The 288,358-nt window shown below is 46.0% G+C and overlaps 2 protein-coding genes across 3 annotated transcripts; one reads left to right on the forward strand and one right to left on the reverse strand.

Moving 5' to 3' along the window:
• The first annotated feature begins 39,259 nt into the window (after positions 1 to 39,259).
• On the forward strand, positions 39,260 to 183,983 carry CALU (calumenin). Of its 2 annotated transcripts, none has more exons than XM_069629528.1 (7): positions 39,260 to 39,441; positions 68,302 to 68,535; positions 70,139 to 70,332; positions 99,350 to 99,516; positions 104,268 to 104,328; positions 119,695 to 119,894; positions 179,826 to 183,983. In XM_069629528.1, exons 2-7 carry the CDS (start codon positions 68,315 to 68,317, stop codon positions 179,928 to 179,930), a joined length of 948 nt encoding a protein of 315 aa, XP_069485629.1. In that variant the 5' UTR covers positions 39,260 to 39,441; positions 68,302 to 68,314; the 3' UTR covers positions 179,931 to 183,983. The 2 variants fall into 2 exon arrangements, with proteins under 2 accessions (XP_069485629.1, XP_069485630.1); XM_069629529.1 differs by lacking the exon at positions 70,139 to 70,332 and adding an exon at positions 69,888 to 70,081 and having other exon boundaries at positions 39,303 to 39,441.
• A 58,807-nt stretch (positions 183,984 to 242,790) lies between these two features.
• OPN1SW (opsin 1, short wave sensitive) lies at positions 242,791 to 268,022 on the reverse strand. The gene is made up of 5 exons (XM_069629530.1): positions 267,641 to 268,022; positions 253,174 to 253,342; positions 250,361 to 250,526; positions 248,463 to 248,702; positions 242,791 to 247,708 (listed from the first exon to the last, which is right to left on the reverse strand). The coding sequence occupies exons 1-5, from the start codon at positions 267,984 to 267,986 to the stop codon at positions 247,586 to 247,588; spliced, it is 1,044 nt and encodes a 347-aa protein (XP_069485631.1). The 5' UTR covers positions 267,987 to 268,022; the 3' UTR covers positions 242,791 to 247,585.
• Between the last annotated feature and the right edge of the window lie 20,336 nt (positions 268,023 to 288,358).

Here is a 288,358-nt window from a genome sequence, read left to right on the forward strand (position 1 = left end):
TCTTCTTCCTTCTCTTTTGCTTTCTTATCTTGCTCCTCCCTTTTCTCTCTTTCTCGAACTCCATCAATACCTTTATCATCCAGTTTGAGTAATATGTGTCCTCCCATCCATTTGTTCTGTACTGTTGTCATACCTTTAGCTATATCCTTTATTCCTTTTTTGTTACCCTCCTTCCTCTATTTCTATCTGTGTATCCGTTTTATCATCACACTGTTTACTTTCATTACAGGTCTGTATATATTTGCATTCTCTGCTTTTACCCTCTGTCTCTTCACTAGTATAGGCTGTGGGTTTGTATTGTGGATTAACATACGCTGCTGCTGCTTGCACTTCCTTAAGAGGGTAAAATCCCTTCTCTTTCTCTTCTATGTCTTGTTTCTCGGGAGGGGAAAGAGGAGCTGAAGGCGTTACATCTTCCCCTTTATGCTGACTAAGCATCCACTCCCTATAGACTGAGGGCCTCATTACACGGAAGGCGGAGGACAAAGGTGCTATTAGCACCTTGGTCCATGCCGGTAAAATACCGGCACCGCCTTGGTGGAAAGGGGAATTAGCGCCCCATTCCAAGGTTGGCGGGGCGGTAATTCCCCCTTCCACCACTGCTCTTCCCAATTCCCATTTTTGCCCCATAGGGCATAATGGGAATGGGGAAGGTGCTAATTACGGCACCGCAATTTTGCGGTGCCGTAATTAGCACCAAGGTCCCTTAGCGGGTTGGTTTTTAACGCCTGCAAAAAGCAGGCGTTAAAGCACCAACCCGCTAAGGGACCTCGTAGTAAGGCGGTAATGGTTAACGGTCACCGTTACCATTAACGGTGACCGTTAACCATTACCGCCTTCCGTGTAATGAGGCCCAGGGTCTTCTTTCTCATTCTGGTAAATTTACCAAAGTTCTAGTACTGCCAATCTTTTCTCTAGCTTCTTTCTCTTATGCGTGGCATGTAAATATGTCGTCAGGTTATGTAATACCGTATTTGACAACGAGCCTCCTGGAGGCCAGGGCATAAATGTCTTATTGGTCCTGTCCTTAATCCATCCGGAACTGTACTGCATATTGCTGGCTGTATATCTTGGTAGTGTTCTGCATAGGGGTGTGAGAGGTGTTTCTTCCATTACGACAAGCCAATTCAGACTGTCAATACTTACTCCATTTTTTCTCTTACTTCCAAGTTTATTAAATATATTGTTTCAATATATTTGAGTAGGCACCATCAATCACCACTCGTATTCTAGGAGATCATAATATTTTCCCTACCTTCGTTTATTCTTTTTTTAAAGAAAGAAACTATTTGACACTATTTTTTGAGCTCTTTCGTTTACACTTTCCGTTAATTATTTTTGTATCGTTCTTTGTTGTTTAGTATCTTCAAACTGTCTTTTTTACTTCTATTTTGGTTTTGTTTATCTAACTTTATTGGTCGACGTCGATCCTTTGTCACAAAGGCTTAAGGAAAAAAATAGTTTTTATTTATTTATGCTATTCTTTCTTTGTTTTTTGTTGTTTGTTTTAAACATGTTATCTTTCATGCAATCATGTTATTTATTTATTTTTATTTATTTGGATTTATAAAGCCCTCAGCAGCCCCTGGGCATTGTGGCGCTGTTACAGAATACTTACTTACATGCAATACAGAATATTTACTTACTTACTTAAATGTTATACCCTTCACATATGTGCGCTACCAATATTTGTGTTCCGCTTTACGTATGTCTTTCTCCAATGCTTTCATGAATGTATTCTCCTCTCTTTTTATTACCCCCTCTGGGAGTTCGATATACGCTTTTTTAATAGGCTCTGCCTTTAGGAATTCTTATACTCCTATCATGGAGTTATAGCGTGTGCCCTTTCCATCCTTCCCAGGCCCATGAATTTGAGGTATTCTTATCTTTCTTCCTTTTATAATCCCCAAAATCCAGTTACGCTTTATATCTCTTTCATTTACAACACATCATATTTACAATCCCTCCCCCCTTATGTTTTTATCAGTTGTGATGGTCTACTTACATCTGGCACTCAGCTTGAGTCCCCCGGTATTGACTCTCCCACAATTGACCAATTTGCTTTTTGTCTGCGGGACACCTGCGGGGACCGGAAAGGAATTTCGTCAAAGGGGGACCTGTCGACCATATGTTGATCATGTGATTCTCTTGCGCACTGCTCACCGCAGAAAACTCTGCGCTTTTCTGTCTTGTGGCGGATGCCGTCGAGCGTCAGGGAATCTAGGTCTGGGTTCTAATCCCGAACCATCCACACTGCTACCAAATGTGCTCTGGCGTCTTGAAGCGTCTGTGTGCTAGATGGAATTACCAATAAAATATTTCAGACCAAATAACCGGACAGACTCAGAGGAGATGGTAAAATACTGCTTTAATATCAAAGAAGTAAAGCACGGCGAATAAACACTCATCAAATCAATTTATGCAGGATTGCAATATCTTTTCCATTATACTTAGTTTATAAAATACTAGATGCGTCATCTATGACATCATGCCACGTGACATATTACAAAAACCTATTGAGGGGTGGGATTGGTTTAGGGGAACATGTCTACATATAGAATACATGAGTGTTAGTCTATCATTGGCGGCCCCTTGTCTGTAGGACAAGGCCTGAGCTACGTCTAAATACGTATAATACTGATTACAACAGAAAATATGGCAGCAGAATAATGCTTGCAATATTGTATGTAAAAGTGCATGGCAGGCTTTTCTGATTGGTTTGCATCCCAACTCCAACCTTGGACATTCGGCTCGCTAGCAGCACGTACATAGAAACGAAACCCAGGTGCTTGGAGATATATCAGCTCTCCCCTTGTTTTCCCAATTAGTCTACCGTCTCTCATCGGTAGGCCTCATGCCAGTGTCTTCTGTTTGAAGACTGACCTTGCCAGTCTGCACTGTCTGGGGACATTCAAGGGAGTGTAGGCACACCATTAATTTAGCTTCAGACTTAATGAATAGCCCTTGTTTGTAAGCTCTCCATCACGTGTCAATAGACCATGAATGTGTCCATGTCGGCAGTGCATTTAACACCATTTGATTCAATTATGCTGGGTGCATTTGCTCCTCTTGGCCTTTAGAGATTTGCTTACTCTATCGCATATAAACTTCATGCCCTTCTTATTGTCCAATACTTGGCATCTGTAAATGTTCTTGTTCCTCCTAATCTTTGAGAAATATGTCCTTTGCACATGGTCTGCTTGTTGGACTCCCTTTGTACTTTGCCTTCATCTCTCGAAATAGCATCCTTGGTTCCAAGCCAATGTACTCCTCTATTTTGCAAGGGAAACCAACTTCTTCATCATCTTTTCAATTTAAGATCCTGGGCTCATATTTTGAAGTAGCTGGGTTGATTGATATAAGCCGTTGTCCATCTTCTAATGGTCATCCTAAACGGTAAATATATACCTCTCATAAGCAAGGTTCTATATGTTCTTTCTACCTTGCGTTTCAGCGTATTTAGTTATTGACCAGTGAGTCACTTCATTCTTCTCTGTGTTTGTGATTACTGTATCGTGGGGTACATGTGTCTCGTAGTGCTTCAGTTGTATCGTCATTCTTAAGTTTTTTCATATAATTTCAGCATAGGTTCTTACATCTTCTTTATGACATTCCTTTGCTGTTGTCAAACTTTCTTTTAATGCACATCCATTGTGTTCATGACTGGATTTCGACGGACGGCTCGGCAAAGTACATCCATATTGTCTCTTATACACTCGACGTGGTACAGGAATATTGCAAGAATTCAGGCATGGGTTCCCCATCATGACTCTTCATCTGTCATCCCAATATGATGGTGCCAAGGAGGCGGTCACTAGGGGGAAGACATGTACCTCCTCCTCTACACAAGTATTTTCTTGAGTAACCTCTGTTTTTACAGCAATTTCTTTAAGAAATGCTTAAGAAGCTTGAAATGCGCATCCCGCGATGACTTGGTAGTGCAACGCTTTGTTATTGGAATATCTATAAAACTCGCAGTGCTTGATCTTGATAAAATTGTCAAGGGTCTCGACCTTCTCCTGGCGTGTTGTGTGTCTCTCCTCTCATAGTCCACATTTGTATGGGTGCAAAGTAATTTGATAGTGTTTTGTGCAGGTCCCGGAAAGATGCTGTCTCCGTTTCAATCATCTCGCCCACAATCTCCCTTATGGCTCCCACATGGAATTTGAAGTCCCTTAACCATCACACCCATCTCAGTCCTAAATTGCTGGTGTGGCACAGATCAAATTCAGGTGGCAGTTGCATGACTTGTGTCTCACCTGCCGCTGGCTGGAAGGAATCTGAGGACCTTGCTGAGACGGTTGCTGAGACGGTTGCTGATACTTTACCGTCACACATGGTGATGCAACTGTCTTGGTTCCTTGGGTCTGTGAGCACTCTTTCTTGCACCTTTATCTCTGTGCTGTGGCCAAAAGAAAAGAGAAACCCCTTTTTGCTGTGATAAGATGAGCCTCAATGGCCCTGCTGTCAGGTATGTATGTGAGAAGTAAGATAGGTGGTATGTGTGGGTTAGGTAAAAGTATTGGTTAATTGTGCAAAGGGGATTCATAATTGGTTGTTGTACTTAACCTCCCTTTTACAGAGCGAGAGTTCCCCAAGTCATCATGGAGGAAGTGAAGATGCTCACTGATTGGTGGAGTGAAGGGCCTCCGGGCAGCACTAACTTTCTAAACTGCCTTTCATTGTTCATTCCCTAGCAGGAAGGTCCTGCTTTTGTTAAGCTCTGTTAGGTAATATAGCATTTTTTTTTAGCGTTTATATTGCCGGCATACAGTAGGTAGCATTTTATTGCCAGCAGATAAAAGCATTTTGCCAGTATGTAATATAGCATTTCTTTTTGCCAGTATAATATATAGCATTATTGTAGTATGCAAAGTACAGGATTTATAACACAGCCAGGCCCAATTTGAAACTGCAGATATTCAGAGTACACATAGAAGAACGTAGTGTGCTGCCAGGTTCAAATAATGAAGTGCACCATGTATGTTGGATGCTTCAGGTATAGAGACTACATTAGAATAAATAACCAACTAACATTATTAACATTACTAAAATACTAATTCTAACTTCTCTAACATTAAAATGCAGTCTTCTATGCAAAATGAGGTGAAATCCATGTTTTGGTGGCACTTCTGAGATTCCTTTTTAAATGCACACTGGTGTTTTCTTCAGCTTGTGGAGAACAGAAAATATGCAAGCTGCAGGAAATAAAGTGAAACAGTAACTCTGGGCCTAAAGCTTTCATTGTTCAGAAAATGTAGGCCGGCACAGAACACATTATTTGTAACCTGATTGGGAGAAAATGTAGGCAGACAAACCACGTCAATAAAGGGATGGGTGAAAGTTTTATTAGAAAAATAGAAATGAAGAGGGCAGTTAGGTCATGCTAGGCTGAGGAGACAGACGGAGGTACCAAGGGGTAGAGCGCTGACTTTGGGACCTAATCAGTTGGCGCTCCCCCACACAAGCTTACGGAAGAATTTCGCTCTGACGCTGGGTCTGCATTTGCGAACACAAGGTTGTGCGGGAACTTCAAAGAAAGACCGACCTTGGTAAAATAAGTGCTAAGTGAGGACCAGATAAAATGTCGTATGTATGACTAAGTTTTCTTCCAGTGTAGGGAAGTTAGGAAATCATTGCATGTTTATTTTTCTCTATATTTAAAATGTGGGAACATTGATTCATGTTTTCAAAAAAACCTGCTTGTTCTGTTTGTTGTTTTTTTTATTTTGCAGATGTTGTAATTAACACATGGTAAGATCTGGTCACTTGTAAATGATATGCAATACAAAAAAGCATATATAAAAACAATTGTAATTTTTGTGTCATTCATGCTTCTGTGAATTATTTACATAAGTGAAGTACAAAGGGGAGGTTCATATCAGTGCAGTAGTGCATTTACCAATTTACCACTGTAACTAAAATAGCAAACAAGAGAAGGTTAGTAATAAACAGCTACAAAGTAGAGGGCTGTGTGCGGTGTGGTGAATGTTTGCTTCCCTGCATACTGATGGGAAGGGGGTGTCTAATTAGACACATAGATTACTAGATGTACATAAGCCAGTATTGCCAGCCACAAACTATAGGTGGCACATTGAATAAACTCATTGGGTTTATTGAAGTGCATAAGTCTGGCGCTCTCTACAGACAACTAGAAGGTATTCTAATGGAAAGGAAAGGTTTGTTTTATGATGAGGTTATAGTATAAAAAAGAAACCAAGCTCACCACTATACCACAGGGATAAAATACTGCAAAATAAGATACCACTAAAATTACCACCAATACAAGCTAACAAGGTATGGTCACTAAAATAGTGTGATGCCAGACCCATTCTAAATGTAAGACTAATATACCACCAAATTACTGCCAATATTTTTACGGTAAGAAAATACCGCCAAAACCCGAACTTACCCCAATTAAACAAAATCTCCTACGGATAATGGTGCGTTGGCCAGGAAAGTGACTGTAGAGTATCTACTGGGCGTGGCAAGTGTGTCTAACACTACCATCCGTGCATTAAAGTGAACCCACCTTATGAGAACACTGTGACACTGGAAGTGAATCTCAGAATGTCTCAAATGGAGGCCACATTCCCAGAGTTAGTGCAATATCTGGAAGCAAAGTTATAGGCACATGGGACATGGTCCTCAAATAACGCCAGAGAGTGGCATGACCGTATCTATGGGGAAGTGCAGAAAGAACCATTGGACAACATTTTTGCAGAAGGTAGCATAAATCAGGTCTGTCTTCTGAGATTATTAAATGCTGCTGATAAACATGCAGAGAAAGATTGTCTGATACGGCTATGTGCTAAGACATGGTTCATTTTAAATAGGTCTCTGCGAATGCAAGAAAATGATGCCAAGCTGATTAGCAGATTAAAGGTTGAACTAGATGGAGCTAGTGAACAGGAGGAAAAGTTAAGAGCAGAACTGGAGGTATGTCAAAAGGACATGCAGTCAAAGTGTAAAGATCTCGACACCCAATTATCCCAAAGGAAGAAACAGTTTGAGGATAGTGAGTAAGAATTAAAACACTTGAAAGGATTGGTAGATCATATTAGACAAGATAAAGACGAGGTTATTTTGGAAATGCAAATTTTACAAAAAGAACATTTCGAGAAAGAAAGTGATCTTCAAAATGCTGAATAAGAGATAGTTAAAATGTTTCAAGAAAGAGACAAACGAGATAAAGAGTTTAATGAATGCCAAATGCAAATGAGCGACATGCAAAATGTGATTAATAAGATGGGTGATGAAAACAATTACTTGCGTAAGGAGGCAGACCGGCTCCTTAAAAAGTGCAAGGATTTGGAACAGCAAGTATGCACTTCCAGGTTCTAGGACAAACGACAGGGCACCACATTCAATGGAATTGAGGTGAATTCTATTTGTACACAGAGAGATAGTGCCCCAGTGGCTGTGCCGGTGTCTGAACTTGGTTGTAGCGCCCTGGGGGGATTTGACACACCCAATGTGGGCCACCACCAATCCCATACGCATGAAACAAGGGTTGAATCACAAAGTGGTGCAATCCCAAGCAAAACAACAAGTAGCCCTATCAAAATAATGAAATCAATCAAGGCCCTGATCAAACCATTCAAAAAAGGAGGGGAGTTCTGTATAGAGGACCACTTAGAAGCAGTGCAGGATATATTTAAAGCCCTCCAGATACCTAAGGAACAATAAAGACAATACTTTCACTTAACTCTGGACGCTACCACAGCCAGTATCATTAGAGGATTGAATGAACAGCAGAACATGACATGGGCGGGCAGAGTTTGAAAAAGAGATTAGACGTAATGTTTCTCCATTCCAGTCATTACAGGAGGCAAAGAAAGTTGCATACACGATTACGGCTGGGCCAAATACGTCCCCTCGCCAATTTTTGCAAGACTTAAAAAGAACTTTTTCTCGCTTTGATGTATCTTTTGATCCCAATTCCAATGAGTTTAAAACTACCTATTTCTATGGTTTGCAGAAAGACATTATATCACAGTTAGTCCGCGAATTTGATCGTGACAAGTCCCTTTCGTGGATTGTGCACCAAAGTACAAAGCTATATGAAGTGCTATACTGTCAGGGCAGAGAGAGTGATAAAATGAAAGATACTAGACCAAAATCTAAAGAATCCTTGGCAACAGTAATGGAGATCTGGTCAGCTAAAATGTCACTTGAGTCCGCTTAAAGTCCAGGCAAAAATAATGTGACACCCGAACAGAGGAGTAATCAACAGAGGTTGCTGCTCTCTGCACCGATGCTTCAGTCACATGATCCTAGTAATAGGGAGAGCTACAGTAGCCTTAGGTACTTAGGAGACAGGCCCCTGGCAGGATATCGACCTGATATGTCAGATATGAACAACAATCAGAGACAAAGCCAGGATCAAAGAAATAATGGTCCCTACCAGACATTGGGGACACAGAGTAGATTTGACCCCAACACCATGATATATGGTAATCAGGACAGACCCCGGTATGTGGATCGATTTACTGAAAATGGTTATCAGCATAGGGGACAATACTCACAAAATGAGAGACAGGACATGAGGCAGAGTATGAATTATGCCCCATGTCAATACAATCAATCACCGCCACCAGGGGACTACAACCTAAGGATAGGTACACCCGTCTCCCCGCCCCACATGAATCAAGAGTTCAGAAACAACCCCAACAGGAATCACTCTCCTGAGAGATATCAGAATAGATTCAACCAGGGGGAAAACAACCAATATCGGCATAGGCCGGAGAGAGAAGATTCTAGAGTGATGGAAAGATTCCAGTGTCTCGAGGCCCAAGTGAAAATGTTGGCTGAACAAATAGGAAAGCTATGTACGGCCCAAAAACAGTCATCAAAAGAGGGGGCAGAAGGCCATAGTAGTGACTGGGTGGCTTCCGATAATAAGTGACTAAATCTTCATGATACCTGCAATGATAAAAAGACAGATTGCCCTGGTCTGGTTTTGCATAATGACTCTCATTTGTTTAATGATTTAAAAACGAAAATACCTGCAAATGAACATGTGGCAGAAATTGCAAATACATCTCAAAAAGCGGTTTGGTTTAACCTGGAGTTAAATCAAACACTGGAAATTTGCACAAATGGAAAAGGAAAACGAGAGAAACATGAAATTCAAAAAGAACAAAGAGACAGATTTAAGAAAGACAACTCTTGCACGGGTAAAATAATTGATCAGGGAGTAAGTGTGGATGTTAGAACGCTCTCCCTAGACAATCAAGACGCTAATAAAATACAGGCAGGAAGAATAGGTACTCAAAAGGAGGGTACAGATCAGTCACCTGAAGAGTTATTTGAGCCACAGATTTTTGAGGAAGTTAAAAACACTGATATCATGCCAAATACCCATAAATTCCCAGAATTAGAAAATGACAAATTATCAGGTGATGTGTATATGCATATTCATTTGGAGAATTGCAGTGTGAACTCTGATGATCCCCGGATAGAAGGGCGAACAGTGGTCACACTCCAAAGGACCTCTGAATATGGGGAGTTAAATTAGGTTTCTCAAATGGAAATGGACAGAAAGGAGGGAAAAATGTCCTTTCATTTACCAATGTGCTTAGCCAAAAGTGAGAAAGGTCGGAGAAAAGTGAATCCTGATATCAGTAAAAATTCACACTTTTTGTGTGTGTTAGAGGAAGTTGAAGACAGATATTATGCTCCCATTACTGTGGAAGGGAAATGCAATACATTTGCAATGATTGACACAGGCGCACAGGCCACAATTATGTCCAATGAATTGGTAAAAAATATCAATGAAGGGAGATCTCCACAGAATCAGATCACAGTGAGGCAGAGTAAAGGCCCAGTACATAACTTTAAAGGTGAGGAGGTGCCTATCGTGGGTGTCACCAAGATTGACATAGATAGGAAAACACAGAATGAAACAGGAAGTATTGATCACATCTATTTGTGAAATTCCATTTTTGATGGGGACAGATTGCCTGAAAAGATTGTCTCCTCATAGATGGGGTAAATGGGGTACTGTGGGCTTTAACCAAAAAACCATTAAGACTTAAGAAAATAAAGTCACAAAACTGCAGTATAAATGAATGCCATACTGTTGCCAAATCAAATGATGCATTAGAGGTGTACCTACAGAATAGCTGTGTGCCTAGTGTCACTGTCATTTTGATGTGTAAGGACAAAATTCAAAATGAAAAAGAAAAACAATCTGTAGAGATTTATTTGGATCCTAGGAAGGAATGGCAAACTGAAATAGATGAACACACATTGTGCTTCTATTTAAAAGAGAAGAAATGCAAACAGAACACTATTCCTAAAGCAGACACAGAAAAACACATCACCAGCCTTGCTGACATACACATGGAAGATGAGCAGCCATGGATTCACATTGATATAAATGGACATTCTAAAATGATAAAAGCCACTTTGGCGCTTGAACAGGAAAGGAGTTTTATTAATGAGAAACTACTGCAGAGAATAATGGAAAGGGAGGTGATCCCAACATTTAGAATTAAAAACCAATATGTCTCTGGTTTGGACAATCCAGATTTTGAAAATCGAATTGCAGGAAGGTGCATGCTCAAGATTAACATTGGACAAAAAACCATCTACCACAATGTGTGGGTAGTGAGTGGAACACAAAATGATTTTTATATGGGCAATGATATCATGCACAAAATGTGCATGGTGTTAGATTTCCTTAACCAGAAAATAGGGTCCCGTCTAGGTGGGCCTGCACTTGTCTTGAAGACAAGAGAAAGGCGTATCATTGTGCACAATTGGTCCCATATGCAATTGAATTACAGGTGAAGAAGGATATTACTATTCCTGCATTCACCAAGCAGGTTGCTACAACACTAAAGTGCAAGAATGGACAGCAAATGAAGGATCTGATGCATTTGTGTGCTTGAATGAATCCATGAAACAGCAAGGACTGGATCATGAATATACCCCATTGGTAGATGTTGGGGAGGGATCTGTTAAGATCATGGTGGATACTAAAGGATATCAGGATATTCATTTAGAAGAGAATTCTTTATTAGGAATGGCCATACAAAAATCACATTATACTGCAGATTTCAATAACATAGTGATTGAAAATATCCCTGAGAGATATGTAGATGCACAGGGTGTGTTGCCAGAATATCTGGATTCTCAACCCAAAGGCATCTTTAAAATTAAATCTGTATACCCTTATGATTGCAATGAGACAGTGTGCTGTCACCAAGAGAATTGTACAGTATTTGACTTAAATGAAAATTAAACAGAAAATCAGCACATTGAAATGGAAGCTGATATGCCAAAATATTTAAAAGTGGCAGCTTTGCAAAAAGATACAGCCACACAGTTAGAAGAGATTACAGAAGTTCCTCCACTGGAGGATTTCCCAGAATTTTCAAAAATGGTAGAGGAGCAGATTCTGCTAGCAGATGCATGTCATAGCGAAGAGGATAAAAATGAGTTGAGGAAAATATTTATGGAATTTAAAGAAGTATTTGCCAAAGATGCATATGATTGCGGTCTAACTAATTTACATGTTGCCACATTCCCAGAGGGGTGTGGTAGAAATCCAGTATTTGTGCGCCAACATCGATTGCCACTGGCATGCTTACAGTCATTGGCAGAGATAATTAAGAACTTGGAATCTAGGGGAATTATCAGACCCATTCATAGTACCTCCAACACTCCTATTTTGGGTGTGTTAAAGCCAAATGGTCAATGGCGTCTGTGTGCAGACCTGAGGGAATTAAATAAAAGAGTGCCAGTGTCTAGATGGCTGCTGCCATTCATTGATCAAGGCCTTGCTTAAGTGCATGGGTTAAAGGTGTTTACCACATTAGATCTTACATCTGGATATTGGTGCGTGCCACTGGCAGAGGACATTCAGAATTTATTTGCATTTTCATTTGATAAAACACAATACGCTTGGGCTGGAACACCATTCGGGTATGTCAATAGTGGGAGCGAATTTGGCATATTTTTGAGAAAGGCTATGCCAGATGCAGCGGAAAGAGGAACTATAGTTTATGTAGATGATGTCCTGATAAAAAATGAAAACTTGAAAGGTCATTTTGATGAAATTAGACATGTACTTGACCAATTGCAAAAAGCGGGTGCCAAAGTATCTTTACAGAAGCCCCAATGGTGCAAGAAAAAGGTGAACTTCCTAGGCCATGAGGTAACTGAACATGGGCTAAATCCACAAAAGAAAAGGGTGGAGGCCATACAGAAATTGAAAGATCCTAGACATGTGAAAGGTTTAAAATGTTTATGGAATGACGGGATATAACAGGAAATTTATTGAAAATTATGCTGAAATTACTAAACAATTGACTAGACTATTGAAGCTGAATATGCCCTGGAAATGGGAAAAAGAGCAAGCTGAGGCAGTTGCTAAATTGAAGGAATGTCTCATAAAGGCACCATGCTTAGCGTATCCCATAAACAAACAGAGATTTCTTTATAGAAATAGGTTTCACTGAGCATTGTATGTCAGCATTGTTATCTCAAAAACATGATTTGAACCATAAAACTGTTGCTTATGCAAGTAAGGCATTTTCCCAGGTTGAGATTAAATTCAGTGAATGTGAAAAGGCTCTTCTGACCACTGTGTGGGCGTTGCAGCATTTTCGCCCCATTGTTCAAGGGGAAAAGGTAATCATTGAGACAAATCATCAACCATTGCAGTTTTTACAGAGTAAAAGGATTAGGTCAGGCAATCTAGCACAGTCCAGAATTACTTCATGGACATTGGCTTTGCAAAGCTTTCCTGTAGAAGTGAGGTATGGCCAGAATAAAATGAGCCCAGTTGCTCAATGATTAGCAGATTTACATGACTGTGCAGCTGAATGTGTATCAGACGAAGCAGAGGTGAAATCTAGTTTGCAGGAGTTTGAACAGTCACCACACAAAGCTTTTGATGAAAAGACATGCAAGAATTTACCAACTGTATCTGTTGATGGGTGTGCTTTTCACATTAAAAATGACAGCAGTAAACAGTTGGTATCAGGGATATGAAATGTCTAGTTGAAATGTGAGGACATTCCTAGTATAGGGATTAGAATTGGGGCTTGGAGTAGCCAGGTAGCAGAGTTGGCCGCCATTTATAAAGCAATTACTAATGCAGTTGATAATCAATTCACTGAAATTGTCCTGGTGACTGATTCTGATTATGCACGAAATAGCTTTGTAGAATATTTACCTGGCTGGAGAGACATGATCACATATAATAAAAAGCCCCTCAAGCATGGGAAAATGATACAAGCTATAGACAATGTAGTGCCAGAGAATGATTTAACAGTATACTGGAGGAAAACTCATGGACATTTGAAAACTCCAGGGGAGGATAAAGAGGGAAATGATAAAGCAGATCACTTAGCCAAGATTGGAGCTGTTATGGGAGAGTTGTTACCCATTGAACACTTAATTGGTGAAATACAAATAGATGCAGTTACATGCTCCAAGGCTCCAAAAGAGGTAGAACAACCAGTAGTGCAATGGAGTTATGATACACCAGATCAAGATCTGATTAAGGCGCAAAAAGATGATCCAATATTAGGGATCTATTATAATCATTTGATGGATCCCGAACAAAATCCTTTGACTGAAAATGATTGTACAGGAAAAGAAGAGTTGAGGGTGTTATTAAAGAATAAAAAACGGATTAGACTTCAGGATGGGCTTATGATCAGGGAATCCATAACAGGACAGATACAGTGGGTGGTACCCCTTTCATTCCGAGGGCTAATGTTACACCATGCACATGATGCAATAACTGCAGGACACAGAGGTTCACAAAAGACTTTAGAAATACTGAAAGATTATGCTTACTGGCCACATATGTCCCAAGATGTGGAATTATACACCAGGGAGTGCCTGGTATGTGCACAATTTAAACCTGCTTCACCAATGCATAGAGCTCCACTGATGAAAAGATGTTTAACTCTTCCATGGTCAGATTTACAAATTGACTATGTAGGGTCTGTAAAGAGGTCGAGTAGGGGAAACCGTTATCTTTTAACTGTGGTTTGTTTGATGTTGAAATGGGTAGAGTGTATTCCTGCACCAGATTGTAGTGCACAAACGGCAGCTACATTACTGGTAAATCATATATTTTCAGAATTTGGATTACCACAAAGAATAGAGTCAGACAGAGGAAGTCATTTCACAAGCACCTTAATGAGTAAGGTGCGGCAGATATTGGGGGTGAAAAGGAAACTGCATATTGCGTACCGGCCTGCTTCTTCTGGGAATATTGAACGTTGCAACAGGTCTGTTGTGGAGGTATTAAAGAAGTTTGTAGCGGAGGAAGGTTCCAGTTGCGACTTACGATTGCCACTGGTATTGATGGCAATCAGATCGACTCCTGCCAAAGCGACAGGTATCAGTCCTCATGAGGTGTTAACAGGAAGGAAGATGGTACTGCCACAACATTTATTATACAGGACACATGAGCAGAAACTTGTGAGTGCATCTATAGTTCACAAATATGTGAAAGAACTGAGAAAGCATTTACAACATGCATTTGCATTTGTGCAGCAAAATTTGGAAAGAGCTGCTGACAGTGCAAAGTCATATTATGATAAAAAGACGTCTGTGAAAGAGTATAATATAGGTGATCAGGTATATAAGTTTCATTTTGGAAAAGGTAAACATAAAAATTCTAAATTTCTAGCAGCCTGGCAAGGGCCATTTCAGATTGTGGATAAGGTGTCCCCAGTAGTTTACAAAATATTAAAGAACAAGGGTGGAATGGTGACTGAACAATTTGTTCATGTTAACCAAATTAAGCCCTGTTACCCCAAACATGAAATCAGGAGGCTTGAGCAAGTACAGACAGCTTAAGTGCCCTGAATACATGGAGAGAAAGACACAGTGGTTGTCTTCATAGTGTCCCACGCCATAAAAATAAAAATAGATGTAATGTTTACTGTGGAGATAAATACAGATGACAATACCACATTTGAGAAAGGTGTGGTAATAAAAATTGATAGAAGCTGCTCGATCAGGTTAACTTACTATGGCACAAATGAGATGTTCTACATGAAAATTGTTTTGATGTATGATGATGTCATATGTATGTTATTGTTTCTCTCTAACATGTCCTTAGTTAGAGATATCGGAAGAGTCAATCGGAATGTTTTAGACTATATTTTATTTTTGTGTGGTAGAAAGGGTAAAATTGGTATTGTGCTATGTACTTAATCTGTCCCTTTTCTATTTAATTTAGAAAGCTAACTAACTTTGGCTGGGGTCGGAGGTCGCAGGACCGGAGGACACGGGAGATGATGGAGTCCTGGAGTCCACGGGATGAAGCTCAAGTAAAGCCTCCAGACCGAAGTATGGAGGTGAAGACAGAGCGACAAGGATGCCTAAAGAGATGATTTCTATGCAAAAACACCCAAGAGCGCCAGGATGAAAGAGTTTCACCGAATGAACCAGATGATGAAAAATTGATGATCAGAACATCTCAGAGGTGCGGTCATAAAGATGGTAAATGTCATTAAAGGAACAGTAGTGAATTGAACTTAATTCTGCAGCGTTGCGGGTGGAGCATAATATCATCCTATTTGACTGGAAGTGAGGGCGATGGAGTCTCACAACTTTATTATTTTATTTAATTGTTTTAATTAGTTATGTTAGTTCTTTGTTTTATTTATTTGTTTTATTTTATTATTTTGTTGTTATAAATGTTGATTTCACAACTATATAAAGACAGTTGAATATACATGGACGATTCGGTTGGAAAGAAAGACGTGTGGATATTTTGTTATACATGCACATGCACATGTGTATGAGGACTCATGGACCCATTTGGGATATGTTACTTTTATTATGATTAAGCAGTGGTTAGTTATGAAATGTTTAAATGTTCATTTTATTAAGTTGCTATTATTTCAATTGCAATTCATATGATGGAAAAAGAGAGATGTACATTTAAAAGGTTTCCTCCAATTATGGGTTTGTTGGCCAGAATTGTCGGAAAAAGGAGGGTATACTCACCAAACTCATCGCTAACAAATACAAAAAAGAAAGCATTCTCAGAAAAAAATCTTTTCAACGAAAGAATAGAAAAATCCAGCTCCAATACCAGAGAACTATTTGCTATACTAAGGGAACTAGAATCCCCCACACCCCCCACCAGATAACATAACCAAAGACAAACAATGGTGTACCGACGTCCAAAACTCTCTAACCAACAAAATCAAAATCAAAACTCTCCAAACTAAAATCGCACTAAAAAAAGACTCCCTAACCCCCAATGTATCATCTCCCAGCAATCATGCCAAAACAACCAACCCATCAGGCCCAAATTTATTCAGATTTACCAAAATATTCATCCTAGAAACAGAAAAGATTATAGCCTCACTAAAACCTTCCAACTGCAAAGGGGACAACTGCCCACCCCAAATAAAAACCTTTTCCTCCAACACCATACCCAGCAATCTCAAAGAATCCTGGGTTCTGCCTCTCCTCAAGAAGCAAACTCTAGACCCTGCCATTCACACTAACTACTGGCCCATCACCACGGTACCGTTCCTGTTAAAAATAATAGACAGGGTAGCATACCTACGAATCCAGCAATTTCTAGAAACCCACAAACTATTAGGCGTCCGTCAATCTGGCTTCAGACCACAGCACGGTACTGAGACAGCCCTGGTTGATCTTAAAACCCAGGTCAACGAGATCAACGACAAAGGAAACACTGCCATGCTACTCCTCCTCGACCTGTCGGCGGCTTTCGACCTGGTGGATCACACAGTCCTGTGCGAACACCTGGCCTCAGCTGCCCACTTCTCGAAAGAGGCCATAGCCTGGATCCAATCATTCTTGGACAATAGAACTATGAGAGTCTTCTCCTCACTAGCCTCAGCAGACCCCATCAAAATAACCTGCGGTGTACCTCAAGGCTCCTGCGTCTCCCCTACCCTCTACAACATCTTTACCAAACCCTTATTTGACAAGTTGGATGGACTGGGTGTCACATATACTAACTATGCAGATGACACCCAGATCCTCATACCCCTTTCGGCAACTTTGACTCAGATACGGCCTTGGTAAACAAAATGTACCTCATCATTCAGGCATGGATGGCCACACGCGGCTTATGCCTGAATGATGAGAAAACCGAAATTCTGCTCCTTGGCTCCAACACCAATCTAAAAAAACTCAGCCCCAACTACCAGGCCTTCAACATCGATGGTAACACCATCACAGTTGCCAAGACAGTGAAAACCCTAGGCTTTCATTTAGACTCAGCCTTGTTACTAAAGAAACAAGTGAACTCACTAGCATCCTCCACCGCCTACACATGCAAATTAATCAGGGCAAGCAGAGCATTCCTTTCTCAAGCCAGCTGCATCATCATCGCCAATGCCCTAATACTATCCAGACTTGATTATTGTAACGCCATGTACCTAGGAGCCAACAAATATATAACCGACAAACTTCAAACACTGCAAAACAATGCACTCAGAACAGCCCTCAACTTACCTTTCAAGGAACACATCTCCAACAAAAGAAGAGAATACAAATGGCTCAAAATTTGTGACCGCATCTCTCTCAAAACAGCATCACTAACCTACAAATGCCTAAATAATGCAGCCCCCCCTATCTCGCAGCCAGAATAATAAAAAAAACCTCCATCCGCCCTACCAGAACGATTAACTCTTACTGCCTGCAGGTACCCAATTTCAGACAAAAGAAAACGGGCGGCAGTAGCTTCCCAGTGATGGCAACCCAACACTGGAACGCCCTCCCACTCAACATCAGAACAGACCAATCATACTACAGCTTCAGGCGAAACACTCTCACCTGGTTACGCTCTAATGATCCCGATGACTAATCTGTGCCCTCACACCCACAAACTATAACCTACCCGAATGTATATATGCACATCCCCTAGCTGACCTACTGGAATGTAATTAACTGTATGTATATATGTAAATAAGTCATTTCACCAGAATATATGTGATGTAATGCTATGCTTTATACTCATATGCGCCTTATCACGTAACTAAGTTCTTATGTAACCTTATCCTCCTGATCTCTGTTGCGCCCTGTTACCCTTGGGTTTTGCGTGCCATACTAAATAAATAAACAAACAAACAAACAAATAAACAAGGTAATATAGCATTTTTCTTTTGCATTCTTATTGCCAGCATACAGTGAGTAGCATTTTATTGCCAGCAGATAATAGCATTTTGCCAGTATGTAATATAGCATTTTTTTTGCCAGTATAATATATAGCATTATTGGTTGTATGTAAGGTACAGGATTTATAACACAGACAGGCCCAATTTGAACCTGCAGATATTCAGTGTACACATAGAAAAACTTAGTGTGTTGCCAGGTTCAAATAATGAAGTGCACCATGTATGTTCTATGCTTCAGGTATGGAGACTTTATTAGTATACATAACCAACTAACATTATTAACATTACTAAAATACTAATTCTAACTTCTGTAACATTAAAATGCAGTCTTCTATGCAAAATGAGGTGAAATCCATGTTTTGGTGGCAAGGCTGAGATTCCTTTTTAAATGCACACTGGCGTTTTCTTCAGCTTGTGGAGAACAGAAAATATGCAAGCTGCAGGAAATAAAGTGAAACAGTAACTTTGGGCCTGAAGCTTTCATTGTTCAGAAAATGTAGGCCGGCGCAGAAAACATTCTTTGTAACCTGATTGGGAGAAAATGAAGGCAGACAAACCACGTCAATAAAGGGATGGGTGAAAGTTTTATTGGAAAAATAGAAATGAAGAGGTCATGCTAGGCTGAGGAGACAGACGGAGGTACCAAGGGGTAGAGCGCTGACTTTGGGACCTAATCAGTTGGCGCTACCCCACACAAGCTTATGGAAGAATTTCGCGCTGACACTGGGACTGCATTTGCGAACACAACGACATTGTGCGAGAACTTCAAAGAAAGACCGACCTTGGTAAGATAAGTGCTAAGTGAGGACCAGATAAAATGCTGTATGTGTGACTAAGATTTATTGCAGTGTAGGGAAGTTAGGAAATCATTGCATGTTTATTTTTCTCTATATTTAAAATGTGGGAACATTGATTGATGTTTTCAAAAAAACCTGCTTGATCTGTTTGTTTTTTTTTATATTGCAGATGCTGTAATTAACACATGGTAAGATCTGGTGACTTGTAAATGATATGCAATACAAAAAATCACATATAAAAACAATCAGGATTTTTGTGTCATTCATGCTTCTGTGAATTATTTACATAAGTGAAGTACAAAGGGGAGGTTCATATCAGTGCAGTAGTGCATTTACCAATTTACCACTGTAACTAAAATAGCAAACAAGAGAAGGTTAGTAATAAACAGCTCGAAAGTAGAGGGTTGTTTGCGGTGTGATGAATGTTTCCTTCCCTGCATGCTGATGGGAAGGGGGCGTCTAATTAGACACATAGATTACTGGATGTACATAAGCCAGTAATGCCAGCCACAAACTATAGGTGGGACATTGAATAAATTCATTGGGTTTATTGAAGTGCATAAGTCTGGCACTCTCTACAGACAACTAGAAGGTATTCTAATGGAAAGGAAAGGTTTGTTTTATGATGGGGTTATAGTATAAAAAGAAACCAAGCTCACCACTATACCACAGAGATAAAATACCGCAAAATAAGACACCACTAAAATGACCACCAATACAAGCTAACAAGTTATGGTCACTAAAATAGTGTGATACCAGACCAACTCTAAATGTAAGACTAATTTACCACCAAATTACTGCCAATATTTTTTACGGTAAGAAAATACCGCCAAATCCCGAATTTACCCCAATAAAACTAAATCTCCTACAGTTCCTGGTTTTAGGCCCAATTTGAAGTTTTTATGAGAAGATTTGGCAGAGAGATCCTTCAAATCTGCTTTCCAGTTGATCAAGGACTACGTGGGACAGGCAATGCTTTTAATCTGGTGGGAGCGCAGCGTTTGTTTCAAGTGGAAAGAGGATTACCTTTCCATCAATTTTCTTATCTTCATTAGGTATCTAGTGGGTTAGGTATTTAGGTTGCTGCAGAGAGTTTACTTCTTAAAGACATTGTCAAGTGTTAGTTTGCTGGAAATCAACTCTACTTACTAAGAAAGACATTCTGTAAAATACATGTTGAATGAATACTGAGCCTGACATTTGAGCTGCATGCAAGGAATCCTTGCAAATAGAAGTCATGCTGGCTTACAACAGTGTGGATATGTGTGGTTAAAAACTGTGAATGAAAAAAAGACATTCTTACCTGCATGTTTTGTAAAAGAAAGAAAGTCTGTGCAAGAGCAACAGGGTTAATTGATACTTTAAGAACTCTGCTGCAATACTTTCAAAGGGAAGTGAAAGACGCTATGTACAGGGTTGATGGGTTTTGCTGGCTGTGCTTTCATTTACATGCAATACAGGAACATGATGGAGTTGGAATGTCATGTAGTCTCCTTTTGAGAGGATAAGGTGTTTTTCTGCAATTTGGAACTTAACCTCCCTTCAAAAGAATCCAAGTCTAATTTCAGGATACCATAAGAACTCATCTGAATAACCAAATTTACTTACAAGCGCAAATAACATCCTCCAAGTTGTTAATGGAGGGTTAACAGGTACTGATCCTATGAAGTAGTTTTGGATAATAGACTTTGAAGTTTATGCTGTTTTCTGATTAACCTTTTTCCTTCCCTTCTGCAGATTGGCAGCCATTCAGAAGTTGGATCTGTTGTTTTTTATTTTCTCCACTTCCCCTTTCCCTTGGGAGTGTTAGTTCTTCAGCTGGTAATTTACACAGTTGTTGATCAAACAGTCTTTAGGGATCTGTGGGGTCCAGCTGCTCCCACGGACAAAAAAAGTCAGGACACTTGCGTCTGTGAGCACTCTTTCTTGCACTTTTATCTCTGTACCGTGGCCAAAAGAAAAGAGAAAACCCTTTTTGCTGTGATCAGATGAGCCTCAATGGCCCTGCTGTGATGAGCCCCTACAGCACTGATGGCCTGTGTTCTTCTTGACTGTGTTTGTTTAGCAAAAAACAGGGACTGTTGCTTGTGGTCTGAGTTCCTGCTCACACACCACGATTTGCCAGTGTTCCGTGAGTCGACCTTGTTTCCATGCGTTCCTTTGCATAGATTTCCCGTGTGGTGCTGAGTGTTCTGGCCACGTGGTGTCCCCCTTTAGAGCGTCACCGGAGGATGGAGGGGAAGGGAGATGTGCTGACACGCTAGAGTTCTCGACTGCAGCCCTCCCGCCATGCTGCCTGCCTCACTGTGTTTCCTGATGAGGGGCGGGCAAGCCGACACAGAGGATCGCTGTGCTCCAATGCCGGCAACTACGATGTGGACGGGCCCCCTGGCATCCTTTACCTCTGTGGTGCTCACAACCACGCACCAATTATTTGCATAACACCAGCTATATGCGAATGAACACTTTATTACACAACTTAAATCTGAACTCCCCCAGCCCGGAACGCGCTTCCTAGCCCCATGTCACTTCCTTTCTCCTTCGCCTGAACATGGCCCCGCCCTCACCCAACAACAATGATGGGCTGTGCTACCAACTGCACAACATCACAATAACTAGTCTCATATGGTGAATAATTGCTGGAAAAGTTCAATAAATAAATGAACATCAGTTAAGTGCTGGAGTCATACTTTCGCCACAACACATTGCTGCATTCTTTTTTCAGATTGGTCATACTAAATGTTCATTTGGCATGAGTTTGTGGGGGTGTTGTGAGGGCACAGTTTATACAACTTATTGGTGCTGCGGCTGTGTGACGAACGAGCACAATGGGCCAGAGAAATCTTAAAGTTTTATTTTCAAATGTAGGAAGGTCAGGGCAGCAGTAATTTTGTCATAACTACACAGTGTGCAAAAAGACGACTGTGAGACAGAGCCGGCCCGAGGCATGTGCATTGTGTGCATTGGTACAGGGCCCTGCTCTCATGTGGGGGCCCGCAGGCACCAGTGCCTGCCTCGACTATAGCAGGTCACGTTATTTTAAAGAGGGGCTGTGCTGCTTCCTTGGAAGATCTGTGCTTTTTTCCCGAGCGAGGAAACGGTGTCACCTCCCAAGCCAGTGTGATGCTCTTGAGAGAAATACACCCTCTGAGCTGCCCATCAGACGCTGCCTGCCCAATAATTACTGCTAATAACTTTCTTTGCTCTAGCCTAGCTTTTAAAGCAGCAGCGATTTACACGTCATGGCTGATTTAAGAAACTATTGTTTTGGGCAGCGTGTTTCCGTGTTAAGAAATGCAAAAGGTAATTTTTATTCTAAAAGTACACAAAAAGCACCATTTACCTGCCTAAATTTACACCCTCCTCCAGGCCACTTAATAACATCTCAAAGAGCAGTTTTAAACTAACTACATTGTTTTCAGATGTTCATATTTAACACACCAAAAATAGTTTATTTTTGGTAATACGTAATATTTTCATCACATCATATATAAAGCCTGTATTTGTCAAGCATTGAAACACAAACAGGTAAGTAACAGTTTCTCACACTAGCCTATGGTTTGACAGTACATTTTCAAAACTCAAAGGCCATGTTTTGCCTTCTGCTGAATTGCATTCTGGTATTTGTAGTATCCCATTCAAGAAGAAGAGCATAATGCCAGAACTGAACAATGTTTGCCTAACATGTGCCTACAAGGATTTATATATTTGTGTGAATACCTTACTATTGTTTGTATACTTTGTAAGTCATATTTATAAAAACAGAGTACTGTTCAAAGCCAAACATGGGGGGTAAGGGCAAACGATGAGCAAGCAAGCAAGTCATTTATATATGCCGAGATGTTGCAATCCTGGAGATGTTATTTTCCCTCAGTGTGGCCATGTGTTGTTTTTTAGGGCATAAGTAGAGGATACGTGTGGGTGGGTGTCATGTTTTACCTATCCTGTGTTTGCAGCTATTGCCTATTTATGTGTGAGTCTGTATCTGGAATGTTTGTATTAGAGTGTTCCACCTAGAATGTTATCGTTTGAGTGCCACGGTTCATATTGTTTCAGTTGGAAACTGAGCTTGGCACAGGGGGACCGGTGGATGTTTCTGTACCATGAACTTGTCCTAAATTGTAACCTAATTGTACTTAGCTACATGATACGAACCTACTAAAAGCACATAACATAACCAAGGCTCCGGAGTGTTTATTAAACCCTCTAACTCCCATCACAACACTGGCGACGAGGATTTTCTTGAAGGAGTTGGGAAGGCAAGTACAGAAAAGGAGCAAGGATCGGAAAAGAAACGAAAGGTACACCAAGGACCTGGACCAGGTGACAAGGTTTACAAGAAAGTTACCCATCACCAAGAAGCAAGGACCTAGAAGCATCCACCGCGCCCCTCCTCCCCCCGGCCCCAAGGTAAGCGCGCCCCCTGTCTGCACTAACAAGTGGCAGGCCTAGAATAGTGCTTTTAAGTGCAGCGCTGCGCAGCTGTGCTATATTTGGAAATAGCCATGGAACGGCAGTAATGTACAGTAACAGCGAGTAAAGGAGCCGGGGGAGCATATGAGTAAAAGTGGCCAGCATTACATTAATAGCAGCAGAAATGGCGGTCGGAGCGACATAAGACATTGAGACATTTATGTCAAAGTCTTACCGTCCTGGCATTTCGTTTACGGGGTGCTGCGTGAGCAGGCAGCTTGGGAAGTCCAGTATGACAGGCAGCCCTGCTTCAGGTGACGGTTGGCCCGGAGAGCTCTGTTCCTGACTCTCCTCTCCATCAAATGGTGATGTCACTATGCTGCTGGAGGTATCAGCGATTTTGATTGCATAGAATGTTCATCCAACGTTCCGGGAGCCTGCGACAAACAGCACCACGTCTCAACAACGTATTTGAGGATTAGAAGAAAGCACCTTTCAATGTGCTTGCAACGTGCCTCATTTCCGGGTATTACTGAAGAATTCTACGGCAAATAAAGAGGGACCTGGCAGGAATCTTCGTGCGGTCGCGCCGCCACTGGGCAGTTTAGCTTGTGTGTGGGTTCGGACCGGAAGTGAGGTGCTCACTCCTCATGTGAGTGGATAGAGATTGCAACAGGTTTCAGGAGTGAGCTGCGAGCAGCTATCGGGTGTCGCATCGGGCTGCAGAGAGAAGAGCTATCGGAGCTCTGGAGGCGGACCCAGGCAGGGTGGAGCGGTGACTGGGAGGAGGGTGCTGGGCTCGAGGAGGTGGAGCGGACTCTCGAGGCGGATGCAAAGAATGAGTGTGCTTGGAGGAGGCGGTAAGAATGGGTAAGGGGAAAGGGAAGGTTGGAAAGAAGGGAGGGGTGGAGGGAGAGAACGCCGACTGTGAAGTCTACACCTGTGGAGGGGGGGAAGAGGAAAGGGAAGAGCGCCATCGTAGCAGGTCTCCACGGAGAGATGATGGAGGGGGGCTGGACCGGGGCCACTCTGGAACGGTGACTCAGGAAAAACACGTTTTGAAAGGGCTGGAAGCCTCAGAGAGCAGAGTGTCTGGGGAGGAGAAGATGCAGGGTGACAGTGTGTGGAAGGTGGTGTTGAAGCCTGATAATCGCGAGAAGACGTTTCTGGGGGTAAATCCATTGGAAATTGCTAGATGGGCGAAGGCGGCTGTGGGGGATGTTACTCGGGTACTAGTGGTGGCTGGGGGCCGGTTGTTGGTGGAGGGGACGGATGCTGGTAGCAAGGCTAAGATTCTGGAGGTGCGTTGTCTGGGTAGACATGCGGTGCGAGTGTTTGATCAAAGTGGTGTGTCGTGTAAGGGTGTGCTGTATGGAGTGCCAGTGTCTGTGACTATGTCTGAGGTGGAAGAGAAATTGGCGGATGTAGGGGTGGTGGAAGCGTGGAGGTTGGGGAGGAGAGTTGCACATGGGGGTGTGGTGTCTACGACTGTGGCAGTGAGGTTTGCGAGGACAGAGTGTCCCGAAGTGGTGGAGTTGGGATATCAGCGGTTTCGTGTGAAAGTTTATGTAGCGATGCCTTTGAGATGTTATAAGTGTCAGCAGTTTGGATATGTGGCGAGAGTATGCAGGAATGAGAGACACTGTGGGAGGTGTGGTGGAGATCACGATATTAAGGAATGCAAGGTGGAGACCCCGGAGAAGTGTGTGAATTGTGGGGGGGACATTCTACTGCGTTTAGGGGGTGTGAGAGTCACAGGGTGGCGAGAGAGGTGGTGCAGGTAAGGGCGGCGGAAGGTTTATCTTATGCAGAGGCTGTAGCAAAGGTGAAACCGGTACGGGTAGTGAGTGAGGTGAGTGGGAAAGAGCTGGTGGTGGATGAGGCTGTGGGAAGGAAGAAAGTGGTGGGTGAGGTGAAAGGCGTAGAAATGGTGGTTGTCCCGAAAACTGAGTTTATGTTCTTTATAGTGAGTGTGCAGGAGCTGGTTATGGGGAATTTGTCTGTCAGTGTGTCGGATCTTACGAAAGGAGTAGTGGAAGCGGGGAGGAGGTTTTTGAGTGTTGTGGATGTGGTGGAACAGGATGTATTTAGGATGGTTTCTAAAGTGCGGAAGCAGAGTGGGGTGTCAGCATGAGGATTTTGCAGTGGAATGCGAGGAGTTTGTTGAGGAATGGGCAAAGCGGTGTTGTGTGGGGAATTGAATGTTGATGTGGTTTGTATTCAGGAGACGTGGTTAAGGGGTGATCTGAGGTTTGTGATTCCGGGTTTTGAGTTGTTTCATAAGGATAGGTTAGAGGGGAGATGGGGGGTGTGGCTTTAGCAGTTCGAAGGGGTTGGTTGCAAGGGAGATTGTGGTGGATGGAGCAGTGGAGGCGATTGGGGCGGGGATTCGGGTAGGGGGTTCGGAAGTATTGGTGTTGAATTATTATAATCTGTGTGAGGTGGTGGAGGTGGGTGTGCTGTCTGGAGTGTTAAGGGGACATGTGGGACCTTGTGTTTTGTGTGGCGATTTTAACAGTGCCAACACGTTGTGGGTTAGTGATCGGACAGATGCGAATGGGGAACTGTTAGAGGAGATGGCTGATGAATTGTGTCTGGTATTGCTGAACGATGGTTCGGGTACGCGGTTGGATGTGAGGACTGGGAAGTTGTCGTGTTTGGATTTGACCTGGGTGTCTGCTGCGATTGCAGGTGAATGTGATTGGGAGGTGCGTGAGGATGGGGACATGGGGAGCGATCATTCTGGTATTTTGGTGACTGTGAGGGGTGAGGTAGGGATCAGGCCACGGATGTCAGGGAGTCAGTTGAATTTTAGGAAGGCTGATTGGGAGGTGTATAAGGGAGTGTGTCAGGAATTGATTGTTCCTCAGGGAAGGGATGGGGGGTGGATGAATGGAATGAGCATCTGGTGCAGGGAATGAGAGCAGCGTCTGTGGCAGCAATTCCAGAGATTGAGAAGGGGAAGGGAGGGAAGGTCGAGGTTCCTTGGTGGTCGGTGGAATGTTCGAGAGCGGTTGCGGCGCGTAAGAAGGCTAGGGCCAGGGCAGTGAGATCAGGGTGTTGGTGGATCTGGTGACATATAAGAAGGCTAAGGCGGTGGTGCAGAGGGTGATTAGGGAAAGAAAGCGTGGATATTGGAGGGGCTATTGTGGGACCCTGGGGAATGATTCTGGTGTGGGTGAGGTTTGTAAATAGTTCAAGCGGATGTCCGGATTGATGAGGCCGCAGGGTGGTGTGTCTGTGTTGTTGAAAGGGGAAGAGGTGGTCAGTGAGGAAGGGGAGAAGGCGAATTTGTTGGGGGAGTATTTTGCGGAGGTGCACAGTTCAGGGAATTTTCCAGAAGCGGTGAGGCTAGGTATGGGTGTGGTTGAGGAGGAGATGCGGGAGTTGTTGGCGGATGTTCGGCCTTGGGAGGAGCAGTACGAGGTTCCGTTTTCTATGGTGGAATTGGATGGGGCGATTCGGAAGGGGAAGTCGTCTAGCCCAGGGGTGGATGGGGTCATGTATGTATTTTTGGAGAAGTTGCCGGTGGAATGTAAGTTGGAGGTATTGGCTTTGTTCAATGAGATCTGGAAGAGGGGAGTTTTGCCGAAGTTGTGGAAGAGAGCGATTGTGGTGGCGATTTTGAAGTGTGGCAAGGTTCCTACGGAGTGTAAGTCGTATAGACAGATTGCGCTGACTGTTGTGATGTATAAGGTAATGGAACGGATGGTGGTTGAGCGATTGGGGTTTTATTTGGAGTCGAATGGGCGTTTGAGTGATTTTCAGAGTGGGTTTAGGAGGAATCGGTCGGTGGCTGATCCGTTAGTAAGGTTGGTGACTGGGGTGGAGGAGGCGTTGTGTGATGGGGAGTTGGTGGGGGCGTTCTTTTTTGATTTGGAGAAAGCGTATGATATGGTATGGAAGAGCGGGTTGTTGTTAAGATTGTTGGAGATGGGTGTGAAGGGGAGGATGTTTCGGTGGATTAGGGCGTTTTTGGCTGATAGGACCTTTCAGGTGAGAGTGAGGGGGGTGCTGTCTGAGGTTTGGAAGATGGAGAATGGGACGCCACAGGGGAGTGTGATTAGTGCAATGCTGTTTAATGTGATGGTGGATGGGTTGATTCGGGCTTTAGCGGGAATCGGGTGTCAGGTGGATTTCTTCGCAGATGATGGTGTGGTATGGGTAAGAGGGCGGAGTTTGTTGTTGGTGCAGAGTCGGCTGCAAGCTGCGATAGTGCGAATGGAGGAGTGGTGTGGGAAATGGGGCTTTTCGGTGTCTGTGGATAAAAGTGTGAGTATGGTCTTCTCGAGGAGAAGGTTGCAGCAGGAGTTGGACTTAGTTTTGAAAGGTGTGAGGGTAAAGAGCGTAGAAGAGTTTCGGTACTTGGGGGTGATTTTGGATAGGAAGTTGAACTGGAATGTGCAGGTGGATGGTGTGGTGGATAAGTGTAAACGTAGGTTGAATTTGTTGCGGGCGGTGTCTGGGAAAGAGTGGGGTGCGCAGCAGAAGTGTTTACGAATGTTGTATAAAGGGTTGATTTTGAGTTTGATGGATTTTGGATGTCAGGTGGCAGTGGGTTTCACAGCGAGTCAGAAGTTGCGGTTGGATAGGGTGCAGACGAGGGCATTGAGGGTGTGTTCGGGTGTGATGAGGTCCTCTCCAGTGAATGCTGTGCAGGTGCTTGTGGGGGAGATGCCGTTGGGGATGAGGAGGGATGCGTTAAATATGAGGTGGTGGGTGAAGTGTAGTGCGAAGAGTGTGGCTCATCCGGTGCGTGAATGTTTGAAGTATAATTGGAGGTTTGACTACTATAGGGACCGGTGGAGGAGGAAGGGGGGCACTTTGGGGTTTCATATGTGGGAGAAGGGGGTGAAGTGGGGTGTAGGCGAGTTGTTGGCTGTGACGGGTACGGATTTGGTGAGATGGCCTATGTGGATGATGGGGTCTCCGAAGGTGTGTTTAGAGTTGGCGAGTGTGGTGTCGAAGAAGTGGGGTTTGCGGGTTGAGATCAAGGTTTTGGGTCAGGCTTATGTGGCAGGGAAGGAAGGATGTAAGGTGTTCACGGATGGTTCGAAAGATCCTGTGTCTGGGAGAGTGGGTATGGCGTATTATTTGGAAAGGACTGGGGAGTATAATGTGAGGCGTCTGACGAATGATGTGTGATGTGTCTATTTGTACGGCTGAGTTGGTGGCGATTGCATTGGCGATTGATAGGGTGTGCGAGTTGGGGTATGAGAAGGTGGTGGTGTTCTCGGATTCATTAAGTGGGTTGCAGGCGATTGTGGCAGGGGATGGTGATAGGAAGGATGTGATTTTGGACATCAGGAGGAAGATTGATTGGTGTGTGCGTGGGGGAATGGATTTGGAGTTGGCGTGGGTCCCCAGTCACAGTGGCGTTTTGGGTAATGAGTTGGTGGATCTGGCGGCGAGTGAAAGTATGAGGAGGGGAACGGTTGATGTGAGGTTGCCTTTGAGTGTGGATGAGGTGAAGGCTGTGGTGGTGAGACGGGTAATGGATGAGTGGCAGGAGAGGTGGGTGAGTGGGGTGAAGGGCAGGTGGATGTTTGGTGTCCGTGGGAAAGTGTTGGTGAAGGTGGACACGGGAAGTCTGGAATGGAGGAGGGGGGAGGAGGTGATGCTGAATCGGTTGAGGATAGGGCATGTGGGGCTGAATGACTGTCTGCATCGAGTGGGGAAGCGTGAGTCGAGGGACTGTGCAGTGTGTGGGGTGCCTGAGACTGTGGGACATTTTTTGCTTAGGTGTGAGAGACATGTTGTGGAGAGAGAATTGATGAGGGTTCGGTTGTCTGCGCTGGGTGTGGCTGAGATGAGTGGGAAGGCTTTGCTGGGAGGTAACGGGGTGAGAGGCAGGAGGAGGAGCAGTGTGTTGTTGGATTTTGTGAGACAGACGGGGCGGTGGGAGGAATTGTGAGTTTATGTGGGCTATGTGTTGATTGGTGGGTTGGTGCACATCATCCTATTGGATGGGGAAGCGCCTGCGTGGGTCCGCCCACGCAATCGGTAATTTAGAAGAAGAAGAAGAAGGAGGGACCTGGCAGGATACTGCAACAGCTCTTAAAGTCATACGGCAAGCGTTCGACTGCAGTGGCTTGGAAATCTATCAGGATCAGAGTTTTGTTCCTATTATTGAGACAAAAGGGAAATTTCATGATATGGATCTACGGAGCAGGCAGTGAACGTGGACATGTTTCTGCTGTTGCCATGAGAAGGCATGAGGTACTGGTTAACGTTTTCTTTTGCAGGTTTGGGAAAGGCGATACATACTACAGGAAATATATATATGTTTTCAGCAATGTATATTGTATAAGTGAACACATATCGTACAATTTGAAATGTAAGTGAATTAACGTTTTGGTTTGAGATTTCCAAACAGTAACCAGTGGGCATGCAGTTTGTAGTATGGTGATTCCCATTTTTGATAGTGCCAGTAGTGCTGGCGTGGTTTGAGACATTTGCATGTCTTTATTGTTGTTGAAACCACATGTTGGGTGGTACGGTGCCAATGTGTTTTTGGCAAGTGTTATTTGGAAATTGCATGGACCAATGTGGTTATTGGCAAGTTTATATTGGAAAGTGTATGGACTTAATATTACGGTGCCAATGGGTTTAGCAAGTTTTAGAAAAAGGTATGGAACATATGCAACCAAAAGAAATGACAAGTAATGATATGTACAGGGTTTTTTTTAGTTTGCACTAACCCAAACTTTTATCCACAGTTACATCTCAACAAAAACTATCCAGGCATAAATATTGTGGACTTTTGTGTGTCGCACCTAAATATTGGATTTTGCTGAATTCCTCTGGTTGTTTTTGTATGTGGACATTGTGATTGGGACCTACTGCATTTCTTGGATATGTTCATTCTCGCAATGTTTATTGAGAACATCCAAATTGCATTAATGTTGATAATGACAGTTTTTTCTCACAGGTAACATCACAAAGGACTTTGTAGCTGAATATATTGGACTCAATTGATGTTGCATACTCTTGTTTACCAAATATTATATGCGCAAATTGCCTAAGTGTGTAATGTGATTCTGTGAGAGAGTGGGTGTGTGCAAATGGAAGGACAGATGAGATTCCCGACACTATATGTGTCTAATATGGTGGGGGATTTAGATTCCCAACACTGTGGCGTGTCACATTTTTGGGGGATGGAGAATCCCGACACTGGTGGTGTCAAATTGTTGGGGGATGGAGAATCCCGACACTGGTAGTGTCAAATATTTGGGGGATGGAGAATTCTGACACTGGTAGTGTCAAATATTGTGGGGGATGTAGAATCCCGACACTGTGGTGTCAAATTTGTGGGGGATGGAGAATCCTGACACTGCTGGTGTCAGAGGAGGAAGATGGTTGTGAGTTCAGTTGGTTTGTTTTCGAGTCATGCCAATGTTAATGTGCTCAGTGGGGAGCATTTGTTTTTCAAGGTTTGTGGCTAGGTTACAGACCTGGTATTATGTAGGCACACTACTTGTGTCAATGTTAGTGTTATATGACAATGACATTGGGCTTGGTGCCCAGCATGTGGGTGTTTACTGGACGCTCATTGTGTCTCAATATGGATATGCTTTAGGCAGATAGAGGGGCATAACCCTGTGGTTGTCAGGAAACCTTGTTGTTGAATGTTGAAACAGGGTTAATATGTTGTTGTAGGTCGTAAAGATTGTTTATGAGATGGTGGCTGGTCCCATGCTGTTGAGTTCCATAAGTGGCCATTATGGTCCTGGTGATTGAATTGAAGTGAATTGGCTATTTGACAGCCATATTATGGACTTGGAAGGGAATAGCATTTTGCTTTTAATAGTTTGCAGGATGGGTTTCTGGAAAGATAGTTCTTTGAGATATAAATTGTTCATATTAATGACTTTTCCTTCTGTTTCCTTCCTTCATTGTAATGTTATGTAAAGGGGGGATGTGTTATGTTTTACCTATTCAGTGTTTGCAGCTATTGCCTATTTATGTGTGAGTCTGTATCTGGAATGTTTGTATTAGAGTGTTCCACCTAGAATGTTATCGTGTGAGTGCCAAGGTTCTTATTGTTTCAGTTGGAAACTGAGCTTGGCACAGGGGGACCGGTGGATGTTTCTGTACCATGAACTTGTCCTGAATTGTAACCTAATTGTACTTACCTACATGATACGTACCTACTAAAATCACATAACATAACCAAGGCTCCGCAGTGTTTATTCAACCTTCTAATTCCCATCGCAACAGTGGGCACACTTATTTCAGAGAGTGGCCGCTACCCCGCTTGGGTATTTTTGAGTCTGGCAAACTTGCTCCAGTGTTCAGCTAAAGGATTTCACACAGGTTGTCCAAGTGCCGACGGTTACCCATAAAATAACATAAAAGTGTCATCAAAACACATGTCTCTTACTGGAATTTTTTCATGGGAATATTTCACTATGGATTGTTAAGATTAAAAGATGGGAGCCTTTTATACTTGGCCAGCGTAGTCATTGTAAAATCTCCCCTCTCGAGTCATTTTCTGGTGTTGATTCATGTTTTTAAAATGCCAATGCTCTTTTGTCTGGTTCTAAGGGGAAAGGTCATTTGAATCAAACTTGTGTATTTCACTTTAAGATATGTACACTGTGCAAATACTCACAGGTGCCAGCTTTTGATTTTTGCTATGGGGCCAGAAATGCCACACCTATTGATGCGAGGGAGCCGTATCCATCCCATAGTCAAAACACCACATTTTACAGCACATTTTGCAGCAGCAATGGGAGAAAAAAAGCCATATGATTTACAGGAAGATATAAACATAACATCTCAGCAACAGTCACCTACCCTGTTCAGTTGCCTTGCAACCTTCTGTCATGGGATTCCCTGCTTCCCCTTTCAAATCTTGCACCCACCAAACAGTTGTGGCCTGCGTACCCCCTCCAACGAAGGCTCATAGGGTACACTGATGAGGCTCCCTTCTCATTTTGTCTGCTACTACACAATGAACCCGCACTCCTGATATTGCCACATGAGTAAATGTTAACAGCATACTTGCCAACCCTTCAGATTTAGGCAGTAGGCTACTGCTTTTTAAGCAGTACTACTGCCTACAGATTTGGGTGACAGATCCTACTGGTTTGCACAGTGGTAGGTAATTTATTTGACTGTAAGGAAGGCTGCAGGACAAAGCATGCAACACATTAATTAGTCTTTCTGTGCAGTGGGCTAGTAGGTGATTACTTTGGGCTCAGACCAATCCACTGACCTGACAGCTACGTGACTCTGTCCTGCACTCTTGCCGGTACAACCCTTTGGTGAACTACCAGTGAAGGCAAGTGGCAGAGCCTAACACCATCATGCAGCATCTGCCTATCAGACTGAGGGGGGTATCACTCTCCATGTCATTCAGTGTTCAGCTTGCACTGCAGGAATACATATATATTGCCCAGACTGCTGCTACAGAGAGTGGCAAACGTTGCCTACTAGCTCTGTGCGATTACCTTCTGTGAACTGAATTTGGTGTTACCTTACCATTCAGAATTATACATTTTTAACATTTGAACATCTTTCCATGTTGTGCCGTTTGATAGGTTGTGTATTTTAAAATGCTTCAATGGTGCAACAATGTATGTTTCGTATTTTCCTCTGATGTTATTGTTATGCGAATTATTATTTTTGAAACTTGAAAAATCCTACATCTTTTTGGTCACAGACAAATCATATACTGGATGTCACATTGTATTTGTCTCCCGCCTTCCTACTGGCATCGTGTTTTAAGGTAATTGGGCATGATATTGTGTATATTAAAGACTCATTCGGTGAAATAATTGTCTGTAATATCACGTGTCACTTTTATGCATATAAGCCTCCTCCTCCCTCCCCCATCATTTTATAGCACCAGGTCCTTGCAAATACTAGGGCCAGCTCTGCTGTGAGAAAGCATTATGAAGTAATGTGGGTCATCTACCTTACACCACGCAGGAGCCAGAAGGTAAGTTTACATGTAGATTTATTCTTAGGTACTTGATAGTTAGAGAAAGCGCTGGGTCATCCACACTCATCCAGAGCAGCAACCAACTGACATTTCCAGAATTCCAAAATCCAAACCCCTCCAACCTTTCACTAGCCTAGAAGGTTCCAAATGACCTCACAGCCCAGGTGAGTAGATAAGAATAACCCACATTCCACTTTGATGGCACAAGCCACCAGGAAGCACTGAGGCACATAATCAAGCTGCAAGCTATGATTATAACACATTACCTTATGTTATGTATGTACACACTGACCCACGTCAGTGTGGAATGTTAGAGTTGAACGCTCTCACACGGAGTGTTCAACTCATTCTGTTCCTGGCAGCCCAACCTCCGGGGGCCTTTCCATTAAAGCTCCTTCAAAACTCCTTTGGGTCCGCTCTTATTTTTTCACATTGGCGACGAGGAGTAACCTTTAAGGCCCCCGGGGTGAGCCCCGTTTCCAGCCCCTACCTGCTGTACTTCACCCCGAGCCAGACGCTTCCAGAGGCCTACCGCCAAGCCTCACTGTGCCGTGCCTCCTGCCCGTCGGCTGCGGAGACGCGAGTGAGGCCTCGCCATCTCGCCCCATACCTTTCAGCGCTCCGCCTGTGAAGGGCGCCGCTCCTCCCTGCCGGGAGTTTAGAGCGGCGCACAATCCACACCTGCCCTGCTCTAACGGTGCTCCAGACAGCAGGAGCTGTCCATCTACCAGGTCAGAGGAGGGGGAAGGACACCTCACCAAAATTCTTTGAAGTAGCACACATCATTTATAGCGAAACGTACGTTTTTTTTTATTGGGATCCGAAAGATCCTTCCTTCTCAGCTCATAAAAACGTACACCGCCGCCCTGATTGGAACTTTGCATCCATTTCAAAATCTGCCACCTGTTGCCCGGCAACGCGCACACGGCAAAGAGCAACTTTGACTCCGTCAATAGCCATTGTGATGTAATCTGACTTTCCAGGACTAATCACCTTGTATCTCAGTCCATTGTGAGATCACAATTGAACATTCCATCAAGGCCTTCCCAGGACTAGCCACCTTGCGTTTTCAGCCCATTGTGAGGCCACAATCCGTACTGAAGGCCATTCATGTACTGATGCTTAAAGACTCTGCAATCACAGTACAAGTCCATCAAAGGCCAACAACATAGGGGATTCCCCTAACACACACACCCTCTGAGTCAGGTTCAAGACAACCCCTTCAGACTTTCCAGTCCGTGCTGAAGTAATAAAGACTGAACCCCAGCACCTTTCTCGACCAACTCAGCTCACAGGGCGATCCGTTCTTAATCTCAAAAGCCCGCCATGCAAGGCATTCCCCCACCGACTAATTTTCTGCCGTGTCCGGGCAACCCCAGATATCCCTGGGAGCAGTGGATAGAAGGCTTTCAGGTTTACCTGTGAGCCATTGGTGGCAATAAATTTAGCGACGACCTCAAGGAGGCGACTCTACTAAACTGTGCAGGGGCAGAGGCCCTCAGGATATTCAGGGCACTTCCTGAGCCGGATGATGGAGGAGGAGATAACAATAACAACCGCAAATATGAGAACGCACTAGCTAAACTCTCCAAGCATTTCGGCAACAAGACGAATGTCGTTCTGGAGAGGTACAGATTTTTTTCAAGAAAACAGTTGAAGGGCAAATCCATTGACGCCTTCCTCGCATCTCTCAGGACACTCATGACGACGTGCAACTTCAAAGGTGTGGGAAATGAATACCTTAGGGACCAGTTGGTACTGAACGTGGATGATCCATGGATCCAACAGAGACTATGGCAATCCAAAAATCCATCCTTGGAAGAAGCCACTGAGATAGCCAGAAGTATCGAACTGGGTGACTGTTGCCTGAAGGAGAGATTCGACCAGGCTGGAGTTTCTGAAGTGAAATCCCTTGAGGCTAACACGAGTGAACCTCCTATAGCCCTTGTGAGGGGAACATCGTCACGTGCCCCGAGGCCCTATCCAGCTAGAGGGAGGAGCTTGGCCTCGGCACGATCCAATCAACCTTCACAACGTTGCCAAAAATGTGGTTGGCAGAAACACAGCGATGTTGACAGAGAGTGCCCTGCAGCGGCCGTTGAGTGCTATAAATGGAATCAGATTGGTCACTTTGCCAAGGTGTGCAAGAACCCAAGGGCCAGGCCGGGTGGTTTTAGGAGGCCATCTGTCAGGCCAATGAGGGACACAGTGCGAGCTGTTGAAACCACTCAAGGACATGATGAGATGCTTACTATCAATCGGAGGAGTCCACCCATACAAATACTTACTGTCACCTCTCTACAATGCTCTAAGGCTCCTTGGGTCGACATGCAGATCAATGGGGTGTCACTCCCGGTAATGGTAGGTACAGGATCCCCCTACACGATGGTTGGTGTAGAAACGTTTCTGTCTGAGCTATCAGGCAAACTGAGCGATGTAAAGCACACCACAGTACGAGCTAAAGGTTACAGGAAGAGTCCCATAGACATCATTGGCTATGCGTGGGTGCGACTCAAATTTCGCGACAGGACGACCTACTGCAAACTCTTCATAGCAGATAAAGGTTCATCCATAGTAGGCTGGGAGGAGCAACCTGCTCTCCGTCTAAAGATTCATCCCGGCGAAGAGAACCCCATAATGTCTGTTCTGAGTAATGACAAGGAGATCAAGGACATCAAGGATATCCTGGCACAACAATTTCCCAAAGTGTTCTCTGGTAAAACTGGACTCCTAGAGGGGTTTCAGCATAATATCATTCTCAAACAGGGGGCCGTTCCTATAGCTCACAAAGTTCGTGGAGTCCCCATTGGAACCACGGAGGCACTAAAGAAGGAACTCATGCGCTTGTGTGAGCAGGACATTATACAACCTATCGAGAGTTCGGAATGGCTTGCTCCTATTGTACTCGTGAAAAAAACGGACAACTCCATAAGAACGTGCGTCGATCCAAGAGATCTGAACAAAAACATTTGAATCGACATTCACCCTCTCCCGAACATATCGGAGCTGTTAACGACCATGAAGCCGGCAAAATACTTCAGTACCCTAGATCTTTCGTCCGCGTATCACCAAATCAGTCTGGAAGAAAGCTCCAGAAGCCTCACCTCATTCGTAACTCCCCTCGGAGCATTCAGGTTTAAGAGGATGCCTTTCGGCCTCGCGTCAGCCGCCGCTGTTTTCCAGAGGCTGATGTCACACCTGTTTGGAGGTTTGGAAGGAGTACACTGTTTCCAAGACGATATCCTCATCTCGGCATGTCAGAGCAAGAACACGATGCGATACTTGCCAGCGTATTACGAATGATACAAAAAAGTGGCCTTACCTTAAAATTAGAGAAATGTAACATCAAATGCAACAAAGTATCCTACTTAGGTCACTCCATAGACTCCAACGGCATCAGTCCCAAGGAACAGCCAATAGATACCATCCTAGGCATTGCTGAACCAGAAAACACCAGTTGAGGAGTTTTCTCGGAATGACCGAGTACTATTCCAAATTTGTAGGAAATTACGCCAACAAGACCAAGAACATGAGGAATATCATGAAGAAAGCTAACAAATTCAACTGGTCCGAAGAGTGCAAAACAGAATTTGAAGAAATAAAACGTAACATCAACCAAGCACCCGCTTTAAGCATGTTTGACTGCAAAGTAAAGACAATTATATCAGTGGATCCCAGTAAGATCGGACTGGGCAGAGTTTTGGAGCAAATCCATGATAAGGGCAAAGTAACGATCGCCTTCACATCCAGGGTGCTAAAGGGAGCAGAATCGAATTATTCCACGATAGAGAGGGAGGCGCTGGGGGTAAAATGGATCCTGCAACATTTTCGAAACTTAATCTGGGGTTTACCCATTACACTCAGGACAGACCACAAACCGCTTTTACACATTCTACAGTCAAAGACACCTCATCTCATATCCCCAAGAATAAGACGTTGAATCCTTGATATTATGCAATACAACATCAATGTATGCTATACTCCCGGAGCACAAAATCAGGTGGCCGATTGTTTCTCCAGGCTATCGACTAATCGGGACACCGAATCTGAAGAGCCAGACCGTGACATTATAGCAACCATAAATCCAGCCATCCCCATTGATGAGTGGAAAAGTATAACAAATGATGATCCTGAACAAAAGGAGATCAGAAAACCAATAACTGATGACTGGATGACGCCATCTCAAAGTCTCACAGACTTCATGCCCATCAGACAAGAAATATGCATGGACAAGGAACACATCTACAGGGGTGACAGAATAATCCCACCAATACGGCTCAAGAAAAAGTTGCTTGATCTGGCACACGAAGGACACCTCGGGAGAAGTCTAACCAAGAACCGTTTAAGGTGCAACTACTGGTGGCTGAACATGTGGAGAGAAGCAGAAGAGTTGGTCAAAAATTGCTCCGCCTGTGCCACGAGTGACAAGTCCAAAACCACAAGGAAAACACTGCTACAGCCAATTGAAAGTCCAAAGAATGTATGGTCCAAATTGGCCATAGACATCATGGGACCATTTGAGAATTTGGAAGCGGTCAAGATCTACATCATAGCCCTAGTAGACTACACGTCTAAATGGACGGAGTGGGGCATATCAGAGACAAGTATAACCACAAGGAAAATCACGGAATTTCTGATGGACATATTCAACAGGGAAGGTGATCCCAAAGAGTTAATCGACAACGGGTCACAATTTCTGTCACTCGAATTCCAGGAGTTCCTCAAAGACAGAGCCATCCAGCACATCACCACCTCATTATATCATCCAATCTCTAATGGCCTCGTAGAGAGAATGAACAGGCTGGTAAAAAGTGTAATTCAGCTAGCCATCGCCAACACACTTCCGTGGAGGGAGACACTCAAGGAGGACTTATGTGCGTACAGAACAACTCCACACTCCACCACAGGTGTTGAACCATTCACAATGATGAGAGGCAGAATCGCCTACAATCGGCTCAGACCAGCCTGGATCTTTATGGACAATGGGGAGGTGAGATTGGACATGGATCATATTCAGAAACTTGTGAGAGAGAAACAAAGCAAATACAAAACATACAATGACTCTAGTAACAGAGTGAAAGAGATGGCAATCCAAGTGGGAGACTGGGTATGCATTAAAGAACTCAAGAAGACCCTCATAGGGGAATCCCGCTTCAGATCCCCACAAAGAGTAGCAAGATGCTATCGCAAATCTGTGTTGTTGGACGATGGGAAGAAATGGTCTGGCGATGACCTAGTGAAGATAGAAAGAGACCACAGAAAACCCAGCACAAGTAAGGACATACTTCCAAAAGACATTGTCCAGTCAGAAGACACACTTCCAAAAGACATTGTCCAGTCAGAAGACACACATCAGCAAAGCAGTGATGATAACAGTGATGTAATATCTGGTCCTACAGTCGGTCTTTCCAAGAGAAACCGGAGAATCATCTGAAACTACAGTGATGACTACCTTTATTATTGATGCACGAAGAACTGCAGCCTTCTGTCAAGAGGAACTCTTCATTTGATCAATATTGTTACAGTGTTTTCCCTGTTCTTCTTTCCCTTTTCCCACCCCTTCCTTCCTTTCCTCTTCTGTTTCCTCGTAAGGGAGATGTTATGTATGTACACACTGAGCCACGTCAGTGTGGAATGTTAATTGAACGCTCTCACACGGAGTGTTCAACTCATTCTGTTCCTGGCAGCCCAACCTCCGGGGGCCTTTCCATTAAAGCTCCTTCAAAACTCCTTTGGGTCCGCTCTTATTTTTTCACACCTTACCATAAAGAAAGTGAATGTATCCGAGATTAACCCAATCCACAAATTCATGAAAGCAAACCGACCAGCGCATGCGTGACATATGCGGACAGTTTAGAACGGCAGACAGAAACGCCTGGCTCGGGGACATCCCTTTTGGAAACGTGGGCGCGTTCTCCAACGTGAAAGGGTATTTTTTTTAACTACTTCCCCCTGCCACGTCTTGTCTTTTTGCCACACCCGGCCTGTCCGAGGGAGGAGCTGTTGTCTCGGGAGGGGAATTGCTTTAGCTAGAGGCAGGGCTCCCGTACGGCGCATGCGCACCACGTATTCTGCCTCAGCGAACTGCTCGCCCGCAGGCACGGTGCTGGACTGGGGACTAAGCCTCGGCTCCCTCCCGGTGAGTAGCGGTTTATACTCGTCTGACCCATCCGCTCTCTCAGGCCGGTGGCTCCAACGCTTTGTGAGGCGGCTTGCGCCCCGTCAGTCAGATTGACTCTATTTCCAGACATGTCCATCCAGGACTTTCTCGCTGCAGTAACGGCCATGGGTGGGAGATGCACTGCTCCTAGACTAGACCCATAGTTTATCCCGTAGTGTTGGGTCCAGTCAACAGGACGCCACTGAGACACGCGTAGTGCGTGTGCCCGAGTCCTACTCTCAACATCTTGAATGTCAATGAGTGTAAGAGCAAACGTCTTTGTGGAGTGAATCCCAATTAATTCTGTGGTTGACAGCTTGTTGGGTGGGTGATATGTCGGGGCCACAACTGCTGAATCGGGGAAGGGTGAATGCCCTCCAGCTTTGCTTTCGCTCGTTGCGCTGCTTGGGTGTCTGGCAAGTGAGGTGGACTGGCCTACAAGGAACGCTAAATGTTTCTCGCTGGGCCTCTAGTCCTCTACATCATGGAATTGGCTTCTTTAATGTGGTTACCCTGGCTGGCTGGCTGTGCCCGTACCCTTGCTCACATTCATCACACCCTTTTCCTTCCACCTTGACTGAACTCCCCCCCCCCCCCCCCCCACGCATTTGAAGGAAATACATCATTATAAAGCTTCCAGCATGTGGTTCACCACCAACTGACCTTTCATTGTGTTAAAGTGCGTTTATAACTGTATAGGGAGAAATGTTCTGTAAAATGAACCATTTAGACTTCTCTTGCCAAACTTCGTTGAGCTGAAAATCCTCCAAACCCTACTTGGTGTTTGGCTTCCTCGCCACCTTCTCAAATGAGACCATGTTGAAAACCGTCCCCGTTTCACTCCTGGTTCTGGGCGAGTAACTTGCACTCATTTGGAAGGTATCACACTCCCAGGCCTTTTTCATTAAATATAAATGAGCGATCCAGTTGCCAATTAACGTGTGGGGGGACACGTTGATTTTCCCTTCGTCCTGCTGCTGTGCTATGTGTCACATCTTTTATACTGCGCCAATAGCAGCTGATATATTCTTGGAGACTATTATGGTACATGGATATTTGTAAGGCTGTAAATGGCTTCAATTGGGATGCACAGCGTGCCGTTCGGTTTTGGTCTCCTGCCTTTAGTCTGGAATACTAGGGGTTGCATACGTAATCAGTGGTGGAAATGGAAAAAATGTGGTGGGGGAGACGTTGGGCAGGGGGCAGAGGGGGCGTGGTCTATTGGGGCAGGGTTGGTAGTGGCCATCTGATAAGACAAAAACTTAAAAAAAAAAAAAAAAAGCGCCCACCACTGCAACATTGCCTTTTACCACCGACCAGGGCTTTAAGTGAGCCGGGGCCTGCTGGGGCTCAGCCCCGACAGTCTCCAGAATTTCGTTTTGAGGCGGGGCCCACTATCTCCCCTGCCAGCCCCGGCCTGAAGCTCTCGCTCCTGTGCGAAAGCTTCAGGCTCCAGAAAAAAAATCCTTTCAGCCATAATGGTGGCGCCGCACCTGCGAGGCATCCCTTTAAGCAGGAGATACCCGTGTGCCGGTGCCACCATTATGGAGAAAACGTGAGGCCGCTGGAAGCTGATGCCATTTTCCTGAAGACTGAAACTCTTGGGAGTTTCAGTCTTCAGGAAACTGGCCTCAGCTTCCACAGGCCTCACCAGTTCAGCCTTAATGGTGACGCTGCCCCTACCCAGCTTGCAAAGGGCAGCGCCACCATTAAGGCTGAATAGGCGAGGCCCTGTCCCCTGCCAGGCAAACCTATAGAAAATAAATGCAGAGATCAACACTCTCTCCCCTATGGGGAGAAGGTGTTGATCACTAGAAAAGGATGCCTGGCAGGGGTGCCAGTGGCCCATTGAGCCGGGGCTCCTCGGGGGAGCGTGGCCTAACGGGCCAGCAGGACCCCTGCAGTTAGGCCACGTCCACTTGATGAGCCCTGGCTCATTTTGTAGTGCCAAAAAAAGAAAAAGAAAAAAAAAAACCTGCGACGGCAGCATTGCTCGCTACATGTACAACTGATTCCTTTCAGTTGTACATGTCGCGAGCATTGTGCATTACACATCAGTGCTAAAGCCGGAGGTAAACGGCAATGCTGCCGTCACGGTAGTTTCTTTTTTTTTTTTTTTTTTTTTTTTTTTTTTACAGCGTGGTCCATGGGCTTGGGCAGCTGACTCTGGCCGGATCCCGAGATCCGGCTACACATCTGGTGCCGGATCTCAGATCCGCCAAGAGCCGGCCCAATGGCCAGCACTGGGAGTAATAATACATGGACCGCTGTGTCGTGGGCCCACGTAGAGAATGGAGGAATCGTTCTGCATGTGTGAAGAAACGACATTTGTTTTATTTTTCGTCCTTGTGTTTGGTGTCGGGGCGGTTTTTAGCAAGTAAACCACTGTCGTTTTCTGATGCTTTGGCCATATTTGTGCAGCAAAGCTGCCTCTGTACTGTGCACCTGGCCACCCTCTGTCCTCCGAGCCCAGGTACTTGCTCGCACTGCCTCCGGGCCACTCCCTGCACTGGGGTCTGTATCTGTACCCATACAATTCCCCACCCCCTTTATTTTCTTCTGCACTTTTCCGACTTACCCTGTCGGCTAAACCCAGCACTTGGCAATTGCTGGCTGCACTACCGCTGTCTATTGCCTCTATCATTTATATATTTTACTTATCTGTTTCTCCTCTGCTCCGCACTTTCCACTTCTCCCCCTTCCATGCACTTCCGCTTTTCCCTTCCCATACACTTGCGCATTCTCAATGTCACTTGGCCTAGGAAGATCGTTGTTTTTATTCTCCCCTGTTCGCCGCCCTTGCCTTGTCGCGCTCTGAAACACGTGTATGAGCGCAATATAAATAAAATATTCTGAATGTCGGATTTTCAGGATACCCCTTATTAATGAGGGATATCCTGAAAACACTACAGGACAACAGGCCTGGAGTTGGGACAACCCTGACCGAAGATGGCTGTTTATTTTGAGATGTGATTCTGTTGGGTTTGGTCTCAAACCGTTATGTTCAATCTTGCCCCACACTGGTTATGCGTTCATTAAACAACCCGACACAATTTTTTGGAATAGCAGCGCAGCTGGAATCTGTGTTGATGCTTCGCACAGCCATGTGCTTTATGAAATGAGACTGGTTGCCTTCATGGACAATTTTTGGGGGTTCTACTTGTGACCTCTGTGCTTAGACCTGGGCTCAACATTTTCACACATCCTGGTCATTGGCAAGGGATAATTGACTCTTGTTGAGTAAGAAATCCTGGGCTGTGCGTGTAAAATTGAAGTGGCAAGTTTTTCTTTTGTCATGGTTCCACCCTTGCCCTCGTAGGTCAATGGGGGTTGGGAGGTGGAATTCCTGGGCATTGGGTTCCGTAAATCCAACGTAAAATCCTAAGCGTTAAGGAGGGCTTCAGGTACATAATGCCTGATTCTCCCTATGCTACCCGATGTTAGCATACAAGGGGTTCGCCCTTTGCACCCTGAGCCCAGAAAGCATTTTTTAAACTTTGACCACAGCATCTCTTCAACACTCTGCAACTATAGCACCACGGCTGCATCGAATGACACGGCAGGACTCGGAAGGAGCTTGTAACTGCATGTGCTGGACCTTCACAGGGGGGATCAGCTTGAGATCTACATTGTGGAGTGAGGTGTGGCGTTGGAGAGACCTTCAAGGCCACTGCAGAATTGCAAAGGGACGGCAGAGTCTCAGCAGGATTGGGATAAAATGCTGTGTAAACGTGCCTAGAATTTGTTTGCCAAAGCCACTCGAAATAAGGATTCCCAATCTGAACGTTCGAGAAAGTGTGCTAAAATTAGTTAAATGCCTGTCATCCAAATAGCCAGGGATGGCATGCATTTTAATCTGTGTGATACTTGGCCATGTAAAGGTTTCTTTTGGTTAGGAAAATGCCACAGGAAATATAGTTGTAACACTTTCAATTTGGCAGGCCCTACAACTGAGGTGCGTGTAGATGAAGCAATTTTATTTTCCTTGGATGTCACATTATGTTCTATTTGGAAACAAAGGTTATGGCAGAGAAAATCACAATTCCACAGCGCTTGTAAAGTAATTAGAAGGATTAAACCTCAAGGCTGCGGGTATCTGGGCAGTGTGGGTGTACTGCCAATACACATCCACTGGAGAAATTGAAGAAAAACAAGATGGTTCCCAAGCGCAGTGAGACTGGGGACCATCTCGTTTTTCTTATGTTCTATTTGGGAAGCCACGATGAGAGTTGGCCCCTAGCTTTCTGGAGTGGCTGTGACCGATTGCTCACTAAAGCACCAGCCTTCACCTTGGCCAATGTTCTCATCTTGCAACATGCGTCCTTAAACTTCAGAGCAACTTTCTCGAAGGTGGAACATAGCTGACAGATACACATTAACCAGGCTGTAGGATACATTTTGTCAACCTTGCATGATGTCCTGTTACAATTAAGATATAATGTGCAGCTACTATTGGACAATCCAGGAATCAAGCCTGCCTAAACTGAATTGGGGAGAAGTTTGTCCTGAATTCCCAATATTTTAAACTAGGCGGAGGAGGGGATATACATTTTCAAGTTGCCAGCTAGTAGCCTGCCATAAACGCACCTCAATTCTGCACATACACACAGTGCAACAAATCTATCTTGGCACTAGTCAAATATTACTAGTTTAACTTGACAGTTTTGCGCCTTGTTTTAACGACATGGATTCATGCGGGTGATGGGATTTTGAAGACCAGTGAAGCTTGTTGTGATCTTTCATTTGCATGATAGTGTTTTCTTCTTAATTATAAACCAAAGGGTAGGCGAATCTTGCGCATGTGGTGGTTCTGGCTAGAGTTGTTTAGTTTGATTGACAGATAACCACATGATTTATCTTTCTTTGACATAGAATGGAGTACATACGTTTGCAGAATGGATCACCGTCTACATTAAGGCCATAACATTTTATTATTTTTTTTAGTTTTACCTGCAGACATCAAAACTACCCTGTTTCCTTCTTATCCCAGGCTGATCTGGTTTCCGTATACTTGCTGACAAGTTGACCACAGAAAAACGAAGTGTGTACCAAGCAATTCAAAATGCAACCGTTGACTAAGTGGGAGGGAGGGGCGTCGGCTCTTCACGTGCACACTAAGGTTTATGCGTCTCTGCAGCATCTAGAAACTAGGCCGAACTCTTTAAAATCTGCAAGGAGCTGGCCAATCCTGTTGCAGTCTCTACCTCTCCTGTCCCCTCCCAGGACCTCTGCACAGCCCTGGCTTCTCACTTCATCTGTAAAACCCAGGACATCCTGTCCACCCTCTCGTCCTTCTCCCTACACTTTCTCCTCTACCTCCGGCCCCCCTGTGGCCCAATCCTCCCCCTTTCTCTGCCTTTCCTCTGTGTACCCCTGACAAGGTTTCTAGACAAGTCTGATCTATGGAAGTCTTGTCAAAACAGGTACTTCCAAAACCATCAAGGACCACATTGACACTCACTCAAGCCTTGGCTGACTTCTGCAATCACTCTTTGCCGCTGGACCTCCCACCCCCGAAGCCCTCTTCTCAAGAAACCCTCAGCCGAACCCCCCTCCCCCTCCTGTCCGGCTAACCATCTCCCGATCTCCATTACTCCTTTCCTGGGAAATCTCTTGGAAAAGCTGTCCATCTCCCAGCTTAATCTTCACACTGAATCTGTGGGCTGTCTCCATGAGCGTTAGTCTGGCTTCACAGCTGCCAGAAACACCGATTCTGAACATCTGTGAAGACCTGCTCTCCAACTGCCATCATCCTGTTGCATCTTGCTCCCCAGCAAGATGTGCCTGGATCAGAGATGACATGGAGTAGGAACCAGGCTGACCCAGGTAAGTACAAACAGAAAGATGCTTTATTGTCTTAGTTACATAGAGGCAGTTCATGAAGGTAGGAGTGTCTTAAGCATCTGCCCTGGTTCCCTGCCATCACTCCAAGTCACAACCATCACTTTTCAGAACCCCCAGGCCTCCAGCACTCCAGGTTCCACCTAACATTCCATGAGGCCCAGCATCCACACAGTCACTCTGAATCATCCAAGTTACAACACATCTCCCTCCTTAAAAACAAACAACAAATAGATGACACCACCCTCATGTCAAGACTGAAAATCATAACCAACCAAACTCCTTCTACCCTGGCCTGCCACGCCAGGGTCTCAGTGCTGCCACCACTGAGCACGTACCTTGCCACACAAGTACAATGAAAACTAACCTACACTCTAAACCCTCAATATGCTAATCTTCTTCCGCCAGGACTGCCACCCCTGGCCACAGGTCTGCCACACCTGAGCACATTCCACAACACCAGCTAATAACCAACCTGGACAAAAAGGTTTGCATTTGAGCTAATTTGCATACCCATATTGCCTTGATGTTGTGGCTCAGAACTGGAGGTGAACATCCAGCGATGGCTACTAAGTGGTGTTGTGGAATGTGCTCAAACTTTCAAACTTCCGGTGAAAGGGTTTTTTCAAACCTTTTTAAACCCAACATAACTTTCTTGGGGGGTGTGTGTATATTAGTGCGACATGAACTTAACGCGAACATAAAACGCATAGCAGATTACATTATTTGAGAACTCCTCACCCCATTGTTTTATAAACTGGTCGACTATCTAGGGATAGGTACTCAATATAGTGCTGCTGGGGGTGCAGAAAAAAGGACCCGGGCATTAAACCACAGCAAAGTAAACATTGGAACACGCCATAATTGACGTACAGGATCCCGAACAAGTCAGAATTTCTGGCCCCTTAGAGCATTATATCTGGAAAATAAAAACGCACACATCAGTCAAAGAATGTGTAGGGTGGGAGATGGAATACATTTTAAAAATTCTAATTCTTAGCCTAAAACTCACTGGCGCAAAACTGGATACAGGACAAGTGTCCAGTAGCCCTAAAGTCACTTTAGGGGAGTTTCAAGGTGAGCAGAATGTTCCATAGAAATGTGGGACAAAGTCATTGGGCCGTCTGTATGCGGGCAAAGGAGGTAAGTCCCAGCACTACCACACAAGTATAGATTTGGCAACAGACTAATGTGAAGGAACTTTTGGGTCGATATCACTTTATGCCTCCGCGACCTGGTTAATTGCAAAAATTTGTGCTGTCGCATTGGTGTGTCATAGAACGGAGACTTTGAGTTCCTCCACTCTGTTAAACTAAAAAAACAAGCTGCTGTGACTGCACCATATTACTGCGCCAGAAGAAAATGAGGCTGAATCCAGGTAGGGATATGTGATAGGTAGGTTTAATTAAATTGCCCTATAGATTACATGTGTTTCGGCAAGGTGCCTTTCTCAAATCAGGGCATATCCAGCATTGTTTCTTGTAACCATTACTGAAGATGTAATAACGGATCAATCCCAACTGAAAATGTCGTTCCCGCGTCGTGACAATCTATAGGGCAATTTAATTAAACCTTCCTATCACGTAACCCTATCTGGATTCAGCCTTATTTTCTTCTGCTGCAGTAATATGGTGGTCACAGCAGCTTTTTTTAGATTAGGCAACACACCACCCCAGGAAGGACCAGAAGAGGCCTGAATGAGATCCAGAGGTATTGAGAACTAGAAGATGCAGTAGAGTGGAAAAAACCCCAGTGGGAAATGTGGTTTGGTTTCGAGTAATCTCCCTGAAGGAGTTTTTCTAATCACAACCTCTGAACCTGGTAAGTACTCAAGTGTTTACTTCCAGAATGTTGGTTCTTTGAAGGCTAACCATCCAATGGGTATAACGTTTCTTTTCTAGGTATGTTTTTCAAGATCCAGCTCCCAGGTACCTGAACTTTGGACTGACAAAGACCACAACTGTGGGAAATAAGTATATGCAGCTCGCACAAGGAGCCTCTGGAGCCAAAAGCAAAAGTGAGGAAACCTCTGGGATGGTGGTGGATCCCAGCAAACACAATTCGGGCGGTGTGAAGGATAAAAGGAAGCAGGAACCTAGAAGACTCTCCCAGCACAGGGACAGTGGTTGGTGCAACTCGGGAAGGCCCAATGAGCAGATGAGGTGGGGGTATTGCTCTCCCAATACCCTTCAGGCCAGGATAGCAACTAGAACCAGGGTGGGAGACCCAGCGGTATAATGGCCTAGGGACTGAGCACAGAAGGTCTGGCCCAGCACACATGGGAGGATCCGGGATGGATGTCCACAGCCGAATATTCAAATCTGACATTTTCAGCATGCTGCACGTCAGCCAGTATGGTCTTAAAATGGCACAAATTGTAGGAAACGATCCAGCAGGTAAGTAAACTGTTTAGTAACCAGAAGGCCAAGTACAGGGTTTTTACTTAAATGCCTCCCCTCAATGGGGCCGGCCAGGCCAGGCCCAGCCGGTCATGAGCGGGGCTAGACACAAAGGTTTGAGTGTCCCTCAAACTGCCACTAAACCCAGACAATCCCCCACAGTATGTGACTTGGGTAGCCAAGGGACAGACTTGTCTGAATAGTAAAAACCAATATGGAAGCTGTCATATGGGCTCACAAAGAGCAGCAGACCTGTGTAAAGCCTACCCTGTGGTTGCCCCGAACAAAGCAAGCCCATAGAACGACTGCAACCAGGACTGAGGAAAGAAATTGGTACACCAATAGCTACCAAACGGATATCGTTGGGCTATCAGTACAGTTAAAATGGCCTGTTGAAGCCAAAACTACTACCCTGTGGTGTTTGAGAAGCATGCGGGATGCCTTATGTTCAGTGCATGACTATCGACTTGTCTAGAGCTAAAAAGGTTGCAATTGGGGGTTACTTCAGTAGTCCCTCTGATCAAAAATAAAATAACTTGCATATTGAGTGGTCCTGAAAAGTGTGCCTAGAATTCTTAGAAATAGAATGTGTACACCAGGGGTGCACATTGCTAGTTGTAACCTACTAGCCAGCCTTCAAGCCACTCACTACCTCAATTCTACCCATAAAGACAGCACACCATGCCCTCCTCGCCAAGAGTCTATTGTTAGCCAATAGTTAGGCGAGAGTACCTATTTTATCGCACACAATTTCTCACTTGCCAATGGCTAGCAGGAAGTGCACATTTTGAGGCCTGAAGAGTCGCAACTACAGCTGTTAATAATCTTCCAGTTTGACTGCTCTTCTGAAGAGCGCTTTCTGTTTGAATCTGTGGAGGCCCGCCCATTCATGGTCAATCTGAGGATGGACATTTCTTTCTTTGAAAGCAGAAAGTCTTAATGATTTGACTGTGTAACTATCCCTGTTTTTAATTTGTATTTTTTTTTTTTAGAAAAGAGTTGTCAGTAAAATGTGTTGCCGACTTTCTACTTCCAATAGCTTCCCGAACTCTTGCACAACACGTTGTGCAAATATTCCTTTAGTTTTCGAGCTGCAGTACCACAAAGGATATGGGTGGTTAAGATACGCAGGAAATCCCAGTGCTAGGGGTAATGACCAGTTTTGTTGGCAGCTATGTGGAATAGCTGAAGAGACCAGCATGCTCTATTGCAGAGATTACATTTTTTATGTTAAATTCGGAGCCGTTCATAGTGTCCAGATTCATGAAACTGCAAATAATAAGCAGTGTAAACTTTGAAAATTGATTTTTGTGTCACTACTAATCTAAGGAATACTTTTATTACTGTTTAGCTTCTCAAATTACCCCCTTGAAAATGTTTTTGGCTTGAAGCCTGAAATCTTTAATGAGGATTGTCTTGCCTTGATTGTGGGATGATTGGTTTTACCTGAAACTGCAGAGCATCCCTGCTTATGAGGCGTTAGTTGAGTGACCGCAGTGAATGTTCACCATTGTAGTTCTTTAGTTTTGTTATGTAGGTATTTTGGATCTCTTTCTGGATGTGTTTGAGAACGACTCCCCTCAGTTTTGCAAATAAACACAGGACGCAATTTCTTACTGGCCGAGAGTCAATTATCACTAGCTAGTGGAGAGTGCATATTTTCAGGAGCGTGTCATTTTTAGTTTGGCGTATGGTTGTTGCACTGCTTCCCGATTTGCCAGTTTGGTTGCCTCAATCTGTACTAATTTGACCCAAGAGACTTGATAAGGAAAGTTTAGAAAGGGAGTGGAATCTGGTTTCGTGGTATTCTCTTGAAGGTACGAAAGGTGTGGAGGTGTTGTGGTGCATATGTGCTGCCCTCTTTTCGAGTTTAGTCTCCTATGCTATGGGTTTTTTGTTTTCTTGTCTATTAACTGTGCCACATGTCCCAGTGTAGTGTTTGCTTTAAAAAAAAAGTTTTCGTATACATCATGAAGCTTTATTTTATCGATACAAACACTTTAGACGATGTAAAAACTAAAATGAGAGCACCTAGCCCAGATTGCCTTATGTGCTTAGTGATTCAAGTATACAGTCGTTTTGTTTTATTGTTGGGTCATTTGAAACGTTAATGCAAGTGTACCAGATTGTCCATCTTTGAAAAATAGTTAATCCAAAAAATAATTGGTATGGTTAATCTAGATTTTGAATGTGCTTGCCTCATTAAGACAAGTCTAATAGTATTCTTGTTTAAGCCTTGGATCCATAGAGCATGGAATTCCTAGGGCATTCCACAAGTTCAACTTAACTTTTAGAGAGAAGCAAGGGTGTTATAGGATGGCTTCGGGCAACTAATTCTCTGGAATTCAACTATGTCCCCAGGTGCAAGGATTTTAAGCGCCTGTGAGGGGGTGGGAGGTTTAATGCCACTCCTCAAAACCAGGGGAGAGGTGTGACTTCCCTCAGCACCACATAGTTTGGGAAAGCCATCATGGTTGGACATGCCATGCAAGACCCTGGGTGTCGGAAACTGCCCTGTGAGGAGGGCAGGAGAAGGTTGTTGAGGTTATCGCATGCTGCCTGAGAGAGAAGGTGTCAGCCTAGTCAGTTCGTGCAACTGAGGTGAGAGAGACGTGGAATGCGTGAGAAAGACTTGGAATGCGAGGGCAGGGGGATCGATCGAGGGAGAGGTTGTGGCGGTCATTGGCAAGTAAGTTTCACAATAGGTTCTTTGCTGGCATATATAGCAATTAACCACGTCATCTGTTCACATCTGTGCCAACTATTCTCCTTTGGGTGGAGATTTCCATCATGCATTGTAGCAGTGTCTGCTTCCCACACCTGGGCTCCGATTCATGGCATTATTTGCATGTAAATTGGGGATTTGCGTGCCAATTAGTCAAACTGGTATTTGTGGGCAGAATGGCACGCAAATAATATCCTGAATCGCGTCCCAAGCCATTTTTGAGACTGGCCCTTCCTTGGTCCCTTGGATATCCACTTCAACAGTCTGCATGGATCCCAGTAGAAACTTGGTCCCCTTTGAGTTATCCTTTTAATTTGAGCTTTACTGGAAAATAGACCTCCTAGCATGGCTAGCGGCATTACCAGTACTGCACAAGTAAAACACTGCACAAGTAAACGCTGCCGTTTTTTTGTTTGTTTTTTTAAAATTTTTACAATATAAGTACCTCAGTCTCTTTCTGATTAAGAAATGAGGATAGAAAATAAAATGCTGGAAATGTCGGTCTTGCGCCCCTTGTGTCATGAAAAAATATAACTGTGGGGAATGGACCTCATGGCTGAAGTATTTACAAATCGCAGGGTTTTGGAGATGGGCCAGGCACTTAGCCCTCCCCACATATACATGTAAATACATCTGAGGTTTGTGCATCTGCTTGGATTAACCTGCTTTGCATAGGCCACCATCTAATTATTGGAGTATTACATCTTGTTCGTTTTTTTTAAATTTCTTTTTTAAATGGGGAGGGGTGTTGATGGTGAAGGGGTATTCCTGGCAGAGTAACCCTATTCTACATGTACAGGGTAGCCTTGATCCCTCATGCATTGACATTATCAATTGTATTTTTTGTTTCCACCATTGGGTTGGTCTGCACTTTCAAAGATGCTCAATTTGCTTACTTTGGGCTCACACATCCTTCTCTGGTGGTCAGTGGGCTTATTGCTGCCACTGCAATGAGTTCTCCTCAGATGCTCAGTTCCATTTTGTTGGGGTCCCAGACCCATCTCTGCTGGTCGGTGAGCTTATGCTGGCCAGTAGTTTTTTCGTTACTATTGGGATGAGGGAGATCTTCCATGTTGCACGCTATACAGCTCTGTTCCCAATAGCCTTATAAATGCTGTGGGGGTGAGGAACATTACGTTGTGCTCCATTCTACACCACCCCCATGTCCCTACTAGGTCTCCCATGCCTCCCTTTACTTTCTTGTGGCATGGAGCATGTCACCGGTCCTTCCTGGGTTGGGGTTCCTTGTCGGCTACTTCCTCTGATCTTCTCAACTGCTTTGATGGTCCTGGTGCACCTCAACAGTCCTCTGCTTCTCGTGGTCTTGGCTTTGCGCTTGGACCCAACTGTCCACTTTGTTGCGATCACTGCTTGTTTTGTTTGGCCTCACAGTTCGCTCCGTCTGCTCCCATGACACCCACGATGGACTCTCGCAGACACGATGGACTCTCGCAGACTGCCGCTGGCTTCCTTTGCACACCCTTTCTTGTAGACCTCACTCATCGAAGCTCCTGGCTTCCCTGCCATGGGATAAATGCAGTCCATCTTCTCTATCTTTGTGTGTTCTTCCTTGTCTCTATGTTCTGACTATATCCAATGTACTATAAAAATACATGGGTTTACTCATGATGAAATGGCTCGGAGTGGAGGGGCGGGGACTAGGGAGTGTTGGGGAGTGACATTGCTCAACAGGTTCTACCCAGTGCTCCAGATAAGATTTTGAGGTGGGAGTATTTTACTCCCTGTTTTTAAACTTTGAGAGTAAAAATTACTTTGCTCCTTTTTGCAAGAGAGTAAAATGTATGTTACATCCAGCCGACGCATGCACAAACTGCATGGAAATCATTACTGTACGGCAACTTTCTGCATTGTGACAGAATACACCTTTCATTATTTCTCTAAGGTCTGACCATTTGATCTCTCCTGTATATATTTAAATCACAAAAACCTAGCCAATTATATAGTAAAGCAAACCTTGTGTGTTTTGAGGTTCGATAGCAGAATTGTCCTTTGAAGTTTAATGAGTCCTCATTTTCTGGAGCTATTACTACCTAATGGTATGCCAATGTTATGATACAACGGTGCAGAGAGGCAATGCTAAATTCTACATCTAATCTAATGGTCAAATGGTTATTTATATAGTGCATTTGGCCAAGCGCTGTACATAGAACATATTTATCACAATTATCACCAAACCAAAGTCTGTACTCCTTTATCGACCTCAAAGGAATGAAAGGCTGAGTTGGACTTGCCGGGGTTCGAGCCGGCAACCTACAGATCACGCACAGATTGCAGCAATGAGTGCTCAACCAGCTGGGCCATCTTATTGGCTAACATCCTTCAGAGGTCTGTTAACTGAGTATCGACTGAGGTATAATCACAGTATCCAGATGTTGGACGAACCATTTATGAAGCACTACATGAAGTTAAATGCCTATCTGATTATCACAGGGACAGGTTTTTCTGAGTTTCTATTTCAATTACAAATGTAACTTTCATTTGTTTTTTGAACAGCGCTTGCACTTCCTGGAGAGTCAGGTTTTGGATGTTTTAATTGTAGTCTTGAAGATTTGAGAGGCTAGAACACCTGTGATTGGTGTACTGACAATCACTCACCCTTGCGCAGACTCTACTGCCACTGACCATTTCTAGTAATGTACACATTGACTGTAAGGTTGAACATGTAATCTAGACTGTGCATAGTCATCATGTTACACACTTAATTTTTACACTGATAATTTAATTTATCTGCCTCCGTGTAATTCTGCACACAGCACCAGAACTCTGAAAAATACAATTGTGCAATACTGGTTTGCTTTCACTGGAAAAAGCATAATTTAATTCTCAATTGCAACTTAGTTTTCAATCTTATTAATTATCCATTCCTAAAATTCTAGGAAATTATGCAGTGCTTCTAAAGCTGAATGGAAAGAAACCATTCCATCAGTGTGCAGTTTGTTTTTTTGAATGGCTTCAGAGAAATGCATTCTGTTTCAGAGGTGGCTTGCAATTACATCCATGTAGACAACAATACAAAGAATCCTCCTAGTTTCTATCAAGTAACCTGACCTTTGCACTGCCCTCTGCTCTAAACCTGTGTGTTTATGTACCCAGGAAAATAAAGTGGTCCTATTTGCAAGATTTTAATGCGTAAAAAGGTCTGTAGGCCTGGTTGTACCATAGGTGATTATCCTTATCCTCAGAGGGGGAGGTGCCTCCCCACCCCCCAGGAGATCCTCCCACATTAAAATACCCCTACGGGGACTAGTGGCCACACCTCCCTATCCTCATGGGAAAGGGCTCTCCCCCTTGGGGAGAAGTGACGCCACCATGTGAAATGTCACAATATACACTTCGGTTAAGCGAGTTAATGCAATATGATTTATCGCAACAAAACCATTGAAATTCAGTGGGTGTGGGGAAGCGGTGAGCATCTTAACCCAGCATAACCCCATGTCCCTTTGAATCCCTCTGAGAGACATGTATGTACTCATTGGCTTTGCAAGGTGGGTGCAGTTAAGAATCTAATCACTTCCCACACAGGCTGAATGTCCAAGTTTTTGTTGTGGTGATCATGCTTTTTATTTTCCTACATTTGAAAGGTTTTGTTATAATATAGTTTATATTGCGCAAATGATATTAAGAGGAAAGGCCACCAGCTATGTCAACTCGCCCCTGCCTACTGGCTGAGGCCCATACCTCCCTTCCATTACAGTTAACCAGATCCCACTAGCCATAGCCTGAATCCAGGACCAGCGGCCTGAGTCCACTGCCCTTTTGCCTTTCCCAGTGGCGAACTAGCCATATTCTTGGTTCATTGCCAGTGGCCACAGACTTTGACCGTGCCCACTGTCCATTTCGCCCCAAATATTTAAAGACTCCTAGGCACATAGCCAGTGGCCGCAGTGTCCACTTACCACAGCACATAGAGCACCCGTTATTCAAGACACACATCCCTCCGTTTAGTAGTTGCAATCCCACCTCTGTGCAAGTTAAAACGACTCAGTCCTAATCGGGTTTATTTTATAGGCCATGGTTTTATTTTTAAACCCCCCCCCCCCCTTTTCAACCCTATTTTTATCCCAACGCTTTATCCCACTAACAATAACTACTTGGTCGCCGTCCTCTTTGCCCCTGGCATTCCCCATAATCATTGCTGTGGTAATAAAGAGTATGTCGCACAGCAACGACAATAGAGATGAAAATAATAAGCCTGTGCACAAGGGTAGAGGAAAAAGCAAGCCTACCTTCAAACTGGAACAACTTGGACAACAGAGAATATATTGTTCTAAGTAGAACTGTTCTAACCTTACTGCACTGTTCCAACTCTGCGATTACTATGAACAGAAGACCTAAAGCTAGTAGAACCAGGCCACGAGGGGAGAAAAGTGGTGGAAAACATGATCAGGGACTCAGCGGAAAATCTTTTAAGGTTGGGATACGACCTTGTTGAAGTAACAGCCAAGTCAAACACACCCGTTTTTTCTGACAAACACAAAGGACTTATACAGTCATTTAGTTTTCCTAAACGAAAAGTTATTCAAAAAAACATCCAAGAAGAACGTGGGCTAAAGACAGACTCTGGGAATTCTTATTCCAGAAAGAGCAATTTGAACTTGGTGACAACTATAAAGGAAAAAGACCTGAAAGTAAAACCTGCCAGCTTCTGACATTCCTCGTTCTTGTTCTGAGAAATCTGACGCCTTACCTTTCAAGGATCCTCTTGAGACTGGAAGATTTCTACATGGTCCGTTGACAAAACTAAAGCGGACAATTGTCCAAGACCCTCTTCCAGCAGCTTCAAAAAACACAGGAAAGGGAAAAGTGTCCCTCTGCAACAACTTTTGGTGTGTAATCCGAAGGCACTATAATCTCTGCTACAACAATAGCAATCTGCAAGCCCGAAGTGCGACAAACCACATCTAGACATCTTGCCCCACCAGATGGCAACTTGGGTAGGCTCTTGCAACCCTCGTGGTTTTCAACATCTAACCGTTCCTGGAGGCGTGGACTTGGGGTCTTTTGATATACTTTGCCTAAAGGAAACGTCATTAGTGGAAAAACAAAGTCTGGATGGCTTCGCTCTGGAGATTTCACCAGCCAAAAAAGGGGTAAAAGGACGCCCTTCTGGTTTACTCTTGGCGATCCGTTATGGAAGTGGCATTCACTTAGAAAAAATGTTGACAGCAAATGACCTGGGAACACTACAATGAGGACACAGGACAAAAATCCTATATTTATGTTGTAATCATGAATACGTACTGGAACCCATTGGCAATCTCTAACCGTTTCCTTACGATTATGGAAAATGCATTTGACGATTTATACGTCAAACTGAAGTTTCGCATCTACTCATTTGTGGTGACTTTAACTCAATATGCCGAAAACAAGAAGTCGAAGCTCTTGTCACCTCACACTGCTCTAGCAGCAGAGGGAGGTTCCATCTGGCTAAATTTAATGATCTCAAGAAACCTATTTGACCGAGATACCTTGTTCAGACCAAATTCCAACTTGGGAAAGAGGAGACTCCTCTGCAACAATTGCTTACATCTCTGCATCATGCTCAATGCTTCCAGTGATGACCTCATTCAAAGTCATAAAAACAAACTCGAGCGATTATAACTTATTGTCGACTTGTATAAATAAATTGAAACCATCTACCCACTTGGAGGCTAACCGCCTCAAGTTGAGTGCCGGAAACATTGAAGATCTAACAATAACTTACAATGCCACTGAGGGGACAAGAATCCCCTACTGGAAATTCTCACAAATTGACTACCAGCCTCTGCTCGTGGCATACAGGTTAAACAGGAAGAAATCGGGGTTGCCATCAAAACCAAAAAACCACACACTTGATAAAATACTGGTGGGAAAAAAACCTTGCAAAAAATCAAAAGAATGGCAATCGGACAAAAGACTCCTCTAACCAGAGCTGCGCTGCTCGAAGAAACAAAGAAGTAAAAGTCCTGGTTGAAAGGCTATCCTTCCTCTATCAGCAAGACTCGGAGGAAATGCTGAGACAAGTGTGCGGTCACAACCCGCGCAAATTTTGTCCCTGATCAGGCCCACAGAACAATCAACCAACGACTCACTTTCAGACAGCATAGGAGTTGCAACTTGGGTGAAACACTTTAAAACCTTACTCTATTTTCCACCCATAGTGACCTCCCCAACACAGCCTGAAACCAAAACTAATTGGGCAGACTTACACAACAAAGACCATTACAGATGCCATCCGTAAATTGAAAAATTCAAGAGCACCTGGCACAGACGGGATCACCAATACCGACTTAAAAGATCACTTAGAGGAATGGGCAACTTTCATCAGATCAGTCTTTAAAAGATGCACAGAATCCAAGGTTATTACATCATCCTGGACTACATCGATAGTAGTTCCGATTTTTTTTAAAAAGGGAAGCAAAGACAACACCAGCAATTTTTGGCCCATTGCAGTACTAGATGTAATTGGGAAGGTCTTTAGCTCCCTTTTTACTAAGCCGCTTTCAATCATGGGCAAACCAAGACTCTTGTGCAGACCCACAGGTTTTAATAAAAATATCCGAACCAGTGCTAACATAATCTTACTGACTATCCTCAAGAGCAAGACACTGGAAGGCGGACCTCTGGTTTTCCTTGACTTAACTCAAGCTTTCGACCAGGTCAACAGAGCGAAACTGTGTGGAAATGTCCTGGTGAAATCTTGGGCCCAATAAGGGCCCTGCCCACAAACGCCAGCATGCGGGTGTGCCTAAGTCACCACGGCAATTTGTCTGAGATGCCTACATCAAGAGAGGTAAAGCAAGGCTGCCCCCTAGCGCCTGCCCTCTTCCTTGCATATCTGGGAGACTTTAAAAACACAGAGGGAGGGGTAAGATCATTTCCCCCAACAATCGGCCAAGAAAAAACATCTTGTGTACTGTATGCCGACAACATGATTTTGCTTGATTACACCGCAATTGGTCTAGAGACAGCTTGACAACCTACTAAAATACACCAATTCCAACAATCTGGAGATTAACAAAGGGCAGACCAAAATCATGACGCTAGAAAATCCAGCAGGAAAACAGAAAAACTAACATGGTACTTGGAAGGATCCAAAATAGGTGACAGAATTCAAAAATCTGTCATGTTGGACAGCTCAAAATCAGAAACCTCTATGCAGAGTGTCCTACACGAGAAAATGAAAATAACGCAAGCTAAAGCGGTCGACAAATGGTTTGGTCGATTTTTCTCTACTCCCAGTCATACCTTTCTATAGAGTGAAGGTTGTTTTGACCGTATATTACGGAGCTGAAGCCATGCCTCAGACGACGTTGGAAAGTTACTTTTGGAGATCTGTTGTAAACCTCCCCAAATCGACTCCAATGGTCTTGATTAGACTTTAACTTGGTCAATCGTCGCTGTAGGCAATCATTGAGCGCAACAGCATGATCCTCTATAGAAAAAAAATCCTACTGCAAAACCGTCCTCGGATATTCAGCTTGATGTACGTGGAATCGGCAGGTGGCCATTGCAAAATGCTCAACGTGTGGGCAAAAGACCAAAAAAAAAACCTAAAAAAAAGTTGGACATCCAAAGCTCTGAAGAGGAATTCATTTCAAAACACTTTAAAGGTGAAAAGAAAAATGGAGATACTAAATTGGATCCACACCTTAGACTCAGCACTGGAATAGAAACTGGCGTCTCATTTGCTGCTGCAGTCGAGGAAACACATTAAAACACAGGATTGCATGAAAAGATACCCGAGTAGAAGACTAAGGAACACTTTCATAAGAGGGCGTCTTTTGGTGACAAACGAAATCTTGGGGATTAGAGGTCTTTCAATCTCGAATAAATGTAGATTATGTGAGACCAACGAAACAATACGGCATCTCTTGCTGCTATGTCCAGGAACGTAAAACAATCAGAGCACTGTCTTCTCACCTCATCGTATGTTTTGAGGACTTCTCCTGGTGGGCCCGTCTGATCAGTGTGGAAAAGACTTCATGGGTCACAGCGACTGCAAAAATCATAGAACAGATTTTACTAAGTAAGAGAAGCTGAAAAGGGATGACGGGTAAACTAGCCTTTTTTTTGGATTCGTAAACCAGATTACCCTGGTAACAGGAAAATTGACTTCTCTCCTACTTTTAACGTGTACCTTGTAAAAATCGCAAATGTGATTCGAACCAGTAATGAATACTTCTGCTTCAAGAAAGAGTTTACGGAACACCTTCCTAAGCTAGATACCTCAGTTACCACTTTTTCACCTCTTGCTTGCACCAATACCTTCCATTTCCCCCTCCCCTTGACACCTCTCTTCCCCCAGGTCACGTCTTCTGCTCCAACTAGGTCCCTTTCCATTTGCTTCTGGCACCCTCAACAGCTCTAGCAAGGCTATTTTAGCTGCCTCCCACACCCTGGTGCACTTCACCTCCTGTTTTGTTCCCTGAAGAAGTGTTCAATCTCTCCTTGGAGAAGACAGTCTTTAAACAAATAATCAATTGCACCCCCATATTTTCTCTACGCCCTAGGTACAACCGCACCATTTTATGACCCGACCAACCCCACTCTGCATAGCGCACGCGTGCGCTTCAATGGACCGGTGAGGGCGTATTTGTTTTCCGGGATATGCAAATCAAATGTACTTTTTCTGTGCGCTCTGTGTTCTTAGCTCCTTTTCGTTGCATGGAGCACCACTGCCAATTGGGGCTCCTCCTATTTGTGTCGGACAGTGAGGGCGATGGAATGCTTGGACTGCTTCTGCATTGGTAGTGCCATAGTCCTCACCCTTGAACTCAGAAATGAGAATGCAAGAATGAGTGCAAAAGGAAATCCTCATCTGTATCTCGCACCCTTTGCGCACAGCCGTGACGTGATCTGCTTGCATTCCCTCCTTTTGGACTGCGTCGGTCCCGACATTTCTTGAAAGATCTGACTTTTGGTCCCCTTTACTCAACCTCGCCTACTTCCCGAGCTCTCATTAATGCCTCTCTGATTTCTGGTCCCAACTCCTCCTTCCTGTGTGCTCTGGCGGTGCCAATCTCCTTACCTTCATCGTCCTAAAAGTGGCTGTTTATAACATCCTTACCTTCCTCTTCACTCCCTCTGTAATTCTCCCTTCACTTCCTTTAGATCGAAGAAACTCTGGTTACTGCAGAATTCCCTGTCCTCAATCATCCATCTTAGTTCCAAACCCACCCTTCTTTGCAGGTCCGTCAGCCATGTGTACATCTTAGTTTCCAAGATATCTGGCATTAACTGGTCGCTTTCCAGGACCTCCATTTTATTTTTTCTTCCCCCCTCTTTCTTGTCCACTCTTCTTCTTAACTCTGCTACAGCCTGTCCTACGCTTTCATTTTATGCAGTATGTCCCATATATCACCCTTTGTTGCTCCCTTTCTGCCTCCTTGCGCGTAGATTCCCGATCCATGGTCAAAGGAGGGGTGCCTTGCCTCCTAAAACGTTGCAGGGTCTCCACACTTGAAAAAGGGCTAATGGGGCGCGCTGCACTCCGCGATCACATTAAGACTGGAGGGGGTGTCTGTACTTCTGCTCTCTATATGGCAGAGGAGAGGCACAGAGGACCCCAGCCAAGATTCTCTATTGTAGTAGCAAAGGACGAGCAATCCAGGCCTTGCTTCTCAGGAGGTGATGCAGGCTGGTTCTTAAGGACAGTGTAGTCCTCAAGCCCCCACAAAGGAATGTCAGCACACTGTATCAGTTAAAAGTCTTTATATAATTAAGTTCAAGGTTATGTACACCATCACAATATCTCACTTTGTGCTCAGTAAATCTACAATGGCAAATATATACAGTTCTAAAGTGGTACCACAGTTATTAGATTTCATTAAAGTGCATCAACTGTACTCTGGTTAAATGTCACACAAATTACTTAATAAAGGTAACCAACAATAGACATAGGAGGAAAGCAGTTGGTTAGAACAATTGGCAGAATACTGGCCCCGTTACCTAGACACAATTCTGTATAGACCCCCCCCCCCCCCCCCGCTTTCAAGCCCCCCTCCACCTGGGCAACCTGTAAAGTAAAGGGATCTCGCAAGCCCAGCCCATATATTGTTCTATAAGTCTTATTTCCTTCTATAATGTTTCTACCACCCCAATGTACCTGGAATAGCAGAGTTCGATGACAGGTCGGCAACGGGTCCTTCTGGAGCGGCTCCCTTTCAAGCAGGAGCCATGGATTGTCGAGATCCCCCGAAGAAAGTGAACTCGGCGTCGAGGCGGCAGCTTTGGTCCCAGCTGTGCTTGTTGATGAAGCGAATGTGACCTGCAAGGAAGAGGCATGCGGGGCACCTCGATGATGATAGTTCAGGACTGCAAAGAGTTTATGAAGAACTGTGGCCCAGCAAGGTGGTTGAGTCGTCCGGAGTCTCTACGGTCGTTGGGTGGCGGGAAATCCACCGGCAGATGCTCCTCGGCGCGTTGACAGCCTGGCCTTATTCAGCGAGATAAGGGGCGCGGCTGTGCGGACGAGCGCGTCCGTGAATCAAGTCTTAGGCAAAGGAGCGTGCAGCTCTGGTCATCTGTGGCACGGCGTCAAGCGGTCCCCTCTTTTGGGCAACACAGCTTTGAAGGGCCTCCAGCGGTTACAGCAGACTTGTGAACCCTGGTTGGCGGTGGACGGCATGTCGGGTGCTGATCTTCGTTCTCCTCAGCGGTCCCAGTCTCCGGTCGGCAGCCTTTCGAGGGTCTGACTTCCAGGGCGCTTCGGTGAAGGTTAGTGGTGCTTGATGGTCCCTCGGAGCACGGGAAGAGGGTGCCTAACCAGGTCCTCTTGGATCAGTCTTGACGGCTTTCGGATTTCGGCAAAGGGAGACAGCAATCAACCTTCTTAAGGCTCGGCTTCGAGTTTAAGCATCGGTTTCAGCTTCTGAACAATTTCCAGTGGTGAAAAGTCCCCAGATATACTATTGTCTCTCATCCACACTGCTGGGTCACTCAGCAGCCAATCATACAAAAGGGCATTCATGCAGTGCATTCAGGCCATATACCTCCCTCTCAGACACTCGCAACAAGGAATGTGTATTGGGACAAGTACCCAGCCATTTAACACTACATTCATAGCAGTTTCGGGCAGGGCTGTCTCTGGTCTTTGTGTCAAACACCAGAACCCAGACATCCACAACAAGGAGTACATATTGGTCACACACTCCGTTCAAAGTCCCACCCACAGGGTGTACCCACAACATACAGTCACTGGGAAGGCTCCAGCCAGTCTGGCCTGGACTTCACAACACCACCATATATGGAACTTCACCCCACAGCCAGTCGAGGGGGGTCGGGGGGGGGGGGGGACAGATTCAGGGCTTCCCAGGACTTTGGGAAAACTAGGTAACGGGCAATAGAAGGCAAGAGGCCACAGGGGCCATCTTGTTTCCCATCAGGAATCAACTGATTCCAATGGCAAGGTCTGGGTATCCCAAAATGGAGGATACTCGGAGCACCTGTCAAATTCAGCTTGGAGCTGCCACCAGCCCATACCCTGCTCTGTGGGCCACGTACAGGTGCCCAAAAACATACACTAGGGGCACAGGGTTGCACCCCCACCCATGGGTGCCATAAGGGTATCCCATGTGTCTGTACACCAAACAACAAACAGGAAGAGCTGCACTGCCAGGTGTCCCACATGGACTCCTGGGCAGAAAACAATACAGAACACAAATGAAAAAGGACTACAGGACAAGGACAGAGAGGCCCTGTCCCTCCAATGCATTTCCAGCATCACACACACCTTGCAACTAGGACCGCACTTGCCTCTCCTCCAGAGCCAACAAGATATCTGCTTTTGCCTGAATATTCCCCCCCTCTCCCCCCAGGGAGGAGGTTATGCACTACTCACTCGACTTTCCAGGCCCAGCTCGCCAGTTTTCACTCTTCTTGCCCACTCTGAGCAGCACCGCAAGGGATACCTTCTCTTCTCACCAGCCACTGGGGCCTTGCATGTAAACGCCCCCACCGCCTCCACTCCTTATTGCTGCCCCACCGCAGGAAGGCTGCTTCGCTGCTCACCCATCACTTCTCACTCCCAACCTCCAGGCCTGCTTGCCTCTGGGGCTAGGGGAGGCAGGCCCCAGTCTCCTCCGGCTTCCTCCCTTTGCGGGTGTCCTCTGCAGAGGGAAAGCTCACACCAACTGCTTGCACTTGCTCCAGCCCCCTTGGCACTGGGCCATGCAGTGTGCTGCTGGAGCCTGTGCTTCCTCTGTGCCGCAACTGTCCGTACATGCTAGGGGAAGGTTGCCGGCATCCACCCCATGTCTCTCGTCACGGAAGGACCCTTTTTAGTTTTGGCTATTAGGTGGAGCTAAAAGTGCTACCTATAAAGCCAGCTATTGTCATTAAAATGAGAGCTTGAAATGGGGTCTGTGGATGCAGATTTGTAATGCTTTTCAATGCATGTTGACATATGAGGATGGATATTATGTTATGTAGTTTGGCTATATCCCACCCATCGCCAAGTGAGGGTTTTCCACCCATCTCCTCTGACAACCTCTTTTTGCACTCGTTGGCAGATTTTCTACTGTGTAGTGAATTGTCGGCCATTTTTCCTTCCAAAATGGTGGCCACCATGTTTTAATAACGTTTTTTGACTTGATGCTTTAAAATATATTTATTGCATCTTTCAAGTTGTTACACATTTTACTGTATTTTGTATTTAAAATAAGCAAGGTACTGTATCGTTAGGTTTAAAATTGTTCTGAAAATGCCCCTTTAATGATTTGTGGGGGTTGCTCTAGTGCTTATGTAAGCAGTATCTGATTGTTAGTGATGCCACAATTATGTGATTGACTTTCGAGTATGTGCTTTTTTTTCCCACATGGCAGCCATTTTCTTTGACCAAATCCGAGCAGGGCTCTAGGGCTGTAGTGAGTAAGTCAACCTGATATCCTTTTTAAACTAATTCTTAGCCGGCGGCAGCATAGGTAAGCCCGATGCAGCTATCGACTAGTTTTACTACCTGGTGTTGCAAAGCTATTAAACAAACTGGAAGGGAACGATCATTGAACAATAATATTCATAAAGCATTTGTTCCAGCAGCAATGAAAAGCCCAAAACAGGAAGAAGCTGTAATTGCATGTCTGTCGGTAATGAAATCAAATGGTAGCAGGAAGAAATGTTTGTATGCATATGTTTGTGTGTGTATGTCCTTGTGCCCGTGCCTGCGTACATACGTGTGTGTGTGCGTGTTGCTGTTAAAGTTACTAATGCTGTGCATAAAATGAAGCATGTGTTGGTGCTTTTCAGATGCCCTGGCATATTTTAGGTGAGGTTGCTGGGCATCACTGAAATCGTAGTAAGTATGACAAACCAAAGGGAAGGACAAAGATTTGTGTCCGTAACTTTTACTTTGCGTAATTAGAATTTGAACACAACTCGAGGAATTGGAAACGGACTCCCTCCACACAAATGAAAAACACAAGTTGCGTACATGGGATTATTTACAGATTATGCCACGATTCTGGCACTAGCAAGCTGTGTTCAGTTATGTCTGATGAAAAGAGTAAAACTAACTGAAGACGATTGAGAAACCGTAAACCAGAAGATCGAATGCGCCGTCCAGAAGGCAAATGTACGTGACGGGGAAGCACAAATGACCATGCGTATACACAGTACTTGTGTACAAATTCTATATTTGGAGTAGGCAGTATAACTAAACCAGCATTCACAATGCCAACTGTTTTGGCTTTGTGTAGACGTGGGAAAGGTATTTTATAGGCATTGCCATAATTATAGTTGGAAAGTGGTGCATGTAACTGGGCATATGATGGCAGTGCCTGGCTCTCTTTTAGTGGTTTCTCACACCACCACATTTCATTTGGTTTTTCTTCCGTAGCCCATGGCTCCAGTCCGAGTCCACCCACACGTGCTTCCTAGGCCAAGTCCAGGGAAAACTAGCATTGGCAATGCCAACAGTTTTGGCTTTTGCGTGGGCATGGAAAAGGCATTTGCCAGGCACTTCCCTAGTGGTATTAACTAGCCATTGATGGTAGCGGGTGCCAAACTGTGCGAGTACCTGGGCATCTAATAGCAGTGCCTGGCAAAGGCCAAATACCTATACACATGCCAAAACTGTTGGCTTTGCCAATGCTTGTTTGCTTCTGTTCTGGGACTACAACTCCTCCTAGACTTCGGGGGGAAGTAGTGAGTCTCCTGAGCTCAGAATTACACAGCCATCTTATTCCACACCCCCTAGGGGGTCTCCACTTCACCTTTTTGAGATTCCCCCTTTGCTTGGAGTGCCCTGGGACAAACATTATTTGGGAAAATTTCATCCAGATCCATTCAGCCAGTCAACAGTTATTAACATTCAAATTTTGGTAAATGTCTGTCAGCAGGTCATATAGATCTACTCCAACACATCCAAGCAGTTACAAATGTTATGTCTGGAAAGCATTCACTCAGAGGACCGTAGATGTGAGGGTTCATGTGTACCTGTACACCTGGAATAGGGATGGTATGACGGCAGCTTCCCTGACATCTTTAAAATTAAATGTGAAAAATAAGATCAGTATCCACTACATAGCCTATGCAAACCATGCGATTCTAAGCAGATACAAGCCACATACTATTACTAGTTAAGTTATACTTGTCGTATGTGCCCTCAGGCTGCTGAAGTGGTTAAATTAGTAATCTATAGATTACTAGTTCAAATCTCAAACTCGTCCTTGCATCGATCTCTCCAATGTTCTCCTTTTACATGAGAATTAGTAACGGCTCTCACAGCACTGTTGCCACAATATTGTGGCAAATATTATGGCTATTAAAGACAGCCCACATAATAGTTCAGTGGCAATTCATGGTGTTTAAGAATGTGGCTGTTGTACCCCTTTATGATCCAACGTGTGCCGTGCGAGTGCTGCTGTTGTCTTTTTGATGTTTATTACATGAGTACTCCTGTATCTTGCAAATTCACTGCTGCTGTGAACCACAGGCACCTTGAGGACTTTGACCTCTAGAAGGGTACAGGTGAAACCACACAGATTATTTGGAGGGCCTGCTGTCAAAATGTGGGTGCATTTCTTGCATTTACCAGTCTGAAACTTGGTGCTTGGTCGGCTGTTTGTATGGACTCATTGTACCTTGAACTTAAGAACCAGCAGAGACCTGCCCCTTTTTGCAAAGCTTTAACGGTGTTGGATGTGAACACGAACAATATGCACTGGGGGGGTCGGGGGGGGGGGAGAAACTATGGCTTTCATGATCCCTTACCACTAACTATTGTGGGTAGGGACAGCAAACGGTTGCAGACCCATGTATTACTCATTTATGGGCACACTTGCAACGTGAATCTGTATTCATACCCGAAGTTGGACCTGAACTGGAATGTTCTTTACCAACAAGTCTGTCTGCTCAGTTTCCTTTTCCACATGTGCTCAATGGTGAAGTTGAACCCAGAATCTAAACGGTCTTTATGTACATGCATCATCAATTTAAGCACAACTACAGTGTTCACTACACGAAGTGGAAAAGATGTGTAGTCTACCACTAGGGCCACTATTTTCCTTTTTAGTTTTATCTATAAACCACCACCAGTATCTTTTTTAAAATGTTTTAAAAAAACTTTATTTAAGAAATAGGCAGATATGTTACATTGCACCGCAGACTTGCATTATTACAAACGGAAGTAACACAATAGTTTGTTGTACATCAGCGACACTGAGTCCATTTACATTGGGCACAAACATAAATGCGTTCAGCTGCTCAAGTCCCGTAGTATCGTATCCCCTCAGCCTGACGTTGTTCGTGAGACATTCCCAGAATGCCCCCTAAATGTCCTTAGGTCTCCACATGGGCACAACCATTGCATGTATCCCTCCTCTTTTGTTGGCATACGCTAATTCCTTAAGCCATTCTGTACATGTGGGAGCTACTTTGGATTTTCATTATACTTTTTTGGGCAATAATGAAGCTAGTGTTAATCGGCGCACCAGCACAGAAACCTTTCCAATATCACCCAGGACGTACTTGACCCCTGTGCTTACTCCTCCTATCTGCACCAGATCATACAGGATATCCGCCAGCTCTCGCCAAAAGTGTGTTCTCAGCGGGCAGTCCAGAACATGTGGAAAGTGTCCGCCCCAGCTCTCCCACGCTTCAGACGTGCCTCGCTGACATTCGGTGTGAATCTAGAAATGCGTGCTGGTCTGTAATGTACCTGGTTCAACACATTTAAATTGTATCCATCTAAATCTGACATTAAGCGAGACGTCCCTTGTCAGTAGGCCTGATCCATACCATTAATCAAGTATCTCAGTAGCCAGATCCCGCTCTCATTTCTTCTGTGTTATTTACCAAAGGCTAACTAACCTGGCAGTCTATACAGCCTAGAGACCAGCCTCCTGGCATCACCACTGCTGCAATAAACTTGTGTCCGGTTCCTGGGGAGCGATGGCCACCTATGACGAGTTGCAGCCGTCATCCAGAAATATTGTAGTGTTTTAATGGGGCTGTTGCCCAGCTTCGCCACAAACTCCTCAAGGGACACATTTCCCACCTGGAAATAAATCCTGCAAAACCATCTGCCTCTCTGCATCCCAGGACCTCTGAACATCTGAGTCATACACAGGGACGGGAGGGGGGGGGCGGCAATACGACAGGGGCACCGCTATGCTATAGGGAGCCACTATCCCCAATCTCCTATATAGTCGCGTCCGCACATTTACAGTCGTATGGAGCTGGTCGAATGTGCAAGAGCCTGCATGCCGATTGCTTAAAATGATCGCCCTCAAGTTCGTTGCTGCAACACTAGCACTCCAGCACCTGGTTGTACCGGCCCAGGAGTCTGTAAATACCAGTGACCTGCATATTGCACTTGTGCAACAATATAATACAATTCAGAGTCTGGCACTGCATGTAGGGCTCTGCCAGACCCTCCCAACTCAAGCTGGCAACCCCAGTCCCCCAGAAGAATTCGATGGCCAAGGACCAGAGTAAAAAATGTATCGCCCGGCCATATCTGGACAGTACTAAAATATAGTTTGGGGACCAACATCACCACCATCTTCCTTCAGTAAAGACCATCCCCCATAAAGAGATCTAGGTAGTTGGCCATCAACCGCAACTTGACGGCCAGGGAATTCAGATATGCCTCGTGCGTGTCAAAGTAAAGTGAGCGATGAGACTGAGATGCCAATATGCCCAAGTATTTAAACTCAATTGGGACCCGCTGGAACCCCAACAAGTCTCCTGCCTGTGGCATATTATCCGTGAGCGGGAATAACTCTGATTTTGCCGCATTAATTTTATTACTGAGTAATGCGCACATTTATGAACCTGTTCCATCATCAGACCCAGATTCCGCTCTGCGCGCCGAATACACAGTATTGGCGTTGTATAGCGAAATGACTTTAGGTGGGCACGCTATCTCTATTCCTCTGTCATGCCTCTCATGGGAGGAAGGATGGCTTAGGGGCAGTGTGTTCTTGGGAGCAAGACAATGCAGCACAACACTGGTTCAAATCCTTAAACAGCGCTTGGAACCCAATCTCTGGTATTAAGCATGTTAAAAAATAACCATTGTAATAATGCCTTCTCTAATCACCCTCGCAAGAGGCATTGTTGGGGCAAACAGCAAGGGGGACAAAGGGCAGCCCTGTTATGTCCCATGTCCCAGCCAAAACACTTGCGTTAACATTCCACAGGTTGCTGTATCTAATTAAATGAGGTTGTCTACCTGGTCGTTCACACTCTAAGTGATGGTGTACTGTTGGAGTTTGGGATGGTCTGCTACCTCTGCAGGGTTACAAACGGGTGATCTGGGCAGACTCAGTCTTGCATGTATTTTTGCTTAAGTGTCTGGTCATGATAAAAACTAACCGCAGTGGCCATTTTACAGTATGATCTTTATATTTATTTTTACCCCCTTCCCTAAAGATAAACCTTTGCCATGGATGTCCGCCACGTCATTCTGTGCCTCTCATTCTGCACGCTTTGTGCTCTGAGTAAACCAACTGACAAGAAGGAGCGAGTTCACCATGACCCCCAACTCAGTGATAAAGTGCACGATGATGGCCAGAACTTTGACTACGATCACGATGCCTTTCTTGGGGCTGAGGACGCAAAGACTTTCGACCAGTTAACGCCAGAGGAGAGCAAGGAAAGACTTGGGTAAGAAAACCTGTATAACTCTTTAATTGGTAACCTATTTAAAAGGCTTGAGTTTCAAGCCGCACCTAATGTAAATCAATCCGTCTAACCCATGCAATGTATATGTGAACCCGTACAAATATAACTAGAGTCTAGTTGGCAGAGCCAAATAGATCTGCGGACTGGGGTTGGTGGCTCAGATTGGGATTCATAAATCGTTGTTTTTTTTTTATTTTTTTATGTAAATTATACATTCTGACATCTGTTCATATGGAGGTTAAACTTAACATGGCGAGAAAGTGCTTTGAGAATAGAGCGCTGGTGGAGAAAATGGGACGGGTCCTTTATTACTGTAATTGAGTTGTGGGTGAAGGGGCACATCGCCTACACAGCATGCGATTGTTACATTGCAATATGGTTCTTGCTTAGCAGTTGCTTTTGCATGTTAAGTAGCTTTAAACGGACAGCTTAGGCCGCTGAGTGCTTTACGTTACTTCACATGTGCAGCAGAGTTGAGGGTAGAATTGTTGTAAAATCAATTTTTTTTTCCTCCAACAAAACATGTTTTTCGTTGTAATGTTTTTAGTGTGCTGTGCAGGTGAATTGATGACTGTGCTTGCTAGTTTAGGCATCTGAAGCAAGAGTGCTGGTAAATGCCCCCCCCCCCGCACCCTCCCTCTAGCCACCCAGGAACATTTTGTTCACGAGACTGCCGCTCCCCAAACATCTTTCCCTGGTCTACCATAGAGGGTGTAAACATTGTTACTTTATCCCCTCTTCGCCCCTCCCACCACCTGCAGGAGCCCTGTCCGCTGCTCTTTCCTAGGCCAGTTCATACAATTGGTACATGCCACAGTCTTAACCACTGGACCTGGTGACTTTTGTATGTACCACCTGCTTTCATCCATTTTAGGCCATTCTACAGTGAGCAGAACGTTGGCTCTTCTTATCACACTCCTACTCACTTTCCCTCCACCACCCTGAACTACTCCGCTCGTAAACATCTGTGATCACAAAAGCACACGTGCTATGTTGGAGGTACTGGAATGCTGTGTTTTCCTGACCTGATTAAACGCTTCCTTTCCTTTATTTAATAAATCCTGGATTGGACAGGGGGACTGGGACAGAAGCTTGTAACCCAAACCGTTTTGGCACCACGAGACCAAATTATTTAGAGGTTTGTTGCTGCATTGGTAAGAGCACCCTCTGGTTTGCCAGTCCTGTTTCCTGGTTGCTCCTTTGCTGTTTGTGCTTTCTCCATTTTGGCAGCATTTACCAGCTTTCGTGCCTATGATCAGAATATCCCAGCTTGCAATTAGATGTAGCGCATTGTCACTTTAATCTCTTGCTGGATTTTTATGCATTTTCCACAGAAAGATTGTAAATAAAATAGATGAAGACAAGGACGGGTTTGTCAGTGTGGAGGAGCTGCGAGACTGGATAAAATATGCACAAAAGCGCTGGATTTACGAGGACGTGGAGCGCCAGTGGAAGGGGCATGACCTCAATGAGGACGGCCTCGTCTCCTGGGAGGAGTATAAAAATGCCACATACGGCTACATCCTCGGTAGGTGCTTCTCTTGCATGGCCGGCTTCTTGAAACCTGCTTATTTTGTCTTTGTAGAATGATTGTAGATAAGATAGACGCGGATAAGGATGGGTTGGTGACTGAGGCGGAGCTGACCGCCTGGATTAAGAAGACTCAGCGAAAGTACGTGTATGACAATGTGGAGCGCCAGTGGCAGGAGTTTGACATGGACCAGGACGGGTTCATCTCCTGGGATGAGTACCGCAACGTGACGTATGGCACTTACCTTGGTAAGGGGGGGAAAGTGTTGTCTATCAGTTTTAAAGATCTAGTAGAATCCAAGATATATCCGTGTTGACAACAAACCAGAACCTGAAGCTCTGTTGGGGACATAAGTATTTCTTATCTGGGGTGATTTGAAAACTTGAACGTTTTTGTTTTCATTATGATTTGTCCTGTAAGAATTGTTGTCCCTACGATGTCTGCACTCTTCAAAGGTTTTGTTTAATTGTTGATACACTGAAACCTATTTCAAATGGATTATGTCCTTCCATGGATTCCTCGTCTTTGATATACCAATATCCTGCTTGCAGCGTTGGAAACCTTTTAACAGCAGAGGGCGCCGTGCATCATCTAGGTCGCAATGTTGACGCTGGTGTGAATTGCACGTACTGTGCTTTTAAAACTACATTTTCTTTTTCTTCTACATTTTGAGTATCTCTACTCGTAAAACTGGGTTTGAGGTGTGCAGACTGTGATTCAAAGATGTCGATCACAGCATATGCCTCTGGTGCCTTAGAGTGGATCACAAGGTCGAGGATTGCAGGTCTTGCCAATCTCAATACCCATGCGGCAACTGCACTTCATGCAGGTTCACGGCTAAATTGAAATCCTTTCGTATTGGTCAACGTGAATGGCAACTCCGAGACCACACAAATTGCAAAAGCGAGTGTGTGGTTTACTGTATTCAGTGCCCATGTGGCCTTAAGTACGTGGGCCAGACCATGAGAGCAGTCAACCTATGCATTTCCGAGCATCGTTCAAGGATAAGGTGCAAGAATACAACTGCTCCTTTGGTGACTCATTACATTGCAGCCAAACACACACCCAACGATCTTGTATGGTGGGTACTGGAGAAAGTGAAGGGAAGCCCTAACCCCTTGAAAAGCCTTCTACATCGAGAGTCCAGGTGGATACATCGACTGGACACATCATCACGGGCTGAATGAGTCATTTCAACCAAGTATATTCTGATCACATCTGCCCGCCACATATGCAGATCCGCCACCCTACTGAGGGGCAGACATAATCTTTTTACCCCGCAGCTCCAGCCACCCCTTACCTAACATGAATTAGGTTCATCTTGCACATCACTGACCCTTATATTTTTAAAAACAAGGGGATGGATGAGCCTACATACACACGGGTTTATCCACACACCCTAGATGCTGCAGGTCACCAGTGATGCAGACAAGACAGGGTGGTTCTTGATACGTCCACCTCCCCGTCTCTTGCGACTTCAGATTAGGCTATGTGTCTATCTACCCCACATTTTGTAGCCACACAGCCCACTTTAGTTAGTTACTTGGATACAGACACTTTCCTGTGTTCTTTTCCCACCCCCGGTGCAGTCTCCTATGTCACTCACCGGCAGGATCACAACACATATTGTGGTACCACCATTTCGCGCTATACACAGGCGCGCTTCACTGCCAGCATCACACGCAGCAGCCAATCAGGAGTCACGCCATGCCTCGAGCCCCCGTTTCACCAGCGGGAGCATCACATTCAGCGACACGCCCCCCTTCTTTCGCGACACCGCGAGGCACTATCCAATCTCTGTGGAGAGCGCAGCAGCCAATCGGGAGGCACGCCCTGTGGGGAGCCTCCGACTGCTAACGCGGCTCCATATCCTTCTTTCTGCTTCTCATGGTCGCCATAACGACCCGGCGGCGTCCGCACGCACGGAACTAGTGTGCAGCTTTCGGCACAGCCTCTGCTAGAAGACGCGAGCAAGCCCAGCAGAAGGACACAGACATAGGTGTTTTCTCCCATCCGGTAAAACGCGGAAAACTTGTCCTCCTGCATGCCCCCGCGCACATCTCTAACAGGGAACATATGAGAGACACATACATGTTCTCTCTTACTTCTGCCGCCATAGACATTGCAGTAATACGCTTTTCCTCCACCCCCAGATTTTTACAGAGCTTACAGAAGTAAGCAGAACAGTGGCATGGCCACACCAAGCCAAGAATCTGTATTAAACAATCGCTGAAACCGGCAACTTGGGCACAGCGGACACGTAGACAGTTACCAAGACACCAGGACCAGGTATGTCAACCATGTCCGTCCCCCTACTAATACCCAGTCCACATCCAGGGTGTGGCCAATAGTTTGACCCCCATTTTTTTGCTTTCTCCCCTCCCGCCTCCTTCCTTACCTATACAGACCCTGAGGAGCACTCCTGGATGTCCCGTACTGCCCACCATAGGAGCCACCTGCCATAAGTCCTATGCGAGAGCCCGCCCGCCCCTGGACACCCCCCCCCCCCCCCCAGGGAACTCTGGATAGTGATACCGACCACACCAGGAACATAGCCGGTACAAAGAGCTCTTTCAAATTTATATATATATATATATATATATATATATATGCTGCACTTACAGCTGCTCAAACCTGAGGTAACACCACATTTCTCTGCTCCCCCCACACAGGGTCTACCACTTGGACGCCCTGAAGAAGGTGCCTTGTACTGGACAAGTACACTCAAGCACCGAAACGTGCACCCCTTTAACCTCACGCAGATAAAGACTAAGGATAGTCTGTGAAACGCCCTTTTTTTAGCCTCGAGCACGCTAAACAAATGCTTAAAGAGCACGTTGGCCTGAACATAGAGCGATCCTTCAAGTCCAAACTGTACAGACCCAAGAAAGTCAATCAAGAGCACTGAAGTTGTGTGAATGACTATGAACACTTTGCTCTAATGTACTAATTCTGGAGGCAACTGAGCCTCACAATTCATGTGACAATTTACACATATTCAGTAATTGTATTGCTTGATATGTCACACAATATATTTTTACTGCACACCAGATGTTTAGCACTGAGGATTTAAAGTGCAACATGGTTATACGTTCTCACTTTTGCTTTACCTTTATATACATGTGTCTCTATAAAATGTTTAATGCACACCTGTTTTATATAATTTGGTTCTTTTTACCACATACATTTCTTTTTTTTCATTAGAATTGTTCGCATATGGTCTTTCTTCCTGCCTGCAAATAGAAAGCCCCCCTGTTTTGGAATAACGACCTCTAGGGTCATTACAGGTTAAGATAATGACCACAACTGCATGCAGAGTCATGTGATGAGTCCCTCAGTAGTCCCCTTGTCTGACAACTAATGGTTAATTTATACGTGACAAGGTAGGAACAAGTTTATGCCCCCCAATAGAAGAGGGCATCTAAGAATCAGATACATGGGAGAGGGGACAATTTCTTCTTGTTGACACTTGCCAATCTGACTAGCAAGGCCTTGAAGGAGGGGAAGACTAAACTCCCCCGTAGGTCAGTCAGCATCTACATCCCCTTTGTCCACTCCCTCCAAGAGATCGTATGTTGAAAAAAAGCTTGAGGGACTGTTCTCCTCGAAGACTGAAGAAGCCCTCTCGGTCCAGGAGCAGTTTGCCGCACTTTTCGTCTTCACAGCGTAAATCGAAGAGGCACTGCCATTTGCCATCTTTGTCAGACTCCTCACTTGACAGTAAGAAGGTACGCATTCCAAGTAAATATGCCTCTAAAGCAGATTGGGAGGGCTTCAGTCTGCAAATGATGGAAGTTTCAAAAAGGTGGCCTTTCCCAGGTCTTCAGTGAACCAAAGAAAGCTTCCAACCCTGTCGTGCCTTGTAAGCCCGACAAGGTGTTGTCTAAGACCACTTCTCACGCGCTGAAGAGCCCAAGTAGTGTCAGAAAAGCACCCTCGAGTGGCATTGATGGTGTTGTCAATACCGGAAAAGTTGAAGCCATAGCCCCATTCTACCACTCAGTCGAAGGATTTGACATCCAAGCTTCCTTCTTTCTATGACCCATCGACTGCTTTTAAGCCTTTGTCAGGAAAAATGTCTATTGGATCAATTTATGAAGAAGGATGATGACCATCCTTACTTTGGGATTGGGTATGGCTCACCTAATATACCAGAGGTTCTCATCTTAGGACTCATGGGTACAGGATTTGGTTGAATGTTTGAAAAAGGCTAGTGGTTTCGACACCTCACCAGAGGTAGAGATTGACACTTGCTGGCCATGCTAGTAGCTCTTACAGGCCTGTCATAAGTAAAGTGACAATTACGTGGGCCGGGGTCGTGCTGCCGAGGACATTGAGCAGGATGATGCAGACATTTTTGACAAAGGACCTCCCAAGGAGCCCATTGCCATTCCATTCACCTTGTGGATCAAAATCCTAGAGAACTGGCATAAACCAGATATTACACCAGCTGCCTCTATACCAAAGTCTACTGACCCAGTGTTCTTGTGTAAACATTCTACTCCAGAGAGTTTAGTAGTTCAAGCGGCTATGTCCACTTCGTAGGCAGCTGCCTACCATCCCTCCTGACAAAGATGACAAGAAATGTGATGTTCCGGGCCAGGTGTTTTCAGCTGGCAGCACAACTTTGAAGGCCCTTAATGCTAGTTGTGCATTGGCAAAGTACACTCACACCTTATGGGATGTTGTAGCCAAGCAGCTGAGATGTTGTAGCCAAGCAGCTGAGAACATCCCCGAATGGGGAAAAGAGGGCTTCTTAAATCGTATTCAGGATGGCAAAGAAGCAGCGTGCAAATCCTTGCAATCTGGATTAGATGCATCTGATTGTGTGGACAGTTCTATGGCAGCTAGCACTGTCAAAATAATGTTTGCGCGGCTGCAGAAGTTTGGGTTTGCCCCAGATATTAATCCAGGCTATTAAACATGCCTTTTGATGGAGCACACCTTTTTGGCATGAATGCTGATAGTCTTGACGTTGCAGTCCTCTAAGGCAGCTGCTAAATCTTAAGGAACCGCAATCCGCCAGCCTCAGCAAAGCCAGTTGTCTCAATTGGGAGAGACAAGTGACTCCTTTCGATATTTATTGTTCAGTCGGTAGGACCAGGGACCAGTTTACCCAGAGAGGTCGTTGAGGTAGAACCGCCCAAGCAGTTCATGCCTCTTTACCTTCTGCTGCAGCTACTACTCCAAAACCTCAGTCATTGACTCAAGTCTGTAGTGGTGGGCAGATTGACTATGCATCTCGACGTATGGCGAAGCATTCTGTTATGTTGGATGCTTGGATACCGCAAGCGGTAGCCATGGGGTACTGCCTTCCATTTTTAAAGACCTCATGATTTTCCCCAAGCAAAACTGTCTTGGGGAACCAGACCCACTCCTTCTGCAGGAGCTTCTCTCCCTGCTGGAGAAAGGTGCAGTGGAAGGGTACCTGTAGCTGAGCAATAACAGATTGGTACTCCTGATTTTCTGTTTCCCAAGAAAGACTGAGGAATGGAATGTGACCCATCTTGGACCTCAGATGCTTGGACAAGTTCCTCGGGAAGGACTGGTGCAAGATGGTCACTCTTTGGCGGTTCAGTCAGACCCTTCAGCTCCAGGACTGGGTTGTGTCACCCGATCTGCAGGATGCTTACTTTCATGTGCCTAATAAATCCAAGCGCAAAGTACCTGGGGTTCGCTATTGGCCGTTCTCACTGTTTCGTGTACTCTTTCAGGCTTGCTTTGGCGCAGAGGGTCCTTCACCAAGTTGATGGCGGCGAATCAGAGGGGAGGGATTCACATTTTTCCCTTTCTAGGTGATTGGCTGATCAGGGCTCGTTCTCCCGGAAAGCTCGGCAACATCTGAACAGCACCAGCCATTCTCTGCAGACTGGGCTTCTCTCCCCATTTCAAGACGTCTCTAATGACACTTTTTCCAAAAGCTGCAATTCATTGGAGCAGTTCTGGATTCTTCCTCTGGGAAAGCTTCGCTCGCCTGAGTTGAGGGTTCAGCACATGGTGGTAATAATGCCCAGCATCTGCCGCGTTTGATTCTTTTTCTAAGGTCGCTCAGCATCATGGCATTCTACATTTTCCTGGTGCCAGAGGCCCATCTGAGGAGGAGTTCTCTCCAGTGGACCCTCGGATCCCAGTGGTCTCAGTTCTCCAGCAGAAAGACTGACTACCTTCAGGTCATGAGCAAGGTAATGCAAGATCTCCTTTGGTGGGCCTGCAAGGCGAATGTGTTGAAAGGGGCACCATTTTGGCAACCATGGCCGCAGATTACAGTAGTCATGGACTCCTCCCTCATGGGATGGGGAGCCCACTTGAACGATCTACAATCGGCGTCCGTTGGTCTCCATTGGAGTCCTAGCTACACATAAACCTTTGAGCTGAGGGCCTTCTGTACAGGGTGTAAGAACATCCTGATTATTTCAAACAAAGTGGGTATGCATTACCTCAACAAGAGAGGACGAGGGTCTCTACCACTGTTGAGAGGCAATGCAGCTCTGGTTTTGGGCACTTCAAGGAGTAGTATCTCAGCCGTTCACCTTGCTGGAGAAGAGAACACTACGGCGGATGCTCTGAGCAGGCAGAGCAGTCTCTCACAAATGGGAGTTAGCTCACAAAGTCCTTCAAGAAATCTTCACTCTTTGGCGAACCCCTCAAGTGAATCTGTTTGCATCCATTATCAACAGGAAGTGCAACCTGTTCTGCTCGAGGGGAATTTCCTCCAAGGAGCTCTGAGGGATGCGTTTGTGGTGGAATGGGATTTTTCACTCCTGTACCTGTTCCTTCCAGTCCATCATTCTTCATATCAGGTGTTTGAGGAAGCCCATGATCCTTATTGGGCCAGGAGGATGTGGTACCCGCAACGTCTGGACATGTCCATCTGCCCTCCAAGAGGGAGGCAGTCTTCTCCATCCACAAATCAAGACTCTGAACCTTCAGGCATGGTTTCTGAGAGGTTAAGATACAAAGATTGGGACCTCCCAAAGGATGTTTTCTTTCGGTTAGGCCAGCAACAAAAGTTTTATACCGCTGCAGTTGGAACAAGGTTTGCATCTGGCGTAGAGCCAAAGATATTGATCCTTGTGACACTAGCACTATCTTTTCGGTAACGTCTGGCCCACCAGGGGCTTCAGCGGTTTACTGCTAATGGTTACCGGTCTGCACCGTCTAAAAGTGCGCACCGTAACAAGGCTCTTATTTTAATGTTCCCAATTCAGTCCTTCAAGGGACTTGCCAATATTTCCTGTGGTTCTCCTCAGTGTCCCATTTCTTATTGGAACCCCCATTTGAGCCTCTCCATTGTCCGCTCAGGTTGACTTTAAAAACAAATTCTAGTAGCAATCTCCTCTGTCGCCTTCTCTGCCCGCAGGGTGAGTGAGCTTCAGGCTCGCAAGCCTTCCTTCACCATTTTCCCCAAGGAGAAGGTTGTTTTGAGAATACATCCGTCCTTTCTTTCTAAGGTGGTGTCAGTATTTCAGCTATCTCAGAAAATAGTTTTACCAGCTTTTTACCCACCTCATCCTTCCAAGGATGAAGAGGTTACACTGACTAGACCCTTTGAGAGTGTTGAGCATTTACATAAGCAGACTAGCTAATGTTGGATACGACGAAAAACATTTGGTTATGCTGGACATAAATTGGGGCAGGCTGTGACTAAGCAGACCTAGTCACAGTGGATCATTTTGTGCATCACAGAATGCTATTCCTTGGCTGGTAAGGATGTTCTGGGTAGTCAAAGAGCACATTCTATTGGAGGAGGTGCGGGGATGTCAACCTCTTTACGGTGCAGGATATTTGTAATGCCGCAGCCTGGTCTTCATTACACACCATCTCCCAATTACTACTACCTGGATTCCTTGTTGGGTCAGGACAGAGAATTTGGAAAAGCTGTTCTTCACAGCATATATGGTCCCACCTTTGTTTAAAAACTGCTGTGGGACTCTAACAAAGATGAGGAATCCGTGGGAGGGCACAATCCGTTAGAATTTCTACTGGATGTTCCTCCCACGGATTCCTCATCACCCGCCCAGCCTGCCCCACTGATGTAGGTACATGTTGATGTTCGACCTTCCTTTTTCAACGCCTGTTTTAAATAAAATAAAAATTAATTCTGCTGTGCAAGAAGGTGAGGAGGAACAGAACTGAGGCAGCTGGTGCGCTGAATGCCATTTATGCCAGCATCAACGTTTAGTCCAAGCGTGGGGATGGAAACCGCTGTGAGACGTTGACTCTACGGTGCACATCACTTTCTGCTGTCAAGTTTCCAAAGCGGCAAGCATAATATTGGTATTTCAAAGAGAAGGAATCCGTAGGGGGAACATCTAATAGAAAACGTCTTGTAATAGTTGAATTTTTCCTGTTGCTTCCACATTCTCCCTACATACTCGGTGGATTGTTCTATCCCTCTTCTTCATCTCGAAGGTGCTGAATATTTGCCAAGGTGCCTTGTGTATTGTAACCAGTTGTTCAAACTATGGTGCCCTTTTCGTCTTATTTTTTTTATTTACTATTCTGCTCATTCCTCACTATCAAAGTTGTTAGTTCTTTTCTTGAAACCTGCCCTCCAAAAAGTTACCTCTTCAACTCTTCTGCTGCGGGCCTTGTGCCCGATGTCCTTTAAAAATGAAAAGCTGTGGATACCCCAACTACTTATGAAATCCAAGCCCCAGTTTTAGACCTGTAACCTTTCTTTTTTTTAATTTTGCTTTTCTTCTCACTCCAGCTAAATCAACAGCAGCAAAACGCAAGCTATCCCTGCAGATTGTGTCCATCCAATCTGTGCTCCATCAAGTTCTACCACAATTTCATGGGAACATCAGTCCTAGCTAGTAAAAACATGCCACTTTGGCTTTAATGGCAGTCGCACGCCGCAACACCCATTTTTGCAGTAGCAATTTACAATCTACATTTTACCTTTTTGCTGCCCAAAGTATTTTATTTCCCTTGCCCCAATCTCTGTAAAATGGTCTTATTTTTTTTTACATTTATGCCACCTGAATATTTGTTTTAGAAAAACAGGCCCCTCCTAATTGGCCCCATCCATAGTTTAATTTCTCTAGTTTACCAGCGGATTAACTCATGTTGCTTAGCTCCCATCATTCCAGTTATTTTCAATCATTGGTAGCTCCCTTAGGGAGGCATTAGCAGTACACAAGTAACCAACCTACAATCCCTTGCACCTTCTTGCTCTTATGGTCTACCTGCTGTATAACCTGATATTTAAGCTAGTAGGATTGCCATTTATTCTTTCATCCGTGTTGCTGCCTATGAACAGTGACTAATTTCTAACCTGCACACTTTCCACAGGCCTCAATTTGAGCGGTCCAATGGAGCAGCTAGGTTATCAGAACGTTACCTGGCGGTTGCAGTGTGCTTACCCCCGACTCCCTTTCTCTTTTTGCTGTAACAATGCAATGCACCCACATCCTTGGAGCAGCTCACCTACTTTTGTCCATATAAAGATAGGTGCTCATTACATTCTTCAGAGCTGTATGAGAAACAATGACTGTTTTGGCACCAGTGTTTTACATAATGTTTCTCTGCATTACTCCAGTGTATGCAAGCACCTGTCACCTATACAGTCTGCTGAAAGTCTTCCCTGGCTAGGGGACCCACGCATCTGTCACTTTCCCTGTGAAGGGTAACTGTTTTCCTTTTTCTCATATATAGGTTGTTACCATATGCCCTCACTAGGTAGGGGGAAAACAGTCACAGAACCATGTTACCATCTTTTCAAGAGGTCTGAGGGGGGCTCTAGTATCCAGTTCACATTGGTTGAATGACTCACATTATTTTTTAAATGGCAACACAGGTCTGCACTGAATTATGAAGAAGGGAGAAACACAGCTTTTGGTTTTTCTATGATTACTTTTTACTATATGTACCAGCAGAGCTCCAGCTGAGGTTTTGAAGAGGGGGCATTTTAAACAATTTTTTTTAAAAAGTTGGGTGTACAATTGTTATGCAGCCATTTAATTTAGACTTGTACAAATACTTTTAACTCAAACATGTTTTGTAGTCCATATTTCACTGCACTTAAGAATGAATGAAAACTAAAATCTACTTAAAACCTTTTTCAAATTTCTGGTAGTAATCTAGCTCTCTTCCGTGGCTGTTGGTTCCTCGGATTTTAAACAGCAATTTACCTCTTTGGGGTGAAAGCGAATGAGAACTCATACGTGCCACTTGATTATTTTTATTGGAGTATTTTTTTTAATCGTTTTTGTTGCATATTTGCCTGTTTGTAGGGAGTGAAAGTGGCTCCTATAGGACCTCCTGTAGGCTGGTCTACCATGGTTCTGAGCTGCCCTCTGTCAGATGATTGTGTGACATCTGCAAATTGAGACCCCTTGGGATCTTTGAAATATCACACCATCCATTATTGCAATTTGGTCAGCTTCCTTCTGGTACCCTTCCATTTCCTGCTTGACCTAGCCTTTTTCTTTTGATATACCTTTCTGTGTGGGGGGTGGGGGGAGAGTTCTCTTTATATAGATATCTAGGAGCTAGTAAATTTGATCTGATCATTTTAACACGTAGTGTAGTTTTTCTTGAATGGCTGAATTCTCCTTATATTTTGGCTTGTTTGAGCAATGGATCAAACCTAATTGAGTCTCAGATTTCACCTTTGGTATAAACAAAGCATCTTCTGTTTTTCCTGGTTGCTTGTGGCAGGAGGTCTCCAATGTTGAATCTCTTGCTTTTGCATAGAAGGGGATGGTTGCAATATGCAAATACTTGCAGGTTTAGGTTGCTCAGCAGCATATCCTGTGCAACCTCCGACACCCCCCCCCCCCCCCCACCCATGATCTGTGCTTTCTGTGCCCTAGTCAGTGAAAGTCTCCTAAAATTCTTCCCCATATCTTGTAGGCCATGGCTCCTTTATTTGTATTGCGCCGGTTGCCCACAGGCATCAGGGCACCACATGAAGAGACATCAGACAACGAGAAGTAACATAGAGACGGGACAATATAAAGATGGTGAATAAAGACAGTGACGTAGTTCTGGGAGTTTTAGAAGAAGGTTTTCAGCTTTTTCCTGAAGCACAAAAGGTTGGTTTCTAGTCTTAGATCTACAGGCAGACTATTCCATTTGACAGCTGCAGATCTGGGAAAGGCCTTGCCCATTCCATTAGATCTTTTGTGGGAGGCTCCTGTGATTTGGCCTCTTTGTTCTCATCTTAATGAGCGGCCTAGAACATATCTGGAGTTTTGATTTGAGGTATGCTGGAGCTTTCCCATAAAGGCGTTTGTGTACCAGCGTCATGGCATTGAACAAGACCCTGTTTTCCACTTTGAGCCAATAAAGTTACCTTCTGTCATTACTAATGTGTTTCGATCTTGGGTTTCTACTTGATGATCATGATGGCATTGTTTTGTATGTGTTGGAGTTTTGCGCTGTTTATTTGCACTAATCATTAGTGAGTTTCCATAGTCCAGCCGCAGTAGTATAATTGCTCTGGCTATTGTCGTACAGTTCTCGTCACTAATGTAGGGCTTTACGCTCTTAATAGTCTAAGATGATAAGCAGTTGTTTGACATGTGCGACTTGAGCATCAGCACTCCTAGATGCCTCCATGATTACACCCAGTGTCTTAACCTTTCCTACAACCTGTATTGGGAAGTCCTTGATATGGAAAGATTCATATTGAGGGGTTAGTTTGGCTCGCGCTTGATGGGAGCCAAAGATCATTAGCTTGGTTTTCTTGCTATTAAGGCATAACCAGTTTTGATGCATCCATGATTCGAAGTGGTAGAGGATAGCAACTCTGTTTCATCAGTATACAGAGTAGTTTCCACTTAGTCCCAATATCAGCTGGGTGTCGTCTGCGTAATTGATGAAAAAGAACTTGATGTTGTCCAGGACTGCACAGAGTAGTTTTTGGTAAAGGTTGAACAGTAGGGGCGATATGCTGGCTCCTTGTGGGACTCCGCAAAGAATGTCAATTGCGTAGGAGAATTTGTCACCCCAATGATCTTTAGATTTCCTATTGGAGAGAAATATGAGCCATCCAGTTGCATTCTCTGAGCAATTTGCGTCCTTTTCTAGCGCACGTTGGATAAGTCGGTGATCAAGGAGGTCAAAGGGTTTGCTCAGATAGTCAAGTCTTCCCTTCGATATTTAGCATGTGGGTCTGGAGATCACACATTGCAGTTTCAGTAAGCCGGAGTGTTGGTGGTGTAATGTTAGTCTCCTCGTAGTTTGTTGTTGGCAATCTTGTGTAGCACCTTCAAGATAAAATGGCAATTGGTGCTGGGTCTTAGGTTGGTAGGATTTCGATGATCGAGGTTGGGCTTCTTAAATAGAGCTGCGACAGTCTTTATACTCGTGGGCACTACCTTGTCCCGGAATGATGTGTTGACGATTCTCATGAGTAGTGGTGCGAATAGGTCTGCATTCTCTAGTATTTTGGGCGGCAGTATGTTTTCGGAGCGTGCAGTGGGCTTCATGGTGGCTAAGACTTTCTGTATATTTTCTAGTGGTGATTTTTGGAATCTGAAGGGTTCAGTGGGGTTGGGTGTGTCCCATGTGGGCGGATGTTCTATAGTGGTCTGTGTGGTTTGAGTTCTTGATCAGGTCCTGGGCCTTTTTGATTTTATCAGAGAAGGTAGTTTGGACTTTGTTGCAGTCATCCTGTGATGATTTGGCAGTATGCATTGCCAAAATCCTTATTGCATGAACTGTTTTAGCCTTGTTCAGATTCTCGAAAGGAGTATACCCTTTCCTCTGTGAATTGAATGTGTGCAGGTAGAGGTAGTATTTTGCTGCTCTATACCAAGTATTTGTTTTAAATGGTAAATCTTGAACCCCTAACTATGTAGCTGTACTGTTAGTTCCCTGAAAAAATAGATTATGAACCCAGTACCCACGTAATCCAGCAGGTGAAGGTTGCTATTCATTGGTTCATTGTTCTTTCTGCCTTTTTTATTTTTGGATTTGTATAGCGCATTACAGCCCACGGGCATCGACTTGTCCATGTTTCATCAGTCTGTCACGCTTGTGTTCGGGTTGTGCATGGAAGGGTATAATATGCTCCCTTGCACCGGCTAAGAAGACCTGCTTGAAAAAACTGTACGTTTTCTGTTCTAGTGACTCTTACCCTTGATCATCCTAGTTTACTCCAGATTTGTTCTGACAATTTATTGTGGCCTTGGACAGACTGTTTTATTTCTCAGCCAACAAAAGCCACATGGGTTTGGGTGGAAGTTTTATTTTTTTTCCCCTTATTTTTAAAAAACCTTTTACATTTATTTTATAATCCTTTGAGTTTGTAATGAGAAACTTCAAACGCCCGTCTCTTGAAAATGTTATATTCTAAAATGAGTTTTCTCTGAAACGTAGACCAACAAGGTCTCCCCCTCCTTACTTGTGCTGAAAATCTTCCAAATATAAATAACCCATTTTACAATAGTGTCCCTATGTCATTCAAAATATTTGTTGGTTTAGACTTTCAGTGCTTTTTTCCCCCTTACTTTCAAATTGTCTGTGGACAGGCAAGGTATGATCTTAAACTACTGCATTCACACAATTTTATTTTGGTGGCAACACTTAAGTTGCCCTCCCAGAATTTAGAACGAACTTGGTCAATCCTAATAGATCCAGTCTGCACACCAAAATGTTGGGTCGCATTGATCAAAATTCTTCCCAATTTGCAGAAATATTAATCTAAATAAAGATTCTATCTTACTGGTTTGTTTCTTTGTAGATTTCAACATGTAAACATATTTAAATATCTCTACTGAGAAATTATCTGCTCCCTTTTACAATGCAAAACACCATGCATATTGGCCTTTTTATACTCTCAATCCGAAATGGGCCTACACGATGGCACCATCTGCTAGGACAGTAGTAGGCTATGCAGCATCAGAATTGGTTGTGTGAAAAGTTGTCAATTTGCATGACCGTATGGATGCATTTTAATTTTTTTAAATTGAGATCAACTGTAAAGTGCAAGTGGGGCTGTGCCTAGGGACGGTCCATGTATGCTTTTTCAGCACTGAAGGAGCTCTCCACCTTCAACTAAGACTCCCTATTCCCAAACGTGTAGTGTTGGTTCTCTGTAGAGGCCTAGAGGTGGTAGCCTTGTATCTCTCTATGGGATTGTCTAGGTAACCTAAATGGGGGTAACCTGATCTCGCTGCCTTTCCTCTCTGCCGATGGCTTTGCAACTTACTCTTCCCCTCCACCCTTGCTGCTATTCCTCTGGCCCTTGTTCCTTCTCTTTGCCTCTCACTCTTCCCATTTCTATTCTCCTTCCACATGATCTTACTCTGCCTCTTGTGCCTCCGATCTCTTCTCTAATACCGAGCTAGCTCCCTCCTCTCCTACCTGGTTGTACTCTTCCTCACCTTCACTTGTACACAGCATTCTTACAGCTCTTGCAATCCAAACACCTTACCGTCACACTTTATAAACACTCAAGTACTTCCCTCCAACTCTTCCACATCCTCCTACCCCATGCAAATTCCTTTCACTGAAGAGTGACTCTCCTGGATTTTAATAGCCTTCCCCCTTCCTCTTTCCTGTTTGGTACTGAGTCATTGTCTCCCTGGACCAGTCTCTGCCTTATATATACACACACCCCAAACTCCTCATATTCTGCCTGGCAATCTTAAGGCCCCTGTTTTGTAGACTTCATTTCCTTCCAGCCTGCCATGCAGTCTCTGGTGTGGTTTGCTCGGTTACCCTTCTAGATTGGGTAAATCATTGTCTGTAGGGGTTTTGGGGATATCTCTTGCCATTGCTCCCGCTGCTGTGACAGCCTCTGGTGGTTTCTTTTTCGCTGTGTCCCAAGTCCTTTGTAGCAGTTTTGGGGACCCTATGTTGGGTGATTTGTCTCAAATGTGGTTCCTGTAAATATCTAGAAAATCCATATTCCCCACAGCAACCATTACTTCTAATCCTGGATTTGGTCATGGGACCCAAGTGCATTGTGGTACTTGCAGTCCTTTATCTCTGGCAGCCATGCCAACTGCATGTTGTTGGTGCATGCTGATAGCTATAGTCTCTTGAGGATCCACCTGGAAGATTAAGAGACCTGGTCAGGACAGAGCCTGATGGGCACCAGGACCTATGTGCATGCATGACTCCACATACTGGGAAGCCATGGATGGGTGGAGGAGGTGGATCACCTCCCTACTCCCTCACCACCTCTGGGGTAGATCTGGCACCTGCATTGCCCTGGTTGGCCACCTACCCCAGCTTGAGTGGTCCTTGGGCCACCTTGACAGAGTCCTATCCCTTACCCTGTCACAGCTGACATAAGGAACTCCAGACTTTGGCTCTTTAAGGGACATCCCTGGTAATCTAGCTGGGTTCTGCTTTGCAATTGCCAAGTAAATGCCTATCTTTCATTTTGTCTGCCTGGAATTTTGGAGGTTTAAGTACAGGCCCCTGTGTGAATGGCACATGACTTCCATGTAAGTGTCTTGGTTTCAGGGTCTGCTCTGGAATGTTGGCAGTTCTGTCCCTTGGGTCTTCCTCCTGTCGGGATAGCAAACCGATGCCCAGAAGTGTCGGAGGCAGATCGTTTATAGTAGTTATGAATGTAAAGCTGTGGAGGGTGTAATTGCTTCAATCAACAATGTTGTGTTCCAGCAACATTTCCATTTCCAGTCTACTTTGCTTCCCCGCCCTGCTCAAGCAGTATATATGCTTTTTGTTTTTATACAAACTGGTATCCTTCTATTCCTTTCTCGAGCAGGCCATAGACCTCCCACCTGCAACCTCTTGAAAGTCTAAGTTTAGAAGTGCATCGGAAACGCGTTTACTTTCTTGTGGCTTTAAACTTTTTACTCACTGCAGCATTGTACACACAATGAATACCCATCTCCATTTTCATAGGCCTGTGTTCACTTTTTTAATGTCTTTTTCCACATTCTTTTTCACTTCCAAATGTCTATCCTTAACTTGGATTGCTACCAACCTTAAGATAACTTTCACCTACTCTTAAATAAAGCGTGATTGTGCTAGCATACAGGGAAAACATGCGCTAGTCGACCACACTGAGCTACTGTTAGTTTCCAGGCCGATTCCCTGCTTCGGAACTGGCATAGTTTAGGGCTAGAAGAGGCCAATTCAGGAATGATTAGTGAGGCCATATTTCAATCCGGTTTTTATGTAGACCTACATTGTTTTAATGTGTTCGTAGTTTTGGCTATTAGGTGGCGCTTGCTACACCTAGAAGCCGAAACTATTGCATTAGATTAGGGAGGGATGGCATAGGAGGGACACACAACTTGTAGGTGGTATTTGATTATTTGTCAACCCTTTTACTGACCATGGCCATTCCTACCTAGTTCCTGCTCTTCCCCAGGCAAAACACCTCCTCATGGGAACACTTGAGCTTGCTTTAATCCAGCCTTACCCTCAAAGGTTCTATTTGGTAGCTTGTAGTGCTTTTTAAAAGCAGTCTTCTGAGAGTTTGACTCAATTGAGTTGTAACCCCACTACTGATGCAATAAAATGGCTTAACCATTTCTGCTTCAGCCACTCTATTTTATAAGCGCTGTGCGTGTTCCTAACTGAAGCCTTGTTAAAACCAAGCATTGGCAAAGCGAACAATTTTGGCTTGTGTATATGTATTGGACATTTATTTGCCAGGCACTGATGGATACCCAGGTACTGGCACCATTTTACAGCTGCTACCATCAATGGCTAGTTAATACCACTACGACTGTGCCTGACAATTTAAAACTGTAGCAAATACTCCATTCTCCTCCTACTCTTATCTTGATGCAGCTTTTTACATTGTCGCCCATCCATCCCTCCTTCCGACTCTCCTCCCTGAGCTTCAATGACCCTGCCCTCTACGCTCACCCCAACCCCTCTTGACTGAGTGGCCTCTTGCCTCGCCAACATTCTCCACTCCCATCATTTCCTTCCCCACACCCCTGCTGGTTGTAATTGGTTATTTACAACGTGCTTAATACCCAGAGGTTTCTAAGCGGGTATCGAACCTGTGTTGCTCTGCCAATTATGCCTTCATCAATGACACCCAGAATATCATCTTCAGTACTGCCCTATTGGAACGCAACACCAAATGTCTCCCTGACGTTATTCACGGGGTTGCTGTAATCGTAAAGCCAAGTCCTCTTCTTGCCTCAAATACAACCACACTTGCCTGGCTCTCTACTCCTTACCTTCTGACCTCGCTCTGTCCCATAATGGTTGCAACTTTGGTCATCTGATTGTGACCTTCAACTAAAACAAATGGGCATGGCTGCAGCCACTGCAGCCAGGTGCAACCTCAAAATATGAAAAATCTGCTAGTCTCGCCCACCCCTTAAGTCCTACTCAGCTCAACCCTCCTCAACAAACTGGCCTACTGTTCTAGCCTACTATCCGGTAGTCCCCTTTGCTGTTGCTCTCCCCTCCGCAGGTTTCTCAACTTGGCTACATGTACCCTTTACAACACCGGCCCCCCACATATCACACTGTCAATGCACTGCTGGCTGGATCTCCATGCATAGTTGCTTGTTCTTTAAAATCTTGATCTTCATGTACAAATATATTCATGGTCTCTCCCATCCATACCCATGTGACTGCATTTCCCTATACTTTTCACCTTGCACCCTGCAATCCTCTGTTCCCGATTCCTCAACCTCGCTACTGTCCACCTTCCACTGAAATGCCCTTCCCCCATCATAATGCCAACGCATCATGAATACTACTTAAAACCCACTTGCTTGCCAAAGAACTGACACCTCCCATCCACACCCGTGCTTTCCCAACAATAGTTAAGCCACACATAGGCATGTAGAAATGCATAAATGCATGCCAATAAGCTCTTATGGCAATGGGCTATATCTTTTATTTACCCTAATTCTTTGTTTCTGGTCTGTCCCTCATTGTTGCCCTCACCACCTGTGTTTCTGTCACACATTCACCTACCCCGTGTAAAGGCACCCTTCACAGGGACTGCTTCTGCTCTTTATATCCTCCTTTTGCATGCCTTTTCTGATGGCAATTTCGGTCCTGTCATGCAATAAATGCAAATTGCAGAATTATCTGAAATGTTCACATTTTAAAATGGGTTAGTCAAACCTGTTAATCAAATAGCTAAAATAATCTGTCCGTTTCTTTAGCTAATGATTGAGACATAAATGTAATGCCTAGACACCTGTCCAATGTTATTTCCAGTCCCCTAAATTGCTTTTGTTTTAAACAACCATAACCAACTGGTGATCTAACATTTGTTTTTATAGAATAGCAATCTTTTAGCTGCTGTCCAGAGGCTACTTTGTTTTAGGGAATGTAGTGTGCCAGAACGTATTTGTGTGTTTTTATTTTATTGTGTATTTGTAAGGTTCTTACACCAAGAAAATTGTGTTTCAAAGCGCCCACAGGGCAACGGGGAGGGAACATGGGAATAAAACAATGAAATAGAGGCGGACCTACTAGGCCTTGTGAGCATCGCATTCAGAGCATGCAAGTGCGAAGAGAAGGGATGAGGGAGTTAGTGCTAGGTGTACCAGGAGGAGGTGCTAGGGAGTGAGCAGCGGTAAGTGCCTTGGAGAGTGGTCAGCTGTCAAATAAGTGCAAGCCTGTGGTGGCATAGGACAGTGGGTGCCAAGGCAAGTGCTTGGAACGGGCGGAGGCTGGAGGCGATTGGGTGTGGGAGGCCTGGGCCCAAGAGGAAACATGGGCCCTGATCACCAATCTCAGAAACTGTAGGTTTTGGGAGGGAGGGAGGGAGGAAGGAAGGGAAGGAGGAAGTGAAGGAAAGTCTTGAGGAGCTTCTGGAATTTGAGGAGATCAGGCTCAAGACGAAAACGGGAGGCTGTTCATGGGAGGGAGCCTGCTGAGGAAAGGGATTGGAGAGTTGGTGCCAGAGGAACATAAAGATCTGGAGGGACAGTATTTAGTGAGAACAAGTTGTAGATAGCATGGTCACCGGCCCCAGACAGCCTTATGGATGATGCAGAGGGATATGAATTTGATTCTTGTAGCAACCGGGAGCCATTGGAGAGTTTTTAAGGCTGGAGAGATTCGGTCCCTGGAGTTTAAGTCAAGGATACTCTTGAAGCCCCATTCTGGATTAGCTGGAGGGGTAGAGAAGAGGGTAGATTAAGGAAAAGGCTGTTGCAGTAGTCCATCCTAGAGATAACCAGAGCTCTGGAGACCTTGAGCTTCTGGGGGAAAGTGAGAAGGGAGAATTTTGCCGATGTAGAGTTGAAAGGGGGCCTTCTTGGCAAGGACCTGAATGTGAGGGAGGGAGGAAGGAAAAAGGAATCGCATGACTCCAAGGTTTCTGGCTTCAGATGGAGGAGAAGGCTGAGAGCCCATAGAGGATGGCCAGAGAGGGGAAAGAAAAGGGAGCAGGAGTCCAAATAGGATGTATCTGTCTTGTTGGCATTGCGGCAGAGATCATTGGAAGTGTTCCGGAAATGGATTGGAAGATAGGCAGTCTGGGATGGTGGAAGAAGTAAGGAGAGGGTCAGAGGGAAGTTTGGAGAAGAGCTGTCTCATCTGCGTAACACTGGAATGTAGGGGTGAAGGTGAAAATAAGGTGTGCCAGTGGAACAAGATAGGTATTAAAGAGCCAGAGAGGGAGGTTGGAGCCCTGGGGGACACCGCAGGTGGAGATAGAGGGGGGAGCAGAAAGAGCCCAGAATAACCTGCGATGGACAGTCACCGAGGAAGGTCAGCCAGTCCAGCTCCAAGATACCAGGGTATCGTGGAGACGTTTTAAAAGGATGGAGTGGTTGACCATGTCAAATGCAGAGGAGGGATCATGTAGAATGAGAATAGCTGGATGGTTGTAATCAAGAGATACAGTTCCTCACTGGTGTTCAGAAGAGCAGTTTCCTCGCCTCTGGGTGCTCTGAATCCAGATTCATGGTTTTTCCAGTGTGCTGGGCGAGTTGCAGGAAGAACAGCTTCTCCAAGAGTTTCCCAAGGAAGGGGGTGATGGATATGGGCCGGTAGTTGGTTGGACATGAGTCTGCAGAAGGTTTTTCAGGAGGGCGTGCACAAGGAGTGCTTGAGGGGGGGGGGGGTGGTTTCCAGTAGGTAGAGTGGTTGCAGAAATCAGCAAGTGCAGGGGAAAGAGAGCCAATGTTGTCCTTAATTGTTCTGGAAGAGCAGACTTTGAAACATGCATGGCTTGATCAATCTTTTTTTTATATAAAGTATTTTATTGTTTTTAACATAATAAAATAATCACAATAAAGCAACAAGCAAACAAATCAACTTAAAGACTGTCATGGTCATTCAGAATCAATGGAGATAGTACCATAGCATCAGAAGTCGAACGGCTTCCTCAGAACGTGTAGTAGTATGTAATACAAATACATATACTAATACAAAACAAAACACCCAGTACACATTCCTCAGGCTGTGGGAGGGGTGCTCGGGTCGCTCCTTCTTCCCATCTGCCCCATATTTTCAAGGCTTTGTTGGGACAGCCTCGTGCCGAGTAAATCCTATGCTCCATCATAGCGCATCTGTCCATATCTAATTTCCATTGGTCCAGTGTTGGGGAGTCAGGGGCTCCCCATTTCTGCGCTATGTTGCGCTTGATCAGTCCCATCGCCGTGTGTAGGAGTAATATCTCCCACTTATTAGCTTCCATCTCGCCAGGCACACCTAGGAGCAGAGTCTTTGGGTCCAGTGGCAGGGTTCGGTTCAGAACTCGAGAGAGTTCCCTACAACATGCGTTCCAAAAAGTTTGTATCCGGGGACATGCCCACAAAATATGAATGAAGGTTCCCTCCTCCTCCCCGCATCGCAAACAGTTCGGGTTTGGGGCCCGTTTCCAGCCATATAGGCGCGTTCTAGGGTAATAAACCCGGTGCAGTGTTTTCAACTGCACAAGTCGAAGCCTAGAGGAAATAGCGATTTCTCGGGGGTGCATGAGGACTTGTATCCAGTCCTCTGGATCTATCTCTCCCACATCCGCTTCCCATTTCGCCTTCAGCTCGTTCAGTTCAGGGGTGGCAAAGGAGGACATGACATTATAGAGGATGGAAGTGCATTTGGTGGGAATGTACGCCGGGAGAATGTTACGCTCTATAGGGGTATAGTCTGGCAGTTGTGTATCATCTGTTAGGTAGGGACTTAGGGCGTGGGCCAGGCGTATGTAATGGTATCGTTCCATATGTGGAATCTGAAATTGCAATTGCAGGTCATCAAATGAGGTCAATCTTCCCTGCGTGAGCACATTCCCAACCCTAATAATCCCCGCCTTAACCCACTTGGGCCACGGCTCAAACTTCTGAGTCGCAGCTAGATTGTTGTTTTGCCAGAGGGGTTGTGCAGTAGTAACTTTGTTTCCCCACCCAATGAATCGGTGTGCTTGTCTCCACACCGTAATCATGTGTGTTTTGGTTGTGGGTGGGGGGGGTTCTCGGGAGGGGTTGATAAAGGAGGGACAGCGGGTCGGTGTTCTGCATAGTGGCTATCTCAGCACGTATGTGGGGCAAGTCTCGGTTTCCGTGGAGAAGATCATTAACCACTACCAGTTGTGATGCCCAGTAGTACGTTTGTAGACGGGGAACTCCTATTCCTCCCTCCCAGATCGATCTCTGAAGTGTGGTTAACGCAATTCGTGGTTGGCCTCCTCCCCCCCCCCCCATATGAGATCTCTAAGAAGTGTCTCCACTTGGTGAAACTCCAGATCGGGGATTCCAAGCGGGGCATTCTGGATAACATAAAGGAATCTGGGAAGGGATATCATTTTAAAGAGTGCCGCTCTTCCCATAAGTGTCAGGGGGAGGAGTTTCCAGTGTCGGACATCAATACCGAAGCGGTCCGTGATCGGTCGGAGATTGTGTTCTATATAACTTGTTAAGTCCCCAGATATCCATATTCCCAGGTATCGAAAGCCCTGTCGTTCCACCCGATACGAGCACTCCTGGGGAATTGCTTGGTCTCCACCCTTTACCGGAAAGAAGACTGATTTCTCCCAGTTGATTCTAAGTCCGCTGAGTTCCCCAAAGCGGATGAGCAGTTGTGTTACAATGGGGGAAGACCTTGGTGGGTCACCCAGATATACGAGGAGGTCGTCTGCGTACAGGGACGTACGATCCTCGTGTCCCTCCGGCCATCTGAATCCTTTCCAGGCGGTGTTTTGGCGAAGCCAAAGAGCCAGTGGCTCGATAGCAAGGGCGAATAAAAGAGGGGACAGTGGGCATCCCTGTCGTGTACCCCGACCCACGGGGAAGGACCTGGAGGACCAGCCGTTTACCTTCACTTCAGCTTTGATGTTAGTATAAAGTAACTGCACCCATCCCAGAAAGGCCTCTCCGAATCCCATACGGCGCATGACCTCCCAGAGGCAGTCCCATCGAATGGAATCAAAAGCCTTTTCAAAATCGACTGCCAACAGGGCCAAGGGTTCATTTATAATCGGATCTCTCCAATGCTAGATGGAGGCCGCGTAGATTCATCCGAGTCGATTTGCACGGCATAAATCCACATTGGTCCGGGTGGATCAGGGTGGGTGCAACTAACTGTAAACGGTTCGCTAGTAACTTAGCGAGGATCTTAGCCTCCCCGTTGATCAGTGATATAGGCCTATAGGAGGCACATTCATGTGGAGGTTTGCCAGGCTTGGGAATGACTACGATAGTCGCCTTGCAAAGATCTGGTGGGAGGGTCCCCTGATCCCGGGCAGCAAGGAACAATCTATGTAGAGGAGCCGCCATTTTATCTGCTCCTAGCTTTTGCCAAGTTTCGACAGGGAATCCATTTGGGCCCGGGGCCTTCCCTGATTGGAGCTGAGACAGCGCCTCCGAAATCTCAGCCTCCGATAAGGCAGAGTCCAGTTGGTCTCTCTGTTGCCCCGAGAGAGTCGGTAACGTTGCCGCATCTAGGAGGGAGGGGTTTAGTGGTGAGGTCGGGGCTCGGTACAGGTCCGCGTAAAACTCTGCGAAGGCCTCAGCGATCCCAGAGTCTGAATGGTAGCTGTCGCCCTGTGGCGTAACTATTTCCCGGACATGGCGTTGTCCTTCGTCCCTCCTCTGTAGCCAGGCGAGCAGTTTACCTGCCTTGTCCCCTAGTTTGTACACCCTCGCTCTAGCCTGCCAATGGGCCTGCTTAGCGTCATCCATCGCTCTGTTCCCAAGGCATTCTTGGGCACGCTGGAGGGATCGATGGGTCTCGGGCGTAGGGTCAGAGATATGCTTAGTCTCCCAGTTACTCACTTCCTCTTCGGCTTTTAGTATTTCCCGAAGCCGGGTGTTTCTTTTGTGTCGTCCAGGAGAGAATCTCACCCCTGAGCACTGTTTTATATGCCTCCCATAGTATCAAGGGGTTATCCACCGACTCCTCGTTAATTTCAAAGTATTCGGCAGACACCTCCTCTAGGCGAGCTATCAACTCCGGGAACGCCAGGTAGTAGTTGATAAGTCGCCACGTTCTAGGAGGAAGGGGGCCCTGCATACACAGTTCAACTGAGAGGTGAGTGGTCCGAGATACCCCGGTGGAGTAGAGCTGCGGACATTGCCCTGTAGAGGTTGGTATGTGGCAGAAAGAGGTAATCCAGTCTGGACATGGAGCTGTGAGCGCCGGAGTGGAAGGAATACTCCCTAGCATTCGGGTGTAACTCCCTCCATACATCTCGGAGCCCAAGAGCAGATGTAAAATTGGCTAATCTAGTAGGAGTGTTTGGGTTGCGATTTCGGAGATGGGAACGGTCAACGCTATCATTCATGGTGTCTTGAAGTCTCCCCCCAGAACGAGTGTATCAGGGTGGTGTTTCCCTATAAGGGTAGTGAGGTCGTCCAGTAACTCCTGTCCCAGCCCAGGTGGAGAGTAGATTGATGCAATAGCCACCGTCTGACCCCAGATCGTTCCCGTGACGAACACGTATCGGGATACTCCGATCCCTCCGATCCCTTTCAACCATTTGCTGGACAAATGGAATGCGCTTATGTATCAGAATGAGGGTGCCCCTGGAGCCCATTGTATACCCCGCCTGAAAGGCAAGTTGGTAATTAGTCCTCTGAAAAAAGGCACAGTTTGATCCCGCCAGATGGGTTTCTGTCAGAAGGGCCACATCAGGGGAGTGTCCGTTTAAAAATTGCCTGAGAAGACGCCGTTTGATTCCCGACCCCATCCCATTCACGTTCCAAATAAGGAATTTCAGAGATTTAGTATGTCGTATGGGTGTCCAGTTAGTCTGTGCGGAGGATACTTAGTACACATGGTGGGACTGTCAAGGGTATAGCAATCGGTGAAAGAAGGCGATATGGTATCTGCCTGTGTCAAAAGAGCGGGAGTGCTCTGTAAAATAGTACAGAGCGCCTTCAACCAGAGATAATGGTTCGCTTGACCTACGAACACATGACAGTCTTGAGATAACAAAACTTTAAACATTCCCAACTCCCCCCCCACCCTATACTCCACCCCAACACGAAGTACCTGTCGCCCCAACATAGCTGAGCCTTCAATTAAGGTATCGGCTCAAAAACCAGACCCTTGGACAGGGTCTAGATAAACAAAGAGAAAAAGAAAAAGGGGAGGGGGGAGGGGGAAAAAGGGGAAGGGAGAGGGAAAGGACTTGGCTAGGGGGGGGGGGTGAGAGCCTCCTCTAGAGTTCCCTCCCTTGCGCCAATGTCAACATCTTCCATGGTGGACTATTTATGCGTGGGGCTCAGGAGTGCGAAAAGTGCACGCCCCCATGTCAGAGCATATCTCCTAGGCCCCGGGAGTAAGGGGCAATACTCCGTTTAATGTTCTTCTTGATCTGCCACTGGCTCCAGGATCTCCTGTCCTTCCCGTTCTGGGTTTCTCCTCGGGGAGGCTCGCCGAGGCCTCGGCCGGGGTCTTCCTCTCGGTCTCCTTGGCCTTGCTGTCCAGTCGCCTTCTACGTGGGCCTCGGCCCATTTCCATGCCTCTTGCGGGTCACTGAAGTGAACAGTAGTTCCTTTATGGTAAATCTTTAGTTGGGCCGGGAAGAGCAGGCCGTATTTCACATTCAGTTGAGCCAGTTGTCTCTTGAGTGGTTCAAATGATTGTCGTGCCCGCTGCACTTCTCGGGTATAGTCCGGGAAAAAGGCGATTCGGGAGCTGTTATGGGTAATCGACCCTTGTGATCGTGACAGTTGCAGGAGGGCATCCCTATCTCGATAGTTGAGTAGGCGGGCAATAATAGTATGTGGCGGAGCACCCGGGGGTGGTTTGCCCGGCGGCATCCTATGAGCCCTCTCCACTGAGAAACTTTGAAAAGGATGTGGCCTCGAAGATATCCACGAGCCACTGCTCCAAGAATAGTTCCATGCATTGTCCCTCTTCCCCCTCCGGCAGGCCCAGGATGCGGACGTTGTTACGGCGGGATCTCCCCTCTCCATCCTCCACCCTCGATTCAAGGGTTTTAAGGCGGTTTAAGGCCTGGGACAGTTGACGATTGATCCCGCCAATGTTGTCCTCCACTTCAGAGATGCGGTGTTCCGCCTCTCCTGTTCTGGAAGTTAGTTTCTGCAGGTCGTGGCGCAGGAAGGAAACCTCTGCCGCCATACTGTCTATTTTGGTCTCCATGGAGGATCGGGAATTAGCAATGGCCGCCATTACATAATGTAGGGAAAGAGAGCCGTCCCCCGTGGGGGAGTTCAGTCGTGTTGCTGGGCCCGCCGGGGCCGGGGTAGTAGCGACAGCAAATTGGTCCATACTGCTCTGTTTGGGTGGTTTTTTCTGCCTGTCTTTCCCCATGGCTCCGAAGACCGTGAAGCGTCGGGCACAATGGGTCAAGTGATATTATTTATACCCAGTTGAACCCACTCTGGTGTGTGGTGTTGCAGGCCTGCAGCGGATCAGATGGAGAGCTGCGGGTCCCCCAGAGCGTCCTCCAACAGGCTAATATGTATTCTGGGTGGTAGGGGCTCGGCGTCCTGTATTGGGGTTTCACGGGGCCTCCAGAGACCGTGCAGGCCTCCGTCGTATCTCACAGTCCCTCGCTAGGTGGTGGTCCCCTTATGTCTCCTACGCGGCACCCGGCTCCGTTTTCTGTGTGTAGCGGGGGGGGAACCCACCTACCTCTAGCGCGGTCTAGCCGAGCCGCTGCTGTCCTCCACCGCTCGGCGCTGGGACGAGATGGCCCAAGAATGGGGGCCGCTTGTCACCGGGCTCGGGTCTGTCCAGGCGTCCTCCGGGTGCCAGCAGGTTCAAATGGTGTCCGCCTCGTATACCGCTTCACACCGCACCACGTCAGGCCGCCCCGAGCCACAGTCATGCAAAGGAGATCTGCCCTCAGGCCCGGCAGCCATCTTGATCTCGTAGTTCGGACGGCGCCACCGGCCTTCAGCAAACTGTAGATTTAGCCCGTCGGGTGGACCGTTAGGTGCCCAGATTTCAGTCGATCCTAGCCCACAGCTTCACGGGCACAATCGCGACGTTGATATCGCCCGAAATCCCCAGGAATCAGGATAAAAGTACAGGATTGTATCGGCGCTCACTCGGCTCACGTCCGCATCGTTCGCGCGCTAGCCACGCCCCCCCGGCTTGATCAATCTTGATTTCGGTTTCTTAGAATGAGTTGAGGACCAAACCTTGCATGAGCCATGCATTTTGAGTTTCAGTACAGTGCTACACCTATATACCTACTGCCCAAAGAGCCAGCAGTCTATGTTCATCTTGTGATAGTTTCAGGAGGAACCATTTCTTTGGCCCGCCAGCTTCAGAAAGGCAAATGGGCACTCTTCAGCAGGGACACTGCATTGTTGCAGACATCACTAGCATTCCTGCTATTCGAGTGCAGTGATTGCTTTGTTAGCATCCATAAAACAAGTCATGTGTTCCCAACTGCTGAATTAATCATGCTACGAGGCCTTTCCAAACACTCCTATCCAGAACTGGCTAATAGACATGAAACAACATGGCTTATCTCCTCTGCTTGCATTAAACTATGAAATTCCTCTGCTTTGGCAGCAACCTTTCCTTCAACACCCCCATCTCTAAGCCTGAGCTGGTGCTAGCACTCTCCTACATGAAATTAAGCCCTTCAGGACTGATGTCAAGGCTGAAGTCTTGACCTTCCTGGATCCTCAATCATCCCATCATCAAGACTTTTCCATTCCACAGAACTGAAGAAATGAGTCCACACCATCAGAGTGTTGCACTGTGCCACTCCCAAGTATTTGTTTGAGGAACAGACATGTTAATTTCCACCCGAAAGGGCTTACAGTAACACACTTGCAGAGTAAAGAGGCGTTCCCCCAATTGGGGAGCCTTTTCAATAGCACAAAAAATGAGTTATTTGCCAGTTGGAGGGTGTTTGGGACCTAGGCCAAGGACACCACAAACCCAGGGAAGGGCCCTCCATCAAAATTAGATGGCTGGAAATTCTGGTGGAACCTGCTAGTGTCCGCCACGTGTGGCCATTAACCCCCACACCCTCAAGCCCTGTAACTCTCCATGACATCACGATACCTGGGGTCTTGCACGTTCCAGCTGGCAGCAGGCTTATTTTTCGACTGTCCTGCTCCTTTGCTGGACCATCATGGAAATAGTATTTTAAACAACTAAAACTATTCGAACCCTGGTGGGAGCCCTCTGGTGCAACTAGCTATCACCAACCGCATTCAGTGGTGAACGGCCCTAAGCCCTCACCGGCAAACCTCCTTTTTGCTTGAACGCACCTAGGCTCAGGCTGTTGGGCTGTTACTGGACCTGTACACCGTCACCATTTATATAGCCAGTTTTTCAGAGCTGCCAGCTTGAGTGGGATTGTGCCACAAATAGAGGGTGATGGAGGGCTACTTACACATCACAGCCCTATTTGTTAGAAACCAGAGATGGCCATGGCAAAAAAAAAAAAATCCATGATGCATTGATCTGAAAGTGGGTAGTTTCTACATCTAAAAGCATTACGATTTGGCAAGACACACAGATGGGTGTAGTAGTGGACCATTTAACAATTGGGGATACAGTTCTAATCTGATTTTTTAGTAGTGGAAATCTGCTGTTGAGGTTAGGACCTGACTGCAGAAAAATCCAAGACCACTCACACCAACCCCACCTTTTCTCGGTGTAGAAGTACTGGGCTAATCAACGTCTGTGTCCTAAATGCTGTAAAGAATTTTGAAATTGTTCCTTTACTCTACTTGGTGTTTTTATAATGCTGACTCGTCTTGTGTTACCAGATGACACTCGGATGTAATCTATGACTTGGTCCTGGAAAATGTCTTTTTGCAGCCAAGCCTCGTTCTCTTTTTCTCAGTTGGCACAGGGCAAATCGTGCTGCCATGGCATGTCCTTAGTGGTGATGTGATTTGTTGCATTTCTGGCACCTCCCCATTAATTCTTTTCATGTCTTGAGTAGAGGGGCTCCCACATTCCTTTGTAACTTGGTAAAACTTGGGGTTTCGCCCTAGGTAACTCGGGGTGATCCAGACGTGGACACCTTGCTCACTTCCTTAGAGAGGCTCAGCTTCACCTGATGAGGCCCAACTAGGCCGAAAAGCGTGTCTGGGGTTACCGATGGTACTCTTGTTCAGGGGAGAATTGCCTAGCATTTCGGTTGGACTGCCCTTGTGGGTGGGGACAAAGACTGTTATGCAAATGGAAATGTATATTTCTCCTCTGGACGGTGCATTGGGCTAAAACATGGTTGTAGACCCTCCTGAGTGGAAGAAATTCCATAGAACAGGGTATGACCAATGTTATGTTCAGTATAGGGCCTCCCACACTCCTTTGTAGTCCTGGCAGAGCTTTTCTACAGGAGCATAAAGGAGCAGTTTAAAAGGACTAAAGGAAATGGGGCCCTTTATTTTCATGTCCATGCAGTTCCTTCAAGGCAGTGGCCTTTAGCCAGGTGCTGGCTTCAGTCCAATACAAATGCATGGAGTAACTATATTGTGTAACCACTGAAAAGGTGACGGTTTGCACAAGACTGGGAGGCCCTTCTGAACGCAGCAGGCTTAAATTGGTCTGTTTCTTTAAACCTGTGAATGAGACGCTGTGTGTGCGTGCCTGTCTGTCTGTCTGTCTGTCTGCATCTGCGTGCGCACGCACGCAAGCTTTCTGGGTCTGCACTGACTCCATTGTCTGCAACTGGTTCTGGCCTGCAGCTTTGTACATGATAAATGATACCCTGGTTATCAGAAGGTTGAAAGCTGAAAGTCAGCAAAAAGTCTGGATAACAAAGCAAGCTGTCTTTTCACTCTGTTTCCTGCACTCTACCGTCTGATCATCCAGCTGGTATGTCCTTAATTGGAACCTTTGTGTTACTGACAATTTAATAGTGTTCTGGTTAACAGGGGGCCTGGTAGCAAATATTTTAATGTGGTCATTTTCCCCTTTATTCCACTAATGTTTGTCTTTGTATCTGCTTAGATGATCCAGACCCCGATGATGGCTTTAACTACAAGCAGATGATGATCCGGGATGAACGAAGGTTTAAAATGGCTGACCAGAATGGTGATTTGATCGCCTCGAAGGAAGAGTTCACAGCTTTCCTGCACCCAGAGGAGTATGACTACATGAAAGACATTGTCGTTCTGGTTGGTATTTGCCAATATATTCTCTCCACCTTCGATGTAAAGATTTTGACTTCAAAAATCTTGCATCGTTTGTCAGTAATGCGAGTTATGTTTTCGAACATGGACAATCAAAACTATTTTTTTGGCTACAACACCCATGTTCCCTCACCATTGACTATGCTGGCTATGGCTGATTGTAGTTGTAGCAGAATCTGGCTTTAGACAATTCCTTCAGTCCTTCACTTCTATGACGAGGCTGGACTGGAGGGTGCCAATTCTGAAGGGTGTAAACACCTGACCCAAAGGCCCTATTGACTTTGTCACCATGAAATGTTCACTACTGGTGAGCTGGCGATTCCGTACAAACTGCCAAGTATTACTTTTTCTCATTGCTGTCTGGGGTTGGACTTGGAACAGGCGACCTGGAGGTAAATTACTCTGCAACATATTCAGGAGCCACACTGTTGTAGAAGTAAAACTCTCTGGTCGCAGGCATACCTAGGACCCCCCAAACCACAAGGCCTACAAGTAGAAAATTACTGTACTGCTATGTAGCTTGCGCATATAGATCCTGTGCTATACACGGAAGCTATTCAGTCCTGTAATTGAAATTGTCCATCTGTTACCATCCTTTAAAGACATCCGTTCTTGGAGTGAAATGTGCTCAGGCAATCACTGTTCTCATACCGAGGAGCCACTGATTCCACAGAAGCAGTCTTCTGAACACAGCCATCTAAGGCATTACTATTTTAATAAGAAACTAAACCCCAGAATGCTGCTGCGAGTCTAGTTTAAATTGTATAAAATGTTGGTGGGCATACTGGCGTTTCAGGTTAATTTGCTGAATCTCCAGCAAGTTAAAACCTGCAGGAGTCTTCCTTGCATCCAAGGGAGGGTGAGCTTTCTGCCCTCGGGTAACACATTTTCTACAGCCCCTTTGCCAAGCCCCCAACCTGCTTGAATTGTAACAATTAGTGTTTCTAGTATGACCTTACTCAATGAGGCACGACAAAGACCAATAAGTGTGCAGTGCCATGTAAATATATCTAGTCAAATATTGTAACTTTCTGCCATACCGGGGTCTGCTGCAGTCCCAGATGTAAAAGATCAAAGCAGTGAATCCTCTTGTCCTTGTGCTAAAACGCCCTTTAGCCTTTGCCACACTTGCAACTCTCAAGACCTACAGTTGAGACTGTGACCGTGTGGACTGTGACCGTTCCAACACCTTACTGTCGGTGAAAGTCTTAAAACTGAAAGACTGCATGGACCAAAACCATGCATCGTAGTCGTCAAGTTCTAGTGTATTCAGAATTTGCCTAACCGGATGTACAAAACATTTGGAGGGACAAGTATGAAGGTTGTACTTGTGTCTTAGTCCCCATCCCCATATTTGCAGGTTATCCTTATGGAGACTGAACTGGAGCTCTGTGCAGCAGGAATTCTGAAAACCAGTTTGTGTGCATCCGTGGGACACAAATACACAATAGTACTCCACCCCTCTCCCACTATTCACTCCCAGGTGTGGTGCTGGGGCACAGTACTTTCTGCAGGCCTGCTGGCACCCTTTGCATGCAAATTCCCTTATCTTTTTCTAACTGACTTCTCTGTTGGTGTGCCGGGATCACTTGTGGGTCCTTTTCACACTCTGTGGTGAACCTTTTGCATCCGTCCCTTCAGGATTGCCTCAGTTGCTGGAAGGGGCTCTTCATGAAAGGCAAGGCTTCCTTTCTCTTTTCACGGGCACCAAGCACAGGTGACCTGTTCCCTCCACCTTCCACTTGCAGAGGGTCTGCTCTTCAAGCACCCTTAGCCTAATACTCCTGTGGACCTCAGGATATGCAATAAGGTATTGATTTGGCTGCCTACGCCCAGACCCGCCACTGAGCTATCCAGTTTGACCTTGTTGTCTTGGTCTTCCAAGATTTGCCAGGAGTGCTTGGAAAAGTCTAGCAGTGTCTGGGAGGCAAGCTTCATGACTTGTCCTGAGGAACGTCCACTGGTCACCGCTTCCACTTTTGTCATGACGGTGCCAGTTTGCCAAGATATGTTATGTATCCACCTGCTGGCTTTTCTGCATTTTTGTTCTTTTCCTCCCAGTTAGACTTAATCCAAAACCTGAGTGTGGCTCTGTATTTTGTGATCTGCGTCAGTCCTTGTGACTCTTAGGACGGGGTTACCCTAGTCTTTCAGAAAAGTACCCTTTCACGTTAATGATGTGGCTAGGCTGGTGGTGGATTTTTCACCTGTGCATAATAGTTTCACCAGGGAGCAGGACAGTCCATTGAGCAGTCCAATGACACTTTGAAGGCTCTTGGGTACCTAGAGTAGGCGTTGAGTCGTTAATCCCACCAGTCCATGGGCTGTAGCAGAGACTACGATTTTCTGAGATCTTGCAAAGGAGCACCTCTCACTGGACCAATGACTGGAGAGGATGCTGGTCCACTGCAAAAGTCGTCCTCTGGTGACAGTGGGCTGCTCTTCATCGTAGGATTCTTGGCTCCAACGTAGATCTGAAGAATGGCTACAGGAGTCGTCCCCTTATCCAGATTCAGAGCTTGAAGTCCAAGCCCATCAATGGTAAGTATCTGCACCATTCAAACAGCCAGTAGTTGACCTATCTGGGACAACTGCAGGTTTCACATCTGCTCCAGCAGTAGACTTTGCTGCACCAAGGATTTGAACTGGGACTAGACGGTCACCGTCCCAGCCCCCCACCCCGCTTCCTGTGGAGCACACGCAACTGCTTACTAGACCCAAAAGCAGCAGATTTCCTTGGCAAGTGCATGACCGTGACATGGGATTTCCTGGCCTGGGAGGGCAGGAAGAAGGCCAAAACTACAATTTTGCCAAAGAACAGGCGAAAAGTGCATGGCACAGCCGTTTTATGGTACTAGCCACGTTTAGTAGTCGGATACAAACGTGAATGTGCACAATGAAAATAAAGCAAAAAGTAAACTTGTAACTCCCGCTACCATTTGGGCACATATAAAAGTAACAAGTCCCAAGTTCTGAGAATATGCAGTATCCCTACTGCACTGCAAGGTGCTGTGTGCCGTTGTTAAAATGTAAGACTCAAACAAGAATGTTTCTTAGTCAGTGCTGACATTCTAAAGGATTAGTCAGTTTCCCAATAACCATGAGCAAGGGAAAGTGAAGCTGAAGGCTCTACTTCCTGTCAAAGTCAGGGCAGGTACAACAATCGTCAAAGAAGGTTGTCCCATTGAAATATGCACTGGGAAAGGTGTAAAAGACTTTCCTACCAGTCTGGAAAATGCACCTGAAGACCCTGACCACAGGGCTTGAGGACCCTACAGCCAGACAAGTAGGCAAAGTCCAAGGATACCAGAAGGAGTGTGCAGTTCAATGTCTTTGTTGAAAGAGGAAACAAGCCAGGGACGTTAAGGTCCATGAGCATGACCTGCACCTGTTACAAGATAGCCGGAGTACCGCTTCCTCCCATTATACAAGAACGCTGAACGTGAGGGGTGGCTACTTCATGGTCAGGGGCTACTTCATGGTCAGAATCTGAAGGAGCTACAATCCAAGACCTCTGCAAGATGGCCACCTACCAAAGGGCAATGTGAGGATCCTTCAGGTGACAGCCTAAGATTTTGTAAGGATTGTTGTGAATCTGCTTATAATCACATGCTGTGCATATAGTGTGACATCTAGTGGTAATTGCAGAGTATTGCATCTCGTCTATCCCCCCCTCATGGAAATGGCGGTGGGTGGAACATTTTCTGTGCCAACTGTCTGGGAAAGCGGATAGCCTTCATGTAGTAATGAATGCGTTTACACAGAAGAGGAAGGATGGGTTTCCATCCCCCAATACCTGTCATTGGGGAAATAGTTACATAAGGAGGTCTTATTGCCATCTACTGCTGGTGGCCAAGCACTGACCAGAGAGGGATGGGGCCAAGCCTGATTTGCATATGATCGTTCACCTTTATATAATGGCTTGGCAGGTGAACGATGGTCTGGAGGGTTGCTCAGAGCAATGGCAGAGGTTAAGATTAATTATAAACCTTCCAGCCATCACCTTTTTGTTTTGCAGCAAGAGATTGGTACTCTGGTCTCATGAAACTGGCAGACACTCCAGTGCTCTCACCAAATCCCTGACCTGGCTTCATTTCTTTTTTTAATTGCTGCAGCGCAAAGTGCACCGATCCATCCCAGAAGGGATGACATTCAAAGTATGGAAGGGGATCGGGCGAAGAGGGGGGAGGGGGGTGATATGGATCAGAAGTACAGTTATCTCTACAGCGAGTAGCTGTTTTGTAACTGAAGTGTGCTTAACATAGCGTTCTTTTTCCGAGAAGTATTGTGCTCTGTGATCTATTGTTGGCTTTTCCCTCGGCCTACATTTGCTTACACATGTTAATAATCTAGTCCTGCTTAGTGTATTGGGTATCGTGCATTTCTGCTCCAGTTACCAACACTTATAGACCTGCTCCAGTGCTGGGGACATCCGTAAGCTATGGGGGTGTTGAGTGTTACCATTTATGAAACCATTTTTGAAAAGGAAACCTATTAGCTTGCCTTTGATAAAGTGCTGATCCATGCCGTTATCCGTATAACGCATGTGATATGGAGTGCATCTAAATTTCATTGCTGTTTTGTTTGGGGAGGGGGTGGAGTGGAGATGCGGGGGTGGGAACAGGTGGGCAGTGGGACCCGTCTTTGCTTTTGTGCCTTGGCAGCAGCATGAATACCATTGTATGTGCTAAACCAGATTAAGCATCCAGTACATTTTTATTTTTTTATATTTTAAGGAAACCATGGAAGACATTGACAAAAATGGAGATGGTGTCATTGATTTGGAGGAATATATTGGTGAGCATCAACCTAATTTTTCCTAGTTCTGTATTTCAGCTTGTCTTTGTCAACCTTTACCAAGTATTGACCTAAACATTGTCGTGTCCTGTGATATATGGCATAACACGCCTATACACAAGTGTTTAAAAGTGCGCGATTGAATACATTGTTTCCAAATCTTTCTATTTATAGACCATATGATATCCGTGATCCACTAACTTTACCGTTCCAGCTATCTAGAGTTCAGTGAGTAAGACTTCCGAACAATCCATTTTGCTCACCTAGGGTAAACTGGAATATGTGATCACTGTACCACCCGTATTTCAGCTGACCAATGTCGACAACCATTACGATATGGCACAGTGATCTGATAGCTCACTGTGGCTCGCATTCCCCTACTCTGCTCCGCCCCCCCCCCCGACCACTTACCTTAACGGCGGCACACACGGAAATGTGCTGCTGACGTCCCGCGGTGTCAGTTCCCACCCACTTACATGGGTCCGTGCTGGTGCCGCAGGGTCCCTTTTCTCCTTTTATTTTTCTTTAAACTTTGTCACCCTGCTCTCATTTAACAGGAGAGGACACCCCCCCCCCCCCCCCCTGCTTCCGTTACTCGCAGTAATGGTGGTCAGCATTTATTTACTGCGCAAAGGCACAGGAATCGTACCAGGCAACAGTGTTGCAGTAATGGTACGATTCCGTAAACTGCAGTGTTCAGGTATGTGGGATGAAGGTCAAGGTGTAATACTGTAAGAAATTGGTACAAGACAGTTTTTTCCCCTCGGGCGTTCTTCTACTCACCAGAGTGAAAGGGTGTGCTAAATCCAAGAGTAGATTAGTCTTGTTCCAATGCCTCTTCGATCGGCGACAGAATTGTCTTTATCTATTTTGGTGGGCCATGTGGTTGTGCTTCACTTCCATTCGCTGACTTGAGAGCTAAGGAACACAAGATATCCTCTTAAATGTCCTTCATCTTGCATGTCAATAAGGAGAGTGAGACAATCTATTTAACATATGTTAGATTCTGAGCCTCACAAAACATGTCCATATTATCAGACACCCTGTCGACTATGCTGCATTTCAGAGGAAGTTCTTTATTTTTTTAGGTACCACAGCTGGGGTTTTCTGTTAGTCATTTATTTGTAGCACTTCCATGAAATCAAATTTGTGCTTAAACCAAAAAAATACAAACCATGAAGTAAAACTAGTATTGATTCCTATGTATTTTCATACAGTTCATTCAAATCCTAGGTTAAGTGATGGTAGACTGGATTTCTACACTCTGGCCTGCTGAACAGATATGTAGGAAGCCAACCTAGTTGGTGAAAAGGGACAACTCTGGGAGCTGTAGCCAAACCGGCCACAGTAGCATGGTCAAGACGGAAGTCTCAGGTAGGGGTGAGGATGGTTAAGAGTCCACAATGAGGCCACAAGGTAAGTAATTCAGGATTACACTTGGACAAGTACCTACAAAATATACTGTAATTATTTATGGCCAAGCAAACACTAATATCTACAAGCAAGTAATACAACACTCCTAATAAAATACATATATACAGCCCCAGTAACCAATGCAATAAAATCATAATGCCCCACAATACTGAAAGGAATGGGAATGGTTAGATTTGCAATGACAGTCCACAATAATACAACCCTACTTTAGAAGTCCAACCGTAACTGGGGCCTTGTGCCCTGTTCGCAAGGTCTCTATTAGTTTTGTGAGTTAGGAGGAGGGTCTTGTGGATGGGAAATCAGTTCCACAAATCGGCTACGTATCTATTCTAGGAAATAAATCTATCCCTGGCTTTCAACAACTAGTTTTGCCAAAGCCAAACAAATTTAAATCTATACAAAAGTTTTCCAAACTTTTACAGTTTAAGAATGGGGGTTTGGGGACAGGTACGTATTGCTGCAACTCACCCCTGTACTCTGTTCAGACTTGGCAGGTTTGGTCTGAGGTCTGTTATCCCGCTGTTGCTTTTGGTCACCAGAGTCAAGGAGTTGTGCAGGCATGAGATGTCCCGGTTGGATTCAGATGCTGGTGCAACCTGTTCCTGTTGAGGAATGCAACTCGCACCGCTACAGCATGACTCCAGGCACTTAACCAGACATGGGGAAAGCCAGTTTTAACAGGAGGATGATTAAGATCAATCTACCGTGCCGAACCACAACGCATTTACCACGATAGCCCAAACTGGAGTTGGTCAGTCCACAGGATAGTTCCCGGAACGTTTCTGAAGACTCCAGATGGCTGGGCACCGAGCAGACGTCTGGAATGGTTGATCCCACCACTCGAGGGTCAAAGCATCACCAGGCCTTCTGAAGATCACCAGCCGCACTGGGCTCCACCGGGACAGCAGCAATTGGCTCCATGCAGGACTTCCCTTTTATCCAGAATCTCGGGTGAGACCAACTTGGCCCACCCAGTGGAAGATCTGCCACTCGCAAACCCCAGCAGTGGTCCACGCAGGACCACTGATGGTGAAACTCATGCATAGAAACGTTTGATTTGAGACCAGGCGGTCCCAGCTCACTTCCTCGGAACACACATGGCCCTGCACTAGCCCGCAATAAACAAAACGTTCCCGGGCAATGCATGGCCCTAAAAGGGTTTTCCTGACTGGCAGGAAGAGGGCCACAGGCCAAGATGGCAAAATGAACAAGCAAAAACCTTGTTGCACTGCCATGTTGGGACACTAGCCACAGTTAGTAGCCATATACGGTGAGGTTAAAGAAAAGTATTGCAAACAAGGTCAAAATGTAACTAGATGTGCCTAAAGACACTGGTGGCAGTAAAGTAGCAAAAACAATCTATTTGTGTGTAGTCTGAGGTCCTACAAAAGAAGCCCCATTTTAAGATGCATCGTGCAATGATGGTCATCCAAAAAATATAACCTGTATAAAGAAAAGGCAAACCTAGTTTCCCAGTAAGACAGCCTGAAGGACTGGTCCGTTCCCCATAACAATGAGCCAAAGTGCTGGGGAGTGAAGCTGAACGCTTCACTGGAAAAAGGTCCGGACAGAGTACAAAAATAAAGTTTGGGAGTACATAGGGAGGGAAAGTTGCAAAAAATGGAACTTTACCAATGATCCTCCCCTCCCACCTGACTAGAGGGAAACTAATCCACCCCTGGATGGGTCTCTGTTACAGTCGGTTTTCTCAGTTGGAAAGGCATAGGGTCCGTATACATAGGGAGTCCCATGGATGTAAGACCTCAATCTTCCTAAGACTCCATACAATGGAAAATGTATTTTGTCCACGTGTGGCCAGCTGGCTTCTCTGCTCCTAAACCTGTAGCTGTTCTGAGACATGGGTAGTTCCTCACCTTTGTCATCAAGCTGTGATGGTTTTGCTCTTATCCCAGTGGCCTAGGCATCTGCCTGCCACGGCTTGCAAGATTTTGGGGAGCTGGGAGCTATTTAGCCTCTGCTTGGAGCCTAGAATAGTCTGGTTACCTTAATACCAACAGCTACGTTTGGCTCCCCAGGCCAACTGATGCCGCACAAACACAGCTATGTGAAATTTACTCTGTGCATTTGGGGCGATCTAAAAATAGACATCAGGACTTATCTATACATCATTTACAGCATAAGGGGTCATAAATAGTGGACAAAATGTTTGCATTTTATGTGGAAGTTAGATTTGCAAAACGCTGTTAACTAGCTCCTCGTTCCCCAGTAGTAGCGCCTGGTCGCTGGATACCAAGAAGCTGCTTTTTAGCTCTTGCTTATGCTATCTTAATTTCGATCCCCGTTGCATAGTGGTAAAGTCAGGTGCCCTGAGAACCGGGGCCTGGCAAAGGGAACCCTTCAGACCTTCGAAGGCCTCATCACGCTCCCTAGACCATGAAATTAGTTCAAGCCTTCTGGAAGAAGGGAGGGCAGTCAGATCAGTTATATGGCAATAGTCTGATACACTGCTCTTGTATTTCCGAGGCACAGGAAAGTCCTCACTTGGGTGTGGTTAGTGAGGGTTGCCCAGGTCTTTAAAAGATGTACTTCACTGGCAAGAGGTTCAGTCTTGCCTCCGCCTACACGAATTTCATGCTCAGGCAGCCAATCCTCAGATGCATGTTCTTCCCAAGTGGGCTGAAGACCTATCTCATCAAGGGAAATGCTGCAGTTTCATCTGTCCCATTCAGAACATTTTGGATTATTTTATGGAAAGTGGCATGTGCAGTCTCCAACTCTGAAAGCATTTCCCTAGAGTAAAGTTCTGTAGTTGTCGAAACAACTGTCTCCTCCTTGGCATGTATTGACTGGGATTGCAATACCCTGCAGAGGTCAAAATGCTAATGCACTGAACAGTACTTGGTGTGGCCACCATTTGGTTATATTTGGTGGAGGGTGAACATCTGGCCTGGTGACGGCTTGCAGAGTTCTAAAGTACATGCAGAGTCTGAAACCAGAGCTACCTGCGGGGTACAAGGGCTCAATCACCCCATGATCCAACAAATCACTGATCTGCAACTGAATGTTGGATCCAATTTGTTCTGAACCACCATAACACCAATGTCTTTGTACGCCCAAAGCTCAGTGACCTAGTCCTGCTCACACCAATCTGTTGAGCCTGGAATAATGGGAAACGAGGGTAAGAATTGCCTCAACAAAGTTCTCACTTCAACATGTTGTAGGGGTCAGTGGATGGGACACTAGGACTCTGTGAAGCCATGAAAAGTGCTGCTGTGGCACAGAGCAGGGGTGGACCAATTTATCTGGCCCCCTTTCTGTAATCAAGACCAGTGCTCCACTTTTAACCCTAGAGGACAACATTCTTCACACTATTCATGGCAAACTCTATGTCGGTCTTATCTGTCAAGGCCCTCTGAATAGGTTTACCTTACCTAGTTTTAAAACTTGGCAAGGCACAGACAATTCACCTACAATCTGGTTTTTTAATACAGGTTTGGCATCCAGTGGTCCCACTGCCTTCTTTGGGGCTCACAAATTGCTCAAATCAAACTTGTGAGGGTTCTAAAAAGTCTCCCTCTCGGGCTGCTTCCTGTGGGGGAAAGCGGAGTGACCAAGTCACCTCACCTGCCTTCCACCGGCAGGTCTTCCCCGTCTGTGAAAACGGTCAGCAAAGCTTCACTGGTGCTTTCGTGGACCTGGAAGAAGGTGCTGGCGTCTCTGCTCTGCTTCGGATTCCTTGTTCCAGTGGTCGACTCGTCACACAATACTTGCCTTTTATGCAGGATCCCTGTCAGTCATGGAGCTGTCAATCAACTGGGGGTGGTGGGGCTCTACTCGAGAACACCAGCCGCCTAGTTGGAACTTGTTTTAAGCCAGGCATACCGATTAAGTGATTAAGTAGGACAGTGAAGTTTCAAGCTCCTCCCTCACTTCATGCCTTCCCAGACAACACTGGAGCCTGGGCGGGCATCAGGGCTGAAGCCCGCCAAAGGCAAATCTTACAAAGGACTCATCTATTCTAAAGGATGGAGTCAAAGTCCAGAAGGAACTGACAAACGGAAAATGGCAAAAGACGCGCCATTTTGAGAAAAAAAATGGTCAACCATGGGTGTGCTGTACTACAGCTGAGAAATCTGCCTGCTAGTAACCTGCACAAAAGGTAGTAAAAAGTAACCAGCATTTTAAGTTAGTCAGTGTAACAAAATGTTACATGAGAAGTGGGATAAGGAGTTACTATGTAACCTCCAGCACCCCACATAAGTTGGTGTGCTGGATCCACAAAAGGTAAGTATTTCTGTTCTTGGGAACTGTAGTTCTCACAAGAAAATACATTGAAACATTAAGTCCAGGTGACTCCTCAGTGACACTGCTGAGGGTGCGGTGTGTCACCAAGCACAAAGCAGATGCCTATGGAGTTTACCAAACTCTACATTAAACAGTAAATCAAAAATCCCAGTCCGAGAGAGTGAGTGGTAAAATGTTCCACTCACTCAGATTAAAATAAAAAAGCCCAGAGTCCAGAAAAAGTGCTGGTGGTTTCTCCGGTTAAAGGGAATATGCACATAAACTGAAAATTCTCTCTAACAAGAGACTGCATCCCTCGGATTCTTGCCTGAGTTTTTGGAGAATTGTTACAAAGATGGAACTGCTACTGCCAAGGACCAGGTTTGGCTGTACTGTCTGGACCCTGGCCTCTTTGACCTTCCAGTTTCATGTGCTGCTGGAATTTTACTCTTATGCTGGGACCAAATCTGCATTGTTGCTGTGCTCCTTTCTTGGTAAATCCTCCTGTTCCAGGCACCTCTACGCATGGAGCCTCCCTCATGAAGGATGGTTTGCCATTACTCGACTTCAGCTCAGTCTTGGCCCCTCCTGATTGCCTAAATCTATTGCTCCCTTCTTGGAGCTATTCTTGGATGGATGCCCTGTCCTGCCCTCTAAGCTGCCCCAGATACCCTGGGTGTCTGGTGCTTTATCGAGCTTCCGGCTAGTGGACTGCCCCCCTGGGAACACACTTTTTTATTTGGGTAGTGATATTTGACTTGGCGAGTAACACCTGCTTTGTGTGTAGAATTGTGGCAGCAAGTGCTTGCTAGTAGCTTGCAACCTGATTTGCCCCCTAGTCTGTCTGGGTTATTGTTAATCTGGAGTGCAAATCCATGGGGATGGATCCTTGTCACAGCCCTGTAAAAGAAGCCTGTACTTACTCGATTTACCGGCATCTCCAAACTGAATTTTCAGTGATTGGCACTGAAAGTACTTTACCGCAAATCACCATTGATTTGAAAACAATTTGCCTGAATCCTGCTCGACACCTTAGCTTCTCTAGCTGGCTGGGTCTTAACCTGGAACTGGAGATCTGGAGCTGTCGAAAGGGGCCCCTTATGGCCTTCCTAGGGTTGGAGGTATCTCTGGCTGCATCTGTGGGATGGAACTGGGACTTTTCTAGCTTTAATTCATGGTTTGCCTAGGGATTTCGTCTTGTTGATTCCTTTGAGGAAACAGGTTTTAAAAGTCCTCCAAAGGGAATAAAAAGGGTTCTAACCTCACTTGACATTTTTCCTGGATCACTCTTTGGTCCTTGGAGTTTCTCACCAAAGACTGGGTTTTTAGTTGGAGAATTCTTAATCGGTGCAATCCTGTGCATAGACATGTATTGGTAAACTCTATCTAACCTTGGTTATTTGATTTCCAGTTATTTCTAGGGAGTGAATAGAGACAAAGGTATAGCCTGACGTTTGGTGGCCCTCTGGGCATTGCTTAAAATTCTAGACCTTGAACTCCTTCACCCCCTCTAGAGGCACACTATATGGATTACCCAAGTGTAACCTGGTTTACTGTCATCTAGAGGTTGTAATCCTGTGTGTTCAGAGTGACATTGTTGGTCCTAAACGGGGCTATGTAATATTGGAGGGGAAAATATTCCATTTGCAAGCCACTAGCCAGCCATAAGACCACATGCCACCTCTGTTCTATGCATACACATAGCACACCATTTCTTACTCGCCAAGAGTCAAATGGCTAGTGCACATTTTCCACCCTAGATATAGTTACTAATGTTTAATCTCTTTTTCTCCCCACTCTTTAGCATAATACCCTGCGTTTACCGCAGTCTAATACAGGGGTGGAAAAGTCTGCCCAGGCCTTAACTATTTTTATGTCCATACTGCTTTAGTGTACTATGTATTTGCACGGTGTGATTTCAGCGTAATATGATATTCAGCTGCTCTGAAGTATTCACTTTTTTTATTCAAGATTTATTTATTGTGTATCTGTATAGCGCTTATACACAGGTGAAGTGCTTCAAATAACGCTCTTAGAGCAGCGCTAAATATCCCGATCGGAGAGCACATCTCGGCATTTCGCAGCAAAATATTGACTGACTCAAAATCAGAGACAGGATAACTCTCAAAACCCTCTTACCTCTAAATGTCTTAACAATATAGCTCCTTCCTACCTTGTTGACAGGGTTACTAAAAGTGGGTCTGACAGACCCACGAGACTGGCCAATGCCCACAAGCTTATGGTTCCCAGATACAAAGAGTTCTGCTGGAAGCTCTAGCTTCCCAGTTATAGCTACCCAAACATGGAATGGACTCCCTGTTGACCTTAGAACTGACCATCCCTACCCTAGCTTTAGACGGAAAGTTACTACCTGGCTACGAGCTAATGACCTCAAAACCTGACTTACTTCCTTTATGACCTATCACCTTTGCCTTGACCCACACTCCCCTACCTCCCCTTTGTTAAATGACGATCTTTGTGAATGCAGTTGCTAAGTATTCTCCTATTGCTCTGCAAATAAGTATACTATGCACACAATGCTGTAACCAAGTTCTTCAGTATTCTTGTATTGCCTGCGCCCAGCTACCTGAGGGTTTTGGACTAGCACTATATCAAATAAACAAAACGGCAAGGGAACAAGAGAATACGGCAATCATTCGTAGGCCTTGAAGATTCGGAATTATCTAAACAGAAAAAGCTAGCATACTGGCCCCAATGACGTTTCTGCTAGTGCAAGTACTCTTCCACCTGCTCCCCTCCCTTGAGTAAAGCCTTACTGTTCTGAAATTGCTCTCCAACGAGTTTAGATTAGTTTGGTTGCAGCTCTGTCTTGTCCTTAACATAGATGGTTTCACACCCCTCAGAGGGTTGCAGGGGAAAATGTCCCTAGCGGAGCAATTCAGTTTTTGCTGTTCTGGCTTTCAAGTTGTTGCCACCAAGTTTTCCATGGAAGTTAAGTCTACTGTTGCTAAGGGCTCATTAATAGCAAGTTGAAACGCTTCAAATCTTATTGACAAAAGTTTAGTTTTTCATAAGAAAACTGTGATTCTTGTGGACATGCCTGTCCTTTCGTACAAAGTGCGCTCTGATATTTGCTTGAAGCAGGTTTTGTTTTCTACTTTTCCCCCTAAAATTAATATTCTGAAGCTGAGGGGGGGGTACTGCATCGAAATGTTTCAAATAGGCACATTCCAGGTCTTCTGATTGGCTTTGTGTACTGAATAGGAAGCTTTGTAAAAGTATGGGGTATGTCTCCCCCTCTTTTGTTTTCGGGGGGCCTATCTCATGACAGACTAAATATGACACATAGATTGGGTGGATATAGGCTACCCCTCCTTTCTCCACCTGTTGGTGTGTGTGGTGTACCCAATTAGTAACAGATCTGTTGGTGGACCTGTCTTTTTCTAGCAGTACATTGACTCATTTGTTATACCACAAAATACAGTCAGTTTATTTATCTTTATACATGATTTAAAAACGTTGTCCTATCCATGCTACAATTGTCATAATTCCAACAATTTCACAGTTTATCAACAAGTACCTATGCCATCTATATTATCAGTCATATGGAGCTCTTATATGTTTCGTCCAATACTGCATTGTTTGGTGAGGTTAGTATTTGGTGAATCAGTGTGTTGCTACCATTACAAGACACTTTCATAGTCGACACTATTGGTGTTTCCAGCTCGAAAACTTTAACACAATTACAGTTCTTGTATTTGGCGGTTCTCAAACTTTCCTCAGGACTGGGGGGTGAGAAGTTTCAGGGTCTACAAATAAAATCAAAATTGAAGCACCACCAGGCTCCAGTGTGTCTGGGAAGTGAGTGAGGATCCTGAAACGTCACTGTCCTTTGTCTGCAGATATGCCTGGTTGAAACCAATTCTAACTGGACGGCTAGCTGTCCTGGAGAACAGCCAACCCCCATGTGATTGACAGCTGTGTGTGAATGAATGGGTTCCAGCATAAAAGGTGAGGATTTTGGGACCACAGACAGGTCGACCACTGGAGCAAGGAATCGGAAGACTAGCAGAGAGGCCAGCAGCACCTTCCAGGACTGCGGAAGCACTGGTGAAGACTTGCAGCTGTGCTGACCCTGTTTTCACAACAGGGAAGACCCGCCGAGGACTACTTACTCCCTTAGGCTGGTGGGGCCAACTAGCCTGAAGACCTTCATTTTGGGCCATCCCGCAACTTGCTGTGACTTTCCTGGGCTGCAGAATCCTAGTACCTGGGGTAGCTGGACCATTAACGAGTGAATAGTCTTCAGAGGATTGAACCCAGCTGAAACTTTGCAGGCATCCGTGTGGACCTCCAGAGGTAGGAATGATTCACCAAAAGTCCTCTCGCCAGAGTTCAGGACCGAGTAATCGAATAGAATGCAACCAGCGATATTTTTTTTTTTTGTGCTAAGAAAAGTTGCCAAAACCACACAGCCACTGGATTGCGCTGAATCCATTTTTGCCAAATCCTTCTCCCGAGTCCTGCTGCCGAAGCCCACCAGAGGTTCCCCCCCCCCCCCCCTTTCGTCACCACGACCAAGGAGCAGGAATCGGGGAGGCGGGTCTGCAAAGCTGCACCTAGGAGGAAGCCAGCTACATGTTCTTCACTTTCACAGTCCTTTGGGGCTTGTTTCTTCAAGAACCACTGACTGGTTAATTAACTTTTGGTACTCCTGTTCAGAGAAGACTTGCCTAGCAGTTCGGTGCTGGACTGCCCTTGTGGGTGGGACAAAGGCTGATATGCAAATGGATATTTCGGCTCTGTAAAAGATAGTGAGCTAAAATGTGGTTGTATACCCGCCGGATTGGGCACCTTCCCATAGAACAGGTTGTCTGTTCCCAATAGAGGTGCTCTCAGAACTTTTTGTGATTATTTATGTGCTGATAATGACCTTAATTGAAGTCGCTCTGTGTGCTGGATATGTAAAGCCTAGACAGTTACTCACCTGCATTGTTTCTTATGTAAACTGATTCATTACACATTGAATGTTATTTAGTTGCTGCATTTTTTATGTATATATATATATATATATATATGTGTATATGTATGTATATTTATTTTATTTTTTTAATCTGAGTGTTTACTTGGATATCTGTGTGAACTGATTTCATTGTACTGCTCTACCGCTCACAACTACCGCCTAACATGAGCCTGGCTGCTCAGCCACTCTACCGACTTGTGTAGTACAGACCTATATTAAGAGTTGGGTCCCTAATACCAAGAGATGTCTTATGAAGTCCCACACCAGTCGGACTTTAGAGAAACATACCTAACAGGCAGGCATTACTAGAACCTCTTTGCTTTGAGTGGCTAGGTCTTCAACCCTTGAGTTTGTACCTTTGTGGGAAATCTTCCACAAATATGAAGTAAAAGGACTGGACGTTGGAGTAATTGAAAGTTGTTGCTCATAGTTACAGTTGAAAGGTGATTAGGGCTAGGTTAGCCACTACTAGAATTGACCTTTACTTGACTTTGCCACAGAGGGCCATGGGGGCGGACAGCCTGCCGAAAATGGTCCCTCCTCTGTCTGTTACCATAGCAGCAGGCTGAAGTTAGAGTTGTACGCCTGAAGGATAGGCAGCTCATGGCTGGGACATCCTTGATGTGGATCTTTTGCCCCCTCTCCACCCCCGCCCAGAGTTGCTCTGCTAAATTTATATCCTTAGTCATGGGCTCTTCGATTTGTTCATTTTCATATTTTCTTCCATTGTTTCAAAACACTGTAATTTTGGTCCAAACTTACCATAGGACACTGACTGAAGATCTTGTTAAAGAATGACAGTCTTCTTTGCCAGTTTTATTTTTTATGGAGTCTGTATCAACATTCAGGATCTTAAAATATTATGCTATTAGAACATGCACTACCTGTTGTATTAAAATGTAGTTAAATTGTCTGTCCCTTTTTTGGTCCCATATTGTACCCTTTTCTGAAGTTATTCTGCAAGCCCTCTCGCACTTCCACAAATATGAAGTAAAAGGACGGTACATTGGAGTAACTAAAAGTTGTTGCTCATAGTTACTAAAAGGTGATGAGGACTAGGTTAGCCACTACTGTAATTAATCTTTACTTGATATTCAACATGTCTCCTGTCAGATATTTGTATTCTTGGCCGTATTCTCCCTTTTGCTTGTTAATTCCCCACCTGATGTGCTCTGGATATTGCTTTATCTGCTCTGGATGAACTTGCACCACCTGTCATTCAATGCTCACTCGCACAATAGTTTATAATGGGGAAAGCTGAAGGTACGCCATTAACACATTTTATTTTTAATAAATTACTGCAACTCCTGAGCTTACTCAGTACTTCATAAAGCCGATCATATTCCAGAGCATGTTAGTGGTGAACAAGGTAATGGAATCTTTGCTATAGGCCGGGTGCCATTCAGACTTTAATTATGTTACACTACCAAGACTACACATTTGATATGTCAATTTTAGAGAACTGTACAATTGGTAGATTAAGTGCCCTTCACTAAGTGAACATTGTTACAAGATGGAGGGGGTGGGGCAAAAGGACCTATCCCACATGTCTAGAATAGAAAAACAAAACCAAGAATGATTTTAGCAATAAACCCTGACTGGCAGGAGCATTACTGGCTCAGACTAATGGCACCAAATTCGAGTCCATGCACCTAAAGACCCGGACCACAGGGCTTAAGGAAATTCACGAACATCTTGCATGTTTCGTGGCCCCCCTCACCACACAGGGATTCAATGGGACTATAGCCTAATACTTTGACTACTCTTGCCTTACCTGACTGGGCGGGGTAGTCCTGATTGGGAACTCCTTGCTGGGGTTCTACAGAAGTGTGCTTCCAAAGCTAATAGTTTGTCTTGTTGAATACGGACTCTGACTTGCAAAGCACTTATCCAGATACTTGCCTATTAACTATAGACTTAACATCTCTAGCTAAAGGACTGCTTAAGCTTTTGGTAACTGCCATAGGTTTTATTTGCTTCATGTCTCTTCTCCACTTGAAACGTTTATGCTTTACAGTTGCATACAGTAATAGTGTTTAGTGCCTTTGGGCCTACATATGTACATAATTGTGTGTACTTTATAGTAGCCTGCGTGTTTTTGGCCTAGTGTATGTTTTTATGCAAATGTGTGGAGCTCCAAATACTTTTTAATTGATTTCCCCCACGTACCAAACCCCTTATCTCCTAATCCTTACTGCTCAGTTTGGTTAGACCACGTGTGAAAAACCTTTTGTTTAGCCACTAGCTTGACCTCTCAGAACCACACACTGCTACGGATTCTGGAAATCCCTCCTAACATCCCTTTATTTGCCCTGTATTGATGTCTACTCCACGCCCCTCCTGAGAATTACCTGAACTGCTCGACCGTTGCTACCGGTTTAAGCCAAAAAATAATAGAAGCCGGCCTATGCTTAAATTACCTGATGACCACCAGAAGGGCTGAGAATAGCATCTGAATTTTAGTTTTTCGCTGTATCGTGAATGATACGCTTCAGTGGTTACCTGACTGTTTATCGCATTACAAACATTGGAGTAGGAGAAAAAAGCGGCTCCTGGCTGTTTTAGCTCCTGCATAATGGGTGATGCCCATCTGGGGAGCTAGTTCATAGATTTTGCAGCACTTCCACCTTTGCATGAGATGTAAATTGAAACGCCTGTCCATGTTAGGACTAATTACGCTTCAACTGTCTTCAAAGTTGTTGCAATGCTTTTAGACACATTCCCAAATGCACAGCCTTCATTCCCCAGAACTATGTTTTGTATGCCGCAAATTGGCAAACGTAACCTGTGGTAGTTGCTATTGCCAAGCTAGCCCAGTGCTCATAGGCTTCAAGCAGGTGCTGAACTGCTCTTAGAATTTCCAATGTGGGATTTTGACCCTTCCTAATCTGCAAATGATACTGTGTCTTGGCCATCACAGAAGTGTTTCATGCCTTGAAATGTCTCCCTGGCCTGTAAGTTTGGAATTATGTCTAATGCCTGTACTGTTTAGCAACCTTGTTTTAGTGGGCTCGGCATAACGGGTACCCAAGCCTTTAAAAAAAAAAAACTCCACTCGTACTGCTACTATTTTAAGAACCTGCTTCTCGTTTGTCTCCCAGTTCGGGAATGTAGAACATTAGTCAAACCTTTCGAGCAAATTCAATCTCTCTGAAAGTGGTTGTTGCCTCATAGGATGCAACTCGGCTCAGGATGAGGCAAGTTATGTTGCCACAGTAAGCACCTCAAAGAGCTTCCCAAGTGGGAAATGTTAGCTCGTTTTTGCAGTACCTTTTCGCAACCTTGGCTATATTTACAAAATAAAGGTGAAATGTCACGTGTGTATCTAAGGTATCCAAACTGAACTCTCACAGGAATGTTTTTAATAGATTCTTAGTCAATCTTCCTGGTCAACTCTTCATATTCAGGAGAGTGCTGCCACCATACATCAGATGGTGTTCTTGTTAAATTCTAGATCTTCTGCATCTTGTTCCTATGGGCATACCCCTCTGCATTGTCCACAAGGCCTTCTGGTGCCTCACTACCTTCAACTCGCTCTTCCTAAAGATCGTCCTTCCCGAGTTCTTTGCTCATAATCCTCCAACTCCCTCAGGGCCATTTGCTTCTCCAAGCAACGAGTTGGTGGAAGATAGCTTGTTTCTGCTGGGGCCTCACTCTGCAACAGCCTTGCTGCCTCTCTGAAACCATCTCCGGTTCCGGAAGCACCTCAAGACCTTGACCTTTGCTTCTGCTTTCTCCCCTCCTCTCCTCCTGGCTTAACCTGAAACTGCACTGGTTACCTGGCTACCGTCTGATCTCGGGCCCAGGTCCCCTCCCTGCCAGTTGCACACCTGTCCTGCTCCCCCCCCCCCCCAGCAACCCTTGCACTTAGGGACTGTTTCTGTATCCCTACAGACCCCTACCAGCACTTGACACTTGATGTCTGCACTTACCCGTGCACTTGCCACCAGCTGGCTGCAATTTTTATGTATTGTCTTATTTATTTTACTGTTATCCTATGCACTGCACTGCCACTCCCTTTCTCCCCCCCCCCCCACCCCCTGCACTTGCGCGGTCTCAATGTCACACCTGGCCTAGTAAGCGCATTGTCTCTCGCTTGCCATGTTGCTCCCTGAAACACTTATGGCATTTATAGCACACCTATACACATCACACAACCTACAATCCTGGAGTTCTAACACCTTCACACATGACACCCTTCAGTATCGACTTCTGAGCTTCCTTGATTGTACACTATTTGCAGATGCCAGTAGACCTTCCATCTGGAAATTCTAAGCACTCACAAATGTTTTGGCTTTGGTGCTTGAAGCATGGCATGCAAATAGGAGCAGTAAAATAGAATTTGAAAATGGTTGTGCCTGGTGTTTTGTAAGGCATCTGCCTTGAAAATGCTAATCCTCCCTAGTGCACAGCTTTACTGGCTAACAGTTTCCTTTTTTGAGGGTATTATTTGGCTACTTGTGTTGATATTCTTTCTTTTTATGGGTCTGTTGAAGCCGACTAACATGTTATATGAACCTATGAGAAATGTAATTTCTGCAAAATGCAGCCTGTTATTGGAGCTGTCCTGGCATTTCAAAATGGAGTAGTAGTTAATATGTGCAGGCCAAATGCCCACCACAATATATAGGCTGCATACAGCAGATGGTAAACCTATTATGACTACTGTGGTTATGTTCTCACTTGTTTCTTTCTAAATGCAGGAGACATGTATAACCAGGATGGGGATGCTGGTGAACCCGAGTGGGTGAAAACGGAGCGTGAGCAGTTTGTAGAGTTTAGGGACAAGAACCGTGATGGTAAAATGGACAAGGATGAAACTAAGGACTGGATCCTGCCATCAGACTATGATCATGCCGAGGCTGAAGCTCGCCACCTTGTCTATGAATCTGACCAAAACAAGGTGAGAGGGTTGCCTCTATTCTGGAGATGGTTTATTTTTGTGAAAAATGCATGTAATGAGTGATGTAGCGCAAACTTAGCTAGCTGGCAATGGAGCGCTGTACAAAAAGGGGGTATGGACAGTAACTTGCTGCTCAAACAAGAATACCTCTTCTCCACAACCCACATAATGCAAGTATCCTTTTGAAAGGCAGCCTGATCGGTTCTTCCCAGAACCTTTCCTCGCCAGTCTGATCAAGTTTTATTTATTGCAGATCCCTCATACAAAGCAGACGGAGTTGAGGCTTGTTTCCTTCTTTCTTGCACTAGTCTGTAGTTCCTTCTTGTAGTGGCTTGGTCTAAAAGGTGGTATTTCGTCCAAGTATGAAGGTGCCTTGGTAGTCATGGCATTTTAAGTGATAGGCACATAGAGTGACCAGATCTGGTTCTATCTGAATGAGCTGGTCTATTCATGGGGTAGGAGGTGAATCACATCTGCATTGTACTATGACCACACGTGGTCATCAGAGCAGTTGAGTATGACCGATGGGTATGGGCCTCCATGTCTAAGAATTGAAGGGGCTCATCAAAAATAGTGATGCTTTATAAAAGATAATTCAGAGCTCTGGTTATCTTATCCAAATGAAGATGGATTTAGGGTGTATTTGAGGTATTGCACAAATTGAACTTTTCAAATTGACTGTCTTAATTGACCGAATAGTGGTCCTAATTAACCTTCTGCCCAACTGACCTTTACCTGTATCTTGGGTCTTTTATATGTGTGGGGTGAATATGGGATAATAAATAATAGAAGGGGATTGGGTGGGGGGGATGCAGGGTTTTTTGGATTGGGAGGGGGTTGCAGGGGATTTCCCTCCCCGCAGTGGTCTTTTAATTGACCTAATTAGATCAGTTTTCCCACAAGCAATTCTCCTGCGATCAATTGTGATTTAGAGCGATCTATTGTGATTAGAGAAATTCGTATACATCCGTATTTGAAAGGCATGCTATGGAGTCTGGCAACCATTGCCAATACTGGCCCAAGAGCAGAGGCACAGTAGTGGTGTGATGCTAGTCCTCCGAAGACTGCAAGTGCTGGCATGTGCAAGTTGCACACAGAGCTATATATGGCAAGATGGGTCCGGTTACAAGTGCAGTGTATTTTGCAGTCCCCTGCGTGCCTGGGGAGTACAGCTAGTGTGTAGGAACACTGTCATTGTGGATATTGCCCAGACCTCTTAGTCTATCAACTTGATCACGTTGTATTTGTTAATACCTGTGTAACTGGTTTTCTTTCTGATTTGTATCATGAAGGCTTGGTGTTATATTATGGACATATTACTCATTGGCCCCACATTAATTTAGCCACAGTGTGTTGGCTTTTGGAGTTGGAATTCAAATTCTCACAACACACGTACTTGTGCAAGCCCGATTTCAATCATTACAAAGCATGTTCGGAAGAGCGATTGCAGTAGATTGTGATAATGTTGCCAAAGCTTATGGAAATCACCTTCCAACTTGCCTGCTCTGCCTCTTAGTGCGAAGGGGAATGAATGAATGAGTGATGTGAGAGCTCTGAGCATTGGTGCCTGTGTGCCCATCCTGCCGGTTTGTGTCCTTTATTTGCTCCCGACTTGCGACAGAGAAATGTTTGCGGTGGGGCTTTTATTGAAAACACCATGTCGGATTGGGCCACGCTTAATGGCCTGGTCACTCGAGGTATATTTCTGGGAAATCATTTTGGGAGTAATTGAACTGGGTGCTGCAAGGCACAGTAATCGGTCAGGACTGACGACCCTGAGTACCTTTGTGGTAATACCATGCAGCTGTTAAGGTATATTTTTATATTCTGGGTTTTCTCATACCTCTAGCTGTACTTAAATTATGGCCATGCGGAATACTCAACCAAGGTGAGGTGAAGCGAGTGGAAAAAGCTTTTTCAATTACGTGATTGTGGGTCTTATTTCAGCATTCAATGTAAGGCCATGAGAGCCATACAATTTTTGGCAGCTTGCCGGAACTGAGTAGGTTGTTTGGTTGTGAAGTTCTGAATGAGTGATGCATCTGGAAAGAAACTAGATGGATGCTGTAACTCCCACCAACCACTTTCTGCCTCGTTACTGTCACACCCATGTGCATCCTGCTCTAATCTATACTACCACTCCCCTTGCAGCTTTCATGAAATTCTGTTGAAGGTTCTGTAGTCTTTAGCTGTGTAATGATTGCATACTAAATTTCTTTTATTTTCACTTAAAGGGGTGGTATCTTGCATCAGAATGTATTTGAAGCATTGAAGTATTTGTGGGTGGTACATAGAAGAATAGCATTAGACCACGCGTACATTTTGATTATGAAGCGCTGCGTTGCTTCCTGAAGCTAGGTCCCTGCTCAAATACCCTAGAAATTGTTATGATTTACTTAAATCTTGCACACACCATATATACATATGTAAATTGGCTCCTAAAATGAACCCACAAATATACTTCTGGATAGCCATTTTAATCTGAATCTTTGCCACTCTACAAAAAGCCTGGTCTTGTTTAGCTGAGGATATGCAAAGTCCTTAAACTCCAAGATGGGGTCCTGAAGATTTTATTTCCACAGAGGAATAAGGGTTCATTTGGGGTATAAAATGATAAGCATACATGACCTTTGAACTTGTATCTAAAAGTAAACTGAAGGAGACCGTTGCCTCCCCCTTCTGCCCAAATAGCAGCATAAGGGCTTGATACACATGTTGAAATGGCTTCCATTTGGCTTACACGTTAGTTTGCACATAGTGACATGCAAGAAATGCACCAAAAGGTTGTGTTTTGTGGTATGTTTGGACACAGCCAAAAAAGTGTTTCCTGGTGTAGGTAAGGCCAATGAGGGTATGGATTAAATACACCATTTTTGACATTAAGGATCATTGTAGTGCCATGGCATAATGGTTAATGGTGTAGAACTGGGTGTTGGTTGATTCAGGAGATAATTGTTATTTCTAAAGGTGTGTGGGGTAATATCCGGTTTAATGCTGCATGATATCCGGGTGGATGTTATTTATATACTGGAGATTGATTTGGTTTGCACTCTATACAAATAATTATCTTAGTAATATCACTTTCTTCAAATCATTTTCATAGAATTCTGCATTTGAAATAGAAATGTTAGCTAAGCATTCTTCTAGACAAATTCAAGTATAATTAATTTTCTTCATATACAAATCTATTAAAAGCATGTCTACAGACTTCACTGAAAGCACCACATTCAATGTAGAGCTGTATGCGTTTCGATTACATTTACTTTTGTACAGAAACTACATTCGGAGACACTCAATCTTCTGTATACCACAAAATTAATTTATGATAAAATTAAATCGCAAATTCTGAAATATTGCTACCCATCTGCTCTGCAATTTTATAATGTATGATTGCATATTTTTATTTTTTTATTTTTATATATATTTCTGAGGCTTGTAGAATCTGCTCAGATCACATGCTGTGCATAGGCCGACATCTAATGGAAGCTGCGAGTATTAGTTTTTGAAACTCAAAGGGATGTCGACAGGGCGGGCGTGCCAGTAATACTATCCCGTGTGACGTCCACTGTACCCGTGATCTCGCAAGTGTCGAGGTCCCTCAGCTTGTTTTGTTCCGCCATGCTAGACATATGCGTATAGCAGAGTTCCTTTCGGCGCTAAGCCATTGACTTTTCACAATTAACAATAGTATTTCTTTCTATCCTTTCACCGGCCTCAAACGCCACGCTGGTGAACTCAGACTGCCCGTCGGAGACCACGGCGACAGACTGTTCGGCCTTGGAAGGCCATCCCGGGCCGAGGCCCAGACAGTAGGGAGAGATGGGGGTGTGGGGGCATTTTAGAATGCATATTCTCCACTTCCTACACTTTGTTGGCCCAGCTGCCATAACCTATAATTATGGAAAAATAGTTTAAATTTTCCCCAAGTGTAACCGATTCATGTGGTTAGACCAACACTTAGTTTGTAATTTGTCTTCCAAGAGACCACGTCGAAACGTCTTGTCTAGCATGCAGGCTTTTCAAGCCAAAGACGTTAAAAGGACCGCTCCATGAAACTCTGGACCCACTACGCCAGGCAACTCGAGGCCATGGAGGTAGAGGGAACCTTTAGTGATGGCAGTGACGCCGTACTTTTGACACCTCGGCATCCACATCCGAAATTCAATGCTAGACGTCGGATAAGGCGGCAGGCCCCAGAAAAGTTTGTCAAACACACTTCTGATACTTGTTAATCTGCTTAGAATCACATGCTGTGCATATGGTCCGACATCCAGTGGTAACCGCAGAGTATTGCATGTTGTCTTTCGGGGGACCGAAAGGGGACGACGGCATAGGCGTGTCTGAAACACTATCCCTATCGTGATGTGTGTAGTACCCAAAATCCCTCGCGGGCTGAGGTCCCTCAGATTGTTTTTTTCCACCCAGATAACTGGTCGCCCTATAGCGGAGCTCTTCATGAGACATTGTTTATCTTACCGAATTGTCGGTTTATTCCCCATAAGTCACTTCGCCCATCAAGAACATCTTCGACGAAGACTACGGGGGAATAGTCTACGGTTGTGGGTTCCGGCGCCTAAGATCCGGCGTTCGGACTTCCACGTGGTCGGGCCATCTGGCCGGCCTACACAGTGGGCTCGGGGTTTGCCATACTGTTATGCCCCCCTCCTAGAGCACGACGAAAAGCAGTGTTCAGCGTGTAAACTCCTTAAACCCTTAAGGAGCGCCGGTTGAAGCGGTGGGCCGTGTACGGAATGTCACGCGTGGTGCCTCCCTCCCCTGCCGCGACACCAGCCGAAAGTGACGGTACATCGGATGACCAAACGTCCAACGCGGATGTTATAGACCTTGAGGCAGACTATTCTAGGGCCGCCATGCCCGTCCCGACCCTTCCAGGCTCGACTCCGGTCTTGCTACAGGGACCACACCCGGTGACGGGGGCGTACAATCGCACCGCACATAGGACACATAGGACACAACCCAAATGCCTTCCTCTACGACTTTGTCGAAGAAGGCGAAAGCGCCAATGTGTCCGCCGGAAACTTCGGCGGCGCCCACGGATCGGTCTGATCCAAAGCCTTCCCTGCATCCACAGCAGCGCATAACGACCGGGCATAACAGACATAACAAGAGCGCTACTCCCCAAACTACACGCGCCTAAGTTTCAGAACAAGAAACTTCGACCGATCCCAAGGTTTCCAAGGCCCGTACAGGCCCGAAAACTACAAGTAGGCCTCTACCCAAGAAGCCATCTGCTGGCCCTTCTGGAGCCGCGGAAGACATTTTCACTGCCGACACATCGGAGGCGTTGTCTCCCGAAGATTCGGTGACTATACATAAGAGCATCAACAATAGGATTGCTACGGCGGTGGGCCTAGTACAGGTTCCGCCCAGTTATGGGCCAATCCGCCGAAAAGTTTTCCACGGATTGGGAAGATGATCCCGTAGACTCTAACGAAGAAAGCCAGGTACCCCTCTCAAGCACCCTGAGGAGATCCTCTCAACGCCTTAGGACGGAGAACACGGTTCCTATTCAGCTAGGTCCATTTGGGTCATCCAAGTGGACCACAGAGCAATTCGAGGGGTGTGTGGATCGGCTGGAGCAGTTTTTCAGGGCTTCTGATCAACCTCTGCCGAAAAAAGCTTGGGTAGACCCTAACCCTCAAACACAAGATGTCCAACACCAAGTTGACTATCAAGAAGATGCCCAGATGGACACGTATAGAGACCTCTATACAGAAGAAGTCTTCTTTTCTGGACAACTATGAGGAAGATCAAGGAGCAACGGACAACTGGGAGGACACCCAGCAGGACGATCACAACTCTGATATCATTTGCCTCGACTCTCCCCCATCCACCCCAATTCGACAAGCTTCCCGAGGTGGATGATCAAATGGCTTTCAACAAAAAATTCTTTAAAATTGGCACGCTTGAAGCCTTGCCCGAACAAGATTTCACGGAGGACATTCTTGATGAAAAGCCTCCGGCAAGCCAGTCTATCCCTCTTGAGCTCTGTAAAGAGATGGCTGGCCCCTTCCTTACTCACACCCGCTCAGACTAGGGCTGTGAACCCAAGGGTCAAAACTTTTCCGACCCTCCCCCACCGACCCGCTTTATATCAAAAGACATGCAATCCCAGACTCGCTGGTGGTGACCAATACTCGCAAGAGAGCAGGGGTTCCCCTTGCCACGGGAGAGTCACCCCCGGACATAGAGTCCAAAACGTTGTATGCCTTAGGCAAACGGGTTACGTCGGCGGTGGCCTATACCGTCCGAATTGCCAATAACACGACGTAACTAGCAAGCTACGTCGACGTGCAATGGAACCTACTCCAGGAAGGCTTTCAAGAGGTTCCGGAACCAACCAGAACCAAGCTTCTCACCGTTGTCTCGGAGGGAAAACTTGCCAATCAGAATGTAAAGAATACCCTGGACACTGCAGAGACAGCAGGCAGGTCTCTCGCACAGGGTACTCTCCTAAAGAGGCATGCGTGGCTGCGCACGTCGGGCTTCAGGCCCGAGACCCAGGCATCCATTATCAACAAACCCATCGAAGAGGCCAGCCTCTTCGGGAAGGCGGTAGACGATGTGTTGGAGACAGCCAAGAAGGAGCACGAGACTATTAAGTCGCTGCACCAGATTTCCCAGAAACCCTCTTCAGAGGGGCAGTCATTCTCGGAGGTCCTTTTGAGGACAAGCCTGCGCCGCTCAGAACAACTTCGGCACGGGCAACTTCAAGTCAACCTGCTGCAAGCCCCACTTACTACCCCCAGAGGGGTCAGAAGCGCGGAAAGAATAGAGGCAGAGGCTCCAATTCCAGAGGAGCGTCAACTGCTGGTCAGAAATGACCTCCAAGTCCAGGTCCCCTCCCATGTCTCCCCGGTAGGGGGGCGATTAATATCCTTCCTCAAGGCATGGGAGGGGATAACGTCAGACCAGTGGGTCTTACAGACGGTCACCCACGGTTACTGCGTGGAATTCGCCCGACCTCCACAGTTCAGACCGCTGAAACATCGACGCCTTTCACCGGAACATCTGCAGATCCTGATCCAAGAGGTGGAAGCGCTGCTGGGAAAAGGATGCCATAGAAGCCGTCCCGATTCTTCAGGTAAACAAGGGGATCTATTCAGTGTACTTCCTTGTACCCAAAAAGGATCTCAAAATGCGTCCTGTTCTAGACCTGCACCCAGCGAACAAGTTCATAAAGACCCAGAGGTTTTGCAGAGGTTTTGCATGGTAACACTGCAAGAGGTGATCCCATTGCTAAAACGGGGGCACTTCATGACAACATTGGATATGAAAGATGCATACTTTCATATTTCAATGCTGCCAGCGCACAGAGAATTCCTAAGGTTTGTGATTCAGGTCAAACACTACCAGTTCAAGGTACTCCCCTTCGGCATAGCTTTGGCGCCAAGGGTGTTTACCAAGGTCCAGGCAGTGGCAGCGGCACACCTGCGCAGACTTTCAGTTCCAGTTTACCCTTACCTCGACGATTGGCTCATGACGGGGGACTTGTTCGACGTTTGTTTTTCAAACACCCAAAGAACAGTAGACCTACTGTTCATCCTGGGATTTTCTATCAACAAAAAGAAATCCAGCTTAGTGCCCAGCCAAGTAAAACCGTTCCCTGGTGCTCTAATTCGTATGGAAGACTGTCTAGTCTTCCCTTCCAGCGAAAGGTTTCAGAACATGCTCGCTCAGGTTCCTTAGTATGTAGCCATTCGAGGGGTGACGGTACGCAAAGCTATGCATTTGCTAGGAATGATGGTGTCATGCATATACTTGGTTCCCCACGCGCGGCTGCGTATGCGTCCCATGCAAGAGTGGCTCAACAACCAGTGGTGTCAGGCCAGCGGACCATGGGAAGATCTGTTGGTTGCCAGCCCTCGTTCTCTCTCTGCAGTGGTGGTCGAGGGAGAACCTCTTGAAGGGGAAAACCTTCACCACCCCTGCAGTGGAAGCCACATGACAGATGCATCTCTCACAGGATGGGGGGGGGGGCTCACCTGCTTCAACAGACAGCGCAGGGAATGTGGTCCCCTCAGGTAGCGTCCAACCATATAAACCTACTGGAGCTACTAGCAGTGTTCAAAGCATTGAAAGCCTTTCAGGAGCAACTGCAGGGGAAGACAGTGCTGGTCTTAACCGACAGCACAACAGCAATGTATTACCTGAACAAACAGGGGGGCACTCACTATCCAGGGCTATCCAAGCTGTCCCAAAACATCTGGATATGGGCTCTCAAACACAAGTTCCTGATATCCCAACATGTTCCAGGGGAACTCAAGCTTCTGGCAGATGTACTCAGCAGAGATTTTCCTCTGCCAGAATAGTACGAATGGCGACTGCACGAAGACATTGTATCCAACGTCTTCGCAGAATGGGGGTTTCCAGAGATCGACCTGTTCGCTACTCGGGAGAACGCCCAATGCCAAGATTACGCCTCCAGGTACCCCCAGAACCGATCCAAGGGGAACGGTCTCTGGATAACTTGGTCGGGGAAATTTGTCTACGCTCCCCCCACCTCCCCCCCGAATCCCTTTCTGAACAAGATAGTACACAAGATGCACCAGGAACCAGTCACCATGATTCTGGTGGCTCCCATGTGGGCCTGCCAATCTTGGTTCGCGCACCTGATCGAAATGTCCCTCTCCCCACCAGTCAAGCTGCCCTGCCCGTACAACATGGTCTCAGGACAGGGTGGAGACTCTGCACCCATGCCCACAAACTCTGAAGTTAGCAGCCTTGCTCCTGAGGTCATAGTTTGGACATCTGCAACTCCCTCAAAGATGCATGGACATACTGAGGGAGGCAAGAAAGCCTAACGCACGTTATTGCTATGCCAGCAAATGGAAACGTTTTGTCATCTGGTGCAGTTCCAAAGGCGTCAATCCCACCGATTGCTTGCCTTCACACATTGTGTTATATCTAACCCATCTGTTGGACTCTGGGTTAGTCTTCAATTCCTTAAAGGTTCACCTAGCGGCGTTGTCCGCCTACACCACGTCACAGCAGAAGGTGTCGTGGAAAATACCTGTGATTAAAACCTTTATGGAAGGGGTTAAAAGAATTTATCCCCATCACTCACCCAGCCCCTGGGTGGGATCTAAATGTGGTTTTAACTAGGCTCATGGGACCCCCTTTTGAGCCTATGCATAAAGCTAGTCTGAAAGACGGTGTCCAGACATTTGTTCGACCTAAAACTGGTCGAATGACATTTGGTCGAAAACCAAATGGTCGAATTTTTTTTTTATTATATATTTTTCGGGTTTTTGTTTTTTTTACAAAAAAAGGGGGTTGGGGGGGCCCAAAAAAAAAAATGGGACCATTTGGTTTTTGACCAAATTGGTTCGACCATTTGTCTGGTCGACCAATTTTTTTTGACCACTTTCTGGTAACCCTGAAAGACCTGACCTCCAAGACAGCCTTTCTATTAGCTATCACTTCTATCAGAAGAGTTAGCGAACTACAGGCCCTCTCGGTTTTGGACCCCTTTGTTACAGTCCACAAAGATAAGGTAGTTCTGCGTACACATTCCAGATTTGCGCCGATAATTTATTTCGAAGTTCCATGTGAACCAGTCAATCGAACTACCCACGTTCTTCCAGAGACCTACTAACATGGCTGAAAGAAGCCTTCACACATTAGATGTGCGCAGGGCAGTCATGTTCTACATGGATAGAACTAAACCACTGAGGGAAACTAAACAATTCTTTGTTTCAGTGGCAGCTGGTAGAGAAGGGGACCCTGTCTCTAAATCAGCAATATCAAGGTGGATTGTCAAATGCATCACACTATGTTGCACTCTTGCAAAGAGAGAACTGCCCTTCAAGCCTAGAGCACATTCTACTCGAGGCACTGGGGCATCCATAGCATTCATTGCAAATGTTCCCCTAGAGTCCATTTGCAAAGCGGCAACCGGGGGTTCTGTACACACCTTTAAAAAACACTATTGCCTAGACACTCATTCTAGGTCTGATTCTCAGGTGGGAGAAGCAGTAATAAGACATCTTTTTTTCTACTGTTCCCACCTCCAACTCTGGGTACTGCTCGCTAGTCTATGCACAGCATGTGATTCTATGCAGATTAACCAGCATCAGAAGACATGCATTACTTACCGTATAAAAGCATTTCTGATGATTGTATCTGCTTAGATTCACATGCACCCTCCCTGCCTCCACGCTCTGGGTGGAAGGAACATAAGACTTCTTACTACTTTCTCTCTTCATGTACTCACTCTATAGCCTTGGGCTCCCTCATGGCAGAAAAAATACAATCTGAGGGACCTCGGCGCGTGAGGGATTTTGGGTACTACACACGTCACGATAGGGATAGTGTTTCAGACACTGCCAACGTCCCCTTTCAGTACCCCGAAAGACAAGATGCAATACTCTGCGGTTACCACTGGATGTCGGACCATATGCACAGCATGTGAATTTAAGCAGATACAATAATCAGAAATGCTTTTACGGTAAGTAATGCATGTCATCTGGGCCCCAGGGTGTGGGGGAAACATCACAAAAAGACCTCGAAGACCCCTCATAGGGACAAAAGCTATCCTAGGGAGAAGACACAGCAGAAGGAAAAGCTTAAATTCTAGATTCTAGGCCTAAAGTAAGTCCTTCCACTAACAAGGACTTGGGACTTTCCACTCAATCTGTGGTGATCCCAAGTTCCAAGGAATGGTCTGCCCAAGATATTGACAGAGTAATGCGAAGAATGACCTTTATAGCCAATCTTTTTACGCAAAAAAACCCAGATTTCTTTCAAAGTTTCCACTCCTCCCACCACAGCCCCTTCTGGCTCTCAAGCCTCTGCCTTGCCTACTCAACCCCCTTCTAAGAGGTCTCGCTCTAATGTTCCCTTGCAGAGTACGGTTATAGTTATCTATGACCCTGAATCAGACCAAGAAGATCTCTCCTTTGTGGAGACATCTGACCCTCAACTTAATGAGGAGGATCCAGATGAACCTTATTATGGGGATGACAAGGACCCATAGGCAGATCAAGAGGCTAACATGTACTCTATAGATTCCTCTCTTAACCAAGACACTCCAGTTGAGATTCCCCCATTGATAATCAACCCCATCTCAATGAAGTATTAGCCAAGGCGGCTGAACACTTTCAGATTGACACACAGGAGGATAGAGACTTTGCAGAACAAATCCTTGGGGACAAAGACAGTGGGACAGTTTATCCCCCCCTAATAAAATAGGTGCATCGCAGAATACAGCCATCCTTAGAAGCACCTAATCTCACACGAGCCGTTAACCCACGTGTAGAGAAATTATTCATGCCTGCCCCCCTCAAACACTTTATATATTAGAGGGCAACTAAAACCAGACTCCTGAGTTGTCGCCACAACGAGAGAGCATGCACACCCCTTGCTTCCTCCGAGGCTCCACCTGATAGAGAGCAAAAAGATCTGTGTCATGGGCAGAAAGGTCACCTCCTGTGCGGCCTTTCAAACCAGGATAGTGAACAACGCAACCCTCTAGTTAGAACTGCCACAAGTGGGATGAAATATCTGCTTTACTTTCATCTGCCCCGGAGTCACTCAGATCCCAACCAGCTGAGGTGGCAGGAGATGGAAGGGCCATATCTACCTGTCTTCTTAAATTAAGTGTTGATGCGGCGGACAGTGCCGGCAGAGTCATTGCAGAGGGGACTTATAAAAAAGGCATGCATGGCTGCGCCATTCAGGCTTTAGGCCGGAAACAAGGGCCACTCTAATAAACATGCCAGTGGAACCTAACATGCTCCCTGGTAAAGCCGTTGAAGACTCACTTAAAACAGCAAAGAACGAGTACGACTCTAAAATCTTTAGGTCACCTCCCTAACAAGCCTACTGGACAGAGGTAACTGAGATTTTCGCTGTTTTCGAGTCATAAATTCTCAACGAGGATCCAGCTACAATCTGGGCCAAGGCTGCTCCTGGGGAAGTGATCAAGGCCCATCCTTCCAAGGCTGTCCCAGAGGACAACACAGAGGTCGTGGTCTGGGCAGAGGCCCTCCCTGCTCGAGGTGGCACTCCACCTCAGAGCAAGTGACATTCCGCTCAAGGTGCCCTCCCATGCTTCTCCAGTAGGACGCATTTCCAACTTCACCCACGCATGGGAGGGAATCACCTCAGACAGATGGGTGCTGTATAGCACTACTTCAACGTCGTCCCAACCACCCCCACGACAGAAAATTCACTCAGAAGAACATCAGCAGATCCTTCTAGAAGAGATAACTACACTTCTGTTAAAGGACACCATAGAAGTGGTCCCAGCCAACCAGGTAAACCCGGGTATGTATTCAACTTAATTCCTTGTACCAAAGAAAGATCTAACAATGCGCCTTGTATTAGATTTACGCCCTGCAAACGAGTATGTCAAGCCACAAAAGTTCTGCATGACTACACTACAAGAGGTAATCCTGCTACTAAAAAAGGATTACATGGCAACACTGGATATGAAAGATGCCTATTTTCATATTTCAATGTTCCCAGCACACAGAAGATTTGTGCGTTTCAAGCTGGCAAACAAGCACTACCAATTCAAAGTGCTGACCTTTGGAATAGCCTCCACTCCAAGGGTATTCACAAAGGTACTGGCAGTAGTGGCAGCGCACCTACGCAGGGAGGCAATCCCAGTGTACTCTTAACTTGGATGACTGGCTCATAACAGGGGATCACCTCTAATTTGCAGACAAAACATCCTAAGAACAATCGACCTCCCCTTTCAATTGGGGTTCTCCATCGAGAAAGTCAAGCCTAGTGCCAAGCACTTCCAAACAGTTCCTTGGAGCTGTCTTAAACACACGAGGGGTTGGTCTTTCCATCAGAAGAGTCCAACATTTTTTACTGCAAACACTGCATTATCAGGCCGGTTGCCAGATAAGGGTGCGCAAAGCTATGCGTTTGCTAGGCATGATGGCATCTTGTATTTACCCAGTTCCTCACCTGCGACCCATGCAAGAGTGGATGGCGAAACAGTGATCTCAGGCAATTGGTCCGTGGGACGGTTTAGTGGTCGTTCCGGCAACACTTGTGCAAAATCTTCGCTGGTGGACAAGGAAAGTCTGCTCAAGGGGAAACCCTTCTACGATACAGAGATGGAGGCAATTGTCACGACTAACGCCTCTCTAGCGGGGTGGGGCGCTCATTACCTTCATCACACAGCTCAAGGTCTGTGGTCTTGCAGGGCAGCCCAAAACCACATCAATATGCTAGAACTTCTGGCAGTATTCAAAGCCCTTTGTGCATTCGAACCCCATTTAAAGAACCAATCTGCAAGTCCTGACAGACAGCACTAAATGGACACTCAAACAGAAGATGTTCCTATCGTCACAGCACGTTCCAGGGGAACTAAACTCTCTAGCAGACTCATTGAGCAGAGATCCCCTACCAGAGGAACACGAGTGGCGTCTAGACGAAAGTCATAGAACACCTCTTCTCTCTATGGGGTTTCCCCACAATACTTTTTCGCGCCAAGCGAAAACAGTCAATGCTCAGACTTCACGTCCAGGTTCCCCCAGCCAGGCTCCAAGGGGAACGTCCTATGGATGAACTGGTCAGGGAAATTTGCTTACGCTTTTCTCCCAACTCCTCCCATGAGGAAGGTGGTGAACAAGATCCACAAGGAACCGATGACGCTTAGCCTAGTTACTCCTATGTGGGCAAGACCACCATGGTATCCACATCTGCGCAAACTGGCGATGTGCGATCCCATCTAACTCCCGTTCAATCTACTCTCTCAGCACGAGGGACTAACAATGCACCCACAGCCTCACTCAATGAACTTTGCAGCATGGCTCCTGAAGTCATAGTTTGGACCTCTTAACCTGCCACAGAGATGCATGGATATCTTGCAAGAATCAAGAAAACCAAACACTAGACGCTGTTACTTTGACAAATGGAGAAGAATCGTAATTTGGTGCCAGTCTAAACGAATAGACTCCGTAGAATGTACTCCATCCCACATTCTAACTTATATGCTCCATTTGCTAGATGCAGGGTTAGTATTCAACTCCCTTAAGGTCCACCTGGTGGCTTTTTCGGCCTACACCACTTCCCATAATAAGGTCTCATGGTGGAAAGTACCTGTCATCAAGGCATTCATGGAAGGAGTAAAGAGACTCCACCCTCCTATTTCAAACCCACCGCCAGGATGGGAATCTCAACGTGGTACTCGCTAAGCTCATGGCACCCCCCCCTTTCAAGCCAATGCACAAGTCTAGTCTTAAACACCTGACTTACAAGACCACCTTCTTAGTGGCTATCACTTCCATAAGAAGAGTCAGTGAAATGCAAGCATTGTCAGTGCAGGATCCTTTCTTTGTTGTACACAAAGACAAGCTGGTTTTACGTTCTCCACCCTAGGTTCTCCCCTAAATGAATCTCCAAATTTCATGGAAACCAGTCAATTGATCTACCGGCTTTCTTCCAGGAACCCAACAGTTCAGCTGAGGTAAAACTCCACAGACTAGATGTGAGGAGGGCGGTCCTCTACTATGTAGACAAGACCAGACCGCTAAGAAAAAACGGAACCATTTTTTTGTCTTCATAGCGCCACACAGAGAAGGTGTCCACATTTCAAAGAATGCCATCTCTAGGTGGATAGTCGGATGTATACAACTGCTATTCCCTATCAAATAAGACCCTGCCTTTACGCCCAGGGCCCGTTCCACTAGAGGCACAGGAGCCACCCTGGATTTTATTGCAAATGTCCCTTTAGACCGTATTTGCAAAGCAGCTACATGGAGCGCAATACATGCTTTCAATCAGCACTACTGCATTGAGACTCATTCCAAGACAGATGCTCAAGTGGGACAAGCAGTGCTTAGACATTTAGTCGCTCATGAACCTTCTCACATCCCACCTCCAAACACTGCTCGCTAATCTATGCACAGATTATGATCTAAGCAGATTCCACAAGCCCCAGAAGGGATGCATTACTCGCCGTAATTGTATTTCTGATGCTTGTATCTGCTTAGATTCACATGTGCCCACACTTCCGCCCCTCGGAGAGGTGGTACATGGATGCTTGAGCTTGTCTGATACGCATCTGCTTGGATACAACTGTACTCGCGCTACACCTCATGCTATCTCGTAAAAAAAAAATTACAATCTGAGGGACCTAGACGCATGTGGAATCATGGGTACAGTAGATGTCCCACTAGGGATAGTATTACCTGCACGCCCGGTCAACGTCACTTTTCGAGTTTAGAAAACTGTAATACTCTGCAGCTTCCACTAGATGTCGGCCTATGCACAGCATGTGAATCTAAGCAGAAACAAGCATCAGAAATGCGATTACGGTGAGTAATGTGTTTTCTGATGTTTGTTAATCTGCTTAGAATCACATGCTGTGCATAGTACGACATCCAGTGGTCACTGCAGAGTATTGCATTTTGTTTTCGTAGTCGCAAAGGGGACGTCGACAAGGCGTGTCCAACACTATCCCTACAGTGACGTGCAGTGTACCCACAATCCCTCATGTGTCGAGGTCCCTCAGATTGTTTTTTTCCGCCCAGATATTGGTTGCCTATATGCGGAGCTCCTCGAGAGACATTGCAAAAACTTTACTTGACCTTTGGTCGCCCTTAATTATTCATTTCTTCACCCCTCCCTCATCGTAGGTGCGAAGCTGTTCACTGCCGATCAAGATCTCCGACGGCGGTGCCTTCAACGGAAGAGGTTGTTCGGCATTCGCCGAACATGTGGCCTGGCCTCGGCGGCCAAATACAGTAGGGAGAGTGGGGTCATGGGACCTTGTTTCTCTTTGAGAGTGCCTTTCCCTTCCCCCTCCTTTTCCCTCGGGGTTGTTGTCACATGCGATCTGTTCCTCAGCTATGGAGGACACCCTTTAGGTTTTGCCCACGTTGTAAGGGCAAGTTTACCTGGAAAGACCAGCATAAACGGTGTAACCGTTGCTTGCCTCTCGACCACAAAGACTGCTGTGCGGCCTGTCAGCTACTTAAGCTGAAGACTTTAAAAGACCGTAGGGTCAAAAGGTGGGCGGCCTATGCCATGTCTAGGTCTGACTCATCACCCACCGCTGCCGCCACCGAAAGTGACGAGGAATGTGACAACACAACATCCGTTTCGGAAGTCGTAGACCTCTCTAAGGAGCGTTCACGCTCCTCGTCGTCCGTCCCTGGCCCAGACAAGCTCGGCTCACGCCCTGCTTATGGGGATGAACGCCCCTGCGACAAGGACGCGCACAGAAAACACTCCCATAAAAACACAACCCATGGCTCTTCCTTGTCGAAGACCGCGTTGGCGCCAACGGAGACGCAGGTCCTACCCGCGGCCTCCTCAGACGTAAGAGTCTGAAGCCTCCCTCGCAACCGCATATGCGGCCAGCAATTGGGCTAACCCCTGATAAGGGCGCTACCACTAAACCGCTAGACGCGCACCGCCAGAGCGCCTGTCGGCGTAGAGCAAGCGACGCCGGTAATGGTAATTTCGGAGGTACCCTCGACAGACAGCTTAGTTGTCGAGAGCCTGGCAAGGATCATTTCCACTGATAGCCTAAGACGGACGACGAAAGATACGTCTGTTTCCACTCTTAAGGCCCGGGAGACGCCGAAAAGGCTTTTCTGAAGCTGAAGGAGACCTATCTTCGACGTTATGGGATAGGTCGAAGCGTTTCCTAACGGAAGGCCCTCCCTTGCCTCCCCCTGACCGTTCCGGAGTGCCTCACGAAACCCTAGAGACTCCAGTTCTGTATGGACCGGTTTATGGAGACTCGGAACCTTCCAACACCTAAGAGATGAAGAGAGGGACCTCAGGAGGATCCCCGGGCCAAGTACTCCAGGCTGTTTGATCCACCCCAAGAAAATGTAGATTTATATGACCTCACTCAAGAGGACACCCACTTTCAGGAGAATGATGAATTCCTAGGCAATGAGGGGGAAGAAAACCTACAGGAGGAAGGTTTTGAAGACAACCCTGATATGGGTGGTGGGGGGGGGGGCTTCGGAGAAGACCCAGAAGAAGGGGCCTCACAGCCCTGGCAGTCCCCGTCAGTGTTTTCAGATCCTGAAGCCAAAAACCTGTCCCCTCCAAAAGACTTGCCTATTAGGAATACATCGCCTATAGACGATCAGCCCACCTTTAATGCACTTCTACGTAAGGCAGCAGCGCATTTTGAGATCGAAACCGGGGAAACTTCTCCTGACATCGACTTTGTCGAAAAAATCATTAAGGAGAAACCCCCCCGTCAGCCAAACCATTCCCCTCCTCGCCTCAGTAAGGAGGAGAATTATTCCTTCACTATACACACCTGCGTTGATCAGAGGGGTCAGCCCTAGGATAGAAAATTGTTTAGTCCTTCTCCATTGGACCCTTTATAAATCAGGGGCCACTCTGTACCAGACTCCTTAGTGGTGACAAATACCAGGAAGAGAGCAGGGGTGCCGCTGTCAACTAGTGAGGCACCACCAGATAAAGAGGGTAAAAAATAGGGTAAAAAATTATATGCCCTAGGAAAGAGGATTACAGCCTTAGCTGCCTTTTCCGCAAGAATTGCCAACAATAACTCCTTGCTGGCAAGTTGCACAGATGCACACTACGTAAGGACATTGAGGAGGTACCGGAACCCCTACGTACTCGCCTTCTAGCCACGGTGACTGAAGGGACTTTAGTCAACCAAAGCATCATCAAGAATACCCTGGATGCTGCAGAAACGGCCGGGCGTTCCCTAGTACAAGGAATCCTACTGAAACGCCATGTATAGCTATGTAATTCAGGCTTTAAACCTGAGACGCAACCATCTCTTATTAACAAACCTATTGAAGATGCAAACTTCTTTGGTAAAGTGGTGGATGAGGCTTTAGAAACCGCAAAGAAAGAATTTGACACTATCAAGACACTAGATCAAATTTCAAGGCCTCCCAAAAAACGTGGTTAATGGCAATAAGCGTTTTTTTCTAGGCCAACGCCAGCAGCAACAGCAGCATCAATATTCTGCAGGTAACTGGTCCTCTAACCAAGGCACCTGTGGACAATATAACCAAAGAGGACAACATCGTGGCAAGGGAAGAGGTCGGGGTCCCACCCCTAGAGGTTCCCAAGCCACCGACACCAAATGACTCAGATTCAGGTCCCCTCCCATGCTACGCCGGTCGGGGGCCGGTTAACATCCTTTCTTCCAGCATGGGAGGGTATAAAATCAGACCGCTGGGTACGTTCAACCATAGCCCGTGGCTATTGTATAGAGTTCAACAGATCCCCTAGGTACAGACCCCCGAGGGGACGGCGCTTGTCACCGGAACACCTTGCCATCCTTCAAGAAGTGGACCAACTACTAGAAAAAGGAGCCATAGAGGTCGTGCCTCTATCCCAGGTAACCGAAGGTATTTATTCAGTGTACTTCCTTGTACCCAAAAAGGACTTAACCATGTGCCCTGTACTAGATTTACACCCTGCGAACAAATTTGTCAAACCTCAAAAGTTTCGTATGGTGACTCTACAGGAGGTAATCCCCCCCCTGCTTGCTCAGGGAGATTACATGACAACACTGGACATGAAAGATGCATACTTTCATATTTTAATGTTGCCAGCGCACAGGAAATACCTCAGGTTCATGATAGAGGGCAAACACTACCAGTTCACAGTGCTACCCTTCGGCATAGCATCAGCGCCAAGAGTGTTCACGAAAGTACTGGCAGTGACAGCGGCCCACCTGCGCAGGTTGTCCATCACAGTATACCCTTACCTCGACGATTGTCTCATAACAGGGGATTCTTACGAAACATGCTTCGTAAATACCCAAATGACTGTAGACCTTTTGTTTCAACTGGGCTTCTCCATCAACGAGAAGTCCAGGTTAGACCCCAGCCAGATCAAACAGTTCCTAGGGGGTCTAATTCGAACATAGGACTGCCTCGTCTTCCCCTCCAAGAGGGTCCAAAACATGCTGTTTCAGATCCCTCAATATGTGGCTGGTCGAGAGGTGACGCAAAGCAATGCGCTTACTAGGAATGATGGCGTCATGTATTTATTTGGTACCTCACGCGTGCCTGCGCATGTGCCCAATGCAAGAGTGGCTCAACAGCCAGTGGTGTCAGGCCAGCGGACAATGGGACGATCTAGTGGTGGTCTCGCAGGCCTTGGTTCTCTCGCTACGGTGGTGGTCGAAGGAAAACTTGGTAATAGGGAAACCATTAGGCCCCCCCAGTGGAAGCCACTCTGACCACAGACTCATCCCTCACAGGATGGGGGGGGGGGCCTCACCTATCCCATCAGACTGCTCACGGAGTCTGGACTCCGAGCGTAGCATCCAAGCACATAAACTTACTGGAGCTACTAGCTGTGTTCAAGGCACTGAAAGCCTTCCAGGCACACCTACAAGGGAAGACAGTGATGGTCCTCACGGACAGCACCACAGCCATGTACTACCTCAACAAGCAGGGGAGCACTCACTCTCCAGGACTGTCCAAGCTGTCCCAGAACATCTGGAAGTGGGCTCTCAAACACATGTTCCTACTGTTACAACATGTACCAGGGGAACTCCATCTGCTAGCAGACTAACTCAGCAGAGACTTCCCTCTGCCCTCAGAGTATGAATGGCGGTTACACGAAGACATCGTCTTCGTCTTCACACAATGAGGATTCCCAGAAATAGACCTGTTCGCAGCTCTGGAGAACTCACAATGCCAAGATTACTCCTACAGGTACCCCCAGAACCATGGTCAGGGAAATTTGTTTATGCTTCACCCCCTCCCCCCCCGCCCAATCCCCTTCTCAACAAGATAGTGCACAACATGCACCAGGAACAAGTTACCATGATACTGGTGGCCCCTATGTGGGCCAGACAACCTTGGTTCGCTCACTTGATGGAGATGTCCCTATCCCCTCCAGTGAAACTTCCCTGCCCGTACAACATGCTGTCACAAGACCAGGACAGGGCACTACATCCATGCCCTCAGACCATGAACTTAGCAGCCTGGCTCCTGAGATCATAGAATTTTGACATTTACAACTCCCGCAGAGATGCATGGACATTCTCGGGGAGGCTAGAAAGCCTAACACTCGTCACTGTTATTCTAGCAAATGGAAAAGATTTGTCATCAGGTGTAGGGGAAGGAGCATCAACCCAGTTGACTGCTCTCCCACACAAATTATTCTGTACCTGACTCACCTACTAGACTCAGGCTTAGTGTTTAACTCTATAGTCCATTTAGCTGCATTTTCCGCATACACCACTTCCCAACTTAGTGTCATGGTGGAAAGTCCCAGTTATTAAAGCCTTTATGGAAGGAGTGAAGAGGATACCCCCTCCCATAGCTAACCCCGCTCTCGGATGGGACCTAAATTTGGTACTAACCAGGCTCATGGGGTCTCCCTTTGAACCCATGCACAAAGCATCACTTAAAGACCTCACTCTTAAGACTGCTTTTCTAATAGCTATCACCTCCATTAGGAGAGTAAGTGAACTACAAGCGCTCTCTGTACTAGACCCCTTTGTTACAGTTGACAAAGATAAGGTGGTTCTACGCACACATCCTAGGTTTGCACCAAAATGTATCTCTAAATTCCATGTCAACCATTCAATTGAACTACCAACATTCTTTCAAAATCCTTCAAACTTACGTGAGCAGAGCCTGAATACACTGGATGTTTGCAGAGCAGTGATGTTTTATATGGAAAGAACTAGACCATTGAGAAAGACTAATAAGTTCTTTGTCTCGGTGGCAGCAGGAAGATAAGGAGATGCAGTTTCGAAATCCACTATTTCTAGATGGATTGTACAATGCATCACTGTTACATTCTTGCTAAGAGAGAACTACCCTTCAAGCCAAGAGCACACTCCACTCGTGGCACCGGGGCTTCCATGGCTTTCATTGCAAATGTCCCTCTTGAGTCCATTTGCAAAGCGGCAACCTGGAGTTCTGTTCACATCTTTACAAAACACTGTCTAGATGCCCACTCTAGATCTGATTCCCAGGTGGGACAAGCAGTATTAAGACATCTTTTCTCTACTGTTCCTTCTCACAACCCACCTCCAACTCCGGGTACTGCTCGCTAGTCTATGCACAGCATGTGATTCTAAGCAGACATCAGAAGACCATGCATTACTTACCGTAAAAGCATTTCTGATGGTTGTGTCTGCTTATATTCACATGCGCCCACCCTTCCTCCCCGCTCGGATGGAAGGAACATAGACTTTCTTCTATATCTCTTTTCTGTACTCACTCACGTCTAATAGGCTCCCTCAGGGCAGATAAAATACAGACAGAGGGACCACGACGCTTGAGGGATTGTGGGTACACTGCACGTCACTATAGGGATAGTGTTACACACACGCCTTGTCGACGTCCCCTTTTCGACTACGAAAAACAAAATGCAATACTCCGCAGTGACCACTGGATGTTGGACTATGCACAGCATGTGAATCTAAGCAGATGTAACCATCAGAAATGCTTTTACGGTAAGTAATGCATTGTCATATATTAAAGGGACGTTATGATTGAAAGAAAAACCTCAAATTCGCAAATTATAAAGTTAAGCACTCCTAACTAGCGCCACCACCGGGCACTGCTAAGACTAACACCCAGGACATCAAAGATGATATCGCAAATGTCATTGAAGACATTGCATGTCTGGGCCACTTGTTTTTGTTCACTGACCTATCTAGGCCAGGTAGTTTTGTTCACCGACAGTCAGAATATTAAAATTCAAAAGGTGCCATATATCTAGACGTTAACCTTGTATGTTCTTAAAGTACTTTCCTTAGGGTTTGGTCTTAGCTCATGGTGCAATAGGGAGGCCTCAAACACACGGTTCATTTGTATACATAAACTTTAATGCAAATAACATTTTCTGATGTTGCTGTTATTCTTCCTTCCTTACTTTAGTTTCCCAGCATGTGCCTCTGATTTGAATGCATTGTGGGTCTTCATATGTACTGTTTGTAATAGCACAAGTGTGTACTAAGTTTTTAATTGTTTGTTTATTCACTTGTTAAGCGCACCAGACCCGTGAGTAAAAGGGAGCAGCAGTATGAAGCTGCAAAGCTTACATAGTTACAAAATATACACTAGATACAGAGCTTACATAATATACAAATAAGCAAATATATAAAGATATAAAATGGCCTAAACAATAAATGTACACAAATACAAATTAGAGCGATGCCCTCCGTATATCACTAAGGCTCACAAGTAAGCTAGCATGAGCTTTAAGTGATAACACAACATTAAATGTGAATAGGTCACTCCAGCTACGGACATATTCTAAATGGTAGGAGGCTAAGGGTCAGTACAGATAATGTGTTTTATAACATTTGTTCTGAAAAGAAGGTAGGGTTGATCAGCTCTCAAGTCCTGTGTCAGTGAATTCCAAAATTTAGCAGACTTTACAGGAAAGCTATTACCACCAATAGTGGTGAGCTTGTATTTAGGTATGGTCAGGCAGTTAACATTACCAACTCTGGTTGGTCTAAGAAATTCTTCTCTGGGGTTTGTCTGTAAGGTAACTAGGGGCAGCGTTATTGAGAGCTTTGTGAGTCGATGATGGCGTCTTTAGCTGTATTTTATTGGCCGTGGATAGCCATTGTGTTGGCGTCTAAGGGGGGGGAGATATGGGTTTTTGTTTATGCCCAAGGCTGCTCTTAATGCATTATTTTGTAATGTTTGGAGCTTACGAATGGTAGTTTTATTAGCACCACTGTGTAGAGCATTACAGTAATCCATTTTAGAGAGTATTAAGGCTCTGGCCAGGATCAAGCAGCTATCATCAGAGGAATGGCTTGCCAGCTCTGAGTAGCTTGCAGGTGTAGGCCGTGGAAGAGGTCAGGGTTCTTACCTGTTTATCAAGACCGTGTGGAGTCCAAGTAGAAGACCAGGGTTTTTACCTCCTTGGAGACTTTGATAGAATTCCCGTCAATATTAAATGATAAATTCCTGGCCTAGTTTTTTGATGTTAGCCTGTGAGCCCAGAATTATCAACTTAGTCTTATCGTTCAAGCATAGGCCATGAGTGGCCATCCATGCTTGGATGATAAGATCTACTGTTAGCTGTGTGCTTAACATTACACACATTTCTAAGGTAGCATTCATCATTATACTATCCAAAATTGCAAGATTATAAATGCTGCAGCCATTGCCTATGCTTATGTATGATTTAGGTTCCTGTATTAACAACACTCCAATATGTTTTGTTTAGAGGAGTATATTCTTTAATAGATTAAGTAGTTCATAAGTCTCTCGATCACTCCTGATATCATGTTACCAACATTATAAACACAACCCCTTGTAGGGACTTCATCAAAATTAATTTCAAATGTGATATCAATTACATTTGTTATGTCATCTTTGGTGTCCTGAGTGTTAGTCTTAGCAGTGCACAGTAGTGGCGTGAATGGTTGCTTAGCTTACCATAACTGGTGAATTTGAGGTTTTTGGGTTTTACTTGTAACCACAACGTCCCTTTACAAAGTTTTTTTTCAGAGAATTTCATGGGTTTTTACCAGTGCATGCTATTTTCCTAAAACTTTTTTGTCCAATTTACAAAGTTTCACCTTAAAACCCTGCCATTTCCCACCTAGCATCATTTTGAACACTTCTATACACTTTTTACAACTTTTTCCACTGTTTTTGCCTCCATCGACCCCTGCAAATGTCATTGCAGACCTTCGAGACAGCGCCACGTGACCGTGCGGCATGATGTGTCCGTGCACTCCGCATTCGGGCCCTGGCTTTGAGGACAGTTTGGAACTGCATTTTCTACTGATCTAGGAACGTTCAACCTACTCTTACTCATTATCCATTTACAATCGAGTACAAAGCACATACTTGGAAGAATAGTAGCAAAACTGCTATTCATCTTAGAAATGGCATCCGCTATTGCCATCCCTCCTCCCCAAGAGCTACCACCAGCTGGAGGACCCACACAACAAAAAAAGCGCAGTATTCAAGAAGAGAACCAAGAAGATGAGGTCGAGGAAGTGCCTACATCTAGCACCCAGGGAGAATCGTGGGTGTGGCAGTTCTTTACCACTCTTGGGAATGTACCAAAGGTTAATGCCAAAGCTACAAAAGTGAAATGCACTGAGTGCAACTTTGTACTCAGTCGCAGACTAGCTGCACATTACTCCTACGGGACCACCTCCACGCGCACTCACACTAAATCCAACCACTGCAATGCTCTCAAAGATTGTTCCTTTCTTAGCAAGTAGTAGGCTGTCTTCCTCCTCTTCCTCAACCCATACTGTATCCACACAGCCTACTTCTGTAGGACACAAAACCCCACCAGCTACTTTGCATGCAATAAAAGAGGCTGTTGATCCATATCTTTTGAAGACCACAGTCCTCTGTATATACTAAAACTCACCACTTTGCAGGGGGAAGCAATTTCAAAGTGCTTTTGAAGCTGTAATCCAGGAGCATGAGAACTGCCCACTAACTTGGAAGTAGCACACGCGCAACATCTTCCCCTGTCCACCTACCTATATTAGTGCTTGGTGCCTCTTGCCTCATTTACCTCCCCACCTTACGTTCTAACCTGTCCTGCAAACATTTTTCTATTTTTTAAACAATAGAAAGGTTCCTTGTGAAAGGTGGTTCCTAAAGTTAAAAAATGCAACTAAAAGAAAAAATCTTAGACTTTATCTACTTTACCTTCTTTACATTTCTCAGTAAAGTATATAGACTCTGTTTTTCCAACAATTCCATTAGCATTTTGTTATGCTACTGGGAATAATGTGGGGTTTGACCCCTGTTCCAGGTACTTGAACAGGGGATAACGGACCGTCAGACATCGGCCCAAGCGAAGTGTCTGTGTGCTTCGGTGTATTATAAATAACGAGGGCTCCAGACCGCTCTCCGTTCCAGGCCATTAGCACACCTGGTTCCCAAAGCGGGAACCCAGGGTGCTAAAAAATAGCCGCTGTATGAAGGAAAATCCTTTTCCAAGATTCACAGGAAGGCGGGGCTCTGTACAGAGCCCTTCTTCCCTTTCCATGGCAGCCTGCAGAAGGCGAAGACGGAACCCTATAACCATATTACCACAAGCACATTTATTCGAAAGTGGGATGGTTATGAAGGGGAAAATAACTTTACCACATAGCCGGTCCCAGGTGGACATGGCCACTTCAACCCGATTTGTTCTCCCTTGCGGTCATGGCCAGGAGTCACAATTTTTTTTGTACCTACATTATGGCACTTGTCAAAGAAAACGCAGGCACATTTGCAAAACCATGCTTGAAGGTCCTTGCCAATACACAAACATTCAAGTTTGTTGCTTTTTGACAAATGCGGACAAACGTTTTCAGAAAGATAGACCCAAAGTTATAAGCCATCTAAAAATGTTGAGACCCCCTTCTCTAATTTAGCCCCCTCTGGAGAAAATCCCACCCAACTTTACAAACATTTATATCTAGATTTAAAATCGTTTTGCATTGTGTGTAGATTAGTCAAATCATTTGTGAGCCTTTACAATATTTTGGGACCCCCTGTAAGTTTGTTCCCTCTTGACAAAACAGTGCCACACTTTCCAGAACCATTCAGAGTCAAGTCTAGAATACAATGCAAAAATGTCATGCAGTTTTATTGAGTGGCACCAAAGTTATAAGCCATCCAAGAAATGCTTTTCACCAACCCTGTAATGCAGAAATGGGCACAGATGTCCCCGAACATCTGAAGTGTTCACAAACCTCTCAGGACTACCCCCCCCCCCCCCCCCCCCCCCCATATACATCTAGACTTTCGCGGACTTCACGAATGAGAGAACTGGTTTTTGCTTCTTATGGCCATAATCCCATCCTCATCACCCCTCACCTCCCCAGAGATGGTTTGATAAATTTGACAAGTGCAATGCTGGTTTTTTAAAATGTTTTTACTGCGGTATCCGCGAATCCAACATGGCAGGCGTTCCAAAAAATCTGACTCCCTTCACACTTTTCACCATCCAATCAGTAGGCGCATCCAATGTCCCCGGACATCACGTCACCCTCGAGGCCAATTGGTTGCCTGTCCGTGGACCGAACAGGGAAATGGGTCAACGGACGTAACCCAGATATCTTAAATTTTTTTGTACCTACTTTTTGGTAGTTAAGAAAAAAACAAACAAAAAAACTACTGGACGTATTTACGCCAAATTTACAAAAGCACGCTTTCGGGACCAAGCCGCAGCTCCTGCCACTAAAATCCATCCAGCGCTTGGGGCTGTAGAGTTTCTTTTTCAATCATCTATTGAAGAAAATACATTTGGGACCCCCTATAACCCATTCCTGAAGGGTGTTCTTAAATTCCCTTGAATATATGTGGCAAGCAAAAAAGTTAAACTCTAATTCAATATTACACACTATTTGCGGCATAACAAAGTTATGCACTTAAACTTAAGTAACTCTAGGGTATTGCGTCCTTGCATCAACATCCGTTTTTAAAACTGGTGTTTTTCTGTGTAATTTTTGCCGAATAAAAATGGGAAAGGGCATATAAAGGGACGGGTGTTGTCGGGATTAGAAAAATAGGTAAATCACAGGAGGCGTGGGGGCAGGGGTTCCAAAAATGTCAGTGGAAAAACCCTTTCTAGACCAAATATAAGGAGTCATTCTCTGCAAATTGTACCTAGAGGTATGTTTTAATACTGCCCAGCATAAAGCATCAATGTATCGAGCAATGTACGAGATGTTTGACTAACTGCCTCCAGTCTTATTGTCGGTTGCCATTGCTGGAGTTCCCACTGGTAACCTAGAGAAGTACCCATACTTTTTATCAAACGTCAGAATTTTCGCTGCCAGTGGGTACATTTTGTTTCGATAGATTAAAGGGGTGAAACACTCTTCTGTCTGAAATTTAGTATCCAAAATTTGGTATCCATATAACTCACCTTTCCCTTTCTCTAGTGGCTTTTTATGCATATACCAATTGTTACCAGTTCTTCAGAGTAAAGCAGGTCTCTTATTCATTTATCTCCCAAGTCATGAGCTCACATATTTATTAGACCATCAAGGATGGTTGTTCTCCCACAGCTGTATGTTCCAGAATTACGTCCTCTGTATAAGGGAGCCAGACTAGGTTTTTCCTGCTATTTTTGGGAGGAACATTCCTGATGTCCACTTAAACATTTCTGCTAGAGAACAGACTGTTGATCCTATCAAAAGCTGCCATAGGGTCTAAATAGGCAACGTATACAGGTGGCATTTAAGGTTCCATTCCTACCTGCCTAATTCGTTGCAGAATATTGTTAGTACCCATCCCCTTTCTTGTTTTAAATTGTTTTTTAGTTTTCATAACCGCCACTTGTCTTGCAGTCTACATTTGGCTGTACATACAGAAGAGGTAAAATCTCATGTTCATGAGCATCGGTTCTGGGCATTGAAACAATAACACTAACCGTACTGCATTTTCCCCAGTCTCCATATAAACCTCAATCAACCTCTTACTGCCCCCCCCCCCTCTTAATACCATAAGTAATGTCAGCATTCTTTCCACCTCATGGTGGTCATAAGGCAGGATTCATCTCCAATATATCGCAAATATATCATGCCATACCGAAGATCGCAACTCTGTTCCCTCTCTTCGGTACCTTTTGGACGCTCCAATCGTTTTCAGCCCTCAACGGTTTACAGAAGGCCCTGCACTCTCCCATATTGAGCTCCCCTCCCCGCGCCATCCAGGCCATAGCAATTGCCCGTTTTCTAACAGTAATCCCAATGCCAGGGCTCTCACCACACCTTTTCCTAGTCTGCCCTTCCCACAGGGCAGAAGCCCTAGCAGGCAGTGTTTAATTGTGAACTGAACCCTTACGGCAAGTAATTCCAGTAATTCCAAGCTGCAGGCTTCCCAAAAGCCTGCCACCCACTCACATCCCCACAGGTGTATAAATCTCACGTTCTCTCTCTCCTACATCTCCCAACACTTCGGATCCACTTGTGCCATCATTTTAGTAACCCTCACCGGGTGATGCATGCTTGTCACACTATTTTGTATTGTATCCACTGTAATGTAACGTTTTTTAAACCTGCATTCCGTGTTCAAATATCCTAGTCCGCTCAACTCCATCTGAGAGCTACTCCCAATATCCGTTTCCCATTTAAGTACGAGCCTGTACGCTGTAATTGCATTCATTCCGGTTTACTGCATACAATTCTGACGCCAACTGCGCTGCTCTTACCCCCCCCACCCCCCCCATTAATTGCAAGAGTTAGATTCATGCCATGTATACATAGTTTCTAGGGAACCCACCTCAGACTTCACATCAGCGCAGCAAACTTTAAAAAGTTCAAGCAAACTGACTGGTGAGCCGTATTAAATTCAGTGTATGTAATGGCCCTAGCCCCTACATGCACATCGTCCATGACCCCACATTGTCCCACTTCTACAACTGCCTCCCCCTTCTTCCAGGCCATTACACGCCTTAATCTGCTGCTGCCAGAGGCACAAACGATAAAAAGGGAAACCCCTGTCTCACCCATCCAGTGGTCTTCCACCAAACCCAAAAAATAATCCCCACAGTAAGATTTCCCAGTTCCATCTCCTGCCTCCCTCCACACCCCCTTGCATCTCTAGAACTCAACAAGGTTCTGACTCCTTTCTGATCCAAATCTCATTTAGATCTTTATATGGTTGAGTAAATCAATCCGCCACGTGCTCCAAAGTTGATGCTCAATAGTATCTGCTAAAGTCGGGTGCCCAGATGTCTTCCACCCCCACCTGCCCTCCCCCCACCTAGCAGCTGTAAGGCACCCAAAGCAATCCTCTGCATCTTCCCCTACCTTACTAGTCTAGATAAGGTGCTATGCAGCAAGCAGCCGTCAGCAACATCGGCCGGGAGGACATAATCTAGGCAACCTAATCATTTTCACCAGGGCCATTTGATCCATCAAGTAGATGGGGAACTTAATCCAAAAATCTGTGAGCCTCACAAATGCTACAGTAAGTCTCCCAACATTCTGACTATACATCCACTCCAATTTGACCCTTATCCCTAGATATTTAAATCATGTAACCTACGTTTCCACCCCAATATGTGCAAGCTCTCCATTGGCACCAGTAGGCAACATGTACATGATTAACTTTTGACCCAGTCCAGATAACTCTCCAAACGTTTGTGTAGCTTGACCTAGGTTCGATCCGGATATATAATGGCACATTGTATACAAAGATTTAGTGTCTGTCCACCCCCCCCCCCCTGTATGAAACCATGTACTCGTGCCTGCGTCTGTACACCCACCCCAAAGGTTCAATAACCAATGCAAATATCAAAGGGGAGAGTGGGCACCCCCTTGCCGTTCCTCCCCAACCAAGTTTGTACACAAGTAGAGATCACCCGACAGCTGAGCCTTTTATTGCAACGCCGCCCACTCAATAAAACTGACCCCTAAAGGCCCACTCTCTAAAACCATTGAAAGTTTCAGGAAACAGAATCAAATATCTTCTACCAATCTAAGCTAATCACTGCTAGCTTCTTCTCAGTCCATCTGTTTATCCAATATCAAACGGAATCGCTGCAGGTTATCCATAGATCTCCCTGGAATAAAACCAGTCTGGTCGGGATGGACCAAGGTCTGCATGAACTGAGTCAACCCGGATCGCCAACACCTTGCACAGAATTTCTATGTCCACGTTTAACATACAATGGGGTCGGAATGTCGAACACTCTGCTAGATACCAACCTTCCTTTCGCAGAGTTATCACTAGGGTCTCCATCCCGGATTCTGGGAAACCCTCTTTCTTGTTAGCCTCTAGAAACACTTCCAATAGCTTAGGGACCAGGATATCTGCATATTCCCCATACACTTCCTCTGAAATCCCATCTGTCTGCGGGATGACCTGATTGCTCGAGCTACCTCTTGCACATCCATCTCCCTTAGCAACTGATAGTTGTCAACTGCTGGCACAGCCTCCTCTATCCACTGAGTTGTTCCACGGCCATTGAACCCCCTCCAGTTTCTGATATGTTATGTTATTTATATCGCGCTCGTTACACAAGTGAGCGCATGTGTGGCATATAAATCTTGCAACGCAGCACAGATCCCATTATTCGTAACCACTGATCCATCTGGGCCACGGATCCCCATACACCACTGTGGTCTGCCTTCAAGCTATTACCTGCCTCCTGTTTCTGAATGCTGACGAGACCCATATCCCGTAGAAGTATGGATGCCCAAGCGTTACCTTGCTTTATGCCACACATCCAGTCACGCTTCCTCCAATTATGATTTCTAATTTCGTGAATGAGGACTTATCCCTTTTCTAAATCTGGTTTGTTGCATTGACATTTTGTTTATTCTCGTCCAACTCACTCGCTCTTTCAAAAGTTGCATAGCAAACATTTTACTCGTAATATCTAACGAGTGCCTAGAGAAATGTGCCTAGAATTGTCTGGATTCTCATGGGGAGCCTTTATAACACTCAACCCAAGTAGTCTGCACATTTTGATTCTTTATTTTACTGTACACTACTTGTACAAATTCGGCCCACATTGGTGGATAAGCCTTCAGTACCACATTTGCTAGGCCATCGGGCCTGGAGTTTTTGCTCTTATGAATAGCCCCTTCAATGTTGTCCTGGGTGAAATGTCCCTCTCAATTTTAATACTTGCTACTCTAGTGGATTAGTAACTGTGTTTGTTCGTTCTTTCTTGCTAAAGACTTTGATTATACAAGTTTAAATTTAGACTGTACGCCTGTACCACTGTGCGATCTTCGGCGACGGCTTTCGAGGACAGATTAATCGACGACTATTACTTGTACAGCGACTTTGACTGCGGCCTACCTAGGCCTCAACGGGCCTTGGCCCGTCACAGAGTGTGGGGGTGAGGGGGTCATAACTTTCTTCTCTTTAGAGAATGCCTGTTTCCCTATTTTCCCCTATTATCTTTTCCATCGCTGGGCTGCCATCCTTTCCATATTATGGAAAATACACCCTTTAAATTTTGCCACTTCTGTAATAGGAAGTTTCCCTGGAAGGACTTGCACAAGGTGTGTAACTGCTGCCAGGGACCACCCCGAATAAACATTGCAAGTATTTCTGACTGTTTCGGCCCAAGACATAAAGGACCGCAGGAGAAAGCTCTGGGTCCATCACGCCATGCAAGACGAGGCTGCTATGGATGTGGAAGGAATGTCCACTGACGTCAGCGTCCTCAGTGATGCTGAGGGCGATCTGGACCAGACTGCTTCCTGTGTGATCGGGCAGGCCGGTGGTTCTGCTACAGAGACAACTGACTGCTCAAGCACCCACACTGCATGTCACACAACACACCTGCACGACCACCTTGTCGACCATTGAGGCACACGCAGTGTCGTGGGGAAGGTTCTCAAAATTACTGTCCCTGCACCCTCTGCTTCAGGATCTAAAGACTATCTCCAGGGACAACCTTTCAGTGGCCATGCAGCATAAACTACCCCCGCTCAAGAGAACATGGGATGCAAGAGTGTTGGTAGCAATGGGCCTAAGCTCAGTTAAGGAGTCGCCAATGCACATCTTTGACTTTATCCAGATCCACTTTACAACTGCAGCCCTGGCTGAGGGTTCACCGTCAATAGCAGACTGAACACACAACCCCGCCCCCCCCTTGCCAGCACTATAATCATGTTCTGCTCCTGGGAATGCTATAACAAAATTGGGAAGTGGCTAAGCACCCAATTTCAGGATTACTAAGAGTGTAAAACTACTACCTGGCTACCAGGGATTTGTATTTTGTTGAGGGTGCAAGGGAGAAATCTGACATTGGTATCAGAATGCATAAATTAGAAACAAGTGTCCATATGTCATGAACACTCCCGTCCCATGCACACCTATATTTACTGAAACATTTTCAGTCAGCATGCTATGACATCAGGCAGTGATGCCCTGCTGACTTGTGTGCCATCTGAGAGCGTCTGGGATGGAATGGGTTGCCTGGAGGGTGTGGATACACCAGTCCAGGCGTGTACACCCTATACTTTACCATCCTGGCCTGAGTCTAGTCCCCAGCCCAACACCAACATAAAGACTGGGTGTAAAGTGCTGACATTACAGGGCTATAGGCAGATCCGGGGTGGATGAGGTTTATTCAGGCGTATGACCTTGTGTGCATGCAAGAGTCGTGGGTGGTGGAAGAGATTGATTTAACAGGCTTCAGTATTTTCTCCACCCCCGCCATAAAGGGCCAAAGAGGCAGACCTAAAGGGGGCTTGGTGAGCCTTTCACTTAAACTAGAGTTTAAAATGATTGATACTTGCTCAGATGACATCCAATGCCTAATCTCTACTCCCCAATGGGAAAGTGCATGATATTCAATTTATACAACGGACCCTGTGGCCCTGCCTCTGTGGAGAGTATTTCTGATCCGAGAGCAGGAAACTAGCAATAATATTCAGCCTATGATCCTGGCAATGGGCCATGTTAACGTGCAGTTTGAGACGGTATTTTGTCGGGCCTTTGGGATCAGGATACTGCCTTCGGGATGCCCCCGTTAATGACAACAAATCCAGTGAAATGTCATCACTGTTTAATTTGAGGTGGCTAGATTATTCTATGACAATGGATTGCTGCTTGCAATGGCAGGGTAGCACCAGCTAAAATTACGTATGTTATTCATCAGGGGAGTTGTAGCATAGACTACATCCTGATAAATCTGAGCGATTGGCACTGTGTGAGCAGCATGGAGGTGCTCCACTGGTGTGAAAGTGACCACAATCCAGTTAGCTGTGTTCTGCAGGGCAAATGGGGTAGGATGAGTAGAGTCCGCGCCTCTGAGGATGCAAATCTGATTTCCCTGGTGGGCCATGTAAGAAACGGTGAAATTGTCCACTTTGGATTTACCTGTGGTGAAGCCATTGCTATATGCATCCATCAAGCCATATATTGCAAGCATCTTTTCAGAGGATATGATGCCAGTACCATTGAGGTCTTTAAAGACCTGGTGAAGGTCCTTTTTTTTATTAAACCTGTGGGGAAAGCCAGGATGGGGGGGACACCTGGTATGATGCTGAATGTCAGATAGCTAAACAAGCACTCGTGGTTTGCCCTAGGACTCGGTGCCATTCAGATAGAACACCTCTCAGACTGTTAAGGGGTGAATACAAGGCAATGATTACGGCCAAGAAAAGGGCAATTGGACTTTACATTCCTGCTTTGCAAGGGGGAGTGGGGTGGAGACCTGTTTCTGGCATTGTTCTATGCGGACGATGCCGTCATTCTGTTGACCACCCCAATGGGTGTCCGGCATGGATTGGAGGTCCTCATGGGGAAAGTGTAGGGAGCTCCATATGCATATTAATATAGGTGAAACAAAGGTGATGGTCTTTGGACAGAGGCACGGCAAGCCGACTAAATTGCAGATTTCCATCGAAGGTTCTGTATTGGAATAGGCTAGTTCTTTTGGCTATCTGGCGGTCAGATTGTCTTAGGACTTATCCTGGTTGGCACAACATCACAAGGCAAGACTGTCCCTGGAGAAACACGGCAGGAGAATCCGCTGGTTTTAATTTAATCATGGTAGGGGGGGCGGTGTCCCCAGCCTTGAGACTTATCAATCTCTGGCTCTAGGGGCAGCTCTGTATGGGGTCATGGGAAGGTGCCGACACTGAGCATAACAGAATTACTTCCTGAGAGCTATCTTTATGCAACCAAGGTGGGCCCCAATGGCGCGTTCATTGGGGGTGCAATCTTTCTACAATGGTAGCTCATGGGATAAAACCTTTGCTGTACTGGCTGAGAATCTGGAATGCCCCCAAGCTTGGTAAATACAGGGAAGCTCTGGGTAACCTGAGACTACCTGGCTCTGGGGCTCTGCCCTGGTTTAAATACGTGCTCATTTGTCTTGCTGGTGTTGGTCGGAGGCCTTTTCAGGTGCTAAAATAGTTCTTAAGAGTTCATGCAAGGATTCCACGTCTGTAGGTTTGTGATGAGCCTGCCAATCACTGAGCACTGGGGCTAGATATTATGACATAAAACAAGCCCAGGGGGGTTTGAGGATTACTTGGACTGAGTGGCACCTAGTTACGCTTGTTGTTGTTACAGTGTTGCACTAATACTCTTAAATTAGCGTCTTAAACAGCCAAGTGGACACCACAGAATGACAAACTATGCTGGGTCTGTGGGGCGCACGAGTAGACAGTTGGTAATTGTCATCTTTTTTGCCAGTATTTATTCTCACTTTTCAGAATTAAGAACATCAGGTTGACCATACAAGCTGTGAATTGGTGAATGCACTGATGATTTAAATGCAGTTTTTTATGTATCAATGTTTTTAGACCCTGTCTGAGAAGACTGTATTTTACAATGACGTGAAATCTGTTTATTTTATATTTTGATGGTTAATACTCCCTGAAATTGGTCTTGTTTTATTCCTAATTTATTGTACTGCTTTTATGTTTTTACACTGAATACAGTTTGTTAAAACATACTATCCTCTACACCAGAGTATCTCTATCCCTGCTCCCTCAGGTTTCCCTAGCTCCACCCAGTGGACCCAGGAAACATTTTGACGATGTGAAGAATATCGTACTTTGCCACCCGATCAACTTTCAAACCTTCAAGGGCCCTCTCAGGGGGAGGCGGTTAAGGACCAACCTGCTGCCAAAATACAAAGATTGGACCCCGTCCAGCCCAGCACCTCGCACCCAGGAAATCGTATAGCGCAACTTCAGGCTTCCAGGATACTGGCTCACAAGGGGACCAATATGATCAGGCACAGTATTATGATGACTTCTACATCATACAATCTCCAGACCATCGTGACCAACTCGTGGCTGACTCCCCTTGGGATAATCGGCTACAGTACAATGAGCTCCTCCTAAAAGCTGCCAGACATTTAAGATTGATACACAAGAGGCACAGGTGGATAAAGACTTCCATGGGGATAAAGTCTGCAGCACAGTTTATACCCCTCCTCCACATTCAGCCTTCTCTACTCGCCCCCATCCTTGCAAGGGCAGTAAACTGCTGTTTTGAAAAGATGTTCAGGCCAGCTGCCTCCGACCCATTATACACCAGGGGTCAATTAAAGCCTGACTCTCTCTTCGCTGCCTCCACAAGAGAGTAGGTACACCCTTAGCCTCTGCTGAGGCCCCTCATGATAAGGAGAGCAAAAAGATGCATACTCTGGGCAGGAAAGCAGTTTCCTCGGCTACATACCAAGTAAGAATTACAAATACCAACACTCTTGACAGTGCATACTCTTGGAGGAAGTGAAGGCCTTGCTGGAAAAAGACCCATAGAGAACGTCCCAGGTAAACCAGGGTATTTTATTCAACGTACGTCCTTGTGCCAAAGAAAGACCTGTCCATGCGCCCAGTACTGGGTCTGCGCCCGGCCAGCAAATGTGTCAAACCTCAAAGTTTTGCTTGACCCCGCTCCAAGAGGTAATCCCCCCCCCACCCCCCTCTTAAAACTGTGGGATTACATGGCAACATTGGATATGAGCAATGCATACATTCATATTTCAATGTTCCCAACACACAGAAAATTATAGCGGGAGTTCACTACCAGTTCAAGGTGCTCCCCTTCGGTCTTGCCTCAGTCCCAAGAGTATTCAGAGGTGCTTGTAGTAGTAGTAGCAGCAGCACACTTCTGCAGAGAGTCCATCCCTGTGTACCTTATCTGGATGGCTGGCTAATCACTGGGGAATCTCCTCAAATGTGCAGACAAAAAACCTCAACGAGAAAGTTCATGAAACTTTTTCTGGGAGCCATTTTGAAGACTAGAGGAACTGGCTTTCCTATCAAACAAGCATACAGAACATGTATGCAAGTACCTCCACTACAAGTCCAGGTGCCAGATTCCGGGTGCAATGCACTTGCTTGAGCTGATGCATTCACTTGGGTTCCACACAAAATCAATCCGCATAAACAAATATATATTTATTTTATTTTTATGCTCATCTTTTGTACTCCTGGCTTTGTTTTGTGAGTTTTATATGCTGATTATTGGTTTCCATGGCTACATCTTGTAATACGCTATCGGCGTTACGGCGGGCACCACGCATTGCATTCTGAGCGAAGCCACAGGTAAGAACGCTGTCGCCACTGAAGATACAGTCCTTTTATGACATACCATCATTTATTATAGATTCCCCACATGCTATTTACATGCATTCTTTTAGTACACCATTTCACCCATCCCTAGGCAATATACTCTGCTCTCAAATGACTGTGTGAGGATCACTTTCGATTCTACTTGCCCTTTCATCTTACGGACCTTGGCATTCTTTGGGAATTGCTTAGTCCAAGCTACTTATATTGTGGTAAGATTTTGTAGTCATCCCTTTAGCATCTTTTGTGCCTCTCCATTGACACTTCCCGCATTGGTTACACATTTCTTCCTTTTGGTCTTTCTCTTATTTCTTGTCAGATTTCAGAAGTACTGACTTGTCGAAGGTATTTTTTGAGTTGCCCCTTTTCTTTTGCAGTCTCCCCTACTCTTATTAGTTCACTCTATAAGTAGACTTCTACTTTACTCAGTTATCTTCTTCTTTAGTTCCATTCTTTAGGTCTCCTAGCTGTGATTCACACATGACACAATTGACTATGCTGACATTCTGTGTTATGCACAGTTGATGATAACGGGTACTATCCAGCATGTAGTTTTATACTTTACTCTCGACACGTGTTCACAGGGTGCTCCTGGTGGTCACTGATCTTTCCTGAGTCACATTAATAATATACTGAGTCTGTTACCTATTTAACAACGCAATGGGATCTACAGTTATCCATAATTGAACTCCACTATATTTGTTCAAATATACACTTGGATACCCAATACAGTTGCAAATGGCATCTAATGTGATGTATTATCATATATTGACTAGTTGTATATACACTGCATTGACTTGGAGTTACTGTGAATTGACAATCTCTTTATCATATTCATTATATTGTAGACTCTCGTGAATGGCACCTGATGAAGGGAGTTTGTTTCCCAAAACGCATTGGACCTCATTAGGACAGTTGTGGTAAGGCAACAACGGCGCTGATAGTGCTACCGGCCCCGTTGTTGCAATGCTGCAACATTACGAGTTTGCTTGCGGGTGCCGCTCTGGCCGCCTGGTCGGACAAGGCGTGCAGAGCGGCACCCGCGAGCAGTCCAGGATGGTAGCAACGGTACCGTAATGAACGCTTCCGCTGCTACCATCCTCCCCATTCCCATTGAACCCTACGGGGACTCAAATGGGAATGGGGATGTACCGGCTATGGGTCCCGCAAAGGGAATTACCGGGCCCTCCAAGGTCAGAATGGCCCGTTCAGTCACCTTTTGTGGGACCAGGACCAGAGTTTGGGGGTAGCTATGCCCTTAAGGGCATGGTTACCGCCAAACTCGTAATGAGGCCCATTGTTCTGATAACTTATGAATATAAAACATTTTGACAAAACCTATTGACGAGCGTCCTCTTAACCTTTCACAACGTTTTTTCACAAATTAATGTTTTGATTAATTCTTCTGTATAGAATATTGACAAATTTTTTTTAAACTTATTTTTGACGGCAGAGGTACACAGTAGGCACATACATTAAGGCATCAGATGTACATAGCGGGTATACTTTGGAGCAACACATTGGTCACAATCCAGTAATCACAGCTATATCAACAGAGCAACACGTGAGAGGAGAAGGTATGGAAGTTCAAGATGTAGGAGTAGTTCCTGATGGGGCAGGGGACAAGCCAGATCCTGGTGTACTTTCACCTTGATTGTTGAGATGTGTTGAATTCGACCCATATGTTCTTGGGGCGAGGGGCATGATCAGGTATTCTTCCTCAGTTACGAGACCAAGTGAGCAAGCGCAGCCATTTCTGGAAGACCGGGGGTGGGGGAGGAGATTTTCCATTTCTGGAGTATACACTTTTTAGCTATCATACAGCTTATGTTCAGGAATTTAGACATACGTCTGTCATTTGTTCTCCATGCTCCAAACAGGACTGCTAGGGGGTCGGGATCAATCAGTCTCAGTAATTTAAGTGAGTGTTTCTAAAATACTTTCCCAAAATTCAAGCATTTTGTTACAGGTCCAGAAAATATGTAAGTGATCCGCTTCCTTTGCCCCGCAACGGGGGCAGCGGTGGACAGTGGTGTGGGTGAACCTCGAAGTCCTGTGTGGGGTATAATAAAGCCTGTTTAGAAGTTTATACTGCATGGCGCGTTAGCGGAAGTTGAGGGGAAGCCTTTTGAGTGTGTAGGCACCTTTTCTCCCAAATCTGATCGTTATTGTCAGGCCCAATTCCGCTGCCCATTCATCGCGTGCCCTGAAAGGCTGAGTTGAGACAGTGTCCTGTAGAATCTTATACAGTGAGGAGATGACGCCACGGGCGCCGTCCGAGTTGGCAATGTATGCGATTACCGAGTAATCTGGGGGCTCATCTGGAAAGGAGGGCCATTTGCTGCGAAATGCAGCCCGTAGTCTATAATAATGGAGCGTCTCCAAGACGGATCTGGTGTGCCCCGGTTTCCATGTTTTTGGGGGGTCAATGAACCTGCCATCGGGGTGGAAGTCAGACAGTGCCTGGTATCCCAGAGCCCCCCAGTGTCATGCCAGAGCGGTGTCATGCGTAGGTTCCAGACCGGGGAAGGCCCACGCAGGGATCCATTTTATAGTATGGGAAGGACTCAGTTGTAGGGTGCAGCAAACTGGTCCAGGTCTGAAGGGTCGTGTTGATTGGATCGATAGTCACGTGTGTAATGCTGGTGCAGTATAAGGGACATTATGTTGATGCCAGCCCCTCCAATTTAACATGCCGACGCGTTGGAGAGCCGGGGTACCAGTGAAAGGCGTGTTGGGCCTGGGCTGCAGTCCAGTGTAGTGTCAGGAGCCGTGAATCCCCCTTGTTTGTATGGAAGCACCATGTCAGCCTACTTCTTGCACACCGCACCAGAGTGCCATAGGAACTGTGCACATAGCGTGTGTAGTTTTGCAAAGTATTCCCTCCCAGGCCATACGGGTATGTTACTAAAAGTGTAAAGGAGCTTGGGAAGTAGAATTATTTTAATGAGGGAGAGCCGACCAGCCATAGATAATGGGAGAGTACGCCACTGTGAGACTTGTCTGTTTGTGCTACCACCAGGTAATTCTCGGTAAGCAAGGTGGGTTTAGTTGGGGATATCTGAACACCCAAATATCTGACACCATCCGGGGACCAACGGAGAGGGTATTCGGTGTTGGGTTGGGTTGGGTAGATCTAGTGAGCTGGAACATCTCAGACTGAGTAGTTAATTGTGAACCCGGAGTGGGTGCCAATGCAAGTGATGTCTTAGTATGGGGTCAAGATGGGTAGTGGGATCTCTGATGTATAATAGTACATCATCCGCATATAGGGATATAATTTCGGGGTCATCTTTCAATCTTATTCCCTTGCGGGCATGACATGCACGGATATAATCCGCCATTGGCTCTATTACTAGGGCAAAGAGAATCGGGGAGAAGGGGCATCCCTGAAAAGTGTGAACAGGTTAGATGTTAATAAATTAGCACGTACTTGCGCCACAGGGGAAGCATATAACAGTTTAATGTACCCAATCATGTTTGGGCCAGCGCCCATTGTCTCAAGCACCAACCACATGTATCTCAACAAGACCATATCGAAGGCCTTCTGAGCATCTAGGGTGACCGCCACCGCCTGCGCATCCTGGTCAATACGGGACATTACATAAAACAGCCTCCTGATATTATGGGAGGTGGACCGCCCAGGGACAAAGCCTGCCTGGTCCTCATGAACCAAGTATGTCATGATGGGCAGAAAGCGATTTGCTATGATGTTTGCAAAGATTTATGTATCCAGGTTCATGAGAGAGGTAGGTCTGTATGACCCACATTCATCGTCCGGCTTACCGGGTTTGAGCAATACCATGATGACAGCTTCACGCAAGGAGGGGGGGGAAGAATGGAACTGATTGGCTCTCCCAGCGTGCCTCTCCACCTATCAGACGACGAGGCGTGAGCCCAGCCCCCTTGAAAGGCTCTGTGATACAAAACCTCAGTGCCTGATGCCCAGAGGACTCGAAAATCGTCTGTGCTGGAGCAGGAGCTCCTAGCCACTGCTGGAGCAGTGACCCATTGCTGCTGCACCTTGTGCTGGACTGCACCAAGGTATGTCACCTAGCCCTAGCAATTGTGACTCCCTGGGTTATTCTTAGCGCGTTAGGCGTGGTAACCATTTAAAATCGATTCTTGGTTTGTTTGTGCACTACAATTCAAACGCTTGCGTTTGCTGCACACTACAAATTTTGTAAAGTTGGCTGTCCTTCTGACTGCGCCTCAACCACTCGACCACCATTACAGCACACGAGGCTGAATGATTTCCAAGATGGCTGCCTGTGCCTTCTGAAGCCTCCCCTCCTGTGTGCTTCCTTCACCTGACCTGAGAAGACTGATGATTGGCTCTCCTACCCTACTTCTCCACCCATCAGTCGCCGGGAGGCGCAAGCCGGCCCTTCCGGGAAAGGCCCTAAGGGCAAGGCCAACAACTGTCCAGAGACTGTCCAGAGCCCAGGGCCATACCCCCTGCTCGTTTCTTATGAGGTTGTGAGTAATCCATATTTGCCTTACCTACTCCACCTGCGCCCCTTACCTTGTCCACTCAATCTGCTCCCTTTTGTTACCTTACCGGCATCTGCTATGTGTCCCAGCGCTGCATTGGACGATAAGGTTGCTCAAAACATTCGCAACAGTACGCCACCTTTAGTCGGACCTATGTACTCTGCATTCTGGTAGACATCTCTACTATCCACTCTCCTCATAGACAAATCACATTTATGTGTTCGTTACTAATGTATTTGAACTTGTGCCTCTCTGCATTTTAATCGACTGCCTTTTTGGCTCCCTCTGCTAAAATCGAATCTAGGTATCTAAGTATCTGTACCCTAATACACTGCTACCACGGTTACTGCTGCCTTACTTTCTGTGCACGCCACTGCATCTACGGTGGTCATTGTTATTGTTTAACATGGTGTGCAATTGCCTACAACAGCACCTCTACCTCAACCACCCTTTTTGTAGATCTGGCAGGCATCTGCTTTTAGACTGTATTAGGCCAACATGCCCTCCACCCTCACTACTGTTTACAAGAATACTGCCCACCATACTCTACCTCACACGGCACACCGGTGGGACAGTACCAAATTACACCACCGCCTCCCTCCACTACCCCAATCTTCACAACACCATGACTATGCCGTCCACTGCTCACCACACCAACCCTTAACCTCAACAACCCAGCCTTATGGCTCCAACACTTTGCTTCCAGACCTTCACCAAACATACCATGTTCCATCACCCTGAGAAATGCCAGACTTGGCTCGCGACTCATGCACGTCTCCCATCTCTCTGTGAATCTTAACAGCCTCTGACCTCCACCGCATCCACACACTTGGAAAAACCCATCACCTCACCCCAACCTCCCTAACACTAGCAATATTAAGGGTGCATTAATCAATGTCAGATCACTCATGGCTCACGCTCTAGAAGTGGCTGACCTTATTCTTACCCTCGACTTTATGGCTATCACCGAAACTTGGCTTCATGCAGCCTCTGGCCCACTACTCTCCCTTGCCATCCCTCCAAGTTACAACATTATCAGACACGATTGTAACTCTAACCAGTCCAAAGGTGGTGGCATTGCAATCATCCATAAAAATGCTCTAAACTTCCACCTCTCCTCTGTGCATCACTTTTCCTCTATGGAAGCACTGACAGCTAAACTAGCCGTCACTCCTAACCACTCTCACCTTCCATCTACTTTACCGGCCACCTGGGCCGCTATCCACCTTCGCTGAGGACCTCTCCAACATCATCACTCATAACACCAAATCCCAAGCCTCGTTATTAGGGGACTTTAACCTGGGCCTCACTGATCCCAATGACACTGCTGCCATGTCTATTGATAATATGCTTATGAATGCAGGATTCATACAGATCAACCAACCTACCCACATTAAGGGCAGAACCCTCGACTGGCTAGCCTCCCACAATTGTCCTATCCATATCATCTCTAACCAACAGTATGCATGGACCGACCACAACTTAATTACATTTAACATTCAGTCCATACCTGCCAGACTCTCTCCCACCGTTGCACCGGCTACTGCCACCTGCAATAAACGTGACATCACTTACGACAGACTCCTCCCCCTCCTCCCAGCTCTCAATGACCAGGTTTGCTCATGCTCCGACCCCACGGCTATGGTTGACACCTTTAACCTCGCTATGCAAAAAGCCTTAGATATCATCGCCCCATCCAAATTGAGAAAACCCAAACCTCGAGTCGACCTAAACTCTTGGTTCACACCCCAGCTCAGAACCCTGCGCAAAGAAAAACGAATTATGGAATCACATTGGAAAAGCAACCAGTCCGCAGCCAACAAATCGTGCCTCCTCCTGGCCACCCTTAACTCAAGGAAGCCATATTCCAGGCTAAAAAAGACACTTACAATAAATGTATCGAACAAGCCAAATCCAACACCAAAGAATTGTTTAGAATCCTAAAAGAACTTGAAACCCCTGTCACTGCACCAGACACTTGCATCAAAGATAGCACTTGGTGTACCAAAATCCAAGAGGCTCTCCTCGGCAAGATTGCCACCCTCCAAATTAAAATCAATAACAATCAAGCCTACAATCCAACACCCAACCATATCCCCACCCTAAACCACCCCATCCCAGACTCTGACTCCTTTTAGCTTCTCTCCATTTCCGGAGTGCAAAAGATCATCACCAGCCTTAAACCGACCAATTGCCAAGGCGACCTCTGCCCGGCACCTATAATCAAGGAAGCAGCTCATGACCTAGCGCCATTCATTACTACGCTCATCAACTCTTCCTTTAGCTCTGGGATCGTACCTGACAATCTAAAGGGCGCGTGGGTCATCCCCCCTCACCCCCCTATTGAAAAAACCTACCCTGGACACTAGTACACCCACAAACTACAGGCCAATCACCACGGTCCCGTTTTTACTAAAAATCCTCGACCGTGCAGCATATCTACAAATTCAAGATTACCTTGAATCTAACAAACTCTTGGGACTTAGGCAATCTGGGTTCCGGCCACGTCACGGCACTGAAACTGCCCTCATAGATTTAAAAACAGATTGAAGATTTAAAAGACAAAGGCAAACTTGCTCTCTTACTCCTCTTGGACCTTTCGGCGGCCTTTGATCTCGTCAATCATGAAATCCTCTGCCGCCACCTTAAATCAGCTGCACACTTCGATAAAGCTACAACCTGGATTAGCTCCTTTTTAGACAATAGATCTCTGAGCGTGTTTTCTCCACTAGCAGCCGCCCCACCTGCACCTGTCTCCTGTGGCGTGCCACAAGGATCTTGTGTTTCACCCATGTTGTATAACGTGTTCACCAAACCTCTCTTCAATATCTTGGACTATCTGGGTGTCACTTACACCAACTACACCCAGATACTAATCCCTATCTTGGGTGACTACACGACTGACTCCCTCGCTATCAATGTCATCTACCAGGTCATCCAGGTGTGAATGGCTCAACACGGACTCCGTCTTAATGATGAAAAGCCTGAGCTCCTTATTCTTGGTTCGCCACAAGAACTTACCAAACTAGACTATGCGTTCAAGTCCTTCATCATTGATGGGAATATTATCCCAACCGCCAACGACACAAAAACCCTAGGGATCTACATTGACTCTACCTTATCCCTGACCAGACAAACTAACTCAGTCTCTTCCGCAGCGGCATATACCTGCAAGCTTATTACAGCCTGTCGCCCTTTCCTCTCCGCAACCAATTGTCACCCTGGCTAGAACTCTTGTATTATCCAAGATTGATTACTGCAATGCACTGTACCTAGGCACCAATTGCTGCAACCTAAACAAGCTGCAAATTGTCCAAAACACTGCGATTAGAGTTGCCCTCAACATTCCCAGGCGCCAACACATATCCGACACCAGATGCAATATTCGCTGGCTCTCAGTCCCACACCGTATCTCCCTGAAAACCCTCAAATGCCTTCATAACCAAGCTCCCTGCTACCTGGCCAACCGATTTGCCCTCCACAACTCCATTAGACCCAGCAGAATGGCTCATTTAAACTGCCTTGAGGTTCCACGTTTCAATCTCCAAAGATCAGGTGGAATTAGCTTCCCTATCTTGGCAGCTAAACTCTGGAACATGCTTCCTAATGAGTTTAGAGCAGAACCCTCATTCTGAGATTCAAACACCTTACGAAAACCTGGCTGGCCGCCCAGGACATTTAGCTCTGGGTTCTCTGCTTAATTTGTACATGTATATATAATCTGCTTGTCCTCTCATTGCTATTATTATACCCGTAAATTCTGTATTATACTTGTAAACTTTGTAATTATGGTTCTGTCTGTTTCTTATGTTGTAACTAAGTGATGCGCCCGGTTGCCACTGGGCCTGGTGTGCTATCCAAATAAATAAAAATACAAGTACGGAATGCTTCGTACCAAACTTCGAGCAACTTGGGGGGCCAGGATAGCGATGTGTTCCTGATAGAATTCAGTGGTAAACCCATCAGGGCCCGGTGCTTTGCCGTTAGGCAAGTCTGAGATGGCCGTAACTATCTCGTTCAATGTGATTGGGTTGTCAAGTTGGTCCCGGGTAAGGGGGGAGATGCATGTGGTGGGGACCTGGTCGAGGAGCTCACGCATGTGGTGTTCGGTAGGCTGGGAGTAGAGGGGCCTGTAAAACTCGGTGAATGTGTCTAAGATTTGTTGGTCCGCCCACTGTGCTTTGCCTTGCTCGTCTTTGATGGAGGTGATCTGAGCCCGGCCAAATTGCCTTCTTACAAGTGTCGCTAATGTTTTCCCCGGCCTATCCCCCTCGCCATATTTCCGGGCGGCTAAAGTATTGGACTTTGTTGGTAGCAAGTGCATTGTATGTCTGGAGTTCTTCGCTGATTTGGGCGGGTATGGCTGGGTCAGCACCAGTGGAGCACTGCAACTCCAGTTGCCTCAGTTTGGCTTCGGAGCGACCGAGGGCGGCTCTAATTGCTTTCAGAACTCCAGCTTCCATACCTCTAATGTACACCTTGAAGGCGTCCCACCTAACCCCAGCAGACGTGGCCTGGAGGGAATTGTGCTCAAAGACTCAATGTCAGCCAGTATTTCAGGCTTGAACACAATATCCTTGAGGGCTTCGGATTTAAAGCGCCAGGTACTGAATGTCGGGACAGGTGTTCCCAGCTCCACAGATGGTGTGATTGGGTAGTGGTCTGACAATGTGCGAGGTAAGATCCGGGACCCCTCAGCCCTGCCCATGATTTCACTCAACACAAAGAACAGGTCTATCCTGGATGAGCTATCGTGCACCGGCGAGTAATAATTATATTCCCGCCGTTGGGGGGTATAGCATCCTCCAGACATCACAGATGTTAGTGTTCTAATGTGGCCATGTAACCTGCGTGCAGCGCTAGATAGGGATCGGGTAGCAGTCCCAGTTCTGTCCAGGACAGTTTCTAGAATAAGATTCAGGTCCCACCGCCCCACATAATCTGGAGTCCAACATAGCCTAGTAGTATGGTGGTCACAGTATCTAAAAACTCTACGTTAGGGCAGTAGGTGTTAACAAGCAGATATTCCTTGTTGACCAGCGTGCAATGTAGTATGATATAGCGCCCTTCGGGGTCTATGTAGCTTTTGTGTAGTACAAATTTAATAGATTTATGGACCATCGTGAGGACACCACTTCCTACTCCACCCAATCCAGGGAAGTATCTAGCGGGGCCCCACGATGGCGCCATGGTCCTTGCCGTATGACCGTTGGAGTGCGTTTCCTGTAGGAATTGTATTTTACAGCTATGCCTATTAGCATAGGCCATGATCTTACGGGCCTTGGTATGATTGCTCAATCCCCGGACGTTCCAGGACATTATGATGGTAGGCATTTCAGTAATTAAGGTTTAATCCCATAATATCTGTCTAGTGAACATCCCAGGTCCAGCGATTGTGTGAGCTGCAAGAGTTGAAATTGGAAGTGCGCTTATGCCCCTTCATTGCGCGTGCTGTGCAACCTTGTGTGCCTTTTTTGAATAACACCCCATTCCCTCCCACCACCAACCCGAGATTAGTAGTGTGAACATCACCCACCCTTACCTGTACACAGCTGAGCCTTCCCCAACTTGGCCCAGCCTGTATAAAAGCCCAACTGGGGCTAACCCATAACAGAAGTGTATCTAAGAACAGTGCAATCACAGTGGGGTGTGCCGTTGCTGTGCACTAGCACGCTTGGAACCATAATGGTTCCGTTACAAAACAAACCGTTTTAGCGGTAGTGCTTGCCCCTGCATCTTTAAGTGGGAAAGAGGGGCCTGCAGATTAAACATAAGAGCGTTGCAGTTTGAACAACAATAAACAGTTCAGTATTGCATAAGCTCAGTGGTGTGTATCCCCAAGATGCTAGGTGACATGTGTTCAGCCAGAGCTGTGTAGCAAGGTAAATAAGGAAACCGGGTTAACTGTAGGTAAGGCCAATGTCTGGTGAGATTCTTAATTCACATGAGTATGACATTTAGAGGATACGGGCCAAGTTTAGAGTTCAGTCATTGCCCATGAGGTAGTCAGCGGGAGGTTGTAGGGGAACATGTGCTTCTATGAATTTCACCGCTTCCGATGGCACCGTAAAGAAATAGTTTGTTGTTGAATGTGAACTTCAGGCGCGCGGGGAACAATATGGCATAAGGGATGTTCCTCTCTCTGAGCAGTTTTTTCACTCTGAGAAATTGGCAACGCTCCTGCTGCATTCAGTCGAAAAGTCAGGAAAAATTCTGATCACTTGTGATTCCATTCTAAGCTCTCCCTTTTCGCGTGCAAAGCGGAGAATCTGGTCACGGTCTTTAAAGCTTAGAATCTTCGCAATGATGGGCCTCGAAGTCTCCTGGTTTGGGGCGCGGGGACAGCACCCTATGGGCTCTCTCAATGGTAAAGAAGGGGGACATGTCAGGATTGCCCAGTAGATCTTTCAGAAGGTTCTCAACTGCCAGTTCGAGCCGCCCTTCAGCGCGTTCGCCAGGACTCCGACAATACGTATATTATTTCTCCATGGTCTGGATTCGTGATAATCACATTTGGTTTTAACTGACTTCATATCAGTGACCAGAGTGGACACAGTGCCTGCCCCATAGTGTAGTTATATTGTCCTCATTGGCTCCGATCCTGTTTTCAGCTTCTGTGATTCTCTTTCCCTGCTGATCTAGTTTGGCTCTGAGTGACGCCACGTTTGCGTTGATGTCATCCAGCTTTTCATGGAAGGCTGCAGTTTCTAGCCATTGATTCCATCATAACTGTCGGGTCTGTGGCAGGCACATCTGCAGGGAGCATGTCTACCTGGTCGCCTGATGTGTGGGCCGAGTCAGACCTCGGGGTGGCTTTAGCGAATTTTTCCATGACACTGGTTTTGTTAGTGTTCCTGGATCTGTTGGACATTGTGCAGGACAGTGCTCGGAGAAGGATCTCATGTGGGTATTTTGCACCAGGAGGTCGTGTGGCGCAGAGACAGGGGGGAGGGGGGAGATCCGCCGCGAGCACCTCAGTGGGGGAGACACGAGTTAGTGGAACAAGTCAGTAGCCGCAGGACAGTTTAGAAGAGGGCGACAAGGCCACAGGTGTCAGGGGAGTGTGCATATGCTGCCAGAATAGTTCCACCGCAGTGAATGTAGCCAAGGCACGAGCAGGTCCCAGATTCACTGTGCCAAGTAAGGTAGGCAATAAGAGCGCAAAGTCCAAGGGAATTCATACAGCCGGGCCTGTGTTTCGAGCCATGAACGGCTCTTCATCTGAGGGTTGACTTGATGATGGACCGGGTAGTCGTGTGATGCGACCTCTCAAAGCCACGCTAATGCAGAAATGCTGAGCTGAAAAACGAGTGAAGTGACAAGGAGAGGGCGTCACAGTGGGGGCACACATTGTTGGGAGCAGCTCACTTGTCAATTGCCCAGCAATGGGGCACAGTACTGTTAGGCGAGAGCTTACGTTGCCTGGAGCCAGAGACCAGAGGAGGCAGTGCTTAAGGAGGCAAATGGAGGCCAGCCGGTGTGATACACATTAATGGCACATCCAGGATACAAATATGGTGATTGGAGCAAAGTAAGTATATATTGACCGAGTCCCGGGCCACAGAACCACGGGGGGGGATCTAGCCCCCGCTAGAGAGTGGGAGGCAGCAGTTAGGTTAGAGGGGAGATCAGTGGAAAACAGCGTGCAGCAGCCCCTTCATCTCCTCGCCTGCAGCGTGGCCCGCGACTCAGGCCACAAGTAACTTGATCTTCGGGAGGCCCGTAGGAGCCACCCGTGGTGAGCGGATGGCACACACAACCCCTCCAATGCGGCTCCACGACCCGGAGGGCCAGGAGCCATGCCACACCTGTGCGGCAGTGTGGGTGTAGTGTTACGGGGGGCTCTCCAGCTGCCAGACACAGCCAGAGGGGCCAGATGTTGCGCTGCAGGGCGGCCTCAGCAGTCGCGTGGGGCGCGGGCCCCGCTCAATCGGAGGCAGCCTCGAGATCCAAGCGCCGGCACAGCGGAGTCCAGCCCCGCCCACGGCAACCCCGGTCATGAAGACGGACTGCACGTACCACACACAGCACGGGTCCCCGGGCGGCCAGGCCCAGCCGTAACAGCGATGAGATCAGGCAGGCAGCACAAGTTGCAAAGGTGCAGGGGCACAGGCAACAGCAGGCGCCACACGGGGCCGCCGCATGTCTCCGCAGTCACGAGCCCCGGCCCAGCAGAGAGGCAAGGCAAGCGGGCTATGTATCGGCTTCAGAGGTCCGATTTGGGGCCAAACTTCACCTGCAGGTAGCCCCAAAATATCAGCAAGGCAGGGGGATGGGTATGAAGGTGTGGTGAAGTGGCTGACCGCAGATGTCCTCGGATGAAAAGCAGCAGTGCTCGGTGCCAAAATGCTAGGCAGCCATCTTGTCGGCTGCTCAACAGCGCCTCCCAGACTAATTTTTGACAAAAATATTGGCTAATTTTCAGCAAAGAGGTGTGCAGGGGACTGGAGCGTCTGATACCTTTTGGACACCTGTTTTGCTATTGTTTTTTCCAACTTTGTGTCAGGGTTGTTTTACCTCATCTGCACCCACGTTTTGTCTAACTTTCCATACATACCTTTAACGTGATTACTTATGTGTGCCACTGTACGATTCAGATGCTACGTCAAAGTACACCTAGTGGCCCAGTCTGTGTATACCACTTTGCAAAACAGTGTCTTGGTGGAAGGTCCCTGTTATCAAAGCTTTCATGTAGGGAGTAAAGAGACTATACCCTTCCATTTCTAAACCTCCACCAGGTTGGGACCTTAATGTTGTGCTCTCAAAGCTCATGGGCCTGCCCTTTGAGCCTATGCACAAATCCAGCCCAAAACATAATCACCTCGATAAGACTGGCAAGTGAGCTACAGGCATTAATCTGTAATCCACAAGGACAAGGTGGTTCTTGGAACACATCCTAGATTTTCACCAAAATTCATATGTTGCATATCAATCCATTGAATTACCTACTTCTTTTTCCAAAATCCATCTAACTCTGCTGAAAGGAGCCTCCGTACATTAGATGTAAGAAGGGCGGTCTTGTACTATGTAAACAAAACCTCTAAGGAAAACAGACCATCTCTTTGTTACCATAGCACCTGGTAGAAATACCATCTCCAATTGGATCGTTAAGTGCATACAGCTCTATTTGCTGTCAAAGACCCTGCCTTTCACACCAACCATTTATTGCAAATGTCCTCTTAGATGCTATTTACAAAGCAGCTACTTGGAGTTCCATACATAATTTTACTCGGCACTACTGCATTGGCACACATTCTAAAGCAGATTCACAGGTGGGACAAGCAGTGCTAAAACATCTATTTGCTGCTGTGCCTTCTACAGATACTGCTCGCTAATCTATGCACAGCATGTGATCTAAGCAGATCCACAAGCCATACATTACCCACTGTAATTGTATTTCTGATGTTTAGATTCACATGCTGGAGTCAAACGTGCATGGATGTTCTTGCATGATCGCAAATATTTCTGCTTTATTACATCTGTACTTGGGCTACACTTCATGCAACCTCATGTCAGAAACAAACGATTTGAGGGACCTCGACGCATGAAGGACCATGGGTACAGTAGAAGTCACACTAGGATTAGTATTATTGACATGCCCAGTTGACCTCTCTTTGCAAGTTTTGAAAACACATCCTGTAATACTCAGACTACCACTAGATGTCGGCCTATGCATAGCATGTGAATCTAAGCAGCTTCAAGCATCAAAAATAGGATTACGGTGAGTAAACATTATTTCAGATCCCAGTATCGCAATGACTTACGAAGTGCCTTTTTTAGGTCTAACAATCGTGGAGCTTATCTAGTCCTATATTGTTTAAATACAGCGCTCTGGATTTGGTCAGTGATAGCAACAGTATTATTGTGAACAATGTAATAATTTCTGAAAAATTGTTGGGGGAAATATCCTCTAATGATTATTCCCATTGCCCCTTCAACATAGACCATATGATCCTTTTTCATAAATTCAAACCATTCAGTGTTTTAGTAACCATTTTAATGACCTTCTGCTTATTGTTTATTTCTAACATCAAGGTAACAAAATTGTGCTAAAAATGTATACGGATTCCCAACTTCAGAACTAAACGAGTAGGGTTACTATGGCCTATATTTTGTATAGAAAGGAACTGTACTTTTGACTACATATCCACGGATGTAAATATATAATCCAATGGTTTTGTTTCCCATTTGTCCAATACCATTTCCCTGGTCGTCCCCTATGAGACGACCATTTAGCAGCATTAAATTTAATTGCGGCAAAATTCACCCCACCTCATCCCTTGTGTACCTTATGCCATAACCGTCAATCTGACCGTTCTCATAGAGAATGTATGTGTGTCTTGGATCAAATGAGGACAAAGAATTAAAATCGCCTGCTAAAATGTCTTGTCCCAAATTCTGGAATCCACCGTCTCGGACGAGTAATGGTATTCCTAGCCTCACTACTCGGAACTGATGATGGTGGACTGTAAATGTTTATAAACCATGTCCCTGGGTGTTTTTAGTTTGCCAAATTAGAAGCACACCTAAAACATCATAACAATTGGAGTTCAGTAATAATTTGATCTTTTGATCAAACAAGAATGCTATTCCCCCAAATTCCTGCCCCTTTGCCCCCTAAAACCTCTTTTGACCACAATATCAAAAGCCTCCATATACAAGGGGTACACGATCCACGTAGATAATGTCATGCGAGGTGATATATTGTAAAGCCACCTGTAAATTTAAATGTGTTTTTTTTTTGTTTTGTTGCCCCTTTGTATACCACACTACAAGACTTGGATCAATATAAGGACTCTTCCAGAAGGTGCAGGAAGTGAAGTCCAGTGGATGCCACTACTCATTTCAGACATGCACTATTTTATTGGGCCAAATGTAATTTAATAGCTCGGTGGCAACGCGCTCGTCTTGGAAGCAAGAAGACGCAGAGCAACACAGGTTTGAATCCCGGGTCCGCGCTTGGAAACAGTATCAAGTGCGTTATAAATAACCAATTCCCCCTCTAACATGCTTGTAAACACTGGGGCATGAGTGTTAAACAAAATGTGTGGTAGTCGTTTCTTTATTGCATTTGTACCTACACACATTACCCATTTTCCTTAATCCTTTGTTACAATATTGGTAAAGTGTGCCAATATGTGCGACGCCTCTTCCTCAAGTGGGAGGAGCCTGTCCTTAGTGTTTTGCCTTGGTGTTGTCCTAAGGCTTTGAGCGGTAGACCATTGGAGCTCCAGGATTGTAGTTTTGACCACTGTCTCTACTTTACTTTTTTTTGCTCAATATTTGCATCTTCATTGCCAAGCATCAATTCAATGAAGACTGGTCCTCCATTTTAACTTGCCAACATATCCGAGTTCTGCTAATTTCTTAAATTGGTATTGAGAGGTTGGCTCATCTCCAGAGTGAGCAAATTTAGTGAGACCTGTTTAGCTCAATCTGCTATTTTATAGGAGTTGCAAAGGTGCTATGGAGATCGGAGGCTGGGACGCAATTAAATAATCTAATCAGCCAGGGCTGGGAAACGTTTGTGCTCTGTGCAGTTGTTCTAGTATGAGTAATGATGGCTCAGTTTTCAGCTATCTTGCCTGCATATGCATGTAAGGTGTATAAATATAGCCTGTGGTGGTCATGAGCCATTTGTTTAATTGGTTGTCAGTGGAGGCGTTGTCAATATTAAGTGGGTACTTGTTAGTTATTCCAATAAAACAAGATTATATTGATTTTTTTTTTTCCCCTGCTGACTCTAGCTTGATGGGGGGGGAAACGGAGGACTGATGATGATCAGAGGCAGTGAGGCAGCACTAAACCAGTGGAGGACTTGGCAGAAGTTTGTCAAGATTGGATTTATTTTCCTTTTTCTGCATTATGGGACTTGTAGTCCTGATTTGTAATAGAAAAAGCAAAGCTGCAAATCCCAGGAAGACCAGGACTGTTTAAGCCTTTCCTGAATGGAATATATGCCTGTGGTGGTTCAATGCAAAGTTTAGATGCTATTTACAAGAGGAGCCAGTTAAAGTGCCTCATATAACCAACGTGTACTGAGGCAAATGGTAACAAAGCCATTATACACCAAGGAAGAGGAACGCTGTGCCATTTAAATTTGTTTTTTTAAAAAGGCAACAAAGCAAGGCCCCACACAGTGATCGTAGATGTGACTAATCCACTTCTGGGGCACCAATGGTCAAGGGAGGAATATCTGTTTCTAAAACATCAGCCCCACACCTCTAGTACACCAGAAGGGATCTGAACAGATTGGAAACACAAGTCAATTATAAACCACCTTGTCCAATTTTTGGTAACATGGACAGAACGGCAGGCTTATCTCTGCAAGGTTGTGGATCGTTGGTTAGTTGCAACACAGCGAAAATACAATTATTCCCCAATGATAAAAGGGACTGTCGAGGCAAGGTTGTATGAAAATCTCTACTTTATTACTACAACACAGTTCTAGCACACTACAAAATACAACCCACCCTGTAAAGGAACACGGATGACAGACCATTTCACGAAGAAAAGGGATGCACTCTAGATACATAAATGAGGGTAGTTGGTGAAGTAATCGGCATTACTGTTCAAGGTTATTTGGTTTCAGCATCAAGGGGCAAAGGCTCTTAACTGTCTCTCGGGGCCTTTGGAGAAGGACCAGTGGAGGGGGCTGGCAGTGCAGAACCACAATGTACCTGGTGCTTAGAGGTTCTTGATGCTCGGCAGTATCTGGGCCGTTTTGGGGCGCTTGGCAGCTCCTCAAACAGAGTTTGAGACGGGAGACGGCTGCGGGCATCAGGCAGTTCGGCAAGGCTGTAGGCTGGCCTACACGGCGATTCAGGGTCCAGAATTGTTCTCTGAGCTGGTTGGTGTATCGAACGCTGGCGAAGGCGTTTCGGACGGCTCTGGTGACTGCGGCGTGACAACAGTCAGCGGTGCAGTCGTTTGTGGTTCGAGGACTCCACTGTCTCAAATGTCCTTAAAAGATGGACGCTGGTTGATGTTTGTAGGGGCACTCCTCCTAGCTTCTTCACAGGGCTTTTGTTGTCCTTTCAAGGCGGATGGCCCAAAGCTTACAAGAGTGTTAGCAGGCGACGGCCTTGTCCTCAGGCGACGGCCTTGTCCTTAGTTCTCTGGAACTTTGGACCTAGGAAGATTTCTGGCAGAACCTAGCGGGGCACGCTGTGTGCTGGCTGGGTACTGGTTCTGGAGCTGCTGGACAGGTCCTGGGTCCTATGAGTCCGGTATCTCTGTTCCCTGGGAGATGTTTAGGCAAGGGATCTTGCTTCCCTCTTGGAACTCCTGGCCTTCCTTCCCTGGCAGAAGATGTAAGGTAGACTGTACCTTCAGCCTGGGTCCAAATGAGTCGTCCTTCTTACTCCTTTCGAAGTCATTGGATGATCTGCTAGTGAGGGGTTCAGCCCTCTTTTAAAGCCAAATGGGCCCCAGTGATTGGTGCAAGCTAAGCCTAGCTTAATGAACCAATCCTGGATCCCCACCAACCATCTTCACTTATGCATGAGGTCAGGACCAGAGTGCTCTGCAACAGGAAAGGTAAGCAGTGACAACATATACCATAGTCCCTCCCATATTCCTGTCTGTCGTAGTTCAAATTATCTCTGTTTAACTGAGCCCTCTGCGACTCTTTATTAAAGTGCAGGTCTCCCTTTAAGTTTGTGATGGGAGCAGACTTCCTGTCTACCTCAATTCACCTACTTCTCCCCTCTGAAAGGGGTCCGCTCTGCAGGGGACCTACAGTAACTGATGGACCCAGGCATGCCATTCACAGCCTTTCATACAGAGAGGTGGGAACTAGCTTCAAGTTGACACATCACATACCAAAGGGGTGTTAGCCCCGCTTTCCTGTTGCATGTTCGGCAACCAAGCACCTTCCACCGGCTTGCTTCCATTATCTCATTAGTATGCACTGCCACCAGCCGAACTAAACAGGTAAGCAGATCCATGGAGTCTTTGCTATTTTAATTGGGCTGCCCATGGCTGGAGGGAAGTGTGCCTTCCCCCTTCTTGAGATGCTTTGATGTCCCTGTGGCCGTCGCATTCCATCTGAAAATGACAGTGGAGGATGGCACCTGTAGGCTGTGTCCTTCCAGAGTACACATGACTATGCGTTTTGTGTGGTGAGCAGAGAAAATGTATGCAGAATGACCTCTCAGATTTTCAGAGGTTGATCTCTAATTCGTTTTCATTATCAAAAAAGCCCAGAAAGCACAAACTGTGTGCAGATGGTGTCACGACCCTCACCCCAGATCCCCACTGGCAAGCCCATTTGCCAGGTGGGAGCAGGGCTCGGGTGTCTATGAAGGCCTGGCATCCACTCCCAAGGCTCTCTTGGGGCCAGTCCTGGCACCAGGCTCATACACCCTGAACATGTGTGCAGGGGACTAATTTTTTCATTTGGGGCCTTCAGCCTACATGGAGGCACCCACATACCTTGGCTCCTAGGAACCAAGCTATGTGGTAGTGTTTTGGGTGTGGACTACTTTGAGGTTATTTAAACCACACCCGAACAAGAAAGCACACTTCACGTTACTTTGCAGCAACGTGGTGCTCACTGTGTCCAGCGATACCCACGAGCCTCAGAGAAGCAAACCTGCAAAGAGACAAAAGGAACATCTTTAGCACCATCTTACCTGCCATCTCCATCTTTTATCCGCTAGCAGCTCTAGTGACCAGCTTCCTCTGGATCCGCATGCCACCCGGACCGAAAGACCTGAAAGAAGGGAAAGGACAACAAGGCATATTAGACCTTGCAAAACCACGAACTGCACAAGAAGCTTACCTGGCTGGTCGCCTCCTGGCTGGCATCGCTCCGGAAGTCCACACAATGCTGGGGGAACACTGCGACCTGCAAGGAAGGAAGAAGACAGGTTAGCAAAGGCAAGACCATGCAGCGCTGCGCTTACTGCATCTTCGCGCACCCCACGCGCCATCATTTACCGGCGAGGCCCAACTCGGCCAGTTCGCCACGCTGCAGCTCCGCACACCTAAGGGAGAAAAGACATTATTAAACAAAGAAAGACATGCAAGAATAACAACGCTATACGAAAAAGCTGCTATAAGACCTATGAGAGACACCAAACGGGCCCGCGCCAGTGAAGTAACTTGGCGCACACGCCCACAAGACAACTTGCCCCTGCCAAGAAGGCAGGACGGAGAGCATGCCTAATTCCACAACAAGGAGGAACATTCCCCGCAGACTACATCTGGAAAACACTGGGAAGAAGATACCAGCAACCAACCCGGCTGAGTGGCGTCCCCCTGGATACTAGGTGAGCGTAACAGAAGGTCGAATTCCTCACAAAGATGACTCAGTGCCCCTGATGATAGCTGTAAGTGGAAATTGAATGTCGGGGCTCAAAGAAGAGTCGAAGTGCTTGCTGAGGGACTAGGGAGACGCCACTCAGATTGCACGCTGAGTCTGCTATGACATCCACTTACCAGCCCTTGGGGAGAGGACCGGAGGGGGTGATCACTGAATGAAGAGACCCTGATGCCAGTGAGCCATTTGGGGATCAGACCACGGGTTTAGTTATACCTGTAATTGGTAGTCAGCAATTCGCCATACATTCACGGAAATCGTCTTGTGAAATACAGTGCACTGCTTACTATGTGGATGGTGGCCATCACTGCAAGGCTGGAGAGGATAGATACATGGGTGACGCCTGTCTCTCTCCCCACAAGCAAAACATAGCAAAAATGTACACCGTACAAGAATATTGGAAAGGGAGCAGGGTACACCTTGGTTATACCACCTCCTACAGATCACTTGGAATGTAAACCCCAAGCCAGAAGGGAGAACCCAGGCAGTGCAGACCTTGCGGTGGCGGGGTCGGTTGGGGTTAGGCAAGGGTTGTGCCTAATGGAAGTATTGAGTGGACTGGGAAAAAGCCAGACACAAACACAGTACTGCACCCCAGGCAGTGCACACTCCACATGCAGGCCAGCACAGAAAAACAGGTTTAGAAGCTACAAAAACACAAGAGAAACCAATCACAATAGCACAAATTGGACCCAAAACACTATTGAAAATACACTGAAACCCCTCCACTGCAGTACATGAAACGGGCCACAAACAGATTACAATCCGTGTACAACTACTCACTGAGCATCAACCAGCCCCTAAAGCTGCTTCCCAAATGGTTTCCCTACCAGATCCTTCGAGATTGCAGTCCACATGGCAAGTGTAAAATGGCTGCTGGGAGCAAGGCTGGGACACACTTGACTATTCCAGCCTATTGCAAGAGGGGAGGGAGGGACTGGGAAAAAGCCAGACAAAAACAAAGGACTGCACCCCAGGCACTGCACACTACTTGCAGGCCAGCACAGAAAAGCAGGGTCATCAGCTACAAAATCACAAGAGAAACCCATCACAATGGCACACACTGGCCAAAGAAAACGATTGAAAATAAACTCTAGCCCCTCCACTGCAGTACATGAAAGGGGCCAAAAACAGATTGAGGTCTGTGTATAACTACTCCTCTGGAGTGTGCAACCTAGACTCTGGATCCTGCTTTGTGAGCGTAAGCCCTGTGCCTGGCCAGGTTGGTGGTTACTGTCCTGGGAGATGGACACAGACACACCTCTCTGCACCAACCACACATTGGTTTTCTTATTCAGAGTGATTCTGTGCGTTAGTGCTTTATTACATTTAGGCCCAGCTACAAGGGGCTATTCAATAGCTGTGGCAGACTCTGGAATGTTGACTGAAGAACTGGTCAGCCCTCAGGTGTCCAGACAAAGTGGACTTCCCAAGGGCTGAGAAGAGCAACTTGTGATTCCCCTGGTGGGGCTCCTGCCAACTCTAAGGGCAACGGAGGCAGTGCACCTGACCTCGGCCCTCATTCATAAGGCTCCAGCCAGGACCCTTTGCAGAGAGGCCTCCTGGGCGAATACGTAGAGGAGCTAGAGTTGCTGTGGCTCTCTGGTAGGTCGGGGTAAGCAGAAGCCGACGGGCGGGCGCAGTGTCCTGTGCCACTTGAGCAATGCAGCCCAGCTAAGGAGTGGTAATGGAGTGAAACGGTCTAATGGCATCCCAGGGCTTCTCTTCCATCCAGGTGGCCCAGGAGAACGCAGCCAACTGGAGTGGAGCAGTCTGTGCCGGTGTCCTCTAAGGCACGTGTTTAGAAAATCGTTGGAAGGACAGTTGACCCACCACCATGTGTTTAGGTGCTGTACATGCAAAGGGCCAGTGTTGAGATGGATTTTCACAACCAGCCCTGTGGCAGGGATCTGAGGAGCCACCCTAGTTGGTGAACGAGGTTATTGACACTTTGGCTAGCCAAACTCAATCAGGGTAATGTAGAAGAGCAGTAAGGCAAGACTTCAGGAGACATGGGTGTGTTAAGTTACAGTGAGACACGCACACACAGCACTATCAAATTCGACAATAAGCCTGAACAGTATCTAGATATATAAAATAAAATGCAGGTATTACTGAAGCAAAACCGCACCATAGCCTCCCCCCACTTCTCCCTCCATTGAAGGCCCTTCTTTGCGATGGAGCGTAGCAACAGGACGATCTACCAAGTTCTGAGCAAATGCTGACCCCTATATCCAAGATTCCTTGGATGAAGCTGGTCAGCCAACAGGATGTTTCTGGGGCGCTTCCTAAGGTTCTGATGGTAGTATCCTCCTGCTGGGGTCTGGACTAGTTGTTCCCATCTGCCCAAGAGTCGAAGCCTAATCTAGGGTCTTCTGGAGATCAATGCAGAGCAACCGGATGTGGCTAGAGTGAATGCTGCATGTCTTAAACAGTCTTCCTCTGGTCTCCAGCAGGCTGCAACTCTTTGTAGGGTTCTACTATCTCTACAACGGCTGAAGAACTTCTCCTTTTATCCTAAATTCGAGCTGGCCTTGCCCCAGGCCACCAATAGCAAGGATCTGGACTGTTCAAACTGGCAAGGGCAGCCCAAACATGGACAGCGTTTTGCCCTATGTCTGCCCAGCAGCAGACACACACCTGGCTGAAGTGTGTATTGGAACTAGACTTTCCTAGCACCCACATCCGGCCAGATGCTCACACTTCTTGCCCAAAAGCCTTGGTGTTTCCTGTGAAACCACGGCCTGAGAAGGCCAAAGGACAAGATTGCCAGGACTGGATAAAAAAACTCATGGCATATAGCCTTTGAGTATGATACTTGAAATGGCATTTTGTGGTAAAATGCAACGGTGCCTGCAGTGCAAATGTGTAAAACCAGGTAGAAGAATATCTGCTGTCACCAGTCCATCCTGTGCACCTTGTAAAAGTAACTGAAATGTTCAAACAAAAAACTGGATACAGAGTACCCCCCCCCCCCCGCAGCACTTCACTTTAAGGGTATCCGGTAATATTATCCCCTATATATGGTTGCCGGGAAAAGGCAGTGGTGACTTTATATATGGTGACCATATATATGGGGTCAAGGGTAGCAGGGTTTGTGGGGTTGTTCCCTGCTCCCCTTGGGGGGAAACAAAGGTTTTCCGGGGTGTGACCCCCCCCCCCCCCGCATGTTCAATGTTCCTGCAAACCACTGCCATTTTTTTGCAACATTTTTGTCAGACGACATTTCTGCAGGGACATTATCACATGGAACTACTGTAAGGTGATCTGCATTAAAACAACAAAGGCATCTTGCACAGGGGACCAAGGTTCACCATTATTGGTCATCCAGGTTGTGACTTAAATTGTAGCCAGTATGTACCACCACTGCGAGACTTTCATCCACATAATGACACCTCCCAATGGGGGTTGAAGGGGAGAGCCGATGGCCGCCTTGAGATTGAAAGGGTTGATAACTAAACGAGGGAACTAGCTGTTTCTTACATCAATGAAAGTAGGTGTTGCTGTTATTTGTTAGTCTGCAGTTTGGTTGACTACTTTTGTTCGATTTGACTCTGTACATATGTTTTTATAGAAGCATGGTGTAGGGAGTGGGCACCCCATTACAAAAAAGTTTAATTCAGGTCGACCAAAATAATGACACCAAATTGCAGACGATCAGTCAGAACCGTTGCTGGCACTCCAGAGATCTGTTCACACGGCCCATGCAGCTTCTTTACTCCTGCCAACCTGGTGTGGGGTGAGTGGAAGCAGATCACCCAGAGGGTTTCTCTGTAAAGCTCGTTTGTGGGGCCTACCCAAAGTGCCCATTTAGCAATGATATTAGGCCAACACGTATGGTGTTTAATGGCTGTTCAGCATAATCCTATATTACTTGGCATACTTGTATGTACTGATGCCTAGGAACCCAGGATTGTAGTCCATCTACCTGTTGCAGTTTGTCTACCATGACTTTCTCTTGCAGCTGTTCTGGTGTGTAGTGGTATCTTCCTGGCCTGGTGGCAAAGAGCTACACAATGTTAGAGGGAAAACTAAATTGTGCCGTATCAACGTGCCTCATTGTTATATCTCTGTAGCTTGTTCTTGCAGTTACTGTGTGTGCTTTGCTGTTTTCCGAGAGTAACCTATTTAATGTTTCTCGCTCATTCCATAGGATGGACGGCTTACCAAAGAAGAAATTGTGGACAAATATGACCTGTTTGTAGGCAGCCAGGCAACCGACTTTGGCGAAGCCCTAGTGAGACATGACGAGTTTTAAGAAACTGCAGCTGCGTGGGGAGGAGCTTGTTTATTCTGAAAAGAAAATAATTTATTTTTTACAACGACTTTGTGAGACTGTTGGGACGGCAGTGGCAGACAACCTTATCAACGGAGACCTGTTACTTTGAAGAGGAGCATCACAACCTGTTCCTAGAAGATATTGTGTGCCCTTATCATGGAAATGGGACGCGTTTGTTTTAAAAAATATATATTTCAGATTATCACCTGTTTTTGTGCAGAAGCCGGTTTATTTTTGAACCTGCAGTGAAAGGGTTTTGGATATCGGCATAGTGTGGTAAAAGAGCACTATTATATAGTCCTACACTTAGTTTATGTTGCTGTTTGCATGATTTGAGAGATGGACAAGTGGATTACTCTTTATTCTTACTGTTACTGGGAACACTTTTGCACCCTCTACTTAACATCTCTCTGTTCCAAGTTCTCCTGCCCAGACCATTTTCCTCTCTCCTATTACCATTTTGTTTTTAAAAAAAAGATATTTTTGGCTGATAGAAATGTAGCTGCCTTTTCCATCTCCCGCCCACCACATCCAAAACAAGGACCTAACCAGTGCACTGTTGGCATCTAATGGTCATGGTCCAGTGTCTTGGTTAAGTGGAAAGGTTTTTATTTTCTCATCCAATGTGGTGCATTGTCATTTCTCAAAACACACAACTGTGTCTGCGGCTTAGAGTTCTGCGCATGCAGAAGTTGATGCAGCCTTCTAGTTTTTCACTAGAGGACAGCATACTGAAATGTTACGTTACAAGACTCTACCCACAATTATGTATTGTTGGATACGAGCCGAACATTCAATTAAAGCAACAGTATTTCTTTCAAAATTTCTGTTCGGTGTAGGAGTCCATCCAAAGCAAGTCGGTTGTTTGTGTTTTCCATAGAAAGCCGTTAGTTTTTAAAGCTAGTCCTTAGCACTAGGGGTAGTCTATTGCAGATTAGCGCTGCTTGGGTATAATTTGCATTCACAATTTGTATAGAATAGAGCCACGGACGCATTGAGTCGGACATCTGTGGCCGTATAAAGTAAATGGAACTGCTGCTTAATTTCCCATGCTGCATACGCTAAGGGATTCTCTTATTTCATGAAATCCTGAAGCATTCACGAAGATGGGGAAGGGGCAAAGGCAAGGAAGGTGTACTGTTTTAGCTGGTGGCTTTTTGTTCTCATCCATCATCTGCTGCTTCACCCGTTTGTTCCTTTTGATAGCCAAATGGACAATCAAAGATGGCATTGCAACATTGCATTATAAGGAGGTGTTGACACAATTATTAGAACACTTAAGCTTTTCTGCCTGCCTGGGAATTTCCCTTAGTTGATCAGATTTTTATTTTTGTGTGTGGCTCCTCCAGACAATCCCTTTTTTAGAGCTTGGTATATTGGATTGTCACTGCTCAACTAAATGCTCTTAACCATGATTTTACTCTGTTCGTGTATTACTATAAGAGGTGGTGAATGATCTAGGCAACTGCCTAGCTGTTTGCTAGAGTAATACAGTGAGGGATACAATGTACACACCTCCAAACATTTTCCTGCAGCCACCTCCTGTTTGGAAAAGTTGATCTGATTTTGCAGCTCCACAACATTGGCTTCTCATAAGATTCAGGTGCAAGTGTGTTCTAGAAAAATAGATTTAGTTTAGAACAGTTGCTCTGTGCCCATGGGTTAAGTCCAGCCTGTATTTTGTGCATCAGCGTGGTCTGGGCTGCTTCTTGTATGAGGACTCTACTCTGCTGCTGTTTGCCGTACACTGGATTCTAGTCTTCCAACCACTGGCAGGCACCCTTAAGTGTCCTGAGTGAAGCTTTCTGCATCTCGCTTTCTCTCTACTGTAACGATTTGGATGGTCTCCTTATTTGCTTTGGGTCGCTGCACTTTCCTAATGGCATATTTTAAGAAGTAGCATCAGAATGTCCCAAAACAAAGCATTAGATTAAGTTATGAACACCAACTTTCTGCAAGATTAGCGTACTTCTTCCAAGGTAGGTGGTGTAGAGGCAAGTTATTCATGGCTCTCCCCTGTACCGTCTCTTCCCTGACAAGGGATAGTGGATTGGGATCACTTAACCGTGATCTTCTTTTGAAACTTCGTCCTAAACAAATCAACCGCAGTATTAGTGCAGATTTTGCACTCGCTTTTATTTTAATTCTTTTCTTAGGTTAAAGTCCTGCATTTCAAAACCATATGCAGCTTAAATGTTGCTTTAATTCTTAAAGTGTTGGAATACGCACTGAACCGAGTGGTGAATGGACCATTCACAGGAGTATAGTAATGGCCCCAAAAGTTAATTGTGGCTTCTTTTATGTTCTCTCCTTGTCCCTACTATCCACTTTTCATGCTTTTTGAAAATGTTTTTTTTACTACACCACTTATTTTAATGTGATGCTAGAAGGTAAGGTCTCTAAGGCTGTTGGGCTGGAAAGGTTCATGTAAATCAGTAATGTTTTCAGTCCAAGAAAATATCTTAAATCTGATTTCAGCTAATATCCTCTACGCCATCTGCTTAAACTTGGGTTTCAGGATGCTCGGCAAGTAGATGGAAGTGTGCAGTGATGGAAGTCAGAAGGTGGAGATGCCATGTGGTGTTGGGATATTTTTCTGTATAATCTGAAATCACTGTTTTCAACAGACTGTAACCATTTATGTGAGTAGGAATGATTTAAATCACACTCCCTAAACTTGGGGCTTCTCATGCAAAGTTGCCCAACCAGCCCAGACGGGCCTTTTCTCCTACCATCTTGATCAAAGTGGAGGGTCTTGCTGGCCATCCAAAGAAAAGCTATGTAATGTCCAAAAACGTATCTATTTTACTTTACCTTGCAACCGGTTCCAGTGCCATGCGAGCCCATGATTCAAATACTTAGCGGCTTTGTTCACTAGTGTAGTGATGGGGAGTAGCACTTATTGAGGACTGACTGTGTGGCCTTCTCTCACAGTGCTTCGGTTTGCAATTAATTGTGACAAAACAATTTTGAGAGAATATGAGGTGTGCCTGAAAGTTCCTTTAAAATTTGCTCCTGCTCACTAGTGTCCCTTGATTCTGAAAATGTGTTCTCCACCCATACCAAAGCCATCAAGTGAACAATTTGCAGTGTTCAATGCGACCATATACCCGCAAATCTATTCTCTTGCCTAAAGATTGAGCTTTTTTAAATTTTTTATATTTAACCTTCACCATAATTTCAGAAGCTAGTATATACCGTTTGTTACATTTTTTTATATGTTAAATGGCACTGTTTTGTACAATAACACAGAATAATGTTTTGTAAAAGTTTAGAGCATTGTAGTTGAATGCAATGTTTACTCCCACAGCACCTAGAGAATTTGCATTGTGCCACCACGTGGTGTTGAAGAATAGTGCTTCAGGTTTGGGGGATTGCAAGATTGCCACGGGTACGATGCTCAAATGATTGTGATTTTTCAGATATGTTTGTATTTTGGAATGGTGCGTCTTTAAAGTCATGATATTGAAAAGTACATTCAGGAAACTCCTGAGGGTTTGTGGGGAAATTGAACCATCCTATTTCTGCAGTGTATCTTCATGGTCTGCTCTGCGACATTGTGGTTCCATCTAAAGCTAAATCTGAGGGCTATGTGTTTCATGGTGGAGTCCCCCCCGCAACCCCCGCAATTGATTGTCTAAACACTGTGCTGAATGACATCTGATCGTTGATCTGAATAACAGTTGAGACTGAAGCAATTTTGATACACTGAGCGCTGCCCTCGCACTCCCCTTCTGCTTGGGGTGTAAGCAATGGCACTAGGGGAAACAGCAGCAGCCTGACAATGAAAAGCTTGGAGGTTTCCTAACAGGGAGCCTGTGTGAATGCTGCGACTGTGATATGACTATTGGTCAACTTTACGATCCTCCCAGCCTCTGGATTTCCAGGACCATAAGATTCTTGTGGCGTTTTGGTAGAGGAGTCTATCCTCAATACTAGTCATTTGGTCAGCTCTAGGGCTTTTAGTTTGTGGGTGTAAATTGTGTACTATAAACCACAAATCCGTTTTTTCAATAAAACCGTTTACATTTCTTCTCGCCTCAATCCTTTATTTGGTTTGGTAGGATGAAAGTTAAGCAGGCTATTTTTCTGCTAGGCCTTAGAATAGTCTAAAATTAGGTATCTGGCTGATGCCTGCATGCTGGGGGTTCTGGTTCTGTCTCAAAAGTAACTTCAATGGTTTTGTGTCTTTATCCTCATGCTTTCTGTCCTACTCACAAAACAGTTTACAATTGGTTAGGTTGCTAAGAGCATGACCATGCAAGCAACTGCCAATACGTAATTTTATAAAGCCAAATAAAATCCCACAGTCCAACTCTTTATTCCTAAATAAAAGGGATGTTAAAGCTTTAGGATTGGCTTTGGAGCACGTGATGCAGGGCTAAAGGGACTGGAGTTTATAATGCAGCCCACGCAAGATCTTGCCCTCTGCTTCCTTATTTTCAGCCCAGAATCCATCTTTCCTATTCCCCTGATGAACACATGTATGCACAGAGTTTGCGAACTTGAGGATGGGAAACCCAAAGCTAATTATTTTCTTTACTATCGCCTGCCTCTAGTTTATGGCTTCTAGCTCTGAATTTGACTGTCGATCCTGTATGCTTTAAATCTATTTTGACCAAAAACTGCTTCATGCAGTTCTTGAGCAGTACAAGTAATCCCTGCATGCAGAATGTGTGCTTCTTTTCAATGCTGGTTTTAAATGACGGTCTCATCCATTATACATCTGGAGGTCAAGTGCCCAAAGGGAGTTCCAGAACGTTGTTTTAAGCCATTAAAAGTTAACTTTGTTTGGCTGTGGGTGATGGGTACCTACTGGTGTAAATCTTCTGGTGTCGAAAGATTGCGCTATAGCATGGCTGGCATGTCAGGATGCATCAATGTACATATCGTTGGGTCATGAATATGACTTGCTCTTTCATGTGAGTTTGCTATTTTTGCCCTTCATTCTTTGGGGGGGATAATTGTTTCTTTTTTTCCTTCCGGTGAGGTTCACCCCTTTATACACATTCTTTTTCATTGGTGTGGTGGGATTCTCAATAGAATTTTCAAATTGATGACAAGAGAACACATCGTTCACTCTTGTGCCGTAACATTACTCGTGCATCTCGCAAAAAATTGTTTGGAAATGGAAGCTGTACATCTCGCTGAGGCTCCTTGTGTCTTGGTGGGGGAATAATCTGAATCTTAAAGGACAAGCCGTTTGCACATTTTTCACTGAATGGAATTGTGGATGACATGGACTCCCTGCAAGGGCACCCATTTCGATCCGAAATGACTAAAATAATGCATTTATAGATGTCAATGGCATTCCCACGAAGGGTGCCTGTACAATAACAGAAAGAGGAGAACAAAGTGGTGAGACAGTTTGAGGGTGTGAAAAAAGAAGGAAAAACAAAACCTCATTTGGCAAATATACCAGGGGCAAAACAAATAGAAAACATGTATATGAAAACAGGTCAATGTCACCTTTGTGCTTCAAACTAAAGATCTACAAAATTACATTACGCGTTTCTAGAGGTAGTGGTGGGGGGGTCAGGTAGGGAGGACCGAGGAGGGTAGGGGGTAGGGGCTCTGAGGAGAGAACACGAGATGATGCGTAAACTGAGATGTAATCAGACAGGTACTGAGGAGTAGGACTATTGATGCTTTGTAAATTAAGCGAAGGAACTTGTGTGTGTGTGTGTGTCGAGAGCCGACCCGCATGTTGTCAGTAGGCAGAAGTGGGTAGGATCTAGGTAGGTTGTAGAGCTTGCAAGTAGGAACGTTGAGTACTTTGTCTAGAGGCAGGAGTAACGAGGAATGTCAAGGAGTAGGCTTGAGCAATAGTCGAGTTTGTTGAGCACAAGAGTGGAGATTTAGTTTTTGTAGAGCTGGTTAAGAAAAGGACACATTTTACAGAAGCGAGACGGCACAAAGCAACAGTGGTTCAATCCCTAGGGCCGCGCTTAGAAACCTCTTGGCATTAAGCGCGTTCTAAATAACCCATTACAATTACAAATGTTGAGGTTCATCCGAGCATCAGTGGTAATGAATTGTTGCAGTCGTAGGCCGTTATCGAAGAGGATACAAAAATTGCGAGCTTTGTGCAAGCAAGAAGGGAAGGCAGGAAGGAGATGGAAGGGATTGCATTGGAAGCCAGGAGATAGATTTCTGTTTTTGAAGGGTTCTCATGAGGCGGCAGAAGAGACCTAGCCAGTGATGAATTGCAGTGAGACAGTTTGTAATCCAGTCTGAGATGGCTGAGGGAAAGGAGAGAAATATTGAGTCATCAACGGGGAGCAGGAGTGGTTTGCAGGGGTGCTACAGGCTTTTTATCGTGTGTATTGAGGATGCAGACCATCGGACCTGATTCAAAGACTTTGCCTACATAAACTCAGTTGAAGCAGGAGTGATTTGCAATAGTTCCTTGGGGGACGCGGGTGTGTGGTGGATTTGAAGACCGCTGCCACTGTGTGTGCCAAATGGGCCCTCGTGATTAAGTGGATTGTATGCAAGGAAGTGAACAGCTGGCAAAGGGCTGTGTAGCTCGCAGTTGGAGTGTGATCTATTGTGAGCTGTTTAATATACGGCCCATATTCAATATTGGTGCAGGGGCACAAGTGAGCCATGAATCTACCCAAGGTAGCAACTAGTCATGATGTGGAAAATATGGGGGATATCTTGTCTTTGGAGAATTACCCTTTGGAGGGCACCTCTGGAGTAATAAATGGAGGCTCAAAGAAAATTGTGGGGAAGAAACGGGTCAGAAAATGTTAAGAACTGTAGATTTAAATGGAAATCTTTTTGCAAGTTTCTAAGAAATCTGACTATTGTCGAGTCTTTTGATCGTACAGTAAGAGGGGAAATGAGACAGACCAGCAGCAGGATGCAAGTATGGAATGGGATGGGGAACGTGAATTTGGACCTGAGAATCCTAACATGCTTACAGAGGAGCAAAAGCTATTGCGTCCCTTGGTACAAGCTGTGGTTGATACTGCAGCTCAGACTGAGGGGCTGAGCCCAGTGTTTCCACATTTATGGGACCGGAAAGAGATCCCTCAGCGGGCTAAGAGTATTTTGAGCCAAGAGAAGCTTGGGTGCCTGAATATCCCCAAAGATCAGCAGAGGGTAGGGGTTCCAGGGGCATTGGGCTAAACATGTGCGATTAGCCTTTTAAAGAGACTCCACTGGCCTGATCAGGGGAAACTCAACTGCTAGTTTGCTGTTTAGCAAAGATCAACATAGGGTGTTCCCAATTGAAATACCCAAGGCTGGTCAAAATGGTGTCAGAGAAGATTGGGTAAAAACTATAACAGATGTAGAGGCTGACGGAAGAGGATTTAGTGTGTTGATATGTCCGCAGTACACACGATAGCAAGGTGGCCCAAAAAGCAAATTAAATAATTAGTGATTATTAAAAATAAAGTTGTGCACGGCTCAGGAAAACAAGTGTAATGGTAACTACCATGTGAGATAAGGACATTCCTGTTGGTTTAACTAGAGCTAACATGCTGACCATCTTCTCTGAAATTCCTAATCTTAGGACAGTCTCCTCCTATGATATTGATGGAGTTAAATTTGTGGGCCAAGTCAGAACGGATAGGTGGTATAGTAAGAGGTCTTGTACTAAGGGAAATCCCTGCTTCAAAACATGGATTTTGATTGTAATATTGAAGGGGATCTTCCACCAGAGTATGGTGCACAGGACCATATTAATAGGGGGGGGGTATGATTTCGGTACAGGCCCCGGCTGGGTCAGGTTGTGAGGTGACATTTGGTAACAATCCAGTCGAAATCACAGGAAGACTGGTCCTGGGTTGCAGGGGCATTAATGAGGTTGTTTGCACGCAACAAGCAATCTCTTTAGTCGAGAAGTAAGAATGAAAATTGCATCATGGAACTCGAGGGGCAGTGCTCCCCTTTTTAATCATGAGACTGTGATGCTCTTGATGAATGATTTTTGTTCTGTATTGATACAGGAGAAGTGGCTTAATGCACCCCCAAGAGGCCAAGCCAAGTGTGGGGTAGGTCATCAGGAGGGCTAATATCTGTGATAGTCTTGTCAAGACCTGGAGGCCAGAAAACTTAATTTACCTTTTGGTATATTGGGGGTGGACTTGATATCGATGCAACACCACAGCTTTTATTAAAGCTATTGGCATTAAGAGGTGAATTAACTTAACTGGTTTCTGAATGTAGTCACTGGACTAATCCTAGATTGGAAATCTGAGAAACCGGATGGCCTACTCATCATGGCAGGTGATTTAAACTGTGTAGAAATTGAAACAGAGTCTGAATTCTGGAATGGGGAGAGGGTGACGGTTGGTCTGAATGACAAGGTGTGGTGTGGGAGTGTGTTCAATTGGACTGGCATCTTTAGGATTACATATGCTAAATGGGAATGTACAGGGTGACTGTGCACAAGGCTATACCCGGTATCTGGTGGTGGGGGAGAGAAGAGAGAAGAAACACTAACAACGCTGGACTACTTTGCATAGTTCAATGTGTTGAAATTAATATAGTTGAGAACCCGTGGAGTGATCACTGTATTTTCGGTGCAGTTTGGGAAAAGGTTGAACAAGGGGGTGCAGTGGATCGAATGGTAAATGCTACACATCAGGGTTTCTTGGAGGCTGAGGGACATTGGATACATGAATCAAAAAATGGAAGAGATTCTGTATGAAGTGACGGATGAGTGGAATTGAACACCTTATGTGTAAACCATGATGATGATTCTCTAGAGAGATTGGTTAGCATTGCCTTGAAATGTCACAAATCAACATGATAGGCGGAATAAGAAAAATACTCACGGGTATAATAGTTTTATGGCTGTGGGAAAAAGAGCTCTTCGTTCCTCCATTAGGAGGGTGAACGGTAAAAATACGTCTGAATGAAAAGTTGTAGGAAGTTAGAAAACTGAAGCAAACATTTTTAAACTTCTCTGAACCGTACAGAGCCATATTGCTACAGAATGATGCTGAACAAATGTTAGTGATCCCAAAGAAAAAGAATAGAAGTGCATTTTGGGAGGTGATTAGTATACTTTTGACAATGATCAGTCAACAAAGCTAAATGCGGTTTCCGAGAAAAAATTGATGTCTCACTATAGTATGTTGTATGCGAAGGGAAGTAAACCTCCACAAGTAGAAAATGGGCAGACAAGGAAACTTGATGGAAAATAGATTCCCACAGCAGATCTGGAAACAATTCTGCATTTAATTAAAAGGTGCAGTGGATCCTGGGTGGTGGGACCAAATAAGTTAACAAATGGAATATTCAAGAACGATCCAGCCAGTTGGTCCTTCCTACTGTCAATCCTGTTTAATAACATAGCCTGCCCTAGTGCACTGACTGATGCAGATAGTAAAATCTTTGCGTCCCTTTTACTGTCACACCTGTAAGAGTGGGTTGAATCCGTAGGGAGATTGAATGTGCTGCAAACTGGCTTCCAAAAAAGCCACGGGCCAAACCTGTATGGTAATCTGATGCATCCAAGAACAGGCATGGACTGGTAACCTGGGCCAGCTGTTTTTGACAGTGTAGACTGCTCTAGTCTCTGGGCTAAATTGGCTGGATGGGATCTCCCAGAGGGGTTGCTGAAGCAGATCATTGGCTTATGAAATGGCTCAGGAATTCGAGTTAGACTGAAAAAGGGGGTGATCTCTCCCGCTGAATAGACACGAGGATTGTTCTTGGGCAGGGATGCATATAGGCTGCCTTCCTTTTTTTAATCTTTATCTGATGTGAACAAACATTTAGGCACAGCTGCTTTTATATCTCCAAAATTGGAACTTTTAACATACCATGGATTGCATACGTAGATTTCTTTCTTTCACAGAGCATAAAGGTCTGCAGTGCCTCAAGGGCATTCACACTGTTGCTGAGGACAATGGTTTAATAATTCAACTCTAGTAAAATAACTATTTTGGAACTCTCAAAAGGATAGAAAGGAATGTATGTCTAAGTGGTTTTTAAATCTCACTACCTTGACTAGGGAGAAGAGCATCAAGTACCTGGGCTTTATGATGAGTCCACTGCACATAAAGGCGATTGCTATTCTTGAGTGCAAAGCAATGTTGCTATCTCATTGGATGGTCAAAATCAACAGGAAATATGGACGCTTTTTTGATTTGGCCAGCCTTCAATTTTTACGAGGGAAAAGCAACGCCGAAAATGCTCTGGTTTTGAATTATGGGAAACTTGGTTATATAAACATCTGTACAGAATCGAGGGAGTTGTTTGGAGCAGGGGTTTAGGACTTCCGAACTGCGTTTCCCCTTGCTGCTATTCAGTATGAACTGGACATTTCATCAAGTGAAGGTGAAGTGGTGGTTGCTGGGTCTATATGTGAAAATCATGCTCATGTTGGGTCGCACTATAGTGCGATACAGAAACATTTGAAAGTGATCAACAGTAAGGACAATTTTCTTCAGACCATGTGTGTGCATTGCAATGAAATACTGGCGGTAATGGATGTATCTGGAATCTAACCCAACAAAAGTGGAAATTGCATTGATGCAGTGGGGCTGGGATAAATATAGTAGATACATTCCACAAGTTCCCTCGCTGGCTCATCTATCCATGGAACATAAAAAGAGAGGAACTGTTGCATATTACTTAGATTTATTCCTGAATCTCTGCCACAGAGACCTTATTGGCTTCAGATGGAACCTGTTATATACTAAGGAGTTAAGTCTGAGGTGCAGAAAGAATAATATTTCGAAGGGATTGTGTCCTCCGACGTATTCCTTATCTTTGATAATACGTTTCCAGCTTGCTGGCCTCAGAAATATTTTCTGTAGAGGGCGCTGCGCGTCGACGTCCGCCGAGTTGATGTCCTTCGGCCACCGTATCGGCGCCGACGTCACCATGCCCATAAATAGCCACGCGCTGCGTCCGTTGCTCAGTTCTGTTTTTCCGCGCTTCGTGGGGCCTCGGAACGTCGTTGCTCAGTTCAGTCATGATAACTAACTATTTCTACTCTAATATTCCTTATCGTTCTCGATGGCTTCTTCATTAGAACCGACAACGCCGCGAACTGGCTTCAAGAAATGTCGAGACTGCGGTAAAAAAATGTCTAACGGATCTGCTTATGGTGCTTGCTATCCGAGCACCATTGTTCGGTGTGTGAGGACTGCATGTCCATGACGGCGAAAACCTTGAAGGAGCGCAAGGGGAAGCTCGAGAGAGGTAAGTCAGCCAAAACCTCCTCGAAAGTTTCGTCGGCTGAGTCGAGGCATTCGTCTCCTCGCCGTCAAACATTCCCATTCTAGATCTCGAAGTAGCTCCCACCATTCGTCGAGATCAAGACACTCAAAAAAGAGACGTCGAAGGTCCCATTCCTCGTCTTCTGTGTCCTCAAAAAGGGTCTCCTGTCCTACTAAACACAGTTCTCAAGCTGAGTGGGAGGAATTCAGAAAGAAGCGTCTTCGAGAACATGGCCTCGACCCCCCCTCGAAGACAGCTGAGGGTGATACCCCGGGTGAAAAACCCAAAAATTCAAAACGCTGCGAGTCGCAGCACCCGGCGAAACATTCCACCTGAGAGTGCCATGAGCCATCGGCTAAGAAGGCACCATATTCGCCGTCGTCGAGGATTCCCTTGACGCACGGATCGACGCCATTGTCGAAGGGTTCCTCGAGGCATCGGTCGATCGACTCGACGCCATCGTCAACGCTGATGAGAGGACCAAGGCCACTCCACAGCCAACAGTGATTTCAAGGACCTCCGGCACGACGCCGAGACCGTCGTTGATGCCCTCGAGTAGGATCCCGATCCTCTCGAGTTCTTCGAGACCCCTTCCAGTTTTTTCGACGTTGTTTGCGGCGCCTTCGAAGCCTGTTACATCGGCGTCGACAACATCGTTTTCTCGTCCAATAACGACGAGTTTGGCTCCTTCTGCCCTAGAGATGGGTTTTACTCCATTTCAGAGGTCAGAGTACCCTGGACTTTCTTCAATTTATGAAGAGAGGGAAGATTCTGACCAGGAAACATTTGGGTTACAGAGGACCACACTGCCTATTGCAGAGGATTTCACCGCTGAGGAAAGAAGGCTGAAGGACCTACAGGAGTCGCTACATGAGGCAAGTGGGTTGGACACTTCCCCAGAAGTGGAATTTGTTAAGCCAGACCCAGGGGAACATGCCAAAACACCCTATAGAACCCTGATGGCAAGAATTATTGAATTTATGGGTTGGTCTGCGCCTTCACCTGTTTTTCAACAGGATGACCTAACAGATATATTAGACAAAGGCCCACAGGAGGAATGGTGGTCCCCTTCCATGCAGCCTTACAAAGGAAAATTGCATCTAATTGGGGAAACTCCCGAAGTTATCCCTGCAGTCAATAAAAGATTGTCAACCAAGTATAGGGTAGCGGCTGCTGACCCTGAATACTCATCAAAACACCCGACTCCAGGGAGCCTGGTGGTTCAAGCGGCAACTTCATCTAGCAGTAGGACCGCTTACCCTACTGTCCCACAGGATAGAGATGACAAGAGGTACGACTCTATGGCGAAGAAAGTTTTCTCTGCCTGTAGTATGGCGTTGAAGTCCATCAACGCCACCTGTAAGCTCGCCAGGTTCAGTCTCCCACTATGGGAGTGTGCTTCATCAGCGGCTGACTGCATACCCGAAGGAGAGGAAAAGGAAGCCTTCCTTAACACTATTAAAGATGGCAAGGATGCCATGTGCAAATCACTTCAAACTGGCATCGATTCCGCTGACAGTATCAGCAGGGCCATGGTGGCAAGTACAACAATCCGCAGGCATGCGTGGTTGCGAAAGTCGGGCTTTGCTCCATATGTACAGGCCAGACTTTTGAATATGCCCTTTGACGGTTCTTCATTATTTGGGAAAAAGGCTGATGACAGTCTGGAAAAGTTAGACTTCTAAAGCAGCAGCAAAATCTTTAGGAGCTGCTATCCGCCAACCTTCTTTTCGCCCCTCAGGAACCTCTGGAAGAGGAAAGTCCTTTCGCTATTATTCCGCATTCGGAAAAGGCAGAGGACAGTCGGCTCAAAGAGGCCAAAGGAGATCCACCCGAGGTGGACGGGTCAAAAGTACTAAGACCGCAGCAGCAGTAGGTGCCTCTTTACCCTCGGCATCTGCATCAGCCACCCCCTAACCACTCTGAGGCCTTTCCACACAATACACCTGTAGGGGGCAGGTTAACTCACCATCTGACGGAATGGCAGGCTATAACGTCAGATGCTTGGGCATTGGAAACAGTTGCCCAAGGTTACTGCCTACCCTTTCTACACATTCCTCAGTCATCCACAGGGTAACAGCTCTCTAAAAGTTCCAGATCCGCTCCTCTTGCAGGAGATTATAGACCTGCTAGAGAAAGGTGCCATAGAACGGGTACCTGTAGCGGACAGGAACAAGGGCTGGTACTCCGTCCTTCTTTGGTATGAGAAAGTAGGGGAGAGGACTGAGACCTATCCTGGACTTACGAGAATTGAACAAGTTCCTCTGCAAGGACAATTTCAAGATGGTAACTCTCTCAGATCCTTCAGGCCCTCCAGCTCCAGGACTGGCTGGTATCTCTGGACCTTCAGGATGCTGATTTCCATGTGCCAATCCATCTCAAACACAGGAAATACCTGAGGTTCGCAATTGGCGACTCTCATTATCAATTTTGAGTTCTGCCATTTGGGCTGACCTCTGCCCCGAGGGTCTTCACCAAGCTGACGTCGGTAGTGGTGGCGAGTCGAAGGAGGGAAGGGATCCACGTCTACCCCTCTGCCCCGAGGGTCTTCACCAAGCTGACGTCGGTAGTGGCGGCGAGTCGAAGGAGGGAAGGGATCCACGTCTACCCCTACCTGGACGACTGGCTGATCAGGGCTGTATCTTCGGAACAGGCCCAGCCCCAGCTAGATTATGTCTGCCACTTCCTTCACAGACTGGGCTTCTCCCTCAATTTAAAGAAGTCACAGATGATACCATCACAGAGACTCCTGTTCATTGGAGCGGTCCTGGACACTTCCCTGGGAAAAGCCTCGCCACCAGAGGTGAGGGCTCAAGATATTCTACAGATGGTCACCAAGTTTCAAGATGCCCAACGTCTCCCAGCCTTCGACTTTTTGAGGTTGCTAGGCCTCATGGCATCCTGCATCTTCCTTGTGCCAGAGGCTCGCCTGAGTATGAGATCTCTTCAGTGGGCACTGAAGTCTGGTCGCAATTCTCAGGGAGAATGACAGATCTTCTCCGGATTCCGGACAAGGTAGCCCGCGACCTTCAATGGTGGGCCTATCCAGAGAACATCTTCAAAGGAGAACTGTTTTGGCAACCATGGCCGGAGATAACCGTAGTCAGACGCCTCACTCACGGGGTGGGGAGCCCATGCCAACGACTTGACCATCAGCGGTCGTTGGTCTCCATCGGAGTCCAGACTACACATCAACCTATTAGAACTGAGAGCAATCGGACTAGCGCTGAAAGCTTTCCTGCCATCAGTAGAGGGGAGAAATGTCCTGATAATGACGGACAACACGGTGGCTATGCACTACCTCAACAAAAGAGGAGGCGTAGGATCACTGCCACTGTGCAGAGAGGCGATGCAGCTCTGGTTTTGGGCAATCCAAGAAGGAATCTCTCTATCGGCTGTCCACCTAGCCGGAGAGAAGAACTTGACAGTGGACGCTCTGAGCAGGCAGAGCACAGTCTCGCACGAGTGGGAGCTAGCTCAGGAAGTCCTTCAAGAGATCTTCACCCTTTGGGGAACCCCTCAGGTGGATCTGTTCGCCACAAGCAACAACAAGAAGTGCAATCTGTTCTGTTCTGTTAAAGGGAATTTCCCCCGAGAGGAGCTCTAGGAGATGCGTTCGTAGTGGACTGGGAGTTTCCACTCCTTTACGTGTTCCCTCCAGTCCGTTATTCCTCAAATGATCAGGAGGTTGAGAAGATTCCGGAAGACCATGATCCTAATTGCCCCGGATTGGGCCAGGAGAACGTGGTACCCGGACCTTCTAGATATGTCCATCTGTCCTCCAATCCGTCTTCCCCTCAAAGAGAATCTTCTCTCGCAGAAGGGAGGTCAGGTTCTCCATCCAGACACCAGAACCCTCAACCTTCATGCTTGGCTTCTGAAAGGTTGAGGTACAAGGATTGGGATCTCCCTGATGACGTCATGGAGGTGTTGCCTTTGGCCAGAAGACCGGCAACAAAGTCTTTATACCGCTGCCGTTGGGACAAAGTTTGCAGCTGGTGTAGGGAAGAGAATATCGACCCTTTTTCATTTGGTACACCAACTGTGTTATCGTTTCTACTCTACTTGGCAAACTCGGGCCTTCAAGTGGGCACTGTAAAAGGCTATCTCGCAGCGCTTTCTATCTTCAAGCGCACTAATGTTTACCCTCCAAAACCATTCCAGGTTCCCTTATGGGACTTAAATTTAGTCTTAAACCTCTTAATGGGCACTGCATTCGAGCCAATTCACTCTTGCGCGCTGAGATTTCTCACGCTTAAAACTGTCCTATTGGTAGCACTAACATCTGCCAGGAGGGTGAGCGAGCTACAAGCTCTCTCCTGTAAACCCTCACATACAATCTTCCAAAAGGACAAAGTTGTCCTACAGGTGAAGCCTAATTTCCTCCCATATTACTCAGAAAATTACCTTACCTTCGTTCTACCCTCCTCCCCATCCGGGGAAAGAGGAGGAAAGGCTACATAAGCTAGACCCTAGGTGAGCTCTCAGCTTTTACATCAGCAGAATGGCTAGGATCAGGCAAGCAGACCAACTGTTTGTAGGATACTCAGGTCACAAGTTGGGACTTCCTATAACAAAACAAACCATCTCCAGGTGGATTATTTTGGCCATCCTGGAATTTTATAGACTAGCAGGGAAAGAGCCACCCCAAAATCTCAGAGCTCATTCAACCAGGGGTATCGCAGCCTCTTCGGCTCTCCAAAGAGGGGTACTGGTCCGGGACATATGTGCGGCTGCCACATGGTCGTCCGCACATACATTCTCAAACTTTTACAATCTGGATTCCTCCACTGCTCAAGAGACCAGATTTGGCAAGGCCATATTACATTCGGTCCATCCCTAAAGGGATACATAACACTCTCACCTCCAATTACATACCACTGCTATGGGAGTCTATCAAAGATAAGGAATACGTCGGAGGACACAATCCCTTCGAAGAACAAGTTACTTCTTAACTGGTAACCTTCTTTCGATGGGATGTTCCTCCGACGTATTCCTTATCGCCCCTCCCATCCATCCCCGCAGTGATAACTTCCCTTGTGGTTGCAGCTTACGCTCCTTCAAGGTCAATAACCAATTCAGGCATGACTTTTCTTATGCTACAAAACGGAACTGAGCAACGGACACAGCGCATGGGTATTTATGGGCATGGTGACGTCGGCGCCGATACGGTGGCCGTCGAAGGACATCGACTCGGCGGACGTCGACGTGCAGCGCCCTCTACAGAAAAAATTTCCGAGGCCAGCAAGCTGGAAACGTATTATCAAAGATAAGGAATACGTCGGAGGAACATCCCGTCGAAAGAACGTTACCAGGTAAGAAGTAACTTGTTCATCTGCATCCCATTTTGAATTGCATTCTGTGCAAATTCGAATCCTGGTGTTTCTTTACATTTCTGCACCCTATTGTCGGTACTAAAGTGTTCCCATTGCATCTGTTTTCTTGCTTCCCTTGGCTAGTAGGCCGCCTGGTGAGTTGTGCTTGCATTGATCTGTGCAGACCCTCCTCTATCTTCCTCCTTTTCTCCGTCGCCATTATGTCACTCATCATTTCCCCTATATTTTCTAATTGCTATACTGTCACCTATCCTCCCTCTTTCATGATGTCTGTAAGAAAAAAGCTTAAAGACATGCTGACCACTAATCCTGGCCTACCTATTGCAAACACCTATGTCGGTGCAACTTCGAGGCAGATTTTCACTGATCGTCTTTCCTGTACACTTGGTGGGCTTCTCATCATCCAGTTGCATCATTAATGTCCATCACAATGGCACTATCTTGGTTCAGGGTCCTTAGCCCAACCTCCTCCTCTTTGACTGGTGCTTGCAGTCCCTCATCAACTTCCTTCCCACACCTGCTGCTACTTGTTCCACTCTCTGTCACCCCTCCTCCAACGGGTGTATCACGCCCCAGTACCCCTCCATGGAAAACCTTCAAAGGCAGTGACCTCTTGCATCTAGCCATGCTTAATGCTTGCTCTGCTATCAAGCACTCTGCCGACATCTGTCTCCTCCTTGAAGATCTTGATCTTGATATCCTTGCTCTTACCGAGTTGTGGTTCTATGCCAGCTCAGTCACTGCTTTCGACTTGCTTCTCCCTGATCGCTACAAGATCATCTCTAAGCCTTGCCTTAACCGTGCTGGTCGTGGGGTTGTCCTGATATTCCCTGAGTTGGTCCCTTCTTCCCTCCTACCCACCCAGCCGTACTCTTGCTTCGAGAGCCAGGTTTGCAAACTGGTCATCTCTCCCACTTCCTCCATGACCATTTCCACTATCTACAGGCCACCTGGCTCCTCAACCCTGTTCTGCTCTGAATGGGCTGATTTCTCCTCCTACATCTACCTCAACTCTTTTCCTGGGTGACTTCAACATCTACCTCAACTCCTCAATCACGGCATCCACTCTCTTCTGTGACATCTGCACCTCGCTATCCCTCTCCATTCCCCACTCTGGTCCTACCCACTTGGCTGGACACACTATTGATGCCATCATCCACACTGGCCACCCCTTTCTCCTGGTCAGACCACTCTCCCCTCTCTGCCATCTGACTGCACCTCCCACAGCCCTGCCAACCTTGTTCATGACCATCTGTCCAATCTAGTGTCGGCTGCTGCCTTCGCATCTAACTTCATATCTCCCTTTCCCCCACTGCAGACTCTACCACTGACTCCGCTCTCAGCAACCTCCATCTTGCCATCACTAACACGCTTGACATTCTTGCCCCAGTCATGAGAATCCGTCTGAAACATGCCTCCAAGCGCAACAACTGGTATGACATTGAACTTGTAGCCATGAAACGCAAGTGCACAACTGCAGAAAAGAAGTGGCAGACCGCAGTCTCACTCTGACAAACTGGCCTGTCGCCTGCCCCAAAGGCAAAACCGACTCTCATTCGCTCAAAGAAAAGGGCCCTCATCCAAGCGCACGTCATCCTACAACACGGCTGAACGCTTTAAAATCTGCAAGGAGCTAGCCAACCCTTCTGCAGTCTCCACCTCTTCTCTTCCCTCCCAGGATCTCCGCAATGCATTGGCCACACACTTCACTGCAAAAACTCAGGACATCTTGTGCACCCTTGCTTCTCCTTCCTCCTCCCCACCCTCCGGCTACCTATGGCTTCCTGTCCCTGCTCTGCCCCTATCTCTTCCTCTCCTCCTTCTCTCCTATCACATCTGACGAGGTCATTGGAGTCCGCTGTATGAAGGTCTCCTCCAAACAGGTCTCCCCCCCCCTGTTCTTCCAGAACTATTAAGGATGATGTTGGCTCTCTTGCCCCTGCACTTGCTGATTTCTGCAACCACTCTTTTGCTACTGGATCATTCCCCTCTTCCCTCAAGCACCCTCTTGAAAAAACCTTCTGCAGAACTGTCCTGTCCGACTAACTACTGCCCCATCTCGATCACCCCCTTCCTTGGGAAACTCTTGGAGAAGCTGGTCTTCACTCAACTAACCCAGCATACTGAGTATGTTGGTTGCCTACATGACCATCAGTCAGGATTCTGAGCATCCAGAGGCACAAAAACTGCTTGCATCTCTTAATTCTAACACGGTTAACCACTCCATCCTCATAAAACGGCTCCACAATACCCTCGGCATTGCGGAGCGGGCACTGGACTGGCTGACCACCTTCCTCACTGACCGTCCCTCCCAGCTTATCCTGGGTTCTTTCTCCTCTCCCAGCTTTATCTGCACCTGTGGCGTTCCCCCAGGGCTCCAACCTTTCTCCCTTGATCTTTAATGCCTATTTTTCCCTGCTTGCACACCTAATTTCCACCTACTCCCCTCACTTCCAGTGTTACACAGATGAGGCACAACTCTTCTTCAAACGTCCCTCTGACCTTCTCCTTGCCTCCTTCATCATTCCTGACTGCCTATCTGCCATCCAGTCCTGGTGTGCCTCCAGTGATCTCTGCCTTAATGCCAGCAAGACTGAGATCCCTCTGATTGTGAGTCCTGCCTCCCTTTTTCCTCCACTCACTTTGGCCACCCTCTATGGGTTCTCCCCCTTGCTCCTTCATCCGAAGATAAAACCTTGGAGTCATCAACGCCTCTTTCCGTCCTTCCCCACATCCAGGACCTTGCCAAGAAGGCCCACTTTCAACTCCACCGCCTCAAAGGAATCCTCCCTTTCTCCAGCATGGGGTCTGGCATAGATTCACATGCTCATGAATATTCCCTGTCGTCAGGCAGGGAATCCTCGGTAAAGAAAAAATCAGTTTGTATCGTTTCTGAACTGTCTTTCTACTAATAACCAATCACTGGTCTCTGGGTCATACTGCCCCCAGCCAATGACTGCCCTCTACCTAAGCCCCTCCACTGGCAGCCATCGTCAGATTTTTACCACATGTTCAAGTGTTGGGAGTCCGCGTGCTTAGCTCTTGACCTTTTACTGCGTGTTGCATTTTATTCAAAGAGTTTACTCTCATTTTTCGGTCCATTCGAACCTCAAGATCCACTGATTATCTTCTGATTAACAGGGACCCGTTTCGGAAATGTCTATGCCCCTCAAGGGTGATTTTTATTTATTTTTTATTCATTTTTTTGTCGAATCTCATTTCTAGGAGGATTCCAGAAGATCTTTGAGGCCTACGCCGTGTAGTCATGGCTCAAGACAAAGGAGACTCTATGCCCATCGGGTCCAAGCTGTTTAGGATCTGCCCAGGATGTGGACTCCAGAACGTCTTCAAGGAAGATGGGCACTCCCGGTGTCTCTACTGCCTGCACTATGACAAGTCGCACATGGAGGAGGGCTGTGCATTCTGCAAGAACATGTCCCTCTGGACCATGAGGACGGGGGCCTATAGGAAGGCAAAGCACTGTGAGTCAGTGGGTGCCGTTGGTTCGTGCTCCTCAGCTGCCAGGCCGGGCGCAATGTTACCGACACAGTAAACCACAAGCCAACGCTCCGGCTTGGTGAAAAGGAAGTTGGAGAACCCGGGTAAGCTTCGGAAGAAGCCTCAGCCGATCCTGACGGAGAAAGCCAAGGGGGAGCGAGGTGGTGACCCTCCCCCGCCATGGTGAAGGCCTATGGTCGTGAAGGCCCAGATTCACCCGGCTAAGGCCTCGATTGAGGGAGTCATGGCATCCCTGGCGAAGCCTGCAGAGGCGACCCCAGTGGAGACGGCCTCAAGGCGTAGTTTTCCCTGCCATCTGGGAGGGAATCGTCTTTCCAAACGATTGAAAAAAAGACCCCTGTGAAGCCCTGGGCTGATGAGGGGGGGGGCGTGGTAGTCCTAGCGGACTCGGATATCTCCTCCGAGGATGAGCTGTCTGTCATCAAGGCCGTCCTGGACAAGTAGTTCAACAAGGTCAGGGCCTGCGGAAGTTCCCGACGAGGCAGACGTGGAGAGCGAGGCTGGAGCCGACGAACGACAGGTTATGAGGAACCGGAGGAGCTTCTGCCGACGCTCCCGTCGCAACTGATGCCACATCCGTCGGACAGGTCAGAAGACATCTTGCTGGCACTGCACACCCTGTGCACAGAGATAAGGACAAGGTTGCCCTTACCGCCGGTGGACGATCCAGCGGTGCCTGGAACATCGGGGAGCCCTCCAGCCAAGTGGAGGCGAGTCCATCCACTCCCACCTTTCCATCCTTCACATCGGTCCCCTCAGCTGAGGGATGGCACGGAGATGACGATGGGGACGGACGACGGGAGATCTGTCTCTGCCATCGCCCCCTCCTCGGGCTTCCCCTCCTGATGAAATTGACTCTGTTCACGCCATGATTGCCAGGGCCTCAGCTTTTCCAGCTATGCCTGTTAGGCAGAATCCCGTGCAGTGCCCTTAGGGACCACTACACACAATTAAGACTACAGGTGGTAATACAGGTTTTACCTTTTGGTACAAGCCTGTACTACTATGTTAAAGTGGTAGCAGTAGCAGAGCAGCCAGGCTTATCTCAAGGGTATATGAGCAGTAGCGGCGATTACACAAAGGGACCACAATTCCGGTGACTCAAGCAAGCACTGATTCAAGGTTTCAGGTAAAAAAATATAAGTACATTTATTTTTAAACCATTTGTTATAAACACAACACTTCTATTAATTCAAAACTACACGTAAAATATACTACAACTAACCAATTTGCTTTGCACGTTATAACTTCAAGTTAAGTACCCTATGTTTTAATGGACCGGTGTTGTGAACCAAAGACGTTACCGGGAATGCATATGCATTCACTATTTGACAGTAATGACAGTTCAGTCTTACTAAAGAAACGCGTATCTGTGGCAAAAAATGTTACTGGGTCAAAAACACACTTAGCACCTGAGATACCCAGAGAGAGTTGGGGGCAAAAATCATAGGCAATACTTTTGTCAAGGCAGACGGAATCAGAGAACACTCATGGACAGAAATTCATGAGTCAATAGGCCGGAGCCAGTGTCAAATGGAACCGGGTTCCTGTTGTCGAGGATCACACAGTTGGACAGTTTACGATTCAACGTAGCCAGGAGTACTTAGATATTGTCAATGGAGGAAGCAAAAGTTATAAGAAGGAGGGAAGATGAGGGCAAGCCTTGTAGGGGGAGAAAAGGGGATTCTCCCGATTTCCTCAAGCAGAACACAGTACCTTATTCAATGAAGGAGCTGGTGCCACGGCAGTTGTTCCTGGTAGTTTCCTGCAGACCCACGGTTCCTGGAGCTTCGGTAAGAAAGATGACGTCGGGAGGGGTCTGCACCACACAGGGCATAAGCCGGCAGCAGCGACGGTGAATAAAAGGTGTGCTCCTTAAAAACAGGAGAGGCTCTTCAGATGGCTATCTGGACCACTACAGCAGTGTGCAGCGATTTTGACCACGAAGAGGATCCTCTGGCTGTAGAAGATGAGCTGGTTATCCCAACCAGGCTCAAGGGAAGATGACTCCGGATTGGATCTTCTCTGGTCGTCGATGGGTAGATAGCTCAGGACTGCAGCAGGGCTTCACCGGGACGGGATAGTTGCAGCAGCCGACTTCTTCTCAGCTTCTCTTCAGTTCCTTGTAGTTCCAGTGGCGACTCTGACTTCTAGCCCAAGAGTCCTGCCTTTTATGCGAAAATCCCCCATTCAAACAGCCTGGCTGTCAATCACGCAGCAGGGGGGTTGTCCAGCCCGGACAACCACCTCAACCAATCATGGCAAAGTGCGACTTGGGTTTCCTAGGATACCCTGTGCAGGGGGTGACTACGCCTCTCCCTTACATTCAGGCCACCTAGACACCCAGGTGCCTAGATGAGGGCTTCTTGGCAGAAGCCCGCCAAAAGACAGTGAACAAAGAAGGCAAACCTGGTCTGCCGCGTAAAGTAAAACACAAGAAGGACTTTAACAAAAAGAAATGGCGAATAAACCAACCGGAGCCAATAGAAAAAGTATTTGGTCAAGTGGGTTTAAGTTTTAGGCTAATATAATAACCTAAACCAATACCACGTTTATATAGTATAATCGCGGTAGAAAAGTTAGGGTAGATGCCACTGCCACCAGCCAAGTCTAAATGTTAAAAGAGCGAAACAATGCTCTAGGAGGTACAGATAAAAAGGGCTAAGGGTTAACCCTTTCCAGTACTCCATGTAAAATGGTGTACTGGATCTGTGGTTAAATGACTAAAGTTAATGGCAACTTTACCCTTTTCTGGGGACAGTAGTCAGCCCCAGAAATGGAGTCTGTGGGACGTCTAAAAAAACAACCCGGTGTCACTGCACTGAAGGTGCTGTGTAACGCACAAAAGAAGGGGGCAACTGAAGTGGTGTACTCCAGAGCCCACAATCACAAAAACAGATGAAATACACATGGCAAAACATGGGTAAGAGTGGGGGGAAAAGCTCACACTCTTACCAAGTGGAAAAAAATGTACACCAGAAATCCAGAAAAGCTGCTGAGGGACTCGCTAGGTAAGGGAAATTAGCCATTGAATAAGATTTCTCCCCAACAATGCCCCGAAGAGCAGAAGGAGGGATTCCTTAATCAATGACGGGAGGCCAAGAGGAAGACCGTACTCTCAGTCCCTCTGTTGGATGAGATTTGGGATGAAGGACTGTCCCTTCTGAAGAACCTGTCCACGGCCCCTGCGAAGAGAGACCGGTCCGAGAAGAAGTACCGGGTCCCAGACTCCGCTCCTATGTGCCTAAGGGTGCAGCTGTCCCTGGACTCAGTGGTCTCCGTGGTGGCTAAGAAGAAAGCAGCAGGGGCGCCGGCATCGACTTCCACTTCCCCCGCCGGATGGTGAGGGGCAGAAGCTAGACGCCATGGAACGTCTGGTCATCTCGTTGGCAGCGACGACCATCAAGGCGTCAAGGCGGCCAAAGCTCTCGCTATCGTGGCCCGCACCATAGGGAGCTGTGGGGTCCAAAATCGCCCCCCGCCTGGACTTCCTTCCGGACGACAAGAGGGCACAAGCCCATGAAATCCTACAAGAGGGCGAGGTGGCTTCAGACCATGCCATCATGGTAGCCACGGACATCGCCGACACTGGGTTTCGCCAGATGGGCAATGGCGTTTGCCTTTGCCGCCGCGGTTGACTCAAGCCACTGACTTCCGTCAGGACGTACAGACCAGGTTACTGGACATGCCCTTAGATGGGAACAACCTGTTCAGTAAGGCGGTGGACGAGTCACTGCAGGCCATCAAGGCAGACACTGAGACGGTCTGTGCCTTGGGCACGCTTCATCAGCAGCGGCCGTCCTTTCGGACCACTGGAGGTAAGTCTCAGGGTGCCTCCAAAGGATTCGGCAGCAGCTCTTCATCGTACCGTCAAGCGGCCCGCTCTTCGATGCAGGAAGCCTACAGAGGCCGCAGCAAGGCCGGTGGACATCATCGCCAATGGGCCCAAGGTGGCAAGGCCTTGGCAAAGCAGTATTGAACCTGCTGTGACGTCTGGCCCCCACCGGAGCACCCCGGTGGGAGGCCGGCTGGTGAACTTTGTCAGCGTGTGGAAATCAATCTCCACCGACCATTGGGTGCTGGATGCCCTGGCCCACGGGCACACTATGGATTTCCAAAGGAAGTGCCCACACTTTCCACTGGTGTTCAGGAAAGAATCACATCCCATTGCTACTTCTGGAGGTAGAGAGATGCTCTTGTCCGAAAGAAGACTGGCAGCCTATCCTGGACCTCCGCCACTTCAACAAATACATACGATCCCAAAAATTCCAGATGGTCACCCTCCAGCACCTGCTAGGACAGCGGGAAGAAGGGGGTGTCCTGTTGTCTCTGGAACTGGAGGATGCATACTTCCACATCCCCATACACCAGGGACACCGAAAGGTTCTACGCTTCGTGGTCCAGGGGCGGCACTATCAGTTCAAGGCACTGCCCTTTGGTTTGAAGCCGGCACCAAGGGTCTTCACCAAGTGCCTGGCACCGGTGGTGCCGCAGATGCGCCTGCAAATAATCCACGTCTACCCTTATGTGGACGATTGGCTCATCCGAGCGAAGTCACAGGAACTTGCCGTTGACCACACAGCGAGGACTGTCCACCTGCTCACAGAACTAGGGTTCTCGATAAACTTTGCAAAGTCCTGATTGGTGCCATCGCAGGACGCCATGTTCCTGGGAGCCAGGCTCAAAACGGTGGCGCGGCTGGCTTCACCGTCGGAGGAGAGGATAAAGGCCATCCTGGGCAAGGTACAACGGCTGTTGACCATGGAAGTAGCCAGCGTGAGGTCCATCAAGTCCCTGCTCGGCATGATGTCATGCATCTACCACGTGCGACTGTGCAGGTTGCGGATACGGCCGCTGCAGGAGTTCCTCGAAGCCCGGTGGATACAAGTGGTGGGAAGCTTCGAAGACAAGATCTCCCTCAGCAGGACTTTCTGTCAAGCAATCCAGTGGTGGGGCACCCACACGCATCTCGCGGCGGGCATGGACTTCCAGACCCCAGCGCATCAGGAGACGGTGACGACGGACGCCTCCCTGGAGGGATGGTGCGCACGCACCAGAGACCTCCACGCAAGGGGCCTTTGGCTCCCGGAGGAGAGGTCGCTGCACATCAACGTCCTGGAGCTTTGGCTGTGTTCTGGGCCCTCGGGTCCTTCCTTCCATCCCTCAAAGGCAAAGTGGTAAGGGTCTTCACTGACAACACCACCATGATGTTCTACATCCGGAAGCAGGGGGGGACCAGATCCCCAGCTCTCTCCAAGGAAGCACAGGATCTGTGGCATTGGGCCGTCGCCCAGGGGGTGTTCCTGGTACCCTTTCACCTGGCAGGAGTAAAGAAAACTGTTGCCGACTCGCTCAGCAGGGAGCTGTGCTCCTGCCACGAATGGGAGCTTCGGCAAGATCCAGTAGATCTCCTATTCCAACGATGGGGCAATCCCCAGATCAATCTGTTTGTGACGGCGACTAACACCAAGTGTCGGAGGTTCACCAGCAGGTTTCCCCAGCCAGGGAGCATGGGGGGATGCATTCTCCCTCCCCTGGGACGACCTGTTCCCATATGCATTCCCTCTGTTGCCATTGCTCCTGCGACTCATCAGTCAACTCAGACGGTCCCGGTGCAGGATGATCCTCGTCGAACTGGCGTGGCCGAGGCAGATATGGTTCCCGGACCTTCTGGACATGTCGGCGTCCCGTCCAGTCAAGCTACCGATGGACGCGGATCTTCTTGCCAGGGAAGGAGGTGCGATCCTGCATCATGACCCAGGATCTCTGAACCTACAGGCCTGGCTCCTGCAGCACTAGAGTTCGGAGGCTACGACATCCCGGCGGACTGCAAGGAGGTACTTGCCAAAGCCAGGGCTTCCTCCACTCTTAAGTGCTATGGACATAAATGGAAGAGGGTCTGTCTGGTGCCGTGCACAGATCAACCCTCTACGGATTACGGCCACACAAGTGCTGCCGTACTTTCTGGCGCTGACCAAGGTGGGGCTGGCGCATGCCTCAATCAAAATTCATCTGGCGGCTATCTCCCGCTACACCAGAACGCAGAGGCGGTCGTCGCTGTGGTCTCGCCGCCTGGTGAAGGAGTTCATGAAAGGACTGTTCCGATCGCTACCGCTAGTGAAGGCTGCGTCCCTGGCGTGGGAGCTCAATGTGGTGCTGACCACGCTCATGGGCCTGCCATTCGAGCCTTTGCTTTCGGCACCGCTGAAATTCCTATCGTGGAAGACTATGCTTTTTTTGTGGCGCTCACCTGCGCACGACGAGTGGGGGAGATCCAGGCCCTCTCCTGTAAGCCTCTGTACTTGACATTCCACCAGACGAGGGTAGTGCTGAGGACGCACCCCTTTTTCATGCCGAAGGTGCCATCAGACTTCCATCTCAACGAGCCCTTGGTGTTGCCTCTTTTCTTCCTGTCTCCTTCGTCGCCGGCTGAGAGGACTCTGCATTCGCTGGATGTGGCTAGAGTGCTGAAGTTCTACGTCGACCGCACAAAGAATTTTTGGAAGACATCACAGGCCCTCTCCAAGGCTTCCATTTCCAGATGGCTCTCCAGCTGCATCATGCACGGTCAACGGTTGGCAAAACGACCATTGCCAGGCCGTCCGCGAGCCCATTCAATCAGAGCGACCGCTGCTACTACGGCATTCCTGTCTGGGGTGCCCCTGCTGGACATCTGCAGGGCAGCTATGTGGATATCGACGCACACTTTCACGAAATTCTGCTGCGTCGACCGGGATTCCAGGGAAGAGGCCAGAGTCAGCCAAGCAGTGCTGCGCAACATGTTAGCTTGAAGGTGAGCGTGGTGAGGAGCTAAGAGATGCTTAAGAGTTGTTGAAATGCTTGATGTTGAGCCTTGCCACCTCCCGTCGTTGTGTATGTGTGTACTGCTATGTATTCTTGTATTCATGAGCATGTGAATCCATGCCAGACCCCATGCTGGAGAATTAACAAGTTACTTACCTGTAACTGTTGTTCTCCAGCATGGGTCTGGCATGGATTCACATGCAAACCCTCCCTCCAACCCCTCTGTGGCTCTTCTCTTGGTCCTACTGCCACTTTACGTGCTCCCAAATCTGAAGATGGCTGAGAAGGGGCTTAGGTAGAGGGCAGTCATTGGCTGGGGGCAGAATGACCCAGAGACCAGTGATTGGTTATTAGTAGGAAGACAGTTCAGAAACGAAACAAACTGATTTTTTTCTTTACCGAGGATTCCCAGCCTGACGATGGGGAATATTCATCAGCATGTGAATCCGTGCCAGACCCATGCTGGAGAACAACAGTTACCTGTTCCTTCCTCACTTTTCCCCAGAAGCTCAATGTCTCTAAAGATCACTCTCTCTAGGCTTGACTACTGCAATAGCCTCTTCCTTAATCTACCCTCTTCCTCTCTATGTCCCCTCCAGCTAATCCAGAATAGGACTGCAAGACTTATGCATGGCCTCAGGCCCAGGGACCGCATCTCTCCAGCCCTAAAAACCCTCCACTGGCTCCCGGTTGGATTCAATTCAAAACCCTCTGCATCATCCATAAGGATGTCTGGGGCAGGGGACCACACGATCTACAACTGGCTCTCACTAAATACACTCCCTCCAGAGCCTGATGTTCCTCTGGCACCAACTCTCTGCGTGTCAAGCGATTCGCTAAACAGCAAACTGGTGGATGATCTCTTTCCGCGGCTGGCTCCCTCTTATGGAATAGCCCCCCCCCCTTCCTCTTAGTCTTGAGCCGGATCACCTCAAATTCCGGAAGCACAGCAAAACCTTTCTTTTCACTTCTTCTCCCTCTTTGCTAAATCCCGCAGTCACTGAGATTGGTGGCCAGTCCCCTTATGTGTCCCCCTGGGTCCTAGCCTCACACCCCCAATCGCCTACAGCCTCTGCCCACTCCCAGCACTTGCCTTAGGCTCCCACTGGCCTATGCTATCAAAGGCCTCACTTATTTATTGGCAGTTGACCACTCACCATATCCGTGTTACTACTAGCACTTACACTATTACCCCCTCACATCCCTCTTTCTGAATGCTCACAAGGCCTAATAGGACCACCTCTCTTTCATTGCTATATTTGCCTTTCCCTCCCTGTAGCCCTGTGGGTGCTTTGAAACACAATTTACTTAGTGTATACACACCTTACAAATGCACAATAATAAACAATATATATTGTAGTGAAGTGGGTGCTCTGTTGTTTCTATGGCAGTAAGGACTCTTTAGAAACACTAGACACCTTTTTGATCGATTGCACTGCACTTTGCTCATGGATATTGTTTTATCTAGGAAAATTGGGGCTAGATTTCAATTGCATCAATGATCATTTTATTTAGAAAAAATGCCTGATGGCCTTGCACTGTTGGAATTTTTGAATTGCGGGTGATTGTACTTGTATGAGAAGGAGTAGGATGCTGGCAGGGGGCATGGTTGCATGGGTTTTAGCTGGTTTTAAATCTATGAAATTATGAGATGTAATTTTAGGACGTATTTTTGTATATATCGATGTGTAGACTTGTTGTATTAAGTGAATTATTGTAAGATTCTCTTTTGTTTTAATTATGCTTTTTGATGTTTGATGAATTTTGTAAAGGTTTACAACAAACCAAATACAATTTATTTTTAAAAAGCGTTATCCTTTGGCTTTCACCATCACCTTTTTGCTGATATATAGTCTTAGGGCACAGGTGTAGAGAGTGAAGAGCAGAGGTCCTTGGTGGATGATGACAGGGAGAGGGGTGGGAGTCAGAGGTTTGTGAGTTCCAAGGTTCCAAGAGATTTTAAAGGATGGATCTTACAGTAGGTAGCAATCCAGGAAAAACGAAACCCAAGGTTTTGGAGTGAGGATAAAGGAGGGTTCAACAACGTTGAAAGTGTCAAGAAGGGCCAAAATGATGTATGTAAGTGAGTTTGGAGTGGTGAGCATTAGAGAGAAAGTTGGAGACATGCATAAGTGCAGTCTTGTTGGAATGTTTACTATGGAAGCCAGATTGAAGTCGATCTCCAAGGCCATTATCCTCAAGGTACTTGGTGATCTACGGTCTGAGACGAGCCTGACAAGGACTTTGGACTAAAGGGGAAGTGGAGAAACCGGACAATAGTTTGCTGGGACGTTTGGTTCAGAGGATGGTTTCTTCAATAAGGGAAGGTCAGTTGCACAGTTGAAGGAGGCATGGGAAGAGTCCAGCAGAGAGCGAGGTTAAAGAGCTTGGCGTGAGACGGTTACGTATTTGACCATATGGGGAGCAAAAGGGTCAATGGGATTGCAAAATGAGTTAGCTGGGAGTTATGAGTGAAGGTTGGAGGGTAGATGAAGTTTGCAAGGATGTATGCAACATGAGATTGTTTGTGAAGTAGGAAAATTTGGCAGAGTCCAGTGCGGAGGTTGGTGCAGCAAGGGTTTTTTTGTAGGCTAGGCGTAGTAAGGTAGGTGTCTATAATCTGTGCCAGGATCATATGTCGGGCACATGTTCGCTTTGAGGGTCTGAGCTTCTGAGACGATCCAAGGCTGTTGAAGGGAAGGTGTGATTGTGCAAGCAGGGTAGTGTTGGTCAAATGCCATAAGGGCTAAGTGAAAGTCTGAGAAAGCGCAGTCAATGGAAGAGGCATGTTTGTTTTATTACTTGTATTGTGCACCAGACCCAAGGGTATAAGGGCGCATTGCATAAGACAGCTTGCTTGGTTACAGAAAGTACAGTTACATAGTTAGAATTACATGGACAGGTAAACAATCTGGGATAGGATGACGTTGCATAGTGACAATGAGAATAAGATACTATATACAATTCTAGTAAACATTATTACAGAAAGGACATTGGATAATGTGCTTTTACATAATGCAGGATACAGTTAATGTTATGTTCAGGTTATGGTAGCATATTATTACATACAATAGTAAAGCAGGAGGTCAGGTGGAGTCATATGCCAGATTACTGGTCTGAGTCTTTGAGCCAACTAATGAGGTTCTAATGGAATTGTGGGTAAGATTGAACTTCACGCAGAGAATTGGCTAAGGAGTTCCACAGTTGGGCAGCCTTAGCCGGGAAGCTACGTCCCCCAACTCTGGAGAGTCTAAATCTTGGAACCAGAAGGCAATTGGTATTTGCTAATTTTACTGGGTCTTAAAGATGTATTTCTAGTGATTCTCTCAGTAAGGTAATAGGGTGCCGCATTATTTGGGCATTTGTATGTGAGATCCCACTTTCAACTGGATTTTATCCTGCGTAAAAAACAGTTGTTAGTTCTCCTTGCTTTTAGCATGAATAGAGGAAAGAGACAGGTCCTCGTATTGTAAATGTAAGGGGCATGCGATTCCTGCCTCACTTTCCCCTTAGTCATAGAAGAGGGAAGATGGGTCAATGGGGTGGACAGCAGAGGAGAGGCAAGTAGAGCGACCAGATAAAGCAAGTTCACACCAGATGGGGCAGTGTCATTGTGGAGGGATTAGAGCGTGTAAACAGAAGGGAGTTGAGTTCAAGGCAAGTAGCTGCAGAGACCTTTAGGGAGGACCCCCAGCATGACTATGGGTTTGTTGGTAGGGAAAGATCCAATCGGGGAACGAGGAGTTGAGCGAGTCGGAACTAAGAGTATGGGAAGAAGTTGAATAGTGGCATATTCAACAGAGGGAGCGGTGAGGTCAGACTGGGGTAGAGGGGCAGTGTTGAGGGCCTGATTGATCAGGAATGTCCCCCCTGACCCACCCTGCTGCCTTTGTTAACAGATCGGGAGAAGGTAGCAGTCTGTTAGCTGCTCATGTAGCAGAGTCATGAGGGGGGAGATGCAGGGTTCGAAATTGAGGGTAGCTAGGAGCTATTTAGCTCCTCCTCCTAGCATAGTAGAGCTTGCTTAGCTTGAAAACAGCAACTACTTTTGGCTCCTAGGGCCAAATGGCGCCTTCCAATCATGTAAATGTGACATTGATATGATATGGCATTTGTAATGCGCATATACACAAGTGTTTCAAGGCGCGACGAGGCAGGGAGGGAGGAAACAAGGGAAGGGAGACAATGATCTTACTAGGCCAGGTGTCATTCAGATCGCGCAAGTGCATGGGTGGAGGGAAGGGAAAAGTGCAAGGGGAAAAGGGAGGGGGAGAGTGCAGTACAGGGTAGTGGAACAACAGATAAATAATAAGGCCAGACTGGTGGCAAGTGCAAGTTAAGTGCAGACAAGTGCTGGGAAAGGGGGGCTGTCGGAATACAGAGACGGTCCCGCAGTGCAGGGGTTGCCAGGGAGGCAGTGCAAGTGGAGAGTGGCCCAGTTGCAGGTTGAGTGCAGTTTCAGTTAAGAATTTAGCAGGGGAGAGGGGGGAGAAGGCAAAAGCAAAGAGGAAGGTTTTGAGGTGCTTCTGGAACCGGAGATGGTTCTCCTCAAGTTTCAGGGAGGCAGGAAGGCTGTTCCAGAGGGAGGCCCCTGCCGCAGAGAGAGGTCTACCCCCAAATCGTTGCTTGGAGAAGCGGCTCACCCTGAGGGAGTTTGAGACGGAGGAGCGAAGAGCTCGAGAAGGGAGATATTTAGGAAGAGAGTTGAAAGTATTTAGGCCCCAGGCCTCGGAAGGCTTTGTGGACAATGCAGAGGGTTTTGAACTTAATCCTCGCAGCCACTGGGAGCCAGTGTAGAGATTTCAGTCATGGAGACATACGATCCCTGGGCTTGAGGCCAAGGACAAGTCTCGCAGTCCTGTTCTGGATGAGTTGCAGAGGGCGGAGAGTAGAGGCAGGCAGATTTAGATAGAGGCTGTTACAGTAGTCCAGCTTCGAGAGAACCAGGGCTCGGAAGACAGTAAGCTTCTGGGGGAAGGAGAGGAAAGGAAGAATACCTCTGAGGAGGTGCAGCTGGTAGTGTGACTTCTTAGAGAGGTCAGATATGTTAGGAGAGAAGGAGAGTGTGGAGTCGAAGATGACCCCAAGGTTTTTTGCCTTGCAGATAGGAGCAGGAGGACGGCCAAGAGAGGCCGGCCAGAGAGTTGCAGGGAAGGAGGACGTGGGTGTGCCGATTAGTAGAATCTCATTCTTACTGGCATTAAGGCAGAGGTAGTTGGCAGCACACCATTCTTGGATAGCAGACAGACATGAGGGGAGGAGGCCGAGGGTAGCCTGAAAATGAGCTGGGTATCATCCGCATAGCACTGAAAGTTGGGGCAGAGAGCGGCGATGTGGTGGGCAAGGAGTGCCAGATATTGGTTGAACAGCCAGGGAGAGAGGTTAGACATTAACCTTGAGAATGTTAATAAAGAAGAATTAGAAACCTCTAATACACATTTCAACACAACGGTTCATACAACATGTTAAAGGAGCATCTTTGGAAGCTCTGGTTGCCCTACACCCAGGAGCTGGTTTTAGCTCCGTCTCATCGAATCTCAATTTGAACCCTGTTCTTCGCAAGGATGAGAAGAGTCAAAGTGGTCAGTGATTTAAGAAGACTTGTCGAGGGATTGTGCATTCCAGATGACAAGTGAAATTGTGATGGGATGTGCGGGCGAGGACCTCTTGTTTTGCAGTAGGCGACGGGGGGTAGATAAGGTGAGATATCTCAGGAGAACTGGAGTATCTTATTTTAGGGGGTGGTGGAGGCTGGGAGCAAGGAAGATGGGGATTCTGGCAAGTTTTTAGTAGGTTGTACCAAGGTGTGGCTGAAGGCTATGAGAGAAGGGAAGGTGAAAGTGAGTAGGAAAAATGGAGTTAGCCGAGATGCACGAGGAAGGGTTGAAGAAATGGTATACATCACCTTTGCCAAAAATGGTTTTGCAGAGTTTACCACAAACCAGCAGATGGTAAGTTGGTGTAAGATATATATTAGGGGCGGGGGGATGCAGGGGTCTTCCTCCACTGTTTGTTGTCAAACAAACTGAAAATTCTGTAGAATTATTAGGCAAAGTTGTCATTTTTTGGGGTGGGGAGGAGCAATAGAGATGCATGCTGCTGCCTTTTTCATGGTGAAAAAGGCACACTAGGTGACTGTTTTTGTACTCTTCTGTGCATTGCCCCAGCAACACATAAATCCACCACGGCCTGTGAGGGCCATATATCTCCCTGTAGTGCTACTGCTGTGAAACGCATTGCCATCATTCTGCCTCTTCAAAGTGGTCAGTAGGATCCTAAACCCTGAGATAGCAGGGCTCGCAAAATCTACTTGTCGACTTACATAGCCAAGTAGATTTTATAAAGGTCTATTACCATTTGCATGATACTCAACCTTGCTGGGGGGGGGGGTACATTGAAATGTTTGAAACATTTATTTGATATTTACTTTATTTGCAGTAAATGTCATATTTCACTGTGCTTGGCATCTGGCAGGAGTGTGCCAAACATGAAGTGGGTTCATGGTAACCTGCACCATTTTTACACAAAAACACTACGTGTAATATGTAATAATGTCTACTACATTTCCCTTTGGTTGAGTAGGTAAACTAAGTAACTTGACCTGCAGGTCTAGCTGAATTTTAAAGAATTTGAGAGGCCTGGATACTGGAAGGGTCTGAACCAGCTGACCAGATGGGGGATTTCCTGAGGGTTTGAACAATCCTGTACAGGGGTCATATTTGAGGTGCCAGTTATATATCTGGTGGATTACTCTTTGGGTCATGTTTCTGGGGCTTACCCGGAGAGCCTACAAGGGTTTACCATATGTTCGGCATTTGATATGTACAGATGCCCTCATCAGCTTTCCTGAGTTTGCAGGCTTCTCCCAAGACCTAAGCCATTACTGGGTTCCATGACCACAATTTGGTCTCCGGCCAAAGCTTTACCTGCATATTTGCTGCCATACAATGCTGCATGCAAAGCCTTCAGCTCCAGGGTAGGCTAATGGGCCTAAGGCTAAGACTTCTGCAGCTTTATCCAGGACTCCTAGAGCCCATTTAGATTCCCACCAGGATTCTGGGGGCTTGCAAGGCCCATTGACCTTGTTGCATATTAGTGAGGGGGAGTTCTCACTTCAGGACATTGAGGCAAATCTTCTTAAGGGAGTCCCATTGAAAGAAGCCAAAGCTATATGGGATACTCCTCATTCATCCATGGCAGAGAACAAGCACCCTGATGTTTTCTATAGACCATACTGTTGGTGAAGTTATGCAAGGCTTCTCATCCATCCATCCAGTCCTAGTAGTTTCTGCGCCAAATGGTTGGGATAAGGAACAATCATTCTCTGCATCCACCGCCTCACCTGACATGAACACATCTAAAAAGCACTGGCAAGAGTGTTTATCAGAATGACGGACAGGCCAATGCTAACTGATTACACATTTGACATATTGGTGGGGTGGGGTTTGGGAGGGGGCGGACGTGTGCGATTGCCTCCTTACCTAGTTTGACAAGCCGGAATGGCTCCAGAACAGTTTCCCTGATTGACAAATGCTTGGAGACCTATTGAGGGGAGTACTCTTCACTTTGCAGATGCGCTTGATGTCCATAGCAAGAACCACCCATGGGGATACCAACCAATCTGAATAGATACTAGGCTTTTGATGGTTTCAAAGGACCTAAGAACATCACATCTCCAGGACTTGCCCATGCAATGGAAGTACGAGGAATGATCAGAGAACTGACCATTAATAATCAGCCCACGGTCTGGATCTGATACAATGCTTGCGACATGCAAGCAGTTGTGATTAATTTAACTCCTGGGGCCGAATTCATCTCACTACACCTTTGGGAATGGAGGCCATTATGTAATCTGTTGGTGGTGGTGAGAGGTTATCAACCCCCTCCAGTTGTCAAACGATTTTTTCTTGGAGGTGTCCAAGCGTCTGCAGTCTTGGCCCATCTTAAAGTTACTGCTTTGGATGCCTCGGAGAGTTTAATTTCCTTGTTCATTGCAGTGCAGGTTTGGGGAAGGGCATTTGAATATCTTCTACCTCCACTTTTTCATCCTACTCCAAGAAAAGATTATCACTTGGGCGCAAATCCACTCTACCTGCAGCAGGAGGACTGGCTTTGCACGGTGGACCACGCAGATGTCTCCTGTAAACTTCAGAAAAGGGTAGTCTTCGTTTTGAGCAATGAATTTAGCAAAAGGGTTTATTGCATTTGGCTTGCAAGACTAACCGACGACATCCTAACATTAACTTACTCCCAACCGACTAATGAACTAACCATCGTGGCCTTCCAAGCGCACTCCTTCAATTTGCTTTCAGACGCTCAACCCCTGAAATGTCCAAACGCACTTACTGGGATTTCTGGCACACTATTCACACCTCCCTTTGAACAATAGTGTTCGTCCTGAGGGATTAATCTGCGCCCATTGTACATATTCATAAAGTATCACGTGTGGAACTACTCAGTAAAACATGGCAGCTCATATGCACTTCCGGGCACATTCTCTTTGGGAGAGGGGCATAGGGCTTCCATCCCCATGCCGACTGCTGGTGAACAATCGTTTGTTAGGGCCAGTTCAATCATCTGACTCAGTCTGTAGCCGTGCCCCAGTAACATGAGATGGCAAAATGTGGCTCTTTTCGTGTAACATGCGCAGTCCAGTTTGACAACCAGCAATATCTGGAAGCTATAGAGACAGGGGCACCCCAAACAAAGTCCAATGGGATTTAAAGAAAAATTATGAACACTAAGATTGGGGTTACAGAGATGACTTCATAATGGAAAACCCTGATCCCACCCCTCATTGTATTGCCCCACCTAACTCTGATTCAATTAGTGCATTCTTTGCTTCATTTTCTACTTAACTGGGGTGGCGTATTTCCACACTATCTAGCTTTTCTGTTTCTTCAATTTGTGGTGGGTGATACATTTCAGCACAAGGTCCTAACCTTGGGCCACAGCCTGGCTCCAAGGATTGCACCCGAGAGGATGAGTGTAGTTGCTGACCACTTGGCCTGGCATTCACCTTTAAACCAAATCTGGAAGACTGGCCTATTGGGGCATAGGCTCCTATTGAAGCCTAGCTGCCCTTTACTTGTTTTCTGCAAACCCTAATTTCCTTACAACTTTCAGTCACTGGTAGGAAATCCTGTTTGACCCACTACACAGTGACTGTCATAGGGTATGTGTGTTACACTTTAGGAGGGAAGATATGATTGGATGCGCTTAATACCCAGAGGATTCTAAGCGTGGACCCGGGGATTGAACCTGTGCTGCTCCATGTCGTCTTGCTTCCAAGGTGAGTACGTTGCCGCTGAGCTATCCTCCCAAATCCTGAGAGATTCCATTCTATTAAAAGGGTTCAACAAACCTGTTGGCCAAATGTTTTTTAATGGCAACAACCTTGCCCATCCTCGCTTCTGTAGATGTTAGTGACCATCAGGCTCATTGTAGTCTGTTGGTGTGCCACCCTGGGGATTTGAGGCTTACTCCCTTACAAGCTTCCATTGATAACATACAGTTTAACCAGAACTGCAGGTCCTACTTGTCTGCTATTGGAACATACAGGAGCTAATTGATTTTCATTGGCAAAGCTATTGGTAAAAAGACACCTTGACTGTGTTCTTTGTCATTCTGGGGGCTCTGGCCCATAAGCCATTCAAGCCCATGACCTTAAAAGGATTACTTAGGTTGTCTGGCTGTAGTCACAATCGTTGAACTGGTCATTGAGCTGTAAAGTCTTGTCTCACCTTATTTCAAGGTAGATCGTCAAACTTACCCTCCTCGTGGAAATTCACATTGAGTAGATTTGTCTACGTGTTTTATTCCCCAGTTCACCTTCACTACCAGTCTTTTTTTAAGCCTGGTTGCCTGTAGGGCTCTCGCATGTTACCTCTACTGCACTGTGTTGGGCCTTAACACAGACTGTTGCTTATGCCCCAGTTGTTGGCAAGCAATCGTCAAAGGCTTCTATTTCAGGTTTGGCTGTCTCCTTAATTGCTAAATGTTACAAATGTGTAAAATAGGTCCATACAAAAGGGTCTACATTCTCAGTCTGTTCGTGCGCTGACTAACTTGAGGACTTTCTTGAGGCATGCTCTCTTTGAAACAATCTGCAAGATGGCGACATGGTCCTCGCCACATGCCTTTTTGTAGACCATGTTCTTTAGATTATCTTTTTAGTGGATGATCCTTATGTGCAAGCTATTCATGAGAACGGTTTTGCTTGAACTGATCGAGTGTTCCTCTGCCCTGTCTGTGAGTTCTGGCTTAGTCTCCCATAAGTATGTAGAAAAGGAGACGGAGCAAACGAGTAAGTACAAGATGGTAAACTTGTTCCGTAGTCCTGTCACTGCCATATGACCCACCCCCCTTTCCTGCTTGTTTTAGCTAGAGACCGTTCATTGCCTCGCAGTGGAGCAGGGTGTGGGGCGCAGCCATACACGTTTGACCCGGCTTCATGTGTTTTCTTTCTTTTTTTTTAAATAATTGGCATGCAATGTTTTGTTCCTGGTGACTGACATCTCAACAATGCATTTGAAAGAAGACTAATTGCATGATTCTCTTTCCCTTGTCCTCTTCATGCTCTGGTCTGGATACCCCAAGAACAGGCACAATTTGCCAATCTGCAAAAACAACTTGGCACTGGGAGACCACTACAGTGGTTACTGGCACATTTACTATAGTGTGTAACGTGTACCAAATCTGGTAATGGATCTCTTTGTGACCAGCGGGCAAAGATGGAGCTCCTATCTCAATAAAGGTCTTTGTTCTGGCTGTACCTCTGTGTCTATCTGGGGGCCTCCTTTCACGATTGCTTGGGACCCCTTTTGGTTATGACTGATGGCTCCCACAATCGCTAGTTTCTGTAGAACAAGGCCTTTTCAAACCAAAAGACTTGCTCAGGTCTTTCCTGTCTACCAACAAGAGAATGTTCAAAAGCAGTGTTGCTTGACTTTGTTTCCAGCTGTCTGACTTCCCAGAGAAAACTATTTGTCTCTAGTGAAGACCGGAAATGCTCACAGTGTAGTGCTAGGTTGGTGGGTAATCCCCATTATGCGAAAGCTTTTTGTCTGGGCTGGACTACAATATTTCCTGATGTAGTGAAATTCTGGAAGTGGGAAAGTTCTCTACTGACTGGATGGATTTTGTTTTTCTGGATTCCTCGTTTTGGCATTGGCTCTTCCAGTGCCTTTCGTGTACGAGAACTGCCTATTGCAGAAGTACTGCCAGGCACTTCATGCCTCCATGTATGAACTTTGATGCTTGTGTCTTGTTAGGCGTTTAAAGAGCACGGTGTAGATTGGGTCTGTAGGCACGAGTAGTCTGGGCCCTGTGTCTGGGCATACCTGTCTAACTTAGTGTCATTTATGCAAAACTCAAGCGTTCCGCTTATATCAAAAATTGAAGCCAAACGTATTGAGGGTTTGTCCAGAAAACGTGTTAGTTTTATATATATTTTTTTGTCTTTGAAAACTATGCAATAAACAGCTGGTTTATTTCACACAGCTGTTTTCTTTCCCAAGAAAATATAACGCAGAAAAGTGTGAACTCAATCAACCCACCTTGATGATTCACTTTTCTCCCCCATTTTAAACGATTTAAGGGGACCAAAGAGAAACGCCCTAAGGCTCTCAACATTTCACCAAATGTGGAGTGCGTTCAGGTGTGTCCAAACATTCCTGCTGTCTTTGGTGAAGTTGTATGCATGAAACCAAAGGTTTCAGAGGAAAATGTGTTTTCCTATGTTCATTACTATTGAACCTAGACTATGGTGTCTCTATTGGGACATTTTATTTAATTTAGTCCTTTGATTATATAATCTACCTTCATAGAAGTGATTTAAAAAAAATGTATTCGGTTATTTACCTATAAAAATGTTAGGTTTACAAACCTAGTTAAAGTTCCTAAGTGAATGAATTCCTTTCTACAAAGGCAGTCGCATTACAAGTTGGATGGAACCGGACACTACACCGCTACTTTACAAGTTTCACGTAATAAATAGCATGGAGTTGTAGACTTCCTAATCTTACAGTTGTGAGGTAACGGTGCTATGCCAGTTTAATGTTTATACTGTTCCGTCCTGTCCCCTTGCCTCCATACATATGGGATATACTGTCTAAAATGGAGGGACCAGTAATGTCGAGCAGCGTATTCAAAAAGAGAACTGTAAGTTGCCCCTGCGCATCAGTGTTTCCAGCGTGGGATCTCCCCACAACCCCTTGCACAAACTCGAAATCCTTTCCTGCGTGGTGGAGGGACAGGAACGTGTGAGTTGCTCTGCTGTTTTTCACTGCGTCATGGGTGTTTTCTTTGGTGTATGTGGGTTTGAAAGCTTAAGAGCTGCGGGTCCTTCCAGGGGCTTTTTCCTGAGTCGAACTTGCACCATCGTTGCCACTGGGGCTTGGGCCCTGATCATTTTGGTCCCTCGTGTAGTTTTGTTTTATTTTTCGCAACGCTCTGTCCACATGGGGATACAATTACATCTGCCACTGGAGAAGGTTACCGTTGCCCACCCAAGACCTGTTTCCTTTTTTGTTATTAGTCAGAGGACACCCTGGTGCTGTGACTCTGTTTGGGCTCATACATATATATCATGTGAGGCTCCCGGGTCTTTGATCTCCCATTTGGGCTCGGGCCATGTCTTGTCGAGCTAGGTGGAAAAGGGTTTTAAGGCCAGGCTTTTCCTTGCTTAGTTCCATGCTAGTACCCACCCTATACTCCACATAAACCCATTTTTCAGGTGAACATTGAGGGAGGTTTGGGGATGTTGAGTATGCTGTTTCTCCCCTCGCTGGCAAGCGGTAATCCCCTGGAGGATTATGCAGGGTCTGAAAAGAGGGCATGATTCTGGTCTCTTTCGTCTATTGGGCCCCAAGTCTATACATTCCGCAATGCCTGAGCCCGAGAAATCATAAAAGAAACCATGCTGAGCAGAGGCACACATCCCACACCACCTCCAACACCAACCTCAAGAGCCTTGCTGCCACTTATCATAACTGTCTTAAAACTATTGACGCTTTAGCCCCACTTATAACCAACACCACGGTCGACCAAAGGCTTCAACTTTTGGTTCAACAAAGAATTGGTGCCACTTTGGAACAACAAAAGATCTCTGGAACACATCCACAAAAAAAACTATCTTCTGACTCTGCCAAGTCTTTTCAGGAAGTCAATAAACTCTACAAATCTGCCATCATAGTGCATAAAGCAAAAACTCTGAACACCTATATAAACAATGCTTCTTCAAATACCAAAGTACTCTTTACTATACTCAGAGAATTGGTAAAACTCCATCCCTTCTACCACCCCTGTTAACTCTAGTAAAGCCTGGTGTACCACCATACAGAATGCACTTGCTTCAAAAATAGGCATGCTCCAAGACAAAATCCTAGCCAAAAGAAATCTACTGGCCAATAGAAGTGCCCAGCTCCTAACCGCTGACAAAGACTGTGAAAACCTAGGCACGCCATTCAAATTCTCAGTGGTCAGCCAAGACCAGGTTCTGGACACTATCTCCATGTTAAAACCATCTAACTGCAAAGGAGATTGTTTCACAGCCTACCTAGTTAAACTGTGCGCACCCACACTAACACCTATCATTACCCAATTTGTCAATGCCTCTTTCGGCACCAATATTGTTCCAGCCAGTATTAAAGAAGCTTGGGTTACCCCACTCCTCAAAAAAACATTACTGGACCCTTCTATACCCACAAAATACCGCCCCATAACCACAGTTCCCTTTTTACTGAAAATAATCAACAAAATTGCTTACTCTCAAATTCAGAACCATCTCCTAGGACAATCTGGCTTCCGGCCCAACCACAGTACTGAAACGGCATTACTGGACCTTGAAATCCAAATGGACTCTATTAGAGACACCAGTAATCTGTGTATCCTACTCCTATTAGACCTGTGAGCTGCTTTGTATTTGGTGGACCATGACAAAATGATGTGTCACCTTGTCAGAAAATGTCCAATTCTCGCACAAAGCTACCTTCTGGGTCAAATCCTTTCTTGCAGATCGTAACCTCAAGAGTAACCATTGGTAAGGAAGCTGCAGACCCTATACCAGTCCCCTTGGGGGTACTACAAGGTTCCTGCCTTTTGTCTACCCTTTTATAATGCCTACACTAAACTGTTATTTGCAGCCCTCAACCCTATGGGTGTCATCTACACTAACTTTGCAGATGACACCCAGATCCTGATTCCCATATCTGGCAACCATGAGCAAGACACAATCACCATTAACAGGATCTATGCAGTTATCCAAAATTGGATGGCCACGAACAGCTTATGCCTTAATGATGAAAAGACGGAGATCCTCATTGTGGGCTCCCTGCTAAAATTAAATCCCTCCACTCTGATTAATCAACCATTACAATTGATGGAACACCCATCCCAGTCCTTAAACAGGTCAAAACATTGGTTGTCCATTTAGATGCCAACCTAACAATGACAAAACACATCAATGCTCTCTCTTCAGCCATGTCATATACCTCTAAACTTTTCGCCTTCAGTCATCAATTTCTGACCCTGAAAAATAGTATCACGCTTGCCCGTGCACTCATTTTGTCCAAGTTAGATTACTGTAACGTTCTACGGTTAGGATCTTCAAATTCATATCTGGCTATACTCCAATTGTTACAAAAAAATCGGACCACAGCTCTTCTACCCGTTACAGCTAGAATAATTTTTAAAACATTGTGTCGCACACAAATGCGTAGCCAACAAGGCGCCCACCTACCTGAACAAAGCCATCACTTTAAACAAGGTCACGAGAATACTGAGATCCAACAATAGTACCCAACTCTTTGTCCCTTGGTTCAAAAACACAAGGTCAGCTGAGAGTAGCTTCCCAGTACTGGCCCCCAAAATCTGGAACTCCCACCTCATACCAGAAACAAGCCTTCTCACCAGCTCTTCAAGAAGATGCTAAATACGTGGCCCTTCAATACATTCTAAACCATTAGTAGGTCCCCCTGTCTGCACATCTACGCAAACTATTAACTATACATACTGAACACTCCTCTACTACGCCTGCCTAATTGTCCTGTAACTGCACATTAACAAATCTCTATGAAATTATTCGATAGCTAATTGTTAAGAAGAGATTTAAGTCTGCTGTAACCCATGCTATGTTCTAAAATGTACTGCTTATAACTGTATAAAATGTAACCATACTTCTCACTGTAACCAGAGACTCGAGCCTTCTGTAACCTACGCCGGGTTTGGGCATATAACAAATGCAATAAATACATAAATCCCTGTGCCAGAACTCCCTACAGGTTCCTGCTAGGCCTGCTACTGCTTTAATGGACTGTAGAGGTTAGTCTCCTCCTCTGGCAGTTGGCCTTGGGTTACCCTGTGTGCACCATTCTGCATGGGGATGAATATCACCACAATTGATATCGGACGTGCCTCATGAGTGAGAACTTTCAGGCATTACCATTAGGTCACAGTCCACTGGGGTTGCCTTATGCTGCACAAAATGTGGAGGACCTGTTGCATAGACTGAGTCATGTGTTAATTTTTCAATTACCTCATTAAGGAAGTGATGCACTAACCTACTTGGCCAGCCATGCTGTCAACAATGTCTCCTCGGTCAGTTATGGTGGCTCCAGTAACTTCTGTATCCACTGGGCATTCATATGGGTTGAAGCTCTCCTGCCTCTCCCAATGCTATCACTGGCAGCCCCATCAGGCCTTATTACTGCAACAGAGGCTCCTGGGGACTTCACACCACTGGACCCACTTTGTGACACGACCCCTGGGGATCCTTCAGTCAGTGACAATGCTTCCGATGATGAGGCATCCTGGTCTATTAAAGCATTTCATGAGTGAATGATGGGCATTATGGAATATATGGTGCTTTGAGTATCTGAGCCGCTGCAATGGAATCCAGTGTACTGTCAGCGGCCCTTTTCCCTAAGCAATTTAAGTCTGGCATTCTGCTTTTGCATGATGTGTGAAAGGAGGCGTGCAAACCCTGGGAAGTCTCCTACTTCGTAACTCCCACCAGGAGAAAACATGATGCTAAATTTAGATTATTAGCAGATGAGAAACTTGGTTCGGCATCCTACCCCATTCCTCGGTACAGTCTGCTGCAGCCTCGGTGGCAATGCAACACGGGTCTGCGTTGGGTTCATTACACTCTTCCATGCCTTTCTCCTGTAGGTAAAGATGCGGCCTGGACACGATGCGGAAGAAGGTGAATCTCAACAGTTGATTACATTTAAGGCAGGATGATTGATCCCATGGTGGCATGTAGTCTGACTGTGAAAGGAGATTCAAGAGTGGGTGAAGCCAATCACTTGGCTTTGGACATTTTGGGAGAGGCGGGAGGTCATGTGGACACTGCCTCAAAAGGAATGCATCCGGGCCTGAACATGCGCAGATGAGCGCGACTCTAAAGCACACACGTTTTCAAGAGGCCCAGGATAAAGTCAAATCGCTTCCTTTTGACAGAATTCATTTGTGCCACACATTCAACGGATAGGCTACTTTTACAGCAAAGTCATTGTTGTTCATATCCTCAAACTTCAAAGCACAGGCATCCTGTCTCATGGACTGTGCCAACACATTCTCAGGGGTTCGGAGGCTTTCAGCCATGGCAATGTGATGAGAGACAAAGCTGATCCCCATCATCCGTCTTCCTTGTTCTAGCTTGGGGGGAAAACACAGGACGAAGGGGTTCTTTCCTCTCTGGTCACTGACAATAAAAGTATTGATGGTCCATAGCCAAGGAACACGTCTCACTACTAGGGGGCAGGGTCTCTCTTTACTCTGAAGCTCAGTAAATAACCAGTGATTCTTGGAACATATCAGTGGGCTAGTGGAGCTTTAGGTTTCCACTTTCTCCTGCATCACCCCTCTTCTACCCTCTCTCCCCTTCCCCAACATCTTTCATAGACCCTTCTGGCAGAAGTAAAGAAACTTCTTTCCCTCAAGGCCATAAACATGGTGCCAGTGCATAAAATGTGAGGAGCGATTCTTTGCCAGATTCTTTGCAGGTGAAGAGGAGAAAGTAGGTTTTGCGGGTGATTCTTGACCTATTGGAGTTCAATTCCTTTCTCCCAAGGGAGAAGTTCAAGGTGGTAATCCTTGCTTGCATCCTTTCAGCCCTGGAAGAGGGTGATTGGCTTTGTCCAATAGGCTTTCAGGATAGTTATGTGCACCTCTCACAACTGCCTCGCCAATGGATTCGACACAGGAATTACTAGTCCGACTTGCTCCTACCGGTACAGGGTCCTCTCCTTTGGCCTCAGTTTGGCTCCCTGGATCTTTATGAAAGTTATGTCAGTGGTGATGGTGCATCTCTGGGAGGAGGGGACTCGCATGTACCCCTAGCTAGAATACGCTGATTTGTGGACAGTCCATGGAAGAGACCCTTTCTTCACTCCAGGGGGCCCTAGAGATGATCCATTCCTGGGCTTATTTGTGAACTTCACCTTTTCCCTTTTACAGACCCAGGTGATCAATTACATTTGTTTCCTATGGGACACACCACAGGCAAAGGAATTGGCCAGCCTGGAAAGAGTTTGCTCCATTTTGGATTTTGTGGCCATTTTTCTTTCAGCTCTGAGGTGCTACTGGCTTGCTATGTTGGGGGCAAAGGGGTGGATGCTTCCACATTCCCTCTATCATTGGTATCGAAGGCAGTCCAGAACCTCTGGTGAGAGGCAAATCGGACAATTCGCCTTGTTGCCATATGGCTGAGCAAGTTCTGGTACTCTGTCCAACTCTGGGAATCAAGGAACCCTCACCTTCAACTTGACCTCAGGCAGGACCTTCTATCTCAAGAGTGCGGGAGGTGCTACTTCCATCCCCTTCACTTTATCTTGTCTTTGGCAGCCTGGCTCAAGAGGGCCATATATGATCATTTGGACTTTTCAGAAAATTACGTACACATTCACAAAACAGCCTGTAAGGCCACAATATGCTAGAAAGTGGACATGGTTCTGCCACAGCGGGGCACAAACCCACCTTAAGCTGACTCGGTTCTCTACTTCACGACTTACTTGGGGTTGACTAGGTTCAAATCTGAATTCTGCCAAAGCTATGTTTTGGCAATCTGTGCTTACCTTTCTAAAAGCGAAACACCCATCTCAATATCCAATCTAGCCACAAAGACGCTTTTTAGGCCTTGTGCGATTGTACCCGTTGGTAAGGTCTCCACATCCTCCTTGGAGCCTTAATGTAGTCTTGGCTGCTCGAATAAACGGACAGTTTGATCCCATGGCCTCTGCACATCTAAATCGTGTCACGGAAGACAGCCTTCTTGCTTGCTAACACCTTGGCGAGGAGGGTTGATTAGCTTTGAGCGCTCTGTGCACATCCTCCCTTCCTAACTCTTACAAACGAGGCTGCCCTAAGGGACTAAGTGGAAACATTTTGACAAAAATGTTCAGACTAATGTGAACCAAGAAATGTTCTTTTCTTTTATTCTTCTTAAATCATACATCTGGCCCCGAAAGGACCTCCCGAATCTTGGCCCTATCCAGAGCTTACAGATTTTATTTGGAAAGGACAAGGCTGATAAGCTAATCAGAACACTGTTTCACCTTGTATTTGGGAAAGACCCCGAGCTCTGTATCCTCCAAAGCCAACATTGCCAAATGAGTGGTTGATTGAATCCTACAAAGATACAAACCGAATATGCTCTTTCCTCCTTAGGGTCTGCATGCTCACCTGGTAAGAGCAAGGCAACCTCAGCGGCATGTTCCTCTAGAGGGCATCTGCAAAGCAGCTAAGTGGGTTAACATGTGCGCTTCCTGCAAGCACTACTGTCTGGATGATAGCTTGAGATCAGATGCTCGATCTGGACACGCTGTCCTCCGAAAGATCTTTGGTTGATAAAACCAGAGCCAGGTATCTCCTGTTTGGTTGCTCCATGCCATGTCTGAAAACGATGGTGAGATTTTAATCACCCGTAAGTATGGAGGAGTGGTTGTAGAGGAGTATGTGACTAATGTACCTCTAGTCCATAGGCCCCGTTCTTCCACACAGCCCACTCACCACTTCCATAAATGTGGCATGCCTCCTGGTGAACCTACGAAAGCGGAGTGAAGGTTTAAAACGTGATCATGCCAGGGGGCGGGAGGGAGGTGCGTATGTGCACATGCCCCATGGTGCCTTCCCTTAATCTATTGGAATATGCAGCTCTGCGTTGTGCTCTGATTCCGTAGAAAGTAAAAAGCCCACGAGAATGGAGGAAAGCGGTCCATGGACTAGGAGTCCATAGGCTACAGTGAGTAGCATTCCCTATTTGCAGTTTGGTGGACTTTGCATTACGGAATTGGTTCATTTGGACTGAGTGTTTGTTCCTAACATTACCATTCTAAACTTCTTATGTTTTCGCTGATGTCCTTGTTTTTTGTAATGCTTATGTGTCACTGGATGCGATTGCATGAATATACTTAAGCATATTCAATGTGTGTGAGGTGTGCTTACACTGATTTTGAACGAAATGTGTTTTGCATAATGTCTATGTATGAATGTCACATTTGTATTGTATACTCTGCATTTGATCGTTGCTTTTGTTCTTTCAGAAATTAATGTATGAATATTGTGTGCATTGCATACTGAGTGCATGTTCTCGGCGTATATTCATTCCATGTATGTTTCTTATGTGCATACAGAACATGTTTGTGCAGTCGTGAGTGAATTTGAACACCTTTTATTAGGTAGAACAGGATGAAGGTGGCCTGGGACCTAGGGGAAGCAATGGAAAATTATAATTTTACTAAAGGTGTCAGTATGTGTTAACTGAATGTTTCAATGACCTATCTACGGGAATGTGTTTTTTTTCCCGAAGATTCCTTGGCTAGTTTAAACTCAAAGGAGTACAGCGCTCGGCTCGCTTTTTGACTTTGCCTGCCTCCAAGTACTTCTGACTATCCCCTCTACTCTGCCTAAGGGTACATGCCAGGTTTAGATATTCTAGCACTCTAGTCATGGGTGGACTTCTGTGTAACTGGAAAGTATGTCTTCAAACCTGCCTTGGATTTTGTCAGGCCTGTTATTGTATTCAACTAGCCTTTGGTCACCCTACTAGGCTGAAATAGCCCTCAAAAGGCTGTTGCCTTTTTGTCCTTCTTAATGTCTGGTAGCTATCAGCATGCGAGATGTAGCCCTCGGCATGCCCCTGGATTGCTCTCATTTGTGCCTGGTCTCTGCCAGGGTCTGAGATCTTGCCCTCGGCAGGCGCATGGCTTTCTCTCCTCGCTACCAGGATCTCTAATGTATCCTTCAGCTGGTTCTTTCTCTCCTTCTCTGTGACTGGGCTCTGCCAGGATCTGAGATGTAGCCTTCAGCAGGCTGTTTACGCTCTCTTGCCCTCTGGTCTCTCCTAGTGTTTGACTCTCTGGCACGCTTTTCCTGTCTCTTCTCCAAGTTAGTAGCCTGGTCTATGACACTAATAGCTTATTATAGGCTTCCTGATAGTTTTATCTAATATTCCTACTGATGGGTTGTTCCTATGTCTTTCCTGTCCCACTGTGATTGGCTATTTCTCTCGTTGGTACTCCCTTTAAGCTAATAGGGGGTTCCCAGTTGGGGATAGTTAATGTCAGTTCTTGTTCTTCCTGCAGCATTGAGGTGAAATTGCTGAGGACTTTAAGCTCCAGTTTAAAATCTGGCGCAAGTGGCTTCAAGGCACATGGCTCGAAAGTGTGTGCCGGTGCCTTTCAAATGGTTTAGTGAGTGCTGCTCACTGCTTCTGCATGCTGTGGGTATCTTAATTTTATCAGTGTGAGAAAGCGCGTGAAAAGGCTGTGGAGTGGTTAGTGATTATTTTTTTTATAGTAAAAGACAGACGTTTGCACTTGCCATCTAATGCCTCTTTATACTTCTGAATAGAAATGCACAATGCACTCCCCCATTTATTTAGCACCGTCAAACAATGGGAAGTTCTCACTTTAGTAGTAATGTAGTTTGTTGTGCTAGTACCCATTTGTTCTCCTATTCACTTCTATAGATCTAAAGTCTACAACCGATCAGTGATGTGTATAGCCACCTACAATATGGCACATTAGAACTTCCATATGTTAATGTTAAAGGTATTTATATAGCACAGCGTCACCAATGGAATTGGTCTCCAGGCGCTCAGGCAGATCTGCAAAAAAAGCAGTGGGGTTGGGTTACTAGGGTGAAGAGGGCGTAGGAAATTGAGTGGTGGTGTCCTGTTGGCAGCTTTAGTTCGGTTTTCCCCATGCACTGAGCTTGGGTGTGACTATAGGATCGATGTACTCGTGTGCTACAATTTATGTGTTGATTGTTGGTGTGGTGAAGTGCGTGCAGTTTGCTGCAGAGAAGTGTTTGTGTGGGTTTTTCTGTGAGTTAAGTATGCCGAAATTTGAGCTTTTGGTTAGTGAGATATATGTCACTTAATCCTTGTAGTTCTTGTTTTATGTATCCGGTGTCATACGGGGTAGGTATATTCTTTCTCTTTCCTTTCCTGATTGTCTAGTTTCTAGTGCCCAGACAAGTTATTCGAGCTTAGTACTCCTGGTTGGGTGAGCATTATCCCCTACTAAGATAGTGGTGCTATATTATCATTTATCATTCTCATTTCTCATTTCTCATTTATAATAGCATTCACCCACCCCTTCTTATCTATTTACTGTCAGTGCTTCACTGCTGCGTGTGATTACACTGTGGACCAAGTTGTTATTGATAGGTCATCCTTGCCTTCTTTCCTGATTGTTCTGTGGTCGTTCTTTGGTATGATGCTACGTGGTCTATCTTTCGATTAGTAAGTGGATATGTTGTATATCTGTATATCCCTTACTCCTTTTAAGGGTCGAAGGCTTACGGAATATGGGATAGGTTTACTCTCTTAGCATAGTTCCGCTGTGTATACCCCTATAGGCATTCTTTCTAGTTAATGGGCGAAGAACCAGGATTTGAGGAGTTTCCTGAATTCTAGGTGATCTCTTGTGTTCCTTATGTTCTTTTGTAATTCGTTCCAGGTTTTTTGTGCAAGGTGAGAGAAAGAGGATCCTCCGAGTTTTCTCTTGATGTATGGTTTGGGTTCCAAACGGATGTTGCTGCTGGATCTGAGTGGCCTTGTTGTCTGATGTACGTTTCTTTCTTCAAAGGAACTCTGCGCCTTGGCCGTGGATTGCTCTGTGCGTTATGCACATTGATTTAAACTTGCTTCACTGTTTGATGGGTAGCCAGTGTAGTGTTTTCAACGTTGGTGTGATGTGTTCGCTTCAAGATAGTTTAAGGAGCAGACTGGCTGGCACATTTTGTATGTGTGGATTTTTTTTTTAGAAGTCGTTCAGGCATGCCTAGATATTGGCGTTTTCTAATCTGGACACAATGAGAGCGATCACAGTAATTGTTTTGTTAGTGAATGACAGAAATGGTAGGATTGTTTTAGGCGCTCGCAGGAGAAAGAAGCATTTCTTAATTAGGGCGTTTGCTTGTGGCTCTAGGGAGTTTGTTGTCCATGAGGCTCCCAGGTTTTTTACAATCGATGATGGGACTGGGGTTTCTGTAACACCATATAGACAGAATTCTTTGATTATTAAGTTATTCCTCGGGCTAAATCCCAGCAACTAACTAAATAAATATCCCTGTGTACTGTGCCTCGTTGTCCCTCAGTGGGGTCAGTCCAGCCCTAGAATGCGCTGATGTGACACCTAAAAGAGGGATGTCAACGTCTTTACCCTATCCTCTCTCGCTACTTTCCTATCTCTAAATGTTAGTGCACGATTCTTGGGGGTCGATTCTGAACTTTATGTATATTGCCTTCAGTCTGTGCGTCTTATTAATAGCAATTATTCGATCCACCTGATCGAAAGGTGATTAAAAAAGATTGTGGCAGTGATAATCTTTCTACTGTCTGGAATAACAGATGATATATTTTAGCCGATCCCACTCTTTTTTTTCCTTTAAAGTAGGTATCAGGGTTTGGGTCATCGCTCCCAAGCCTCTCAAATGTGTCGACCGGTTTCAGCGGCTCTATTAAATTTCCGCTTTCTTCAGGACATATAATGGCAATAGTACATTATATATGCATCATAAAATAACAATTTCTTCTTGTATTTCCACGTAATGGATTCTTGGAGGATCTCTCTGGGTTTTCAATAGGTGTAATGGATTCTTGTTCCTGGGCCGTATGGGGTTAAAACGGAGAAAGGGGCATCGTCATTCTCCTAATTCCACCATTTCTCATTTTAGAGGATGTCAAGGAATGGTGGTTGTACAATATCTCCATAATCTCTCACCTGTCTTCGTGTGGAACTGGACACACCACTTTCCTGTCGTTTTTCACAGGTTCCTGGTGATCTGTGAGGCAATATTTCATATTACTAATTCGGATAATGTCACATAATTTTATTGTTGCAATTGGGGTCCATAGACTACCTTTGTATCTACTTCTTTGCCATCTGTCGGCTTATTTTCTCATCTTTTTCATCAATTCAGTGCATGTTCCAGGTCCAAATTCTTGTGTCTTCATTCGTATGTACGGGTTAATGATCTTTGTTTAAGCTACTTTAATGCACAGCAATGTGTTTTGCACCTCGAGGTGCAGACATCTCATGGTTCAGAATTATTTGTTAACATTGGAGCACCCGGACTCTTAAAGGTATCTGTCTTGGAGTACGCCTCTGTGCCCCAAGTTCTGTTGGCCATGAGATGTAGAGGTTGTCTTCTGTTTTTTGTGATAATCGTTATTTCTGTTTTGCCTGGGAGTTTGAGGCAGTTTGCGTTCATCCAGTTGTATATTTCACAAAGGCAGTTCTCTAGTGCTGAGTTTTCTTCTTGTGAGTCTTGTATTTTATAGACTATTTGTGTGTCGTCAGCATAGTTGTAACAGGTGAGGCCATGTTTTTCGATGATTTTAATTAGTTGAGACAGGTTGATGTTGAATATGATATGATAGGTTATTCATAACGTGCTTAATACCCAGAGGTTTCTAAGCGCGGACCCGGGGATCGAACCTGTGGTGCTCTGTGTCGTCTTGCTGCCAAGGCTAGCGCGTTACCCCTGAGAAATCCTCCCGAGACAGTGAATAGTAGTGGGGCGAAGGATGATCCTTATGGGACACAACATGATGATTTTCTTGGGCTTGATTTGAAAGGTTTCATCCATACCGTTTCTGTTCTGTTTGTTAGGAAGGATTTGATCCATAGGAAGGCATTGTCAGTGATTCCAAATTCTTCGTTTCATGATGAGAATGTTGTGGTTAACTGTGTCGAATCCCGCGGAGGGGTCTAGAAGCATCAAAGCAGTGTTGTTTGAGTCTGCATTTGCCTTTATATCATCCCAGATTGAGAGAAGTGCTGTTTCCGTTTCTCTCATCGGACTGGATCCTACTTGTTCCTGGTTTAATAGGCGGTGTTCTATGAATTCTTGGGTTGTTCTATATATATATGTGTGTTTCCAGGAGTTTAGTTGGATACGGGATATTGGAGAGGTCCTCTACGTTTCCTGCTGTATCCTTGAGGAATGGTTTGATGTATGCTGATTTTAAGGAGTGGGGCAGTTTGCCTGTTGAGATCGATTGGTTGAGGACGTTCCTGTAACATTCCATTGGTGTTCCTTGTGAAAGAATTGATTTGTAAATGTCAGGGGGGCAGGGAGCCACAGGGGAGCCCGATTTGTTGCTTTGATTTACCAGTTTGACGAATGTCTCCACTGATATGTGCGGGAAGTTTCAGAGTTTGTCCCGCGTTCCTCGTAGCAGTGGGTGTCTTCAGTGTTGTGGTCAGATGGTCTGTTTTATATGGACTGTTGGATGGTCATGATTGTCTTTTTGTAATGGTCTGCGAGGTCACTGCATAGTTTTTTCGATGATATTGAAGCGTTGTTGCAGCCAGGGGGTTTTTTTATTTCATTTTCTGATTTTATGAGAGTTCTTTTTTGGTGTTTGGTGCTTTGAGGATTCTGATGTCGTAGTATACCCTTTTTGCTTTTTGTATTTCCGTTTTGTATGAACGGGTATGTGGTTGAAGTTTGAATTTCTTTCCGCAGTCTTTATTGATCCTCCATTCTAGTTTTCGTTTTTTCCTTTTCATGGCGCCTAGTAGTGGGGGTGGGGTGAACCATTTTGCCGTTGCTCTTTTGCAGGATGGACTAAAAGATTTTTCTTTGACGATCTCGTCAATTGTTGTCATGATCCAATTGCGAAGTATATCTATTTTAGTGTCCAGGTCAGCTTCATCCATAGTTGTTGCTTGTGGTTTGGTGATCTCCAGTAGTTCCGGTAAGCTGGAATTTTTTATGGTTCTCCGGTTTCTTTTCATGATGATCGGTAGCTTTCCCAGTTGCTTGGTTATTGGGGAGGGCAGTGTGATTACGAAAGGGATGATGAGGTGGTCGCTCCAGAGGATCTGAATCAGTGGTGCAGTGGTAATTCATTTTTTGTTGGCGAAGATTGCATCTAGTGTATGTCCTGCCGTGTGGGTTGCTCCTTTGACTAGTTGATGTAGGTTAATTGTTGTTAGTTGGCTGGAAAGAGATTTTTGTGAGGTTGTGGTTTCTTCATTGAACCAGATGTTGACGTCTCTGAGGATAATCGGGTGGTTATGCTTAATAGCTAGGTTGGTGATTGCTTCTATGAAGGTGTCTACGCAGGCCGCATTGTAAGTTGGTGGTCTGTATACCAGTATGAATTTCAGGTTTGTTCTGGGATGTGTTTATAGATGGAGTATTAGGGATTTGTATTTATAGATGTTTAATGGGTCTTCCACTTTAATTTCCAAGTGTTCCTTGTGGATCATTGCCAGTCCACCACCTCTTTTGGTTTTCCTGTTTGATTGGACACACTTGAAGGTATCAGGCAGTCAGTTATTGAGGGTGATCTTGTAGTTAACATCTAACCATGTTTCATTTATGGATAGGATGTCGATGCCTACATCATTTAGGAGGTCGTATATTTCTGTGGCATATATGGACATTGACCTCGCGTTAATTAGATTGCAGTGGATCGTTTTGGTGTGATTTGGTTTATTTGTTGTTCCCTGTTTTGATTTGTGGGTGTTCAGTTGGGGTGCTTTTATGTTGACCCTGATTGTTTGAGGTTCTGTGAAGGCGGCTTTGTCATTGAATTGGTCTGTGAGATTGATAATTTGGTTGCTGACTTCTATTACTTCGTCATCTCCTGTAATTTGATGTGGGTATCAATAGTGCCCTTCTGTTCCTGTGATATAGGGAGTAAGGGGTTTGGCGTCATCCCATTCTCTTCTTGGGTCCACTCGTCTTTTGTCCCATTTTTCAGGGGGGTTCTTTATCCATCCTGAAATGTCAGTCATTCAAGTATCTAGGTTCTTTGGTTGGTACGGTGTAAGCTATAATGAATTTTCTCTTTCATTATTTGTTCTGTCGATGGTATTATTTGGCGGGATGTGTTCTACTGGGGTCGGTTGAGCTTGTGTATCCGTATTTGTACCGTGTTCCTTTTCAATTTGTCGGCGTCCAATTCTGCATCGGGGCATTTTGGGTCCTCGGTGGGAGAAGTTGCTCTGGGTATTGAGTTTACGGGGGCAGTTGTCCAACTCTTGTGCCTTGCGCCAGGCTATTGTGGATTTTAATCCTCTTAAATTGTGATGTCTGGATGCTTTCTGACGCTGTGTCTTTGTTCAGTCGATTGGGTAGGGATGTTCCTCTTACAGCGGGAGGGCTATCCTAGGGAGTATTGTATGTTGTTGGGTGGCGCGGCTGGTTATGGGCTAAGGGTGCAGGCAAACTAGGGTGTACATTATGGTAGTAGTTACTGGCTTTGTTGGGTGTTCTAGGACGTCGGGTTCCTAGGATTCAATTGTCTGGAACTGATAATATCCAGAAGAATGAGAAGCAAGAGGTGGAGAGCCTAGGGTTTACATGTGGTTTATAATGAGATGGTACTCTTGGGTGTAGGATATCAGATGTCCAAAGGGATACAAGTTTCGGCGGGAGCCAAGTGATAATCGAACAGCTCGATTCCTGACCCCTGGACAACAGCGGTTAGCTCCAGGTCCTGCAAGTGGCAGGCAATTATCAATATTGGGACACCTAGCTATCGGGAGAGGGTTTAGGCCTCACAGAAGGCAGGTGGTGATCAAGTATCAGGTTTGAGACACTTAGGTGACAGGGGAGGTTTAGGTATGAGAGAGGAAGGTGGTAATTAATGCTTAATTTTAAGACGCCTAGACAACGGGAGGAAGGTCCAGGCCTCTCAGAATGGCAAACAGCAATTGAACACCTAGATTAGGACACCTAGACAGTGGGAGAGGCTCAGGCCTCAGAGTGTAGCAGGTTTAACAGTATAAGCTAGATGTGGGAACACCTAGAATTGACTTTCGTGTACAGTGGCAGAGAGGCCCTCGTCTCACAGTGCAGTTGCTGCACAGGGTAGCACACCTAGGTATAGTTTGGTACAGGAGAACACACCAGATGTGAGTTCTGAGTAGTGGGAGAGGCCTAGGTTCTACAATGCAGCTTGGTACGGGAGGGGATACCGAGTCCTGCACAGTGGGAGAGAGGTCCAGGCTTCACAATCATGTAAAGCGCTTTGGTTTACAGCGCTATATAAATACAATTACAATCCACCTTGGTACAGAGAGTACACCTGGACTTGAGAGTCCTGTATTGGGTGGAGAGGCTTAGGTTTCACAGTACAGTTTGGTACGGGAGAACACGCTGAGATTCGAGAGTCCTGTATATCTGGAGAGAGGCCCAAGTTTCACTATTCAGTTTGGTACAGGAGAAAATACTGAGACTTGTTCAGTGGGAGAGAGCCCTGAGCTTTACAGTGCAGTTTTGGTACAGAGAACACACCTAGAAAGGGGTCCTGTATAGTGGGAGAGAGAGGCCTAAGTTTTACAATGCAACATGGTACAGGGGGAACACACAGACTTGAGAGACTTGTACAGTGGGAGAGAAGCCGGAGTTTCGTATGACAGTGTCTGTATATGTTGTAGATGGAGTTGTTCCTACCTTCTGTTGATGCTGGTTGATGGCTGCCTGTTCATTGTGAGTCATGTCGGGGTGCTGTGGCCTGTTGCAACTGCTGGTTTAGGTAGGGTGACTTTGCAGCTGCTGTTTGTTGGCTGTAGTTGTGGGATGCTGTTACTGTGCCTGGGGGATGGATGTGCCACTGTAGGTTTCTCTTGGGCTCAAGGTGTGGAGCTAACTGGGTGGAAGGGTGGCTGATTACGTGGATGAGTGCTACTGGAGTAGGGGGAGAGTAGCAGTTAGGGTTTGGTGTATGTTAGTGGCTGGCCCCTGGCCTACCCTGCTAACACCTGCAGACACTGACTGGAGCTGCTGCTTCCGGAACTGCCCTTTGCCTTGGGCCCTTAGCAGCCGGGGCTGCCCTGGGAGGCTGTGTCAAATGCTGGGGCTGCACAGGCAGAGGGCTGCCCTGGGAGGCTGTGTCAAATTGGTGGCAGACAACCAATCAGGGCAAGGAGTGGGAGGGAGGAGGGACCAGGGCGGGGCTAGAGGTTGGGAAGGAGAAAGGATTACACGCATTTAGGTGCTCAATCTAATTTAGAAGAAAACAAACTACTTTGCAAATTCAAATTGGGATGAAGGGCCCAGAGACGGCTTCTTACCTTCAGGGCTGGAGGAGGTGAAAAATGTAGTACAAATGTGAAGTGATGCTCATTTTTGAACCAGTCTGGTCTAAGTCTCACAGTGATTCTGAGTGATGCATGTTTTAAGACTATTGTATTCATTATTTATATAGCACCCCTTGCCCATTTATATGGCCTCAATACGCTTTGTGGTTGGAACAGCCTCGGGGACCGCAGTCCATGTATGGGAGATTTTCGAGGAGTTGATTTATAAGATGTGTGTGTGCATTTTTTCAGGTTAGGACTGGCTAAGCTCCAGAAGACAGCCTGGAGTTCAGGTGCTTGGGTGGGTGCTGTTGATGATTTAGGATAGAGTGCTAGTGCTGGAGAATTAATGTGTGCCCAGCTAGACCGGAATTCTTCATAGGTGTTGCTGTATACGAATGGCAGAAGTGTTGAGGTACGACATGGGTTTAAGTGTGGACGTCTATGCAAGCTGCTAGACCGGAATTGCATAGCCATAGCTGCATTCTATAGTGCATGGATGGGTGGTTGTACCTGCGGCCTGTGTCCACAGACGTGGTGCAAGGTATACAATACATTAAACTCGTATGGAGTTAATCTTCAATGTTGTTTTTCTAGGTCTAACGCAATTGGCTGGTCTTGCCGGTTGTGGACTCCCTAGATTGATAGTCTAAGCACTGGGAGAGGGGCCCGGGCAGATGAGGGAGTGATGTACGATCATCTGTGGTGGAGGGGGTGAATTTATCACGGTGTGCTGCTGTATACGCTGCCGGCATCTGTGGAAGTTTGGGTGGATAGGTGTGTTGTTGGTTTGAGCCCATGTTTCTCAGTGTGTATCGACAGTATAGAGTGCAAGAAGGATTCAAGAGGAGGGTGGGAAGAGCGAGGTTTTGAGGGCCTTTCTGAATGCAAGTGATTGTCTATGTTGCGGATGTGCAGGGGCAGAGAGTTCCAAATCAGCGCTTGGACAGAGCAGGAGGATCCCCCCAGTCTGGTGCAGTTGTAATGTGGGACAACTAGGAGAGATGTAGAGCCAGATTGGAGTGTCCATAAAGGGTGGTAGTGGGCGACTTTTTCTTGGAGGGATGCCAGACTGGTGGTATAGATCGCATTGGTGAGTGATGCACATGGCTTTGAAGGTAGTGTGCCAACCAAAAGGTAGCCAAGGGAGGACTCTTAGTGTTGGGCTGATGTGTACTTGAGGGGGGAGTTTAATGAGCAGGTGGGCAGTTATGTTAAGGTTCACTGAATACCTTCAGTGTGATATATTCTAATTCGAAGGACCATGGAAGAAATATCAAGTTTTGTATGTTCTAGAATGTCTATTCGAAGTACAGTATTCACAGAAGAAGTTCAAAGTGAAGCTTATTGTGAGGCAAACATTTATTCTAAATCTAATCCACATTGAAGGAGTACAACATGATGCATGTTCGGTGATTAAGACTACATCCTGTCTAACATAAGCTATCCAAAACATGTCAAGTGCTCCAACGGCTGATGAAAGCCGACTATAGCTTAAACCCGAATGAAACCTGCACTGGAATTGGATGTCTGCAGTTCCTCTCTAGTGTGAATCTTCAAAGTCAAAATTATAAATGATGTATTCATTTATTTATTTTTACATTTGTTAAGTGCACAAAACCTTCGGGCTTCAAGGCGTTGTTGCAACCAGGTACATTCAGCTTGAAGGAAGGGGAAGGGGAAGGTGTGAGTGAGTCAGAGTTCCTTTTATTTTCTTCATTCTACAATGAAGCACAAGTCTACAAGAGACTGGGGGTTGATGGAGGTGGAGCAAGTCTTTATCAAGTGTGGTGGGAGGCAAACAAAGCCTTTTAGATACCATACAAGGGAGCTGTTGCGTTCTTGGTTAAAGACTTGACCCAGAGGCTTGCTTAAATATTTTAAATTTGCTTACATCGTTAGCCAGTCCTTTTATTTTCGGTAAGGAAAACTGCTCTGTTTGCATTTCAAGCAAGCTGGTCATTACCATTTCATCACTCTTCCTCATCCCACTCCTTTAATCATGGGGTTAGGTCTGCCCACTATTTGACTGGCACCCATACCTAACGTTTCCATGACGAAGGAGGAAAAGCTGATTTTGCTTGTCACTATATATATATATATATATAATTTTAAAAAAATATGCCTCCTGATTGGCTTCATTACGCTCCTCCAACTGGGAGAAGGAGGAAGGCTGTACACACTCTACAGATAGCACAAAATAGGGGTTTTAAAGAGGCCAGTGCTTAAATAGGTGTTTATCCCTGCCTACGGGGAGGTATTCTTTAACATGTGTTCCCTCTTTTTTCATTTTAAGCAAAGAACAGATTCTAGTACATTTTTCTGGAACAAACTTCGAAGGCAGGCTCATAAATCACCCAGCTCATGGTACAGCACTTGCTTAAGTCTCGAATTCCGTCCCCCATGCCCTCCTGCTCGTAGTATGTCTCCCCTGTCAGAAGGCTCCTTCCACTAGGCCATGATCACTCCTGCAAAGCTGTAACCGGATAAGCGCACAGGCAACAAGAAAATCCTGTTGGGCTGTACGGTGTGGGCAAATGAAGTTGGTGGTTGCACCTATGTTGTGGGAGATAAGGTGTGGTTGTCTACGCAGAGTATTAAGTAAGAAGGGTCTCAAAGATGTTGCTACGATACATTGGTCCCTATGCTATTGTGAAATGTGTCTCTCAAATGGCAGTTCGATTAAAGCTTCAGCAACTTTAAAAATACATCCTGTCTTTCATGTTTCTTCACTGAACCTGCAGTTGATAGTGCCCGTACCCAGAAACCACTGGTATTACTGAAGAATGGGCAAGAGGAGTATGAAGTACACCGAATTGTGGACTCAAGGAGGAGATGCAATCATTTGTTGTATCTCATTAAATGGGCAGGGTATGGTCCTGAGGATAACTCGTGGGATCCAGCATGTGCAGTTCATGCTCTGAGAGTGGTAAGATTGTTTCATTGATTAAAACCAGACAAACCAAGACCTAGAAGGGGCCCTGAGGAGGGGGATACTGTAAGGATTGGGAGGTGGGGTGCTGGACTGGGGCTTTGTGGCAGGAGTCACAATGTGAGAGCTACCAAGCTCTGGGGGTTCCAGACAGTGGGGCAGCCTTTTGTGTGGGGAAACTACAGTTTTTGTGAGGCTGGGCAGAGTTCCTGTGACAAGACACCTGGAGGGGAGGCTGCCATTGCAGCCTCTTAAGCCCTGCCTCTGCCTGTGCTGCTTGCTGGTGAATTATGGTTATGCAGGCACGGCCGAGGTCAGAAGCGGTTGCGGACGCTGAAGTGAAGGACTGGAGGCCAACGACAGAGTAGGCAGCAGGATAGTGGGTGAGCCAGTGGTGTGCTTTGGAGCTCTGTGCCGGTCCGCTCACATGCGGTCTCTGGTGCACGCTGCATTCCCTCTCCTCTGCGGAGCGGGAGACTACAGCGAGCTGGCATTTCTTCATTTGTTTTCAGCGCTCGCTGCAAACACCTGGGGATACCGAGGACCGGTCCCCAGGCCAGAGATAAGTACACATCAACACATGTCTTCATTAATGTGAACAGATAAATGTGGGCATGCAAATCAAGTTTAGGACACAGCAGCAAACTTTGTAACAAGTGATTGGTTACCAGGTGGAAGGATTAGGGTCATTAGAGACAATTCCCTACATATGTGGGGAGGACCTGTTCAAGGAAAGGACAGAAGGACGGAAGGAATCCTAGTTGCCGATAATTCACTGCTAATGCTTCAATGTTGTTTTGTGTCCGGTTTTGGCAGCCAATTCAGTCTATGCTTTCTTCCAAGGCATTTTGGTTACTATGTTATGTGTTTTTCCCTAACTCCCCCTCCCTATCCATTCATGTTCCCCAACCCTCTTTCCTGTGTCCTAACTTCCCCTAACCTATCCACAACTTCTCCCTATCCCTCTTCCTCCCACTGGCTGCCACGTGGTGACCTGTTATTCATAATTAGGAACCTGTGCCAACCTAGGGTAGAGGGTCGACTTACTTTCGGTTTCTGTGGTCAGGAAGAAGTTGTTACCTCCCAGTGGGCCTGACAAGTCTGCCCAGTTCAGGTGTTTAAGTGGCTCAAGAAAATACAGCTTTCTCATGGTTTAAACTAAATTAGGCCAAATACCAGATTCTCAATATCTCTGGTGCGGTAAAGGTATTACAGGAAAGTTATCTGTTAAGTGCTCGAGTCTATCAAATATTTAAGTATTAACTTGTCCCCCAAGTACTTGTCTCTATATGAAGCCAATTACCCCAAGTTGATGGCTGCTATCCTGGCAGATATTCAAGTGGAAGTGTCTCAGGCTGTCCTGGGTAGGCCCTATAGCCTTGATCAAGATTCATATTTTACCCTGGTTGCTTTATCTATTTCAGCCCCCCAACCCCACCCCACCCCACCCTGATACATATAACAAGGGGGAATTTAAAGAACTTGCAAAGCATCCTACTTCATTTTGTCTGGTATGAGAGGAGACCCAGATTAAATAGAAGATTTCTTATGCGTCTTAGCTCCCAGAGCAGGGTGGCATGTCTAGATATTGCTAAGTGGTATACAGCCGCACAGCTGACGACAAATTTCAAATGGATTAAATTGAAATCGTAACAGCAATGGGTCTTGATGGAACAAGCAGTACCGGAAAAAGAATTTGGGCTGGTTGCGATGAGCCAAGAGGGTCTCCTCACTATTGATTAACCATGTCACAAATTTTATTCTATCTATTTGGGTTAAGGCTACTAGCCAGTACGGTCTCACCATCTTCCGTTCCACCGCCATATAATTTTTCAAAAATCTTGATTTTTCTCCTGGACTAGACACAAAGGTGTTTACTACTTGGAGACTAGGGGGTGACAATAGGTAGGTGACATGTTTCATGGGGTTCAGTTAAATAATTTGAGTGATGTAAAAAGGAGTTTGGTAAACACGAAAGAGATAAGTTTAAATTCTTGCCAATCATACATTGGGTATTGCATAGCTCATCAGGGATGGGGGCCACTAGACAAAAACAATGGTGGTAATTTCCAATATAGAGATAGGCCTAATATCCAAAGCCTACACATTTTGACTTGCAGAATTTGATAGGCATAGGCAAAAATAGGAGAATGAACTATATTTCATTGATCCCAGACATAGCATGGGAAGAGGCTTGATGGAGGTAATACAGATATATTACTAGTGTACAGCTCACGGATATCCGTTATAAGCGACTATATTTTTGGCACTATATGCCGGTTCGCCTGCATGCAATAGATAAGTGTAGACCAGATATCTGCTGGAATAAATGTGGAAAGGAAGCTCTATTCATATCCTTGGGGAAGTCCCTAACTACAGAAAGTCAGATCAGTGTTCCCATCCCAAGCGAAGATTTGCTGTTACTGCTGGGCACAGTGAATGATGAGAGCGGGATCATAATTATAATTGTTCTTTTATGCCAGCGGGTGGCTTCTGAGCGACTCGAATCTGCGTTGCGCTGCGTTGTCTTGCTCCAAGACAAACGCGTTGCTCCTGACCTATCCTTACTTACTATGCTCTATTTAACACTCTTCTCCTTTTAACAAGATGATGTATTTTCATACAATGGGTTAAAAGGGACCCCATGATGTTGGCATGGGCTTGGGTAAAATGCAAAAGATCTGTAAAGGACTAAAGGGGGTGAGATTATGTTTCATACAGTTTGGGGCCCTTTATACAATTTGGGTCTGGTGACAGCAACTTCAGGGCACTTGGTTTCACTGATTAAAGTTAGACATGGGACGTTTCACCAAATGCTCACATGGAGTGGGTGCGTAGGCAAATCTGGGGTCACTGGAGGTTTAGAGGAGAATTATAGTGGTTGTTGTTATACATTCCGAATGGGGAGAAAGTTACCTGGGGAAAGGGTGGGAGAGTGAAAGCGCCAGGAAGGTGTTTAAACTTGGGATTTGTTCTGATATTGATAAATATACTTTTTAATATAGGACAACGCTAATATTGTTTTTTTCTTAAACATTTGGCTTATTGCACAAGTACTCGATTTATGTTGTCATATTTCATTTTCATTGCAATTCCTAAATAAACTTGGTTTGGGGGAAAAAGTCTTTCCCAAGATGAAGTTCTTCCACAGCGATGTACTCCTTTTCTGTTTTTCCATGTTCACCATTTAACAAAGGCACGATCTTAATGCTGATGACACGCCGTCCTGAAAGCTGAGCCAGATAATCGAACAGACTGAAAAGAGGGATTGCAAGTGAGCATCAGTGATTTAGAGTTTGCTGCTGGGAGAGAACATTGCAGGTGCCTGCCTGTTGGGATTTCATTTTAATAACAAGCTGGTCATATTTTTACGCCACCCGTTAATTCTCAATGGTTCATCATAGTATGGGGGTGTTCTTTACCAGAATAATTCCATCATCCCTATTCAGGAAGAAGACGCAGGCAATGAAAGCCTGTTGGACAGGAACTGGGCAGAATAAGTTGAACACGGTCAGAAAAGAACGCCAATGAGCGCTTTGAACAAAGAAATAGTGGCTCAAGGACTGATTTAAATTCCATTCTACATGAAATTGTGAATGAATACGTTATAGTGACTTGACATTGTTTTTGGAAAAAGAGTGCATAAAGGGGTTGAATCATTGTAAAATCAATCTATTTATTTATTTTTAATATTTATAACAGCGCACCATACCCTCAGGTATCAGGGCGCTAGTTATAGTAAGTGTGAAGTGTGGTAATACAAGTGAATGAGCATACATAAGATTGCAAACATATGATGGTTCTAGAGCACACACATCTGGCTGAGCCACGCCTGTGGTGCGGCGGCAACTGCCAGTGCAAAGAAAGGCATGCGTGACAATATTTGAGTAAGTACACAGTACAGGAAAGACATATCCCTAGGTATGGGGGGCTACATCGGGTGCACAGCTACGCAGAAGGACAAGTTGGGAGAAGGTGCGTAGTCTGGAAAAGCCACGCCTCATGGTGCGGGGGGCTACATCAGGTTTGCAGCTACAGGTAGGTAAAAGCGACATTGGTATGGGTGCACAAAATGGAAAGCATCACCTCATGGTGCGTGGGGCTACATCAAGTACGCAGATACAGGTAGGTAAAAAGCGACATTGGTATGGGTGCACAACATGGAAAGCCACACCTTATGGTGCGTGGGGCTACATCAAGTACGCAGATACAGGTAGGTAAAAAGCGACATTGGTATGGGTGCACAACATGGAAAGCCACACCTTATGGTGCGTGGGGCTACATCAAGTACACAGATACAGATAGGTAAAAAGCGAAATTGGTAAGAGTGCACAACATGGAAAGCCTCACTTCATGTTGCAGGGGGCTACATCAAGTACGCAGATATAGGTAGGTAAAAAGCAACATTAAAGTAAGATTTTTCTTTTTCAAATTACAGAATGGATAAATAAACAAATAGTGTTCTGAAACATGGTGTTGGTTCATGAAGTCAAAATGAATTAAGAAAGTACATTTGAATGTATTTTATTCAATTACAAAAGAAATAAACAAATAGTGGCTAAAGGCGGGGCAGAGTTCTATGATTATTATGGGTGCGGACAGAGGCTCTGAAGGAGGCAAACTCATCTGATCAGTAGATATATACACTCTGTTCCCAAGTCCCGCAACACCTCCAAAAAATGTGTGAACTGAGAGGGAGCTTCCCCTTGAATGCTTAAGTGTCACATCAAGTGACTACAGTAGGTAACATCACCACGACACTCTTAAAATTACAAAACCTGAAACAAATCTCCCATGGCAAACTACCACTATAGCTTTATAGACATGCAGCGAGGGCCGCACCGGGCGTTATGGAATCATAACGCCCGGTACGGCCCGAGGTGCAGGTCTACAAATCTATTATGTTTAATTAAAGTAGAATAAATGAGACATGTTTAATTAAAGTAGAAACATTTGAAAAATGGTGCATAAATGTTGCAGACATTAAGTATTTATTTGGAAAAGGGTTACAGGTTGGAAAGTGCCGTTTTCAAAAGAAAATGTCTATTTGAGATTTAAGTGTGTGATGCCATAGAAATTAAGGGTGCAATTGATGAATTGCCCATATTGAACAACGCTGGGGTCTCCACTTCTGCTTATATTTGGGGTTGAGGTGGTAGACAGCAAATTATGCACAGATGATGTGCTTGGTAGTACATCTGGAAAAGTTTCTTCAGTTTCTTGGTTTGTTTTCTGGGACCGTTTAGGATATTTATTATTTTTGTTGACTGCAGGAGTGCATATGGTAGCACTTACAGTATTGGGGTTTGATGATGTGCTTGGACGTTCATCTGGTAAAGTTATTGCAGTTGGTTTTCCACTGTTTTCTGTTCCTGCAGGATATTGTCTTTTTAGGCTTGTTGTAGGTGTATCTGTGTCTGGTTTTGTAGTACAAAGAGAAGCTGCAGATTTGTAGTTTTGTTTTCCTAAATTGTGCTGAAGCCCAGACCATTCCCTTCTCTCAGAGTACTGCAGTGTCCAGTAGCTTTTAATTGAGAACTCATTTTTGTGGCCATTAACAGACATTATTTGACGTGCTTGCAAGCCTGCATTGGCTAAAGTCTGCACAGCTGTCACACCCAAGGAGTGGTTTGTGTAGATAGTACTTAACTTTGCTTAATTGCTGATTGTTTGCATCATTGAGCCCAGTGTGTTTTAGCCAACTGGTCAACAGGTATACCAAATGGGGTTCAGTTTGCCTTCAGCAATTGACATCTTCTTGGCTAGGACAAAGAAACATGGTGCATTCTGGGGGAGTTTTTGTATACATAGTTCCAACGATGTAATGCGACAGTCCTCCTCATCTGGAACTTCATACATTGCACCACGAAGGCTTTCTCAGTTTTTCTTATTGATGGATTGGTGGTTTTTGGTAGTTTCGTTAAATGTTAATGTGGCATATTTGTGGCTGGTCTGGTCTGTGCAAATACGGAAAGCATCACTTGGTAGAGCACGCTGCCCTTCTCTTCTTCATCGTGCGAAATGTAATTGTATATCATACCATACTTTATATTGAAGAGTTATTGGATGGTCTGTATTGAAAATTCTACTACTTTTTAGTGTGTGCAGATCGTTTCTGCTAATGCATGGTTTGATCTTTGCACTCACGTCTTCCTTTCTTTATCACGGCAATGCAAATATTGTTGGCACTCTGGAACAATTCCCCATGCCTCAAGTTCACATTTTGTGAACTTGGAGGGTTGTTCAGATATCTATTGAGGCCAGCACGGATTGAAATGAGGCTTTCATGTTGATATTAAGAGCCACATGAATTAAGTACCTCTGCATACAATTTCTGCAGCAAATTGTTCCACATTGGGAGTGCAAGTTCTTCAAACTGCAAGGAAAGTTTGCACTATGCTAGCCAGGTTTTAAAGATGTTGGTTGTGCATTTGGGAGCATTTTGTGTGTTGGCTTTGTATCTGTTGATCTCCAAGGCATTTAAATATGCTTCAGACAGACAATTGTGTCTTTTAGGCATTTCCTTCATGCCTTCACTATATTTTTTCAGCCACTCATCCAAAGTTTTCTTTCCATGGAGGCTAAATGATATATGTGCCATTGCTATCAAACAATACAGTGTAGCACGACAAAGTACAAGCGACAATGCTGCAGCCATTGCCATGGTTGTGCTTTTTCTTATAGGGTGGTGGAAGATGATTGGGTGGGAGGAGTATGCCATTAAGGAGAAATCAGGTGTGTGTATGCCCGCCTAGTGTTCTAATTAAGTGGGGTTTTTTTACACTACAGAAACGTTATCTTTCAAGCATTGCACATTTAAATCGAGTAGCAAAACATTTGCAAGGTATCTCTGCACACACATTAACTTAGCATGCAATAAATCAACTTACATTTTGATCTCCTTCTATTCCATTAACCATTCCCATACAACTGTGCACTGAGGATGTCAAGGCAAGGTTCCACATTAAGTTATTGTAGCGAAATATGATACAGGGTACGGTCCATATAATAAAAACATTCAGCTTTTCCTCCTCAGCTACTTGAAGCCCTTTCCTTGTGAACGGAAAACATTTCTTCCTGCTTTACTTGAGTGGACGGGGCTACGTGGCACACGTTGGTTTTCAGCGTCTAATACGGAAGGGAACATTAACTCTTCATGTTAACTCTTTCTGTTCCGGAATTACACAGACACCAATGTGATGACTTCTTAGCCTTCAATGGGCGGCAGCAGCAGCGCGGGCACAGGTAAGTACCTACAATTAACATTGGGGGCTGTAATCAATCTGCGTGCTATACCAGTTCGTATAGCCCGCAGATTGACCAATCACATCACTGAAAACACCACTCGGGTGTTGTAATACTAAAACAACATGGAAAAGAATCTGCATGCTGGATATGTAAAGATGTGATACACATGCAGCAGCGCACCTTTCAATCAAGCAGTGGCTTTTCATTGTTAGCCATTGCAGAGCAACAGTTAAGTAATTAAATAGTTTTGCATCCCTTGGCTAAGACTAGAAATGACACTTTGTACAACAGATCAAACAATTATTATTATTTTGTTTTAATTGTATGCCTTTGTGGTGCATTTTTGACCAAAATCTTTCACAACAAACAAAGAAGCACCTATTAGAGTTTCAAAACCAGCGACCATTACTGCTTTGTTTTCAAGTCAAGTATTCAAGACTCTACACTTATAAATTGTGTTGAAGGGTATATAAGAAAGGGGAGTTGATAATGTGACATGCTGGGTATGACTACAACCTGCACATGGGCAGTTTTGCTTGCTTGTAGCGCCACGCCATGGAGAGGTGCAATTAGGTTGCCTTTAGGCCTATCGGAGAGGAGGAAGACATTTTTCTTTGGAGACTGCTTGCCGAGATACAGGGTATTGCAGGGAAAAGTGCATTGAGTGTTGGGCGATATTACAAATGCCGATGACAAAAAACTGTTTGTGATATCACCTTCCCGAGTCTCAGTGTTTTCATGTTGCTTTTTTTAGAAAGGGCTCCAGTCAAATAAAAACCTGTACTTCAAGATACTGAGCATTCAGCAGCAGATAAAGTCTGCCCTTCAGCGCTTGCCAATGGTAACCAAACCTCTTTTAACCTAGAATAATTGACTTTTGGAAGCACACATGTACTTGCCTTGTTTGTGGATAGAACACACTTTGGCTTACATCATGGACCCAATCGAGTATAGCAGTTCTGGCTAGCTTGTTGGCCAATGGCCACCATAGCCCTGTGCTGCTTTTGAACACTGTTCATCTTTTTAATGCACAGGTTACAGCAGAGTACGATAAACTCATGGGAGCCATGAGTTGAAAGTGGAAGAAATCAGGGGTGATCATTTCTTTAATCACAAACCTAAATCACACCAAGACTCTTCAATGTTACTTTTCTCCTCTATTTTATAGTTTTTCTATTAATAACTATATTTTGTGGTGCTTGTTTGCTATTTTAAACTGGCTCACATGTCACTACAAATTTGATAAATCCTATGTCATGTCATTGTGTTTTTATACTGCGCACATCACCATGGATACTGCCTGGGCCCACCACTCTCCGGCTCTGTGCTCGGTTCCTTCTTCTTGTCAATTAGGCCTCTTTCTTCTCCGCTCCTCCAATTGCTTTCCCAATTATGTTACATCATCTTGAATTGGACGGAATGACGGGATAAATGTATGTATTTTACAAAATGCATATTGATTCTATAGTGCTGGGGTGTCTTGTGGTTCTGACTCTCACATTGCTAGACATTTCTTTCTCTGGGATTACTGTTCTGTAGGATTACTGCCTAGCCACTCCCTGTCCAAACACATTGTGGTCTGTTAACAGCCCTTTGGTAAGTACGAGGTTGCTGGATGACCCCTCTCCTTTGTAGATTTTTAGCTGCAGGCTGTCCGGTCCTTGTGGCCAACACTTTACAACAGTAAGATTAGGCTACCACAAGGAAATGGGAAGCAGTTATGGACAAAGTAAGTGGGTCCACGGGATTTATACCATGATGACATCAGGTTACCAGCTAAAGAGTTCATACAGCCCTGAATTCTACAGTATTAAGCATTTGTATTTTCGGTGATGTCCCCCGGTGTGCTAACCTATTAGACTTCTGGGGAAATGTGTAGCAGGATATTATTAAATAATTGGTTCATAACTGAAATTCCATTGGTTAGGAACTACTTCACAGATGTGGACTTGGTGGGTCTGTTCAGTGGCATGCATCCTCCTTGCAGACCTCGCTTCCTCATTTGTGCCCATACTGTTTGGTAGATCAGTGAAGGTGTGGTCCTGCAGCTCGGCATTAGCTGGGGCTCACTTGGCTGCTGGAAACAGATGAGACCTCTGTTTTATTGCTTGAACTGGAAATGTCTGATTCGTCTGTCATGGGGGTCCCACACACTGTCTCCATGATGCAGGCACGAAACTAGAGAGAGAGAGTGGAAGAACACATGTTAATGTATATCCATGTCTGCTCATAGGATCGGTCTTGCAAGACTTAAGGCAGGTTCAGAGAAACTGAAGTTCTGCTTTCTGGATCTGGTTAAGGAGAGCACTGATGCAGAAGATTTAGTGTTAACATGATATAAGGACTCTGAGACCACTACATGTATCATTCCACAGGTGTTGTCTTTTTGTTGGTATGTCATCTGTAGCTGCATCAGAATATAGTGGATTGTTTAGCATGATCGCTTTGGAAGAAGACAATATGAATACAAACTGTAGAAAACAGAACATGTCTCAAATGATTATTTTCTGGTAGCCTGTAACCAGGTGCTAAGAAAAGTATGTGTTTCTTGTTGTTTCTTGCAGTGAGGGGATGGGGCCCAGCATTTGCTGCTTTCGGGTCAGGGTCTAACTGGTTCGCATATGGTTGGTCTTCTACTGATGTGACAGGGTCAGCTAAATATAAATACCTTGAAATGCCCTTGTGAGAAATTGACACTGATGTTAGATCATGTGTTTCTATCCCAACTTTGTGTTCTGTCAAACATGACTTGATTTATCGTCTGTTAGCAGACCTTGACCAATAAAAGCCTCCACATCCGTGGCTTGTTCCCCTTATCCTCCTCATCCCTCTCACTAGCAGTTGGCCAATTATTTCCCTACACGTCATCTTATATAGCCAGTGTCTTATAATCACTGTCAGGCCAGGCCCTGGGCTGAGTCTGGTCCCTTACCTGTTTGTTCATGAAGGAGTAAATGATGGGATTGTACACACAGGCGCTCTTGGAGAAGAATGCGGGGATGGTGACCAGCCGCAGATCCAACCCATGGTTGCGATTGTTCACCATGTACATGGCCATGGCTGCGTACGGAACGTAGCACAGGCAGAACGACACCACCATGACAATGACCATGCGCGTGACTTCCCGCTCTGCCTTCTGGGTAGTAGCGGACTCTTGCTGCTGGGCTGCCACCTGCGGGGAATCAGATGGGGTTCAGGACTGGCACGATCCATGCAAACTTTCACCATTCATTCCTGGGATCTTCGAGCTTCCCACAAATCATGATAATTGAACCTTTGTGACAGGCATTGCATTTAGGTTCACATCAGAACTGCCCTTTTATCGAGCTACAAAATATTCATCCATTTTCTTAGTGCGCTTAACCAAATAAGTGTACACTTTGATGTATGCATGTTTATTCTCAAACACTTAGATACTTTTTTACATGTACCTCTTTGTATATTTTATTCTGTGCCTCATTATGAGTTTGGTGGCACTGGTAAAAAAGGTATTACCCAAATTGACCTTTTACAATTGACCTTTTTTTCCTAATTGACCTAATAATAGTGGTCCTAATTGACCTTTACCTTTATTTTACTTTTACATATATGTATGGGGTGGGTTTGGGGTAATAAATAATATAATGGGATTGGGTAAGGGGTTGCAGGGGGTTTTGGATTGAGTGGGGGGTCGCAGGGGTTTCCCCCCGGCCTGCATATATGTCCTAATTGACCTTCATTCCAAAATCAATTGTGAAGAGGTCAATTCTCCCACGAGCAATTGTGAAAAGGTCAATTCGTATACATCCGTAAAAAATATGCAGTATTTCAAATAACACCTAGTTTTACCATAAACCCTCAAATATGATTAAGTGGTATTTACGCCACATAATGTTTGGAAATTACTGCATGTGCTAAATACTGCATAATTAGAGGCTGGAATACCAGCTGTAAATTGGTCGTATTCATCATAATGTTACCTCCATCTGTAGAGGTGCTACCCAAAACACGCGTTCCTGCAAGTGAAGTATGCTGGTGCACGTGTGTGTATGTGTGGGTGGGCACATCGGCCTGATGCCTTGTGCACATTCAGCTGTGGAAGGGGTGTTTCCAGGCATTGTAAGGGGCATTCCGTATTCACAAAGGCTTGCCTTTGGCTCAGCCTATTTACAACAGACGCAGGGAACACACAATGCACAGAAGCATCATTACTGATTCTTCTGGGCATTTCTTTTCGGTTGGAGAGCAGCAATGTGCTAAACACATTTCTCTCATGGCTTTTATGGGAAGGGAAACGTCTTTCTTACATTTTGAAGATTCAGACATTGGGTAAAAGAAAGCCCACCTCATGCCCTAACGATTTTATTTCAGTATTTTTTTTTTATCTGCTTGTCTGGGATATGCTAACCACTCTAGCCGCAAACTCAACATGGGTTATGGACTCTGGACAACATTGCAGCTGTAACGTTATTACCACATACTGTTTTTCTATTGAAAAATACTGCATAACTCTTAATGACCCCCCACACCTCCGAGGCTTAATAGATCCTATAATTGGAGCTTAGGCCACTTGTACCAACCAATGCTGTTTGAAATACCGTTATTAGTAGCACTCTAATGTAAAGCTCTCTTTTTATGTCAGCAACATGCGACACGCGAGTAGAAGCAACAGGGGCTTTGGCTTCCTACTCTGAGCTGATCAGGTAGCGAGAGCGGTTTCTGGCTGATGCCTGGCTAGTGCTACGCCCTTCCCCCCTTTCTGACTGCATAGCTGTTTGGCCACCGCTCCCGCTTCTTTGGGGTCTAGGCCTCCCAGGTTGTCTTGCAATGCTCCGAGTGGTTAGTACTTACAGCTCGCAGGGCCCCCAGGAGCTGGGCGTAGCAGAAGCAGATGAGAGAGAGGGGTATGATGAAGCAGAAGATGAAGAGGAACCACGTGTACGTCTCACTGTTGTATTTGGTCCCCACTGTGTACCAGTCAGGGCCGCAGGAGCACTGGAGGCCTTCCGGGATGTATCTGAAACAGACATTCAAGCAACTATTGACCAAGGCAGTGCCATCATGTTCCTATCACTGTCACTTGCTCTGGTACTCGCATCATCTGACAGGCGTTCCAAACATATACCAGCTATTACCATCAAAACCTCAGGTCTCAATACCACCAGTCTTAGGTTTCACCACCAAACGTCCAAGTACTTTCAGCGTTGCCAGAAATGGCAATGCACTTCTCAGGTAGTCGCATTTTTAGCCAGCTGGCGGGAAGTGAAACATGCCTACGAGGCAGCCGTGCCCTCCATCCTTTGCATTGTGAGGGCAGACTTGCTTCTCTCTCGTCTTGGTGAGCTCGCGCTTCAAAGCATTGGGCTGGGAATATCCTTTTGAAACACGCTACTTAGCCTGGAGGCACGTGCACATAATGTAGAATGTTTGGAAGGCAGTGCTCAGTCCGTTCACTGTGCTAGGCCCACTAGCACGGACCTTATGACATCTTTCAATTGGAGACTCTGCTAAGAATCCGCCAGAACGGAAACGCAACTGATACGAACAACACAACCGCCATGTTGTATACTAATATCGGTTAATACACTACTCCTGGAGGAAGAGATGAGTTCCATGGAGCTGTTTAGCAAACAAGTGTCATCCAACAGATCTTGCATTCCTTTAATCACACACAGAGAGATTATAGGTCAGGGGTCTGCACCATTTGGCACTCCAGATGTTTTGGAGTACAACTTCCATCAGTCCAGGCCAGAAAATGTAATAGTGAGGGATTAGGGGAGTCATATACCAAAACGTCTGGGGTGGTGGAGGTTGCAGACCCCTATTATAGATTGAGAGAACACATAGGGACTATCCAGCATTGCAAGACTGGTTGGGGGGTGGGGGGGGGGGGGGCTTAAGCCACGAAAAAAGTCCTACTACCTTCCCCCCCAATGCACCTTGGAAAATGTATGCTAAACTGACATACAATCGTTCCCGCTCCCCTCCCCCACCATATGATACAGGGCAGCGTGCGCACTGCAACTAGAACGTTACTTACTTAGCGCATTCACTAGTCCATCCGACTCCAGCAAGAAAGGACCTCCCTTCTTTTTGAAGTCAGACTAGTGAATGTGTGCAGGACTGGAGCTGAAGGCAGAGCACGCAGCACTGTGTGGTGTCCGTGTCCCACACTGCTCCAGGCTGCAGCTGCTGGAGTGGCCCAGAGCGCGGTGGCACATGGACGCCTGTTTGCCGTGTGCTCCTGCTCGAAATGGCAGCACCCTCATTGTTAGGGTGGCCAACTTTACAAAATGGTTTTGCAGGACTCTACGTGGTAGCGCATCAGAAGCGCCCTGCAGCGCGCACAATTCCATACGGTATCATGCGCACCACCAAATCAACTTTTTTGGTAACATTAGTGTTATGTTATGTTACCATTAGTGGCAGATTTCATTTTAACACATACAAATGAAAACAACAAAAATAAAACTGCAGGACCATTACAGATGCAGGAAACTCGTCTATTAGAGCTTGTCCATTCTCTGTTGCGCAAAATATATGCAAATCTCCTAATCTGCATATGGATTGCACCAACAGAAGTGACTTCACACAAAGGACATTGCAAGGAGCATCCTCAGTCTTTGATACTTGCAGGCACCATGGTAGTGACTTTAGAAAAAGCTTCCATAAGTAAGCCAAGTGGCAAATAACTTTGTGGTGCAAAATACCTAAATTGTACCATTGTCATATACAGAGCAACTGTATAGTCATTAGGCTTTTAGTTAAAATAACAGCATGACCATGACCATTAACATAAGCTTTGTCTTATCTACAGCTCTGTAGGTGATTCACTTCACAGTGTGATTAAATGATTTGCCCAGGATCACACACATTGGTTAAATGGTAAAACCGGGTTGTGGGCAATTTAAGCAGCTGAACACATCTTCCAAGGTCTAGTTGATATAGATATTTATTAAGGTTTTGCTTTGCGTTTAATTAGCTTAAATAATACTTTATAGCAATGTCTTGGAAGCAAACCACATTACATAATAATCTAGCATGTAATAATAAACTAACTTTACACCATATACATCATCATAGAAATATGTTTAGCAATAAGAGGATGGCTTTAGTTGTATTCTCCCCATCCTGCATGCAAAGTCACAATAGCATCATGCAGATTAATGTGAGCCTAACAAATACCCCTTGGGTTTCAAAGCAATAGTCATTATTTCATAAAGCATCCAGCATCATGCTCCCTTCTCACTTCTGATCACCCCCATTCACATTTCTTAAGGGACAAAAGCTAATGACCGCCCCCCACAACACCCCCGAACCCCCTCCCATCAGTGCCTAAATGGCTCTAAGTGTAATGTTCTGTCGACACAGAGCAACGTGTCAGGCCCCTGGGAGAGCTGCTCTGCTGCCCAGAGCTCGAACAATGAGGCTGCCGAACTGGAGGTGTCCTGCTGCCAGGGCAATGCCCCGCTCTGGCTCTGAAAAGAGCCACTGCGGGGCAAGGTGTTCCCCCACCCACCCTCCTCCCCGCTCGGCACGCCACTGAGAACACTATATAGATGTAAGTCTCTGGCTTGCAGGTTGTACACATATATCAGGAGGCAGTGATGCAAACCACGGAGTTTTTTTTAAGTTAACGACATTCCATACTGACGATTCCTTACCGGCTCCAACCAACTAGAGGCCCAATAGAGACGCTGAACCCGATGGCCCAGGTGGCGAGCACGACCATCGTTGCATGCTTGGAGCTGAAGCGGAAGCTTCCCATGGGCTTGCAGATGACGATGTAGCGTTCAATCGCGAGGAAGGCCAAAGACCACCCTGTGACCAGACCTGAAAAACAACACAATGTTCACGGAAGTAAAAAGTGTAGGCCTGCCGTCTACAGCATCCACTGGCTTGCCTAGATCCCAGCCACCTTCCAGTAGACAACGGTTAGCAATTGTAATTCTTTTTTAAATCATTATTGAGAATGTGATGTGAGGTTTGCACTGGGAAAAAGATTGAACACTGAGCCAGGCCTTTAAGTGTTTTCTGGGCCACCTTGCAGCAGGCCTATAGGGTTTGAAGTGCAGTCTCGTAGGGCTTGAAGGGCAACCTCGAGACGGGGCTCTGCCCGGGTACACTACCACAGGCACACAATCCCAACTCACTCGATGTCTGCCACGGCAGGGATTACCATTCAAAGTCGGCCTTTTCGGCCGTCACAATTGTGTGTGGTCGCAGATCCTATCTATGTGGTGTAAAGGGGGTTTAATTAAAAAACAAAAAAAACAAAAAAAGTTGGCATTTTCAGCCGTCGCAATTGTGTGTGGTCACAGTGATCACATAGATCCCCTGGAGGCACTGAGCCAGAGACCCACATGGACATATTAACACCTCACTGTCACTGCAGTGCAGTGCCAGAAGCAGGGGTGGGCTGGCCTATAGAGAACTCGGGAGATTTCCTGTCTGCACCCTGGGCCGCTTCTGTGTGGGAACCTATTTTATTTCCAAATGTTCTCATAGGAAAAGGGTTGGGCTTGCTGAAAGTCTATAATATGGGGCCGCTTTGAGAATTATTTCCAGGCCTCTTGTGGTTCTCAGTCCACCCCAGACCATAAGTGTTGTTAAAATGTACCTGCACTCCTTTGTCCTAAGAAGACCTTTTACATTGATTTTTTATGAGGAAGAACTTGGAGTGTAGATTTTTCAGTCAATGGATGCTGTGCTGGAATATAGTGAGTGTGGAACCACCCGCTTATGTTGTGGGGGTGGAGGGAGCGGTGTCCTACAGACTTCCCACTGATATCTGCAGCTTGGCAGGCCCGTTATTCTACAGAGCTATCTTACTGGGAAAGGGATTTCTCACCTCAGGGTACAAGCATAGCTCTGCAGCAGGCACTTTAATGCCATGAGCTATTTTACAAGGATGGGAACCTGCTTTGACCTATTTTTATTTGATTTCATTAATTTATTTATTTGAATAATTATATATCGGTAGGTATTTTGACTACTTATTAATTCTACTATATTTTATATAGTTCTGTATTTTTTCCTTTGCTATGCTGCTACAATTTTTGCATTTTAATGTTCTTTTCTCCCCTTGAGGTTTCCTTTTAGTCTGTATTCTAGATGTGTCACTGGGCCTCATTACACGGTAGGCGGTAAGGGTTTACCGGTACCGGTACTTTACCGGTACCGGTAAACCCTTACCGCCTTACTACGTGGTCCCTTTGCGGGTTGGGGAATTTAATGCCTGCTTTTTGCAGGTGTTAAAAACCAACCCGCAAAGGGACCAGGGAGCTAATTACGGTACCGCAATTTGCGCTGCCGTAATTAGCACCTTCCCCATTCCCATTATGCCCCATGGGGCAAAAATGGGAATGGGGAAGGGCAATGGGGGAAGGGGGAATTACCGCCCCACCAACCTTGGAATAGGGCAGTAATTCCCCTTTCCACCAAGGCGGTGCCGGTATTTTACCGGCATGGTTCAAGGTGCTAATAGCACCTTGGTCCACCGCCATATTTTTATGTCCAAACTTTTTATTTTTTAAATGATATTGCTTGCCCTTGTACAGTGCCCAATCACCTCCCTGGGTTAAGGCTTTGCGTTTTACACATTTTTAAATAAAAGATCACATTTTCTCGGTTTAGCCCATATCTGATTTGTAGATTTCAGTCAGGCACTTTCATAAGTGAGTGCCATGTGTTCCCTTGGTTCCTTAATAATTACCAGGGTTCTAGTTTAACCCCAGGGTGCAAACATTATTGAGAGTTACTTTCCACCAGCTGTTTAATGTTGCTGCTTACTATTATTAGGGTGTTTATTGAGTGCGGACCAGGGTCCGGGAAGAAAACGAGCGCTGTACAAGTCATAGGGGGAAGTACACGGCGAGAGGAGCTTTCTATATTTTCTCCGATTGTAGTGCCATTTTCGGGGTAAAGCCACTTAAAGTTTCTCTTTTTATATATCATGCAGAGAGAGGGGCACACCATGGACACCTCAAATACAATGTATTTCAATTGCTATTTATCTTGTATGGGAAGGCTTGTTAGGAAGGCTTGTATGGGAAGGCTTGTTGGGAAGGCTTGTATGGGAAGGCGTGTTGGGAAGGCTTTTTGGGACGGCTTGTGGGGAAGGCTTGTATGGGAAGGCTTGTATGGGAAGGCTTGTATGGGAAGGCGTGTTGGGAAGGCTTTTTGGGACGGCTTGTGGGGAAGGCTTGTATGGGAAGGCTTGTATGGGAAGGCTTGTATGGGAAGGCGTGTTGGGAAGGCTTTTTGGGACGGCTTGTTGGGAAGGCTTGCTTTGAAGGCTTGTATGGGAAGGCTTGCTGGGAAGGCTTGTTGGGAAGGCTTGTATGGGAAAGCTTCTATGGGAAGGCTTGTTGGGACAGTTTGTATGGGACGGCTTGTTGGGACGGTTTGTATGGGACGGCTTGTATGGGAAGGCGTGTATGGGAAGGCTTACTGGGACAGCTTGTATGGGACGGCTTGTATGGGGCGGCTTGTATGGGACGGCTTGTTGGGAAGGCTTGTATGGGAAGGCTTGTTGGGATGGCTTGTTGGGAAGGCTTGTATGGGAAGGCTTGCTTGGAAGGCTTGTATGGGAAGGCTTGTTTGGAAGGCTTGTATGGGAAGGCGTGTTGGGAAGGCTTTTTGGGACGGCTTGTTGGGAAGGCTTGCTTTGAAGGCTTGTATGGGAAGGCTTGCTGGGAAGGCTTGTTGGGAAGGCTTGTATGGGAAAGCTTCTATGGGAAGGCTTGTTGGGACAGTTTGTATGGGACGGCTTGTTGGGACGGTTTGTATGGGACGGCTTGTATGGGAAGGCGTGTATGGGAAGGCTTACTGGGACAGCTTGTATGGGACGGCTTGTATGGGACGGCTTGTATGGGACGGCTTGTTGGGAAGGCTTGTATGGGAAGGCTTGTATGGGAAGGCTTGTTGGGATGGCTTGTTGGGAAGGCTTGTATGGGAAGGCTTGCTTGGAAGGCTTGTATGGGAAGGCTTGTTGGGAAGGCTTGTATGGGAAGGCTTGATGGGAAGGCTTTTTGGGACGGCTTGTTGGGAAGGCTTTTTGGGACGGCTTGTTGGGAAGGCTTGCTGGGAAGGCTTGTATGGGAAGGCTTGTATGGGAAGGGTTGTTGGGAAGGCTTGTTGGGAAGGCTTGTATGGGAAGGCTTGTATGGGAAGGCTTGTATGGGAAGGCTTGTGGGGAAGGCTTGTTGGGAAGGCTTGTATGGGAAGGCTTGTATGGAAGGCTTGTATGGGAAGGCTTGTTTGGAAGGCTTGTATGGGAAGGCTTGTATGGGAAGGCTTGTTGGGAAGGCTTGTATGGGAAGGCTTGTATGGGAAGGCTTGCGGGGAAGGCGTGTATGGGAAGGCTTGCTGGGAAGGCTTGTTGGGAAGGCTTGTTGGGAAGGCTTGTATGGGACGGCTTGTATGGTAAGGCTTGTTGGGAAGGCTTGTATGGGAAGGCTTGTTGGGAAGGCTTGCTTGGAAGGCTTGTATGGGAAGGCTTGCTTGGAAGGCTTGTATGGGAAGGCTTGTATGGGAAGGCTTGTATGGGAAGGGTTGTTGGGAAGGTTTGCTTGGAAGGCTTGTATGGGAAGGCTTCTTGGGAAGGCTTGTATGGGAAGGCTTGTTGGGAAGGCTTGTAGGGAAGGCTTGTAGGGAAGGCTTGTATGAGAAGGCTTGTATGGGAAGGCTTGTTGGGAAGGCTTGTTGGGAAGGCTTGCGGGGAAGGCTTGCTGGGAAGGCTTGCTGGGAAGGCTTGTATGGGAAGGCTTGTATGGGAAGGCTTGTTGGGAAGGTTTGTCGGGAAGGCTTGTATGGAAAGGCGTGTATGGGAAGGCTTGCTGGGAAGGCTTGTTGGGAAGGCCTGTTGAACCACATCTTTTGTGAATGTGAGAAGCATACATTGTTGGATGAGGGTAGCAGCAAGAGCGGCTGATCAAGTCATTTTCCAACCCTTCATTCGCCTTTAGCACTGCATACGGCAATTGGCCTCTGCCGTTATCCTTTCGTTGACAATACTATTACCCTTCACTCATGGTACTACCCTAGCAGCTCTCTCATGACTTTTAAAATCCCATGACATGTGTTGCTTTTTCCAGAGCTGCTACACAGTATAACAGTAAAACATATCATAGATTGTTGTGGGAAACATCAAAGGAAGTGTCGGATCACTGGCCTGCTGGGGAAGGCTGCCAGGCAGGAGAATCATAGCTACTTAGTGGAGGAATCAAGAGACGGCGGAGGACTGTAGAGAAGTTTACATGCTGAAGTCCTTAAATGGTTTAGGAAATAAGGGATTAACCCTTCTGAATGGACTTCCTTTTTGTTGAATCTAGGTGGGTCGGACCCCAGCCATCGAATGTTTGGCCGAATGACAGCTCAGCACAGCGAATCACAGGCATCTTTGTTTTGACAGCCTTGCCCGGGTGTGGGGGATAGGCTGTGGCAGTAATGCCACGCAGAGGAAGAGGAAGAAGGCAAAGAGGAAGGATGCTGTGAGGGCAGGAGAGGGGGGCTGGGGTGCTACGAACTCGGGTGCAGGTGGAACAAGGGCATGGGGACAGTGCCCCCATTGAGAGAGAGGGACAGGCGAGGGAAGGGGATGTGTGGGGTTTAAGGTCAGAGAAGAACAGGGGAAAGGGAGTGAAGTCCCCATTAATATGGAGAGGGGGAGAATAACCACATTAGTACATTAAATTCACAGGAAGTCCGTGGGCAGGATTTGGGTGAGCTTTTGGTGGGTGCTGCCTCAAACGAAGCACACAGATCTGGATTTTAGCCCTTTAACCTCTGGATGGGACTGCCCCAACAGGATGGGCATTGAGGCATCGTAGAACAGGATGGTTTAATAAAAAGTGTAGAGGTAAGAAATTAGCTTTCATTAGCAGCGGTTAGAAATAAGGAGAATGAGCAAAGCAGAGTAAGGAGGGCAAGGATGGGGTGTAAAACCAAAGACAAAGCACAGGATAGGTTATGGGGAGACTAAGCTGTAAATGTGTTGGTTGGCCGAAGCCAGCCCAGTCAGGAGAAGGTGACGTCACTGGGTATTACCATCACCCTAGAGGATTAGGTAGCCCACTTTAGCCCACTGTATAAAGGAGGTGCGGAAACGGGCGACCAAGTGCCTAGCTGGTACACTACCAGTCGTCTTCTGGACTTGGCTAATTCTGCTACTGCCACAGTTCTGGCAGATGCTATTTTGGCTCAAAATGATAACAGAGTTCCTGGATCAGAGTAGTCACCTGCAGATCTGTTTAAAGATAATGTACAGCTCTGTGACCCCATAATGGCCGCTGTGATGAAGATCATTTTGGAAATTGACCAGCTTCTAAAATCCTGGGTTAAAGGAAAGCATAGCCATCTCGCTGGCATATCACTTTCATTGATTCAATAATGATTATGCAGCAGTGAGGACTGGTGCGCTGATCATACTATCTTGCTCAATTTGTATTATGGGGCAAGTGTGAACCTCAGCATTTCGGAATGTTGCTTGACTCTCCAGCTTTTGGTGGAAAGGTATAATAGGACTGGAGGGAGTGTGGTTGGTCTGGCGTTGATGGACCTGAGCACCACATTTGACTTAGTAGACAAGGCCAGGCTCTGGAATGTGTTCAGGAACATGAACATGCAGGAGCCCTTGCTACATATTTTAATCCAGTTACATCCGTATCTGAAGAGTTCCGTCAGATTTGGCCATGGTGGAGAAAAGTCAAGGGGCCTCATTACGATTTTGGCGGCAGCCATGCCATTATTGGCGGCATGGCTGCCGCCAAAATCAGGTCCGGGTTCCCAGAATGGGGAATTACCAGGCCATTCTGAGTTCGGAGGGCCCGGTAATTCCTCCCTCAAGGAACTCGGGCCCGGACCTTCCCCATTCCCATTTGAGCCCCCATAGGGCTGAATGGGAATGGGGGAGGGAGCAAACAAAGGGGCGATTACAAGCGGCCCATTGTTTGCTCCCTCTTCCCCTCGCGGGACCCGGTAAGCACGCCTGGTTTGACCAGGTGTTACTTACCGGCTCCCGCGAGGGGAGCTTGTAAAGAGGCGGAACGGGTTTAATGGGTCCGCCTCCTTTAGCGGGTCCCGTTAACCCGTTCCGCCTCAATTGTAATGAGGCCCAAGTAGTTTGAAATCCACTAGATGTGAGACTGGTCTGTGTTGCCCCCTATTATATTCATGTCAGATTTCTTACCATAAGACCTGCTTGGTACACTGGTGATTGCTGCTACCCCTCAATCTGACGCGGATGACGCTGTTTTGCTAGATTGTACTCCTATTGAGTTTCATAGACTGGACTGGATTTGCACTATTTACAAAGAGCAGAATTTCAAAACTAATACAGAGAAGTCTGCAATGATATCGGTGGGCCCGAGTAAAAGTTCAAAAATAGATACTTGGTTAGGCAGTGAACAGCTTCAGGAAGTTGCAACTTATCTGGGACTAAAACTTTCATAGTTGGATACATAGAGCTGTCGGGATACAGCACTGGCAAGGGCAGAACAATCGAACGGTGCAATCCTGAGTCTCTATTTGATATCATAAGAAAACAAATCCAAAATGTGCCATTGAGGCATATAAAGCATAAACCCTACTCCTTATAACTTATGCAAGTGGCGATTGGGAGGACGAGGTGGCATTAGAGATTGCCAACAGGGAGACCTTGGTTGGTCCCATCATCAACAGCAAATAAGGTCACGTATATGGGGTTGGGGTGGACCACATCTGAAAGGCTATTCAATTGCCTTTCTTTCGCTGTGGGTTGCGATATGGTCGAATCCAGCCATGACACGGACACAATACATTATTGATGAGAGGTTGGGGGAAACACATGTCACATCAGCGATGCAAGAAGGGAGCTACACTGGTTAAGGATTGAAGACCGTGTTATGTTTAAATCCATGTCACTTACCCATAAGTGTCTGTACGGAAAAGCTCTGGCTTATCTTAAGTCCAAAATTGTTGGCTACATTCCAACCTGTACATTAAGATCTGAGGCTCAAGGGCTTATTGTAGTCAACCCACACAAGAAAGCTAACGGCCTAGGCAGAGCCTTCCCAAACTGGTCTGCTTCCAATTGGAATAAACTGCCACTGAATTTGAGACTAGAACCCAATCACCTCAAATTCAGAAAGACTTTAAAAACCCTCTTATTCAAATGAAGAAAGTAAACTAGCGTAGTAACTCTCCTTCTATGTCTTGGCCTGCCAAGTGTGCCGTCTTCCATGTAAGTCAGTCCCTGTCTTGAGTATCCGTCTTCATGTGGCGCCCCGAGGCCCGTGGGCTTTCGGCGCCTGATAAACAAATAAATAATAAAAATAATAATACATATGACACTCCAATCCATGGCTTACTGCTATACACAATTCTTTGGACAAACTAGGATGTGCCTATTTTGCTAGGGTAGGTAAAGCGTTGATAAGGCAGATAGATTGGCCCTTAACATGACAAAAAAGGAAGTGAATTGGATGATTTAGGAGCCTCTATGAGATGTGTACGCAGTGAAGAAATACATGCCATCTAAACAGCAGCTTTGCTTTGAACCTGACCTACAACAAATGATTAAAAAAAAAGCAATTAGACAATTCATTACAAAAGTGAGGTTCAATATGCTCTTAGTACTTCGGAAGCTTTTAGCAGAAAACCATAGGAAATGTGGCTGAGATGTAAATTCATTTCAATCTCCTCAGCACCTCATGTTGCTTTGCCCTAAGCGTGCACTATTTAGAAAGATGACTATTGGTGCGTATTAAAGAATTCTGCGTTTGCCCATTGCAGAGCCGTATCCTATTATATACGCTCTCTGCACAGAACTTCGACTGGGGACATTTTCTCGATTTTGATTTATGTCCAAATGAGATCAGTAGGCTCCTGTTATATAACATTTTAAAATGAAATGCTCGAGGACATTTCAGGAGTTATAGTTATTTTGCATTGTGTGTGTTTAACGTTAATGGGCGATTAACAGTAGATGTGATGTTTTGTGTTCTGTAGATTGGTGATTTTAAAACAGTACTGATGGTTATGAAATGTGTTTCAAGGTGGTTTGGTGGTTCTTCCAAATACACATATAATTACATTAATAGTGCTAAGACTAAGAAGGGAACACTGGCGTGTTGGAAGTGTGTTTTCGGTGTGTAGTGTAACAGAAGCAGTTTCAGATATGTGGATTGTTAAATGTGAGCCCAACTACATGTACCTCAGAGGTTGTAGGACCCTCAACCCTCACTTTCTCTACAGCATGGTTGACACACAGAGAATTCTATATGTTGAATGAAATCTTTAACTGCCTAGCGGGCACATTTGCACAATAAGGCAATTCTCCATTAGGGCTGTTCCTGCCATCGCATGACATTGCGAATAGGTGAGCCATTGGTTTCTTTATTTATTGTTTATTTACATAGCGCTTATACACAGGCGAAGTGCTTCAAAGTGCTTCAAAGTGCTTGAAGGCAGGAAGGAAACAAGTGATACAGTGATCATTTTTAGGCCTTGAAGATTCTGAATGATATAAACAGAAAAACAAGCATACAAGGTCTGACGACATTTCTCCTAGTGCAAGTGCATGAAGTGGAACAGTTGAGACCAAGCTCAGGAGGGGGGCGAGGGGCAGGAGACAGAGAAAACAACTGTGGAGTGGACAGACAAACTGGTCCTAGTACATTTAGGTCATGCACACATGCAGACGGAGGTGTATAGTCGGAGGGAGGGTGTGGGGGAACAAAGAGGCCGACCAGCAGGGCCCTGGGTTTAGGGCAGAAGAGAAGGCATGGCTGATTCCATGTCTTCCATCCATCACTTTTTTGGTTCTGGTTTGTATCCCTATGTGGGAGAGGGCATGCAGAGACATGGACTCCTTGCTCTCTTGTCCTCTTGCACAAATGGTTTCTACTATGTCCGCCCAGACTACTGTTATGAAATTGTTCTACAATGTGCTTGCCCGGGCTAACTGCATGCAATGTTTCTACAAATGTCTGATTTATGCATCATGTAACTAGGTTCTCATTACCTGTAACAGCGCCTCGATGCCTCTGGGCTGTTTGCACGCTTTATGCATTTAAATAAATATATAGGAAATCAATCAGCACCTCAATGTTGAAGCGCAACACTGCCAAAGAAGGCCTGGGGTTGCTTGTGTTCCCATGCAGAGGAGGTGTGGTGCAGCAAATGGGTTGGACGTCTCCCATTGGCAGAACTTTAAGTGGGCCAGGGCTATCCGGGGCTGCATCAATCTCCAAAAGCTCCCCTTGATCCAGGGCTCCATCACTGCCCCATGTGTAGCACCTGAATGCAGGATGTCGGGATGTGAAAGAAACTTGGGCAGGGAAGGTGTATGCCTGTTAAAGCAGGACGCCAGCACCTAATTCCCAAACAATAACTCTTCAAATGTGTATATATGACTCGCAGTTTGCTATCCCTTTACTGGTGGGGTGTTCTCGTAATGCACAATGGCCCTTTTGCTTATTTCAATAATGTGCACAGAAGGGTTGCATGCTTGAATTACTGTCACAAATATGTCGTATATAGAAATGTCTGTTCGTTCTTACGTTTCCAAAATGCTCTTTGATTTTATGCAAAGCACACAGCTCTTTGTCCCTCTCCTCTTTCACAGGGATGCTCTTCTGTGTGATTTCAGGGCCAGCTGAGGATGTCAGGTACATGTTAACACACTGAGGCCTGTCCCACATATAAAGGGGTACAACCTTTAGTCTCAGAAGAGTGGCGTCTTCCTAGGGAATATGTGCACATTATCAGCCCTTCCTTGCAGGGGGTTAGTAGCTACAGATCATCAAAAGACAGCAGGGGAGCTGAAACCCCACACGAGCCCTTAAGAGCTATTAAACACACTGTGCCTGGGCCATTTACTTACAGAAAAACTGTGATTTAGTCACCTATTGGTTTGTTTATACCTGACTCAGAAAAGGATTACATTAAAGACAGTTTATTTGGAAACGGAACCAGAGGGACTTTTATTTTGAGTGTGCAGGCTGGATGCAAGCCAGTTCACACGTCCCTACTGTCACCCCTCTTTTAAGCCATGCCCACTGCCCAGCGCGATTATGCCACGACCCCTTTTCAGAACCCCCCTCCCACCTCGATTTCCTATCCCTCTTAAAGCACTGCTCATTGGTGAGAGGAGAAAACGCTGATTGGCATTGGAACCTCTTCTGTACTTATGCAGAGAGGCTAAGAAATGATGTGTATAGGCGCGTTATAAATGCCATATCATATCATATCATACCATGACTGCCCAGAGCAACGCCCGTTATTCTAATTGGTACCGTGGGCGCTGTCACCTGCCAATCTGATTCATTGGCATCCAGTCGTTGTTTGCAGATATGTTATGCCCACATTCCAACTGGTAAGGTCGGCCACCCATGTACCACCTCATGCTGCTTTTCCGCCACACTCCCCCAGCCTCCTCACCTGCGGAACCAGCGCCCTCCAGCCTCCAGCCTCCAGCCATATCCAGCTCTCTTGGTCTCCTTGTCCTTCTTCGAGAGGAAAGCAGTGAAACGGAAAAGGTGCCCGAGCTCCCTTTCCCCGCGTCCTTCAGTGGCCATGTTGTTTTGGGGCCGAATTCCATTTTTATAAATGTACCCTCGCGCGAGTGTCCTTTCACCTGGGCTTTTACCTCGAGGTGATAGACGGCTACCAGCTGATATGGCCCGCAGCTGCAGGGGCACAACCAAACCTCCATTTCATGCGGTGGGGAGGGGGCGAACCCTTCTAATGTCGGGAGAGTTGCTAACTGCAGAGATGGTGATGGGGGAAGAGTTATGTGGGGGCATCTAACTTCTTTATGCGTTCTAATGAGACTATTCTAGTGCTGCTTCAATGTTATAAGCAGTTAACCCTCTCCATTAAGTCTGACAGCACCCACTCAAGGGCTGCTGTGAGAGCGAGAGGTTTCCTGTCCCCTCTCTACCCTTCCAGTCACTCCCCAGGCATGCAAGTACTACCCCCACATCAGCATTTCAATTGCCTAACCCTGTATGCACATGAATGCAGGTCAGCCAGGCCGGGTCAACGCACGCAGCCCGACATTTTGGGGAGGGCAGAAGCCGCGCCAGCTCAATGGCGTTGAGCCACTGGGTTAATCACCATGAGAGAGATGTTTGCGCGTGTATTCTGTTTTAGGTCTCTTGAATGGCCACAGATTCCTGCTTTACTTTCTTGCAATGTACCGCTGAGACAGTATCAATGTATTCTCTATTCCTGCTTTTTCGCTATGCACACAATGCAGTGGGAGGCCACTTTGATAGCCCAGAAATGATGCCTGTGTATTGTACACCATAGCCTTGAAATCTAATGTTTGGGCGTTGGGTTTCTTCTGCGGTTCCGATGGATCGTTTAGTTGGTGACTTGATGGAATATGGAGTCGGCCTTATCTGTTGTAGCATGTTGTGCAGACACACTGCAGGGGCTAAGAGGTTTTAGTTTTTCTATTGGTTGCACTATATACTGTGTGGGTGCAGAGGGAGACGCTTCATAGACCAGACCAGATTACAGAAACTTTTCCCCCGTGCAAGTGCATTTGGATTTTTTCATGGCATAAGCACTGGGGCAACAATGCCCCAGTGAATGTATGTCATACTTGCCAACATTCTGTGGCCAGAAAGATGTAGGATTTTTCAAGTTTCAAAAATAACACTTCACATAACAATTACATCACAGGAAAATACAAAACATACATTGTTGGCACCACTGGAGCATTCTAAAATCCAACAAACATGGAAAGATGTTCAAATGTTTAAAATGTATAATTCTGAATGGTAAGTTAACTCCGAATTCAATTACCTAACTTCACCGAAGGTAATCACACAGAGCTGGTAGGCAACGGTTGCCAATGCTCTGTAGCAGCAGCCCGGACAGTACATATCTATTCCTGCAGTGCAGGTTGAAGACTGAACAACATGGAGACCGATACCCTCTTCAGTCCGATATGCAGATGCTGTGTGATGGTGGTACGCTCTGCCACTTGCCTTCACTGGTGGTTCACCTAAGGTCTGTCCCGGCAAGAGTGCAGTGCAGTCATGTAGCTCTCAGGTCACTGGATTGGTCTGAGCCCATCACTCAAAGTAATCACCCACCCACCACCCAGACAAACTAATGTGTTGCATGCTTTTTCCCAGGCCGGTCTCAAGCAGCCTGTCTTAGAGTCACATAAATAACCTGCCCCTGTAAAAAGCAGTAGGATCTGTCACCCAAATCTGTAGGCAGTAGGACTGCTTAAAAAGCAGTAGCCTACTGCCTAAATCAGTAGGGTTGTAATACATGTATGGTATGCTTGCAATGCATTTTGCATGAGGGTAACGTTTGCTCTAGCCTTAACAGGGAAGATTAAAAACACTAGGACAAACTTTGCACTGCTGCAAGAATTTACTAAAATTAGTCTTTTTTGCATTAAGGCCATTTTTACAGTTGTGCTATTACCATGCAAAATTGCACCTGCATCGGTACTAAGTTTCTGTCATATGGCCCCAGCAGTACAGTTTCTTTCTGTTGTACAGTATGTGGATGACAAAGGTGTTGGACCATGAGATCCTTCTGTCTCTTTTACCATATGGCGGGACACTCCTGACGGAAATGTAGTCCCCCCCCAGTTCCTGTTGCACCATGTTGTGGAGACAATATTGATGGAACACGAATACCACATGTCTCTGTGTTACACAATGCAATGGGAGACAGAATTGATGAACCATACATCTCCCCTGTCCCTTCGTGCAGTAGGGACACACTGTGCACCACCACAAGTCATTTCTGTCTGATACATCATGGATTGGGGACAGATCTGATGGACAACACACATCACTCATGTCTATGTCATTCTACAAGCGAAGTGTGTATTTGATGGGCCAGAACAAATACTACCTCTGCTACACCATGGGATGGTGACAGATTCCATTGACCATGATCCATTTCTTCATACTTTACACCAGAGGGTTGGGAACAACTCTTTGGACAGCAGGTCTCTCTCGCGACATAATTGCATGAGTGTCACAGAACCCGTGTTTGTATCACGTGGCACTTTCAGTGGCGCCCTCTTCTCATGTTCTGAGTAAGTGGTGGGTGTCATGGTAAGCATGTGCCTCAGCTATAGCGATGGGCTATATGTACCTCTCCCTTCCGGCCTCATACATCAGCTTCAGCCAGCGTAGAAAAGTTACTGCGAGACTGATGGGGGAGGGAGGCCCAAAAACAAGATGGCATCGTAGGTCTGATGAAAATGCTGCACAGGCTCTCAGTTAGGTCCAGGGTGGATTTCAGGATAGGCTGCCTGATACATTGTATGGTCAAGCCCCGACCTATCTGCCGGACAAGGTTACACAATGCTGTCTACTGCACAACCTGCACTCAGACAGAGCAAGATTTTGCAATGACCCCAGAGCAGGATAACAGGGCTCTGGTGTTCAAGGACCATTGTTGTGTAATACGAGGCTGCACTTAGGCTCGAGAGACATTGGGCCTCATTACGACCCTGCAGGTAGCCATGCCGCTTTTTGCGGCATGGCTACCCCCATTCCGTGTACCGGGTCCGAGTTCCCTGAATGGGCAAATACCAGGCCATTCCGACCTTGGAGAGCCCGGTATTTCCCCATTCAAGGAACCCGGACCCAGTACATCCCCATTCCCATTTCAGCCCCCATAGGGCTCAATGGGAATGGGGAGGATGCTAACAACGGGCCCGTTATTAGCATCCAGGTCTGCTTGCGGGACCCGCTAAGGATGCCTGGTTTTACCAGGCGTCCCTAGCGGGTCCCGCAAGCTGACCTCGTTATTAGGCGGTAGGGGGTTAGCGGAGCCGCCAGCTCTACCGGCCCCATCAACCCCCTACCGCCAGGGTCGTAATGAGGCCCCTTGTCAAGCCTGCAGGAAATGGCTCAAGACTTCCCTTTTTCCCAATTTCTTTTTTTAATTTCTTTTTTCACCTGAGTTCAACACCTTACTTTGCACTGGCAGGTTGGGGATAATCTAGGGGTGTAGCATTTAGTGACCGTCGACCGGCGCCTTTGCTGGCTCACCCTGCAGCTAGTGAGTCTAGGAAACGCGATCACTCACTCAGTCACCCACTTCACACAGAATACTTATGGCCCAGTGGAAGATGAAATGGGCCTGTGTGCAGATCTTCACCTGAAACGGATCCCAGGAAGGCTTCCAGCTCACAGATGGTCTTTCCGAAGATGAAGTAGCCCTGCGAGCTGGAGACGAAGACGGTGAAGACCGAGAAGATGCAGAAGGTGAAGCCGGCCAGGGAGACGTTGACCAGGATGTAGTTGAGTGGCTGCCGCAGCTTCTTGTACTTCACAGTGACGATGAGCACGATGGCGTTGAGGGGTGTGCCGACGAAGAAGACAAAGCCCATGAAGGCGGTCTGGAAGTAGAAGGTCCATGCCGGGGCAATGTGGTACTGCGGCCCATCCCAAGGACCTACTTTAGAAATGTTCTTATACAGGTAGAACTCTTCTTCTTCCAACATCCTTCCTCCTTGCCCTATAACATCACGAGGGGTGCTTCCCAGCCTTTCTTTATAGTGACCCTAAAAGGAAAGCTCATTATATGCTCACGGCAGGATGAAGCCTTAATCCTGCTCCACGCATGGACAAAGTTTGGGATTAGGAGTTGCTAAAACCTGTGCCGTCTGTCTCTTAAATGCCTTTAAGAATGTAATCGTTGTTTGTGCGTAAGCTTAAAGCTTACTATAGGGCAGTGCTCCCGATTACACCAGGGAATTAATAAGAACGCAGCACATCGCCTTACACACGGTGCTGTTGATCTCGGCGGCAGGACACAGCATAATTAGCTTCCATATCCAACACAGAAGAGTATTTGCTGATCTCACAGTGAAGGGCTTTATATGTATTCAAATGTCACGATGTAATGACTCGGACATGAAGATGGAGAGTGTACACTTAACTCGTTGACCTATTTCACTAGTGTTATGCCATTGCAATTTCGACTTGGTTTGGTGACGTATACTCCGTTGGATCCCAGGTGCCCAGTAAGGCCTCTTCCGCTCTCTGAAATCACACTTTAGTCGAAGATATTGTTTACTGCCTAGCAAAACGTCTTTGATACAATAGCACAACATCTTTAAAAAGAAACTGACAAAGGCCCCCATTACGACCCTGGCGGAGAACCATGGTGCAATTTGCACCATGGTCCATGGCGCTAAGCTGCCAACTCCGCCATGGTGGTTGGCGGACTTACCGCCCCATTCCGACCTTGGCGGGGCGGTAAGTCCCCAATCCCCATTTACCCTTCCCCATTCCCATTTTTGCCCCATAGGGTATAATGGGAGTGGGGAAGGCGTTAATTACGCCACCGTAAATTACGGTGGCGTAATTAACAACAAGTCCCGTAGCGCCATGGATTTTTCCGCCTGCAAAAAGCAGGCGTAAAAATCACCATGGCGCTACGGGAACTCATACTCAGGCGGAAAGGGGCGCCATGGTTTACGCCGGCGTAAACCCCTTTCCGCCAGGGTCGTAATGAGGGCCAAAGTGTTATCGAAGTGACATTAAGGCAGGAATCAGGTGTGCAGCTTCCAGGGGAGAGGGGGGGAGAGGAGGTGGGGAGTTACTGGGGTGCTCTACTCCTCTAATGTTTACCCAGTTGTCGGATGTTTAGAGTCCAGTTGGGCCTGAGTATGTGCGTCAGGACCACAGCTATTATGATCGTGCTTCCTGTTTGGCTATCGATTACAGTTTCATTGCTGGGAGCAGTGATTTCCAGCACTACTGCCAGTTACGGCGGGCCCACAAGGCAGCAAATAATGGTAAATGGGTTATGGGGTCAAGTTTATCTTCAGTGACCCTATCATAAGCTACATTCAAATTCTTCAGGAAAAGTGCTAATGTCGTGTTTGTTGAGCGTGACGGGACGTATACATTTCAAAGCCAAATCAACACCCAGCTCGCAGTAGCTGATTGGCTAATTTGTGACAGAAAAGGCACATTGAAAACATAAAAAGAATACAAAGCCCATGTTTGACAAGCCCCTAAAAACCTTTTTGCAAAGCTGCACTTTTTATCCACATAATGCACAACAACAGGTTACCTGTCTGCTCCAAATAATGAAACAAGCATTGCAATGGCAACAGTTTGGGCTTTGTGTAGACATTGAAAAGACACTTGTCAAGCACTGCATAGTGGTATTAACTGGTCATTGATGGTAGCAGATGCAAAATTGTGTGAGTACCTGGTCATCTAGGAGTGCCTGGCAAATACTGAACACTTATACACAAGCTAAAACTGTTGGCTTTGTCAATGCTTGTTTTTGACAGGACTTCAGAGAAGGACACACACAGTGCTTATAAATCGAGTGGCTGAAGGCGGATTTGGTTAAGAAATTCTGATTACATCAGTAGCACGTTTAATGCTCCAATTAAGTCATTAACTGCCAGAAGACTGCTTCAAAAAACACTGGCAGGCACTTCGAGTGCAACGTTTGATTGTAAGGCTTGATCAAAGCAAGCTTAAAGCGTCTCATGAGGAGGTGTTTTGGGCAAAGAGGAACAGGAACTGGGTGTAAATGGCCATAGCGATTAACATGGCCACGGGAAGTCAATGGGTGGGCAAATAACCAAAGTAACACCCACAAACTTTCTGTCCCCCCTCATATGCCATTTCTCCCTATCTGTACTGACAAGATGGCGAGTAAACTAAGATACAATCAGACGGGTACTGAGGAGCAAGGCCATTGATAGCTTTGTACTCTAGGAGAAGGAACTTGAAAAGGGAGCAGGTGTGCACGGAGAGTCAACCAGCAGTAGGAAGAAGTGGGGGAGGATCCGGATAGGTTGTAGAAAGTTTGGCTAGCAAAGTTGAGCACTTTGTCAAGAGGGAGGAATGAGTGGAGAGAAAGGTCATAGAGAAGGTACGAGCAATAGTCAAGCTTGCTGAGCACCAGGGTGGAGACTAGAGTTTTCATTGAGTGGTTAGTAAGAAATGTTCTGAAAGTTGAGACAGTTAATACAAGCAACAGAGGCAATGGAAGTGATGAATTGCTGCAGTCGGAGGTCGCTATCAAAGAGGGCCCCAGGGTTGGGAGTCTTGGGTGAAGGAGCAAGAAGATTAGGTGAGAAGGAGATAGGAGAGAGGAGGGTAGGGATGACATAAGAAGACAAGAGGGATAGGACCTCCGTTTCTGAAGAGTTCAGCATGAGGCAGCGGAGAATCCTCTACTGACTAATCTAAGTCAGACAGTTGATAATCCATTCCGAGATGGCTGAGGCAAAAATGGGAAAGGAGAAAACACTTTGAGTGTTAGCAGAGAGGTGATAGTGAAAGCCAAAGGACAAGATAAGTCTTCCTATGGCGGAAGTATGGAGGGTGAAGACCAGAAGTCCAAGAACAGATACCTGGGGGACACTGACATGGATACGGGTGGGATTAGAGGTTTGCGAGTTCCAGGAGATTTTGAAGGATTAACCTTCCAGGCAAAAGCAGATTTGTGAAACCCAAGGCCCTAGAGAGTGAGGATGAAAGGGAGTGGTTGACGGTGTCAAGAGAGGTCCAAAGAGATGACTTTGGAAGAGAGTTTGGATTAGTAAGCATCAGAGAGATGATTGAAGACATGCATGGGTGCAGTCTTGGTGGAGTATTCGCTACAGCCCCAGATTGAAGTGGATCTCCAAGGCGATTAACTCGACCCACCCAAGGGCATTTGAATAATGGGGAAGGAGGGAAACTGGGCGATAGTTCACTAGGATGTTTGACTCCCAAAGAGTTTCTTCAATACGAGTAGAAAAGTACCATATTTGAAAGTGGCAGGGAAGAGTCCAGCAGAGAGGGGTTAAAGCGATGGGTTGGTGCTGTAAAGGATGGGTGCTAATTTAGTAGGAGAGGTAGGGTAGAAGTCATTGCGAGACGAATGGGTAGAGGAAGAGGTGTTGGACAGAAAGAGGGTGTTGGAGCTAGAGAGAGGGCCATGAGTGTTACGGATTTTAGAGAACATAAATGAAAAATTGAGAGCAAAGTCTTTAGCAGAAAGGTACAACACAGTGGATATTGGCTTCGGAGGGTGAGCAAAGCTTGGAGAGTAGATGAAATGTATAGGGCTGATTGCAAAGGGAGGAGATTAGATTTGTGAGGAAGGGGGAATTGGCAGAGTCCAAGGGCAGCAAGCATTTTTTTGTAAGCTAGGAGTAGGGTGGGAGTCCATGATTTGCACCGGCATCATAGGTCATGATGCATTTTGTTTTGAGAGTCTGAATCACAGAGGTGATCCAAATGAATGTGTGAGCAGGTTAGTGTTGGTCAAAGGGAGTCATAACTGCAGAGTGAAAGCCAGAAAAAGTTTGGTCAATGGAAGAGGGATGAAGAGGTGATAGATACAGACGAGAGGTGCTCAAATTCTTTTGAGGGATCCACACTCCACCTTCCATCTTTTCTGCTCCTTGTTTCATCATGAAAAGTCCCCTGCAGGGTTGCAGCATCACGCCGACACCAAAGGCCTGGTGCTGCGTCAAAACCTAGCGAGCTGTGGGTATTGGTAGTGGGGGAGGGGGTTCTTTTTGGACTGTGTGAGAAGAGTTTAAGGCTTGTTGGAGAAAGCAGGGTAGACTGATACACGAAATGAGCAGGGATTCTGGCCCCAGCCCCGATTGATGAATGCCTGACAAACGCCTTGCCCTGCCTCAACGGGCAAAAGTCCTAGAAGGCAACTGAACATAGCACCTGAGAATTTTAGAGTAGGTTTAAGGCATCTCTCAGGCCACTAACCCATCATACAATGGAAGATGAAATGGATAACTGCGGTCCACAAATCTTAAGCTGCCCTTCCACTAAACTTTAAGTTTTTGGCTCCCACTAGCCTTAGCAGGTTATGGCAATGTCTGAGCTTCCACACCGCCCCTTTCCATCATCTGTCAACTCACAGATGATTGGTTTGTTCCTCATGGGGTACAATGTATCTTTTTGAGATATATATATATATATGAAAAAACAAGGAAAGGTGCGCACTCCAATTCTCTGCATAACCGTCCAGGCCACTGGTGTACTCCTCCGACCGGTTTCTGTGCCAATACACGTCATCAGGGAGGCTGGGTGGATTTGCAGCTCACCGCAGGTGCAGGTGATAAAAATCTGCTGCAAGGGCTACTGGTAGATGTAGTCATCTGGTCAGTAGAGAAAACGCTCACGCAAAATCCCACAGTGGAGAAAGGGGGGGAGTGTAGCCTCAAGTGAGGCACTCCAAAGCCAGGCATATATAACCCTGGTGCGGCACCTTGTCAGGTCTTGAGGATTCCACCCCTCAAAGTCCTGCGAAAAATGAAAAAACAAGGAAAGGTGCGCACTCCAATTCTCTGCATAACCGTCCAGGCTACTGGTGTACTCCTCCGACCGGTTTCTGTGCCAATACACGTCATCAGGGAGGCTGGGTGGATTTGCAGCTCACCGCAGGTGCAGGTGATAAAAATCTGCTGCAAGGGCTACTGGTAGATGTAGTCATCTGGTCAGCAGAGAAAACGCTCACGCCCAATCCCACAGTGGAGAAAGGGGGGGAGTGTAGCCTCAAGCGAGGCACTCCAAAGCCAGGCATATATAACCATGGTGCGCACCTTGTCAGGTCTTGAGGATTCCACCTCTCAAGGTCCTGCGAAAAATGAAAAAACAAGGAAAGGTGCGCACTCCAATTCTCTGCATAACCGTCCAGGCCACTGGTGTACTCCTCCGACTGGTTTCTGTGCCAATACATGTCATCAGGGAGGCTGGGTGGATTTGCAGCTCACCGCAGGTGCAGGTGATAAAAATCTGCTGCAAGGGCTACTGGTAGATGTAGTCATCTGGTCAGCAGAGAAAACGCTCACGCCCAATCCCACAGTGGAGAAAGGGGGGGAGTGTAGCCTCAAGTGAGGCACTCCAAAGCCGGGCATATATAACCCTGCTGCGCACCTTGTCAGGTCTTGAGGATTCCACCCTTCAAGGTCCTGCGAAAAATGAAAAAACAAGGAAAGGTGCGCACTCCAATTCTCTGCATAACCGTCCAGGCCACTGGTGTACTCCTCCGACCGGTTTCTGTGCTAATATACGTCATCAGGGAGGCTGGGTGGACTTGCAGCTCACCGCAGTTGCAGGTGATAAAAATCTGCTGCAAGGGCTACTGGTAGATGTAGTCATCTGGTCAGCAGAGAAAACGCTCACGCCCAATCCCACAGTGGAGAAAGGGGGGGAGTGTAGCCTCAAGTGAGGCACTCCAAATCCGGGCATATATAACCCTGGTGCGGCACCTTGTCAGGTCTTGAGGATTCCACCCCTCAAGGTCCTGCGAAAAATGGAAAAACAAGGAAAGGTGCGCACGGTCATGCAGAGAATTGGAGTGTGCACCTTTATTGGCACAGAAACCGTTCGGAGGAGTACACCAGTGGCCTGGAAGGTCATGCAGAGAATTGGAGTGCGCACCTTTCCTTGTTTTTCCATTTTTCGCAGGACCTTGAGGTCGTGGAATCCTCAAGACCTGACAAGGTGCCGCACCAGAGTTATATATGCCCGGCTTTGGAGTGCCTCACTTGAGGCTACACTCCCCCCACTTTCTCCACTGTGGGATTGGGCGTGAGCGTTTTCTCTGCTGACCAGAAGACTACATCTACCAGTAGCCCTTGCAGCAGATTTTTATCACCTGCACCTGCAGTGAGCTGCAAGTCCACCCAGCCTCCCTGATGATGTGTATTGGCACAGAAACCGGTCGGAGGAGTACACCAGTGGCCTGGAAGGTCATGCAGAGAATTGGAGTGCGCACCTTTCCTTGTTTTTCCATATATATATATATATATATATATATATCAGGGCATGCAGTAGCAACCCTGTAGTTATGGTTAAATTGCTCAACTCATAGAAACAGCACTTTTTGGGCGGCTTATAACTTTGATGCTGTCTGACGAATCGTCACCAAACTTTCCCAAAAATGTATATGGCCTCCTCGGAATGATTTTGGGGGTCCCAAAATTTGTGGAAATCCTCATAAACACGATGGAAAATAAAATGTGCTTGCGCCTACAGCCGAAACCGCTGGATGTATTTTTACCAAATTTGCACTAGGAGCGGCGGCTTTTGTAAATTTGGTGTAAATCCGTCCAGTAGTTTTCTAAAAAATGTCCAAAATGTTGGTACAAAAAACGTAGTGATATCTCGGTCCGGTCCTCATCATACGCGCCCGCTGATGGGATGGTGGAAAACCTGAGCTGCATCATATTTTTGGAAACAGTCGCCATGTTGAATCCGCGGACAATGGCCGGTGTCCGCGGATTGCATAGTGAGGAAAAAGCATGGAAAACAAATTTGGGGTTATTTAGTGGCCGAAATAAGTCCTGGAAAGTGTGGGGGAGTGGAATACAGTTGACATGGAGCTGTTTGTATAGTAGAAAAACAGGTTTCTCAGTGTTGCAGAGTCTGCGGACATCGGCACTGACCGCGAACATCGGGGTGAGAAAAAAGTCTGGAAAAACACATTTGGGGATATTTGTTGGCCGAAAGAGGGTCTGTAAAGGGTGGGAAAGTGGAATAAAGTTGACATGCAGCTGTTTTTATAGGTGAAAAAAAGTGTGCAGCTGCTGCCCAGCCCGCTGTCTTTTTGGTGTCTGCAGACATTATTTGGATTGCAGGGGGTTTAGGGCGAGTCTTGTTATTTGAAGGTGTATTGTAGGTACTTTTTATATGTTTTAAATGTATTGTGGTGGTTGTGGCCACTTGCTACATACAGTATAGTCATATGTGTATAGTTATTATAGGTACTGTAAGGGGAGTATATTGTGTTTGATATATGGTGGAATGATATAATTGGAGTGTATATGGTATTTATGATAGTAGGACAATTGAAAACAGTGCTCTTTGATGTGTCCTCCGCCTTTTATACGGTCAATCATTGTATCCTCATTAAACGGTTACATGGTACCTTTAACATCATGGACCGGGCAGTGGACTGGCTGACCTGTTTTCCTTACTAACCGCCCTTCCCAGCTGCAAGTGGCTCATTTCTACTGGACCATTGCACTCTCTACTTGCAGCGTACCCCAGGGTTCTATCCTATGCTTGTGACTCTTCAATATCTATTTTGTCCCTCTGGCTCACATGATGTGCTTTCTCTTTTCTCATTTCCAGTGTTATGTTAATGACACATAGCTTTCCTGAAACTTCCCTCTACTAATTTCTTCTCCTTTTTTATCCCTGATTGTCTGACCACCTTCCAGGCATTGTGTATGGTTAACAATCTCTGTTTCAATTCCAGTAAGACGGTCATCCTTCTTATTGTAACACTTGTGCCCTGTTTTCCTCCTACCCTCTGGCTGCCCTCTTTGGGCCCTCGACTCTCACCATCGTGTGAGGCCAAAAACCTTGGGGTAATCTATAAATCCTCTCTGTCCTTTACTCCTTACACTTTTTTAGAGCTTGTAAACAAAGCCCACTTTTAGCTTCAACTCCTTGCAGGTATTCTGCTCTTCCTCACCTTCCCAGAGAAGCTGAACATCTCTAGAGCCCAAGTCCTCTCCAGGGTGGACTACTGCAGTAGCCTCTTCCTCAAACTCCCCCTTCTTTGTATACGCCCCCTTTGGCAAATCCAGTACAGGGCTGCTAGACTTATCTTTGGCCTGAAGCCCGGTGATTGCATCGCTGCAGCCCTAAACTGTGTACATTGGCTCCTGGTGGCTGTAAGGATGAAAATCAAGATCCTCTGTATCATTGAGTAGGCTTTGTGGGGCCTGGAACTACACTATCTCCAACTTTGTTTCCCTAAATACTCCCCAGCTAGAGTCCTCTGCTCCGTTAACTCTAATTCTCTGCTTGTGAAACACTTCTTGAAACAGAGAGCAGGAGGCATGTCTCTCTCTTCGGCCGGTGCCTCTCTTTGGAACAGCCTTCCTGCTCCTTTTATACTTGAGCTGGACTTCCTTAAATTCTGGATTGCAAACTCTGCTTTTCACTTCCTGATTAACTTAATCCATTCCCTGCTAAATCCTAGCACTGCTACTGACACTGGTGGCCTGGTCCCTCATGAACCTGATAGGTTCCAGGCCATATATGTAGTGCACACCAGTACACCTCCCCTCTTTAGCACTGCCCTTGTGGGTGTACTGCCTGGCGGCTGTGTATCCCACCCATGGGAATCCCCTACCCTGCTGTTAGCTAGCGGCCTCCCACCTTGGCATCTCTTCACACTTTCCTTCTGGGCACCTATCAGCACATGGCAATACCTACTCCTCTTTCTATTCATGCACTTGTTTTACTGCACAATGCATATGTGCATTTAAAGGAGCAGTGCGTACATTTTGTTTGAATAAGCATGGGGAATGTAGATGCAAAAGATTGAGAAGATTGTTAAGTGGCAGTTGGTGTGTGGAAGTTGAATATGTTGATAACGTTATATGTAGAGTTTTTGGAAGTGACTGGTGGATAGATGTGGGGGTGTTTGAAAGCAGACAATGAGCAAGTGTTACAAATGTAACAGTAAAAAGGGTAGAAGGGCTGTGCTGTGCGATGGTGTGCACGTGCAATCTGGATTATTTTAATAATGCATGGCATGGGAAGGGGACTGCGGAGACCGTGGATGGTCATGAAGGTCCATTGATTATGGTCCTTATTGTATGCTAGAGAAAGGTATGTGGGACCGAAAATTGTTTCTGTCCTTTTTTCTTCTTTTCTAGTATACAATTGTCCATTATTTCTATTAGCATAGTAGAAAATGCAAATGGAAATGCTGGAGAATCTTTTTGAATCTAACTACTATACTGGAAAATGTAAAGCAGATGGCGTCTCTAAGCTTTGTATTTTTACTTCTAATATTAAACTGTGAAAGGTGGTTTCTAAAGGAACCTTTTTTATTTGATTTTGTATTTTTCTGTTCTTTTTCTTGCAGGAGAGGTGAGGAAGTAAGGTGGGAAAGGGAAATAAGGGAAGGGACACCAACCACAGATATTGAGGGGCAGGGGAAGATGTTGGCCGTGCGTTAAATCTAAGGTAGGAGGCAGCGTTTCTCATGCTCCTTGATTGCAGCCTGAAAGCATTTTGAAACTGCTCTGAGTGGTGTATTGCAGTATATACACAGTACTGTTGTCTTAGAAAGATATGGATCAACAGCCTCTTTTATATCCTGCAAGGTAGCTGGTGGGATTTTATGCCCCACAGGAGTAGCCTGTCTGGTGGCAATATTGGCTGAGGAAGATGATTAAGAGGAAGACAGCGTACTACTTCCCGAGAAAGGAACAGTCTTTCTGGGAGCATCACAGTGGTTGGATTTGGTGTGGCTGCACATGGAAGTGGTCCCGTAGGAGTACTGCCCAGGTTGTCCGCGACTGAGTACTCAGTGCATTTGACATTGGTAGCCTTAGCCTTCGGTACTCCCCCAATGGTGGTAAAGAACCGCCACACCCATGATTGTCTCTGGCTGCTGGAGGTAGGCATTTCCTCTACCTCATCTTCCTGGTCCCCTTGATTGTTTTCTGCATCATTGCACTTTTTCCATTGTCTAGGCCCTCCAGCTGCTGGTGTTGGCTCCTGGGGAGGATGGATGGCAATGGCTGATGCCATTTTTGAAGTTAAATTGCAGTTTTGCTAATATTCATCCAAGCATGTGCTCTGTCCTGGATTGCAGATGGATAATCAGTAAGAATAAGTCTAGGAGCTGTGCAAAGGTAAATTTTCAGCTTGAAACTTCCTAAATCAGCTGAAAATGCAGTTTTGAACTGTTCGTGAAGCACGGACCAGTTTGCGAAGCACAGACCGTACTGTCTGGAAAGTCCACATTCACGAACATCAGCAAATAAAAAACAGTGGAAAAAGTTGCAGAAGGTTTACAGAAGTGTTAAAAATGTTGCTAGGAGGTGGGGAATAGCACCGTTTTAAGTTCAAACATCCTACATTGGCCGAAAATGCTGCTATATTGGGGGTAAATATGATCTTAGGATGTTGTAGCAAATTAGGGTGCATTGGTAAAAATGCATGAAATTAAGTGAAAAAAATGTTAAAGGGAAGTTATGTTTAAGTTACACTAATAAATATCTATAAAATTCAATGTAAAAACGTTGTTAAATGGACGTTATCGTTACAAGTAAAATCGAAAACTCCCAGAAATGTGCCAGTTATGGTAAGCTAAGCAACCATAACTTGCTCCACCAGCGTGCACTGCTAACACTAACACCCAGGACATAAAAGTTGATATGTTAATGTTAAAGGTATTTGTATTGTGCACCGCTACTAACGGAATTGGTCCCCAGGCGGTCAGGCGGCTCTGCAAACAAGAATGCGGGAATGGGTTAGTCGGGTGAAGAGGGAATAAGTAAGTGAGAAAGTGGCGTGCTGTTAATAGCTTCAGTTTGGTTTTCACTGTGCGCTGAGCTTTGGTGTGAATATCGGACCGATGTGAGACGTTGTGTGCTGTTGGTGCGGTTTATGTGTTCTTTGTTGTTGCAGTGTGGTGAAGTGCATGCGGTTTGCTGAGCGAGAGGATGGTTGTGTGGATTTTCATGTGATTTAGGTATGCAGAGATTTGAGCACAGGGTTAGTGGGGTATATGTCTCTTCGTCCTTTTAATTCTTGTTCTATGTATCCGGTTGTTCTATAGGTAGGCATTTTTTCACTTTACTTTCCTGTCCATCTAATTGTTATGAATGGTGGCGTGGCACGTTCCCAGTTGTGTTGTTTCAAACTTACTGTTATTGGTAGGGGCGTGTCTTGTCCCCTACTCTGGTATTGGAGCTGTAAATTAGCATTCACCCACTCCCTTGCTATCTATTCCTGTTGGTGGTCCATTGATGCGTGTGTGTAGTTTGTAGGCCAAGGTGTTATTGATATATCATCCTTGCCCTTTCATCCCAATCTATCTGTGATTTTCTTTGCTATCGTTCTATCATATCTATCTCTGAGTTGGTAAGTTGACAGGCCTTCGATTGTTATTCCTTAACTTCAGTTTATGGGCGGTGGCTTAGGGGGATTGGGAGGATAGGTTGCTTCTCTCAGCCTTGTTTCAGCTGTGTATATGCCCCCGTAGGCGTTCTGGGTGAAGAGCCAGGATTTGAGGAGTTTTCTGAATAGGAGACGATTTCTTGTGTTACGTACGTTCTTTGGTAGCTCGTTACAAGTTTTTGGGGCGAGGAGAGAGAAAGAAGAACCTCATAATTTTCTTTTGTTGTAGGGTTTTGGTTACAAACGAATGTCGCTGCTCGATCTAAACGTCCTCGTTGGGCGATGTAGGCTTAATTTGTTTCTTAGGAACTCCACGCCTTGGCCGTGGATTGCTTTGTGTGTAATGCACATTGATTTGAACTTGATTCGCTGTTTTATTGGTAACCGGTGTAGTGCTTTCAGCGCTGGTGTGATGTGTTCTCTTCGGGGTAATTTGAGGAGCAGTCTGACCACTGCACTTTGTATGCATCGTAGTTTTTTTAGAAGTCATTCAGGCATGCCCAGATATAGGCTATTGGCGTAGTCAATAGTCACTGGTAACACGAACACCCAGGACATCCAAGATGATATCACAAATGTCATTGATCACATCACTGATGACATCATATATTAAGTTAATTGTGATGCAAAGTATCTACAAGGGGTAGTGTTTACAATGTTGGTAGCAAAATGTCAGGCGTGATTAGGGAACCTATTATAAAGTAGTTCATGTATTAAATAATGTACCCATGTAAACAACATTTTATATTGGAGTGTTGTTGTTAAAACAGGAGCCTGATGATACATAGACATAGGTAATGGCTGCAGCATGCACCATAGAAGTACAACATGTTTAATTTGGCAATTCTAGGTACTAAAATATTGAATGCCACTTTAGCAGAGTTTTTAGTAATGTTCAACATAGAATAATTAGTAATGAGTCAAGACTTCCGACATCATCGTGTTACTACAAACAATACATATAAATATCCACAATGCATACACATTAGAGGCCCATACAGGGAATGTAAAGTAAACAAAAAAGAAACATTACCAGAAAAAGTCAATAAGAATGTTCATCATTATGTATAAAGTGAATTGTGTGTTTGAAGCCTGTTTATTGCTCAATATATGTGCACCATGAACGGAGACCAAACCCTAAGAAAAGTACTTTAAAAACATACAAGAAGGTTACATTCTACATATATAGCACCTTTTCAATTTTCATATTTTCACTGTCAGTAAACACAACTGCCTGGCCTACATATGTCAGTCAACAAAAACAAGTGGCCCAAATATGTGATGTCATCAGTGATGTTATCAATGACATTTGTGATGTTATCTTGGATGTCCTGGGTGTTAGTGTTAGCAGTGCATGCTGGTTGCGCAAGTTATGTTTGCTTAGTTTACCATAATTGCCGTGTTTTTGGGGGGTTTTGGTTTTACTTGTAACCATAGCGTCCCTTAAACCAAGTTTTTTCATTGAATTGTATAGGTTTATGTTAGTGCAACTTAACCATAACGTCCCTTTAACAAAGCTTTTCACTGAAACCCCCCCTAAAATAAATAAATAAATATATATATATATATATATATAGCGGCAGTTGCTGCACTAAAGTTCAGGTGAGCACTGAGTACCATTAGAAATTGAAAAAATCCATTGCTAATAATATTTGATTCGGATGACGGATTTGGCTGAAATTCTGCACACATTTTGTGGCCACCTAGTGGGTCCATAATACACACTTTGGGTGGATATGTATAGTGGACATGGCCAAAGGCTGTGGCCGAAGGCCCTGGCTAGTTGGCTTGAAAGACATGTGTGGTGGTCACAGGCGAAGGTCGTGGCTAGTGGCCTGGCAGTGTTTTAAAATATACAGTGGGCATGGCCAAAGGCTGTGCTCACTGGCCAGGGCTGAAGGACATGTATAGTAATCACAGCCGAAGGCTGTGGCCACCTTTTGGGTCCAAAATAAACATACTGGGGGAACATGCATAGTGGCCTGATAGTATTTTAAAATATACAGTGAGCACGGCCACGGCTGTGCTGGGCCTGAAAGACACGTATAGTGTTTTAAAATATAAATTGAGCACGGTCCAAGGACCAGACCTGTAAACCAACTATGGCATAGGAAACCCTTGAAATTGACTGAAAAAACGTTAGTTGCAGGGACATTAAGGACAGTAATACATTCTAACAAAACCTTTCAAATTCAGGGAAAAAACATAAGTTGAAGTGACATTAAGGTGAAAGTTTAGCAGAACAAAACCCCTGAAATTCGGCAGACTTCAGTCAAAACCACCCAAACTTCGTGCTCACTGTTGCGCAGTGTATGCCCACAATGATGACATCAGAGATTACATCTCTGATGACATCACTAATTGGAAATTGTGGGAACAATTCAGCAAAAAATGAAAAAGCTATTAAGAAAATATAAGCGCACAGTTTTCAGCCTAAAGACCGAAAGCATTGGCTAGTGGGCCCGAAAGACATGTATAGTTGTCATCGCTGAAGGCCATGGCCACCTAGTGGGTCCAAAAGAAACATATTGGGGAACATGAACAGTGGACACAGCCAAAGGCCGTCCTCACTGGCCAGGGCCTTAAAGGTATGTAAAGTGGTGACGGCCGAAGGCCGTTGCCACCTATTTGGTACCAGAGAAACATATTGGGGCAACATGTATGGTGGACACGGACGAAGGCCATGGCTAGTGGTCTGTAAAAATAAAACAATGGTATACAACATTCTTGAAATTCACTAAAAAATCTTTAGTTGCTGGGATGCTAAGGCGAGCAATACATTGTAACAAAACCTTTCAACCTTTAATCAATGATGTCATATATGATGTAATTAGTGATATCACCGATGATGTCATTAGTGATGTCGTATATGATGTTATCATTGTGGCCATATGCTGCGCAACAGGGGGCGTGAAGTTAAGGTGACTTTGCCTGAATTATGTGCTGAATTTCAGGGGGTTTGTTGCATAAAATGTTCCCCTTAATGCTCCTTCAACTAAACTTATTCCCATAAATATATATACATATATATGGGACACATTACCCACCATAATCGTATTTCTGATGCTTGTATCTGCTTGGATTCACATGCTGTGCATAGGCCGACATCTTGTGAATTACAGTTGTTGTTATTCGAAACTCGAAAAAGGGACGTCGACAGGGCGTGCCAGTAATACTATCCCTAGTGTGACGTCCACTGTACCCATGATTCCTCATGCATCAAGGTCCCTCAGATTGTTATTTTTCTGACATGAGGTAGCATGAGGTGTAGCGTGAGTACAGTTGTATCAAAGCAGATATGTATCAGACAAGCTCACATCCATGCGCCTTCTCTCCGAGGGGAGGGAGGGTGGGTCGCATGTGAATTTAAGCAGAGTCAAGCATCAGAAATACGATTACGGTGAGTAATGTATCCTTTCTGAGGCTTTTGGAATCTGCTTAGATAACATGCTGTGCATAGATCAGCGAGCAGTGTTAGAAGAAGGCGGTGGGATGTGAGAAGGTTCATGAGCGAATAAGTGTCTTAGAACCGCTTGTCCCACTTGGGTATCTGTCTTGGAATGAGTGTCAATGCAGTAGTGCTGAGTGAAAGTATGTATTGAGCTCCATGTAGCTGCTTTGCAAATACTGTCTAAGGGGACATTTGCAATGAAAGCCAGGGTGGCTCCTGTGCCTCTAGTGGAGTGAGCCCTGTGCGTAAAACGCAGTGTTTTATCTAATAGGGACTAGCACAGTTGGATACATCTGACTATCCACCTAGAAATGGCATTTTTTTAAATGTGGTCACCTTCTCTGCCTGGCGCTATGGAGACAAACAGTTGATCTGTTTTTCTTAGCGGTCTGGTATTGTCTACATAGTAGAGGACCACCCTCCTCACATCTAGTGTGTGGAGGTTTATCTCAGCTGAGCTGTTGGGTTCCTGGGAAAAAGCTGGTAGCTCAATTGACTGGTTTATGTGAAATTTGGACATGAATTTAGGGGAGAACCTTGGGTGAGTACGTAAAACCAGCTTGTCTTTGTGTACAACAAAGAAAGGATCCTGCACTGACAATGCTTGAATTTCACTCACTCTTCTTATGGAAGTTATAGCCATTAAGAAGGCGGTCTTGTAAGTCAGGTGGTTTAGACTAGACTTGTGCATAGGCTCAAAAGGGGGTCCCATGAGCTTAGCAAGTACAACTTTGAGATCCCATCCTGGCGGTGGGTTAGAAATAGGAGGGTGGAGCCTCTTTACTCCTTCCATGAATGCCTTGATGACGGGTACCGTCCACCATGACACCTTATTATGGGAAGTGGTGTAGGCTGATAAAGCCGCCAGGTGGACCTTTAGGGAGTTGAATACTAACCCAGCATCTAGTAAATGGAGCATATAAGTTAGAATGTGGGAAGGAGTACATTCTATGGGGTTGATTTGTTTAGACTGGCACCAAATTATGAATCTTCTCCATTTGTCAAAGTAACAGTGTCTGGTATTTGTTTTTCTTGATTCTTTCAAGATATCCATGCATCTCTGTGGCAGATTAAGATGGCCGAACTCTATGACTTAAGGAGCCATGCTGCCAAGTTCATTGAGTGAGGCTGCGAGTGCACTGTTAGTCCCGTGTGCTGAGTGAGTAGATTGTACGGACACGGGAGTTTGATGGGATCGCACATGGCCAGTTTGCGCAGATGTGGATACCATGGTTGTCTTGCCCACATAGGAGCAACTAGGATAAGCGTCATCGGTTCCTTGTGGATCTTGTTCAACACCTTCCTCATGAGAGGTGTTGGGGGAAAAGCGTAAGCAAATTTCCCTGACCAGTTCATCTATAGGGCGTTCCCCTTGGAGTCTGGCTGGGGGGACCTGGACGCGAAGTCTGGGCATTGATTGTTTTCGCTTGTAGTGAATAAGTCGCTTGTGAGGAATCCCCATAGAGAGAAGAGGTGTTCTATGACTCTTTCATGTAGACGCCACTCGTGTTCCTCTGGTGGGGATCCCTGCTCAATGAGTCTGCTAGAGAGTTGAGTTCCCCTGGAACATGCTGTGACAATAGGAACATCTTCCGTTTGAGTGCCCATTTCCAAATTTGCTGCGCAAGCCTGGACAGATTTGGAGAACGTATGCCATCCTGTTTGTTGATATAAAACATTGCTGTAGTGCTGTCTGTCAGGACTTGCACCGATTGGTTATTTAAATGGGATTTGAATGCCCAAAGGGCTTTGAATACTTCCCGACGTTCTAGCATATTGATGTGGTTTTGGCCTGCTGTGCAGGACCACAGACCCTGAGCTGTGTGATGAAGGTAATGAGCGCCCCACCCCGCTAGAGAGGCGTCTGTTGTGACAATTGCCTGTATGTCTGGATCGTAGAAGGGTTTCGCCTTCAACAGATTTTCCTTTGTCCACCAGTGAAGATTTTGTACAAGTGTTGGCGAAACGACCACTAGATCGTCCCACTGACCACTTGCCTGAGACCACTGTTCCGCCAACCACTCCTACATGGGTCACATGCACAGGCACGCATGAGGAACTAGGTAAATGCAAGATGCCATCATGCCTAGCAAACACACAGCTGTGCGGACCCTTATTTGGCAGCCGGCCTGATAATGCGGAATTTGCAGTAACACATTTTGGACTCTTTCCTCTGACGGAAAGACTAACCCCTCTTGTGTGTTTAAGAGCGCTCCTAGGAACTGTTTGGAAGTGCTTGGCACTAGGCTTGACTTTTTCTCCTTGATGAAGAAGCCCAATTGAAAGAGGAGGTCGATTGTCTTATTATTTTTTTTTAATATGTTTATTTTTGAACAAGGCAGGAAAAATAATACATCCACATATTGTCAACATTAGTATGCATTACTATACGAGTATGTTTCTCCCCTCTCCCTATCCTGCCTACGTTCGGCACATTTTCAAGTTCCCTCCCCTCCCTCCTGCTCCTGTGGGGCAATCCAGTTCTCCAGAACCCTCCTGGCCAGCTGGGTTTTGTAGGTCAAAGCCGGTAAGTCCCAATAAAACTCAAGAACAGGGTTCCAAATGTTCTGGAAGCGGTGGAGGAGTCCTGCTCTAGCTGCCGTCACCTTTTCTGCAATTAGTACATCCCACAGCTTCACCCACCAGAGGGGCAGGAGTGGGCCCTCTACAGATTTCCATGTGCGGGCCACCACTATTCTACTCGCCAACAAGCATTGGGACAACAATTTGGCTTTAGGGCCTGTGCGCGGGTTAATCCCGGGCACTGGGGCACCCAGGAGGATAGGTTCGGTATCTAGAGGGAGTTTTGTTTGCGTGATTTCTGCGATGCCCGCTAAACACTCTTTCCAGAAGCTCTGGGCTGTGGACAAGTCCACCACATGTGGAAAAAGGATCCTGTTTTGCCGCATTGTCTCCAGCAGGCTGGGTCCAAAGTACGGTTCATTTAATGTAGTCTTAGAGGGTGATAGTACCAACGCAATAAGATTTTGTAGGCACATTCCCTATTCGTAACACAGGCGGATGCCAATTGGGCGCGAGTCCAGATGTCCACCCAGGATAGGTCCTCTATGGGGTGACCTAGGTCTGCCTCCCATTGTGCCATGGATCGAGACTTAGAGGTGAGGAAGTCTTTTTGGTGGAGCTTGTATAGCACAGAGATCTTACCTCGGGTTGGTGGGTCCTTGAGGGTTAGTTGTATGGGGGTGGGAGAGCGGGTCGCTGCTTGGTGTGTCTGTGGATGGGTGCACGAGTGTCGCAACTGGAGGTATGTAAACTTGTCCTTTTCTTGGAGGTGGAAGGTTTCCTTACATCGTTCATAAGAAAGTGGTTGACCTCCTTCGAAAAGCTGCCCACAGTCTCCAGTCCCCCCTCAATCCAGTTTTTGAAGTTTTGGGGAGCTGCTCCAGGTGAGAAGGCTGGGTTCAGAAAAACCGGGGATGAGGAGCTGAGTCCTCTTGGGATCTTCTTTTGTTTTAGCGTTTTGTCCCAAATGGTAGTGGTGTGTTTGGTGGTTAATAGTAGTAGTCCCTGCTATTGCTTTCTCATCATTGGTGGAATGTGGGGGAGAAAGCGTAGGGGGAGAGCTAAGCGCGATTTTTCCATGTCCACCCATCTTGGGCGATTAGTGATTGTTTGCCATGCTTGGCTGCAAGCTAGTTGGGCTGCCATCTGGTATTTCTGTAGATCCGGGACCCCCAGGCCACCAAGTCTTGCATTCCCCAGCATCGTGTCTCTAGGGATTCTGGCCTTTTTCCCCCTCCAGATGAATTGTAGCATTTTCCTCTGTAGGTTCTGGAGTGCTGGAGTCGGAATCTATACAGGGAGGGCGGAACATGCGTATAGGAATCTCGGTAGTAGGTTCATTTTACACGCTGTAATCCGGCCCATCAGGGAAATCTCTTGGGTCGTCCAGCGTTTCAGGTCGGTTTCCAGCTCTTTGAAGAGCGCGGAGAAGTTCATGCGGTAAACGTCAGTGGTCTGGCTGGGATCTGGACCCCCAGGTAACTCATAGCCTTCATCTTCCATTGTATTGGGCACATTGGGATCAGATCTTCTCGCTCCCTTGACGATATCCCTATTCCCAGCGCTGCCGACTTGTTGAAGTTAATGGTAAATCCTGTGACCCTTCCATAGCTGAGTAATTCTGCTAAAGCGTGTGCCAAAGAGACGCGGGGGTTTGTGTTGGTCAGGAGGATGTCGTCTGCGTAGAGGGCCAGTTTATGGTGCGAGGGGCCCACTTGGAGACCCTTGATTAGGTGGTTCAGCCTGATCCGATGGGCGAAGGGCTCCATGATCAAGGCGAATGAAAGCGGGGACAGCGGGCATCCCTGTCTGGTTCCACAGGATAGCATAATGGGGACCGAGAGGTTAAGGTTGATTCTGAGTAGGGTTTTGGGCGATATATAATTGGCCAGGACCATGGTGCGAAATTCCGGCCCAAATCTGAAAGTCTCCAGGGTAAGCCTCATGAATGTCCAATCCACCTTGTCAAACGCTTTGGTTTGCGTCTAGTGCCATGAGCACAATCCCTTGTGAGTCTCGGGAAGCCAGGTCCACCAGGTTCAGGGCTCTGCGGATGTTGTCAGCTGTAGATCGGTTCTTCAGAAAGCCACTCTGGTCAGGCTGGATTATGTCTGGGAGGATGTGAGATAAGCGTGTTGCTAGAATCTTGGAATAAATATTAGCGTCAATGTTGAGGAGAGCAATAGGTCTGTATGTGGTTGGACTTCTCGGATCTCCTCCAGGTTTGGGTAGAAGGACTGTGATTGACTTGCATGGAGGGGGTTATGACACCAGTTTCCCTAAAGGAGTTAAATAGCTGTATTAATGGGGCGAGTAGCTAGGGCTTGAAGACCCTGTAGAACCTGGTTGTGTAGCCATCAGGGTCAGGGGCCCGGGATTTGAGAAATTCTATGGCTTCGTCTACCTTCCCACTGGAGATTGGAGCGTCCAGGAGGTCTCGGGTTGAGTTCGAGATTTGGGGGAGTGCTGCTTTTCGTAGGTGTTCTTTCTGTTCGCCCACGTCTCATGGGGGGGGGGCGGTCATCACTCGTATCAGATGCTCCGCTGCCAGGCGCTGCTTGTCTTGCTCTGCGTATTGCGTTCTGCCTTGCGCATCCCGGAGTCCAATGATCATGTTGTTTCATTTTGCCTTGCCAGTTTGGCTACCAGTAACTTGTTTGCTTTGTTGTTTTTAGCATGATAGAATTGCTTGGCCTTTGCCAGTTGGTGTGCTGTATATTCGGCGTAGTGGGCTTCGATTTGTTTCTGTGCTGTGTGGATGGCACGTTGGGTTCTCGAGGACCATTCTTTTTCTTTATGGGTTTGCTCTGCTTTCCGGAGGTCGTCTTCGAGGGCCAGGCGGGTCTGACGTCTAGCTTTGTGGAAAGCTACGCCCTGAGCTATCAGTTCCCCACGTACAACCGCTTTCATGGCATCCCAGGTGGTAGCGGGAGAGGTGTCAGCTGTGGGTTTTTCCTGGAAAAAGTTCTTGATCGTGGT

The sequence above is a fragment of the Ambystoma mexicanum genome, chromosome 12 (genome assembly GCF_040938575.1).
Source record: "Ambystoma mexicanum isolate Mex_15411 chromosome 12, UKY_AmexF1_1, whole genome shotgun sequence".
Classification (NCBI taxonomy): Eukaryota; Metazoa; Chordata; class Amphibia; order Caudata; family Ambystomatidae; genus Ambystoma; species Ambystoma mexicanum.

What these genes read in the sequence shown, in the direction of transcription:
- OPN1SW (XM_069629530.1), bottom strand. Translation starts at nt 267,986, where the DNA reads ATGTTGGAAGAAGAAGAGTTCTACCTGTATAAGAACATTTCTAAAGTA. An exon ending in CTTCCTGGGATCCGTTTCAG is followed by an intron (nt 253,343 to 267,640) that starts GTGAAGATCTGC and finishes GTTGTTTTTCAG; the next exon opens with GTCTGGTCACAGGGTGGTCT. An exon ending in ACTCCTTCATGAACAAACAG is followed by an intron (nt 247,709 to 248,462) that starts GTAAGGGACCAG and finishes CTCTCTCTCTAG; the next exon opens with TTTCGTGCCTGCATCATGGA.
- CALU (XM_069629528.1), top strand. Translation starts at nt 68,315, where the DNA reads ATGGATGTCCGCCACGTCATTCTGTGCCTCTCATTCTGCACGCTTTGT. An exon ending in GACGTATGGCACTTACCTTG is followed by an intron (nt 70,333 to 99,349) that starts GTAAGGGGGGGA and finishes GTATCTGCTTAG; the next exon opens with ATGATCCAGACCCCGATGAT. An exon ending in TGATTTGGAGGAATATATTG is followed by an intron (nt 104,329 to 119,694) that starts GTGAGCATCAAC and finishes TTCTAAATGCAG; the next exon opens with GAGACATGTATAACCAGGAT.